The sequence below is a fragment of the Panthera leo genome, chromosome A1 (genome assembly GCF_018350215.1).
Source record: "Panthera leo isolate Ple1 chromosome A1, P.leo_Ple1_pat1.1, whole genome shotgun sequence".
Taxonomy (NCBI): domain Eukaryota; kingdom Metazoa; phylum Chordata; class Mammalia; order Carnivora; family Felidae; genus Panthera; species Panthera leo.
In genome coordinates this window covers 205416775-205705132 of record NC_056679.1, presented here as the reverse complement: position 1 = coordinate 205705132, position 288358 = coordinate 205416775, and the positions used below count along the sequence as shown (strand labels likewise).

Here is a 288358-nt window from a genome sequence, read left to right as displayed (position 1 = left end):
TTCACCACAGGAAACCAATATGCCTTCCTATTTATTCCACATTCTGCTTCCTGTAGCCTTTCTCCTCAGGAAGGGCCTCTTTCTACTACTTTTTCACTCTCTTGGAGGACTTTTGAGCATACACACCAAGCAGGAAGTTTGAGTTTCCTGGGATGATTTAAAAGATCATTTTAGGGTCACCTGGGTGGCTCAGTCGGTTATGCATCTGACTTTGGCTCAGGTCATGATATCATGGTTTGTGAGTTCAAGCCCTGCATTGGCCTCTGGGCTGAAAGCTTGGAGCCTGCTTCAACTTCTGTGTCTCCCTCTCTCTCTGCTCCTCCCCCACTTGTGCTCTGTCTCTCTCTCAAAAATAAATAAATGTTAAACAAAAAATTTGAAAGACCATTTTAAAGACTATGCATGTGTGTGGATAACTCATTTGCCAATTTTGGGATGAAATTTAATCTTTGTTTATATTTCCATTCTTAGAGATCACCAAAAAATTGGAAAACACTCTTTGATTTAGGACATTTGATGTTATTAGAAATTTTACTTCTGTGTATACTGTGACCCATTTGGTCATGACTAAACTTCATATGTCACTGCTGTTTGGAGTCACTCTGAAAACAGGTGTTACAAAATTGTGAAAAGATTTAATTAACTAGGTAATATGTTTGAACATCCAATAGAAGGTATAAATGTAAAATAACGTCAGAAAAGCATTTCAGACGTAAAACACCACCTGAAAAGCATTCCTTCAAACAGAAGTACATTCCTCCTAGGTACCTGATTCTTTACTCTTTGGTCACGAGGTGAAATAAGTTTTATTTTTCAAATCATTTTGGCCAAGGTGTTTTCATCTTGGCTACAACCTAAGGAAGGCAGAAATTGCAACATGAAATGCTGGAGTATGTAAGTTGATGTGGTTTTTGTTTTTGTAATTAGGATTGGATTGAAGCATGGAGTCATTAAATTAGTGGTGAAGCAGAAGGCTCTTTAATGGAGGTACCTCCCCAACATTGACCATGGGAGGTACTGACCGTTCTTACGGTGCCCCGTAGAACAAGTGACCATACGCTGGTGATTTACAGGCCAATAGTCCCACTGTTTCATTTGAGAAGGATGAATCAAAACTTTCAGTAAGTTGGCTACAGGATGTTTGTTGTTTTAAGATGATTTGACTTTTTAAAAGGTCTAAATACAAATTTTAAGTAATGTATCTGAACAATATTTACTCTTTGTTTTAAGGTCCTATGAATTCCTCAAAGTTCACATTCAAATCAAAGGTGAGCTTGGCTCAAGGTTTGCCTTTGGTGCTGTCTTATCTTATTTCTCATCACCAACCACCCCCCCCCCCTCCCATCTCCCAGCTTTTGCTGTGGCTTCTCTCCTCCCAGACCTCCTGGCTGTTTTTCTCTAAGCATTGTCTGGGGTCCCAGATCTTGTGCAATAGTTCCTCAGTGTATAGTGTCTTTATTTTTACTACCTAAAACAATCTGAACTTCCAAGAAATCTTTCTTAATCATCTCCTCTATCAAAATCTCTCTATCTCTCTTTATGGCTTTGGATTCAAGCTACCTAATTTTAGCCAAACTTGTTATCATGCTCATTAGGGATCAGTGGGTCAGTATTCCCACTTTCATGTTATATTCCTATGTTTAGCAAAGGTCACCTGGAGCCATAACACATAAACTCAAATACAGACAGGACTCCCCCCCCGCCCCGCCCCCAATACCATGGCACAAATACATGCCATGGTTTCCAACAAGGACCAGCAGAGAAAATGTAGCTGGTTCTGTGATTCAACCCCATCATTGGAAAACAGTGTGAAAAACCTATGTTTTCCAATGTATGCTTGTGAAGTTATGGGGTAAGGGGCTCAGCAAAAGCATTCATAACAACGACAGGCAGACTATTCATTTCCCTTTCATAACATAAACCAGAATCAAGTCACTGGAAGCCAATTTTGAATCTGAGGCAGATAATGTTTCCTGTATCCTGCTATTATTTTTCTCCCCAGCATGTGCTCAATGAAGATAAGTCCTGTGAATAATTATCTGACTGCATAAAACCATTAGGCCAGGTTCCAATGAGGTACCACAGCTGTGCTAGGGACCAGATAATAGAGAAAGAACAGCACTCAAGGCTTTTTACATCATCTGTCTCCACCATCACTAGTGCAGTGGAGAGAAGACAGGACCCAGAGTGGGGTAGTCCCAGTTTTCCAGGGTAGGTCACAAGACACCAAGGGTATAGGAGTCAACAAGCGAAGTCATCTAAGAAAAAGCCAAGAGGACTGTTCTAGGAGATGTATCTCCTAAAACCTGGAGATCGGGATAGTTCTGTCTTTTAGTCTCTACTCATGTGGAAGGAATACAGTCAGTATGTTACAGTTAACTTTAGCCTCTAAGATAAAGCCAAAGTATAGGAGAAACTTGATGATTCACAAGCATATACTCTGAAGTTCTTTCTCTGGAAGTAATTGTGGTAGGTTAAACAAAACCAACTCCTTAGAACAGGTGTAATTCTCTCCTAGAAAGGGTTTGGAAAGGGCTAATGCGCTGCTACCTATATTGTTCCTCTGACCAAAATGCAATGTTTTGTTTATTTAATTAATGGCTTTCTTCTCATTAGGCTTGCTGCCACAACCAAATGGAGATTTCTCAGCCTGCCAAAGTGACGAGTTTGGACTGTTTGCCTTGAGGCTAGCTTTTTGCTTTCTCTCTAATTTTTTAAAAGCTGTCTTAAAGACAGGAGTTTAAGCTACATTAGAACCAGAGGAAAATATCAGCAAACCCCACTCAAAAGAGTAAGTGAATTGCCTAAGGGGTTTGTGCCCCAAAGGTCAGATCTAATTCAATAACAGTCTGTCTGGGAGTCAGAATCAGAATATTTTTAAAAGGTCTAGGTGTTTTCTTCATAATTAGGTCAAAAGAGGTGAGGCTACTCAGCAGGGGCCCATTTTTAAAATAAACTAAAGGCTTCCTATTCAACTCCAAATACAGGTGGAGCAAAGCTAAGTCTATATAACATCAATACATAAAGAATAAAAGTGAAGTATCCATTCTTTCTCTCAGATGATTCGTTTACGTGACATGAATACTGCAGTGCCTGAACACTGTCCTGTTTTCAGATAGATTTGGACCCATACTTGCAGAAAAAGAAAACACAAGAAAGACCACAGTAAGATAGGGGTAGATGTTTAGACGGAAACGTGAGCGGAGATGAAGAAAACTTAGACAGGAAGATGTCATAGTCTTTGGAGGTAAAGGAAGAGAAGTAGCAGAAAGAGGCATATGCCGCTCCCGAGCATCAGTGTACTCAGGACTGCTGACGGGTGGCTCTTTCCTGCTGGTTTCTGCTCTGGTTCATAGCATGTCTACACACATCTTTCCTTAACTTGGAAAACTTTGAGAAAAACATCCGTGGGCAGAAGACGATGGCTCAGGGAATTTCCATAGCAAACCATTTTGACATCAATGAAAATCTCTGGGGCAAACATGGAAGTCTCATCCCTTTTGTCTGACTTGCATTAAGACAAATTGAATGTTTACTGATTATCCAAGCACATCTTTGTAGGCCGATTGAATGGCTTGAGGAGAAAATATCTTCATGAATGAGAGCAGGAGAGACTTTGGAAGCTTTTCTCTGATGTATAGCAAAATATCAGCACATCTTTTTGGAGGAGAATAGCTTTAATTGCATCCTTTCATTATCAAAAATGAGAATACAATTTTCTGAGAATGTTCCAGCAAAGCTCTTTCATTTAGCCATGGGCACTGCCTGGGAATCAGAAAGCTAGACTCTGGTTTAGTTTGGGTAAGACTCTCTGGAAATTTAGAAAAGGCTGCTGACCCCTTGGCTTCACCTTTCACATCTGTAAAATGTGGAGATTGACTTAGGATTATTTTAAGGTCCCTTCTGGTGCCAATATTCTGGAAATCTATGCTTCCTCCTGACAGCTCAGTGAAAGAAAACCATGTCTCTAGTACATGTTTTGTGGATTACTATTAATAAAAAAATAGAATAATACCATGGTTTGAATAATGAAGAAATTTTTGTATTTGTGAGTAACTGTGTTTTTTAATCTCACCCCAGTTAGGAGCTGTATGTATAACAAATGGAAATAGAACTTGTAACAGTATGTCTTAGTGTTTATATAGTCAGCCTTCCTCCATGGCCAAAGAAGTATGTGTTAACCTATTACTATATAATCTCCAGAAGTTGTGAAGTAGACAGATTAAAGTTCTTTTTATCAAAACAGCACAAGAGTTCTGGAGAAGATTTTTAAAAAATGCAATAAATCTGAGAGAGCTCTGGAATTTGGCACCTCAGTTGAGGGGAGAGGTGCAGGACTAAAATGCCCTTATAGGCAAGTAGGTCTATGAAGGGTGGAACATGTTGGCATGGCCTGCCTTGCCAATAACAAGCTTTGTGATGTAAAACAAGTCCCTTAGCCTCTCTGTTTCCCAGAATCCTTATCTATAGAAGAAGAAATTGAAGTAGATGCATTCCTAACCACTTTCAGTCTTAGAGTCTTATGACTCTGAAGGAAGAGATTAAAATGCAGTTAATTACAAATTAATAATATAAATAAATTGCACAGATACATATTTTAAATCCTTAGGAGAATAAATTCTTGTTTATAATTTTATTTTATGAGAGAGAGAGAATATGTGAGCGGGGGAGAGAGGTAGAGGGAGAGAGTGAGAGAACATTAAGAAGGCTCCACACTCAGTTCAGAGTCCAATGTGGGGCTTGATCCCACGACCCTGGGATCGGGACCTGAGCAGAAATCAAGGGTCCGATGCTCAACCAACTGAGCCACCCAGGTGCCACAAGAGAATAAATTCTTCAGACACTCATTTACATATAAATTATTTATAAGTTAATTAAAACTCATACTTTAGGTATAAAAGAGACCTCAGCAATCAGTATCAAGTGTTGCAAAACTGCCTCATAATTATTTGTGAATGTGCCCCTTACCTTGTGCATTCTTTGAGGGAATAAATAGTCTTGTATTTCTTTGTATCATCAGTAGTTAGACCAGTACAGATAGTGAATAGATACTAAGTAAAGACTAATTAAATAAATTTGCAGGTAAAGAAACAGAAATCTTGAAAAGTTCCACTAAGCTACCTGAAGTCACACAAGTAGCTAGATTGGAGCTTCTGCTTTTTCTGAGACCCAACCCAAGGAGGGCTGGTTCTTTTTAAAGGCCAAATTGATATTTTTTTTTTCTAAAAACATCATTAGCAATGACGTCTTTTCCATGAAATTAGGTCTTTTAAGGACTTTAAGGCAGGCCAAATAAAATTAAATGGAGAATAAGTCACATAATAAATATTCAATAACTATTCATTGATTGATTTAAACTTGAATGAAATTACTATATCTTCTTAAAAGTAATAAAGTTATCTTTTTGTGCCTAGCACAGCCATGGCTCGTGGTCCCAAGAAACATCTGAAGCATGTAGTGGGCTCAGCATTGTACGTTGGATGAACTGACCGGTGTGTTTGCTCCTCGTCCATCTACTGGTCCCCATAAACCAAGAGAGTGTCTCCCTCTCATCATTTTCTTGAAGAACAGACTTAAGTGTGCCCTAGCAGGAGATGAGGTAAAGAAGATCTGTATGCAGTGTTTTATTAAGATTGATGGCAAGGTCCAAACTGATATAACCTACCCTAATGGTTTTATGGATGTCACCAGCATACACAAGACTGGGGAATATTTCCATCTGATCTGCAACACCAAGGGTCACTTTGCTATTCATTGGATTACACCTGAGGAGACCAAGTATAAGCTGTGTAAAGTGAGAAAGATCTTTGTGGGGACAAAAGGACTTCTTCATCTGGTGGCCCATGATGCTGGCACTATCTGCTATCCTGATCCCTTCGTCAAAGTGACTGACACCATTCAGATTGATCTGCAGACTGGCAAGTTTACTGACTCCATCAAGTTTGACACTGGTAATCTGTGTATGGTGACTGGAGGTGTTAACCTGGGAAGAATTGGTGTGATCATCAACAGAGAGAGGCACCCTGGTTCTTTTGATGTAGTTCATGTGAAAGATGCCAATGGCAGCAGCTTTGCCATCCAACTCTCCAACATTTTTATATTGACAAAAGCAACAAACCTTGGATTTCTCTTTCCTGTGGAAACGATGTCTGCCTCGCCACTGCTGAAGAAAGAGACAAGAGACTGGCAACCAGACGGAGCAGTGGGTAAAATGCTCTCTAGATGATGTGATTAGAAGACTTTATATTTAAAGATAATACAGCATGAAAGAAAAGTTATATTTCTGGAGTAGCTGTCCGTCTTTATTCCTTCTTTGCCTATATCACATGCCATCAAAGGATGAAGTATATTTTGCCACACTCTTTTATTTTTAGTGTTTTTAATTTATTTTGAGAGGGAAAAAGAGCATGAGTGGGAGAGGGGCAGGGACAGGGACAGAGAATCCCAGGCGGGCTCTGCATTGACAGTGCAAAGCCTAACGTGGGCTTAATCTCACAAACCATGAGATCATGACCTGAGCTGAAATCAAGAGTCGGTCGCTTAACCGACTGAGCCACCTAAGCACTCTATTTCTCCACACTCTTGAATCTATCCCAGCCTATCACTGCTTTGACCAATAGAGCCCTGAGAGAGTGACACTCCATTTGTTCTGGCCCTGATCTTTAGGACAATAGTGGCTTTTGCCTTGGTGTCTTGGAGCCTGGAGCTGTTATACACAAAGTTCAGCTTCAGTGCTCAAGAGGTCCTCAGACTACACAGATGAGAGAGGAGCCCAGCTGAGCTCAGTCTTCTAGCATTCCCATCTAGTCATCAGACGTGGCAGAAAGCCATCTTGAACTGTCCAGAGCAGCTCAGCTTTTAGCTAAGTATCATAAAGTGATCACAGTGGATGACCCATGAAGCAGAAGAATCATACAATTGAGTCCTACTTGAATTTGTGGTTAACAAAATCTTGAAATATAATAAAAGACTGTTATTTTAGGCCACTTAATTTTGGGGTTGTTTATTTGTAATGATAGGTAGCTGAATTCTTTGTTAAAAAGTTATATAATTCTACATTTTCTATAAAAGAAATTCTTTTCTTATCTCCTACTCTTATCCCAGATTAACACAGGTTGGTAAGATTCAATAGCGCTGACCAGTTTGAAATTTTGCTATGGTAAGAATTTCCACAGGATGTCAACATTAAGAAAAACTATGGTTTATTTTAAAGCAAAGAAGTTCATTTTAATGGGATCCATAATATACAAGCTATAGTATCAATTTCTTTTCCCATAAATGTAGCCTTACCTTTTATAGAGAAATCGAAACAGTAAAAATTTGCCTAACACAGGTGTAAGTGTTTCACAAAAAGCATTCTGAGAGAATGACTGCCATTTGTAGCATAAGTACTATCATTTCCTTTCTTTCCCTGTTACTAATCCCTGATTTACTATTTCCATGTTCACTCCAAACACCTCATTCACTTATGTATGGATTCCTTCAAAAAGCCTTTACTGAATCCCTACTGCGTTTCTGACAGTATCCTAAGCATTGGTGAAGAAGCTATGATGACTAAGAGGTAGACCTGTACCTCAAGGGGCAAGAATTCTATCAGGGAAGACAAGTTTAGTACTAAACATGGCCCATGGATATAGTAAGTGCTAAAATGGAAGTAAGTAGGGGTTCCTGGGTGGCTCAGTGGGTTGAGCGTCTGACTCCGGCTCGGGTCATGATCTCACAGTTCGTGGGTTCGAGCCTCGCATCGGGCTTTGTGCTGACAGCCTAGAGCCTGCTTTGGATTCTGTGTCTCTCTCTCTCTCTCTCTATCTGCCCCTCCCCCACTTGCACTCTGTCTTTCAAAAATGAATAAACATTAAGAAAAACTTTAAATGGAAGTAAGCACGAAAGAAAATGGGGACTCAGAGATGAGCAGCAGTGCCTGCAAAAGTAGGCTGAAAGTTTCAGAGAGGGAGAAGTTGGGTGTTAAAAGATAAATTTCACAGTCAAAGAAATGGTAAAGGACCTTTTAGGCAGAAAGAATGGCATTTGCAAAGGGAGTAAGAGGTAAGGGGAAAATGGCAAAACTTCCACTGCGGATGTAGCAAAAAATTGACAGGGGAGGGCAGGGGACTGACAGGGATAAATAATGGATTATGGTAGAGATGGGGTGGGGGCACAGGGTGACGAACTCTTATGCCATGAACTCATAGTCAACTGGCCTTCATCCAGTGCTCCCTATGAGACCTGTGGAGTGGGTAGCATGCCCACCACTATCCACAACTGATTAGACCAGAGGCTTATACCTGGCGCAAAGTCAGTTCATCCTTTTGTTTGATTGCGATCAAGCAGAGTCTCTATCAGAAACTTGCCTGAAGAAATATGATTGGAGACTACACCTTGTCACATGGTCACGTACACTAGATCAAACAGTCATGTAGACATGGGGTCAGCTCTGACCTCATGGCAAGTCAAACCCACAAGCAAGTTAATGCTACAGGGCATCAGCCAATGCTACAGGCCTTACAGAGTCTGTGGGTAAGAAGACAGGTAATACTGAGAGAGGCAGGAATGAAGGAGTGGGCAGTCAGAATGGAAGTGAGAGTGAGAGAGGTGTAGGCAGAGACCCCTGAGAACAGCCATGGGGAGACCAACTCTGAGAGGAGGGAGTTGGTTTGGATAATTAGGTCAAATGTAGTAGAGCTCAGCACATGAGCACCTGGCTTTAGCCATTGGATTTGACAATTATTATTGACCTCAGAAAGAAGGCAGCCTCAGAGGATGTGTGGCCAGAGTGTAGACACGTTATTAGGAGTCTGAGGCTGCAGAGTATGTGGCATAAGGCAAATGAAATATGATGGAAACTGATGACTTATCCTATCAACAAGTGAGGCCGTGGGAGATGGCTGCCAGGATGAGGGGATCCAAAACACACCCAAACTGGCCACCCCTCTCATATTTCTCCTAATTTGAGGAGGAATCCAACTGCATTCTGCTGAGATCTGTCGCCTTTTGTTTCATTAATGATCACAAGTGACGCTGCTAATGTTCCATGGACTTCGCCAATGTATGGCTCAGCAGGTCCCTACTTTGTCTAATTACTATCCATATATTCAAAGATTGGATCCAGGACTTCTTTACCTTTTAAAGAAACTTGTATAGTCTGGGGCCACGAAGAGATGGAGCAAAGTGAGCTAGGTTTTGTGTTGTAATGTTTCTACCACTGGGATCTTTCGAGGTTGACTATGTGCCTCATAGACAGTAGAATAAATGCTGACAACATAACAATGCTCATTACCTTGTTGCTGGTACAGCAGTTGATGCCTTATGCACAACAGTTTGTGGTTTCTCTTTTATCTGGTGATAGTATCTCCCAGCGCAGAGCAGGGGGAGTGAGTGAGCCTAGCAGTCTGTAGGAGCATTGGTTACCTGTAAGAGGGTCCACAAGCCATTGGAGGGCCACTGCTTGTTGTAATATCACATTCCCATTACTTCCCCTCGAAGGAAATAGGGCCTAAAATCTTTCAGGGAAACAGCTCCTGCTGTTAGAACAACCCAAGACTTCCTTTCCACCTGTTTTGAGGGAGAAATGAGAAAAGAAAAAAAAGTAGGCAATGACTAATGACCAATGGAAGGGGAAAAAAACACCAACAAAAGAATGTCCTGCAAGAAAGCTCAGAGCTGAGTTTTATTTGTTTATTACTGGCTGAGATATAAATGGAGTTTAAACAGTAGAGCTGCCTTCTCTGATTAATATATTAGCCAAATACATCAAGTCTGACCGTCTTTGCTTACCACCAGGGTGCACCAACACTCACACTATTCCAGACTTCTAACAAGATCAGCGTTTTTAGCCCTTGATAATTGGGCTCAAGTCACTTTTGGAAAAGAATGCTGGGGAGTTAGATTGCTAAGGCTCTTTTTATTATAGCGCAATTCTCAAGTCTTCTGGATTTTTAAAAATCATATCTACAGTCTGCTACAACATGTGTTTTTAAATGCAAATCAACTCATGCAATTGGTAATTAGGGGAGTGATATCAGCATAACACAGAAAACAAATTGGACCAAACTTAGTTTTTCCCAGTGTGTTCATTGTCCGAAGCAATCAACTGTGTAAGCTTTTTCACAGTTAAATAAAACAAAACTTTTATGATACTTGAAGAGTTTGGAAAAAAACGCTTAAAAGGCTCTGAATATCTTCCTTTAATTCAAGAAAGTGGCTGGCTTAATGGCCTGAAATCCTTGCTATACTGTCCACTAGGTGAAACTACCTGAAGAAACTGTATTTGCAGACTAAGAACCTGGGAAGAGATTTTCCTGTGTTAAAATGAGACAATAACAACAACAAAAGAACAAACTTTTGAGTCCTGTTTTTATTTTGGATGTAACTATCCTTTATCAAAGTGGCTGTTGTTAAAGACCTGTATCTCCACAGGAGAAGTTTGAGTCCCAGGGTTTGAGACATCAAAGGGCGGACTGACAGATTGGGGGGGCAAAGGCTAGTGGAGATTTAACTCAATCTTTGTATCTTCAGGATTCTTATCATTTTTGTAAAAGTACCATGGCTTTTGAGGATCTGTTCCTAACCCTATTTTTTCCAGTGAGTACTGTTACGTTTAGTGTGTGATTTTGCAAAAAGTGAAGAAGGTGTAAGTGCAGTAATATGGCTGAAACACCTGTGCTGGTATAACTCTTGAATAACATTTGTGTAAGGCTTACAAAATACCAGACATTTTCTAAACATTTTACATATATTATCTCATTTAATTATGACAACTTAATGAGGTTCGTTCTATTACTATCCCGTCTTTACAAACGAGGAAACAGAACCAGAGAGAATAAATGGAGAGCAGAATAACGAGGGTTTAAGTGGCTATGCATCTGGATGGGGTAGGAGGGAGAGGTCCTGTTCTTTAAGTTATACCAGTGGGAGGGCTGTTTTAAAAGCCTTGTTAAAAGGCTGCTTGTTAAAAAAATGTGAATTCTTGCTCCCAAGATCTATTTACCGAATTAGAATATTTATATGTAGGGTTCTAGGCCTCTACATTTTAACAAGAACCTTATGGCTTTTCCGCACACTAATGTTCAGTATGCATAAAATTTAGTTTTAAATCACTGATTCAGAAAATTCAGAGCATTCACAATAAGTGTAATTGTTTCAGCCAAGCTAAACAGCCATTGATTGATTAATTTATTATTATAGATCCCAAGTTTTTTTCTGACACTTTGTGGACAGGCTTTGTTTCTTCATCCAAATTGAGTCAAGAGAATTAAATAATCCACTCAGTCAATTGAAAACTAAGGGCCAAGTCGATAAATCAAAATTCAATTGTGTAACCAATCTCGGAAGTCTTGTTTGACTGAAAAATGACATTTAAAACACCTATACACAGAGTTTTTCAAGACAGTCTAATTGATTTATGAATGCAGAAACTTCCTTAAAACAACCACTGCCATTAAGATCATAGATATGTTTACATTTATCCTAAAAATCTTCAGTTGCAAATACTGATACATACAGGTCACTCAGGCCCTAAGGAATCTAAGAGATTCCTTAGTACTTAATTTGCTTGACTTTTCAGCAGTCATTTGACATTGTTGACTACTCCTTCCTTTTTGAAGTAGTTTAGTCCCTTGGCTTCTGTGATTCCACACTGTGTGTGTGAGTGAAGGTAATGCCGCTGCTACAGTAAACACCCAAATCTTGGTGGCTTAACATAAAAGAAGTTTCCTTCTTACTCATGTAAAATCTAATAGTATTTTCTCCTAAGGGATGAGGAAGGTTTCTGACTTCCTCTTGGGGTTGACATTGAGCCATGAGATGGAGAAGTTTTGGGAGATTTTTATGTACCACCTTTGAAAGTGGCCTTCATCAGTTTTTGTTCCCCTTCCATTAGAGCTCAATATGGCAACACTGAACTCCTGGGAGGCTGGAAAAAACAGTCCAGGAAACAGAGGAGGCAGGTGGATGCTTAGGTAACGATCTCTGCCAAACAAACTCTCCCTTTTTCCTACTTCTTTGCATATTCTTTCTCAGATGCATTTGTGACTCTGTTCTTTACCCCATTCTAGAATATTGACACACGGTGCTATTCTAAGTATGCTACTCTTTTTGGTCTCCAAACTTTCCCTGGACAATATCATTCTTTCACATGGCTTTCGTGGATGTCTCTAGCCCAGGGAGCCCCCAAAGCACAGTCAAATTGCTACTGAAACTCTACCCATTGATGTCTCAAAGATACCTCAGGCTCCAATGTGCAAAAGTGAACTTGTCAGCTCCATCATTTCTCCTTCCAGCATTCATTGATGCAGTAAATGGCACCAGTCTCCACCAAATTGCCCAAGTGCTCTCTGACTCCCCTACAATTCCTCACATCATCCAATCAATCATTAACCCTCATGATTCTGGATACCAATTATCTCTTAAATCTAGTCATTTCTCTCCAGCTCCATCTCCAATATTTTCATGTCAAAGTCATTTTTATAAAATTGAATTACGGTTACATATTTTCTCTGCTTTAAATCTTTCAATAGCTTCCTTATGTCCCTTGGACAATAAAGTACAGCCCTTTAACATGGTTTAATGGTGTCCTTCATAATTTAGTTCCTCTCTTCCCCTTGACCTCCAGCTTCTTCCCCCTCACTGTTTCCCTTGAACATCCAATTTTCTTTTGGTTATTTTCTAAAGTATGCCATTCTTTTTCCTTGGGACCAAGATGCCCCCTTCATTTAAAACACTTCTCTCTGACCTCTTTCAAAGTCTAAACCCAGCTCATTTTTTCAGGTTTCAGCTAAAAATGTCACTTTCTTTTGGAGATCTGTAGTGATTTCTTAGTTTAGATTAGAAGGCCTGCTTATACTCCTGGGACACCTTGGACTTTGTTTTCTTGGTTAAAATGTTTATTTGTCCCATTGTTCTGCTGTCCTCATTAGAAGCTGTAGCTGTAGCTGTTATATTTACTACTGTATATCCAAAATTCTTAGTGGGCTCACTAAGAAATCTGTTGGGGAATGAATAAAGTTATTAAGTGAGAAACTCACCAGTCTCTATCATAGTTCTACAAGTCCTATGATACAAATGGTTGTGCATGTATCATAGTTAAATTCTCTATGAAACGATTTTCCAGAAGTCCAACTTCCAATGGCATTGACATGTTGACCTAGAGCCTCCAGTCACATTCTCTAATGAGAAGAACAAGGCTGTTCTTTTGTTTGCATGCCCGTATTTATTTCCATTATTATCAACATCCTCAACAAACTCGGGCAAAGTCAAGGAATGATTTCCCTAATACCTCCCAGAGGAAACACAATAAAGGAAATCAGAGAGACATCTGTGCATTGTTTATACCTCCATTATCCTTTCTCAAGTTGTAAATTACTTGGCAACAGCTGGGCAAGAGAGAAAGGAGAGATATTCTATTTGAAAAAGGAGGTCTGAACATAATAACCAAAACTGCTTGGAAGCTTTATCATTGCTTGAGTCCCTAGACCCAATTTCAACCTGTGGAAGGAGTATTTCCTATACCACCAACAAGCAATTTTTGGACACCAGCAGGGTGTGAACTCTGGTTGCTATCAAACTCAATTCTGACACTACCTATGGAGACATAACCTCAGGTTCCACAGGTTAAGAGTTCATTCCTACAAGACTACAGATTCCCTTCCCTGCCCCCCACTTCAAAAGCTAGTCATAAGTTCAGGTTGTTACCTGTAACTCTGACTGGGTATAAATCAAAAGTTCCCATCACCTCCTCTTTGGGTTAATTTGCTAGAGCAGCTCACAGAATTCAGAGAAGAATTTTACTTACTAGATTACTGGTTTATTATAAAAGGATATAATTCAGGGATAGCCAGATTGTAGAGGTGCACAGGGCAAGTCAGGGAGAAGGGGCACAGAGCTTCCATGCCCTCTCTAGAAGCACCACTCTCCCAGCACCAACATGGAAGTGTCACCAGCAAGACCCTTACTGACCCCCTTCCTCTTCATAGGAATGTTAATCTTATCTTTCAGAGAAAAACAACAGCAAGAGCTCCTGCTGGCCTAGACCAGTTTGAGCTTGATCACTGACTCACCTCTGCGCAGATGGACCCTGGAGTGTCCCATGGTTACCTCTATGTCACTGTAACGTTACAATCTCTTCTCAAGGAGAAGCACAAACCTCATTAACATAGCATACAATGTATGTATGAGCATGTTTCCTTAAGATACACATGTGATCTTATACCCACCTCTACATGTGGTGATGAAGTTTCCCTTCTGAATATTCACCCTAAACCCTAAATGAAAAGAATCTGCTCACCCCTGCTCAGGAGGTCGTGGTTTTGGAAGTTAGCCCTAATGATCTCCAGCCCCTCTGCCCTTGCCAAACTTCTGAAAATTGCAACCCTCTAATCATGGGATCTGTTCTCCTGGCAACTTACCCCATCCCTAGGTGGGATTCAAAAGTCACAGCATTAACATAGCAAAAGAGACAAACCACAAGAGGCTCTTAAATACCAGAACAGACTGAGGGTTGCTGACCAGGTGTGGTGGGGGGAAGGACTAAAGGAGTGATGGGCATTAAGGAGGACACTTGTTGGGATGAGCACTGGGTGTTATATGTAAGTGATGAATCAGTAAATTATATTTCTGAAATTACTATTAAACTATATGTTAATTAACTTGGATTTAAATTTAAAAAATAAATTAAAAAATAAAACAAAAAAATCTATATAAATGATGTATGTTAATAAACATAATTTTGGGGGAAGAAAAAAACAAAAGTAATAGCATTAACATAACAAAAGACTTTGTTGTTTGGTCTCATCTCTTAGGATATTCCAAGGGTTTTAGGAGCTCTGTGCCAGAAATAAGACAAGGACCAAATATGTATATTTCTTAGTATATACGTCACAATATCACAGTCATCTACAAAGCTATAGTATTTTTTATTACTCAGAATTGATAATTATAATACTAATCAGGGGACATCAGTGTAATGTATATATATGCATAAAATGAGTGAAGACAATTTTGACTTTGGAAAACTTAAATGGAAAAAATCGTGTAACCTGTGTGGATGTTGGTTCATGCCACTCTGATCCCCCTCCAGCACTGAAAGATTTATTCCTGGGGCTGTGGAGAGCTGTCTGCCCTCTTTCAGGATTGTCTCAAAGAGAGCTTTGTCCAATGTCTAAATCCTTTCCCAAGACTGTTGCTTCACTAACTGGTTGACTTGGGGAAGTGACAGCATGGGCCTATTGACCCAACTTGAAACAACTCTTAAGGAATCCCAGCTAAATCTGGAAATTTCTGGTGGAGTTGGCCGAGGGCTTCATGTGAATGCATCACTGCCCCAATTTTCTCTCTATCCAATACAGATTCTTTCTCTCCTCTCTATAGGTAGAAGCACTACCTAATAAATTTCAATCTCAAATTTGTGACACAAGTCCTTCACATTAGGCTGGAAATTTAGTCTCACATTACTTTATTTACTCTGTTATCCACTGAGTTTTGGATGGTATCCTTGGGAGCTTAAATATGGTTTGTTCAATGAGGGAATAAGATTGGGTTTGAGGATGAAGACGGGAACGGGAGCATGAGGCAAAGGACAGACTGACTCCTAGAAATTTGTTTCATTTAGATAGAATTACTTAACCTTCCTAGGTGGCCTGTGAGCTTTGCTCTAAGAAGAAACCTTTCCTACCTCTGAGCTGTAGAGAGTATATAGTTGTTCCTATAATTTTGCTTTAATGGTTTGCCTTATACTGTGAGTTTACTATTCTTCCATAAATAGCCTTTTATGGGTCAAGCCTTTTTAGGGTAGAATACAGATATTATATCTTGTTACTCCTGCAGAATTCCTAGCTCAGTGTCTTGTATGTCCTGATAGTTTAATGTTAATAAATTGTTATTGGAAGAAGCTCTTTAAAAATAGATACTACCTGGTCATTTATTCCTCAGCATTTTGCTTCCATATAGGTTTGTTTTTTGCCTTTTTGTTTTTGTTTTTTGTTTTTTGCCCAATCTGATTCTAAGATGTTATCAAAACCACTTTTCAAAGCTGGTTAAATATAATGACTTCTTTATCTACACCTTTTTGTTTACTAACATGTCTGAACTTAACAATTTGTATTATAATATAAAACTTATCCCAGTTAACATAACTTAGTATGTTCCAGGGGCTGGGTATGCTCCACATGTAGTCTTGCAATCTTTCTGGATTTTGAAAAAATATCTGCACAATGTATTTTTAAAAATTTATTATATTTTATTGTGTTTAAATTCTTTGGAAGTGGACAGTCCATTTACGGACTAGACTAATTTTTCTTAATTAGAAAACTGATAACAAAAACTCATGCCTCATGCATGCCATATAACAGGATGGCAAGTGCATTGTGGAGTACGATTTTAGGCTCTCAGCCCTCAGTGACCAGACCAGGTCTTCCGGGAGACAGCCATTCATGCCAGCCTGCCAGCCACTGAATCTTCTTTGACATTTTAATTAGCATGCCTTGTTTTCATTGCTGTCGGAACTACTCTTAGTTTATCAATGAAGGAATGAGTTAGTTCCTCACTCATTCAAAGGGAATGGAACAGTCAAGATCAAGAACCACATTAAACTAAGAAAGAATAACAATTAAACACAAGTGGCTTGGAGAGGAGAATGTAGAGGGAGATATAAATCTTCAAATAAGAGAATAAAGTGTGAGTATGAGCAGATCTCTCTTTCTGTAAAGAACAGGGAACTGGCAAGAGGGACTTAAATCAGAAATTCATTTCATTTTGGCACTGAGTCCCCATTACATGTATTCCTGTCACTGTGCTGTAGTCCCTGCTCTACAAGAGTCAACAGTGAGGGGTTCCTACAGAAACGAACATAATATCACTGTCCTAAGGCAAATGCTGATGGAGGAGTGGATAGAGGGGCCTGTATAATTCTAGAAACTTAAACCTATGTTCAGGAGAACTTAAGTCTTTTCTCTCTCTGGGCTGTTAAGAGGTTTTTTGGGAAACTACCCTTATTTTGCTCTATTGAATTATGCTTAAGAAAATCTTTGTATTTACATAAGAAATTGCCTGAAGGAAATTTAACTTTATTCTTTTGTTGACAGTAAGTTTAGCAAAATCATTTATTGTGCGCACAACTTTATCCACCCACAAAAGAGATTGCAGTCACAACTATGTTCTAATGAAAACAAGGCTTATATTTTCTGCATTTATTTTTATACTGTAGTGAAAATCACCCCACTCTTGTCCCCAGTGTACTTATACCTATAGCAAGTCCCTGCAGATCTGAGAAGTTTCCAGTTTGAAGGAAGCAAGAGAACAGGTTAGGGAGGGGCAGGAGGTGTGTCACCATCAGGTCACTGATTTCCAGAGGCCAGCACCTCAGACTGGTGGCAGAGGTGTAACTGTGAAATCTGTAGAGGTTTATTTTGTTATTTTATCTGTTCTTTTTAATTAAAAAACAAACAAACAAAACATCTTTGAAGAGGTGAGGAGATGGTGGCTGTTGGTACCAGCAGCCACCCCTTTTGTTTCCCCCTGAGATTGCACCATCTCATTATTTTCTACAAGTAGGAATCAGTACTATGGACAGAGGACAGAGACCTGAGTTTCAATTTTGGCTCTGCTCCTTACTAGCGGTTAGCATAAAAATTCATTACCCAACATTGATGAATTTAGCGCTTGTAAATAGCCATGTCTTGAGTTCCTGAGTTCTGTGTATACAAAAGAAGCAACAGTGTAAGAACTCTATTTATAATCTGAATTGTTTTTGTAAATATACATAGGTCTTGTTTGTCTTTGATTTGTTTGATGAGCAGAGAGAAAATATCCTTCAGCTAAGGGAGAATGAAGCAGTTTTTGGTTAAATATCAGTGATTTAAGCCACAGTTCCCTTTTCCTATATGATTCTTTTCTAAAACGTAATGTCACCTAATCAGCAGATCATGCTAAATCTTGTGATTATATATTTTTAAAAGCACTTTTCAGGAAGTTTATAAAGATATGCAACTGAACTAATTCAAATGGAGGTAAAGTACCAGAAGATGTGGGAATGGTTCAGGCTGGGGGCAGGGGGAGAGATAAAAATCATTATACCAGCAGCCTACGGCAAGAATCATTTTGCAACAACCACTAAATTTAACTCCGCTCTCCATAAAAAGCAAAGGCAGCGAGATATAAAGTAAACCTATCATGAAAGAAGTAGCCTTTCCTGGCAATAAACTCTACAAGAAACTTACAATTCATATCCTTATGCAGGAGACAGATGGTTAGATTTGCTGCATAAAACAGGAAACCCCCAAATAAAAATGCTTTAAACAAATGAGCAGCTATTTCTCTCTCAAATAAAAGAAGAAATCCCAAGCTTTTTTGGAGAATCTTCATGGTGTCACCAAGGACTTGGGCTCTTATTTTCTGGTTGATCATTCTCAAGATTTGTGCTTTCCATCCTTAAAGTACCTTTTGGTCCAACACAGCTATGGTGCTTTAGTGATCATATCTGACTTTCAGGCTGTGAGAAAGAAGGAGTAAGCCCCCAAAGTTATTTGTCCTTTTCCATTTAAGAGAATTTTCCAGAACTCTCTCTCATACAGCCACTTTTGCACCTATTTTATTGTCTCCAACTGAGCACATGCCACATCATGTAAGGATGCAGGGTTGCCTGGGAAGTGTATGTAGTCTTCTTCTGGTTAGGTATATACCACTAAAAACGTTTGATGAGCAACTGCTAGTCTTTGCCACAGACAGCAAATAACAAAATGGACAACGTTTCAATAACCATTTTACATAAAATTCACATGTAGCCTTTATAGAAATACGTTATCAGATACAAGGAACCAAGTCCAATGACCACAAAATACTGATGCAACTACACCATTTCAGCCCAGATCTGCAGGCTTTCTCCAAGAGAAGTAAATGCTGACACTCCAGGGAAATAATTACATGTTTCACAGATTGGCTTTAAGTAATCCCTTCTCTAGGGACCAACCTACTTTTAAAAAATGAAGTTCTTATAGGGAAGACAAATCTTGTTTTTAAGAGATTTAAACAATGCATAGTCTTATATTCCTGCAGCCTTCTAACAGGCGATGGATAGACAAATCTTTTGATTGCGGTTCCTGTAATAACTGTAGGGAAAATGTTTTGTTCAAAGCAAATACTTATGTATTGTGGGTGTTTGGAGTTCTCCCCAACTCTTTAGGTGTAAGGAGGATTGATTTGAGCCCCATTCCCTGGAATGTGGAAGACCACAGCCCTTTCCCAGATTGCCATGAGCTCCAGAGGGACTTGTGTTCTCATGGCCACCTCTGGCTTTGGACACCATCTTCCAACAGTTGGCTCTGATTTAATGAATTGACTTGCTCTTTTGCTCATGTTGTTCTTCTCATACTGTGTCAACCCTGAGACTGACACAAAGACCCTGGGATCTTTTCAAATTTTTACATATCCAAAAAAATTGCAACCCTCCCCTACCATTAACTAACAAAAATAAACATACACCTACCTATACAAGGTCATTTTGTGTGAGTAGCAGACTTTCCTTTTTTTTTTTATTAAAAATTTTTTTTAACGTTTTATTTATTTTTGAGACAGAAACAGAGCATGAACGGGGGAGGGGCAGAGAGAGAGGGAGACACAGAATCGGAAGCAGGCTCCAGGCTCTGAGCCATCAGCCCAGAGCCCGACGCCGGGCTCGAACTCACGGACCGTGAGATCGTGACCTGAGCTGAAGTCGGACGCTCAACCGACTGAGCCACCCAGGCGCCCCAGTAGCAGACTTTCCTGAAGTATATCAGAGTACAAATGTAACATCACATACATATGAACAAATTAAAACTAAATCATAGGCATCTTTGTGATGAAAAGTCCTTTAGCCACCATATGCCACCCAGAGCTTCATTCTTATCTCCACTCCTTCTGATCCCTCAGCACCATACAACTTTGCTTACTTCTCTGTTCTCAAATATAAAGTAATAAATAGAACTCTCTTTGGTCCTCACCGCCGAAGTTACCTTTATATATTCAAGTTCCATTAACTTGCACAGCCAGTTGGCTGTTGTGATTACATGCAGTAGGCTTTGAAGGTGTCCTATGTGCATGGGGCTACCCTTGGCCCATGGCCTGTTTTTAGGATTGTAGCAGTGGAAGTGAGAGCTGACCTGAGATGAAGCATGAGAAAAGTGAATCACAGTACCTGCAAGTAAGAACGTGGTAGGAATTTAATAAGGTTAGGTGTTATTATCAGAGTTAACAATCTTCAATTGACAATGCTTTTCTCATTGAGAAAAATGTCGAGCCCTTCTATTCCTGGTGGTGCAGGATAGTTTTAATCTGAAGATACAGGCCTCTGGAATCTGAATTTGGGCATCCTTCCAGAGATGTTTGGTGCATATAACATATGACGATATTTATTCTCTTCCATTGCTAATACGGAGGAAGGGTGCTTGAATCTTCTGTGTCAACAGTTTTGTTCATCAATTAAGCTATCTGAAAGTTATGTGCTCTCTTTGTAATGAAAGTCAAGGTTGCAATCATCAGAGTTGGTTAGAATGCCCACTCATTTTCCTGAGAGATACAAAAGAAAATAGAAAACGAATTTGCTGAAAATGGGGCAATACATACAGTTACTTTGATGAGGGTCACTGTTGGGAATCTGAATTTGTTTGTATTACGGCATGTATAAGGGCACTGCGACCTGTTTCATGTTCTCAAGGAGACATAGCTGAGCAAAAGGATGAAAGCTGAATGGCAATGTGACCTAAACAAAGGAGGAGTATCCTTTAGAGCTATGTTAGATTATAGTTGAGGTAAGGTGGTTTTTTTTTTTTTTTTAAAGAATTATTGTGTAATAGTCTTTTCAGAACTTCAGGAACTTAATTTCAAAGTCATGTTCAGAAAAAAAGAGATAGTCTTTGACCTATTAAGTTCTTATTAACTATAACTATGATATAGCTTGTTCCCACCATAAATTCCAACTCCTCAAACTCAGATGCTGTGTTTTGTTTACCTTGTATTTCTTACCTAGCCTAGTGCTTAGAACTTGGTTGATACCCTATAAAGATGTGTTGAATGAATGAGTAAATGAGTATATTTATAAGTAAATCAATCCTCCAAACAACCGACAGTTTAATTTCTGTGCTTTTCAACAATGAATATTTCCATTTTAGCTTTGATGAAAGTAGGGGAAAAAAGCATGACAGTCCAGTTTTTAATATCACTTTATAACAACATTCCATGAAATACAAGGTGCAATTCTTATGTCAGTTTTGCTAGATTAAGATGTTAATGAAGAAAAATTCATGAGCCTTGACATTCTTTTTTTAGCTGTTCTACCTTCACTTTCCAAAAGGGCAAAATGAACATCTGTGTGTCTGGAACAAAAGACAAATTAAAAGTAAGAGGTTAATTAGGCATTAAATTGACATTTTAAACACAATTTTAGTGCTATGGAAGTGGTGAAAGCAATCATTTCAAAACTGCTATATTGGGGGGAGGTAGATTTTATTGATTAGTTTACTCAAAAGCTGGTACAGTCTGAACAATTAGAATATCAAGCAAAGAACACATATGAAACAAGCTTTGGAAGAATTGTCCATTAAGTATTATGATTCCTGCAAAAAAAAAAAAAATAATAACAAGCTTTGCACAGCTTTGTTATCAGGAGACTTTACATTTGACATTTCGGAAGGGAGGAAAGTGAATGGCTTAAAAAGTTGAAAAGCCAATTCATCATGATGTCTGACATTTGGGAGCTGATATTATCATCTGTAATTTAAAATTCGGAATTTATAAAGTGCAGTCATATAATACTGCCCAGCAAACAAAGGTCTTGCTGAAATGTCTGTACTTATCTGGGAAATAGCATAGAGTCACAAAAAGCTGATGGTTTTGAATTTGAATGTTTATTCCTCCCACCTCACCCCCAAATTTTATAAAATAATGGGTTTCTACCTTCTCCAACAAACAAAACTGTATGCACAAGGAACTGATTTTATATAGGGAGATTTAAAAATCTACTATGACCTTTGTCATCATGATTATGAGACTTTTCTTGAGCATGTATTATGCAATGTTTGTTGATCATGCATTTTCTTTATTTCTAATCAAAGTATGATAGCACATGAAAATATATTCAGAGCTACTCTGGCATTCTGCTGAGAATACCAGTCACAGTTGTCCTGCTGCTGTGTGCTTATGCATAAGGTTTTCTAATCCAGAGATTCCCATCTGGCAACATCAGGAGGTATTTTCAGGAACAGCTGCATCAGAAAATATCCAGTTGGAAGAATTCTTCATGGACCCAGCCCCCTCAGACGTCCTGGGTCCCAGGACCTTGGACCGGAACCTGATCCTCCAATTTCCTTTTCATTAATGGAATCACCATTAACATGGAGAAAAGGACATTCTTTCCTTGTCTGGCATTGATAATCTTGCTGCTTTCCTAAGCAGATTGGTTTGCTGTGTGTACTGTGCTCAGCTTTGTTGTAGCTATTCTCAGATCAGCGAAGCAAAATATTCCCTTTCTTCCTTTCTTACAAATACTTCACGAAAAGGTACCCAGTGATTTGTACAATTGACAACTGTAACCATTGCTCCAGGGCAGATTGAGAAAAACTCATATTCTCTCTAACATAACCCAGAAGTGCCTGTTCATCTACCTTATGGCAGAGGCATGTGTTTTCATTGCTGCTCTGTGATCTAATTCAGAGGAGAGATAGCTGCTGCATTTTCAATTGATATATAAAAATAGCTGGTTGCACTAGACACCGTCTGACGTCAATGCAATCATTAAAAAGCAGTGGCCAGTCTGCAGAACATCTCTGCAGCTCAATGTGCAGATACTTAAACCATATCATTCTTTTCTTTTGACAGACAGCCATCTTTCTTATTGTAAGATAATTTTCATCAATCATTTAGCTAGTATGTGGTTAAAGCTCAAGTTCTTTCTACTACACCAAGGCACAAAATATCCTCTAAATGCAAACCCATGGATTAACTATTATTGTATTGGTTTCCAACCCACAGGATTTTGTGCTGAAACTTTTGAAGGTGACCGATGCAGGAAGCCACTGGACAGTAACAAATATGGTGCTGAGGACAGTTACCAATCCTTTCCAAAAGAGAGTTCATGCTGAGAACCAGATATGAATACCAAAACACCAGATGGAGTCTGGCTCAGGAGTTTCCAAAATCTGCTATCCTGTAATAAGTTCTGCTACCTTTTCCTCCAATATGGAGTCCCTTCCCCATTCCTCACTATTGAGCCAAAATCTACCCATCCTGCAAATCACCTTGCAGTCTTACCCAACCTCTCTGGCAGCATTTTATCTTTCCCCTTCCTGACCAAACTGTTCTGGCCCATAAACTAGTTTAAACTTTCACCAAAGTCTTTCTCTTTTTCACATTCACAAAAGAACGCTTTCCTGACCCTTATCTTCGCTCCATACTCCAGTGCAATTCTTCTAAAATACTCCATACTCCAGTGCAATTCTTCTAAAATACCAGTCTGATTATGTTAGCTCCTTGTTTAACAACCTATGTCTCCCTCTGCGAGAGCTCCCCAAACTTCATCCCTTTTAACTAAACCAACTCACTCACCCATGTCCTAGACAGAGGCCTATTAAGTGAATCTGCTGTTCCTTAGTTCTTGGGGCCCTTTTTTTTACTCTGTCTTTGCCTTTTTATTTTCAACCCATTCCTGCAACCATTTACCTTGTACTATTATTCATCTATAGTGCTCAGCCCTCACGCTTGACAGATTTGGCTTTCCTAATGTTAAACAGCTTCTTATCTTTTGAACTTGATTCGTAACATTGCCATGATTGCTCAGGTAACCATCCTACTCCACCAATATCCAGACTCGGTCCCATGTGGAACATGGCTCACCTCTCTCTTGGGAATCGATCAGATGATCCCTCATTACCTGCTGGATAAAACCCGTGGCACGGTACACAGAACCCTAATCCACCATCCCAGACTCTTTTCCACCAGTTCCCACTGGTTCCCACCATATACCTGTATATCAGTCAGTCCACCACAAGCTTTCATTCTTCTGTTTCTCTTGCCAAACTATGTCTTATGCTTATAAAGGCCTTCTGCCATTTTCAGTTTGGCACATTCACCTTTTTTTTTAAATCAAATTGAAATATCCTTACCCCAGCCAATTTACTCGATCCAATTTAAATGTTCCCATGGAATTTCCCATGGAAACACATATTTATTTTGAGTACGTTTGTTTTGTAACTTTTTGATAGTTCTCTGTTCTTCCCCTAAAACTTGACTTTCTTCAATGAAGAAACTAATATTTTATTCTTCTCTACGTCTTGAGATACAGATACAACACAGAGTCTGTCAAATGATGATTCCTCAACAAGTGTTTATTGACTGAACAAATAATCCATACCATATGTTTGAACATATTTTTAAAAATTTTTGTTTGTCTTGCCTAATAATTAAATGTCTTTCATCTATGAATTTAATTATAAGCATGATGTATAGCACGTATTTTTTGAATACCCTGTATACCACTTAGGTCAATGTTGAGAATTTATCCTTGATGAACTATATTCTCTTTCTTGATATTAGCCCCTGGTTTCTGTTTAATCTACACTGTAAAATTTTCATCTATGAAGATGTTTTTCATTCTTAAAATTTTAGCCTTTTCCACACCTTAAGGGGAAAAGTTCTAGGCAATGTTGCTTTCACATCTCCATTACCATTTGTTGATGGCTCAAATCCTATCCCAATAGAACTGAAACAAGGAAGTCACTTAGATGATGAAGGATAAAAGGTCAGTTAATTTGAGGGCCCACATGGGAGGAAAATACTTGTCACAAGGGGTATCTGTTATTGGTTTCTCCTTTGTGCATATCTGTGTCCTGCTGTCACTGTGCAATACAACCTAAATAATTGAGAAGGAGCCTTGTTTCAATCTAGGCTCTGTACCTAAATAGATTTGGAGACATTCTCAAATTTGTATCATCATCCAGTTTACCCAGCAAGCCTACTTAAGAGCTCCTCCTCATCAAACAAGTATCTAAAATTCATTATGTCCAAAGTTGGAACAATACTGCACCTTTCCAAATGTGTGTATCCTTGGATTTCTTCCATTTTTATGATTAGTACAATTTCATGATTTTCTCAAGTTAGAAACATGGACGTAATATCAGACCCTCTTTCTTCTCGACCCCCATATTGAATTAAACACTAATTCTTGTGTTTTGAAGCCCACCTACTCTTCTCCACCTCTATTACCCTTATTCTAGTTCAAACCATCCTCCTCTCTTTCCTGAATTCCTGAAAAATATTTTTGTTTGGTCCTTCCAATTTATTCATAGCATCCAGAGAAATCTCTCAAGAAACAAATATGTTTAGTTCTCTCTCTTGCTTAAAAATTTTTAACAGCATCAGATTGCCTTCAAAATCCAGGCCAGGGGCCCCTACGTGGCTCAGTTGGTTATGTGTTGTACTCTTGATTTCGGTTCAGGTCATGATCTCATGGTTCATGAGATAGAGCCCTGCATGTGTGTTGACAAGGCGGAGCCTGCTTGGGATTCTCTCTCTCCCTCTCTCTGTCTCTCCTTGCTTGCACACATGTGCATGCTCTCTCTCAAAATAAATAAATACATATTTTAAAAATTAAAATAAAAAAATAAATACAGTCCAGAGTGCTTCTCAAAGTCCACAAGACCTTGCATAACCTCTTTAGCTCCATCTCAAACTCCTCCCTCCTCAGTCCCCAAAAGCATTAATGGAATTCCTTCTGAAACCAGAGCATTTCATGCTTCCATTTAATGCTGCTGCCCATGCCTTCCCTGACCCTTCCTCTCTCTTCAGCTAGCCAGCACCTACTTGTCCTTTTGAACTCAAGTCTCACTTCTTCTAGGAATCTGCTATGATTTCCAAAATAAGTCAGGTGATTTTTTTGTATGCTTACTTACAACTCATTATTTTCACTTCATATATTGTATTACATTTGTGATTATGTAACTGTCTGATAATTGGCTTTAGCTCTCCTATATTGGCTATGGCTCTCCTAGCCCTCCTATAACGTATGTTTATTCCATGAGAAGAAGTATGTTTATATTTTGTTCACCCCTGTATCTAAAGGATATAGGAGAATACCTGAAAAATAGGAGTTTTTAATTAAAATGTTAATTCAATCAATACATGAATGTCTCTTCCTTATAAGAGTTCAATTATTTTTTTTTAATGTTTATTTTTTTTGAGATGGGGGGGAGAGAGAGAGAGAGAGAGAGCACAAACAAGGGAAGGGTGGAGAGAGGGAGATACAGAATCTGAGGTGGCTCCAGACCTGGAGATGTTAGCCCAGAACTCACGAACAGTGAGATCATGACCTGAGCTGAAGTTGGATATTCAACTGACTGAGCCACCCAGGCACCCCAAGAGTTCAATTATTTATTGAGATTCTAATTCTTAATTTAGGTTTGGGCATACAGTTAACATCTCTAAGGATGAACTGATAAAGACAGGCAAAACATCGGATTACACATTGTTCTTTTTGGCAAAATTGCCTTCTTTTTAGCTGCCTTGGAAAGAAACTATTCACATTTGAAAACAGCATGTACAGGAAGATAGCAGGCTCTATCATGGCCTTTTCAAAACAAGACACCTTGTGATTCTAGATTTGTGTTAGTTAATTGCCTAGGTTGGCATATTATAGAGGAATTGGACTTTTTTTTTTTCTTTAAGTGTTTATTACATATATGTTTATGTCTGTTGGCTCAAATACATTTATTGTAACCATGTTGCTATTGGCAAGTATTTTAGGATCCTTGGGAATAAAATAGCCTTTCCAAAGAAGATGAGGTGGGAAGTCAGGGAATATTGGGTGGAAATCTTACAAAGTTTACAATGTTTTGAACATTATTAGTCTTTGAGAGATCCTACTTCTACTTCATGGCTCTCAAGGTTGAAATAAATAATATGTATAAAATGCCTGGCAGATTACAAAAGCTGGATAAATGTTAGTTTCTCTTCCCATAAAACCTAGATTTTCTCTTTCTTTTTTTTTTCCTTCCTTACCCCAACTCCTTTGTCATAGTCTTCCTGCTCTGTGAGACTTCTTATGATTTTCTTTAATGTACAGGGTACTGGCTGGCTAAAATATTGGCTTGCAGATTCTCCAGAATTCTGTAGCTTAAGGAAATTTAAGTCTTCCTTAAACATATTAGTAACTCGTGAAAAATTTCATCTATTTTTACTGATGAAGTATATGTTTCCACTGACAGAAAGGTTTAGAATCTTTGATCAGTAAGGTACATGTCCATTGCTAATCAATTTCTAGTTGGATATTCTAAGCTTAGATTAGCTGAATCCATCTAGAATTTTATTGGGTTGGTATAGTGCTATAATTGTAGTAGACAGCAGAGAAAAGATGGGTAAATATAATCTTAGTGAAAGTTATGAGATCTGTGGTAAAAGGGTATTGGCAAAAATAATCCTTTGCTCATTAGATACATAAATTTGAATAGGTCATTTAAAACCTCAGTTTCTTTATTTACAAAATCAGATACTTCTCTGATACAGTTTTTGTGAATATGACAGACATAATGCATGTGTAAAGTTTATTTTAAGAAGAAAAGCATTCTAAATGCAATTTATTTTGTTTATAAGACAAGGAAAAATGTAGTTCCCAATCCAGACATGGAAAAGAAGGTCTATGTATCTGAAAAATATATATAATGAAGGATAGCCAAATGGAAGCAGACCAAAAAGAAGGAGACAATATTTGTTAAGTTCTTAAAATTTCCTGGGGCATAGAAATTCTAACTCATTCTTCCTTTCTTCTAAGGCATCTCTAGAAGTTCAATCTAGGGCATCTCTAGATGCCCTAGAAGAAAGAAAGGAAACTTTGGATTCATCTTGCCTCATCAAAATATCCAGAATCCCCTAGATGCCTACCAGAGAAAGTTGGTTCAGCTTTTTCTCAAGAAGTCATTCCAAGCAGGAAAAGAAGCTCAGCCTGACTCCTCACCCTCAGAACTAATTGGGTATCAATTGAACCATTGGGATGGGACATGAAGTTGGATTAGTTGTTGCTGAAAACAATTCAAGTGATAAAAACAGAGACCATGCTTGGCCCTATTCCAAGTGCCCCAGAGAAAATATAGAATTTGAGTGAGCAGAGTTGTTTACTTTACCAGGTTCTGCTCACTATGAAACCCCTCCATGAATTCTACTTTGGTTACCATTTGGCATTGGTGGTTAGGGTAGGGGATTTGGGAGTAGGTAGCTTAGAATGAAAGTAACTTAGAATTCTCAAACAGAAAGGGTTATAGATGACTATTTTGTGCTCTCTCCTCTCTCCTTACCTTCAGCACCTACTCACCCATGCTTACTCTCAGCTGATGAATTTGCTTTCAGTTTTACTGAATACATGGTGGCAATCACAGGAGGTCTACAAGTTTCCACATTACATCCATTCACTGACCAGCACCTGTGCCCTTATATTTTATCTTCCCTCTTGCTCCTGCAGATGAGGTGTCTGTGTTCCTAGTAAGGACAACCTTTTCAATTGTCCATTATATTCCATTCTCACATTCTCAGGGCTATTTCCCCAGTAATACTCCTTTCCTGCATCATTAATTTCCCCTCCTGGTGAATTATTCTCATTATCTGCTTATAAGCTCTTAGTTTAACAATCTCAACTAAACCTTTCCTTTCATTTTCTCTCTAGTAATCACTCAATTCCTGTAGTCTCCTCTATAGCAAACCCCCTCAAATGAGGTCTTTTCTCACTATCTCTATTTCTCCTCTGCCATTCTCTCTTGAACTCAGTCAAATCATGCTTCTGTCTCTATTATTCCAATAAAAATACTGTTGTCAAAAAGTCCCAGTTGCTAAATTAAATATCAAGTGCTTGGTATTTGATTGATCAAATATCAATGCTCATCTTAGTTGTACTTTCAGCAGTATTTGACACAATAAATCATTTATTTCTTTTCTCTCATTTTATCCTCTTTTCTTTTTGAAGTGTTTTCTTTTTTTTCTAAGTGGACACCATTCCTGGTTTTCATCATCCTCATTGACCACTCCTCAGTCTTCTTTGTGGATTCCTCTATGTCCCTTACTTACTGTTGGAGTATCCTGGGAGGGCTTGGTTTCTGCACCCTTCTTTTCTCTGGTTATACTCATTTCCATGGTAATCTTAGTCTCATGTCTTTAAACATTAACAATACTGATGATTACTGTTCTGAAACTTTAAACATAAACCCTTAAAATCTAGACATGTTATGCAACTGTTTTGTTGACATCTGCACTTGGAGATTAATGAGTATATTAAATTTAGCATGTACAAAACCAAATTCTTGAGCTTTCTTCCCACACCTACTCTTTCCTTGTTTTCTTCCTTACATTTTATATCAAATCAAGTTTCAACAGAGTCATCTTTACTTCCTCTTCCTTCTCACTCCCTAAAGTCTTGATATATTTACCTTCAAAATATAACCAGAATCCACCACACCTCTTCATCTCTGCCGCTACTGGCCCAAACCACCATCATCTCTTACCAGAATTTTTAGGGAAGATTTTTAACTGGTTTTCCATGTCTACCCTTGTTCCTCTCAGTCTCTTAACAGAGTGTTCATAGTGATCCGGTTAAACCATAAGTCAGATCATGTCAATAACTTCCTACTTCAGGCAGAACCAATGCCAAAGTTCTTCAGTGTCTATAAGACCTTACATGATTGGTCCTCAATGACATCTCTGACTTAGTTTCCTTTTATTCTTCCCTTTGCTCCATCTGGCCTTACCACAATGGCCTTCTTGCTGTTCTTTAGTGTGTCAATCATATTTCTACCTCAGGACTTTGCACTTCTTTTTCCTTTTATGTCTTAGATTAGGCTACCCAGAAACAGAGGCATAGAGCTTATGTGATATTTCTCTTTCTCACGGAAGAGAAGAAAGATGCAGAAAAGGATGGAGAACCAATGCAAGGACACACTGAGCTGCCATCTATTTAGTGCAATTAGTTGTTTGATTCAATAGACTGCACTCTTAAGCAGCAGTGTTCCTGGGAAACATTAAGGGGGAAGAATTTATCCACAGGCTCGTCTTTTGCATTGGTTAAAGTTTATCCACATGGGCATTCATTCCCCTGCACTTCCAACTTGTGCAATTGTGGGTTTAAGTGCCCAAGGGTCGGCAGCAACATCAACAAGAAGCCCTGGGGCAGAAGAAAAGAAATTATATCCATCAGACTCCACATAAAACTGGAACAAGACACAGATGAGGCCAAGAGGGTCTCAGGGATGCATAAGAGATGTCTGATAAACTCTGCTTGGAGTGTTCTTCTCCAGATGTTGACATGGCTCACTTTACCTTTGAGCAAAGATGGTCTTTGTTCAAATGCTACCTTCTCAGTAAGACTTTTCCTCAGCTTCCCACTTAAAATTGTAGTCACCTACACGTTCCCAATACCCCTTTCCTGCTTTATTTTTTTTCCCCATATAACCTTCTAATATACCATAAAACTACTTGTTTATTTTTATAGTCAGTCTTCCATGCTACACTCTGAGCCTTAGGACAGCTGTGATTTTTGTTTTGTTCATTGTTGTATCACCAGCCTAGCACATAATATGTATTCAACAAGTAGTGAATGAGTTACTTATAAAAGTTCCTCGCTGGCATTGTGAGCTTTCACAATACACTTGAATTAAATATATGTAACATTTTAATCAATGTGTGGATTATGTGTTTATTTTGTCAAATAATAAAATATTTTAAGCAGTCAAAGACAGGGTGGAGTATTTCCTAGGTAGGTTCTAAAGCAAGTTACTGAAGGAGAAGATTCATTAATGTCCACTGATCTACAGGATGTTTGTTTGCACAGCTTCTTTATTCTTTAAGTTGCCGCTTAATAGTTTGTCTTTATTGATCTACTCCATTAAATCTCCAAGGAAATAATTGTAAGAATTGGTGATAAACTTATTCTTTGCTTCACCTTCCCCTGGATATTAACAGGGAATTTCTGTGAGTCAGATGGTGATAACAGAAGAAGACCTATGAACACCAGGTTCTGAGTAAAATGGAATGGGGAAACAAGAAGGTGAAGTGGAAAAAATGACTACAGTTAGTTCCTGTAAGTATACATAATAAGCATCATAAGTTATGATGTATGTTATTAAAAAATAATCATCATTGATCTGCTATATCTGGTCTAACTCTGCAAGAAGCAATGATGCTCTCTGGCCTTAAAACTGAAGGGGAAAAAAGCCAAATAGTAGCAATGGTATAACTATTTTATAATTTTTTTCTTAACACTAGTATTATTTTCTTCAAGAGGCTATATGGGGGCCTGATGAGTCATTGATACATACATTGATGCTTGCATCTATATCTTGGTTCAACCATTTATTAGCTTATGAAGGCTTGGGAGAGTTATTAAACTTAAAGTCTTGTTTTATCTAAATAAAGAAAATGGAGATGATAATACTTAAATTCCAATGTCAATATTGACAAATAAGATGAGATAAGGGAAGTACTAGTCCATAAAAGATGCTTAAAACAGGCTAGATCCTTCTAGTGTTAACAGTTACAGTTAACAGAAACAACAATGTAGTCATAAAGAGTTTTAAAAAAAAAGCATGAGGTGAGAAATAAATAATTGAAAGTAGATATAATGCTAATTAGACTTTTGAATTAAAAATAATTTTATGTAATGATTTCAATTTTATTCATATTAAAGATAAAAAGCATTGTAATTGGCCCAGTATTGAAGATCACTATGTTGAAATGTCACAATAGGACACATCAGATATTTGACCTCCAATGTTATGCTGTTCTCTTAGCACTTGTGGAATTTAGAGAAACTTTCTCTTCCCTATAAAAGTTTACAGTCTATATGTCATTAAGCAATGAAAATATGCTAAAAGTTAGCAGTCTAGAATATGTCATTAAGCCATGGAAAGATAATTAAATTCAGTTTGCAAACTAAGGAAGTTGATGTCCAGATGTGCCAGTTATGAATTTATAGCTCCAAATCAACACCTAATTGCCTGTGTTGTGAAAATATAGCTGGGTCCTTTAAATAGATTTCCTTTTTCAGCTGGCACAATGTTAAGTTTTAGGGGTAGAGCACACTGGAGGGGAACTCTTTTTAGGTTCTTGGATCTAATTCCAACATATGTATTGGCAGGGCCTCCTATACAACATCAAACACTTCTTGGACACCAATAAGGTATCTAACAGTTAATCACAACTCAACTCAATTATGACACTATTTACCTAGAAATAGCATCAGGTTCCACAGGTTGAAGGTTCGATCTTACAAAGATTGTCCTCCATACTCCGAGGACGTTCATGTTATTACCTGTACTGTCCACTGGCTACAAACCAGAGGTTCTCAAGACCCCATTCTTGGGTTCAATTCATTTGCTACAGCCACCCACAGAACTCAGAAAAACATTTTTACTAGATTACTGTTTATTATAAAAGGACATAACTCAGGAACAGCTAGATGGAAGGGGTGCATAAGGTAAGCCATAGGGAAAAGGCACAGGAGCTTCCATACTCTTTCCAAGCTGGAGGCTTCATTACATAGGCACAATTGATTAAATTGTTGGCCATTGGTGACTGATTCAACCTCTGGTCCTTCTCTCCTCCCTGGAGTTTCTGGGAATGGGATTGAAAGTTCTAACCCTCTAATCATGTGATTGGCTTCATTGGCAAACAGCCCCCATTCCTAGGTGGGAATCCAAAAGTCACCACATTAACATAACAAAAGACACCTTTATCAACACTTAGGAAATTTCAAGGTTTTGGGAGCCGTGAGCCAAGAATTGTGGATGAAAACCAAATACTGTATATATTTTTTATCAGTCATAATATCACAGGACCTGAAGGAGGGACGTATAATATTGCCTTCCTGGTCTCAGTTTGTATCTCTTGCCAGCCTCCTGCCAAATGATTGTTCTAATGTTGGGTTCCTACAGCATATGGCTTCTCTGGCATTGTGTTCCTTCAGTGCACGATGCTCAGAAACACCCATTGGCCAGCAGCTTTCCCTAGGAATGGCTCTGCAGCAGAGATTCCGGTGGAGCAGACCCCTGTCTGTGGTTTCTTCTGCACCCACTTGAGCAACATGCAATGAGTTCTGAGGCATAACATCTCCCTCTGGATGGCTTTCTCCAGAGGACAGATTGCCATTAAGTTCCAGTGACACAGCAGTGCCCAATTAGATATGATTTCACTCTGAGAGGACCTCTTTTTTTGGATGTTCTATCTCACATCTAGAGTCTGAGGGCGCTTCTTGTTTCTGCTATTTCTATACTCTTTAGAGTTCTGGTTCTCCTTACTGAATGCTAGGCAATACTCTATCACTTCAATCTCCAGTTTTAGTTAATAATTATTCATGTTAATTTTTCCCTGTTCAAATGACTATGCAGTTTCTGTTTCCTTGTTTGCTCCTCATGGAAACACCAGAGTTTATTACTATCTAAATGGAACCACGAGACAACAAATCTGTTCTATCTAGATGCTGTTCTGTAAACTTGTTAACACAAATTTATTATACCTCTTGAAGTGCAACCAAAAATGGCAAATAAAAAAAAGGATAAAAGGATTATTAATCATGTAGTCATTCTCCTTGAGAAGACATCTACAGAGATATGTAACAGGGGAGAGGTTGTAGGAAAAAAACACATTATTTCAGCAGAGTATGTTAGAACATTATTTTTCAGAGTTATATAGTAACAATGTGAGAATGTTGTTTATGGTGTCCAGGCTTTTTTATATTGTCAGTCTATAAGAAAAGAAGTTCCAAGTGGGTTTTTACACACTAGAGATTTGAATTTAATTTGACACTGTTTTGGTTTAAATTTACTGAACAGCTTGCCCACCCATTGAACTATAGGGGAATTTATCAGAAGGCAGATGGATGCTACACTGATATTATTTCTTAACACACTGTGGTTATTCCAGCATTTCTTTAAGAAATGTACTAATTGGTGGTAGGTTGGAGAGTGTCTGCCAGAATCTTAGATGTGATCTACTTTGGAAATAGGGTCTTTGCAGATGTAATTAGTTCAAATGAAGTCATACTGGATTAAGGTGGTCCCTAAATGCGATGAGCGGTGTCCTTGTAAGAAGAGGAGAGGACATAGGCATAAGCATGGAAGACAAGGCAGTGTGACGATGGAGGCAAAGTGACTCATCCATAAGCCAAAGAATGTCAAGGTTTCCTACAACCACTAGAAGTTAGGAGAGAAGCATGGGATGGTTTTCCCTCCCTAGATCTCCTAGCAATAACCAACCAAATGTGTCAACACCTTATAGTCTCCAGAACAGTGAGAGAATAAATTTGTTGTTTTAAGCCACCCAGTTTGTTATAGCAGCTCTGGGAAATAAATACACAGTTATTGTGCTTGGTATTGGGGATTCACTGGTAAATAACACAAAAATCATTCATGTCCCCATGGCTGCTAGTCATCTTTTTATATTTCCACTGTTAGTTTAAAAACGTGTTTTTATCTAATAGTTCTTATTTGGGAAGCCTTTTTCTTTTTGCGGCATCATAAGCAATTGTAGCTGCTGAAATGGGAGCCCAAATTTGGAAATGTGGCCTTGTGAGGAATCTTATTAGATGGAGGCATCTAATAAGTTTACAATTCATTTATTAATAAGTAACTTTGAAGAAGAAATCCTGCAGAAAATCCTATCGAGCTCCAAACATTAACGCAGACACACATACACTCACAGAGACACACCCTACACTCTCCTTCATTCACTTCCTTATTTCAGAAATGCTTTATCTCAGATATCAGGTAGATTCTGTTCATCCCATGATTTCAAGAGTGACCCCAAGGACTGAGCTGATGACTTTTGGACCTCCTGCGATTAGTGTTGATTAGGGGAAAATGATTTGGTGCTACCAAGGCTATAATTTCTCCCATTATAAAACCATTAATTTCACTATATTACCTTCTTCTGGAAATGGTCTTGCTCAGAATTGCCTGTCACTTCTCCACAGCATGAAATCTAACTTGCATCTTATTTGGACTAAACAGCACACATAATATCCTCTCATATTTTATATATCTTAGGGATTTTCCTCTCTCCTCTTTTTATATGAGCCACCGACTTAATCTTTATATTCTCCGTGGTGCTTTAGTATATTGTGCATTTTGAATGAAGACCTACTTTATTATATGAATGGCTTCAGGGATATAGATTTTTAAAGTTTTCAGTACTGACATCCTAATTGCTTCTAGAATTTGAATAATGCTTTAAAACACACTATTTCCCAGATGAGAAGAGCCTAACATTAAAAAAAATTAAAAATGACTCCAAGGAAAGTATATGCGGAAGTTTTCTCTACTATTTTTGCAACTTTTCTGTAAGTTTGAAATCATTTAAAATAAAAAAGTGGAAAAAAACCCCCTCCAAAACATAAAAGTTAAAAATCTTCTTGATGTTAAAAAAAATCTTCTTGATGTTAGTTTTTACTTTCTTATCTCCTCTGGGGACTCTGAGCTGAAGTCAAAGCAATCAAGGCCAAGCCGATGAGTAAAGGCAGTGCTCCAACACAGGGCATGATTTTCAGAGGTGACGGGAAAACCTTGCTAGAGGACATCCATATTTGTGCCTGACAGGAGCACCTTCTCCCACCTAGCAGAGTTTTGATTTTCCTTGTACGCGACCATCTCCCATCTCACTCCATTCTCATTTGTGTGGTGCTTGATTGGGAAACTGACTTCAGTCCCAACTCAGACCAGTCAGACTCAATTCTGCTTTTTTGGTTGAAATTACTGGGAAAAAGAAGTGCTCTTTGGTCATCTTGACTCAATGTGGAAAACCCTCCTTAAATATATTCAATGCAGAGGAAAGTAAAACTGAGAGAAGGAGAAAATTCAAGCCCTCATGATACTGTGTGAGATCCCAGATCCAATGATCCCCAAATTGCTTCTGTTTCAGTTTTGATTAGGCTGAGAAATAGCCCCTTCTTTTGGGGGGCTTAAATTAGAGTTCTATTTCCATCACAAACTGAGAAGGTAAAAATTATCTTGGACTGAGAAAGTAAAATCTGCCTGGCCATTCATCAGACTAGAATAACAGGCAGAGATAAAGCCAGCTTGGCAAAGTGAACAGGAAATGCCAAGGACATACCATGGCTCTAAAGTGTCCTAAGAATACCCTTCTTGAGTGACTACGACTATTTGAAATTCTATCAGTAAGAATGAGACATCCTACTCTTGCATGCAGGAGCTAAGTCACTCTGATACAGGAAAGCTGGTGCCCCATCTCTGACTTGCTGAACCAGAAACTGTATTTTTTTTAAGATTCCAGTAATTGTATGCACGATAAAATTTGATAATTGCAACAGGGAGTCCTGGGTGTTTTCATAGGGCTTCTCAAGATAACTCACAGGTGGGGAAGGGGGACATGAATCCATTAGCCTTTCCCTTATGAAAGCCATCCTGTGATAAATCATTTTGCGAGTTTTACTTTTTACTTTTCTGTAAATGCTTCTTTGAAGTAAGTAACATTGAAAAACATCACTTTAAGTCCTTTTAATACTTCATTGTGAATGAGCTCATCAGATTGTGGGGAAATAAGTTTTATTTGTAGTGGATAAAGGAAGGAGGACTCCTACTAAAGAGAAGCTGGGAACCTGCACATTAGAGTCCTCTACCCGATTTTGTCATTTGCCCATTGTATGGAGATGGCTGCTGGCCAGAGCTGCTGGCTCTTTTAAGGTACATACATCTGGGAATAGGTCTAAATAACAGAATTGGAGGGGGGGGGGGTCCATCAGAGGCCTATTCGTTTAAGAACCAAGAAACCTCCTAGAATAATTTGAGAGAAAGCAAACTCATGAAAATAAATTTGACCAGGAAGAAAGCCTTGGTACCCAGAGGGGAGTAGTGACTTTGAGACTAGCATATGACTTTGAGAATAGCATGGTGGCTGTCTCTGGAATTAATTTCTGTCCCAAGCCCATACATAACAGAGAGAGGGAGTAGGGTGGGAAGGGAGGGAGGGAGACTGAAAGAAAGAGAAAGAGAGAGAGATTTGAATTTGGGTAATTATCAGGGTACTAGAGACCCTCTATTAGAATATAACATAAAGGCAGGAGAAGCATTTCACACCTACCTTCATTCAGCCATGATTGCTCACTCCTTCGGCGCCTGAGGGCTTTACCGGACAAGCAGTGCCTATCTGGCAGATTTTTGGGGCTCATGGAAAAGAGGCAAATATTGGAGGCTGAAGTGAACATCAAGACGAGGCAATAACAACAGCCAGCCGCTGAAAGTTGTGGAGTTTTTTTATTAAGTACACAGGAAACATCCTCTGGGGACTCAGGAAAGTGTGGGGAGGGGAACAGTCTTCCAAAAGGGTGTGTGAGCAGAGGTCTTGTATAGAAGCAGGAGTCTGTGGGATTCTAGATAATGTATCCATGCAAACTCACTTGTATCTACAAGCAGAAGAATGGAAAATTTCGCAAGAGATTTTGTTGATATTCAGAATGTAATCCCCTCCCTCACCCTTCCTCAGCTCTTTTTAAATAGATGCATCACAAGCCAGTTCCCTTGGGTAAATATTCTTTGCAAAGACTCAGTTGACTTTATAGCTAAGAGAAGAGGTTTTTCTGTCCTTGGAGAGAACGCTAGGCAGTATGTTTTCTCCTAAATTCCTCCAATGTTTCTAGTATTTCTCCAAGGAGAAAAAAGAGGTAGAGGATACTGCCTTGGACTTTTTTGAACCCTCATCACCACCAAACAGTGCTCAGCATGTGCCTGACCCTCATCAAGCACTTGTCTACCATTTGATTGGGTCACATCTAGTCACAATTTAATTTCACTGCTTCCAAACATGTTGTAATAACTGCCATGCCCTGGGAGTACAGACATTGCTAAGATGTGCCTCTTCCTGTCGAAGTTTAAGTCAAAGATTCACAATCCTATAGCCCAATGAGAAAAGGATTATTGGTTCTATATTAATATTTTTGCCTTTTCCTATTGCTAAAATAAAAACCATCCTGCAGACACATTTTTCTCCAAAAATGAAAGAGCACAGTTTAATAATAGCTGAGCACTTGTATTGAGGCAAAAGATTTCCTCTTCATCATTTCTCAGTAAAACCCCAGGAGGTCAAGTTTACACATTTCTATGAGGGAAAAAGTATGAGGGGAGAATACGCATTCTGCCAAGGAGTTCTTTGGGAACTGCCGGCATTGGCATTCTTCTTCTCTCCCTGTCACTTGGGGTACTAAATCCCACTTTCCAGAATTCAATGTAGTTTTGATGTGGTTCATCTTTACTTAGTAGCCAGCTCCAGATGGTTCCAGGAATACTTCTATCCACTGAAGGATGAATATGGTAGAAAGTGCCAGTTACATGTAGGTTTGCTTCTGGCCCTTGATTCAGATGTGCAGTCTGAATTATGTGCTTTATTTAAGTGCAGCCTTTATTATGGCTTATTACTAAGGACTATGTTGAGGCACATGTTGAGAGAGCCAATGCTGAAACCGTCCATTGCAGGACGGTCTTTCTACTTAAAAAGAAGTATTTCCTCCAATTCCAGATGATGCTTTCGCTCCTTTGATCTAGGGAGCATCACCGTTTTTATCCTGTGTGAAAGAGACAATTTATGGGGGCTGCTTAGCTTTATGCGGTCAGCCTCTTCTGGCGAGAAAAAAATTCATCTGAAGTCCTGGAGGCAAGCAAAGGAAGGAGAAGAGATAGAGCCTCTAGTTTTTGCTGTTTTTGAGCCACAGTTAGAATGTGGCAGCCAAGCTTGTACACACTGCCCTGCGCATGATGACAGGGAATGTGGCAGAGAGAGGAGGGGAAATCCACTCTTCGCTCATGTATGGCCCTGACCAACCAATTTCCAATTATGCTTACTGCAGAAATTGTCCTTTTCTTCTTAGGCTTTTAGGAACAACTGTGTTCGAACAGTTTTACTATCTGGGGATATTACCTTGAAAAGATCATTGAGAATAAATGTATGTTTGCTTTTTGTTTATTTGTTAGAGGACAAAATGATGCCACCTGTTAGCTCCATTGAGAAAGTACCAAAGATGTGCTTCATCCCTTCTCCTAAGGAACATTTTAGAAACGTTTTGTAGTGCTTAGCAAGGAGCCTAGCATAGGGCAGGTACTTGGCAAGTGTTTGCTGAATAACTGACTGAATAACGGCTCTGATCAACTATTGCAATGTTAAGGACAAAGATATGATTATGTGGAGTATTATTTGCAAATGCACAGTGTTTCACAAATGTAGAAATCATTACAGCTTTATAAATAGAAATCCTCTCATGTCATGAACCCACCAATGTATATAATAGGCAGAGTTTTGGGGGGCACTTATGTTCAAGTTCAATCCCCAAAATTATCTTGGAGCACATGTTGTTTTGTTTTGTTTTGCTGGGTTGTCTTTTAAATACTATGACAATGCTTAAATTTTGTTTTAAGGCTGATTTGAACTCCAATACATAGGGTTTGTATGGTGAAATACAAAGGCATTTCCCTTTTGAAATAGTGTTTCACGCATTGGGCATAGTGAAGGTTCAGCAAAAGTAGATTTCATTTAACCTAAGCTTTTAACCTCAAAATGGTATCTTATAATAATAATACTAAATTAATATAATTTTGTTGCAGTGATATTGGTCTTCTTTGTGGTAATATCAGAGGCTGAGAGTAATAGATTTGGAGATACCTAACTTTGATGCAATGGCAGTACTCATGGCATTGCCTTTATTGGTGGAGAACATATCCTTTCACAGAGGAAATCCTTACATGATGATTCATATTTTTTAAAAAAAATTATATTTTCTCATGCTCTGAGTCATGTTCTACTTAAGAGATCTACTTTTGGACTTATAATGCAACACTGATGACTATGAAATAAAAAAAAAAAAAAGATAACTGGTACCAGCACTTTATTAGGCATTTCACTGGATACAAAGAAACTTTTTTTACATTAAGAACAACAATCTTATCCAAAAGATTCACATTTGCTAAACAGAACAGTGGTAGGTATGTATTTTCTTTATACCACATTTATTAAAGTATCAGTGACCAGATCCTAAAAAGAGAAGGCACAGATCTGTCTCCCTCTGGTGAATTTCTGGTGTCTAGTGAAGGAAATGTCACCAGCTCTGCAAATTCTCATCCTTTAGAAATGAAGCAAATCAATGCAAATGTGTACAAGCAGGGACCATGAGATGGAAATGTTACATTAAGAAATTTGGATTTTCTTGTCATTCATAGGAATGTTAAGAGAGGAGGTAGGTACCAAAACTGTTCCCAAACACCAACCACGTTTAGATCGTGTCACGGATTCACTGTGGGATACAAGAGTATTTGAAAATTCTATTTTAGGAATTCTAACATAGTTCTATTCTCTGCAAACTGTTCTAGAAACTGGCCTTAGATTTCATTATTCTTACTCTGGGATGTCTTGAGTTCTCATTTCCTCCAAAAAAACTACTGGTTGTTATAATTTGCTTTGGCAAGTCTCCCTGTGGGGTACTGGTTCATTGTCAAGGTCCATATTCTATCACCTGCCCAATCCCAACCCAGTCTCCTGAGGAGACTGTGTCTATATCCCAGACTTTTTTTCTCGCTCTCTTTTTAGCAATCAAAAGAGTTCTTTCTATGTCAGATTTTCTATAATTTCATAGATGATTAGCTCTAAACTGATAAAAATAATTTGTGGTAGGGTGGTAATGAGGGGAGTAATGGATTAGTTCGTTACCTCTCTGAAGAAAAAGAAACTGAATTTTAAAAGAGGTCCTGGTATTGAGTTGGAAGGTGCTACCACTTTCCAGGGGGCATTTTTAAGAATTTAATTAATTAATTAATTAATTTTTACATGTGAGAGACACAGAGCTTGAGTGGGGGATGGGCAGAGGGAGAGGGAGACATAGGATCTAAAGCAGGCTCCAGGCTCTGAGCTGTCAGCACAGCTGAAACCACAAACCATGAGATCATGACCTGGGCTGAAGTGGGACACTTAACCAACTGAGCCATCCAGGTACCCCTCAAGGGGCATTTTTAAGGTGTGGCGTGTTTTTGGATGTCCTAGTTACTGGGGAATATTACTTAAGGGATTAGTGGGGGAGAGTTTAGATCTCGAAATAGGATGGTGAAGGGAAATTTTGAATGTGGTGGCATTAATCTTACAGAGCTACTTGATTATGCCACCTATATTTGAGTTGGTCCTTTGTAAAGCATTCATGGAACTTGGCATGGACCAATATTTTCCTTCAGGAAGGGTATTAGGACTATAGATTTCCATAAGATATCTTAACATAGGGGTTCGGAGGGAGGTTGGATCTCACCCTTTATAGGTAGCCCAATTGAAAAAGAGAGAGGCAGGATGGATAGGGTTGCCAGATTAGGAGAAAAAAAAGAAGAAAAAAGGACACATCCCATTAAATTTGAACTTCAGATAAACAATGAAAAGTTTTTGGTATGTCTCATGAAATGTTTTGGAAATTCTCATACTAAAAAATACTGTTTATCTGAAATGTGAATTTCACTGCGTGTCCTGTGTTTCATCTGGCAAGACTAAATATGGAAAAGAAATAACTGAGGATGGAGAAAGAGAGGCAATAAGACTGATTAATATTCCACACCCAGATACCAGGCTCAAGGAAGATTACAAAGTTTTTACTCTGAGCATGACAACTCACGCAGATCCTTGAATTAGTCCTGCATTTTCTATTGCTGGTCTACACGCAGGCAGATAACAAAGGTGTAAAAGGATGTCGTACACCTGTGTTTTGAGAAGGGAACCGTGTTGGAACCACCCAATGTTGATGGGTCTCTAGTGACTCTCACAGAGCCTCAGCAGTTCACCTTGACTGAGAATTCCAATGTTTAAAAAGCAAATGTCTGAAGAAATCATCTTTCACGGAAGACTTATCCTCATAAGCAGAATGGTTCCGTGTTTGGAAGAACAACTTCTGAAGTGCACTGGTTCTGTTGCTGATGGAAACAAATGTGAATCTAACTTTTTTGCATGATAATGAAGTGAATAAATACATTGACATTTGAAACTTTTGAGAGGTTTCCAGTACTCCATAAGCTGAACTATTTGCTTGGGGGAGCTCAGATAATTTCTAAAGCACATTCCTTACATGATTTTTTTACAAAGGCCATTTTAGACAAAAACATAATTTCTCTTCAAATTTTTATCCCAAATTACAACAAAAAATGGCAATGAGTTAAGGCTGGTCATAATGTGCCCTTTTTCTTTAGGATAAGTTTGATTTTTGATAAGATACAATATATTAACACACAAACCACGTACAAGCACATACTTTTGACTCATACAAATATACATTTAGAACTAATACCTATAAAATCGTACCACAAATGAAATAAAAACTGCACAATTTTTAACAGACTCAATCAATACATTTTACAAATTCTACAGAACATTTTATTGATGTCATTGGGAAAACAAACGATTTAGAGCATTATTTAAAACTGTATATAACACAGGAGCCACCAATAAGTTATGGCAAATATAGCCTCTACACCATTGTGTCACTGTAATCTAGTCGAAAAGACTAAAATGCTGTCAAATAAAATACTTGTAAAAACCTTGTTTAGCATATCCTGAGGGACACTGTGCATTATTTTCTGTTAGTGATTCAAAAGTCAAGCACTCTACCTATGAAGCTCTCATTTGGATGAGCAACCAAAGGTTAGGAGGTTGCATCATCGCATCTGTAGAACTATAGAACTGGAAACTCACGAGAACATGCATTTCCTGAGACCTCCAACTTTCCAGTCTGGAATGCTAACAGGGGAGAACCTGAACAGGTAACTCTGGCTAAAACACGTTAGGACCTCAAAGAACTGAAAACAGCTTTAAGTCAAGATGTTTGTTTGTAACTTTGATTCAAGTCCATCTTCAATTCTCCAGCTTGAAGCGTAATTGACGATGTATTTAGACTATCACTGCTCGTCATTTCTTATTTATGATGGTCTCATTTTTCACTGGTTTTCTAGTGATTTTTTTTCTCCTCTTGAATATGTAAATATCTGAGTTATGTTTATGCCCATTAACATAAGGAAATACTGATTTTAAGAGTTAAAATGGCAATAGAATCAGGTTGGGTGATTAGAGAGTGCAGTTGTAACTTGAATAATGCGTGTGAGATGTGCATCCCGTGTGTGTGTGTGTGTGTGTGTGTGTTTCTATGCGTGTACACACACAGGCACATACACGCCAAACACTTAATGCTCTAGTACATTCACTGCTGGGTGGTGCTCTATGAAAAGTGAGTTTTCCCAGTATGGCTGAAAGTGAATATTGAGGTCATCATACAAAATATCCTAAGGCTTTTCAAAGATGCCTCCTCATTCTCTGCACTCGTATGAATGTGTGGTAATAAGGGAGACATAAATGATAATGGCAAAGTATTCGCCGTTTCGGTCCTTCAAAATTACAGACAGGAAAGCAAACGAAAAAAAAGATATTCTTTGCATATCTTCCCTCATCCCACCCACTCCTTTGATTTCCTGCTGCAGATTGGGTAGTGGTTGGATTTTGTTTCTGTTTTTGCCTTGTAGGACTTGTGACATAAAGTTTTAAGAAAAAGCCAAACAAAAAGTGCACCAAGATATATCGCCTACATCCTGGGGCCTATTTGTAGCCCTTGTGCTCCTGGCTCTCTGGAAAGACAATGCCCTGCGAAGACAAAGGAGCAGAGGCTGAGGGTAAGCTCTGACTGCATAATACTAGTCCTCACCCCCACTCTATTTAAGGCCCACAGCCTGCTCCCTACATCCGCCTCAGGGCAGAGCCAGTAGGCAGAAGACAGCCAAAGCCACCTTGTCTCTGTTCCCCTTTCCAAGGACTCCCTCCTGGTGACTCTCCCTCTAGCTGGAGGACCCATGGTCCACTTCTACTTGCTCCCGCCTTTAGAAATGAAGGCAAGTCCGTTTATTCTTGGTGCCTGCTACGTGGGGACTGTATGTCCACATGGAAACCATAACATTGACTTGAAAGTACCTTTTGTCCAACAAGGTTTCTGCATGCATATCATTAATAGCAATAAAAAGCTTTCTCCAGTAAAAAAAAAAACCTGCACAATTAGTCTAATGCTTCAGCATGTTTGTTTTTTTCCAGCACCCAAATGACAAATATGGTAAAGCTAATTCTAAGCAAACATTATAAGAAAGCATCTAAGTTCAAGAAAATACAACATAGTTACCCCTATATTTTATTCATTCCTCATTAATATGTTGAAAGATTTGTTTTCTGTCATATTTATAAGTTAAATCCTTGTGTCATTGCAAGTGTGCTTGGCTAAAGATCCTCCCAAGGGATGAATAATGAATTGTCAGAGAGAAGATCTGCTCACAAAGCAAATTGACAGGATGTAAATTTCAATAATCCATAGTCCTTTAAAAAGGATTCATATTCAACTGCACATTAAGAGCAGGTGAAAGAGGTAAAAAAGACAATAAACTGCAAGAGGAGGGAAGGTGGAAAGAAAACTATATTTGTGAATAATTAAGTCCCAAGCCAGAATATTTTTACAAACATATTTGAAGATAATCAGCTACTCTACTTTCAAAGGTCTTAACCACTCTTTTCATACCTTGCTAAGGGTTTCAGTCTCAAAATTAAGTGATTAAATATTACCAATATTTTCCCTGGAAAAGGAGAACTGTGATTATACCCGTGTCTGCGTGTGTCTGTGTGCATTTGTATCTGTCTGCCGGCAGGAGTGGGTACGTGTCGGCATACGGGGGGGTGGCATGACAGACACACAACTGGAATGTGGAAGCGTTGCACGTCTGCATGCTGCTGCAGCTCTCCCAAGCACAACTGCACATTCTTCATAAACATTCTCTTCAGGGTGAAAATTTTCTCTTTCCTCCCTGCAGCTGCTAAAAAATACTATTTTCTGACAGTGAGTATTTATAACCTTATAACTAGCTCTTAATTACTCAAAATCTTGACACAATCTTGGGATCAACCCCCTTACCTAGGTGTAAGAGATAAAACCGTATGTCCTATGTTTAAATTAACTAAAAACTGCAGACATGCTTTTATTTTTCTATTTTCCTATGGCCCTACTTTGCGTGGAACGCATTTCCCCGGGAAACTCTTGAGGTGCAATTATTTCTAAACACGAAGTTAAAACAATTCATAATTATAAGAATTTCAGCAATTTATAGATTTTTAGAAATGCCTCACAGTATTCCTGTGAGGCACGCAGGTAAGGGTTATTGTGCTCTTTTGGAATATTTTAGAGTTGTCAAATATCACAAAGACACCAAGGAGGGAGCAAGGCTCAAAGCGGAGTTATCATTTTCCTTCTCTGTAGATGTGGACTATATCAAATGTTGAGACACAGAAAGGTTCTGTGAAACTTTTGCCTCTGCCCCAGGCTCGATTCTGGGGTAGGATAGAACCCAGAAGTGATGAGTCAGTGTTAATTTTCAGTGTGTCTGCCCACACCCCATGTATTTAAGCATCTCCTAAAAACATTTCATGGATCTTTAAGATTTTACACTATACATGGTTTCAAAAACTTTTAATTCTTTCTGCAACCCTTCCTCTTTTCTCGACTTTCCTCAACTTCGAGTAAAAATCTGAACTGAAGCTGCTCGAAATCCGTTCCTCAAAATTTGAGATTTAGAATTACATGTTCAGAGATGCCAATTTGGTAGGAAAGCTTGCACAATGTTTCATTTCTTTCTTCTTCATTTTCCTTCCTTTTTTTTTAATCAAGAGAATTAATAGGGGAGATTTTGTAAGAGTTCTTTTCAGAGCTTCCTGATTTTAACACGTCTGTCATAATTTTTTACTTACTGAGGATTTGCAGGGCAATATTACTTAAGAGATTCCTGAATTAAAATGGCATCCGTCTCTTCTCCCTCCTCCATTTTTCACTATAGGGTTGGCACTAATCATTCTTTCAAAAAAGTTTTTACTCTATATTTATAGCTGCCTTAAATAGAAACACTGTGAAACACTGTTATATTCATATAACACAAAAATTACTGATTATGGCCTCCAATATTACTGATGCAGGGAAACTGATTTGATGCATATTTTCTATGACCAAAAGTTAGCAATGATCGACCAATTGCAGACGACTATAGAATATTATATTATACCAAGTCTTCACAAAAACAAATTTCAGTACAACGATGTAATACACATTACGTTGGGCATTCAATTGTTTTGAGTCCCATATGGCAGCTGATTAAAAAGAGCGAGCGAAAGAGGGAGCGGAAAGGTTCAGTTAGTGGAAACAGTGTAGGAGCCCTAGGCTGAAATCGGAAACGCAATCAAGTAAACACTCATGAGTTATACGTTACAAAGACTAATTCTGAAAAACAAAATTCACTGGTCTTTTTTTATCCCTAACACTAGTAGCAGATTTTGCTCATCAAATGGGAAATGAAGTATTTATAGTAATGCAGAGTATGATAATCATCACTGAAGAAATGGATTCCCCCTTTTCCCACCCACTACCAGCCTAATCCCCTCAGAGACTCAGTGGAATAGGAAGATCAGAGTGTTTATAGATAATATGCCTAGTACAATGAGTCTTCTCTATCTTACTCGTGGATGCTCCAAATGGTACTATCAAGTGTTGGCTTCTCCCTCATCAAAGACATAGTTGAGCTTTATGACAGTGCTGATGAAATCCCCAAGTTCTACAAAATCAGCAGTGACAATATTGATGCCACTCTCTCCTGGCTTCTGTGTGCGGACCCACTGCATCATGGCAGGAAGAGCTCTGAGAAAGGAAAGAAAAAGAGAAGTCACAGGAGGCAAGATACTATTTTTCAAGCTTACAACACCCAGGCTTAACTTTAGTTTTCTAACTTATTAAAATAAATGCCCAATTATAGACACAGAATAGAGAAAAAAAAAAAAAAGCCAAATGGACAATGGTAGATTTTTAACCTCTGAAGGGACTCTGCAGGAGAAACATTCACTAGAGCGGTCCATATTAGACTCTTTCTCTTTGGAGATCTCAGTTGCTGTGAGAGTTTATAGGGCAGTTTTCCCACTGAGAATACAACATTTTTGCACGCGTATTCTAGTTTGGCATGGTGTGATTTCAAACCCTGCAAAGGTATGCGTGGTGAGGTCAGAGATGACTACGTACACCTAACAAACATTTATGATGAGCTTGTTATTTTCGGAAAATGTGCTAGACACTGTAAATAGATACAACAGAAAAAACCTCTGCATCCAAAGAATGCATGATTTGCTGGTGGGAAGGTAGATACGGAAAAACATTTTAACGTAATACAATCAGGGCTCGTCCTTTAAGCAGTTAATGATCACCTATTATATTCCAGATACCATTGGAGGCCCTTGAAAAACTTGAATGAACCAAGAAGATAAAAATATTCACCTGTGAGGAGCTTACATTCTAATAAAGAGGGACAAACAATAAATAACAATCCTAAATAAGTTATGTCATTTGATAGGAGGGAATAAGAGCTATAAAAATGGAGACAAAAAAGGATTAGGAATGTGCAGGTAGAGAGGGGTGGTATAGATTACAACTTAAAATAGGGTGGGTTATAGGCCTCATGGATAAGGGGATGTTTGTGCAAAGTTAAAGGAGACAAGGGAGTTAGTCATGTGAATATCTAGGGAAAGCATTTCAGTTACCACCATGGCCCTAAAGGGGTAGCGTGTCTACTTGGAAAAAGATCTGATATTCAGGACACAAAGTGCTGTTAAGAGCCATCATAGAAGAGTTAGAGCTACAAGAGTGGATAAGATTACCTGATTTTGCAGAAGGAGAAGAGAAGAGAGAATCTGAAGATCATGTGAGGGTTGAGCAGAAAACTTGATTCAAGAAAAGCAAAAGAGAAGTAGGTATAGAGGTAGAAGGAAAATCAGGAGCATGTAATTATGAAAATCAGGGCAGAAAGGAAGCCACGCCCCTTTCGGTTTGTGAAGCAGAAGTATGGAATGGAATAGACACCCCTTTCTCCAGATCTCAGAAAGCATATCTGGTCTAAGCAAACTCCACTATCCCAGGCAACACTGGGTCGACTGCCTTGGACTACCTTAATCTGGTGGATAAGACCTTAAAAATTCTGATCCATGTTTTTCAGCATATACATTTTCCCATTGGACACAGATAGGGGAGGATCCAATTGCTTCTCAACGAGCATGACATGGATCTAAATGCCTTCATAGAATAGACTGGCAGGTGGAGAAATTTGGTCTTCACAGCAACAGTTTCAGAAGATAATTGTACCTTACAATGAAAAATCTGGATCCCTAAGTACAGACACAAGTGTGTTCAAGTTGATTAGAAAGGCAGATGCCTTTGCTATGTGTGTGCAGCCACTCGGGTTTGAATTCCATTACTTTTTCTTCTGGACTTGCCAGAGCAGAAGATATCTCTCTGTTGTGAATGCAGAATCATCTTGGCATTTTAGAAAAGGTGGACACTGTGGAAAAAGCTATCAAAACTGGGGCATTTCCTGGGACAAATTGGGAGGTGGGAGGTGGCATGAATAGGATGACCCTGAGGCCAGTGCTCATTATGTATTGACCTTAACTGTGTGCTGGTTCACTAGATTCCTTGAAGTTCAAGGTCACAGCAACTAATTCCCATCTTAGAACCATGGCCACCACAGAAACAGCTCTTCAGATGCCTTCTACCACTCAAAGATTAAAATTCCTGGGCCTGAATTTAGCAACTCATTATCATCCCCATAGGGAGATGTTAGGAGAATGTAAGAGTGCTCTGCTCTGTTTCCTATAAAATAGATTGCTCTGAGGATCGATGAAACATCCTTTTGGAATAGCGTGTAGGCCTCAGGTGAAAAAAAAAAAGAGTTTTACATTTAAAATGCCATTTCTCTGAGTTGTGGGAATACTTCTATTTTTCTGTTCAGATACACTTTCCTAAAGACAATATGATACCAAAGACAAAACAAGTAATAATGCCAGGTTGGATCTCAAGTACTCAGACAGTTTTAAGTAGAATTATATTAAGCAAAAAGACTCAATATACTGTATTAAAACCAGCTAAAGCTACTGAAGTTATAATTATTTAGAATGGCATTTCTTAACCCATTTTCATTATGGCCGCCCTATGGAGCCTTTACAAATAGTTTTTCCTACTCACTCTCCTGCTCCATGATAGACTGTGTTGATATACTGATTATATATCTGTGTTTTATACACAAAAAGAGTTGATTTTGCTTTTGCCCTCCCGAGAACCAAGGTTTGCCCCTTTGGGCGCAATATTGATATTGACAATGCAAGATGTACAGCTAATTACCAAGTTTTGATTATATTTAGTGTTGGATAGAGTGACCTACTCTGGTGCTAATAAAATATTGTCCCAGTGTAACAATTTTCATGGTATAAGCTGGTTAAACTGTAGTTTTTTAAATCATTCATTCATTCAACAAAGATGTACTGCACACCTCTGGAGAAGAGGGTTCTAACTACAGCTCCCTAGAAGCACCCTGAAGTTCAAAACTTCATCTCTCTCAGAGAAATGTTGCCATAGACTTGTCCCCACAGTCCTTTCTGTGCTTTTTCTACGCTACAACCGGGACAATCTCTTTTCATTATTTCTCTACAAAAACAACCACAAACTCTTCTCTCACCTAAAAGATACACCCAGCTCTTCAGCAGTGTAGATGAATTTGTCTACACTTCTCTCACACCATCCACCACACACACCCCTCTTTGGCCTCGTCTGTTGTTACTTCCTACGTGCTAATTTGTTCTCCAGCAATACTGAGAGGCTTGTATCTTTCCCTAACCACACCCTGTGGTTTCATCATGCCCTCAGTATTTTTTCAGGCCTTACCTTTCTATGAAATACCATTCCTTCTTCAGTACCTCTTCTTGGTTTAACTAATTTCTATTTGCCCTTTACGATTTGGCTCAGCCATTATCTTGATCCCTCCCACTTAAGTCTGGGTGAAGAACCCTTTCCTTTATGCTTTATATCCTTTAAACATAGTTCTGTGACTATGCATTGCACACAGCATTGAGATAATTCATTTCCATGCCTCTTTCTTTCAGTGCCTGCACACTTTTCAAAAAACAAAAATCATATCATAGTCACCAGTATACTGCCTGTACCTACCACAATACCTGAAACCTGAAAGGAAAAAAAAAAACCACACTTGTGGAACTTAAATGTTGAACTAGAAATCTTGGTCTCAGATGTCACAAAGTCTAACAAGCAAAATGGATGCGAACTAACTGTAACAATATAATATGGTACAATGATCAGGGGCATAGGATTCCATGGGAGCATATTAGATGAAATAATTTATGTCACTTAGGAGAAATTAAAGAAGAATTTAAGGAATAGATCACAAAACAGGTGACATCTGAACTTGGTCATGACTCATTAGATAAAGAAGGAAGGCATTTCAAGAGAAGGGAAAGTACATGCATAAGCCTAGGGTCTGTCCAGAGATGGGCAAGGATTAGAGTCGTGCATATAAAGTGCTAAGATGAGTGTCTAGCTCTTTGTCAGTGGTACTGTCTCGAATATCCACTGAGGGACGGCCTGTGCAATGCCCTGCTCCAGTCTCCAGAATCTCCAGGAAGGAAGGCAGCAGGAAATTCTGACAGCCACCTAGCCATAATACAGTCGTAATGGAAAAATGAGCCCGTGGGATTTGTTTCCAACGTCCACAAACCCAATCAAAGACAGAAAGGAGGAGAGAGGTCCTGGTGCTATAAGGGCAAGACTGGTGATGAGGGTTTTAGGGAAATGTCTTGGGAAGGGCTTTGTTTCTAGGCACACATGGTTGTGGCAAACATCTGAGTATGCTTGTCCCGCTACAGATGCTAATTAAGTTGGCAAAAGAGCAAGCAGTTTCAGAACCAAAGGAAGCCTCAAAGCCCTTCTCTGGACTGTGGAGCTCTCCCGAGGAAAGGCATCTTCAAACAGATTGCAGGCTTCTTAGGGCAGAAACAGGCACATCTGCAGGAGTCCGGATAACCTCCCTCCAAGGAACAACAAGAGGGGAGAGAAATGGCGGCCAGAGGTCTTCTGAAGCGTCAGCTTTGAGAATCGGTTCTGAACAGATTTAAAGGAAAAGACAGGAGTTGAAAGTACTGAGTTCAGCAACCCTCAGTGTGCTGACCTTGACTTATTAATTCATGTCAATCTCCTACTTAGGATGCTTCAATCACTTCTTTGTGCTCTGAGCACAAAGGTAAAAATCCTTAACTGGCCTATGAAACAGCTACCACTAGCAGCTTCTCCACTTGCGTCTCCGGTCACTCTTCCCCTGGTTGGATTCTAGCCACGTCCTCAGTCTTGCTTCTGGACCAGCCTGAGTTTGCTCAGGGAACTTTGTAGACGCTGTTTTGTTGTTCGCCTGTTTTTTATTAGAATGTCTTCTCTTTTATGCCCCTTTACTTGGCCACCTCACTCGTCTTTCAGGTGATAGTTTAAATGTCACGGCTTCAAAATGCTAGTCCGAATTGTAATTATATTTATGTATTTGATCAATATCTGTCTCCCCGACTAGACTGCAATCGCTTTGAGGAGGAGGACTGTTTGTTTTCCCACTGATGTATCCCCAATGCTTATGGTAGTGCCTGGCATAGACTAAGTGCTCAATAAACATTTACTGAGTAAATGAACAGGTTTTATGTTTTTAAATTACTTTGGGAATAGAGATGTATGCAGTAACATAATTCGTGAAAAGTCTGCTCGGTTTTCCTCACTGTGGCTACTGCCACAGATTTGAGTTTGTGAATTCACGTTATTTTGTTGATGAAAGTGTGTGTGTGTTTTTTAAATTAACTTGACCAATTTGTACAATGATTTTCCCTGCCTTACACATACAGTGTTGGGAGAGTCTGTGTAATAATAATGATAGTAGTGACCATTATCTTTATAAGAATAAAGTATATCAGAATTAAACTTAATCAGCTTCATTTACTATCAATTTCATATTAGTGTTCATGATTAATTCTAATTGCTTATCATTTAATTAGATTTAAATATACTAGGAATCCATGTCAAATTTATATTCAAGTGTGTGCGTATACACATAATACTTTTACCACAAATGCATTTTATATATGTTACTTCTCTAACTTCTCGAAACTGGGGGTTTTTTGCAGTTATGAATGAATGATCGTAGATAATAAAATACTTGCATCTTTCAGTGAATTTTATTTGAATGTATTTAATTAAACAATGACATGTTTCTTTTATTGAATTAAATAGGATCTCCGAATTCATTTCATTAATTTTTACAGAACTCTCTGATGGCCTTGGGGATAAAGATTACAAATGAAAATGTCAGAGCCTCATTACTGCCTGTCCCAGACCCAGCCTCTCCTGAGATATGGATTTTTGTTGATCAGCAAAGTTTAAAATTACGATCACAGGTCTTTCTTTCCATGAGCAACTGAGTCACCCAGGACCAACTAATTAAAATCAAGTCCGACATATTTTAAAATGTGATTTCCTATCAGTCTGGCTGTTTCTGAAAGCTTAGAAATTTCACTTGAAAAGGTAAAGAAAAGAAAGACAAAATAAAGAGAAGCCCTTGCGTAAAAGGTTGGTGTTTTATTCACCAAAGGATACAGTGATAAAAGGCAGGGCTTTTGCATCTGTAGGTTTAAACCCTGAAAGAAGCTTAAAAATAACCTCAGGTAGACAGATGGGTTATCTCATAAATCATAACTTCCTAAAATACAAGGCTTATCATTCCTTGCTAAACCTGTTTCTGTTCAGGAAGCTGCATATCTGATTTATGCCTGATGAAAATAGCTCATTTTTGAAAAAATCCTTTTCCCCTAGAATTGCACACAGAGGAAGAAAGAAGTCGTGAATTATCTATAAGACAAATGCCCTCACAAACAACTCTAGAGATTTTAGAGGACTTGAGCTTTCCTAAGTAGGAGACTAACGCCTTCCCGTGCCTTCCTATGACCTACACTACATACTTGCAGAACTAAATTACTGCAGCCATTAGGTGTAAAACAGAAAATAATTAAAGGCATGACTACACACATAGCGGGTCTGAATTTTCCCCTCTCTGGCAGTGAAAGGACGAAAGCCCTCTCTCCTTGACTTTTCTAGATTCTCTGCTTAAAACTCCATTTGTAGCTTCATAAAGACATCTGTTCAACAAATATTTATGAAGCACCTCTTACGGTGTGCTGAGAACGCAGTGGGGGTCAGAAACAGACACAGTCCTTGCTCTCCCGGCACATACAGTCTAGTAGGGGAAAGAGATTTGTTACAAAGAAAAAAACAAAACAATAACAAATAACAGGAAAGCAAAACCTGGGTTGGTATTAAGAGAGAAACTTCAGTTCTGGTCCTGACTATAGTAATGTGTTTTATTTATAATCTTGCATAAATTTTGCAAACCCTCTGTATCCCAAATTTCCCTAATTGTAAAATTAGAAATAATAGCACTCGGAGGTAGACACACCCACACACAAAGTGATGATATCTATGAGGGTACGATTCAAGTGTAAGGTCTGGGGTTGCTCAATTTTTTTTTAATATTTATTTTTGAGAAAGATACAGAGTGCGAGCAGGGAAGGAACAGAGAGAGAGGGAGATACAGAATCCGAAGCAGACTCTGGGCTCTGGGCTGACAGCACAGAACCTGACGTGGGGCTAGAACTCATGAACCATGAGATCATGACCTGAACTGAAGTCAGATGCCTAATCAACTGAACCACCCGGGTGTCACTCGGGACAGGGTGGTTTAAACGTGACTCAGCACAACCGTGAAAGCAGACATGTTTTGGGGGCCATGGGATAAGGACATAAGAGCTGCTGTCATACCAGGAATATCAGGCAGGGGACAGACCTGCCTTCATCATCACCCTTACTAATGGCTTTAAGTTTTCAAAGGGATACATTCCAAGTCCTCACGAGTACATGAAAGCTATCTCACCTCCTTCCCATGCCGGACAGGTTGTTTAGTTTATTTTTGCATTTGTTTAGCAAAAAGCAATGCAGTCAAATCAAAGCAAAGGACGCCACTCCTTTCCTTTGATGCTGGCAACAGGAGCTTCTTATTGTGGCGTGGAACAAAACCGTTAAAAATTCATTTTCAATTAAAACAAGATCATAGAAACTACAAGAAGAATGGTGTTTAGAGCTCATAAAATGTCCTGTGTCTGCAGGCTCATCATTTGCTCCCAGCCAATGTTGCAGCATAAGCCGTAACCCTGCTCGGAGAACAGAGGGTGAGGGGTCAGCTTCCCAGTGAGCAGGGACTCTCTTGTCTGCTAATTTTTTAAGGGAGCAAGCGAGCAATAAAGCATTGCAAATTCTAAACACAGAGACCCTTCCGGATGTTGAGATTTAGATTGCCAGGAGGCACACAACGGGTTTTCATTCAAGGGTAGCAGCTCACCATTATGAACACCTCTGTGCGGGGTCAGGGGTTTTCACCTCAGTTTGTTCCTCCACACCAGATAGCCCCTCACTCGGGGCAATGTTCAGGTACTCAAAGTTCAGAAGCAATTGACTTCATTCAGTACAGTTTCTATCTGTGGGCATCTGTCCTGCCTTTCTGCTCTTCGGAAAGATTTCCATTGGCTACAAAAGAGCCACAGTTGAACGGACCCTGAAAGCAAATTTGACATTTCTGATTTCGCTGGGAACAAACATCTCAAGGACTCTCCAGGTTGATCCCTTGGCTCTCAATGATTCCCTGCTTGGGGGGATAATCAGAGGTTGCAATGTAAGCCACCACAGAAATCAGTCACCCATGAGCTGTCGTCGCACACGTCAACTGAAATGCCACTTTTCTTTACTGCTGGCAGGATCATGGTATTAATTCAGTTTTAGTGTTGAGTATCTATTGTTTATTGGCAGTTCTAGTGGAATTCTGTATGCATTTAATTTTAACAATGGGGAGATAAGTTATTAGTTATCAAATAAACATTTATTAAGAGAAGACAGGCTCTCTGAGGGGAAAATGTGGTAAAAGGTCCTTGAAGGTGAAATCCTGGTAACCACTGGTCTCCATCACATTCATGTATTCCCTTGTACTGTCAACAAATGTTTACAGAGTACTTACCATGTGGCAGTTGTTGGGACAGATACAGATATGGATCAGACATGGTCTTTGCCTTAATTATGGAACTAATTCTGGAATTGCCTGTACTGCCGCAAATAAGACATTGCTTAATTGCTCTAATAGCCTTGCATGGAAGCAAATGGAGATGTCCCCAAAGCTTCCTCTGGCCTCATGAACTAGCTGCTGGCCTCTTTCTTGACACACGCTTTAATTCAAATGGAAACATTCCATGGACTCTTATAAATTCGTGAGGCTAAATAAAAACTACTCTCTAAGGACTCATAAGTTAAGTGAGTATTTATCGAGTTTTAATGGACTGCCAACAATCGATATAGGGGCAGTGGAAAAAGCAAAATCTTTAGAATCAGACAGAGCCTTATTTGAGTTACTAATGAAATGTGACCTCAAGGAAGGTTATGGAACCTCCCCAACGTGAAGTGTCTCCATTGTAAGTTGGGCATATAATGGTGCATGCCTCATAGTGTTTTTGCAAGAATAAACTAAAACAATATAATATAGATAGGTGGTACAGCATAGAGGTGAAGAGTGAAGACTTTGGAGCAGACTCTGAATTCACACCCTGCACTCTCATCTATACTTGTGTTACTTGAGGCAAGTCACTTCAACTCTTCTAGCTTTATCTTCCTCACTCTTGAAACAGAATAAAAAGAGAGAAGGAACGTGAAGATTCAATGGAATGACATGTATATAAAATTTAGCATAATGCCTGAAAGATCAGAACTCCATAAATATTAGCTCCTCTTCCGTTTTTACCGTTCGCTAAGGCTTAAAGTGCCCAGGACACATTAGACAACGAATAAACGTTAGCTACCTTGAATTTTTCATTTTTCCTCGTTTTAGGTTACCTTAAGGCAAGTGATGGAAAAAGTTACTCTACGTATAAAATGCATAGTGACTGCCATGAAGAGCGCCCACATCCATCCTTCCAGACTGGGGTGGCTCATTCTCCCAGCGGCTGAGTGTTGTTGGCGGCCACCTCTGAGCTGAGTTTCTGTCCAAGAACTGCCCTCAGGCAAAGAAAGCCACCTCACTCAAGGTGACATACCCTCTCTGAGGACAGCCTGAGTCTAATGACTGACATTGGGGAGGAGTATATAGAGGCACCTGCCTCAAAGTGGGACAATTTTGAAGATTCATCCCAGTCCAGAGCTTCTGTGGGCTTGGCTGAGGCCTTTGTTGAGACTGCAGCCCAGCCCAGCTCCTCTCTCCGCCTAATCCTGTCTCCTCTACTCTGCCATAGGCATGGATCCCAAGGGAGTTCCAGAACAAAACTTCTGCATACAGATCTCAGCACCTCAGAGTGCGTTTCTTGGGAAACCCAACCTACAAGTCTCCAATTTAGATGGCCAGGAATTCTGTGATCAGTAGATTTTCTCTTTCAACCAAAGTAGGAATCAAGAGTGGCCTTTGGCAAACTCAGTGAGATGGAGAAATTGAAACCACATTTCCATTTCCAAAATGCAAACAGCGTCGGTCTTAGGCTAGTTTGAGGGTTGTTTGTTTGCTTGTTTGTTTTTGGAGGGCAGGTGGGAGGAGATTGCCAGAGGAAAACTGCATTTATGTTTAGTGCCATGCACGGTGCAGACTCACATGGGTACCTCTACTTCCTCTGGCAAAGCAGAAAGGCAACCAAAATTAGACTACTTAGAAACTCTCACCACATAATCTTCCTTTAATCATCTGTTAGAATTTTCCTCTATGCCATTATGCCATGAATAATATATCAGGCTCAGAAAATCCAAACCTACTTCTAAAGAAAATGTTTCTCATGGTCACTCTAATGGAAGACTTTTTCGATCCAAATTGCTCAGCAGAAGCTGGGGAGGGGGGGGAGGCATTTATTACATCAGCACAGACTTTTGTGTAAAGTACGCTGTGTAACTCCATGTCCCTGACACATTCTTTCAAAGATGAATGTGCTTTAGCATCCAAATCAGATGTTCAATTTTTTAAAAAGCCAAATTCAGAAATTTCACCTTCCTTAGAGAAAATGCTAACAGGTAGAACAAACGCACACAGAATGTAATTTGATCATAATATCCCAACTGCTAATGTGTTCATGTGTCTGTGGGCCCATGTAATCATGCATAATTATCAGGGGTGATTTCTTTGGCCTTTGCTCCTTAATCAGTGACAACTACAGGTGCAAGGAGGAGAGGAATGATTTGTCATCCGTTCTGCAAGAGAATAATATCCATTACGCTATTAATTCTATAACTTCCTCCTGACAGTGACCTTACAAAGTCAGAGTCTTTTCATAGTACCAAAAGAATGCAAAAGTTTAGGTCAATTAGTATGAGAACAGTGTTTTCCATTGTGTTATCTGCTTGTTGTATCTTTGGGATATCATGTTATCTGACACTTTTTAAATTATCCACTTCAGCATTCTTTGACAACATGGAAAATTCCTAGAAACTTAATAATATAAAGCAAATATTGCTGAACCATGGAGGTGCCATATATGTATATAATTTGTTAATACATTCTCCTTCTTTCTTATAGATTTTCTCCTTGCCCTATTTAGAAAACTGACAGGGGTATTAAGTCCTTAAGACATAAACAGTGACCACATTCTCTATTTAAATGTTTTTTAAACTGAGTTCCACGGAACAATGTTTCATGAGATATGGAAAGATATTCCTAAGACAAATAAATATTTCTTTGGTCAAAAACGTATAGCTAATGTTGAAGCCTCTTTGATGTACACAATACACATAATAGCATATTAAGCATATTATCATTTTAAAACCATTGAAATGTTATTTAAATAAGTTAAAATTTATTTTCCTGTTTTCAAACTTATTTGACCCAAAGACAGTCCCACAACTACCAACATGCATATATACACCCTTTTTATTTCTTCCTATAAATCACCAATGGACATGAGGTGGATCAAATGTTCTAAGGTGACACTGTTCTGGAATTATTGCAATACAGCCTCATTTTCAAGGGCTCAACTCTGCCCTATGTTTTGGGGACTTGAAATTCTCATAGCCTCCTGAGTCAGACATCTTTGGACTACTCCCACTATTAGAAGGTTCTTTCTGACTACCCACTAGTCTTTCTTAGGTTAATCCAGAACAAATCTCTTCCTCTTCCACATGATATTCATTTAAATATTTGAAAATAACTGGGACTCTCTTACCCCACCATCTGTATCCCCCCTTCTCCATCTTAGACGTTCTATTTCTTTCCCTTATATAATTTAGTTTAGAACATTCTTTTTTTTTTAAGTTTATTTATTTATTTTGAGAGAGGGAGAGAGAAAGCATAAGCAAAGGAGGGTCAGAGAGAGAAGGAAAGAGAGAGTACAAAGCAGGCTCCACACTGTCAGTGCAGGGCCCAACGCCTGGCTTGATCCCATGAGATCATGACCTGACCTGAAATCAAGAGTTGAGTGCTTAACCAACTGAGCTTCCCAGGCACCCCCAGTTTGGAACATTCTTATTGTATTTGTCAATCTCTTCTGGACACTCCACTTTGTTGATACTTCCTCCAAAAGAGGTACCTGGAAAATAATGCAATTTTCTAACCTGGGTGTAGAGTATAACAGAGTATTTCTACCCTCATTCTGGGTACTATTGTTCTCTTAGTATGGTCAAAGATTATTTTGACTGTTTCTCTAGTAATGCTTCCGAGATGTTTGCATCATCACCTTTTCTCTGGAATTAACAGCTTCTGAAGGAAGCGGGAAGGTATTATTCGGCAATGCTCGTGCAGGGGCAGGAGCTCTGCTTATAGAAAAGTCAACACAAGCTTGCTACCTTACACATTCTTCTCCCTCTTTAGCTCAGGCAATCTCCTTTCTGCTGCCACCAAGGAAGATATACAGCATGTAGGAGCTGAGATCCCCCCAGAACTGTAGAAAAGCCCTCAAGAATGGTGTGAGGCTGGATAGCTGCTGGAGACTAAGGAGTAGGAGCAGAGGAGAAATGGAAGTTTTGGGCTTCTCAGAGGTAGCTCCAGCTGGCAGTAGCAATGACCTTGTCAGGGGATGTTAGACATCCAGGTAAGTCTCCTCTGGGTTGTTTTAGAGTTAAGATATCAACATCAGAAAAACTTGTACATATACAGAGAAATTTGAAATGATATAATTTTTCAAAATTTGGAATCACATAGGCATGCAAATATTTGGCCATGTGAACTATCTGCCTGCCTAATTGAGTCTTCACTTAGCAAATTGAGAAGCAGGGCATGGCAAGATGACACAGTGACGATGCTGCCCTTCCTTAGGGCTGGTGCTCACTCTAGCTTTAATTAAGTCATTAATTAACTAGCTATTGATTCTAAGAGTCAATGAACATAGAATGTGCTGTATGAAAGATGAGCATTATTACCAACAGTGTCTGGTTAAATTTTAGGGGAGGGTTTGAAATGTGGTCCTAAAAGAATAATTGCTACACTTTTTCCTTCACTAAAATCCTCCTTTACGTTAATTTATAATGCTATAAAAATGTCAGCCCCCCCCCCCCCAAAAAAAAGGTGAAATAAAATGCTTCCTCGTGACAGAACAGTCCTGGGTTATCTGAGGGGAGTCTGCAGGGGTAAGACTTTAAACGTTATTATAGAACTGATTCAAGCTGGAATAGAAGGAAAGACACTGGCATAGAGAGGTGACAGGAGCCTGATGCTAATGATGTGAAGAGTTGTTGAAAATTCAGAAAAGAGTGTCTGGGTGTGTGTGTGTGTGTGTGTGTGTGTGTGTGTGTGTGTGTTGTGTGCATGTGTATGTGTGTATATTTTCTGGAATCTCAATTAACTTCCAAAATTCTATTGAGTCACCCCTACAACTGCATGTTTTTATACAGATGCTGTTCTCCTGGGTCCTTCCATCAGCAGCACTTGTGTGGAATAATGAAGAAACAGTTTCTTTTAGGGAATGAAGTGACCAGCGTGCACCACAATCTGCCTTATATCAGAGTATTTGCTTACAACTGAATTTTGAACTTGACCACACACAGTGTCCTTGAAAACACATGATACTATGAAATTAAATAACTAACATATTAAAATATCAAAACCTCCCTAGAGACAACAAAATGTATTTTATATATCACTGACATATCAATTAATTGATCTATCAATTAACCAAAAGTTGAATGCTAGGTGTCCTTAGTTTCTCTGTTCTAGACAAGAAGTACAATTATAAAAATCCCGTATATCCCTTCACCACTACAGATTGAAAACTTTTCTTTCAAACAATCCAAGTTCAAATTTGAAAAGGAACTCACAAGGAGAAGTTGGTGGCGAATCAGACAGCAGCACTAATGATGGGCATTGTCTTTGATGACTTGTGGGCCAGCTGTTCATCAGTTTTACCAGCCCTGCTCCTAGGAGACACACGGTCAGGGAAGAACTTTCTTTAAGGTGGAATCGTCTGAGAGGGAACTGTTGCACAGGGACAGTGCTATTTTCAAGTGAAAGAATTAATGAATACTTTTCAACTAAAAGATCAAATCAGCAGGAAAGAACCCAAAGAATAATTTTATTAGGAACTTCCGTCCCACTGGAAGTCATTAAGTAGAAATCATTTGAAAATATCTTCAGATGTGTGGCTTTCTTAGCTACAAATAACAGAAAATGTATTTTATAACACGTCTTATTCCTGGTATTCCATTCCATTTTAGGAGATAAAAAAGGGATTGGCACTTAAAAAACAAACAGAAACCTTTCTTAATATCCTACTGAAGTACAGTATTTACAATAAATATAAAAAACATTGCTGATAAAATACTTGCCATTTTTAAACACTCTTTGCTACTATTTCTGATGACAAATAAAGAAGGTCCATAATGCTGATTTACTTTTCTTAGTAAAGTTTAGTAAACTTTCTTATTTACTTCACACTATCATATCTAGTGGAATTGAGTAGAAAACAAAATCAGTAAAAATGACTTGAGAATTATGAGTCTTTGATTCTGAACCTGGCTCTACCACTAACAGACAACCTGAGGAAGGCCATGCCATCACTATCACATTTCTCCACTGCTATGTTAATGTCCAGAATGGCCAGCTTCCTTTCCATGAAAAAGTATTTCTCGAAACAAAGACTGACTACTTGAGCCATGTCTGCAAATGATTGACTCTGTGCAGTGTGCAGGGTGAAAATATATCACTCTATCTCAGAGTTATGGGGAAGGCTCAGATACAATCATGACTGTAAATACCCTTGAAAATTGCCAAGAGCCCTACAAATTTAAGTTTTTCCACTTAAGTGAATTACTTAGAATTATGTAAACTGAAAACCCTCCTTGCCCTCAGCCGAAGTTTTCACTTATAAATGGGTTGGCTTGCTGTTGGGTTTTCAATCTTTGTTCACCCAACCTGCTTTGACTAGGAATCATTCTTCTTACCTTATTGGAGGCTTTAAAGGAGGCAGGGAAATAGTCAAGGTCATGGTAGAGAAGAAAGTTTCTATCACTCTTTTTGGATTTCTTAGACCCTCCTCCATGTTTCTAATCTCAAATAACTTGAATCTAAAATGAAGAGGGAGTCTTCTAGTTACTATGTACCTATATAGGTACCTAGTGGTGATAAATTGAGATTCTAGCTTACTGTTTTACAACCAAACAACTCAACTGGGTTGCAAAGGTACCCATTTTTAGCCATGCTTTCTTACTTAAATACAAGTCCACACCCCTCTCTCAGTTGGGCTTTCCACCATCCACAAGAAAGCTTTGCTCTAATCATTATAATAAATGAGACTTCATTATAGGGGTTGAAGTCTGATGAATCCATGTCTTATCTATCTATTCAAAAATAAATCTTGGTAGCCAGTATCTTTCCCTTTTGGAAATGAGCACAGTGGCAGGCAGATGTGATTTTGAGTGCACTGTGCCCCACAGGGTAATCAACATATCTTCTAATTGATCAAGCCATGGAAACATAAACTCAGAGTATTGCACTCTTGGATTCTTCTGGCTAGTGATGCCATAGTTTTCATTCAATCCTTTTAGACCAAATGCTACTGCATCAGGCACTGTGCTAGGTAATGGAGGCATCATTCTAGGTGTTGAAGAGTGAACTCTAGAGTATATAAAGATGAGACCTTCAAGTTTCTAGTTTAAACCAGAAAACCTGAACATATACTCAGGAAATGGCCTTAATTTCAACATTCACGCAGTAGTTAGATGTTATTGATTTTGTCCACCAATCTCCTTAACAATGGTACAGAAAGGCTGAGCCCAAAGAGCTGGAGTCACAATGCAGTTTGATGATTAACACGAAGGCTCACAAAATATGTCTTACTGAACCTAAAAATAAGATGCCTAGAATGCTTTGTAAATTTTATGTCGATATTCAATTATCAGCTTCAACAGCTCATTCTCTATTTCTGTTTAATATATCAAGTCAACAGCAACGGTTGTAGAAAACTTTCAAAACAGAAGCAAAACTCACAAGGGCAGCATAAAAGTAAACACAAACTAATAGGAAAGGAGCTGATTCATTACCAAACTGAAATATGTAAGATTTGGTAATGTACTTAATTATTTCAATAAGTCGAAATTGTTGCTTCACATATAGAGAAACATAAACAGTGGTGCTTCTTTTGTTTTTTTGTTTTTTTGTTTTTTTTGCATTTACCTGAAGACAGTATCTGGATAAAAGTAAAAATAATGATGGATATCTGGATGGGTCCTAGAACTCTTCATGTTCTCAAAAGTGGAGAATTGGCAGCTTCAAAGATCTGTACTTACCTGAATGTGAGTAGTGTGAGTATAGATTTTTTTTTCATCAGAAGGATGTAAAAGCTTAATGATAATTAACTCATCAAAGTCAACACACCTGTGCTGTCAAAGCTGCTCCAACATCGAAGTAGCTGTAGGATCCAGAGTTAAACCCATGTAGCTCTGCCTTTCCTGCCCTGAATCCTCACTCATTGATCTGGCTTTCAGGTACATGGAGACCACTTAATACACCACAATGATGAGGGAAATTGGACTACAGATATTAAAAGCACATTTTTTCCTTCAAATGGAGTGACTATCTTTTATTACTTAATCCGCAGATTTTATGTTTACTTGAAATATACTTTGTTTTGCTTCAAAAATGTTTTCTATAAACAGAAAAACAATCCAAACTCAAAATAAAATATCTGTAAATATCCAATGAATATTTTGAAAGTGAATTACAGTAAGGCAAAAGGAAGATTAACTTTGTTTATATGCAAAGTAAGTACCTTTATTTTGGCGAAAATAAATGGTCAATTTAGTTCTGAAGTTAAAATGTCTAACTCCGGTAGGTGGTTCCATGTTGGACTGCCACAAAAATCACTAAACTCAGTGTGTATCTCCATCCTGAACACTGGATTGAAATAATTTAAAACCGTAACACATGTCTAGGCTGAGAATATTAAAATAAAAATCCAAAATAATTGAACGTGAGAAAATAAAGAATGGCATCAACTAATAGTGGATTCTGACATGTTTCTGATCTTAATGAAAATGTTTTTCAGTGTTAAGTCATATTAAAACATTTTCCCCTAAAGCCTCAGCATATATTTGCTACACACAGGGCAAATATTTCCATGAATTATGTTATTTACTTGATTAAACTGAATTGGATGATTCATTTGTTTGAAAAGAAAAAATCTTCCTTACACCTCAGGCATCTATGTCAATTTCAGATAAGTAACAACAAACTATATTGCATTTTCACCATCTTATATTAGCTCTTAAGTTTTAAATGGCATGTATGATTCTCCATTCACCAAAAAAACCATTATCTTGGACTGAAGAAATAATCTTTCTAAGTTGATGTTCTAAATTAATGGGCATGTTTAAAAGGAATGTTTTCAGACGGGCTTCTAAAACATGAATAATGAATTGGACATAAAGGAAAGCATTAAGCTGGCATTTAAAGTCATCTCCATGAATATAGGATAGAAGAAGGCAAAAGGTAGTCCATCCAATGTTTTATTGACGTATTTGACCAAAAGACTAAGCACTAAGTCAAACATCTAGAAATGCAACTTATTTTTAGAAGGAGTAGACTCAATAATTAAAGTTTCAGGTTTCTTCAGCTCTTATTCAAATAAAAGGTAGGACTTTTTACATTTCCAAATAATCAAATCATCAAGCAAAGAAATATTTGCATCTAAAGGAAAGATCTATTTCCATTATGTCACATAAAGAAATAGTTATTTTTGTTATAAGTTTTATGTTCAGCATAGTTCCGATTAATTTGCTCTCATAACTTTATTTTAATTCATTAATTTGCCTAGAAATTATTTTAGATAAGAAGTCCATAAATGCAGCTAATGCCTGTGGCTCATATTAATTAACAGAAGATCATTTATGTAAAAGAAATTACCACTGATTACTAAAAATTAAAATTCCTAAGTTTCTGTTGAAAAACTTTCAGCTCAACTCTGCAACCTATGTTTGGTATCATTTAGGAAAAGCTTCCTAATTTGTGCAGACTAAATCATGTTTTAAATATCGTAATTCTTTTACTTCATAAAATTAAAGTTATATTGCTGTTGCACTCAACTAATATATTGAATCATTCATTGATTCATTTATTGATTGATTCAGTATATATGCATTTCCCACTTACTCTGGGCTGTAAGCACTGGGAAGTGAATAAAATCAATTCATTCCTTGCTCTCACATAGCTCACAATTCAGTGTTGTGTGTGTGTGTGTGTGTGTGTGTGTGTGTGTGCGCGTGCGCATGCACAGGCATTAACAAGATGATCATACAAATAATACTGTAATTACAAACTGTGGTGAGAGATATGTAAGGAAGTTGAATAGTTCTATAAGAGCATGTAAGAGGGTGACTCTGACTCAGTCAGGGTAATCAGGATAGCAACTTGAATATTTTCTTTTTGAAAGTCCAAATAGTGATTGATGATGTAAGTCAACATTAGATTTGTTTCAAAATGAAATTATCTCTGCAGATTTGGGTTTTCTTTGAGATTCTCCAAATTTGTCTTGGCTATATTTTTTTTTATTTTTTTTTTTAACATTTATTCGTTTTTGAAAGGCAGAGAGAGACAGAGAACGAATGGGGGAGGGGCAGAGAGAGAGGGAGACACAGAGGCAGAAGCAGGCTCCAGGCTCTGAGCTGTCAGCACAGAGCCCGACGCGGGGCTCGAATTCACGGACCATGAGATCATGACCTGAGCTGAAGTCGGCCGCTTAACCGACTGAGCCAGCCAGGCGCCCCTGTCTTGGCTATATTTAACCAGACAAAACAAAAGAACTTGAGAGCAAGAATGGAGTTCAGAGTATGTAGCCCAACCCTCTTACTGGATAGATGTAGAAACTACATGAGGAAGGGTGAATAGCTTGTCCTTGTATTGTCTTCACTCGGTGGCAGAGCTGAAATTGGAATCCCATTATGCTAACATCCTGTCCAGAGTGCCTCCCTCTCATCCATGCCACTCTGGGTGTGGTTTATCTAATGTTATCTACTTTGATGCACTAAGGCAATAACTGAAATAGCAATGTGACAAGAGAGGCTAGAGAATGAGAATATTCATGAAGTAACAATTGTTTTCTGAACACAATCTGTCATTTAGCTCAAGCCACTGGTGAGAGAAAAAATATAGCTAATGCATACAACTAAATATCTTGGTAAGTTTCCAATTACTTATTATGTATCATCTTTTCCCCTAAATTGTGTGCATGAGTGTACATGCATGTATGTGTGTGTGCATATGTATATTTTCAGATTTAATGCCACTAACTTTTAGAGATTTGTATTCTTTTGCTCAAATCAAAACTGACATTAACTCATGGCCAACCATGTTTTGAGTTTTTGCCATGTACTTATTTGGCCTTATCCAAATGGACATTTTTAATAGACTCTATTTTTAAGGGAAGTTTTAAGTTTACAAAAAAATTACACAGAAAGTACAGAGAGCTCCTATATATACACTCTCTCCTACCTCCGTGAATATACAGATTCTTGTATTACTAACATCTTGCCTGAGTGTGGTACATTTGTTCCAACTGATGAGCCAGTATTGACACATGATTAACTAAAGTCCACTGTTTACAACAGGATTCATTCTTTGTGCTGTAGAGTTCGTGGGTCTTGAAGAATGCATAATGTCCCAAATCCACCATTACAGTGCCATAGTTTCACTGCCTTAAAAATGCTGTGCTCCACCTATTCAACCCACCCTCCCTTCCCCTAAACCCTTGGAAACCACTGGTCTTTTACTGTCCCTATAGTGTGTGTGTGTGTGTGTGTGTGTGTGTGTGTGTGTGTGTGTGTGTAAATATGCATACCATAAAATTTACATTTGTAACCATTTTTAAGTGTACAGTTCAGTGGTCATTAAATACATTCATATTGCTGTGCAACCATCACCAGCATCCAACTGTCTCCATAGCTTTTCCTTTACCAGAACGTTTTCAGCTGAGTTTTTTCATCTACCAATATGCATTTAAGTTTCCTCCATGCTTTCTCATTCCCCATTTCTTTATAACACTGAATAATGTTCCCTTGTATGGATGTATCATGGTTTGTTTATCCATACACCTATTGAAGAACATCTTAGTTCCTGCCAAGTTTTGGCAATTATGAATAAAGCTGCTATAAACATCCATGTGCAGGCTTTTGTGTGGACGTAAGATTTCAACTCATTTTAATAAAGACGTAGGAGTGAGGTTGCTGGATCATATGGTAAGACTAGGTTTAGCTTTGTAAGAAATTGCCAAACTGTCTTCCAAAATAGCTGTTTTATTTTGCATTCCCACCCAGAAAGAATGAGAATTCCTGTCACTCCACATTGGGTGGGGCATTTGGTGTTGTCAGTGTTTTGGACTTTAGCCTTTCTAACAGGTGCATAGTGATCTCCTTGTTTAATAAATGGACAGTTTAGGACCTCCAATAGAGACCTTACTACAGTAACAAACAAACAAGTGAACAAAAAACTAACAACAACAAAAAACACATGAAAAACCCCTCTTTACTTATTTAAATGATCTCTGGTCCATTATTGGCAAAACTCACTATCCAGTAGAACTGGTCTATTCTGGTACTTACTAGATCAGTTTCATAGGTCTTTAGCAACCTTTCACTCAAAGACAAAATGCCAGATTTCTTCTCCGAACTCTTACATCATGTTGTTCCTACTTATATTAGTGGTGTATCATACTACACTATGACAATTTATTGCTATGCCCACCTTTCTCATTGGACTTTGAGGTCCTAAAGGCAGGGAGCTCATTGTACCTGTGTCTGCATCTCAGGGCCATATGTGGCAATTATCATCTTAGAGGTGTTCCTGATTATGATGGATATTAGCAGGGGACATGTGAAACCACTCAAACTCCTGTTGGCCTTCAGCTTCTCTATCTTCTCTCTGACAAGTTTGCCCTGACTTGCAGATTCCCTAGGTGTTCCCTGTTCTAACACTACATCAGGTGGGGGCAACTGTTACTCAAAGCATCACCAAACAGGGGCAAGAAAGAAAAGACAGAGAGGAAAAAAAAACACCATTGTCCCCCAAAGGGCTAACCAATCCATAAGACAATGAAAGTTGCTGGCTTTACCACTCTTTCTCTTTGCTTCCCCCACTCTCCTGATGGTGACACCAGCATCTCTGTTACCACCACCACTCTTTCAGGGATGCTGGATATCCTGTCATTGTTCCTCCAAGGCATTGCTGCTCCAACCATTTCCTCCAAGGAAAGATGGAGAGATTTTTTAGAGATGCTCTCCAGTAGCTTTCGTGGGTATTTGGAGAAACAAACACTTTTTTACAAATGATTATTTAAGACTTAAGAGGATTCTCTAGGTAAAGTGTTTTTTGCTTTGTAAGGTATTAGCCTCATTTCCAAAATGAGTTAGGGGAGCAGCTGTCTGGATGCTATTTAAAAAAAAAGGCATGACTATTTGTGTGATATTATAGTCTAACAGAGGTTCCAAATGGACCCCAGCACACCATTATCTTAAAATATAGGTGGGAAGACAAAAAGAAGCAATCACGTATAGCTGAGAAATCCTGTCAGGAACTAATGTTTTGTATCTTTATATTTAATGTCAGAAAAATGAGAACAGAATTTTGAGTCGGTATGGGAAACTGGAAAAAAAAAATCCAGGCATTCTTGGTGTTCTTTTGCAATGCCAATATCTACTTGTCTAACTGAACTAGTTAAGTAACAAAATAAAGTGGCTTTTGCAAATAAAATGACAAAAGGTCTTCCGACTTTGAAACAGATTTTTTTCCAAAAATTCCATTACCATTACATCAAATGATGACTTAGAAATAGAGCAAATTATTAGGGGTTTTGTTTTTGTTTTGTTTTATATCCAAACAGCATTGGACCAGAGGTGATGGTGAACACATTAGATGCTCTGTAGTCCCTAAAATGCAGGATCAGTAAGGAAAAGGCATTGGGAGAGATCAAGACCTTCAGTTGATCCATGAGTGCTTGGTAAGGAAGAAGAGTGACTTTTTAAAAAAATGTTTATTTATTTTTGAGAGAGAGAGAGAAAAACAGTGTGAGAGGGAGAGAGGCAGGGAGAGGGAGACACAGGATCTGAAGCAGGCTCCAGGCTCTGAGCTGTCAGCACAGAGCCCAATGAGGGGCTTGAACCCACAAACCATGAGATCATGACCTAAGCCGAAGTCAGAAGGCTTAACCAACTGAGTCACCCAGGTGCCCCAAAAAGAGTGACTTTTAAACTGCCTTCTATACTTTTAAAGTACAGAAGTACTGAGCCCTGGGAAGTCTGCCAAGGATAGTAAAAAATGGTAGGAACTAACAAAGTCAAATAATCACACATCTAAATACTTGTTTCAATTATCTGGCAACAGGGTCTCAAACATAATTCAAAATTCCTAGATGATTGTGATGTCACCTACTAATCCTTACTATGATTTGTTGGCAATACCCGTTGACAAATAATGGCTGTTAGTGTAAAAGTATGAGAAAGATTCTACATATCTACACATTACCAGTTCTACAGATGCAAGGTGAAGACCCCTAGTTCTATCCAGTAGTTGTTTAAGTGTCCATAAAATTGTTTTTGTGTTTGTTCTTCTGTTTCCAAAGCAAGATTTATTTTTTTTTATTTTTTATTTTTAAAATTTTTTAAAATGTTTATTTATTTTTGAGACAGGGAGAGACAGAGCATGAACGGGGGAGGGTCAGAGAGAGAGGGAGACACAGAATCTGAAACAGGCTCCAGGCTCTGAGCTGTCAGCACAGAGCCCGACGCGGGGCTCGAACTCACGGACCGCAAGATCATGACCTGAGCTGAAGTCGGATGCTTAACCGACTGAGCCACCCAGGCGCCCCCAAGATTTATTTTTTTAAAAAAACGGCTGGTCAGTTAATCTTTGACAAAACAGGAAAGAATATCCAATGGGCAAAAGACAAGTCTCTTCAACAAATGGTTCTGGAAAAACTGCACAGCAATATGCAAAAGAATGAAACTGGACCACATTCTTCGACCAAACACAAAAATAAACTGGGTTAAAGATCTAAATGTGAGACTTGAAACCATAACAATACTAGAGGAGAACATAGGCAGTAACCTCTTTGACATCAGCTGTAGCAAGTTCCTTCCAGATAAGTCTCCAGAGGCAAGGGAAACAAAAGCAAAAATAAACTACTGGGCTTTATATAAAAAAAAAAAAAAAAAAAAGGCTTCTGCACTGCAAAGGAAACAAAACTAAAAGGCAGCCAACAGAATGGGAGAAGATATTTACAAATGACACATCCAATGAAGGATTAGTATCCAAAATATATAAGTTCTTATATAAAGAACTCATATAATGCAACACCCCCAAAAATAAATAATCCAATTAAAAAATGGGCAGAAGACATGAATAGACATTTTCCCAAAGAAGACATACTGATGCCCAGTAGACACGTGAAAAGATGCTCAACATCACTCATCATCAGGGAACTACTAACCAAAACTACAATGAGATATCACTTCACACCTCTCAGAATGGCTAAAATCAACAACACAGAAACAACAATTGTTGGTGAGGATGCAAAGGAAAAAGAACCCTCTTGCACTGTTGGTGGGAGTGCAAACTATTGCAGTCACTCTGGAAAACAATACGGAGATTCCTCCAAAAGTTAAAAATAGAACTACCCTATGATCCAGCAATTGCACTACCAGGTATTTACCCAAAGAATACAAACAGGATACATGCACCCCAATGTTCAAAGCAGCACTATCTACAATAGCCAAATTATGGAAATAGCCTGAATGTCCATTCACTGACGAATGGACAAAGAAGATGTCCTGTATGTGTGTGTGTGTGTGTGTAATGGAATTACATATACATAATGGAATATTACTCAGCCATCAAAACAAATGAAATCTTGCCATTTGCAATGACATGTATGGAGCTACAGAGTATAATGCTAAGTGAAATAAGTCAGAGGAAGACAAATACCATATGATTTCACTCATATATGGAATTTAATAAGCAAAACAAATGTGCAAAGGAAAAAAGAGAGAGAGAAGCAAATCAAGAAACAGACTGTTAACTATAGAGAACAAACTGATGGTTACCAGAGGGGAGGTAGATTAAATAGATGATGGGATTAAGGAGTGCCTTTGTGATGAGCACCGGATGTTGTATGGAGTTATTGAATCACTACATTGTACACCTGTAACTAATATTACATTGTTTTTTTAACTAACTGAAATTTAAGTAAAACCCTAAAAATGAGGATGGCTGGACTCATTAGAGGCAGTTAGGGTACTAAGTGTGACTTTAGGAACAAAAGAGTGATCACAAGTTCAAAGTGATATGGAGGGGTGAAAAATGTCATTTTGACAATCAGCTCTTAAGCGGGGCTTTCATTCTCAGGAAAATAACTTCTCCCAAATTCAGAGATGTCAAGTACTCTTTTTGGGAAAAGTGTGCGGAGTTCTTTAACTTTTTGTTACCCTAAATTCTGCCAGAATGCGATAAAAGGATATTATCCCCAAGAAATCAACATTCGTTGAAACTGCGACAACCAGAGGACATCCGGCTTCATGGGGAAGGGGAGAGTTGGAGGTGAGGGTTTGTCAAACACATCTCACACTTTCCCCACATGAAGGAGTCCAAGGGTTTAAAGGAGTGGTTCTTGTACTTTGGAGATTCAAATGACACTTTAAAATGCTATGGAATACCTTGCTGCACCCTTGACTAAAAAAAGCACTAAACGAGTAATGATTACAATACAACCACGTGCACCACAGTGAGTATAAATCACTCTGCATTAATGGAGCACTGCTCTCTTGGCTGTCCAAGCTCTGTGCTTATCCTACCTGCTTTCTCCCATAACTGTACCTGTAAACTCCCAGGGCAAAGTCTTAGAATGTCCCAGGAAACAGGGAGGTTGTTGTGTTTTCTCTTACTGCTCTGCTCCATTTTGTTTTAGAGAACTGCATCCAGTTCTGCACTGCGTTGCCCAGCCTGTTCAGTTCGTGTCTGTCTGCAGATGATTACATGATGGGTGAGGCTGATGAAGACTGCAGTCACACTTCCCACGCAAGAAGTGTCTTCCATCCCCGGCATCGCCAGATATCACAAGCCTCACACAGCCGCCTCTTGTTCAAGTTTTTAAGTAGTTCTGCATAGAACATTTTTAATTTCAAGGTCCCAAGAGCCTTCGAAAGTCAAATCATTCCCCTTTAGGCTGAGTATCTGCTATGTCTTTTCTTCTTCACGTAGTAAACGTGGGGGCAGTTTGCTGTCTGCTTTCCTTATAGTCACAACAAAGCCAAAGTAAATTTTACACATTGATCAAAAGTTGACAGCTCAGCGTGCAGTTTTGCAACATGCTGGTTGAGTGCCCTTGCTTTAAAACACTCAAGGTCATTTCTGCAGTGAGACTCCTAGAAATGACTAGGCTTGAAACACCCTATGCCTGGCCGAGGCTTTCCTCCACCTCCCTTTCTTGAAGGGCTCAGTTCTCTCATTCTCCTAGTTTCTCCCATGTATTCGTTGAAAATGAATGAGGTGTGTTGGTTTCAGCCAGTTCCACAGCAGACCCCATAAAGGAGGTACTGGGAGAGGTCTGTTTGCTGCAGTTCCCCTACCTGATCCCACATCTACTGCACTCCCCATCTCTCTTTGAGACTTTCTCTTCACTTGGCCTTTTCTTCCATCTGTTCCTTTTTCTCTGCCTGAAGCTATGAGAGTAGAGGCAATAATCTTAGGATCTTAGGTCCTATCTCCTTTATGCAGAAGATACTATGAACTTTCGCGGGAATCTATCTTTCTTTTTAGGGGTCAAATATATCCCATTAAAAAGACTGTCATTGCCATGGAGGGCTGAGTCATCAAATACAAATGTCATCTTTCTTAAATCATACTTAATGGAATACAATAATGGTGATTTGAGCATATAAGATAAATCAGAAAAATCAGGTCCAAGTCTGTCCAAAGACAAGATTAAGAAAATTGTCCTGGTACCCATTCTAGAAGACTTAGTATAAGAAGAGTCCCACAGAGGTCTATGGAGTAGAGTAATTATAAACAACAGTATTTTCCCCAGAAAATTGCCTCTTAAGTCTGAGCAATATATTGCATAAGCAAATCAAAATCTCATATTTGTTAAGTTCCTTTTTAGATCTTGGTGTTTTTATTATTATTTTGGAATTTGAGACTGGTAATTACTTTTCGCAACTTTATGCCTTTACCACCACCTTGAGGTTGTGGTAAACTCTGCAAAAAGTTGCTCCCTGTTGTTAGACTGGACAAAATTCACCAAACCATCCTTTATCATATTGTTTTTGGCAAAGATTGGAAAAACTTCAAATTAGGTGATGACGTGTTTCATAAACTATCAAAGAAATCCCAAGTGCTGTCGCACAACTCTCTTTGAGGCAAACTTGCTCTATCTTTCAGATTTCTTGGATTTTTAAGAAAATGTAAAAATCAAGGTAGATACCCTACTCACTCACTAGGTCCCTCTGCTATCTGCTTCTGTTGGAGCATACATCTTTCCCACTTACCATTCCCTATAGCTTGTCATTTCATATCAGTGTGATTTTATTTAGCCATCACCCTAAAATCTATTTTCACTGAAGGATGAGCTTCAGGCTAGTAGGGATCCTTTTTCCTTTTATCTGTCATTACATTTCCATAATGTGGTGGGAGGTCTGAGCATACCATGTATACAAGTAAAGTGAGGTTCTCGCTGTCCTTCCTACTTGGAGTCCTTGCAAAACAGAGGGAATTCAAACATTATCTCAGTGATGACAGGAGACATATTGTGGGAAGGAGCCACTGGCCTGAGAGCCCAAGGACCAGAATTTTAGGACCAACTCCACTAAATAGCTCTTGGACTTGTGGCCTTCAGTTTTCATATATTTAAGTGAAATTGCTATAAGGAGAGCTGGACATCCTTTCCAGTTTTCAAATTCCAGGTTTCTCACTGTTGTCAGTGTAGTAAATTATTTATTCATTCATTCAATGAATAAACAATGTTAATGATATTACTACTGCCCATTACACTTTAAGGACCAAAGATCTTGGTTTTAAGATGTTAAGTCAAGTGTATATTATTTTTCAATTAAGTAATATAACTCAAATTTCATGCCTCACTCTGCTGCTCTGAAACATATGAGAAATATATGCCATGTTTTTGAGGAAACATTTGTTTCATTGTTTTGAGGGAACATTTGAAAAAAGGAGCAAAATGATTGCAATATTCTGTCATGGTGAAGATTAAATTTCATGGTGAATATTACATTTAAGAACTAGGTCACTTTTATCTAATTTACCTACTGCAACATTAAGTTGTGTGGGCTTAATGAGGCCAGATATGGTCGATTTCCAAGAATGGCCAGATCCTGAGAACTTGAATCAGTGAATTTGGCTGATGATAAAACTGGTCACAGGATGAACTATAGCCACAGATATGCTCTCCCAATGCATCCATGTATTTTTTAAAAATATAAAACAAGGAACTATATTTCCCTTATCAATTGAAAGACTTTATACACAAAGGACCCACCCCATTGTCTGACCTCTATTAAACTTCTGGTTACTTCATCTGGTCCCCTCCCACATGAATTTCAGTTCAAACCCCATTAAACACCTTGTGCATTTTTAACACGAACATTCTTGCCTATTAAACACCTCCTACAACTTGCATGCAGTATTCCTTCTGCCTTAAGAGTTTTTTTTCCCCCAGATTCATCTGGCAAATTCCTACTGATTATAATTTTTAGATCAAAACCCACTTTTTCTGTGAATTTTTCCTGGAACTCTCTGGGTTTACGAAGGCAAGGACAATATCTTATTTAACTTTGAATGGACAACATCTAGCAAATGCTGGCAAAAGCAGGTGCTCAAGATATGAACGAATGATAATTAGCCTTGTCTTAAATCTCTGCCTGTTTTTCTTAATGCACTTGGTTAACAATAAGGGTAGCAATCCATTGCACAAATTACCTTTGCACAAACTATTCTGAACTCTGCCCCAGTAAGCCTGATGCTTTTAAGACTCAGATGTCTTTGTGTTACTCAAGCAAAAAACAAACGTACATCTGAACAATTCTTGACAGCTGAAAAATGCTTTGTTTAGAGAGCCTAAAATGAGACAAATCCTTTTTTAACAAGTCATTCTTTTGGAGCTGCGAATTTCTTTTAAGTTTCAGGTAATTTTCTAAGAGATTTCTAAATGAGAAACGTTAATTTGAAAAAGACCCTTCGCCACCTCATACTTCCCAGAGTTGGACCTGTTTGAAGGAGAATCCTCTTAGTGAAAAGCTTTAAAGAGCAAGAAAGTATGAAGACTTTTTCATATGACTTAAAGACAATGCACATCACAGCTAAGGAGGTTTACTAGAGGCAGTAAATAAGGCATTAAATAACAGTGTGGACTCTTGTTTAAAACACTGCATTCTGGAACTTAGACATCCTACAAACCTCTCGAAGACCACATCTCTGAAGCAAACTGGCATCTTCTCTCTCTCTACATCTTGCTCTACGTCCAGTGTTGCTGACTTTAGCGAATGGCATCGTGAGGGAGCCAAGCCAGAAACCTTTGTTTTTATTTTGGCTCCTACAACTCCTTCCCCTCACCTTTTCCTATAGCAAGTCAATTGTCACCTCTTATAGATTCTACCTCACTAACATCTTTGGAATTTCTGTGTATCTCTTTTAATCTCTGATGTCACCATATTAGTTCGTCCATCACCATATGGTATCTAAATTAAAACCACAACAAAAATTTATTGACTACCTATTATGTACCTAGATCGTGAGGTGCAAAACTAGACAAACTTCCTGCTCCAATAGGAATTTTGGTCTGGCAACTCCCCTCTGGTCTCCTTGTCTGCAGTACTGCCCCGCTTGAACCCATTCTCTCTACTGTGGATACAGTGACTTGCCTAAATCCAAATCTGATCATACCCTTCCCTGCATAAAACCATTCAGTTAGTTCTCACGGAAACCTCAAATTTCTTAGGATGAAATACAAGGAAGACCCTTTGTAATGTGCACCATTTTTCTTTCTCTACAGCTATTTCTTGCTCTAATCCCAAATGCTATGTTACAGAATACAGAACCCCTTGTCATTTCCCTAATGTACTGTATGCTTCCCTTACCCCTAGACACATAGAGTTCTATATGTCTAAAGGAAAGCCCCCTGACAGAATACACACTCACACCAAGCTTTTGAGACCCCAATGTGTCCGTGTTTATTCCAAGGCACCTCACTGCACTACCACCCCCTCCCTCCCTTAGCACAAGGCTGACACCGGGCATCAGTCTGCTAAGAGGGTAGAGGCAGGCAGCCTCTTCGACCTATGACACACAGAACGTACTTTTTGAGTTCTAGATATCACAGACCCCTAACCTAACATTTTACTATGTGATGTAAATGATTTTTCTGTCATTGGAGATCATACTTTGAAGTGCACAGAGCTACAAAGAGCCATATAATACCTGGAGCAACACCTTTCTAACTGGAACAGGGACAATGATCTCTAGAACAGTTTACAGCTTGATTAATAATGTTTCCAAGGCACTTGTCTGAAATGATAATATCACAAACCACTTCTACCCCAACCTCCATGCTCCTGTTTAAGACTGAAGCCCCACCTTTTTTTGAACTCCTAACAGAGTCATGCTATGGACAGTTAGTGTTCATTTACACTCCATCCAAATTTACTCCCTGCTGCTCCTGAAGAGGACCTACATATTCACTTGGGGAACTGGAAAACTGTGCCTAAGAGTTTTTCTTTAATTGGTTTGACATATATTATACACATTAAAAGGAAATGAGCATCTGTGCATTGTTTTCATTCACCAAATGTCCTCTTCCCATCCCTGCTGTCCTAATCACAAAAGTGTGTTGCGTGTAAGATCTGGCAAGTGGAGATGTGGTGGGTGTTGGTCAGGGTGAAGTTTAGATTGGAATAGATCGGGATAATACTAGGAGAAGAAGAAAATAACTTCTGCTCACCAGACCTTAGGTCTTATTTCTTATTCCACACGTATATGTTTTTCCTTTGAACATCAGATGATTTCCTTTGGCTTCAATTGTTAACTTACGTGAAACAATTGTTTGCAAAACCAGTCCATTTATCTTTACTACCCAATCACTTCTCTAAGAAAACTGAGCATCTTGATGTCCCTGAGAAATTTATTACAATGGTGGGCATTACTACCAAGAGTGACCCTGTGTTGTTGAGAGAAAACTGGGCATGATAACTGGAGATTTTGGCCTAAATAAAAATCAGCAAGTGACTTTGGGGAAATCAGTTCAGGTGTGTGGATCTAAGATTACAGGCATCAGCAATTATTGAGATGCTGTTATTATTAACTGATTTGGGGGTCACTGCTTTTGATTGTTCTTTCATTAACACAAATATTAGACTTCATATTATTAGGGGTATCAACAATTCCCAAACCATGTGGATCTTTGGTTTTAAAAATAAAAATGGCTCACCTTCATCCAGTTTGCAGAGTACCATGTCTGAACAAATCTTTCTGATATTAATATATTCTGAAACACATCAATATATTCTGAAACAACCCTTTCCAAAACCTCACAGGGAAGTGACTCCTAGAGATAGAAGGAGTCTTTCTCCCTTCCCATCTCTTTGCTGATGGGGCTGCAGTGGGAAATGCTCACTAAGCCATACCATCTGGAGGGTGCGTGATGTTTTTGCAAGCCACGTGGAAAAACACGGAGGGGGGCACAAGGATGTGGAGAACTCACACAACCTAAGGGCCCACCATTCACTGCCAGAATTAGTTGCACAATTACCCCAGTCACAACAAATTGTCACCAAGGGTGACAGAGATCCTAGAAGAGTTGTAATGAATTATTTTCAGTTTTACTATAACAACCGTATTTGTGCAGACACGCTTGACCTCACCCTGAGATGGATATATGCTTACTTGCAACAGAACCTGCTGCATTGCTTGATGTATTTAAACAATGGAAATGTGATTAATGACAACAATATGTCTTTCTCAGCGCAGCTCCTTGTCAACATTATCTAGCTAGCCCAACCTGTTAGTAGATCCCTGAAGGATAAGTATTTAAGCTATTTGTTAATTGTGGCTAGTCTTTTCTTTACTCCTTGGTATAAACCAATAAAGATGTCAGAAGAATACTACAGATTGAATTTTTGAAAATTACATTATCAATTAAAAAATTGTTACCATAATAAGTTTAGGTGACTTTGGCCAATTATGAATTTGTTAGATATTAATTCATTTCTAAAAACATGCAAGACTTGGTTTCTTTGGAATATGTTCCTCAATTTTTCTTTCATTTTCTTCTATGATATCTGACCTCCAAAACTACTCAGAAAAGACTTAATAGCTATTATAAGTCATTTTAGGAAGTATAAAACTGAAAAGGTGGTGGTCCTTCTCTTCAAGGAGCTCATGGGATAGTCAATCAGTGGTTCTCAAACCAGACCCAACACCAAAATGACATTGAGATCCAGGCCCACTGCAGAATCTCCAAAGAAGGGGCTTGAACACACGTAGATTGTAAAGTTCCACTGGTAACTCTGATGTACAGAATCACTGTAACAGATTTGAGCTTAGTTTTAAAAATGATTATAAGAAAAATAATGAGCAACATAATAGAAATCTGTAATATTAGTGTTAGAGAAAAACAAAACCCCAAGATACATGCTGCAAAATGGCCATGTAACATCTGACCCTTGGTGTGTAGAATTGTCATGTGTATCCACATCTATTGGAAAATCCAAATCATAATAATAAGCTCTATTACAGTAAAGTTCTATTTAAAGTAAATTTAATTAGCCTCAATAATAAAATCTCTTCATAGGAAATTGGGTTCTCGAAGAGAATTATTTACTTTTTTAATTTAGCAGAATGCCTTTGGGTGTCCTCATAAAACTGTTGTTAATAATAATAATGAAAGTCAACATTTATCTCTTACTGTGTACTAGGCTCTAAGCTAAACACCTTGCATGATTATCATGCTATGCTCTTCAGTAGCATTATGAGACAGGTGTATTTTCACTTCTTTTTTCCAGAAGAGGAACTGAGGCTCAGTGTTTAAAGAACTTGCCTAAGATCACACATGGCAAGTTGGCAGAGTCAGGACAAGCGCAGCTCAGTGTCCAGAGTGAATTCTCTGAGCTACTTAAACTATACAGAAAACACAAACAAGATACCCAATGGAATGAACTCATTCCCAGGATGGAGAAAAAATGAAGGAATAAAGAAATGAACAGATAGACTGCTGTGCCACTCTACAGGAAGCCACATCTGACAGCTCTTGCTAATCTCTAGCTTTATATTTCGCTACAGCTTTTTAAAATCTACAACATAAAAAAGTAATATAGTTAAAAGGGACATTTCACTTAATTGACTATTTTAATCTTGAACTATCACTATTTTAGTACACAAGCTCTTGAATCACCAAGGCTCCTTACAGGTGAAAGTTTAAAACTGGAGCTGGAGGTAGCTGTTTTTTGGGCAAGCCACCAAATAGAACACCACACTTATTTTTCTGTTAGCATGTCAATCAGTACACTAGCCATAGGAGATAATCTGAAAATTGGATTGCCTTTTCCTCTATCCCTAAAGCTTTGGGAATCTAAAATATTCTGGATAAGAATCAATGACATTCATTGGAAGCCATTTTCACATGTTGGGAAAAGCTACTCTTCTGATAGGACTTTTAAGTTGTTTGTTGTTTGAAATTCCTGAATTTGGAAGTAGATGGAAACATTTTCTTCTCTTTCATTTTATAGTTGTTAGTAAATATGATACTTTCTTATTACTGCTTTGGGTTATTTGTGAAAAAAAATCATACAATTTCAGAACTTAATCAGAAACAACTTAGAACGTGGAGTGATGTGTAGGGGCTTAAAAAAGAAACACAGACTCTGAAATCAGGCAGACATATGTTTGTATCCAGCTCTGCCATGGATGCTGTGTAAGGCTGGGTGATTTGGTTTGCTTTGCTAAGCCTCCTTTTTTCCACATATAAAGTAGAAATGAAAATATCTGCATCATTCAATTGCTAGGAGGTCTAAAATGAGAACAGATATGTCTACTGTAGTTATTCAAAAATATAACTTCTCATTCCAATTTCTTTATGTTACAGTTGAGAATGTCGAGGTCAGAAACTGACACCCCGTAAATCATCTAAACTTGAACCTAGGTTTATGGATGTCAGTCATATTTTTGTAGTAATGCATTGATTTGAATAACGAAAGATTATTGATTTAAGTTTTAAATATAGACGTTTTACTTCACTCTCCACTGCTTGCCATTTTCTTAGGATACAGCAACTTCTGGTCAACCAAGGCTACATACAGCTCATTATAACCCTGCAGAGTCCGGGAAAAAGAAAGTCAGTATAATTCATTTGATTTACAGTCATTCTTTAATAATGAACTACCAGTAACAGGTCAGGTCTCTCAAGAGTTGGTATTCATGAACATCTAATTGGGAATTTCTTCCTGTTTTGGTAATAATTCAAATGGAACTAAAGGTTAGTGTTCAGATACCATATGATTAAATTTCCCCTACAAAACATTGTAATTCATATGCCCTTGGAAATTGTCACTCTTACTACAGAATTAGAGTACTGATGCCCGAAGAGAGGACAAAGGCTAGTCAATGCCTTTACTTTACAAGATCAGGAAACCGAAGGCAGACGAAACTGACTTCCTCCAGCTTACATAATTCATTAGTAAATGGCAGTGCTGGGTTCAGAAACCAGTGAACATCTGCTTCTGGTTTATCTTAGCACTTACCACACTATGTTGAATTAAACTGTTCATGAATATGTCTCCCCACTAGAAAGTAACCACCTTGAGGACTAGGGACTGATCGTATCTATTAGTCATTCTGAAGAGCAGGCACTTAGCACAGCCACATAATACAGATAATAATAAACATACTCAAAGACAGACATTATTTTCAAGATCAAGAATATTTTCTCTTATACTACCCTATTCTATGAGGTATGATTCTAAGGTTGTGGGATGTTCTTTTTATAACACACTCCCCCAAAACTTACAAGCTGAAAGTGAGCTATCATTCAGAATTGTTACCTGTGGAGATGATTGTTCACTTATTCCATCAATGGTAGGATGACTCAAAACCTTTTTATAACTCCTCTATTGAAATTGCCTTCAGAGTATGTTCATGAGGCACATATGAAAAATCAATCTCATTATTGTACCATTTGGATTTTGCCTCCAAACAGCATTTATCGTCTCTGTTCACCCACTTTATTTATTAAACTTGGCTCCGAATGAGTTTAGGTTGTTTCAAAAACCATTTTACCCTGAAAAGATAAAGATTTACCCCCACTAAAACTGGTCTTAAAATTGCTTCAGTATCACTTGGATGGATAAGTAAATTCCCAAGGTGACTACTCTGAAGGCAGCAGACACTGAAAATGTATAAATTTTGGCATATTCACTTAGACAAAAAAAAACAAGCCATATAACTAAATATTTTATGTTTCCCTAATCCCTGAGCAGTTGGTATCATTTGTTTAACAAGTAAAGGAGTTGAGCTCCAGAAAAAGTAACTGTCATAGATCTGTGCAGTGGCTGCTCTCGGCCGGGGGTTTTCAACTAGAGGGAATTTTCACATGTACGCATGTACACACACACACACACACACACACACACACACACACACCAATGTCTGTAGACATTTTTGACTGTTCTGACTGGAGGTCAAGGTGCTGCTGGAGTCATGTGGTAGAGGCTAGGGATGCCGCTGAATGTCATACAATGCACAGGACAGTCCCTCACAACAAAGAATTATCCTATCTAAAATGTCAATTGTGTTGAGGCTAAGAAATCCTGCCCTAGGCTGAGAATTCTGACTCCCAGTCTCTTTAGCATCCTTCAGTGGCGTCAGTATTAATATCCCTGTGTCCTCATGTCTCCATAAGTACATACATGCATTTTTCTTTGGTGATGAAAGAATAAATGTATCCCCTGCCGTTTGCCACTTGAAAATCTTTCTTTGCCTTAAGCTCCTTTACCAAAGGGTACTAAATTGTCACAGAGGTTGCCTGGAGATACATTTGGCATCTTAAAAGTCTAATTGGCAGGAAAATTAAAGCAACTTAAAATGTGTGCACTCTTCTGAGAGATGTGCTATTCCCACCCTATGTTATTAGATCTCACAGGCAGCTGGGGCAAGAACAGCTGGGACTTCCTGCGCTACGTTTTGCCAAGTTGCTATAAAATTGTCCCTTTTCACTGCAAAACTGAGAAGGAAGAGAGGAAAAAATAGACCAACCATATTTGTCAAAAGTTGCTTCCCAGCTATCTTTCAGAAATCCCAAAGGTGGCTCCCTTGTCAAGTTAATTCAATAAGTGAAGGAATGTACTTCATTGATATGTACTTCTGATAAAAAAGGAAGTATCTTGGCATATACAGTGGGCAGGACAGAATGTCAAACCTAAAAGCATATTTTTCTACCTCAAAGTTAAAAAATAAGACATGAATCACATAGTTGCCAAATTTTCTCAGGGGACTTGCTGAATTTTGTGGTCAAAAGAAAATCCTTTCGCATAATGGTTTTGTTTTCCCTTCTCTCATAAACAGCCATCACTAACGCCAGTAAACACACAAAGTGTTGGGTCTTTGAAACCACCACAGAACTCAACTTGTTGGCCTAGTTTGAACCTTATTGCCTGGAAATGTTCCCAAAATCAAGCAGAATTTTCTACCTTAGAAAAGATGCGTTTACCACCGTCAATGGTCAATGATTAGAGAACCACAAAAGTAGACCACATCTGAGTAGAGAAAATAGACATACTTTTGATATTTGTGTGCAACACATTGCAATGGTTGGAGGAAGGTAAAGGGCAGAGATGGTCAGTGTATTATTATCCTGAAATATTAGATAAGTCACTTTTGTCATCTTTCCTTCTTTTGAGCTCCTATGGCATATGAAATCTACAGGTCAAAATGTTAGTACTAGTTGCAAATTCTGTCATGTGCCATTCTCTAATTCTGTCTCCTATATAAATCTCAAGTTCTAAAAAGATTACCCTGTAACCCAAGGATCAGGAGGCAATATTTTATAAGACAGTATACCATGCCTCTCCTATCCCCACTTCAAGCCCACAGCATGGTCTTAACACATTCTTTTTGGTTGAGTGACTGGCTGATTCAAAAGATGGATGGATTCTTGAGCTGGGACTCTAAGAAAAACTACTTTGGTCACTTTAAAAAGAGAAATTAAAATTCTCTACATCCATAGCATAAAAAACATTCACCAAGTGGTTTATGCTATTTTCTTCTCCTCTCTATCCCACCATATCTAAGTTCTATCTGAATTTTTAGCAAGAGTTATAGAAAGACAAAAGCCTCAAAATATCACAAAGATAAGCGATGCAATGCTGGGATAGGGAAATAAAATTTCACAACTCAATTGCCAAAGAAATACCTCAGGAATTACTGTACTTGTATGCTCCAGAACAATCTTGAAACTAGGTGAGAGCACCACATCTGGTCTTTGAACACTTTCTGTACCTCCAATCAGAAGATATACTCTCACAGATGCTGAGAGAAAAGTAGATTTCTGTTTGTTTTCATTACTTCTCTCTTACACCTTTCAACACACACACACACACACACACACACACACATCACATCACATTTTCCATCTCAAGCTGGCTACCTAATGCTACTTGGAGCAGAAAATTGTGGACCATTGAATACGCCTTTATTTGCACAGCCCATGTCATAGAGACATTAAAACATCTGCCTCAATGTCCATGGTATTATGGAGTCTCTCAGTTCTTATCAGATACAAGAGTATTGGCCATATCCTGTTTGGGGGCTGCTTAGAACACAAGTGTAAAGTGTAAGCCCATAGTGGTAATGAGTTGTGTGTGTGTGTGTGCAAAGGTGTGAAATTCTCCTTCTGTCTATAAAACCAGGTAGAAATGCATGTGGCAGCCTGCTCTGCTTGTGAATGGCAATAAGGGTCAAATTCATTACACAAACGTTCAACTGCTAACCAGTAAATGTAAAACTAAGACAGGAATAAAACTAAGTTTCCAGGCTATTTTTTTTTCCATCATATGTCCCCCAAATCAACACAGGGTATCTGTTGACAGATTTGACTTAGACTGAACTATCTAACCTAGCTTCCCTACAATCTCTTCACTAAAAGCTACTTCTTACAAGTATTTTATTTGGAGAAACAGGCCATCTAAATTAAACTCTTCAAAAATGAACCAAAACATCTGAAAAATGTACATTCATGAATAACTTGTTACCGTGTTATTTAGCCTCTTGACTGGTTCATTTTCAACCCATAGTTAAGTCATATTGGCAACAGCTTTTCTGCTTAGTATTCAGACAGGCAGCAGCTACGCGGTGAATTCGCTCAGTTTTATATTGGCCGAATCTCCCATACATTTCCAAAGGGCAGCCTGTGCTGTTAGCATTCACTAATGAAATCACACATTACAGTCTCACTGCCACATACCGCTCCTTCAAGAAAGGATGTCACAGCTCCAGAAACAACTTGTAAGCTTCTTTTCTTTTAACAGCTGAGGCCACAGAGAAATAAGTGATGAGGGGGTGGGAGGAAGGAATATTCTAAAGCAAAAATGCAAGCTATACTTGCGATTTCTGAAAAAAAATCAATTATGACAAGCAAGTTTCTATCTATCCTTGCCTAATTACTTTCAGTACTTTAAAATAAGTTAATGAGCGAGGCTACAATCCCAGACACACAGATCAAGAGCCGGAAGATCTGTGCTCTACACCATGAAGCCAAAGATTAGTGTCTGCTGCCGATGGGTGTAGTGTTTGCTTCTGAAATGCCCCAAGGCCAGAGAGTCTGAGAAAATATCATATTTACAGCTTTTTAAATTGTTGTTATAATGAGAATATTACGGAAGAAAATATTGTATCAACTGAATGTGATAAATTAAAAGCTGAAATGTCATTGCCTAGAGTGGTGTTAGTTAACTCATTTGAGATTTCTGTAACAATTTTGTTAGGTGGGGTGCAGGTAGAGCAACTCCTCACCCTTTTATCCTTTCACAGAGAGGATTTAGCTCATACACCTCACTGAAATAAGTATTTATACCTGTTGGAGTCACCCTTGGGAATGCGTAGATTAGCCACCCAAAGCTGTGTCTACCAAGTGCACCCAACACAAATAAGCCTGCTAGTGCACCCATTCAAGCAAGCCCAGGCAGATATGCCTCCCCCTGCCATAAAGGGCAAGGAAATGGGGCGCCTGGGTGGCTCAGTCGGTTGAGCGTCCGACTTCGGCTCCGGTCGCGATCTCGCGGTCCGGGAGTTCGAGCCCCACGTCAGGCTCTGGGCTGATGGCTCAGAGCCTGGAGCCTGCTAACGATTCTGTGTCTCCCTCTCTCTCTGCCCCTTCCCCATTCGTGCTCTGTCTCTCTCTGTCCCAAAGATAAATAAATGTTAAAAAAAATTAAAAAAAAAATAAATAAAGGGCAAGGAAACAATTCAGTTGTAAATGTGACAGTTGACTCTCCCCTTTGGCTTCTTTGTGCCCTCAACAAGTTGTGAAACTTTGGGAAGAAAGTTGGAATAGTCACCAATATCAAAGAATCAGCAATTCTCTTTATAAAATTCTGTGTTCTCACATTTTTTTCTCACCCTCAACTCCTTTGATATCTACCACCTGGGTTCCTTATATTTGCCATTCAGCCCCAACCCTTTCTCAATGAGATAGGCAGAAACTTAAGACTGCAGAGAAAGAATATCAAGACTGTCAGTATGGCTCAATGTGAAGAGTTTTCACTTTCAGTAGACGAACCTGGGCTGGGGTATCACCAATTCTTTGATTGGCTTCATTATCAAAATTGTCTGGGCTCCTACATAGATACAGCCTCACTTATTTCAGTGAGAAAAAGAACCACAAAGAAACAGCACATGGAAAGCCTAATTCACACCAGAGGCTTTAAACCAAATGGAAGTGATATTTCTTCCCTGCATTGCACTGAAAAGGGAGAAAAGAAATTTAAAAGCCACCCCTGACATTTAGAAGCTGGCCTGACACGCACAACTAGGCCTATTATGTTCTTTTTGGACCCGAACAATCTCCCAGAATACGAACCTCAGACTAGGTTCCTTGAGATCATGAGACAGTGGGATAAAAAAGGATACTTTAATTTTGTCTAAGCACAAAAACAAGATCACCCACAAAGTAACCAAACATCTACCTCTCTAGACTAAAATAAATGACTGCACCTCCTTTGCCAATTATAGTTTATCCTTCTTCTGGCCATACAGATAGGAGTTATTCATGGAGAGCATGGGTGGCTCAGTCAGTTAAGCGATTGGCTCAGGTAGTGAGATTGAGCCCTGCACTCTGCGCTGAGTGTGGATACTGCTTAGGATTCCCTCTCTCCCTCTCTCTCTGCCCCTCTTCTCTCTCTCTCTCAAAACAAACAAACATAAAAAAAAGAAGACTTGGGGTGCCTGGGTGGCTCAGTTGGTTGAGCATCAGATTCTTGATTTTGGCTCAAGTCATGATCTCACGGTTTGTGGGATCTAGCCCCATGACGGACTCTGCACTGACAGCTGGGAACCTGCTTGGGATTCTCTCTCTCCCTCTCTTTGCCCCTTCCCCTCTCGTGTGCTCACACGCTGTCTCAAAATAAATAAATTAACATTAAAAAATATTAAAAAATAAATAAATAAGTAAAGGCTTATGGAGATACCCACTTATAGAATTATCCGTGCCTTTTCACACAATCCAATCTAGAGAGAACCTCTAATTCCTTGAAACTTTCCCCAAGTCACTCAACCTAAGCCCCAATTCTAGAGGGCTTAAAATCCCTTCCGACCCTCTCACTGGGATGTATCATGGTTCCCAATGGTGGGAGTTCTCTTTTGCTGCAACAAGGAAGGTCAGTGTGTTCAACTATATATTTGTGTCTAGTGATGTGGCAATGCTTCCCCTTCCCCCAGTTTTCAATAAGGTCTCTCCATAGTGGAGCTGTTCCCTTTGAATGAGCGCTCAGTGGAATGGGCTTGTGCTTCCCTTCAGGAGCCCTGTGAGTACAGGGCAGAAAGGGAGCACCAGCCTGAAGGCTCTTCCTTGCGCCTCAGTATGTGGCCTGTGCTGTCCAGATCCGACCCATTTTACTTCTTGAAACAGACACCACTTACTGGCTCATCTACTGAAAATATGTGCTTTGGTTCATTTCAAATCCCAAACAAGCCTCCTTATTCCTCAGTTGCTGGCTGAAGTCTCCAAATTACTGTGCCACAATCTAATTGACTAAACATCCCTGCTGCCTGGGCCCTCCATCTTTATTCCCTCTGCCCACCATCAACCCACCTGCTCTCAGCTTTTTGTGAATGCCAGTTACATACTAGGCTACTTCCTTTTCAGATGTTAAATTCAATCTGCCAAGCAATTCCCCATAAGAAAATTTAGATCCAGAGATTAAAGTGGGTAAACCTCTATCCTACGCCATGCTTGTTAGACAAGTGTACGTATTTTCCCTCCCCCTCTCTCACACACACCCTCTCTCCCCTACACACATACTCCCAAGTTTCCCACTCCTCCACACACACTCTCTCTCTCTCTGATACACACATGCACACACACACACACACACACACACACACACACACCAGGCACTGAATGGGCAACTGACTTCCCAACAGCTTGGCATTCTCTCTAGTCTTTGACTCTCCTGACACAGATAATGAAAGATGCCTGCCTGTATTCACCTGTCATTTAATCATACAACATCAGCAGAATGAAGGAGAAGGTGAGCTTTGATGTGCACTCCTGTTTTAAAAATTCTTGGGTCAAAAGCTGTTAAAACAGAGAGGGGTACAGGCAGCCCTCCCTCCTGCCACACCCCAGCAGGACCCAGGCAGAAATCATTCTTGTGTCACACGGCCTTATGGTCAGAAGTTGTTATAGAAACTTCTTTTTACTGTTTGAAATCAGGACTGGGGAGGCCACTGAGTTGCAAATGCTGTTATGTTAATTGGTTTTGGTGGAAGACACAGAGTCTCAAAGTTACTAACGCTTCTTGCAAAGGAATGTGCTTTTGGGCCCAGGGGAAAAGAGTCTCTCCCCAAAGCCTTGCCCATGTTTCTGCAGCACAATAATCCTAGGATAGAGTTATGTGACATGGGAGAGAAGATGCATGAGAGACAATAGTAAAGGACCAATTTTTTCTGGAAATCAGTGACGGTAGCTCTACCTTAGTGACAGAACAAATCTAGCACAGTCTGTGGGTAGAGAAATCATGGCTTAAGGAAGAACTACCTGAATCTGGGATTGGAAGGGGACTGATAAATTTTGGGGCTGACTCTCTCTTTCCAGGTTTCTTTTTTTTCTTTTTTTGTGAATTGATTAACTTTTATTTATTTTCTTTTTTAAATATGAAAGTTATTGTCAAATTGGTTTCCATACAACACCCAGTGCTCATCCCAACAGGTGCCCTCCTCAAAACCCATCACCCATCCTCCCCTCCCTCCCACCTCCTATCAACCCTCAGATTGTTCTCAGTTTTTAAGAGTCTCTTATGTTTTGGCTCCCTCCCTCTCTAACTTTTTTTTTCTTCCCCTCCCCCATGGTTTTCTGTTAAGTTTCTCAGGATCCACATAAGAGTGAAAACATATGGTATCTGTCTTTCTCTGTATGACTTATTTCACTTAGCATAACACTCTCCAGTTCCATCTACATTGCTACAGAAAGCCAGATTTCATTCCTTCTCATTGCCACATAGTATTCCATTATGTATATAAACTACAATTTCTTTATCCATTCATCAGTTGATGGACATTTAGGCTCTTTCCATAATTTGGTTATTGTAGAAAGTGCTGCTGTAAACATTGGGGTACAAGTGCCCCTATGCATCAGCACTCCTGTATCCCTTGGGTAAATTCCTAGCAGTGCTATTGCTGGGTCATAGGGTAGGTCTATTTTTAATTTTCTGAGGAACCTCCACACTGTTTTCCAGAGCGGCTGCACCAGTTTGTATTCCCACCAACAGTGCAAGAGGGTTCCCGTTTCTCCACATCCTCTCCAGCATTTATAGTCTCCTGATTTGTTCATTTTAGCCACTCTGACTAGCGTGAGGTGGCATCTGAGTGTGGTTCTGATTTGTATTTCCCTGATGAGAAGTGACATTGAGCATCTTTTCATGTGCCTGTTGGCCATCCGGATGTCTTCTTTCCAGGTTTCTTGAAACCAAGTTCATCTGTGGCTGGGGTGGGGGTTGAGGTGCAGCTTGCCTACAGAGGGGAGCAGTGTTGCTCAAAGAAGGACTCACCTGGAGGCTGTTAGAAATTGAAAACTCTGAGCCACAGGCTTATGAATCAGAGCCTCTGGGAAAGCACACAGGAATTTGCATTTTCACGAACGCTTCTTAAGCACGGCCCCATTTGTCTGGAGCTTCCATCTTATTTACAAGCCAGACTCCTCTTTCTAATGGTTCAAAAGACCTAGATTCTGAATTGATCCTAGCACTGGTTCAAGCCCCACTTGAACAAATTATTTAGTTTTTCTGACCTTCGGTTTCTTAAATTGCATATCAAGAATAATACCTGTTGAACAAATGAGGCCTCCATAAGTATATGTTGAAGAAATTAAACCTTATGATGAAAGCATCTTATGAACAATGATTATTCTAATGCCGATCTTCCATGGTCTCCTTGACATTCTTTCTCTTTAGGCATGTGTCTCCTGAGGAGGCCACTTTCCCTTTTACTGAAGAGACTAATCCATTATCAGCTGTTCCACCAGTGCACTGACCTACTGGGGCATGGCAGGGGTGGCGGGGTGGGGGGTGGGATAGGGCAGAGGCAGAAAGCTGCTCTTCATAGAGATTGGTGCTTTCTCATGTCACCCTGAGCTGCCTTTGAACCATTCTGAGTCTCCACCCTTCGTGAGCTCCCTGAAGCTGCTAAGGTGACGGTGCTGCAGGTGAACAACTTCCCAGAGTCCAGCCCCACACCTGCTGGGTCCAGGCAACAACAGGGTAAATCGGGCAGCAGAAATATTGTTTGAGGTATGGTTGTGAACTGGGGTATGTCCCCATAAGATGGAAATATTAGAGTTTATTGTGTTCACGAGGCAGAAAGAGAGCCCATGAAAGGTCAGCCCTGCACAAAATCGATGGCCCACCCCCAGGTCTGACGTCTGATCCTCTCTGGTCAAGGTTCTAGGGCACCTTGTTATGTTGTGCACGATGCAGATAGAGAGCCGGTTGGCCCTTCCATGTTGGTCCCTGCAGTCTGATGGTCGCTGACTTTTCCTAGCCTTCTTGTCCACCCTCTGTCCTCATCCTTCCCTAAGGTGTAGAGGACAAAATTCTGCCTGCAAGCCAAAAGACCTGGATTTTAATCCCATATTTGCTGCCAGTTACTTCTGTTACTTCGGATAATCGTTTAGCATACCTCTGGCCTCAATTTCCTTACTCAACGGAAACAGTCAAATGGGCAATTGAGGCACAAGGCAAGGAGGTGGAAACAAGTCACCTTTAAATTTTCCCTTCCTTTCTGTTATTTAATAGTGGTGCTTCCATGAGGGTCCCCATGACAGCATTCTACCTCGGTTCACTTTCTTTTTTTTTTTTTTTTTAAGTTTATTTATTTTGAGAGCGAGAGAGAGCATGGAGGAGGGCCAGAGAGAGCAAGGGAGAGAATTTCAAGCAGGCCCTGCGCTGCCAGCGCAGAGTCCGACATGGGGCTCGAACTCACGAACCCTGAGATCATGACCTGAGCTGAAACCAAAACATTTCAAATCTACTCTTCTCATTAGCTTTGCCTACCCCAACTGTGGCATACGTTTCCCTGCCAAACCCCTAGACCTGACTCTGCCCTCCAAGATGACAGATAACATATTATATGTACCCACTGCTAAGAAACGTGAATTTTACCTAGTTTGCAGGAGTAGGCATGGAACTTGGAGTCAAGCAAATCCAAATAATAATCCTGGTTTTGCTAAACCAATATGAGAGTTTTGAGCAAGGTACTAGACATTTCTTATCCTCAGTTTTTCAACTCTAATGTATTTAATAATACTTACCTTGCAAGGCTGGAGGGAAGATTACATGGATAAATTCATGCAAAGCACTTAGTACAGTGCCTGGTACATAATGTGGGCTCAACCAATACAGGAGCCTTCATTTTCCCAGCTGGGTGACATTGGTGCTTATTCACAGTCAGCCAACAACCAATTACATGCTGAATATTTTACTTCATCCTCCAAACAATGACTGTGATGATGAGGGAAAATGGGCAGGGCAGTTAGCACAGTATTAAACAGATGTGGAACACTTAAAATAGATGATAATGATGATCATAGTCATTATCACCACCATCATCGTCATCATCTAAATTACTGGCCTGTATAAACCTTGTCTTAATTAATTCAGCATCAATTTACTTGCAAAGACGTATTGCTCCTTAAATATTCCAACAGGTGGTCTAACTGATTTTTTTAAACTAACAAAACCTATAATTTAATAAACTTCCATGAATTAGAGAAGGACTTGACTCAAGTCGCACACCTTCTTTTTAAGAACGTGTGAATTCCGTGGGGGTGAGGTGCAAAAGCTGGTGTTTGAAAAATAAATTAAAAATAGGTCTTTAAGAAATAAAAATCTGTGTCTTTTGGCATTACTAAAATGTGGAAAATGCATCTGCAATATTTGGAACCAGTGGCCAGATTGAAAGCTACACTACCTGAGTTGAGTTGTCCTAAAAGCCACCTACACCTTCAAACACTGTTTTCTAAATGCATGTGCTCACAGTTTTGTTAGTCCAAATATTAGACGCCATAAAACATTATAGAGAAACTAGTCACATGCAGGATCTTAGAACTGTAGGATTTTAGAACTGGAAAGTGTCTTGGAAATAATCTAGTTCAAACTCCAAACTTTGCAGGGTGAAAATACCTAAGGTCCAGGAAGATCTTAAAATTGCCTAGCGACTTCTTTGGTGGCAAAGGAGAGTCTCATTACATCTTTTGGTGTTAATGTAGGACTTTCTGAATGAGTACGTTTGTGCACAATAGCAAGAGGAAAAGGGCAAAAAGTCTTCATGGGCTTTATCACTTGATGAGAAAAAAGAAGCACTATGTCTTTGGGAAGTCAACTATTTCGATGACTTTCAGAGGTAAGTAAATTAACTTTGCAAGGAACTATCTAAGGACTGACAATGACCTTTTCCTATAAGCCTCACACAGAAGGCTGAAATATGTCAAATCAAATAAAAACAAAACCAGAGCTTTACACGAATACCATACGCAGGATACAGGCATTCCAATTTGTTTACAAGGAGGTCTTTCTAGTACTTCTGAGACAAACTCTGTTCATAATGGCCAGGTTCAGATATATTTGCAAATCATTTGCAAGTAATTTGCATAGTCCTAGAGAGGAAAAAAAAGTTGATTCTACCTACAGGGTCTGCATTTCTACTTTTTCAATTTTTCTTCCCCCTTTTCTTTTTTCTTTTTTAAGTTTTTTTTAATTTATTTTTTGAGAGAGAGAGAGAGAGAGAGCGAGCAAGTGGTGGGTGGGACAGAGAGAGAGAGAGTGGGAGAGAGAAAATCCCAACCAGGCACCTGTGCAGAGCCTGAGGTGGGATTTGATCTTCCGAACATGAGATCCTGACCTGAGCTGAAATCAAGACTGGGGTGCTTAACCAACTGAGCCACCCAGGCACCCCTTTCTTCCACCTTTTTCAGTGACACAGCTCTACTATTCCAGATATGTAAACCAGAGCCAAGTGAAAAGTTCTGAATTAGAGCAGATGACTGAGGACAGTTTTTCAAAATTAATTCTATGGGCTGTTAATAAGTGCTATCTGAGAAAATATTAAGTGTTTGCAAAACATTGTATTAGTTCAGTTTAAACAGAATTCTTTGTTAAAATGCTTGTTAGTGACTTTTACATGCTATAAAGATTGTGAATCTTTTGAGAGACTTAAGCAGATATCTAATTTTCAGCACTTTCCTAACTTACTTGATCTTTTTCCCACAAATCCTACTTTACTAATACTGTACTATAGCATAAGTAACCAAAGAACAGTTTGACTTATAACTTGCAAAGACCTAACTGCATGAAATCCTATAAGAGAAAAAAATGAAAATCTATACCTTGAGTGGATTTTTCTTCTTGACCTCCCAAAGGCTATTCCTTACACAGGTAAAAGCAGGGTATGGTTCTTGGCCAAATGCAAAGCAGGCATATTAGATGGGAAAGTCTTTTCCTAAATATAGAACGAGGCAACAGAAGGTAAAGAAAGGAAGGGAAGACTCCTTTCATGCCCAATATGTAAAATTTAGAGATGAAGCTTCCTTCATTAAAGATGTAGTGAGAATAAAGAATGTTGTCATTGGTTGATTCCCAGTCCCCTCCTGCCTTCCCTACCTCTAATGGGTCCTCAGGGACTTCTCAAAATCTGGGGCCTTTGTGGGGTGTAGTTGAGAACAACACATTCTTATGTGTATACACTAGAACTCTCTCATTTTTAAGGATGTAAGAGAAGTGGTAAGTTGTTATTTACCAAAACAATGAACTGTTGTATAAGGTGGTGCTATCAAATACTGTCTGATGGGACTAGCTGGGCCTTAGGGCCAGAAATGAGGAGAATAGTTTGGCATAATAATCTAGAGGAGAGTGTGGAATCTCCAAGACAATGTGTGCCTAGGGAAAGAAAAGAGATGAGAAAAAGAAAAGGAGAAGGAGGTGGAGGAGAGGGTTTAGTCATAAGACTTGAGCATGGGGTTAAAGTGAGATAGACGTCATCTGGGGAAGATATCCTGGGCCAGAATATTTGTACTTATAGACAAGTCTAAAGTTCAATTTAAAATTAATTGTATTATTATAATTATAAAACCAAACCTGTTGTCTCAAATCCTCAGTAAAATCTAAAAACCATTGTAGAAATTGAGCAAGAAGCAAGTTTCAGGTTCTACAGGGTCATGGAAAAGACACATGGGACAATCAACCCATAAAGTGATATAAACCAGAAGCAGCAAGCATTCATACCATAGGAATGTAAGAAATCTAGACATTGGCAGAAATCCTAGGGAAGGCGTTATACTTGCATAGGGTATACAATGAAGAGCTGGGGATCACATTAAAATTTTAAAGAACAGGAGATCTCAGCTAATATCTGAATAACAGAAGGAAGTTACAATTCTGTATGGAGGAACGCCTCAACTCAAATAGCTTGTGGCTTTCACTGCCAAAAAATGCCAATAATTTGCCACTTGAATTGGTTTATATTCCTAATGATCAATTGGCCACATCCACCGGATGCTTTACTCATACTTTAAACTTAGCATAACCTTGACTGTAGCTTCCCCACCTCCTCCCTAAGTCTTTGTTTCCTGATTCTGTAAATGTCTGCATCACTCATTCTACTTCTCAAGAAGAAACTTTATCTCTAACTCTTTTCTCTCGTTCACACCACATAGCTAAATAGTCAAATAATTCTAATTTTTGCTGTGGGATACCATCCCCTTCTGTGTTTTCTCATTTCCTCAGTTTAGCTTGCGTTACCTTGCTGAAATAGCTCCGAGCACCTCTTCACTGTCCACTCTCTCCAATCCTCTGCCTCCACGCTACACCAATTATCTATCTAGAATGCAGATCCAGTCAAGTCACTATGCCACTAAATACAATTTTCTAGCTCCCCATTGTTCATAAGATGAACTTCTTTCTTTAGCCTGGCTAAAGGCTTTCTTACAAGTGTGTTCCTGCCCCACTGCAAGCTTCACCTCCTGCCATTCCCTACTCTACATGCTATGCTATGAGGCCATCCATACGATTTCATCTCCTAATCTTTTCTCCTCATCTCCTTGTCTTTTCCTACAAAGACCTTGAGCAAAATATGTATGCTCTATCTCCTTACCATAATTCAAAATATCAAGTAAAGTTTAAGATAAGGTCTGGTAAGAATTGTAGTTTCTCTTCAGACAATATTTGCTTTGTTTGATACTTTAACTGAAAAGAATAAACAATATGTACAATTCTACATATTGTATCATACCGATGGGAAAGAGCTAGAGATCTTTGGTGGTTGCTTAAATTATACTTTACAAGTAAGCACCACTCTAACATGTATGGCTGGGCTTGCCAAATGGAAACCCATGCTCTGGAGAGTGACCCTTGCTTATGGTATAGCATAAAGGAATAGAATATGGTATGAGAAGCATGGAATTTGAGTCTTGGTTTCCTCCTTCATTGTCCAATTGGCCTTACGCAAAACATTTCACTTCTCTAAACCTCACTTTTTATCTACTTCCTAGGATTATTGTGCAGATCAAATGGAATTAGGTATATAAAACAAGTCCACAAGAAATAGAGAAAAAGCTTTGTAATCTGTAAAGTTCTATATAAATGTGAAAAGGAGTGCTATGAAAATACAACTGGACACGGAGTCAAAATGCATGGTGCTATGCATTGATCTGTGTCCTAGAAAAAAATACATTGAAGTCTTAATCCCCTGTACTCATAACTGAGGCTTATCTGGAAATAAGGTGTTTGCAGACATAATTAAGATGATATAATTAGGGTGGACCCTAATCCAATATGACTGGTGTCCTTATAAGAAGAGAAGAGAAAGATACATGGGGAGAACACCATGTGAAGATGGAGGCAGAGATTGGAATGGTGTATCTATAAGCCAAGACATTGGCTTGTCAACCATCACCAGAAGTTAGTGGGGAGGCATGGAAAAGATTCTCCCTCCAAGCTATCAGATGGAGTTGACCTTGCTGAAACCTTGATGTCAGATGTCTAGCCTCTGCAACTGAGAGATCGTGAGTTTCTTCTGTTTTAAGCCACCCAGTTTGTGGTATGTTGTGTGGCAGCCCTAGGATATTAATACACCTGAGTATAAATTTTAGCTCTGTCAGTTACTAGCTCTATGAATTTGGGTTAAATTCCTTAAGACTTTTTCTCGATACCTTAAGACACTTACCTTTCTGTGATCGTTTCTCTGAGGCCACTGGCCACTCCTTTGACCACAGTGCTAGCTTTGGGGGTCAGTACCACCTGAGATATAAAAAACGAGCCCTTCTTTCTTCTCTCCGTGATGGATGCCTGAAGAAACTGGATCAGTTTTTCCGGGTCTGTGGTGTTGGCCCAGGGTGCTGGCATCATCTGCCCAGGCCAGAGAAAGGGCACTTCCAGAGCCACTGGACTATGGTAGAAGACCAGCACTTGATAGTCTTTCTCCCACAGGTACTTTAGACTAACTTCCTGGGCAAAAATCGCTGGGCACATCTTGTTTCCATAGATATCTTTCAGCATTTGGACCAGTTTTTCATGGTGATATTTCTGCATCCCATAAAAATGGTTGAAGTCCAAGAATACTACCTCCTTATGGTGATCTGTGAGGAATGCATTAATCTCCTCAAGGCCTTCATTGACTTTGGCACTGAACAAACCATGAGCAAAGTAGAGTTCATTGTCGGGGTCCCTGGGCTTGGTGGAAATTCGAAGATCAAAATAACGGATCCCAGCTCCTAGCTGACCAGTAAAGTTCATTGTTTGAGTGGCTAACCATTTCCGCATCAGCTTTTTGGCTACGGTTCCAAACACAGAGACAAAATTCTGGACGGTTTCTGGCTGTTCAGGCCCTACTGGAGAGGCTTCATCAATGTAGAAGCTGAAGGAATCATGAGATCCTAGAAGAATAACAAGGCATAATGTGGTTATACTTCAGTCCTTTGCTCTCCCCAACTTCTTTCCCTCTTATAATGTCCATATCTCTCCCTCAAATGAACCAAAGGAAATAATAAGTAATATTTTCTCAGTTCAGTCTCATGTTTTAGGCAGGCCCTTTTTATAGCCTATACAGTACACACAGCACTTCAACAGACCAAACTGATTATAAAATGACTTAAAAATTCCTTCTGATCAGTATTTTAAATACAAATGATCACCTTCTACTTCTGTCAACAAAGAATTTAATGTATTCATTAGGATTGGCTTTCCATATAAGTGGCATAAGTGACCACTTATAAAGTGGAATTTATGGGGATTCACTGGTTTCCAAATACTTTGTCTATGATCTTGCCCTTTCCATTCATTCGGAGTTGATTTTAATGGTAGAGAGCTTGTGTCAACGAATAAAGAAGCCCTTTTCATGGACAGATGATCAACATGTGAATTGCTACCTCATACAGTCTGGAAGGCACAAGATGTCACAGGGTTAGAGTCAGGGAGAAAGAAGCAACAGGACAGAACAATGTTGATAACATTTAACATCATTCCTTACTCTTCATTTGAGCAAAGTGAACTTGGATGAGGCCAAGTACTTTTCTCGTATTGAATAAGCAGATTTTCTTATAAGTTAACAAAGCTGACAGCACTTAAAAAATTAACTAATAGACTATTTTCTTCACAAATATTTCCTCTCAACAGTGAAAGCTCTCTTTGGAGTTAGCTTCCAAATTTGGAAGAATTTCTTCCTAGGAAGAACAAGGGCAACCTTTAATTATCATTTAATTATTATGTATTTAACTATTATTAATTGTTTAATGTATTATTTTATTATTATTCATTTAATTATTATTTATTACTAATTTAGTTTAATTATTTATTATTATTTTTGTCTGTTACAAATATCAAAACTCCAGAAATGAAGCAATGAACATGTGCATGATTTGCCTGTAAGTACAGAGTGCCATTTAAAATATTGTTGGATCTAATCAAGAAAAATTATTTCGTTTTAATTTTTTTAATGTTTATTTATTTTTGAGAGGGAGAGAGATCACGCACATGTGCATGAGCGGGGGAGGGTGGAGAGAGGGAGACAGGATCCAAAGCTGCTCAGTGCCTACAGCATAGAGCCCAATGCAGGGCTCAAACTCACCAACCGTGAGGTCATGACCTGAGCCAAAGTTGGACTTTCAATGGACTGAGCCACACAGATGCCCCTTGATTTTATTTTTGAAAGCCTCCTGTAATTCTTGGGCATGACCTACTGAACAGGTAACATGAAATTAATATGTCCTGAATTTTTCACATGCATCACTCCCCATCTGTTACTCAGGCTTCCTTCGACCTTGTTGCCCCATTTCTGATCTAGTTCTTTTGAAAATAAAAAAGGCACACCTTGTTCTACTTCTTACACTCCTCCCACCCAACACACACACACACCCACACACACACATACACACACATACTCCCTTTATATTTATCATCCATCACCTCAAGGCCTTTGCCTGATAAGCTATTTGAAGCAATTGTTTTCGGTGATGCAATATTTATCTTTGTCTATATTCCATATCTATGTCAATCTATATCTATATGTCCATGTGTACATCTATCTATGTCGAGCATTAAACAGCCCAGAGGAATAACAAGAGTATGAACTTCAGATACCTTGGTAAATTGTTAGCGAAAATATTTTGAAGAATACTTTAATGCCTTACAAATGATAACCTTTAAGATTTGGAACAGCTAACTCCCCAGAATTATTAGCTTTTTTTAAACAATGAAAGGTAACTCCAAAATACAGAAATGCCATGTTTAATTTAATCTGGAACTGTCTGATCTATTTATCCTCAGTACATGGGATAGGAAGAAAATGTTAGCACTTTCTAAATAAGCAAAACTGGCAGTCTGGATCTGTATTGGCAAATTTTAACAGGGATTGAAATTGCCGCATATCAACTTATTAGTTGCTGTTCGGCCAATTGCTATATAAATGAAAAGGCTAAACAACCTGTGCTGTGGCTCAATATACAGACAGAACATGATTAAAGGAAGAAATAAAAAGGTGAGTTGAAGAAGAGCTATAATCAAATGATCTAGGATTAAAATAGGTATAAATGAAAAACTAAACTCTCAAAATAAGGGTTAATTTATAAAATTTGAAAAATTTTTAAAGTTAATTTCCAAGCATGTGAAAAGAAGGGAGATGAAAATAATTGGCTACTTCTGTAATATTGTGATAGATATATTTGGAAGCAAGCAGAAAGGGAATTTAAATATGACTAGATTTCTTTTTCCAGAAATGAGTGGTTCTTTGCTTTCAATATGACATTGGTTTCATTATTCTGTCATGTGGCTATCTGGCAAATTAGAAAAAAAAAAAAAAGCCTAGAAAAAGTCACCAATTTTGAAAATCGTATAAAAGGACATTAGTCTCTAGATTAAATTATTTGTTGACATTTCAGGACAATATGTTAGGAGATCAAAATAAGGGAATGTTAGGAATAAAAATTAAAAACAGCTAACAGAAGAAACCCCCACCATTTTTTGTCCTAAGCTAGGTGATTCTGAGGTCCATGTACAGCATTTGGTGCAGAGGCAAACATCACTTGGAGAGAATTAAATCATCAATCAATAAAAAACATTGTCTTTGCACTGGGGGAGAGAATACACAATCTAACGTTGGCCAAAAAAGGACTATCTTCATGGCTTTTGATTTCATTTGGAATAGTACTTCCTCCCCAATCTTAACATTTTCACTAACCCATTAAGTTTTTTATTTGTTTGAACTTAAAACAAAAATACAATGGTATTTTATGACCTTTCAGTAACAGAGGAAAAGTCTGGCTGAGCCCTCATTCTTTAAAAACCAGAGAGCCCTGCCCACAAGCAAGACAGTGCTTTTTATTTCTTTGTTCTTGGCTACATCCACAACTTTTCTGCCTTATCTGCTCTAATATTTTGCTGCTACACTGGCTCAGTATTTCTGGGCTCCTCACCTCTTATCTTTTTCTTGTCTACAGACCCAGACTCATACCTTGGACCTGATACTTAATGTTGCTCCCCTGATTCTGAACTTAGCCTCTGAATTTTGGGTCTGATTTGTATTCTCTAGTCAGAGAAGACCTGGCCACTCCCATTATGAACCCACACCAATCAAATTCATTTGCTCTGGCTCTGAAGAAATGAACTGATTAGAAGAGGTCTTTTTCCCCCCCCTTCATTTCTTTGAAACAATCACTTTTACTAGTTCCTCCTCAGTCTGCCACATCATCCCTTCATTTAGGCAGTAGGTATCCTTCTAAAATTGACCCCCCAAATCCCTGACCTCCTGGCATTCATCCTTGCCCCCTGACCCCCCAGTATGGGCCTAATCTAGTGACTTGCTTCTGATGAATTAAATAACACAAATATGATGGGATACCACTTCTGAGATTAGCTTACAAAGACTGTGACTTCCATCATGTTACTTTCTCTCATGCTGACTTTGATGAAGCAAACTGTCATGTTGGAAAGGTCCAGGTGATAAAGAACTGGGAATGGCCTCCGGCCAATAGCAAGCTAGGAAATAAGGCCTTGATTTGAACAGCCCTCAGTAAGCAAGCATAATATATGGAGTTGAATTAGTATGTTGTAACACCTGACACCAATGTAACATCGTGTGTCAACCATACTCAAAATAAATAGACAAATAAGTCAAAATTTTAATGAAGAAAAATTAATTAAAAATGTTCATGGGCAAGGTGCCTGGGTGGTTCAGTTGGTTAAGCATCTGACTTTGGCTCAGGTCATAATCTCATGGTTTACAAGTTTGAGCCTCGCACCCAGCTCTGTGCTGACAGCTCAGAGCCTGGAGCCTGCTTCAGATTCTGTGTCTCCCTCTCTCTGCCCCTTCCCCATTTGCACTCTGTCTGTCTGTCTCTCTCTCTCTCTCAAAAATAAATAAATATTAAAAAAAATTTTAATGTTCATGTGCAACTTTCTATGCATAAAAACTATAAGGTAAGAGGAAGAATGAAAGAAAGTTGCTTAAAAGGTCTTCTTGAATGCACAACTGGAGTAATGTCATTCTGCATACTGTGGTGGATGATCTTAGATGTCATCTGGTCTAACCAACTAGCATGCATCACCCATTTTATTAACTCAACAATGTAAAGAATATGTATGATAATCTCATTTTATGGTCTCTGATAGCACTGGACTTAGCTGCTCATTCTATTGGGTGCTGTAGTAGGAAAAATTCTAGAATGGCCCCCAAAACCTCCACCCTGTGAGTACAGACGCCCTGTGTAATCCTCTCCCCTTGAATGTGGTGAATATGACGGGATATCATTCTCGTGATTATGTTCCAGGATACGGAAAGGAAGTTTTTTCCCCCATTTGTAATTAAGGTCTCTAACTGGTTGGCTTTGAGCTAACCAAAGAGAGAGTATTCTGGGTGGGCATGACCTAAGCAGGTAAGCCATAAAACGAGACAACAAGCAGCAACAGGTTTTCTCCTGTCAATTTTAAGTAAAATGCAATGTTGCAGAGAGGGCAACATGGCAGTTGAAGGGATTAATACCAAAGTGCTATGAAACTTTCTTTAATTTGAAAACATCTGAACAAGAAGCAGCCACAAAAAGAAACATTTATCTAAACTTAAGCAGAGCTTCTGAAAATACAGCTGCCATTGACCTCTCCCCCAGGGACTTTCTTGACTGGGAAGACTGTGTAAATTCAGCTGGTCATTAGAAAAAAAAAAAAAAACCAATATAACCTTCCATACCCTCTCACTGAAGCCCTACCTGCCTCCCTTTGACTAACTTTAATATACAAGCCTTTCCTTTCTGGTTATTCAGTAAGTTACTCATCACTGAGTGATCCCACATGTACACTGTGGACACACAGATAAACCTTGTCTTCTCTCCTATTAACCTATCATCAATTACTTTACAGACTGCCAATCACAGGACCCAAACTGGGAGAGGAAAAGTTTTCCTCCCAACCCCTTACATAGTGGGCAGCCTCTAGGAGCTTGAGGACCACAGTCCAACAACTCAAGGAACTCGATTCTGCCAACAAGCAGCAAGCTTGCAAGAGGAGCCTCGGCCTCAGGTGATGAGACTACAGCCGTGGCCAACACTTTGATTTGCAGTCTGGTCTTCAGATTAAAGTAAATCAGGTAATGAAGGCAGCACTAAAGTGGGGGTTGGGTGACTAGTTTCAAATTCAAGCTCAATCGCTAACTCACAAGTTGACACTGGAGGATCATCAGACTGTTTACCATTCTGGCTTTGGGTTTACCAGTTTGCTCAACTAAAACATTCTCCACACTTACTTCACAGGGTTCTTACAAAGAACAAATGAAACCATGTTTGCAAAAGTCCCATAAAAGGACTATAAAACTTAAATTACTGTTTTGCAGTGGTATACCTAGTCACAAAACAGATACACTTGTGACTAAAGAAACACTACCTAGGTGAATACACGTCAGGATGGCAGTGCAAACTCACATGGGAGATGATTTAAATTGTAGGATTTAGGTTTGTAAATACTTTTCTGAAAACAAGATTCTTATCCGCCATTTGTCTAAGGTTTTAGCAAATATTGAACGATCAAATGTACCCCGTGTCTTGTGGCTTTGAACAGCAACTGAATAGTGACATCCTGCCATGTACTTACACTAAATAGTAACCTTCTTTCATTCAGTGTCTTTCCAGTATTATCTATACAAGTTCTTTGGGATGAACTTCTATTGGTCTCTTGATTTGGCCACAGTTCCATTTCAAATTCTACAAAATCACGGGGTTAATAAACATCAAAGAGAATGTATCAAGTCAATTTCATCTGTGAACCTTCAGAACAAAAGGCCCAGGAGGCTAAGGTTTGACGTGCCCATGAGTGTACAATTCCAATATCTATAGCCTGACCTTAGAATTCAGGCTCTGACTCCATCAAAATGACAACTGCTCCTCTCCTTGCTCTGCAGAGCACTGAGCTTGCAAATTTATGTATGGCATACCAGGCTTCCCTCTCCCTATTTTATTCCTGTTGTTTGGCACAGGGCTGAGGTTTTCAAGACTCCTGCTGTCTGGTAACAGGCTTCCTGCATATTTGATACCTTGATACCTTTTATGATAATAGGACCAACACCACAGGAATGGGGAAGCATATGTACCTTTTACCTGGGAACCAAAAGAAGACTGCTAGGTGAGGAACTGAAAAGGTAGATTTTGTTTCTGAGTCCTCATTCTAGGGTAGGGATGAGCAGGTGGCACAATCTCCACTTTCCATTGGAAGAGATGGTGTGAAGTTTACCCTCTTGTCTTCCTTTTATGAAATTCTTAATCCTAGTCTTCTTTTATGACCCACAAGTATTCCCTTCTGTACAGCGAAGAATTATTTCCATTCATGGTGGTCTTCCTGTCTCCTGAATGCACAGTCCCTCTGGTCTGCACCCACCCCTTCATCAACCAGTAATTGTTATTAGATGTTGTTACTAACACTCATCATGTTCATTAAATATTTTCTCTTTGTTTCTGACTCTCCACCCACAAACCTTCCTTCCTATATACACATGTATATGCACACACTATAAGCAGATTGCAAGCTTCCTAAAAAAAAAAAAAACAAAACCAAAAAACCCATGCCTTATAAGTCCTCGTCCACTACTGCACCTGGTTTTATTAATATAAACCTATTTTAGGCCAATTGGTCCAAATAAAATTTATACAGAATATGCTGCAAAGGTGAAATAATTACTTCTAATAATCATTTGTTACAGATTAGGCAATTTTTCTTTACCACTTCCTCTCGAATTTCTCAGGAAATTAGTCTACACAGCCCGGTTCTCTTTCCCTGACTTTGGTTCCATCTTTCATCCACTGTAGTCAGACCATCACTATTGCAACTCATATCCATCCTCTGTGAAATATCACTGATGACCACTAAAGAAAACCCATGAGCCACTTCTGTGATCTCATTCCTAAGCCCTCACACAGAACGTGGCAGGCATTTAGCTCATGTCGTTGATTAAGCAAATGAATGAATCCTTCTCAGCCTTTCCGGAACATTTGATACTGCTATGCTCCCTCTTTGAAATATTTTCCTCCTTTGGCTTTTGGGACATAGCTCTTTACTAGTCTTTCTACACCCTCTGTGATTGCTGTTTCTCAGTCTCCTTCACCACCTCTTCTTGTTCTTCCAGCTCCTAAATGAGGGTGTTATTCAGAGCTCTATTCGAGACTTCAAGTGGTTCCATTCTTTTTCCTTGCTTGATCTCCTCTACCTCGTTGGCCTCATGCCTTTAACAGATGCACCATGAATTAACACCATCTAATCTGACCTGCATTCCAGACCCCCTGTCTGCCTACCAGGCAACTAAATTTCATCAGTCTGTGGGAACCTTACACTTAAAATGTCCCAGGTGAACCTTAGCATCTTCCTCTTCCAAAATCCTCCTTTTCATGTGCTGCCTAACATACTTGATTACCTTATGATTCTTCTATCTCATTCTTGGCTTCATCTTCAATTCTTACCTGCCTCTCAAACCCCACATTCAATTGGTCTTAAAGTCCCATTGTATTGACCTTCAAATCCTCTCTCAGATATGCCCTCTTCTTTTTTGTTCCACTGCCAGGGGCCTGGTTTCCTGTTGGGACCACTGAAATCACTTTCAGGTACTATTTCCTTCATCCCAGTTGCCACCATTCTACCCTTCTCAAAGGTTTTACCCTGTCTTGGCCTCTAGAATGGATTTAACCTTAGAGAGAAGATATAATTGATTTCCAGCTAAATACCCTGGCATTCATCAACAAGTCCCTTTTGCTTTCTGCCCCATTTTTCATTGACAGGAATTTTGACTCGGTAACATATCTAGTACTCAACTCTTCTGGGGGAATTATTTGCTCTTACAAGCCCCTGCCACCCCTGGGAGACTGAAATCCCATCATTATATACTAGAATGGTAACTAGAACCTGGTTATCTGCTGAGTCTGTCCACCCGTCGGTATTCCTTTAATACCCTTCAATGCTGTCTCCAGAGTACTAATTAGACAGCTCCATCCACTGTAACCTTGTACTAAATCACTAAACACAACCTTTGTGTGGACTCTGGCTTTGAGAGGCTGCAAACCTGACTGATGGTATATGGAACTCTAACATCAGCACATGATCCTCTCTGCAGGTGGATCTGTACTGCCCCATCACTGGTAGTACTTAAATAAAATCCACTCTTGGCTTCTAACTGTAATGGAGGAGAGAAAATGCACAGATTATGGAAATAATATTAATTCTTAAGTCACTTTTACTTGGTTTGGAAGTCAATCAGTCCTCTCCATTGTAAATACATGATGCTCAATCTGACAGGAAAAAAAAAACTTTAAAATTAATTAGTTGGTTCTTACTTGACAACGTATCATTAATCTCACTAATTTTTGTTTGCCCCATTAATTAAACTGATGAGTTATTGGGATTTGTTTTAGAGACAAAGACCAAACCTTGAAGAATAGGGATCACTCCTTACTCCTGGCACACAATCTTGCCTCAGCCCTCCAGCACATGATCAGGTCTTTGTGCACAATACAAGAGATTTTGCATCATCAGAGATAATGTACAATATGTATCAGAAACCAGAACACTTTAGGATTGAACGGATAATTAAAAACTACACACCTGTAATGCATATATTTTACTTGACATAATAAATGTATAGAAAAAAACATTTTCAAGTAATAAACCTGACATATCTTGCAGAACACTGAGATGAATCTTTTTGTAAAGGAATAATCAAAATAGTCGTGCTGTGATTTCTCTTTGGCTAAATCTGTATCTTTCATACTGTGTAACGCCTTCTTCCCCAGCACACCTCAGAGATAGTAAGTGAAGTAAAAGAGGCTGGTTTCCTTACTTAAGTCTTTTGATCCAGGATCCCAGATGCCAAATTTGAGAAGCCCTATTACATTGATGCTTCCCAGGAGTACAGAAGCTCAATATTCATCACAATATCTTTAGAATTACTGGGCTGTTTCCTTAAACCAATAGATGAGCCGACAGTGAATAGTTTAAGAGCAGTCATGTTCCAGGCAAGGGGCAGAAAAAGCAGCTTGTTCTAATTGCCACCCTTGGTGAAACTGTTGAACCTTCTTTTATAGGAATTTCTTTTTAAGGACTATCAATAGGGATGCCAGAGAAAATAATTAAAAGAGACCCCAAGAAATAGAGAAGTTTGAAATTACTGTCTAAGCCAGCTCAACAATGCGTTCTCTCTTTCCACGGCATCTATCTCGGCCCTTCTTCTCAGCAGGGTCCAATGGAATCGTGAGTGGAGGTTTTGCCACGTATATTGTGCTGTTAAGCCAACACTGGCAGCATTATGACCTTCTAAGCCCAGCAACACAGCATCAGTGAGGGCAGTTTCCAAAAAGGGAAGGTCCTGAGACCAGGAAGAATCTATATTGTAAATATAAAGTCTTAAGAAAAAAATCAGTAGATCAGCAGTATTTGTCAGGTAATTCAAAAGAGCAATAGACCCATCTACTTTTTTAAGCACCCCTGGTACTTAGCCAGTGGTGATTTTGACCCAGGAGATATTTGACATCATGTGGAAATACTTTGCATTGTTACAGCTGAAGGGGACCGCTACTGGCATCTAATGGGTAGAAGACCAGGAATGCTGCTATCCATCCTACAACTACATCCACCAACTGCCCTCACCACAAAGAATCAACCAGCCCAAAATGCCCGTAATAACAAGACTGAGAAAGCCTACCCTAGTGGAAACCATACAGGCAGAGCGATTTCCAGAGGTAGAAACCAAACACTCTGAATTTCCCTGCTTCATCTGTAATATACACATTTCCCCACACCTATAACACATCTCTCATACACTTATTGTGCCATTCTATTTTGAAGCTGTCTAAATACGTACTGCAACTAAAAACTGTCACACATGAGGCATTGCTTTTGAGTTTATTTAAAACCCAACAGAATATGTGGCTTTGGCACTTATTTCTACTAATCTCTTGATTTTTTACTTCAACATTTCTTTCAACTGTTCTAACAAGTTCTCAAGGTAACCAGTAGCCCTTTTAGGATAAAATTAAACCCATGCGGACAGGTACATTTTATTCGTTGTCTTCATCACCACTCCAGAAGCCTCTGTGTGGCATGAATGTTATGAGGACAAGATTTGTCTAGTTCTTCTTTAATGTATTAAATAAATCAAACACCTATTCTGTGCAAGGCAGTATGAAAGTTCTATGCATGGCTGTGAAGAGGTGAGGTGGAGGGCTGGAGAGATTAAAATAATTAGCATTTACTAAGTCAGAAAAGGGAAGGTGGGTTCCCTCTGTTTCTTATGCTTTATCTTCTGCTCTATCAGGCCAAGCATTTGGTCGACATTTATTGAGTATCTATTATATGCCATGCATTGGGTCAAGGATATGGAAATAAAACAGATGCAAGACTCATCTAGGTTCTGTCCTTGTGGAGTTCAGATCATAGTGGGGAGAAATAAGCAAGAAAAGCCACCATTATCATAAAGTATGAAAGATGCTATGATAAGCTACATATGATACCTTTTGATAAAAGAGTAGTTCAGTCCTGAGCTCAACAGGATCTTTCAGAATAATTACTAGTCAATGTGAAAGGGTGAGAACAAAACCCCAAACACATGAAACTTTTTCAGTGTTAATATGCATAGGGATCACTCAAGTATCTTGTTAAAATCTGATTATGTTGGTCTGGGAAGGGGCATGAGCTTCTGCATTTCTTTTTTTTTTTTTTCTTATGTTTATTTATTTTTGAGGGAGAGAGAGAGAGAGAGAGAGAGGGAGAAAGAGAGAATCCTAAGCAGGCTCCGCACTATCTGCGCGGAGCCCAATGCAGGACTTGAACCCACAAACAGTGAGATCATGACCTGAGCCGAAATCAAGAGTCGGACACTTAGCCGACTGAGACACCCAGGCGGCCCCGAGATTCTGCATTTCTAACAAGCTCCCAGGTATTATCAATGTTGTTTCAAGGACCACACTTTGAATAGCAAGGTACTAAGATAATACTGGCCTCATCTTCTCTGCAACTACTGTTATACTGCCTTCTCTCCCCATTGTTCTGTGCATCCCTATTCCTCAGTTCCCTTATCTGCACATGCGCACACACACACACACACACACACACACACACACTGATGCATACACTTTTGCTTGTGTGCAGTTTGGGAAGATGTTATAATGCTTGTGTTTTGGATTATTGATTGAATACTTTGCTGTGTCACAAGGAAGAAAATCTTACCTGATCTTTTTATTTATCAATAAAATATTCATATTGGTAATTTTTATAATAAAATATGTTTTTGATAAATTTTCTGAAGTCATTTGCTCATTACTACTCATATGAACACTGCCAATCAATCTGCACATCTCAAGTAATAACCAAACACAAGTCCCAGCTATAAGAAAAGGCAGGAGCAAATCAGAGCACAGGTAAGCCTCGTTGCTCTTATCCTTGAGGCCACCAAGCTGCAATTTCTTCAGATGTCTGTATTTCCAGATTCATCATGGCCACTCTGCCAGATGCCATGATTCAGGGAAAAGGATGAATCAAGGATGACTAAATAAGAAAGATGGGAGATGGTGTCCATGAAAGAAATGTGGCAAAGATTCGGAAGAAAAATGGCATAGTTTGTTAATAATTTTGGCCTTGGTTATTTTAGCAGAGCCTGGAGGGAAACTCAGAAGGGACTTATCTGTTGGCAAATAATCTGGGAGAGAACCAGAAAAAAAAATCATGCTCCTTTTGGCGATCTGCTCTGCCTTGACTTCTAAAGGGCCTGGACAGCTCAAGAAGGACCAGACATTCTGAACCTGGGAGAGACATGCTTTATTTAAGAGGCAACAAGAAAACCTGTTTTGCAGAGCAGACTGTGTGGTTCTTTCCACATTCACTGGCCCCAAAGATGCACCATGAAGTCGAAGGAGATTAGACTCCCAGGAGCCTTTGGTAGAATGTAGCCCCGGGTCTCATGGCCACTCAAGATGGGTCCCTCTCCCTCTGCTGGCTGGACTCCAGCTACACCAGGATTCTTTCTGCTTATTGAATACACTAAGTTCATTCCAGCCTAGCCCTTGTTCTCTCTATTCTCACTGCTTGCAATACTCTGCCCCTAGTTGTTTTCAGGGCTGGCAACTTTTTGTTTAAGTCTCAGCTCAACTGCCATCTTTTTAAGTAAACCTCCTGCATGTAAAGTGAGTGTAACTCATCCAACCCTTCCCTACTGCCTGTCAGTCTCTGTCAGTCACATGATCACCTTTTATTTTCTTCACAGTATTTATCACTAGTTTCAAGTCGCACTTCATTTAATTGCTTGTTTGCTTCCTGTCTATCTCCCCTCACTAGAATTTAATTCCATGAGAATGAGATTCTAATCTGTCTTTTTCACTACTATATACCCATTAAAAGGCATGGCTATGGGCACATAAAAGATATTCAATAAATATTTGTTGTATGAAATAATGTCTTTCCATCTCTCTAAACCTCAATATCCTAATCTGCAAATGGGACTGATAATGCTATCTACCTATAAAGTTTAAGTAAATGATAAGCACTAAACATTGATTATAGAAAATACTCAATAGGTACTAGCTTTTATTATCAATATTAACTATTATTTCCCCATTAATTCTGAGCACAAACTACCTAGCACACAGTGTAGATTCTCACCAAGCATAGACCGAATAAATGAATGAATGAGAATTGCACCAAAAGGTTATAAACACTATAGCTGTCATAAATTTGTAGAACCACTCAGTGAAAATATTGCCACTACATCTAGGGGTGCAGTGGAGAGAAAATTATGTCTTAAAGTCCTCTCTCTTTTTGATTCCCTGGACCACGGGTGTCCTTTCCCGCACTGGATGCAGCAATGCCAAAGCCTGCCATCACAGGAAGGCTCTGCTCCTTACACACATGCCATTCCAGATTCTTACAAGTGTAAGTCTTCCTCCTGATATCCAGAGCCATGACCCTTAGCTTCCCTTCAACCCAGATCGCCTGTAGGGGCTCGAGAGTAGGAAAGCTTACTCCATGACCACCTCTTCCCCCCAGGAGTTTTATACTTGGGACAGGTACCCAAATCTGAGCAGCCACTGAAGCAGGAACTAAGGAAATTCAGTCAGACTCTGCTAACATGCATCGAAAGGGCAAAGAAGTTGGGAAGGGAGATGTGGTCACCAGACGCGCAGCCCAGCATTCCCCACTCCTCTTTAGGAGCTAGTTGTTTAAGATGCTGATGTGTTCCTAACGCCACCTGCTCCACTGGTTTCTCCACTAGAACTTCTCTATACTGACAGATCCCAAAGCTTGGGGCAGCCCTCTATGTCTGTAGGCACAGGAGCAGGTCTGGTTACGTGGGCAGACATAATGAATGACCTGGGGAAAGGGAGGGGACAGATTACATAAGACCGAAACCCTATCATTGAAACCAACTATTCTGAATGAAATGAATCTCTATTGTGTTTTACCTCTAAGAAGAAAACAAATATGAAACATGGCAAATAAACAGTCCAGTTATTATATTCTCTTAGATTTGAGAGCCAGAAGGCCTCTGAAGCTTATTTAGCTTTGTTCTTGCATGTCTGGCACTATTGGTTTCCCTTTTATGAATAATAAAAATCTGAAATAAAACAACTTTGCCCTTAATCATGTTTGTGCTACAGAGAGAACATCTCCTTGATATTTAAGCCTTTGATTCTATGATGCCCTCACAAAACACCACTTTTAGCCAACAGCTGGATCTTTTCTTATCAAAGAAGTGTTTGAGGCATGGGGATTATTTATTCCTTTGGTCCTTCTACCAATCTCCCCTTCCCTTCCTCCAGCCTTCGGATTTGAAATCTGGGTATGTAGAGAACTGCATACCTCCTCCTGCTTCCCAAACACACTACCAAGCTAAGATAATAAGCTGTGTCTGGTAGATCTGGTGCACGCATGCAGACCGGTTGCTAAAAACTAGAGTACGGGTAGCAACGTTAAACCCAAGAAGATTCTGAATAGCATCACCTTACTGCTACATGATATTTGATCTCCTAAGTCCAAGAACGCACACACATATGTATTACACAAAAAGGAAATATTCCCAAACCACTTCACCCCACTTCCTTTTCCATACTCCAGCACATATATGGTGTTTTCATTGGCTACAAAGCAAATATGACAACATTAAGGGTTAGTTTAAAAATGGAGAAGATATGTAGTTTTCTTACCTGAATAGAGCCACCCTAGAGAAAACCTTCCATTTACCCATATGTTTTTTTTAGTATGGATCCATACGCATTCATAGTTTACACAGTTTGATCAGTGCAGACCAAACACATTAGGTTATATCATCAAAGTTTTTCCATAGTCTTTTTTCATCATTATGACATAGTCTTCAAACACTGTTTAGATGATTTCATTATATTGCATATGCTAACATGTATAATCCCTCTATTAGCAGGGCGCCTGGATGGCTCAGTTGGTTGAGTGCCAGACTTTGGCTTAGGTCATGAACTCACTGTTCATGGGTTCGAGCCCTAGAGCCTTGTATCAGGCTCACTGCTGTAGCTCAGAGCCCACTTTGGATCGTATCTCCCCCCTCTCTCTGCCCTTCCCTTGCTCACATGCTCTCTCTGTCTCAAAAATAAAAACATTTAAAAGAATAATCCCTTTATTAGCATACATTTCTGAACTTCCTCTCATATAAATGATACTGAAGGGAATCTCCTCCTATTATTTTTGTTTTTACAATAAGTGGTCTCATTTTTTTGGTGACTTAACACACTCTTTCTTCCTCCCCTACTTTATTCTTCCTATCTCCTTTCAGAGTTGGGTCACTACCTTAATTTTTTTTTTAACGTTTTTATTTATTTTTAAGACAGAGAGAGACAGAGCATGAACGGGGGAGGGGCAGAGAGAGAGGGAGACACAGAATCCGAAGCAGGCTCCAGGCTCTGAGCCATCAGCCCAGAGCCCCACGCAGGGCTCGAACTCATGGACCGCGAGATCGTGACCTGAGTTGAAGTCGGACGCTCAACCGACTGAGCCACCCAGGCGCCCCGGATCACTACCTTAAGAGAAGTAAAGGACACCCAAAGCAGGCTGCGGCAGTCATGGGAGCTGTGACTGGGGAAAATCCCAGCTCCTCTGCCCCCCCCCCCACCCCCCCGTTCCTGCTACGACCCTCTTCCAATCTCACACCTTCCTCAGTCCGCTCCCGGCGGGGCACACATTTCTTGTTTCAGCCTCCATGCCTCACATCTCTATTTCCTCATTTATATTCTTTTTTTGCTAGTCTTTACTTCTGATGTCTAGCGACTCCAGGCCTTAGCTCAAAGATTCTGGACTTGGACATGCACTGTGTAGAACACACAGAACCAGGCACAGAGACCTCAATTGATTGTTTTACTTCTTAAGGAAATTCTTTTTTTTTTTTTTCCTTTTTTGGAAATCCTTGTTATTGTACCAGACTATTTGTGCTGTCTTCAAGTAGGGAGTGTTCAGATTGGGTTTAAATTGTGGTGAAATGTGCACTCTGTGTTCTTACTCACTTTTGGTCTCTTCGGGGAGAAAAAGACATAATGATAGATGGAATGATCTCCCACGCCAATCAGTCATTTCTAATGATCCCAGGCTGAGATGAAAACAAAACAAACGTAATCATAACAAACTCTGCCGTTTATTGTATTACACTTGTTAGATGTTTAACTTGGGAGTTAACACTCAGCCACACAGGATTGCAAATAATTAAAACACAACTCCCTAGTTAAAAGTTATTTATTTTTGTACAAGCCAAGCAAATACTTTGCGACTGAATGAGCCCAATATTAGACCAGGACAGTCACAAATTCTCTAGAACCTACAGAAGGGATTGCTGTGAACTGGCTCAATGTCAGTGTCAGGACAAGCAAAACAAGAGAAAACATGAGGGCCATTTTGTTTTCACATTGAACTTGAAAAAGTCAATTCAAATCAAATTAGCAAATACATTTTGAACACCTGCAATATGAAAAGAAGTGTACTAAGCACCATGAGAGATGTAAAAATAAGTAAGACAATTGCTGCCTCTAATAAACTCAACTAAATATTTTTAAAAAGATGGTCCCTGCCTTTAAGGAATGTTAAGTGAAAAGTTCTACAGCAGAATACTGCTAAAGAGACTATTATTTTACTTTCTACTATTCATTTCTAATAGTCAATGTATTTGAATTACAGCAGATTTGGATTAGCCAAATTAGCTTCATGGCTATAAAAGTTTTTCTATTTTCATAATTAGCTTAGGCAATAGTCATCTTGCCTATGAAATGGGAGAAGAGTTCCCAAACTTCGAGTATGAGTAGTCTTTGATTCTCAGTAGAATGTCTAGCTTCTGTACCCTGGTGCAGAATATGGAAAACCAAATTTTTTTTTTAAATAGTCTTCTACTATAAGAGAAATATGTGAAGATATATTTTTAAAATATCTTATTTTAAAAATGTACAAATGAACTAGTAAGAAAATAAGGAAAATTCTGATGCTCAAAACCAAACCAAAGAGCAGACAGAATCCAATAGGGTAAGCCAGCCCTGAAGCCTTGGATGTCATGGGGACATTTACGGATTTAAACCCCTAAGGCTTTGGGTTTTTACAGATACACAGCAGAAAGGCCTGGGCCTGAGCAAGCAGTGTTCACATAAAGCTAACATCCTTTGAGGCTAAAGTATATCTCTATATCTTCAGTGAAAGTGAGGCTTCCCTACACAAAGAGATTTGGCAAAGCGATGTGTCCATCTTGGCCTTGGCTGGGGTGGGCGGGTAGAAAGAGGGAGTAGGGGTGGGTAGGTGGAGAGAGGGAGTAGGAATTATTTTTGGTGGAGAAAAAAGTAGTATCCAAATGGGATATATATATAGTGCATGTACCATGGACTTTAATTGTATTGATAGTATTTCATTTTTTAATTTGTATGGTAGATATGGTGATTATTATATTATTCTTATATCAGTGTATATGTCTTTAATATAGATGAATCAAAGAAAAAAACCAAAGTAACCTATAACAAAATAAAAGAGAATTCTTTTCAGATCAAAAAACATTTAAGGCAGAGCTAAAGAAGGACAATTAAAATTAGAATTCCAGCCTCTCAGCTCCTAATCTGCTTTTTCTACACTTTTTTTTTAAAAAAGAACATTTCAATTTAATAAATCCTAGAAGTTTTCTATTTTATTGTGGGATGTATCTGAGTAAATCAAGAGTAAATCATTTCCAAAAGGCCTTGTCTAAGGTTAACCAATATTGTGTGGGATCTCTGGAGTGGTTCCAAAATAGGCTTTCTGCTTGGTACAGGCTTGAAGACACCATCCAATTTGGATCTAGATTAGGAAATCCATGAATAAAAGGTTATTCAGTGTTGGAGGAGAACTCACTGGCAGATCCATATGTTTCCTTTGACCATCAGTGACCTTGCCCATTTCCAAATTCTTAGAGTGCTTACTATGTATCCTAATCACTTGGATGCTCAGTTTTATTCTGCATTTCAGAGGTATATATATTATATCTTTAATGAGACCTGAGGTTCCTAAAAAGGAGATTTATTTTTCAGTCCCTACATTGCCAAGCAAATTTTGAGCTGGAAGGGATGCTATCTGCTTTAAATCTCCCACAACATTTGAGGTTAACTAGTTCTGTGAAGGGGCTTGCCCCAAATCACACAGTGCATCTGTCAGAGTCTCAACAGAAAACAGATGGCACAATCCAATTAGGGTAATTCAAGGAAAATTTATATATGATGGGACCATGTGAATAGGGTATAGAGAAACCACAGACTATAATGTAGTGTCTAATGCTAGTAACAGTCAAAGACTTTGCTACCACTGCTAAGCAGCAATGGGTAAGGATGAAGAGTGTTACCAAACACTGGTAGAAGAGAGCTCTAATAAAGGCTGTCTTGGAAGGAATCTTTAGTGAAGGGACTCACCCACCCAAAGCAAGCTCAGAGAGGTATCTAGAGCAATAAATCCCCCAGACCCCAACATCAGTTTCCTACATCCACTCAAGGTACCTCCACTCAAGGTCAAACCAATGAGAACTTGAGAACACAGAAGCCCACTGATGAAGTCCATAATAGTCAGGAGCCAAGAGCAAGTGAAGAGATATCTGGAGGAAAGAAACAATATGTAGGACATACAGCTTTGGTTGTAATAGAATTCTCCAAACTCTGACCCACTACTAACTAGAACGTAATTCTTCTCATGTTGCTCAAAATGCCTAATGACTTGAGTTGAGTTCAACTGAACTGAATAAAAACTCTCCCCAAAAGAAGGAAGCTCTGCACACATAAGGTTGAGTCACAGCCCAGTGAGGGTGGGTCTCAGACCATCTCCTACTTTCAGGATTAGAATCAGATCCAAGAGCTGTACCCAGAAGCAGATGGGAAGCCAGTGTAGTGCCCAGGGCCAAGTGAGTAGAATGTTCCAAACAACAAGATCCATTCAGCATCTCTTTTGCTAAACAGTGACACAACCCAGCATATGGCAGGCCGGACACAGTGTGAAGCATAGGACCATAGCCAAAGACAGATCTGGTTGGATTTAAAATAGACATACTAATTTTCAGAATTTGAGTTAACTCTGTGAAGTGTCCTTCTATGTGAGAAGGGATTTGGCAGGAGGAAAAAGTTCAAGAACCGTTGTTGTCCTTTTGCCCACACCTAAGACCTCTGCCCCAGTAAGAGGTGAAACCAAATTCTGGAAGACAGGAATAGACTCACACTTGTTTGTGGGCTTGAAGGCAACTCTCCTAAAACTCCACTGCAGCAGAGTGCCAGAGATAACAATTAATCCTATAGGAACAAAAAACATTTTCCAGGACTAATCATCAGACTGAGAATACTAGTATGCACAGGCAGGAGAAGAACAATGGTGGGGACATTTCAGGATGATCTAGTAGATGTCTACTAGACCTCTCTCTTTCATTCTCAAATATGTAGTTAACACTAATGGTGCCCATTATTCCTTTGTAGACATTGCTCACTGGGCTATTATGATAATTAAACAAAACAATGAAATAGCACTTTGTAAATTGTAGGGCTCTCTACATATGACAATTGTTATTATTACCCACTGTGGGCTGCCTAATGGCCCCAGGAAGGAATATCCATTTCTACACCTTAGGATGGCCACTATCCTGACAGATGGTTCCATTGTCGATTCCTGCATTACAAACAGTTTCCTCATTGCAGTTAGATGAAGAATGTTGACGGAACATGTCTTCTCAGGAACCCCAGCTGAATTCCTGGGTCAGCTTCCTTCTTCACACCCTAGGACTAATAGTTAGAAGCAGATGACGAACTTGGCTTGATGACAAGAAAGGGACTCAGGGTGCTGTCTGATCCAGACTGTGAAAAAGTACTCCCTTGCCTCTTGTTCCAGCTAGCAAGGCAAGAAGACAGAGCTGGTGACTGAAGAATCAACAGGAGGAAGGCAATCAGGCCTCTGAGAAAACCTTGGAGAAATCCCAAGAGAAGAAAAAAAACATCCTGTAAAGAATAACACATTAGTATTAACTACTCTCTGACCAGCAGCTAACTGCTGCAAATGAGTTTACCGACCTTTCCCCTGCTGCCATCACAAAGCTGTCAAGCTATGGCACAGATATGTGCTGCACAAACCTGCAATGACTAGACTTCCATGAGAAATCCATGGACACCAGGGCAGGGTGGCCAGAGAAGCCTGCCTACAGTGGAGCTGAATCTGGTGCACATGTCAGACTGGCTGAACAGATCAAGCAAGATTTTGGATAGTAGGATGTATGGGATAGAGGAGAGAAAATACACTCAGGTGTTGTGTCATCTCACTACTTACTAACAGTTCTAACAGTTTAGAATTACCTATGCACTGTTTTTCAGAACTCAACTGACATATTAAAGTGTCTGAACTTCAGCCCTATCAAATAATCAGACAACAAATTTAACTGCTTCTTCATTATTAGGGGAAAAATTTGTCCAGAAAGGCTTAGGTCTTTTCAAATTGCAATGTAGGTACATGGCAGTGTGGTGTTCTAGAAGCCAATGCATAAGCATGGCATATGTTTATAGAACACCAATTTTGGCTGATATTTTAAGGAGAATAAGATTATTTTTATCAAACACACACACACACACACACACACACACACACACACACACACACCAAAAAGAGGACAAAAATTGCTTTTGTTTTTAAGATGAAACATGAGGCTTCAAAGACTTCCTCTTTTGTGACAGGCTACTCTGGACAACACTCAAACCCCCCTCCCCACTCCTATTTGGGGGCTTCTGTTCACAAAGAGTCATTGGAAGTATTTGAGTACAGGGGTGCCTGGGTGGCTCAAGTTGGTTGAGCATCTGACTCTTCATTTCAGCTCAGGTCATGATCCCAGGGTTCAAGGGATCGAGCCCCATGTAGTGGAGCCTACTTGAGATTCTCTCTCTCTCCCTCTGCCTCTCCCCTGCTTATGCTCTCTTTCTCTCTATATATATTTTTTAAAAAAAAGAGAAGTATTTGGGTGGAAAATTCCAATAAATTCTGGTAATGTACAGCCCTATGTGGAAACGGAGGGACAAGCAGCAGAAAGAACCCTTATGGTCTTTTATAAACCTAGAAGCTTAGGACAAAAAATACATAAGGGTTATATTATATTTTTTTGGTAGACTTTACCTAATATTTAACATATGCCTGGCAATATCCTAGACACTGAGCCAACCACAAAGTTGAACACTATGATTACCTCACAAGTCCTCTAGCTTATAAGACTAGATCAAGAGTTCCTAAAGTGGAAGTAATATCTTCTTATTCCCTCTCTTCTTCCTGCCATACCTCTTCCCCACACCTTCCACCCCAGATTCCAACTGGAAACACATTCACTCATAAACTATCTGAGCCATTTGCTATTCCAACAGTGACACTTGAATCATTCATCTTTTTTGAAAGGATATGACTCCCAAATATTTCATCATTTCCTATGATTCACAGTGAAATGATGAACCATTACACCCCAAAAGGTTACACTGTGCCTTATAAAATAACTTGTGTGGGGAGAGCAGTAGAGTCAAAAAGGGGCCAAATCTGAATCTCAGGCAATAGAGGAAGTTCTGCCATCTTGGACTGACTATGACTGAGGGCATAGCCCTTAATTGCTGAACAGATCTTACTCTATGTCACTGTTAGTTCTCTTTTCTCCCTCTGTGTAGATTAGAAATATAAAAGTTGGAAGGTTTGCAGGAAAGGGGTTGGGGGTTAATCATTTTGAGGGAAAATGCCCTCTGATGGGGTTCCCTATAGGAAAATGCAGCCAGCAGCAAGAATTCTTCCCTTCCCGGTTCTGCTGAAGATTGTGCAGTCACAAGTCTCCTCCAAATCATATAACTCCATACCCTCAGATTTCATGATTAAAAAAAGGATATCACAAAAAATTAGGTCCTATATCCTACGCAATGCATGCATTATTTAGAATAATTTCCTGGAACTTTGGAATCAAAGAGCTAGGGAGGATTTATGAGGTTTCCTAGGACATGAGATTTTCTTTTCAATAGACAACATATATATGGCAAGTCAGACAAATCTCCATGATGCCAAGACATAGTTGGAGTTTGGGGAAAATGGTAAATAGCATTCTGCAATATGTTTACCATGAAGCAATTGAAAAAACTTGGAGACTGAACCCCTGGATATCCAGGGCAAAATCCTCTTATTTTCTTGAAGAGTATTGCCCTATTGTCCACTAACTCATTCCACGTCAACAGTCATACTGGAGAGAATGACATGGATTCTAGAAGTTAGATTACCCAGTTCCACTACTTCTTAGCTATCTGACAATTTAAATGACTTAATCTTATTGTGCCTCAGTTCCCTGAGCTGTGATATAGGGAAAATACCACAGACCAACCTCACTCGACAGGCCACAAGCAGAATTAAATGATGTAATGCACATAAAGCCCTCAGCACAGTGCTTGCCAAAGAATTAGGTATTATGATTTTGATTATGATTATTGTCAGAAAATTATGTCTTGAACCTTCCTTAGCAAGTTCCTTTGGTAGCGAAATAATTCCAGGCTAGAGATATATGGTAGTTTCTTTTATCTCTTTCCTTTAATTGCTAATCTCCTTTTATTTTTTTATTTTAATTATCTAGTGTCAAATGTGGTGTGCTACAATATGCTCAAATCTTTTCAAAAAGTATGTGGGAAGTAAATTATAAATGAAAATAAAGACCATGATTGTACCTATATCAAGTACCTCACCTATGAGCTCTTAAACGGACTTCGTTTCATATCTAATTCTTATCCATACAACAGAAAGGAACTTCTGGATATATGTCAGAGCATATAGCAAAAGAAAAAAGAAGAAAGCACATATATATCACTAAGTGTTTGAAATGAATCCATTCTGTGGGGCGCCTGGGTGGCTCAGTCGGTTAAGCATCTGACTTCGGCTCAGGTCATGATCTCACAGTTCGTGAGTTAGAGCCCCACGTCCGGCTCTGTGCTGACAGCTCAGAGCCTGGAGCCTGCTTCAGATTTGGTGTCTCCCTCTCTCTGCCCCTCCCCTGCTCATGCTCTGTCTCTCTCTGTCTCAAAAATAAATAAACATTAAAAAAAATAAAAAAAAAAAAGAAATGAATCCATTCTGTTTGTCTCTTTTCCTTGGCCCAGAAAACCACATTTTTCAGAGTCACATGGCTACACAACAACCCCCAACACCTATTGGCACCAATTCAGTGTTCCTCATCCTCCACAACAGCCAACTTAAGATGCCACATGAAACAAGATTATGATAATCACATTTTCTTTCAGGACTCTAAAGGGAAACAAGAAAAGATGCAAAGAAATTAAACTGTCTATGCCCACCTACCAAACTCCTTCCCTACTAGTCAGCAAATAGGTTACATCTCTCAGACTGGGCTTCTGCCAAATCCAACACGCTTAGCAGTGCAATTCCTCCCACTCCTCTGTGGCAAATGGCACCTTTAATGCTCAGGAGAGAATTTACCTTTTCACAGCAGGATAATTATAGGCAATCAGCCAGGCCATGGAACACAGATTAAAAAATGACATTATTTCTGCATTTGTAGTCTTTCCCCCACCCCTTAATTTTGTCACACCACCTCTGCGTGGTAGAAAGTTATTGGTTGTTTTCACTATCCTAACTCTTTCAGGCGACTTCTCTGCAGTCATGTGGCCAGTTAACTCCATCATGTGAGGCTACAGATAATCAAATCTTACTATCAATTAAGCTCACAGATTGGGACATTTCCCCCTGCATTCTCTGGTTCTTTCAGTTGAATCCTACCTACCAAGTAGACCCCTGATTGTCTTCTGTTCTCCCAAGGTGAACAAAAGACCTTTCCAGTAACAATATCTGATCTCTGAAGTCCTAGAGGGTTTTTTCAGTAACATAAAAATAGAAAAATATGTTTAATATCAGGGCTCCAAATACTAAAACCAGAATGTATTAAATTCTTCCCTACTAATACTTCTGTTTTCCTGTCTCTTTCATAAAATCCACTGCCGGATTCACAATGCTCAATCCTTAATTCCTTTTTAATTGTGTCTAGACCATATCTCTCTAATTAAAATATAAGGAATTTGAGAGGAGGTAGAGTCCATGAATTATATTTCTTTTAAGAGTCTACAGAGTATTATATTGTGGATGTTCAGCAGATCTTTAAAAAAAAAACTAGCTGGCAGAAACCAGATGAATGGAAAACTTAAATATATGCATATTCTCATTTCAGCTGATTTTAGCAAAAATTTACACTCAAGTCAACTCAGGTGTCCCAAGCAGTAAGATCTCATGTTCTAGCTACCCATTAATAAAACACGTTTGATGTAATGACATATACTTTCTTCACATATTTACTCAATTCTCAGTATCACTCACAAAAAGATAACCTAGATTCTTCCAAATATATATTTTATATATTTTTCTAGTGCATATAAAAAGTTGTCAACCTTGCTTTAAAAATTACTTGTGTATGTATTCTTTTTAACATGCTTCTTGTATTTTTATCCTTCCTCTGGATCTTTATAGATAATAGAAAGCATACATTATTGTGCAAAGACTTATAATTCTATAGTTCTGAATAATTATTCATAATGCAGATTTAATGTGGTCCACAGCCCAATTAGTTAGCTTGCTCCTTCTTATAACTTCCTTACCTTTGTTGTTTTACATGCACATTATCCATTTAATCAATCCTAGAAATAACTTTAAATTATGACTTAAATGTCGTTGAGGAGCATGATATGTGAGAATGTAGACTTGGCAGCAATATGAACTAGGATTTAATCCTAGCTTTGCCTTTTACTAAACTCTAGTCTTGGGAAATTTATCACCCACTGTCTTTACATATCTGGATATGACGGGTCTCACCATCACACTTCCCTTTCTTGGTGAAAATTGCCTTGGCTAATGTTGGAGTTTCATTCTTTCCTATTAATTTTAGAATATATTAGATCCAGTGAAGAAATTTGAGGGGCGCCTGGGTGGCTCAGTCAGTTGAGCATCCGACTCTTGATTTTGGCTCAAGTCATTATCCCAGGATCATGGGATGGAGCCCTGCATTGTGTCTCGTGCTGAGCGTGGATCTACGTAACATTCCTTCTCTCTCCTCTGCCCCTCTCCCCTGTTTGTACTCTCTAATTAAAAAAAAATAGAAAAAAGAAAAAATGTGTTGAGATTTTGATTGGGATTTCAGTAATTGATAGAACAATTTGGGGAGAATTGTCCCCATATTGAACTACATATTGAATTGAACTACATATTGAATAACATATTGAACTCTTTAAGTCTTTTTTATGTCCATAAGGCTTTATAATTTGTTTATGAAGTTTGTATGCTTCTTTGTTAGACTTATTTTCAGGTATGTTATAGTTTGGTTTGCTACAAAAAGTAGCAGTTTTCTTTCTTTCTTTCCAATAGGTGTGTTTTTATTTATTATTTTTAAATACTCTAGCTGGACCTCCGACACAATGCTGGAGAGCAGTAATGACAGTGGGCATCTTTGTCTTGTTTCTAAACTTAATGAGAGTCTTTTTATTGCTAAATAGAGTGCTAAAATTAGTTGTTTGGTAGATACATTATCAGGTTAAGGATTCTCCTTTCTATTTTTAGCTTGCTAAAAAGTATATATTTTTAAAAATTATAAGTGGGTGTTTAATTTTTTAAATACTTTCTCTGCATTTGTGAGTTGATCAATTTTTTCCCTTTTTAAATTTTTTTAATGTGGTAAAAAACATTTATAGATTTTCTCATTTTAAAATATCCTTGCATTCTTGACATCAGCCCTATCTGGCTTTGATTTATTATTATAACTTTTTTTCTTTTCTCCAGAAGTTTATATGAAATAGGGGTTATATGTTCTCTACTGGCTTAGAACATTATGCTTGGAACATAGTCTGATCCAAATGTTTTATCTGTCAGTTAAGATAGACTTTTTTTTAAGTTTTTTTTAATGCTTAATCATTATAGACCTTTCAGATTTTATATTTCAAATGAGTTATTTTTAGTTAAGTTATATTTTTCTAAAACAGTCAATTTTTCAAATGTGTTGGCATAAAGTAATTCATGAACTCTTAAAATTCTATGGCACTAATAGTTACACCTCCTCATTTCTAGCATTATTTATTTCTGTAATCTCTTTTTTCCTTGATTAGTTTTTCCAGAGGATAGTCTATTTTATTAGAAGAAATAGATTTTTATTTTGCTGTCTTTCTATATTTTCTGATGTGTATTTAATCAATTTCTGCCAGTATCATTTTCCCTTCCTTTGTTTGGATTTAATTTCTCTTTATTTGTCTAACTTCTTAAATTAGATGATTAGCTTCTTAATTCCCATGATTTTCTTTTCTTTAATGTTTATTTCTTTATTTTTGAGAGAGAGATAGAGCATGAGTGGGAGAGAGGGAGGGGCAGAGAGAGAGGGAGACACACAATCCAAAACAGGCTCCAGGCTCTGAGCCGTCAGCACAGAGCCTGGCACTGGGGCCTGAACTCACCAACCGTGAGACCAGGAATTGAGCTGAAGTCCACGCTTAATCGCCTAACCTACCGAGCCACCCAGGCACCCCCATGTTTCTCCTTTCTAATGTATGCGTAAAGGGCTCTGAATTCCACTCTATTGACCAGGTTAGCTTTCTTATGCAAGTTTTGATACCTACTTTAGTGTCCATTACTTTTTATTCAAAATAGGAAATATTTTTTTTAATATTTTAATGATGTTTTTAAAAACTACTTTTTCTGTATTTTTGTTATTTCTCTCTTTTTTTGCATTGAAAATAAGGAAAGTGATAGGTATAATCTTGATAATTAACCTTGGTATTTCTTGAGACCTGTTATGTGACCCAGTATGTGATTAATATTTAAATATATTCCATATGTGCTTGAAAAGAATGAGTATCCTTTAATTTGAGGGGAGCATGATTCTATATACCCATTATATCAAGCTTTTTTATTGTCTTGTCAAACCATACACACCCTTACTAATTTCTTAACTGCATGATCTAGCACATAATATGATAATTATACTAAAAATACTCTTCAACTAAAATTGTGGCTTTAGTGACTGACATGCACACAGCTTTTATTTGTATATTTTGAGGCTATTTTGATTTTGTTAGGTGAATGCCATCTTTAGGGCTGTTCAAGCTTTTTCTTGGTGAATTGTTCTGTGCAGTAACTATCTTTCTGTCATAGAAATGCTGTTTGCCTTACAGTTGTAATACAGTCTGATAACTACTATTACCAACTTTCTTTTGTTAATATTTACTTAGTATATTTTTTCCATCCTTTTACTTTCAACTTTCCTATGTCCTTATGTCTCAGGTGAGTCTCCCGTGAAGACTGCAAAAGCAGGACTCCTTGAAACTGCCTCCTAATTGTCTTTAAGTCTGTTTTAAAATAGACTTTATATTTTAAGAAGCTTTAGGTGAATTGAAGGCTACCCAGATTTCCCATATATTCCCTATCCTCACACACCCAGAGCCTCCCACATTATCAACCTTTTGTTACATTTGATGAACACTGACACATCATTATCACATAAAGTCCATAGTCTACATTAGGGTTCACTTTTGGTGTGTACACCTCTAGGTTTAGATAAATATATAATGACATGTATCCACCATTATAAAATCATACAGACTGGTTCCACTGACCTAAACAGACTCTGCGCATCAATCCCTTTCTCCCTCCCTAATGCCTGGCAACCTTTGACCCTTTCACTTCTCTAGAGCTTTGCCTTTTCCAGAATGTCACACAGTTGGAATCATATGGTATGTCGCTTTTTCAGATTGGCTTCTTTTAGTTAGTAATATGCATCTAAGATTTTGCTATGTCTTTTTATGGCTTGATAGCTCATTTCTTTATAGTGCTGAATAACATTCCGTTGTCTGGCTGTATCGCAGTTTATTTATCCATTCTCCTGAAGGACATCATTGTTGCTTCCAAGTTTGGACAATTAGGAATAAAGCTGCTATAAACATCCACGTGTAGGCTTCTGTGTAGACATAAATTTTCAATTCCTTTGGGTCAATACCAAAGAGCACTACTGCTGGTATGTTCAGTTTCTTGAGGAACTGCCAAACCATCTTCCAAAGTGACTATAACTCTTTTCCATTCTTCCCCCCAGTGAATGAGAGTTCCTGTTGCTCTGCCGCCTCACCAGCAGTTGGTATTGTCAGTGTTTCGAATTCTGGCCATTCTAATAGCTGCGCAGTGACATCTCGCTGTTGTTTTAATTCGCAACTTCCTAATGACATACGATGTGGAGCATCTTTTAATACGCTTATTTGCCATCTGTAGATCTTCTTTAGTGACGTATCTGTTAAGGTCTTTGACCCATTTTTAATTGGGGTGTTTCTTAATCGTCTCTTAATTTGTTTATATTCATTGTAGCAATGAGTTTGGATCTATTCTTACCATCTTATTTGTGTCTTCTATTTGCCGTACTTTTTCTGATTATTTTCTGCTTTCTTTTGTATTAATCAAGTTTATTTCTCTCTTGTACTTTTACTGCTTTGAAAATTATTCATTCTTTTTCTATTTTAGTCATTATCCTTCAAATTTTGACACACATACTTAATTCAACAGTCTAGTATTAATGTTTCTATCCTTCTCTGGAAAAACATGGTATTATAGAACTGACAAATCAGTTATATATAAGTTATATATCAGTTATATAGAAGATAGGTCTTAGTTCTATCTTGTTATAACGCTCTGCCCAAATGATCATTGTTGTTATTAAGTTTTACATCTAATGTTCATTTAGATTTACATATGTATCTATTAATTTCTTTGCTCCCCATTACTTCTTTCATCCCATTCTTTCTTAAAGGGCCATTTTTTAATGTAATCCACTTGATGAGGGTCTTTGAGTGATTAGTTCTCTCAGTTTTTGTTTTTCAGAAAATGGCTTTATTTTGTTCTCACTTAAATAATTTATCTGAATAAAGAATTCTAGAATGACTATTATTAGTATCAGCATTTTGAAGGTATTATTTCACTCTTTTCTGACCACTAATGATTTTATTGAGGACTCTCCTAATTGATTTTATTCTTTGTAACATATTGATCCTCCTTCTTGTTGCTATTAAGACTTTTTGCTTTGTTTTGCAATCACACTACAATATGTTTACATGTAAATTTGGGGGTTTTGTTTGTTTGTTTTCTTTCTACTCAGGACCCATGGGGTTTTTCATTATGAGCATTCATGTTGCTAATCAAATCTGGAAAATTCTCTGCCATGATTTCTTGGATCTAAGAATAGCATTCCCCATTCTATTTCTTTCAGAAATCCTATTACCTTTATTTTGGATTTTCTCATTCTTTCTTCCGTGACTCTTACCCTATCATCCATGTATCCATTTCTTTCCCTCAGTGTTGCAGTCTGGTTAATTTTCTCAGCTCTGTTTTCTAGTTCATTAAATGTATTCAGTTCTATATAAAATGGCTATTTACCCAGCGTATCATGTTTTAAATTCAGTGAAGAATACTCTCTACATAAGAGTTTTTTCATATTTTTCTTATTCTTATAAGTAACATCTTACTCTTTTTTGTCTTCTAAATCTTGTTTTAGCTTTTTAATAATTTTAGCTATACTTATGTGAATATTTCTTTCAGATGATTTGTCTATTTTTATCAAGTTTTCTGGTTGCTAATCCTCCAGCCAGCCTTACAAATTAATCATCTGCTGCCTCATGTTCATGGTAGATAATTTCCAAGTGTGTTTTGAAACTTTTATTGGGAGGCCATTTTAAGCAAGCATTGTTTTTCCTAAGGGAATCCTGACTCCCATTCCTAAGAGAATCTGGATTGCTGAAGTGTTGCTGTCAAACAGTTTGGGATTTTCTTCCTCCATTCACCCCATGGGTATCATTCACATGGAAACAACTTCTAAGTTAACTTTTCAGGTTAGGGCTTGAAGTACTACTTAGGCAGGATAAATTTGGGCTCCAATCTCATTAAAGGCACATGGGAATATTTATTTAATCTATTCAAAACCAGAAAACAAACAAACATCTTGCATTTTTCCCAAGCTAAGTGGTGAATCCAGTTAGTCCTCCTTTTTCTTAAAGTAGAAATGCTTCAAGGTTTCCATCTTTCATTGGGAGTCTCAGTACCCATTTCCAACTTTCCGTGGGATCTCTTTGGGTCAGATGCCATGTTTCTGTCCCTGTGAAGACACTCAAACCTAAGCTTTATCCCTCCCCCCAACACCTTGCACCCCATTCTGCCATGGCTTATATGGAAAACAATTCCCTTAGCCTTTAGCTCCTTCTTATCTCCGGCTCACAGGAATTTCTGTATCTTTCTTCTAAGCTTGGACATATATTTAAGAAATTATATTTCAACCAGCATTCCTAGATGTTTATTATAGGCTGAGCTGTGTCCCCATAAAATTCTTATGTTGAAGCCCTAACCCCTAAGCTCTAACTTCAGAATGTAGCTGTATTTGGAGATAGGGCCTTACAGGGGTGATTAAGTCAAAATGAGGGCATTAAGGTGAGTCCTAATCCAATCTGACCAGTGTCCTTATAAGAAGAGGAAATTTAGACATACAAAGAGAGACACCAGGGTGTGTACACACAGAGAAAAGATCATATGAGGACAGAGTGAGAAGATGGCCATCTGCAAGCCAAGGAGAGAGGCCACAGAAGAAACCAAATCTGCTGACACTTTAATCCTGGGCTTCTAGTCTCCAGAACTAAGAGAAAATAAATTTGTTTTTTATGCCACTCATCTGTGCTATTTTGTTTTGACAGCCCTAGCAGACTATTACCGTGTTTTACCACAAGTATCTCCATCCTAGTCTACTGATATTTCTTTCAGAAATTGCTTAATTTTTAAAAATCAATATCCTCATCCTCCCTACTTCTACCCCATAATATTTAGTGCATTTTTCTACACAAAGAAAATACTTTATAGAAGCTTCCGTTGCTATTAAAAAGCAAACAGTTGGTAACAAAAGGTAGTTGTTTTTTTTTTTAATTTTTTTTTAACGTTTTTATTTATTTTTGAGACAGAGAGAGACACAGCATGAACGGGGGAGGGGCAGAGAGAAAGGGAAACACAGAATCGGAAGCAGGCTCCAGGCTCTGAGCCATCACCCCAGAGCCTGACGCGGGGCTCGAACTCGCGGACCGCAAGATCGTGACCTGAGCTGAAGTCGGACACTTAACCGACTGAGCCACCCAGGCGCCCCAAAAGGTAGTTTTTAAAAAATTGGTATCACAGTAAGATACATAGGATGGGTAAAACAAGTACCAGTTTTATCCATACAATATTTCAAAGACTTTCTAAGTTCAGAAACTGGAATAGTCATGCTATGGACTGACTTTGGGGGAGCTGGAAACGAGCATTTCTACCTTGAAGAAGTACTGAATTATTCCAGCTTCCTATAAAGTCTTTGTATCTATAACACTCAGGCTATACCCAAACGGCCAAGACTTTGGGATGTTCCTCAGAAGGGCAGTCACTCTTTCATCTATTGCATTGGGCATACCGTCAACCACCAAAACAAAAATGCGATATTACCTATGAAAATTTTCACCATTGAGAAAAGCTACTGGACTCATGCATGATCTGTCTGCTTTCTGCTAAGGCTTGCTTAGGAAAGACCAAGTTCATGGATGAAACTGAAAACTGAATGGAATAGGACAAAGAAGACACTGCTACTGGTGAGGAGGGGAATAGATACATTTAATATCTGGAAATGACCTACTGGGCAGCGGTGGTGGGGGCGGGGGTGGTACAGAGAAAGAGTGGGAGGAAAAGAGAAAGGGATAGAGATGGCTAATGATGTTATTTCATGTTACCTTAGCAACTACCTGGTCAAATATAATTGTAAAGATTGATTACACATGACTGTATGCCAAATAATTTAAGGGGAATTTTGTGGATTTGTATCTTACTGAACTGGGATTTTTATGTCACCAAATTGGGGATCCATATCATCTTGAATATGAATGTGTTCACATGATTTCACATAAGAAAAAAAAAAACAGGTGTACTGGGAGTGGATGCTGTGAATATGCAGATGCTTTAGAAATAAATGCGCTCAAAAAAAGAGAAATGAGCAAGCCTGATAAGGAAGGATATGGGAAAGAGAAAAAAGGATAAGGAAGGGAAAAGTTCAGATCTGAGACTTCTCTGTAAAAGCTAACATCTCTTCACATCCAAACTGATCCAAAAATTTATAAAAGTCAGTTAAGAAGTCATATAAGCTAAAGTTTAACTTATGTTTAATGTTTTCATTCAGCACCAGTTAATTACCAGTATCATAATGTTAGAAAAATATTCAGCTTCTTATCAACCTTGATACCTCTGTAAACACTGTTTCATATATCAGAGGAAAGCAAATGTCAAAGATAGGACCTAATGCCAATTTGGCAAGGCATGTCGCAGTGATCTAACGCAAGAGAGCAAATTCTAGAGCAGGACTGTCTGAGTTTGAATCCTAGCTTTGCTACTTGCCAGCTGTGTAGCCTTGAGCAAATTACTTAATCTCTCTGTATCTTAGTTGCCTCACAGATATCATAGGAATAATAATAGCACTTACTGCATTAGGTTATTATGAATTAAGTGAATTAATATTTGTAAAGCACTTTTAACAGTACCCAGCACATAGCAAATGTTATGTAATGTTTGTCAATAAAGTAAATCCATACATTTAATTAATTGAAAGAAGAATGAACATGAAAGGTACAAATTGAAATGAATCAAACAGTTGCTTGGAATTCTGGTAAGATTAGATTGTGAAACTAAAATAATGAATTCATAAAGAACTGACCTGTCTGTAGTTTTCCAAGGTTAAGTATGAAAACAGCACTAATTCAATTTATTGGAGATAACTGCAGCTTCAGCAGCAAAAATTTCCACATCTTCCCATAATAATGGAGCTTAATGAGGCAGGAATATTTAGGAAAGACACGAAATGTTTCACAGGCGTGGTTAGGTTTTCACCTGCCTCTCCACTTGGGCCTTTGCCTGTCCAAAATGAACTCTGCAAGCATACAAGAGAATTCTCTGTCCCGATGTGTGCTGCATGCCAAGGGAAGGCACTTACTTATTAGCGGGTGACCTTCCCAGTTTCTCTCCAGGACACCTTCAAGGGGGTATAGTACTTGGGGCTCATATAATTAGAAGATATAAATTACCTAAGAGCTTCAGAAGGGGGAGTGAAATATTTAAATGATAAAATCCTTAAAAGCTTACGGTCAGGTGTGAAGGAAATAGGAAAGTTACCATGAAAGAGGAAATGCTGGCACCTCAGAACTTTGTCCTTCCAGCCCATTACAACGTTTTCATCTAAGCAGGCTCTAAGAGCAACTGTCGTTCCCCAGCTTTGACTGACTAATTGGTTGTCCTCTACTGGGTATTTGACCAAACTTTCTTCACTTGGAAATATGCAAGAAAGAAATTCTCTCCTGAGAGCTCACTATACCATGGGCAAGTCACCAAGCAGGGGTGCCTGGGTAGCTCAGTTGGTTGAACATCTGACTCTTGATTTCAGCTTGGGTCCGGATTCCAGGATCGTGGGGTCAAGCCCCACATCAGGTCCCGCATCAGGTCCCGTTTAAGATTCTCTCTCTCCATCTTCCCCTCTACCCCACTCTCCCTCTCTCTCTCAAAACAAACAAGCAAAAAAAAAAGAATCGCCAAGCAGATGCAGAGAATGTCAGAATTAGAGAATATTCATGCCAATTTCCCAGGCCAGACTGATCCATTTCCATGTAGAGCTTTCATCTCTCACTAATGATGTTTTGAATTCTAAGCACTAGATTTTGAGGTAGTTACTCAAAAGTTTAATTAATTATAGAATGGTCACAGATAGAACTACTGGTTTATTCTCTGGCTTGAATAGGAATCAGAAAAATATTTATTTATATATACTTCTCTGAGTATATGAGAGTATACTCAGAGTGCTAAGAGTGCAAAGATACAAAGCACATTGAGTATATAAAATTCTTGATATTTATGTTTTATTTTTTTATATTTATATTTTAAAACACTTTATTGATGTCTGATTTACATACAAAAAGCTGTACATATATAGCAAAAACAACTTGATGAGTTTGGAGATTAGTAAATATCCGTGAAACCATTATCACGACTTATGTCATAAACATATCCATAAAGTTCCCTACATTTAGAGTTATAAATTCTTACACAAGTGACTTTTGTATTAGGTTATAGGTTTATTCATATAACACAAACACGTTTCACAATAAGTTAATCCTAAATTTTCCTGTCAAGGTAGATAATTTTCTAGATATAGAGGTCCTAGAAATTCTACAACATGAATTGGGAGGAAAACATTCACTAGATATTACATTAAGTGGCTAGCTGTATGTTTGTATATTTTATCTTTCTGTTCTTCATTCAAAAAGAAAACTAGCAGAACAGAATCCAATCATCCTTTTGTTTGATTGTTTTCAGACTAAATGTGGAGTATTTTACATTAAAACCCACAAAGGAAGGTCTCATTGACCTGGCTGTCTTGCTGAGCCATTACTCACAAATCCCTAATAGAAACAAGATTTGTGAAGGTGAGAAGCAGATAATTTCAGAGGGATTCAGATTACACTTTGTTTTCAGAAATTCAAGAGGGGAACAATAATGTAATTACCTCCCATTTCAAGGCCATCTCTTTACAACTGGTCCATGATAGCTAGACCCGTAAAGTTTGTTGTTCAAAAAGTGACCAAGGCAACTCTATGGGACCTTGAGAAAGATGAACAGGAGGGAGAAGCTAGTGAGGGACAAGAAAGTTGAAGAGACAGATCTCACTGGGAAACAAGAGGGACTTTTTCTAACTAGACAGTGCCTAGCCATAAAGGACCCAACTTTCCCTAGTTTCCTGCTGTTGGATGAAAAGTCAATTGTTTAAATTGACTTAATAATCCAGAGCAGACTAAGACTTTTAGAAGGCCCATACCCTGGATAATTTTGCAAGCCTCCCTCACCTGACTCTATAACTTAAAAGAAAAGCAATTTTAATGTGAAATTGCAATTCTTATACTTGTGCTACAAGTAGAGTTTCTTTCTAAATGCTTCAATTGTGTAAATTGGGGAAGTTCATCATAGCTGAAAAACTCTCACTTCTTTGGCTGCCACTGCTTTTTTGGTGGACAGCAATGAGTATATTCAAAAGATAAAGGAAAGGAAGAACGGAAGAAAAGAGGAGCAGAGGAAGTGGAGGGAAGAGGAAGGAAGACATACCGAATTGATGTTTATTCCCTATTTCCTTCATAAAGTCTTAAAATTTTCAGTGAGAAACTGCACGGTGTTCTTTCAATGTCTACTTCTCCAGAAAGTGCTTTAAAACTGTACTTTCCCAAGCACCTTCTGCCAAAGAAAAGCAAGAGAACCAAGTTCCAAGAGGAAAGAGATCACATCTGTAATATCTGAGCACCCAGCAAAATCTGCCAGTCAGTGACTAATGGATATTTGTCGAGTAAATAAATGGTCGCCAGAAGATTCTATTTAATATAATAGCACAACCAAGAAGATTCTATTTAATATAACAGACCAACAGATGAAAAACAAAAAATGTAGCCAACCAGTTGTTATGCTTTAAACAAATAGCTGTGCGATCCAGTGACTTCCTTGATATTTTTTTTTCTTTTTTTAACATTTATTTATTTTTGAGACAGAGAGAGACAGAGCATGAGCAGGGGAGGGTCAGAGAGAGAGGGAGACACAGAATCTGAAACGGGCTCCAGGCTCTGAGCTGTCAGCACAGAGCCCGACGCGGGGCTCGAACTCACGGACCGCGAGATCATGACCTGAGCCGAAGCCGGCCACTTAACCGACTGAGCCACCCAGGTGCCCCTGATATTTTTGTTGAACTGACCTGCTCACAGGATGAATTGACTGATGCATTTTTTTCTTTTCCCGTGAAGGGGCAAAAGGGACTGTCTACTCTGTCCTCTGTACATCTCCCTCTGTCTTGCCTGTAGTTTTCTTTTAACTGAGAACCATTTTTCTTACAAGGAACAGTTTCCTCCACAAGGAACTTGACCTTATTTTCAAGGTCTTGGAGCAGTGAGCTGGTGCTGCTAGCAAGGTCATGTTGCACACCGAAGCTCTGTTCAACCACCCTGACAGCCAGGCTCTCACCATCACGTGAAGAGGAGCTCAGGGCTAACCTGCGCACACCAGCCTGCCTTCTATGCCTTCGAGGCTGTTCCCCTGCTAAAGTGAGACCAGGATGAAAATTTAGACACTGCTATTTACCAATCAGGTAACCTTGGGCCAATCTTTGCTTCTCTGAATCCACAGCCTAAGTGAAAATAATCACACCAACCTTATCCTTCTGTTTGAGGATTACATGACAATAAATCCTTAATACTTACATCCTGGAATATGCCCAGTGTTTGTTAAGTGATACTCATCTCTTTCCCTTTTGCCCCTTTTCTCACCTAGTATGTGCCTCAGTACTGCTAATGAGAAAGCCAGAAAAATGGTCTGATATTCAGTCCCCAAATCTCCCTATCGTAAGGCAGTCCACTCAGTAATTGCTAAAACACCCCTCTCCTCAGTCTCAAGCTGAAGGTAGCTAGATTAATTTCTCAGTAACCTTGAGAGCAATATTATAGATTTTTCCATATTTGCTCAGGCACAGAAGATACGAGACCTGAGCCTTGGTGCCAAAGTGTTTTTTTCTATTACTGACTCACAAGGATGACAGTAGAAATCAGGAAATAAAATGCTCCTTCCAAGAATGATTACAGTGGTGTGAACGCAGTGCTGCACATCTCAGTGGCTCTCATCAGCACCCTCACAGTAGGGAGAGAAAATTTCTGCAATAGCAAGTAAAGCATTAAAATCTCATGAATCAATTCTTTAATGCACAGAAACAGAAACATAAAATGACTCATCCCCCTTGAGGTGATCTGGTTTTTCCCCTCCTGTAATCTGCTTCCATCAAACGCCTAGAGGTGGGAAGAGAAAATGAATGGGTCACTTGTGTCGCTGTGATGTCTTATGATGTGGCTGGAGCCAATGGGAAGGAGTGTTTGAGCACGGGTGGCACATGCCTTGCATTCAGCAGCAGTGCCACAGCCATTCATTCCTCTCCCGCTGCACAGGAAACAGAATGAAAGAAAGACCCAGGGGGCACTCACCAAAAGCTGGAGACACTTGTGGTTCTTCTACATATCATTGCTTACCTCTCTTTGCCCTGGTGGCAACGACCCAAGATGCTGTATTACAAAGCACCCCGGGGGTGATTTCTGTCTGTCATTTTAGACAAGTCACTTGGCCTTTTATTAATTTATTGATTCACTCAATCAAATATTTATTGAGCACCTTCTGTGTGCCAGACACAGTACTAGGTACTGGGGAGCAAAAGCAGACCCAAACCCTCTCCTCGTTGGGTAATGAAGAGATGAGTATTAATAATGTTTAATTATAAGTGGGACAATGGTTAATAACAGAGGGATGTGACCTAGTAATGGAGGTCAGGGGGCTCAGCTTGATGATCAGATTGCAGTCTGGATTTCATTCTCCACTCACTCCCTTGTCACACACCTCTATACAAGGCATATTCAGCACAGAGCCCTGCATCCAATCCTGTGATATGGAATCTTATAAAAGCAACATAAAAATACAATGGATGGGGTGATTTCAAAGGCACCAAGCATCTGTTTATCCAAAGGTGAATCTTAGAATGGGTCTTGAGAGATGAATACATTTTTGGTAGATAGAGATAACATGGTGAAAGGTGAAGAGGCAGACATTGTGTATACAAGAAGGAAGCCAATTATCAAGGACCTGGGGAAAGGGAGCCTGATGAGAGAGAGGGCAGGAGGAATTATTTCTAGGTGGCTCCTGGGGTTATGCCTGGAGATAAGTATTAGCAGGTACTGTGGAACATTGTCAGAGACAATGGTGGGTTTAGAACTGGTAAAGAAGCTATGAAAAATGGCTGATGTTTTGTTTCTCTAAAAAAAATAACATCATAACTTTTTCCTCTTAATTTTAATGGTATTACACACTCATCATAAAATATTTCTAGCAGCATAAAATGTATATGAAGAAAATAAAAATTCATATAATATCACTATTCAAATAATTGTCTGTAAATATTTTGACATATAGATTTTAGATTTTTTTGGCATATAGACATGTGTCCACGAAGACATACATATAATATTAAATGATATCATACCGAGAACATTATTTGGTGAGCTGCCATTATTCCTGTTTGATATGCTCTAGGCATCTCTTCCACAAGTGTACAATGTTGTCACCATTCCTAAGAAGACAGTAGATGCCACTATATTGTTGCACCATAATTTATAGAACTAGTCCCATGTTGATGGATATTATTTTCCAAGTTTTGACAATTATTAGTAACCTTCTAATAAACATCTTTAGAGAAGCCAGAGTATGCAAAAAATGTCAACGTGCCATTGAAACCCAAGATTAGTGTCTCGTCTATCATCTGATAGTTGAAGTTCATTGGGTGCCACTCACATGGACACTGGTCAGCTGTAGTGTGCAAGCAGGGGGATATAGTGGAAAGTGCACTGGACTAGATGGTAAAGATTTTGAAAACTTAAGAGTCTCAGCTTTTGCCCGAGAAATCTTAGGAAAGTCACCAAGCTTCTCTGAAAATGAATTTCTTCATATGTAACTGAGGTGGAGCAGGGGGGAAAGACAGATAAGGGGGTAGGGTGGGGGGAGAAGGGTTGGTTGTGTACAGGAGGGGAAGTCACGTTCAGATTACATAGCACTTCCAAAACACTAATCCAGAGCAAAGGTAATAGGTGTTCTTTGGTAAACATAATGGTTCTGTTGCAAAATAAGTTTTAAAGCACTGAATAAAGTTTGTAAGATAATATTTATGGAGATGAGTTACTGGAACAGAGGTTCTTATCATACTTTAGCAGAGAAAGGAGACCCTCTTTCTACCATGAAGAAACAAGAACTATCATTTAGCATCATACTACGCAGAACCCTTTGTGGGGCCTTTGAGATGACTCCATACCACCTTCTGGATGGCAGCCGTGCACCTGACAGCATGGCCCGCCCTGCAGATACCACTTAATCCTGACACGTTGGTTGGGGATAAGAGGTTCTTGGTGTATTCTCTGAGGAAGGGCAAATATTGAAAGAGTCGTTGAAACAGGAATGATATTCAGTAAGCATGTATCGGGTAAGATATGCTAGCATCCATTTACATTAGTTAGGTATCCATTCTGACTGAATGCCTGATACATATTTTGAATACTACAACTGGTTAGATTTATAAATGTCAACCCTGAAAACTAACTTAGCAATTTTCTAAAGATATCTGAGCACCATCCCTGTAAATACCTACTAATACGAGGCACTTTAGCATTGTTTAAAAGAATGGGATCTATTACTAGACCAAGTTGGGTTTGAATCCTGGCTTCATCTCTTACCAGCTGTCTGATCATTTGTAAGTGACTTAACGTCTCTAACCCTTGGTTGATACATCTCCAACCAGAAACTCGGTTAAATAGTGACACACACACACTCTCATCAGAGTTTGCTACTTAATATGTTCAATAAATATTAATTCTTACTATTGCTGAATTATTTGAAAAGTTCTTATAAGGCATCTCTTTGTAACAGCATCAGCAGGTATTTTACTAAGAAATTCCAACAGTCAAAGGTTGTGACCCTCTACCTACTACTATGCAAGCAGCCATGACATCTTTCAATTCAATATTATTTAGCAGGTGCACAAAATGAAGGTATAGAGAGCTAAATTCAGGGCCTGTAGGAAGCAGAAAACTACACATTCCTGTGAGCTGTACTGGACAAAAGATGTAAACCAACTTCAGAACAGATTTTTCAAAACCAAAAATCAAAATAATTTCTCTATACACTTTGACTAAAGTTTGGTTATTTTATTGCATGGTTCTATACTTTAGGATATCTAGTATATATAGTCAAGGAAAAACTATGAATTTAACAGAAAGTGTTACTTTAATTCCACCTGAAAACTTGTTTACTTAAGCATCATAGGGACAAGCTTTGTCACCAGAATTTCATGAGGTTAGAAAGAGAAGTGGTATAAAATCTAATCTGATTGAAATGTTAGCCCCTTGGGCCATTTTGTCTTTAAAAACCTTCTATATTTTTCCCTTTTATCTTTAATAAACTCAGCCTACTGGAAATTTAAATATATAATTATTTAGAAAATATCACCTCTGTCTTTGTGGAGCTTATAATCTAAATATAGTGAACAATGCAACATACATGAAACCAATAGAAATATGAACTACTGAGACATCAGGCTCATTGGATAGGGCTATGATCCAGTCAGACAGAGGCTCTGGCCACAATAAACTTTCACACATAGCAAATAAACACGATAAATAAGAAAATGAATTTTTAAAAAGGTAATTTAATAACAGAGTCTTATTACAGTAACTGGTAGTGAGAAGTGGTTGGGGAAGTTTGCCTTGCTGAGGTGACATTTGAGGAGAAAGTGAAATCATGAGAAGGAAGCAGCAAGGGGATCATCTCAGAGTACTCTAGTCTGGACCCACAACACAGCAAATTCACAAGCTTGAAAGTTGGAAAGCATGGTGAGGTCAAGAAAATAGAAGCCAGAGGCACCTGGGTGGCTCAGTCAGCTGAGCATCCAACTTCAGCTCAGGTCATGATCTCATGGTTCAGTTCATGAGTTTGAGCCCCACATCGGGCTTGCTGCTATCAGCCTGTCCACACAGAGCCTGCTTGGGATCTTCTGTCCCCCTTTCTCTGCCCCTCCGCCACTTGTGCTCTCCCCAAAATAGACAAATATTTTTTTTAAAAATCCGATGTGGCAGAACCCAAACAATGCAAGAATGTAGGGGATGGGGTGAAGAAGAGTCATAAGCTACATGATGCCCTGTCTGGTAGATAGTGGCAAAAAGTTTGGACTTTATTAAAATGTTAAGGGCAGCCATCAGAGAAGTTGGATCAGAAAAAAAGTAATATCTAATTTACTTTTTCAAAAGGCCTTTTTAGTGTTGGGGGAGATTGGATTATGACGGGAGACTAACTACTGACCATTAGTGTGAGATAAATACTGCTAGCCATTCACTCAAATCTAGCTTTTTCTTTTTTTTTTTTTAAGGTTTATTTATTTTTGAGAGAGAGACTGAGTGAGAGCGGGGGGAAGGGAAGAGAGAGAAGGAGACACAGGATCTGAAGAGGGCTCCAGTTTCTGAGCTGTCAGCACAGAGCCCTCTGCAGGGCTCCAACTCATGAACCGTGAGATCATGACCTGAGCCGAAGCCGGACGCTTAATCAACTGAGCCACCCAGGCACCCCATTGGACACAAGGCTACAAGACATTTCCCAACTCCTCTTACACATGATAAGACATGTGTAGTACTTACCAATGGAATGCGGGGAAAGTAATGTTTGGAAAGAAATGCCTAGCCCTAGGCTTTGGTTTGTTCTGTCTTAAGTTGCCTGGAAAGGTGATCACTAGACAAATCATTACTGAATCCTTAAATGACTATGTGGACCAAAGCTGCTGACTTAGAACACTCACATCAGAATTTTATGTGAGAGGGAAATTAAATTCCTCTCTTTAAGTCAAAGTATTGTTGGGCTTCTTATTTCAGCAGCTTAATCATACCTTAATGAATAAACAAGACAATAAGAGCAGCATGCAAACACATATGGAAGTCTCTCCATTAGAAATAGCCAAGGTTGTTAACTTGGGGAGAGTTCTTTGGAAATTATTATTTAGTATTGAACTTCTGATTAGACACACAACTTTACAAGCTATTTATACAAACTAAATTCAGAGCATCAAAAAATCTAAATGCTCAGCCAAATGTTTTCCTCCTTGGAAAAGAGCCAAAGAAAGCAAAGCTTTACATGTATTCGTTCCTATAACTATAAAAATACATTTATCAAGGTAAATTTCAATGCAAGAAAACCCTCATCTTTAACAATCTAAGCAAACAAAAACAGTACCATCAGTGATTGGCAATGGTGCTCAGGGATATTTCCTGATACTTATTTCTATAGAAAGGAGACCAGGCTGATTTTCAGGTGTCCTGCAACTCCCAGGAGCTACCCAGAATATATTTTAATTTCTTGCACGGTCATGGTCATGAATGGAAAACCTTTTCATAAAAAAACAAAAGATACCTGAGAAGAAACTGATTTTCATTCTTTTTGTGACAGAACTTACTAGTTGACTATCTAATATCCATTATCCCCTTCCAATTTATTACTAGAACCTTGATTTTTAAGTGGGCACATTGATAGGCTAAATTAAATACTACCTTTCCCAGCCATGCAGCCATATAAAGAGGTCCGTCCAGTGAGATATAAATTAAAGTATTATTTGAGACCTTCAGGAAGTCTCCTTAAAAGTTCTCCCACTGAAAAGTGCCCTTCCTTTTCTCTGCTGTCTGAAATGCAGATGTAATATCTGACCAGAAGTGGCCTTGAGGATGGACACTAACTACTAAAGATGACAGAGCATAAAAATAGGATCTGGGTCCCTGAAGACATCTTAAAGATCCCGTTTTAGCCCTCCAAACTTCCTTCAGGCATGAAGAAAATAAATCTTGCTTAAGCTACTATTATTTGAATTTTTCTTCTGTTTTATGCCATGAAACTTACTCCTAAATTGACAACCTCCTACATATTGAAACCTAATTTCTAAAACTTCCAGTATCTCAAGTTTCCATTGAGTTGTATGTTGGTCCCTTTTCAAGTACCAGATTCTCCAGAGACACAGAAGAACCATATAACGTTGTCTGTTTTCAGATATTTGCTCAGGCTAGTTGGGCAGGAAGAATTTAGAGAATAAACAGTGAAAAACAATAGTACAATAGTAACTAGTGTTAAATTGAATAGAAGTGATGATGACTTTTAAGAAGTAGAAAGGAATAAGTCAACTGGGACAAGGGTAGGAAGGGAAATATTCATAGACATGGGGGCCATGGCTTGGCTTATATGATGGCCATTTATAAAGAGCTGTGGAATATATAGCGATTAAGTCCATGGAATCAGGAGCCAGACTGCTGGGTTCAGATCCTAACTGCACCATTTATTAGCTACGTGGCCTTGAGCAAATTATGTAATGTCTCATGTCTCAGTTTTCTAATCCGTTAAGTAAAGGAAGTAATGTCTACCTTATAGAGAGTTGTTGTGATGATTCTATTAGTGTGCGTGTGTGTGTGTGTGCATGTGTGTGTGTGTAAATTCTGAAGAAGAATTCTCCTTATTATGAGGATAAGGAGATCCAGGGAATCCTCACATATTAACATTTGTCCAGTAATTTAAATAGACAGATAGATATATGGATAGATAGATAGATAGATAGATAGATAAAATCAGTCCTTAAAGGACCTCAGACTTAGTAAGTATTCAATATATTATTATTATTTTAATTAGGAGAAGCACAGCATGAAGGCTGGAAAGACTGCTGACCTTCTGCAGGAACGCTGAGTAGGGCAGCAGTCTTAGGGAAGAAATAGGAATTGAGTCTTCCCTTTAAGGAAACTGGAGATGTGTTGATAAAACAAAATTATTAGCTTTTTAAAATAGTATTTCAGGGCAGCTGGGGTGAAGTACAGACATACCAGACTTAGGTGTAAGTATATAGGATGGCCTGTGACTGTACTAAAAAAGAACAAATTTGTCTGAGAATCCATATATACTCTTCTGCAACTTTTAGTTTTAGTTTTTGTTTTTTAACTCTGTTCTGTCTTGGTACTTTTCCTGAGCTATTTTGTTGGTAAAAAGTTGGAGTCTGCTTTTTTTTTCCTAATTAAATTATTATAGGCATTCTTTTACATGGGAAAAACAGCGAGTGTAAATCAGTCTGTATACATATTTCATCTCACGTTTCATTACTTATCTTCAGGCAAGTATTAGGTTTCACCCTAGAATTCAGTGGCCTTAATTCCAAGTGAACAGTGATGACAACCATATTTCCCACATAACAGTCATTTGGTTATTTGTCTGGTATTTTAGTCCCCTAGTATATCCAGGGGTATCTCCATCTGATTAGGCTTTCTTCATACATGTCCCCAAGACTCCTCAAGCTTTTTTAGGAGTACTATTACTATAACCATTCTGTCCAAGGACGGCAAAGTTAGATTCAAAGGAAAGAAATCCTAATGATAGCACTTCAGGTACCAGAAGAAACAGATGGAGTCACAGTTTCGGTTGAGGTTACAGGGACTCATCCAGTGCTTCTCAGATTGCATTAGCCAACATCTTCCACCTGGGGAGTAGTATCAACTTTGCCAAGAGCAGCCTGTTTGCCTATAATTGAGCTAAATCCTCCTTCTGAAATATATGGCCAGCTCTTCTTATTTTGTCCTCATTACTTAAACAAATGACTTGGGTCCTATAATACCAGTTAAACTACAATACATGCTGGAAGGTTAATGCTACATGAATGAATAAAAGAGGACACCTTTTAAGCATTGGTTTCACAACTGCAGATAATGACATTAATAAAAATGAATAATCAAGTGGTCAATTCAATTTTAAGTAGGCATCATAGGCTGAAGCCCATTAACTGTGCATCAGAACAAACAGACACAAATTTCTCATAGTATATCTGTGCCCAAGGTATTTTATTAGCACCTGCTAGGCTTTTTGATTATGGTAGCTTATAGTAAGGTCTATATAAGAGTTTGCTATTAGTATGGGTATTAATTTTTGAAGTAGAATTAGTAGAGTACTCTTTGTATTATTTGGGTATTATATTTTAAAGAATAAAATGGGAGAGAGAGAAGTAATAATTGGGTCATATTCTTTTTAAAAAAATTTTTTCAATGTTTATTTTTGAGAGAGAGAGAGACAGACAGAATGCAAGTGGGCGAGGGGCAGAGAGAGAGGGAGACACAGAATCTGAAGCAGGCTCCAGGATCTGAGCTGTCAGCACAGAGCCCGATGAGGGGCTCAAACTCATGAACCGTGAGATCACGACCTGAGCCAAAGTCAGACGCTCAATTGACTGAGCCACCCAGGAGCCCCTGGGTCGTATTCTTGAAGTGAAAGGAAGAGAATGAGCTTCCCCAATAAGCTTTTGTCACAGAGACAGCTAGGAACAACATGTGAATCTGTAACATGGTTTTCCTAGACACAGCTCCAGAAAACACTCTCCATTCATGGGAAAGGAATCTAAGTCCATGGCCCTGAAGAGAAACCCATTTCTTTATATTAATGTGCTGAGCACAGCTGACAAGGGTAGGGTCAATTTTGATTTGTGATGCTAGGATCCTGCCAACCGAATTCATAACAAGGCTGGTTTATTGCATTGTGGGGCATAATTCCTGGTGGCAGACTATTTTCAAGTACCAATTTATTTATATCCAGTGTTTCAGGGTCTCTTATTAAGGAAGGGCACATAAATCAGATCATCCTGGCTCCAAACACAGAAATCATGCTGATTGAGGTGTCCTTATTATGCCACATTTTATCCAGTGGGTCAAAGGAAAACTAATATCACACCTCAGGTGCATGACAGAATTTCAGCAAATGAGTCATCCAGCAGGTAAAGGATTAGTAAAATCTTTAAAACTCTGTCAGTGGGAATATGGCAATATTGCCACTGATTCTCACTAGGAAGCAAGGCTCGAGTTCCAAGGGGAGAGGCTTCGTTGAGTTCCTCTGTGAAACTGTGGCAGAGTCGTTTTTGAGAAAAAGATCAATGAGATAAAATCTCCAAACACTAAAATGCAAGGGAAACTGTATTTGTGGGGAGAAGGAGGAAGATGAAACTATTCTTCAGAACAATCAGAGACTAGCATACAAGGGGTGGTTGAGGGGGAGTGCTGTTGTTTGATTCCTTCCTACCAGTAATTCACTGGTCACCACATACAAACTATTTTAAAGTCTTCTTGGCTTTGGAGGATGGATTAGCCATTCACATTCATACCAAAGCAATTAACCAGTAATGGAAAGTATGGCTTCTATCCAGCTGGCTGTTCATTCTGAAATTGATTGGACTGTGATCTGACTCAACTAGTCAACTCCAAAAAAGAGTTTCATATGAGTGTTTCATACTGGCAAACAGAGCCTGTGTAAAAATCCCCATGAAATGAATAAGTGCTAGTCTCAACTGAACAAGCTTTTTAATTTGGAACCCAGTCTTCCAGATAAATGCTAAATTAACTATATAATTGCTTTATTCTGAACCTAGCTAGGGCTACATGTAGGGGTTCTCTGATAATTGTACAATAGTTGAAAAAGCTATTAATGTTCATAAATAACTTCCACCTACATGCCACCCTTGCCAAAGTCTCTTATGCAATGGCTGTATATCTGGGGGTGGAGGTCAGAAAACCTCAAGAAGGTTGGTTTGGAAAATGGGCTAGAGAATGGTTCTATTAACCTTTAGTGCTTGTAAAACTCTCACCCAGTTCCTGGTTCATGTCTGATTATAAATCAATTTGGTTGTGTTAATAGAGCCGTTGCCCTTTTCTTCTCATTGCTAAGCATTAATGAGTTACCAGAAAGGCAGACTGGGAAAGGCATAGTCCTTAGCCGGGGTTAAAGACTCAGTAGTAATTGAAGAAAAAAGAATTTGAGAGAAAAAGAACAAAGCCAAAATATGTACATATAAAACTAAGGCCAAGCATCTTGTCAATTTCCCATTCTTTGGGAGGCACTGGTTTTTATGTCATATTATTTCTGGGATTCTAAATGCTGATGAATTAAAAGACAGGGAAGGAGGCAGGAAAGGGAAAAGGGAGAGAGAGACAGAGCCAGTACACTTATAGGCCTTGCTCGATAACAGCATATTGGAATTAAGATGCAACTCCATGGAATATGCAACTTGAAAAGCCTCTTCATCTAAGCCACATAGGTGAGCCCCAAGGGCTGTAGCATTTAATTGTCAAGAATGAAGGGAGATAAAACTTGACACGGCTCAAAGAACAGAGCAGCAGCAGGAGGCCATAACATCTGTCTTTCCCTGCAAATGGACCTGATAATATGTCAGCATAAAGCTACAATTTCTTCTTGTATCCACTTAGGTAATGCTGACAAATAAAACTAGCATAAACCTCCAAACCTGGGAGGCAGTTATTTCATTAAGGCAAAGCCCATTAACTTGCCATCATCATCTGGTTGCACACAGTGCTGTGAATAAATTAAATGTGGATTCAGAAGCATTCTGGCTGTTGTCAGTTGATGTGCAATATAACACTACAAACACCACCAACCATTCACACACCAAAATTGCGAGAGAGACTGGAGGAGGCAAGAGAGAAACCTACCCTCCGACATTGGTGCAACTGTAACTGAAAGCCTCATAATAGCTCTTAACATGCCATAAAGTGTGGAAACATCAACTCTATAGATCATATTTCCCCAGATCTCCAGGACCAAAACAGACATCAAAGGTTTCATAAAATCAATGCACCTGACAAGGTGCTCTTGACTGGCACCCGGAGCCCATTTTTTTCATCACTCTTGGGACCTGCAGAGTAGATCCAAGCCAGAAACCCTGTGGACTTCAATGAGTTGAGAAGGATGAAAAGGCCACCTGCCCTTGAAGAGAAGAGGTCTGGGGCCAAGCTTAGGGTGAACTTACTTTGGCTGGAGCCTTCTTGATCCCACATCCTAATCTGGCTACTGGCCATTACTGTAATGCTTTGAAAAATCTCTTAAAATTTGGTGCCAATTAGGTTTTCAAAAAGTAACTGAGAGAAGGGATAGAATCAGAGAATGAGAGAAATTTGTGAAGATCTCTCATGTTGTAAAAACCACACAGGACTGGTATATTGGGTTCAGGGTGGCCTGACTTAAATGTTGCTGAAAAAGTTAGTGAATAACTAAATAAATACAGAATTTGTCTAAAATTAAACTCAATTCTCTCTTAAATTTCCTACCTTCTTAATCATCTGAGTCATCCTTTTCTCCTGTCTTCTTTTCAAGTAACAAAACCAAGTGTATGTCTTTAAATAGAGCAGTTTAGTATGTGTTTAGTGAACAAATGAGAAAGTGAATAAATGATAGCACTTTATTAAAAAAAAAAAGATGGGGTGCCTGGGTGGCTCAGTTGGTTAAGCGTCTGACTCTTGGTTTCAGCTCAGGTCATGATCTCACTGTTCATGGGATTGAGCCCCACATTGGACTCAGTGTTGACAGTGTGGAACCTGCTTGGGATTCATTCGCTCTCTCTCTCTCTCTCAAAATAAATAAAATAAACTTAAAAAAAAGAAATAGAAAAACTGTATTCACTTTCCAAACTCCTTAGACACATTCAGGTTCTTCTTAACTGGGACAATGTACCTAAATATTTTGTTTTTAAAGAGAAGAAGCATTTTATTTTTAAAGTATTTATTTATTTATTTATTTATTTATTTATTTATTTATTTATGCATTTATTTAGAGTGGGGAGGGGCAGAGAGAGAGAGAGAGAGAGAGAGAATCCCTAGCAGGCTCCACATTGTCAGTGCAGAGCCTGACATGGGGTTCGAACACACGAACCATGAGATCATGGCCTGAGCTGAAACCAAGAGTCAGACACTCAGCCAGCTGAGCCGCTCAGGCACCCCTGTACCTACATTTTTTTAATATAATTTATTGTCAAGTTGGCTAACATGTCATGTATACAGTGTGTTCTTGGTTTTGAGGCTAAATCCCCGTGATTCATTGCTTCCATACAACACCCAGTGCCCATCCCAACAGGTACCCTCCTCAATGCCCATCACCTATTTTCCTTTCTCCCCCTGCTCCATCAACCCTCAGTTTATTCTCTGTATTTAAGAGTGTCTTATGGTTTGCCTCCTTCCCTCTCTGTTTGTAACTATTTTTCCCCTTCCCTCCCCGCCATGGTACCTACATATTTTTAACTTTAGCACTTCCCTAAAAGAATCTTCCACTTCAGCCAGACCCAGAATGCCACACACACATGCTTTCTACACTCTGTACCTGTAAAACTTCCTTTAGCCCATGCATAGGTCTCTCTGAATTCCTACAGTATATATTATCTCGATTTTTGTGCTACATTTTAACATTTACTGCTTGACATTCTGCATATTATCTATTATCTTTTATCTTTTTATGTTTCCCCTAATCTCTTCAAATGTACAACCTAATATTCTTATGAATAGGAAAAGATATTACATTTATTGATATCCCCACAGCAATTTGCATTAATATCTTTTATATCAAAGCTCAAGAAAAAAATTTTAAATGAGTGACTGAACAAGATTGTGCTAAGATTATAAAGCAGAAATCTTAGAGCATAGGCCCCGGTCTATTTTCAAGATAACTTTCTAATTTTCTAAATTATACACAGATTTTTCTACCACTATCAATGACACCATACATTTTCGTTTTCGAAGAATAAAATGTATTATCTCTGCTTGTAGCTGAGTTTGGATTGCCCAAAAGCAGATGCTGAGCCTAAGATGAGTAGTTTATTTGGGAGGTGATTGCAGAAGCACCAGAAGGAGAGTGGGGGAGACAGGAAAGAAAAAGAAGCCAATGCAAGGTGTGGTAATGTGCAGGGTATCACTGTGAGACCAGGGCTTCCTCCTGCTGGGACCATCTAGGATATAAAATAGAACATGCCCCAGAGCTGTCTTACGGGGGGGAGGGGGGGTGGATGAAGAAAACTTTCTTTCCTCATTGGTTAGAGCTCTGCTGGCATCCCACCGCCCACCCCACCCCCATCATCGTGTCATTAAGAAGCCTTGCATTTAGAAGCCACTGGCAGGCACAGGAATGGGGAGTGCCAAGGGGATATACATACAGGACATCAACCGGGTTTGCTATACCGTGTATCTTAAAGCATAACTGTTACCAGAGAAATGGTATTGACACCAAATACTTTCATAATCCTCATTCTAAAGGAGATGTCAATGACATTCTTTGGAGGAGTATGCACAAGAGCAATTATATAGTAAGTACATCTATATACAGAAATGGTACCCTGAGAACAAACAGATAAAAAGTAACTCTGTTCCATGGGACTTCAACCTTTCTTTAATCTGCAAAGCTCCCCTTAGTTTTAGTTTGATTTCCCCCAGATCAAGATGTTGAGGAGCGAAGGGAAGATAGGGACAAAGGATAGGATTAAGAAGATGCCACATGAAAGACTGATGCAAGGAAAGCAGGAAAGCTGTGGATTTTCTTGCAGGTTGCAACTGATAGGAAATGAACATTTATAGCATCTCAGGTACAAAAGCTTCAAGCCAGGTAGTAGTTATATTATCTCTAGACAAGCTCCTCTACTCCATTCTTCAAAAGTCTTAAAGAGAAAAGAACATGAAATTTTAATTGACAAGTTTCAGTTGACAGAGAATTGAAAATTAACCTTCTATTCCTCAGCAGTTTAAAGAGGACATTCCATGGGCACTTTCTGGGAAAGGCGGCTGTCAGGAGAACTGCTGGCAATTTACACAGATTTTAAACTGATAGAACATGTTGAAATTTTCTTGCAAAACACACCTGACTTCAGGTCTCCCCACTAGCGAAGACAGACAAATTTACTGTTTTCCCATTTAACTCTCATCTTCCAAAAATGCTTTATTTGTTAAGGGGAGATAAAAGTTTCTATAGAACTTCCTTTATCAGTGGCACATTTTCTAAATGCAGGTCTCCCGGCTCCTTGGGCTGCCCCCGAGGCATGCATACTCATCCTTCTCTGTGAAGAAGGGTGGCATCAACTCATTCCCTCTTCTCTGTTCAAAGTTTCCCCAGATAAACAAAAGGGGGCAAAGAAGGAGATAGTTTGCAGCACAGACCCATCCACCTTGGGGAGGACAGAAGCAGAAAAATGGAGGATGAGGAGGACAGTTAGCAAAACTGGAGATGGAGCCTCCTGCTATCTCTATACCAAATTAGTATGACCCTGGAATGCAACTTGGTGTCCTTCTTTCTAGTCTGGAGTAGGCCTCGGAATCAGGAGCATGTTCTGATAAACTTCAGATGAAATAAGTGGAATCTGGGAAAATAATGTTCCTTTGGTACATACTGAACAAAGAGTTTTAGTCTAGACTCTTCATAAGATACAGATATGTCAAAGCATCCTAAGACATCTCAATGAAAAGAAGTGCACATCTAAATTTGTTTTATTATTTTTTGGCTCCTGAGATACACATATGGAATATTTTGTAAGCCAGTGAATTTCAGGCCGGAAGAAGCGCATAGAATATTTGCCATATGATGATCATTGGGAAATTCTGTAAAAGATCTCCACTTGAGGAGGAAAATGGTGGGATTATATTTACAATTCAGTTTGACAGACACTCGTATGCCTATTATTACAAAAGTGAGCATAAAACTGTCCCTGGTGCCAACAAGGTCAAAGTCTAGCAGAAAAGACGGGTGTAGACCACTGTGATAATAAAGGTGGTGTGCCCCGAATGTTTATGCAGAGACGAAAAAGCACTGCTTTGCCAAGAACATTTGAGAAATACCTCAGAAGAGGAACAGAGTGATTGTTTTGTCAGGTAGAGCTGGGCTCTTTTTATTTCCCACTGGGCATCAATTCCTAATCCTTGTTATCAGCAAAGAACCAGATGAACTCACTGAATGATGGTGGAGGGAGGCCGCACCCTAAGAACTGGCTCTCCCTGGGGGTTCTTTCTTTTTTCACTTTTATTACTTTATTCTAGAGTTTTCAGATAGCAATTTTCTTTAAACAATATAATCAACTGATTCACTGAACAGTAAGATAAAATATCATTTTCTTGTTGTTAGAGGCTTCCCAAGCCCTGCCTGGCATGCAGAGTGGAATATTTACCCAACTCTCAGATGAGGACGATTTTGTGGCAATGTTGAGAAAGAGAGATGTTTCGGTTACCACACTGTCAGCCTAGTTTTTCCTTCCTCTCTCAGGGATCACATTCCTTACTGAAATAAAAACAGTGCCCAAGGCACTGATGCCTGAAAGAGTTTGATGGGGAAAGCAGACAGAGCTGCCCTGATTTTGTCTCCCAAGTTTGCCCTTCCCATAGGCTTCTCTTCTCCCAAATTCTGCTGGCATTGTCTCCTGTTAAATTGCTCATCAGAGTTGGGACAAGACTCCCTTTGGTTCTCTTTCGTACTATGGCATAGAACTTTCACAAGTGTGGAAACTTCCTAAATATTAAGGAAGAACAAAGGGGAAATTACTCAAGAAAAATCTACATACATGAAATGAAGCTGGTAAGATTTTCAACACATTTATAAGGCATGTTTGAAAGGTCTAAACTTTATAAGTAGAGGCTATGAAGTTTTCATCCAGTGCAGCATCTAAAATGAGAAGTTCATGATCTCCCAGAGCAGGTGAAACTCAATCCAAGAGACCTGTGTAACTGTTGATAAAGAGACAACACTACAGATTACAGAGAAAAACTAACAACAACAAAGATAGTGTCCAATATGACCTCCAAGTGAAAAATCTCAAAAGCAGGCACACAAGGCAGTGATACACAATTCAGCTGTCCTCCCAGGGATCTCTGTGTGGTATACTTCAAGATCAATGTGGGCAGAGACGTATTTGTTAAAACAATAGTTAATGATTTTCTTGAGCAATGTTGGCCCTCCCAGCAAGTATCAGAAGTTTAAAAGCATTTACACTTAAAGCAACACATTTCTGAGGCTCCCACAGCTAACTCCAGTCTAAAAACCCTGTAACATTCCCGTTCTTGCCAGACAGTCTATCAATATTCTTTTGTTTTTTAAGTTTATTTATTTATTTTGAGAGAGAGAGAGAGAGCATGAGCAGGGGAGGGGCAGAGAGAGAGGGAGAGAGAGAATCCAAAGCAGACTCCACACTGTCAGTACAGAGCCCAATATGGGGCTCAAACTCATGAACTGTGAGATCATGACCTGAGCTGAAATCAAGAGTTGGGTGCTTACCTGACTGAGCCATCCAGGCAGTCCTATCAATATTCTTATGCCAAAGAACTGATACAAGCATCACAGACTGTTGGCTGAATGTTTTGCTGTTATGCCTATTATTTTCTATCATCTTTTTCCTACCACATGGGGACTGGTTTCCTAGAGATCTGTATTCTTTCATAGGTATGTTCCCTCATTTAGTCACTCACATGGAGTTTGTCTGTTTTGTTGTTTATGTTGTACAGCATAAGTGTAGACAAACGTGGGTACAAGCTCTAGTCCAATGACTCATTAAGACTATTTAACTTGGGCAAAATGTTTTTAACCTTCTTAACAATACCTTTGCCTCTTCTGTAAAATGGACCTAATAAGTATCTTACAGGGTTGTCTGGAGAAATAGATGACTTACTTATGTTTTATAAAGACACTAGTATAGCTCTGAGCACGTGGTAGTTACTAAATATATTTCCTCAATGGAACATAGATGCTTTCTCTGCACAGGGTTGTGTATCAACCAGACTCCAGTCCTTAGACATGAGAATAAGTTCACGTGCAGGAAATTTGTGTCTCAGTCGCTTTTCCCCAGAAGGGGATAGCTGCTGAATTCCCCAGAGTCATTCACTAAGTCCCTGGTATTCTTGAGACGATTGTATTTCCCTGACTTTGCCATAAGTTTCTTCGAGGAATTGCAAAAAGACTGGGTCTTCCCCATCTCAGTAGACCATTGTGTCTCAGCTCACTCTCCCAAAGAATGATATTCTATAGTTATAAGAAAGAAAACAGTATATAAGTCACAGAAATAAAATGCTGTTGGTGGATGGCTGCAAAGAAAAACTGCGTATATATGAGTGGATAGAACCAACAGAGGCAGCAAGTTTAATTTAGGGAAGAATCAACCATCATCATACACAGTATATTTGAAACACAACAACTTTCAAAGGGAGAGAGCAAATGTGTGTTGTCACCGGAACAATGTTTAACCACCATCCATCAATCGCTTTTCCTTCTCCCTCTCCCCATTCTAGATAATAGCCATGGTGGTAAAGGTTAGCTAGGTGAAATAAATATAAAGATCGAACCATTATGCTGCACGCTTGAAACTAATATATGTCAATTTTACTTCAATTCTTAAAAATTAATTAGATCAGAGATGAAAGGGTAGAGGGTAGTCAGGGTAAGATTTTAGAAAACAGATTTAGATATGACCCAACTTGATGAAGCTTTAGGGGTTCAATATGGAAAGAACTGAACATAGAAGGAATAAAGAACACAGTGAACAGCCTGAGAATCTCCAGTGGAAATGAAAGGTTAGACACCAAGACTGAAAAGTTGAAACTAAAATAAGAGGGAAGAAGAAATGTGATAGAGATGGATAAGAAATTATAGAGTCATTTACTTTGAAGAGCAAAAGTTTACCAGTTGGGGCAAATCTAAGGACCTTTAATCATTTTCATTTAGTAAATGTTAACTGAATGCCAATCCCATGCCACAAGCCATGCTAATTGCTGGGATCAAGTGGTGGACAAAACAGTGGATTTAAAGCAAGTGGCCAAGATAGAGGGTGGAGTCAGCTCACAGAAATGCTGAATTTCCCCCTGGAAACCCGACAATGTTTTTCTTTAGGCTGTGAGGCTGCCAGAGAAAGCTGAAGCAGGAAGAATGGGCTGAAGTGAAAAATAAAGGATCAGAGGGAAAACATTCAAAGGCATCTACATAAATTGCATTTATTTCAGGAGCTACATACACATTTAACAAGGAAAGTTTCTTATCAGACCCTGTAAAAAAAAATGTATACAGAAACACTGGGTGGTGTTATGCAAACATATGCAACTCATGCTACATTTTAGCTGTACCCTTTCAAGTAAGAAAAGATACATTTATATGCTTTTCAGAGTATCTATTCCTACAACTTATTTCCTTATGCAAAGCATCTTTTGTTTAGACATTTCCACGGCGTACTGCTTGAGTTTTTCTCTTTCTTACCTATTTTTTCAAAGAAAAATATTTCCCTTAAATGCCAAGTCCTCTTTCAAATGACTAAATAAAAGAAAAGTAAAGTCATTGATTAAACACTCTCTTCTAAGTCTCCTCACCTAGGTTCAAGGCTGTAGAGAAAAATATGGCTTAAGAAGACAAATAACATATTCACGGCCACTTTTATGTTTGAAGAAGCTAGAAGGATTTCATGTCTTGATTCTTCCAAATGTAAACGCCATTCAGACTAGATAAAAGGAAAAAAGAGTCATTAGAATTTCACAAAAAAATCACCCACATCAGTGTGGCAGAGTTGCTTACTTAAAAGCCCTTCAATTAGATTCCATTACTATAAATGGAGGTGAGAAATCAGTCAACACAACCTGAGATAAAAAAAAATAATAATAACATCATGATGAATTAATACTTCAAATCCAGCTTTATCTCACTAATTTTGAAAGAATGATAAATTCACATGAATGAATGGGACATGTCCAACTAGCAACACCACCTAAGTCCCTTTAGCACACCAATGTCAAGTTAATGTTCCTAAAATACCATGTTCCTAAAGTCAGTAATAACAAGACTTCATAGCCCCGGCTTCAAGACTGCCAGCTGGTTAGATGGCCATATCTCTTACTGTTTCATAACACATTCTACTCCTTTCTGTCAGATACCTCCCTATGACTTCTCAGTCTACCATTATGTTCTCTGCCAATATCAGCACTCTCAACTACCTGTCAGATTCTCACCTCTTCCTACCAGCTTCTTTTGTGCCCAACTTAAGGTTCACCTCCATCAAGCATACAATCAAACAAGTGACAAGTATTGACTGAGCATCTATTCTGTGTGGGGAGAAGGGAAGGAGAAATGATTGGATACATAAACACAAATCCTGCAAGGAACTAATGATGGAGGTCAGAGTAAAACGTCAAGAAACAATCCCAGGTCAAGGTCATATGCAACAAAGACTTAATTATACAGTGCAGAGAGAAAAGAACTCCAATTTAAAGGAGTTAACTAACCTATGTTTTCTAAGAAAGATATGTGTGTATAAAAATATAATGTAATTCCCAGTCTCCTGCAAAAGGTGCTTTTATGGATGCTTTATTTCCCCATCTGTATTATAAACCTCTCAGAGACTGGGGAATTTCATTTCAGCACACCAATGCCCATCACAGTGGTGACCGCAAGTCAATTATCAAAAATGTTGGTTGAATTTTAATACACTTCACCTTTGTTCTTGCTGAACTGTACTTAAATCATTCAAACTGTGGCTAAATAGAGGTGCACAGGTGATACATGACTTTCTCATCTTCTGTAAGAGTATGTGCTGCTTTAAACCAAATATGTACTCCCAAATTCATGTACTGAAACCACTAATCTCTAATGTGATGGCCTTTGGAGGTGGGGCTTTGGGAGGTGTTAGATCATGAGAGTAGAACACTCATGAATGGGATTAGTGCCCTTTTAAAAGATGCCCTAGAAAGCTTCCTTCCCCCTTCTGCCATATGAGGACATACATACATACATACATACATACATACATACATACATACATAAAATAACAATCTATGAACCAAGGAGCAGGCTCTCACCAGACACTAAATCTGCCAACACCTTAATCTTAGACTTCTCAGCCTCCAGAACTATGAGAAATAAATTTCTCTTGTTCATAAACCACCTTGTCCATAAAATTTTGGTAGAGTAGCCCTAATGGACTAAGACATGTGCATCATCAGATTCACCATTTTTTTTTTAAGTTGAAGAAACATCGGAATGTGGGCTATCGAATCCCAGCATGGAAACTCCGGGCTTTATTGCAGCTCATCAACACGGAGAGCAGAGCCTGGCACACTGAAATAAGTCAAGCGGTTTACATATGCTTCTACTTTACTGACATCGTACTGCAGGTAACCAAGAAATTAAATGTGTTTCCACACAAATAATTTTACCCAGTGAGTCCTCTTTACCCTGCAAGAATTGAAGGATTCATCGCTCTATTTATGATAGACTTTTTAATGTATTTATGAAATGAAATTTCATTTGAAATCTTTGATAATTAGATTTTATGTATTGTCATTAACAAGAAGCTTACAGTTTGCATTCCGTGTTATTTACAAGTCTTATTACGAACATGTAAACTTAAAGTTATTGAAACTACTCTTTGATTGTTTTGGAATTGTCAGGTTTTTATTCTTGCTGCAATTATTGTCGTTGCCTAAATATTCTGTCTTTGATCAAAGGGATTATAATAAGTCTGGCTTCTAAATTTGGTGTAAGATTAATTGTTCATATTTTATCAGCAAATGCATTCTCAGTGGTGTCTCATATTTGTCCTCTAACAATTGGTTTGCTATTTTCCAAAAGGACTAAAAGTTGTTTGGACTACATCTAAAAACTGAAATGGATAATCAAATTATATAATACATTTTGCTATTATATTGGTTTATTTGTAAATAAACTCAAGCAAAACATTTCTTCTAGATACTGGAACAGACTTTTCTATATAATCCATAAATTGACTCAACAGATAAAACCAAAATGGGTACTTTAGCTTATTGTGCATTAAGAATGAAGGCAACAGGATTCTAAGCTAGAGAAGCCTACAGGAACAGTGTAATGCATGACTGAAATAATTTCCTTTTTTTTTTCTTGTATCCTACAAAAGATCAGGAAATTGTCCCTCCTACCTCTAAAATCTGTAGAAGAGGAGAGGGGGAGGAATAATGTGATTTTCTTGAAATAATGACTCTCCTCTAAGTCACTGCAACTGGTTTCACACACACTTGAGAATTCAGTTTTCTCTCCCCTATAAAGTGTGCTGCAAAATTGTGGTGGTTTCTTTCTTCCTAAGACACTGGGTTATAGGAGCATTTTTCATCATCTTTCCCCACTCGTTAACCTACACTGATATTTCTACTTTCACCTTATTTTTACAGTGTCTCAGGAGTGCTTGATCATCTTTCAAATGATTATGTGATAAGACCATCCAGAGGAAGGGTCAGCCACGGTGGTTGCTTGGAAGATGGAGAATGAAACGACTTATTCTGCTCCAAATCAGTGGCAGCAGACCAATTCAGTGTCATGGTCAGAACCCAATTGTGTTCCACACCAACACATCAGCCTTCCACTCCTATCTCAGGGACGACTCTTTAAAAATCAAGCTGTGATAAGTCAGGTCCATACAACTGTTTTACATTAATCAACATTAATTAATTAATTCTAATTAGGTGTCAAATCCACTGAAGAAGTACATGTCTCATAATCAATAACTTTGTTCTACCCACAGCCCTGAGAAATTAATGATATTAAAACTGCACCTAGCAGCCTTAGAGAGCCTCAGGATCATATGTGATTTCAGTCTAGTCCTTCAGCAAGTCATTTATACCAGGCAATCAGTGTCATATTTCTGCAAGGAACATGTCCAATTACAAGAGTCACCATATTCAGGGAAGCCCAAAGCTATGATGTTCACATGAGGTATATGGCAATGCTCTTAGTCAAGATTCAGTTTAGAAAGCCAAGGTCATTTATCATAAGCAATTCTGCATAAAAATATGGTTAACATTTTGCTCTGATCAAGTCACCAGCAGAACAGAGCTAACAAGTTAACCAAGGGTCAGATCAGGAAATCCGGGTATGAGATTTCAGGGGAAATGGGGTTTGAGGAGTGCAGTTTTTAACATATTTGCAATGCCTGTGAGGCAGTCCCATGGAGACAGCATGTGGGGAGTTGAGCAGTCCTGGAACAAAGATGAGAGATCTTGACTGAACATATAAATCTAGGAGTTATTTGCAGATTGGTGGTGTTCAATGATCTCATCTAGACTGAGGGGTCAGAAGAGGGTCCAAGATAAAACCAAAATCTAATATTTAGAAATGTGATAGAAGAGGAGGCCTGAGGAGGAGTGGCTTAAGAGGTAGGAAAAAAATCCATGAGAGTGCCCGGAACAGCAGCCTATGGAATAAACTATCTTGTTGAAAGAAAGAGTAAGCTCAACTTTGTGAAATGATGCTGATTAAACAGTGTGCATTCGCTTTGCCAACCTAAAATTATCAGTGAATTATAATAAGCATTTTTAGTAGAATGGTAAGGACAGCAATTAGATTGATTTGAGTGAGAAAATGAATGGAAAGTAAGATCTTTCCATGTATAGAACTCACAGCAAATTTGTCTTTGAGAACAGTTTATGAACTGTGTGCCTTATAACCAATTGTATAAAACTACTGTGGTCTCACCTAAACACCAATCCTACCTCAAGAAAAATTTGTCATAGTGTACTTGCTTCTTTTTTTAATTTTTTTTTTATGTTTTATTTTATATTTGAGAGAGAGAGAGCAGGGGAGGGGTAGAGAGAGGGAGACAGAATCGAACCAGGCTCCGGGCTCTGAGCTGTCAGCACAGAGCCCGATGTGGGGCTCAAACTCACCAGCAGTGAGATCATGACCTGAGCCCAAGTCAGACGCTTTACTGACTGAGCCACCCAGGTGCCCCATAGTGTACTTGCTTCTAATGGTAGGAGATTCATATTTCTGGTCTTTGAGTGTTTGCTTTCCATCTGTAATCCCTATTTGCAACTTCTTAGGGATTTTCCCAGATCTTGCTATCTGGATGCAAAGGTTCTATGAGTTAAATTTTCCCCAGAGTTAAATTACCTTAGCATAGGCTTGTATTCCTGATCATGGCAGGTATCCCTAACCTGCTGACGTACTATTATTTCCATGCCTCTTGTATTGTTCATTGTCACTGACCACTATTAGGCTTGGTTTTCCTTGAGCTTCCTTCTTTTCTACTAATCACGGCATTCACTTTCAGGATTACCCTTCCTCTTTGAATACTTGCCCTCTCAAGGAAAATTAGGCTTCCTAAATCCTTGGGAACTCAACAAAATCAGTGACAACACTTTTTAATGTAATTGTTTTCTTAGTTATTATGCTACAAGTATTGCTCTAGACACTTTGGGTCAGTTTTTCGCTGACCATCTGGGCTTCCATAATTGAACCATCCAATTGCCACTCATACACCAGTCCAACATCATGCCCAGTACTGATTGCAAAATAATCATTATTCTATCTTTTTAGTCTGACAGGATCCCTCACTCTACACTGTGCTGATTTATCAGTCAGCTTTAATATGAAGAACTCTATGGTCTAGTTTCAGGACATACGAGGTTCAGGATACATCAAGTTCCCACAGTTTAGGTTGAGCTTAATTACCTATTAAAAAATCCTAAGATTATACTTTTGAGATATAAATATCAGTGAGTCCCAAAATTTACTGACTGTGCACCACAATCAGCAAAAAAATATTTATGTGTGTATACTACTGCTTTGTATATTGTGAACAGTATAACGCATATAATAGAAAGAGATGAGATACAATAAATATGAGTAAAAATTTTGTTTTTGGTGTCCACTCCCAAAAATTGCTCCTTTATTTTCCCCTGGTCATTGTTTATCTTGCTCAGTACTTAAAAGGCATTTCTAATCTGAATACTCTTACGTTCGTTCTAGGGAATTGTCAACCATTATCTCTTTATATTTTGTTTTGACACCATTCTTTGTATTTTCTTCTTTCTCAATTTGTAGCGCATGTGCGTTGGACTTTGGGAATCTTCTATGTCCCCTCACTATCTCATACTTTCCATTTCTACATCTTTGTGTTGCGTTCTCCTGGTTCATCATTCTCTCCTCATCTGTTTCCAGTCTTCTATGCAATGTATGTGTTTTCCCTCTGGTTTTTCTAGAACTATTTTACTACCGTCTAAGAATCCTAATGTTAATTTCAATACACCTGCTTTTTCATGGTCACTTATTTTATTATCACCTATACATTTTTATGTTCCTATTCCATTATTTATCTTTTAAAGGACATTATAAGTATTTGTTTAATTTTGCTCAGATTATTTAATAATCCCTGCTTTGGGAAATATAGATTCCTAAGCCTGCTAAATTTATTGCATGCTTTTCATTCTATTGACCTTATCAGGTACTCAGGGAGGTTATCTTCTGTGTAAACCCATTATAGTTTCATGAAGTCTTCAGCGTTGATGGTGTAGTGCACAACACTCAGACCCTGTTAGGAAAACTCAGCTTAAAAACAGCATTTTATGTTCCTAAACTTCAGCTTCTGCCTATCCACATAGGTGTTTGTCAATTTTTTTAAGCAGTTCTACTTAAAGTCTCCAGAGATTTCCCTTTCTCAGCATTTGAAATTTATGTCTTTTTTTCTTAATTTTTATAAGTATGCACCCAATATTTTTGTATGAGTTTAAAGCATATGAGAGATGATTCAGCATGTGCTCAATTCTCAATACACTCCCTTGATCCAGAAGCCTTGCTCTTGGTCCTTGCCTCAGCTTTGCTTTCAATCTAATAACCAACCAGGGCAGTAAAAGAAAAATTGAGCCTGGATAGGCAAGTGACTCAGTCTCTTCCAATATACCCAACCACTGCATATTCTAAAGTGATACTCTAAGCAGCCATGGGGACCAGGGTGCATGTGTCTGTGGTCTGAAAACTGGACAGGCCATTACAAACATCTATTCTTAGCTCTGCTCTTGACTTTTCAAATAGCCTAGGGTAAAAGCTGCTGTCTCAGCTCCCTCTTGATGCTTCTTACTAACCTCAAAAGACCTTTCCTCTCAATTCAATGTGAATATATACCTCTGCTATGAAATTGACTAAGACTTTAAATCCCAAATTTTCCTAACCCATGAAAACAAAATCTTGAGTAAGAAAAAAACTACCCAATTAAGTCTGTTCTTCCTTTTTTCCCCTTATCCTCCTGCAAACACAAAAGGGAACCCATTTCTTTCATCTTTCTCCCTGGATCTCATTAACCAACACTTAAAAAAAAGCATTGCTCTCTCTTTCATGCCCTCTTTTTCTAATCTCCTAAAGAGTTGTAGTCTCTAAATAGAATTAAAATTCTAATGAGAATTTAACATTAAAATACTATATAAATGTTTAATAAAAAACAAATTTTGAGGGTCAGAATTTTCTTTTAAGATTTCATTGAAAAGTACTTTCAGGGGTGCCTAGCTGGCTCAGTCAGTAGAGCATGAAACTCTTGATCTTGAAGTTGTGAGTTTGAGCCTCATGCTGGGGTTTAGAGATTACTTAAAAAAATAAATTTAAAAAAACTAAACAAAATAAAAGTACTTTCATGCATAAGAAAATCGAGCACTGGACAGAAAAAGCAGATCTAAAAATGGATATAAAGTTAATAATTGAATCTAGCAATGTGGGGAAAAGCAGCATACTATAAAAGGTATCATAGTTAAATTTTTATAAAATAGCAGTAATTATGTTTTTAAAAACTTACCATCACTGAAATAATGAGTGAAAAAACATCAGGGTACATTTCATCTTTATACTTATATATTATTTTGGTAGGAAAATTTTCTTTCTGTCAGAGCATATGCTGTTTTTATTATTACTTTGTGGTGTGAGTCACAAATTCATCTACCATACTCTTTCACCTTAATGAAAGATCTTAGGCACCAACAGCCTTATCCATAGTCTCTATCTTCTTAAATACTTTGCTTCGCTTCAGGGACATGGAAAATAAGAATGGGGAGATCAAGGTGATTATGGGCTGAAAGCAGATAGTTTAGAAAGAAGGCCTCTTTGGTGTGATCCAGACCAGCAGCTGTGTCCAGTGATTTTGCTAGCCAAGGCATCAGTTAAAGATATATGATGTGTTGGTAGAGCATGTGACTCATGATCTCAGGGTCATGAGTTCGAGGCCCATATTGGGCATAGAGCTTTAAAACAGACACACACACACACACGCACACACACACACACACACACATACACATATCTGATGTATGGTAAGCATAGCATAATGTACAGACTTGTTGAATCACTATGTTCTATACCTGAAACCAGTGTAACATTGTATGTCAACAATACTTCAATTTTTTTTAGTGGACGATGTGGAATAAACTTAGGAAATATGGCAAATTAAATATGTTGCCTCCTCCCCAAATTAAAAAAAAAGAGAGAGAGATTTAAAAATTACAGGAAAAAATGAGAATGTAAAAGCAAATAAAGAAATATCAACACATATCTAGAAGGTAAAAGGTGGATGAACAAATAACTTATGAATGACAGAAGAGCAGAGGGAGCTGCAACCCAAGGGCCTGAAGGATACAGATGTAAAGACAATTTCCATAGAAGCCTGAAAAAGCATAGGATTTAGAAGCACCAAGTATCATGGGAGATACAATGAGACAAGGTAGAAATGAGGAAAGCATTAGTCAAAAATCTAGAAATCAGTGAGACAAGGTAGAAATGAGGAAAGCATTAGTCAAAAATCTAGAAATCAGAGCACTTAGACCCATATAACTTGGTATCTTCCTTCATCCCATACAACTTGGCAAGGGTTTCTCCTCACACAAACTGGAAGGAGGACAAAGATTTGCTCAGGAGAAATTGACCCAATAGGGGCCTATGTATGGTGGAAATTGAAGGTGGGCAAATGCTACTCAGCAGTGGAAATCCCAGCTCCCTTCCTGGCCTACTTTCCCTAATGTTAGAAGCCTAAACAGGCAGAACACACACAAACACACGCATACACATGCATATGCACATGCACACACATAAAACCCTAGAATGTTCTTAAAATACTTCCCCAGAACAACTTGGGGAGGTATCTACCTCAGTGAGCAGACATGCTTACCATCTGATCACCTTAGAATGAATCCTGAGAATTGATAAGCTGCACCCCTTAGCTCCCTACAATACACATTCAAATCATCACCACCATCATTCTCAAACTTCCAATAAACTTTCATCTGGTCTCACTCTTAAGCATGACTGGGAATCCAAGGATCACCATATATTTGAATAAAACTCCAAACATGAAAGAGACCAGAAACAAATGAGAAAAGGGATCTCTAAGGACACAGACTAATAGGATTTTTATAAAGAAACAAAAAGAACAGGAAGGAAATTAGCACAGAAGCAATAAAGGGAAATTTCTGAGTGCTAAAAACAGAAATTTATAGACTGAAAGGGCTACCAATTACCCAGCAAAATGAATGAATGAAAGCGTATCATCAGAGTTTAAAATACTAGAGCTAAACAGGATTTCCTGAGTTTACAGAGGTTATTTATAAACAGATCAAAACACAGGGAGGCAAATGGCATTTTATTTCTCAAAAGTAACACTGATGCTAAAAGACAATGCCTTCAGAGGTGCCTAGGTGGCTCAGTCAGTTAAGAGTCCAACTCGTGATTTCAACTCAGGTCATGATCTCACCGTTCAGTTCATGAGTTCAAGCCCGGCATTGGGCTCTGTACAGAGCCTGCCTTGGCATTCTGTTTCCCTCTCTCTCTGCCCCTCCCCTGCTTGCTCTCTACCTCTCTCTCAAAATAAATTTTTAAAAAAGCGTTTTAAATAATAAAAAATAAAAGACGATACCTTCAAAATTCTGAGTTGAAATGATTTTCAACTTAGACTTCTATATCTAGCTAATGTGTCAATCATGAGCATACATTATATTTTCTGACATGCAAAGACTCAAAAGTTTCCCTCCTAAATGCCCTTTCATGTATACTGAAGACACATTTTGAGAACAAGAGGCAGTATATTAAATTGATTAAGGCATAGATCCTGGAATCAGAATCCTAGGTTTGAATCCTTTCACTTTCCAGCTGTGGGCCACTGAGAAAACTATTTAACCTCTGTGCACCTCAATTTTATCATCAGTAAAATGGAGGTGATAGTACCTAACTTCATGAGTATATTAGGATTCAGTGAGTTCATGAATGTTAACAGTTCCTGGCACATAACAAATGCTATTCAGTATCACTACTGGCTTTACTATATCACAGAAGATACAGATTTAGAATCCAGGAGAAAGGAAATTCGACACAGAGGCAGAAAAGTAAGTCCAGGACATAGCTGCATATTATCTAGAGAACAATCCACACTAGGATAGAAGCTTGGAGGGCTAAGGAGTGGGGTACCCAGGGAAAAATAAACCCATGCACCATGTGGAACTGTGAACATTTGGAAAAATTATTATAGGCAAGTGACAAGCCTTTGTGAGCATTGGAACATAACAGCCATAAGCATAAAGAAAACAATTTTTAATGCAATCTTTAGCTTTAGAAAAAAAACTGTATGAAATATAATCATAGTATATTACTTGGCTTAGTAGTGAACAATAGATATCTAGCCATAGGAATGTACACATTAATTCTAGGATTTAACCAAAAATAGCAATATAATCATAATGAGAAGATGATAGGAGTGGAGGTGGGAGGCAGTAGGAGTCAGTAGAGGGAGTTAAGTCCTCAAGTACTATACCAAGAAGCCAACAGATGGTGTCTAAAATGGAAATATCATCAAACATCAATATAAAATTATTATTTAGAGGTATGGAAGCAAATATCAGAAAATGCAGCAAAAAGGAAGTTAAGAGTAGTTTACAGGACAAAACTGGATGGGGATAGGTGACTTCTGCTTTTCACAATATAAGCCGTTTTGTACTATATAATTTATTGATTTGTTTGCAATTTGATTATCATAAAATAATAAAGTAAAAACTAAGGTAGTTTTTAGTCAGATAAAAGTGAATCATGTCATACAAAACTACACTTATTCATACAACACTATTGAACCCTTACCATATGCCAGATGTTAGGTCTGATGTTAAAATGCATAAAACAGATATAAGGTAAAGGAGCTCACAAACTAACAAGGGAATTCAACAGAAAATTCCTAGTAGGAGACAATTTGAGAAATGTGATAATAATAGTATGAACAAAGTATTCTGGACAAAAGAGGACAAATTCATTTGCTCTTCCCAAGCAGATAAATTTTTTAAGACAACATTTTCAGTAGATAAAACACACACATTGCAAAAGTCAAAAGGTGTAAAATAGTATATAAGGTGAAATTTAAATCCTCCTCTCATTCCTAGTGCTCAACACCTTTTCATTTGTCAAGAAGCAGTGATTGTTACCAATTATTAAGTATCCTTCCAAAGATGTTCTATGGATTTTGAACATGAATATAAATATGTATTTACATTCATATGCATATATTTATATTCATATGTTCCTATATTTATATGAATATAAACACATATTTATATGAATATATTCATATATGAATTCATATATATATTCATAAATAAGCATTAAAATATACTTGAATACAAATGGCTGCACATAATACAGATTTATGCATGATAATTTTCATTTAAAATACTGTGAAGATCATTCCACATTGGACATATAGAATTATCCTACTATTTTTTTTTAATGCTGGCAGAGTATTTCATTGTTCATAAGTTATTTAAAGATCTCTGCAGATAGGTGTTTTGGTTGTTTCCAATGTTTTGCTATTGCAAACAATGTTGAAACATCTTAATACACATATCACTTTATAAATGTACACACATATCAGTAGGATACATTCTTAGAATGTATCCTAGAATGGACTTTCTAGTAAAGGCAAGTTTCAAAGTGCATTCATACTGAAAGTTACAGTTAACCTAATTCAGATTTTAATTGGATAATTTAAATGAACACCTGTAACAAACCTATATGAATTTTAATAAAATGAGCATTTTGATCTTGAGTCTAGTTGAATTACTAAAGGCAGTACCATTCCTTAGGCCCATCTTTGAAGGTAAATGAAAAACCCCCTCCCCACTTCACTAACTAAGGTTCTGGGGTTGAGACTGAGCTTAATCACTCATAACCAAGCTTAAATACCAATATGATTGCTTATCAGAACTAAAGATGGTCTTTCCTACTGTTACATATAGAAATGTTTGTTGGCAAATTATAGTTTATTTGCTTATACCCTTCCCTCTTTATATTGCCTTATTTCCTGTTGCCCACTATGTAGCTGATTGCCCTCTAATGATTATCTCATCTCCTCTGTTCCGTGACTGCCAAGACTCTAAACCCCTGGTCCCATCTCAGAACAGTGGCACAGAATTAAAATCTGGATCTATTTCTTACTTAAAATTAAGTTGCCAAATGTAATGAGTTCACAATTTAAAGTTTCCAACAGGCCTATGGCATAAGGGATGCCCTATCTGGTTATAAAAGATATATTGTTGAGGCAGTTCCTCTTTCCATTTTTCTAACTGTAATGCTTCTGCCATTCCATACATTTCAGGAACAGGCAGTTAATTCTGTATCAGTAGCTGCATCCAATCTGCCCTGTCTGGTTTCTAAACCGCTTGGTAAATAGAGTATAGCCCCCAAACTGGGTAAATTATTCATTCTCCTTATTGTCAAACTAAATACCATTTTTCTCGTGACTTAAGACTCCTAGGCCTACAAAACTCAGTAAGATATTTAAGGCGATGAAGAAATTTATAAACTATACTAAACTGTACATGACAGAATTAGAAATAGCTGCAATTTTTAGTTTTCACTCAAGGGGATTTTTAAAAAGTCTGTCAGTAATTAAAGCAGACTCTTAAAAAGAAAACGATCTAGACCATAATTTCTATATTTAAAAAAAATACCATGAATTGTCATCCCAGAATAGGCAGGCCATATTGTTGTATTTCAGAGATGACACTGCCGTGGCTTAAGGCTCTGCTTTCTAAGAAGTGGTGATGGCTTGAACGTTATGGATTTGTCAGAAAACCATTGGGTTATTAGAGACTTGATGATCTTTAGCTCAGTATCAATTCCTCAATACTCAGGAGATTAAAAAAAGGAAGAACTGCTCATTATAGATACTAATATGCATCTTAAGTTACAGCTCCATTATAAAAAGATAAATCATTTTATTATGTGTAAAGAACATGTCTAGCTCCTTAATTTATATGATACGTTATGCAGAAGATTTTTAACTGTTTTGCTCTCTAAAGCATTTTTATTGTCTAAAAAAATATTTCCACGTAAAGGAAAATATTCTGGATGGCACGAGAAACTCTGCCCAGTGTTAAAAATTAGCATCTAAATTAGCCATAAAGTGGAAAATGCACTGGCGGGTAATTGAGGATTAACAGTATCTCAACAGAATAAAAGAGGAACTCTGACATCTTAGGCCTTTAATGAATCAATTTATGATCACTGGGGTTTCTGCAGCACAAAACAAAGTAATGACTTGCTCCTTCGTACAAACTGATAGCACATTTATCATCCTTTCTTGGTACCAATTGTGAGTAATACAATGACTGAACCAATAGAAGAACCATTCTGCATTCAGGCATCCTTAGTAGAGAGAAAGCCATACAAAACAGTCCACAGAGGTAACCTTGTCACTTACTATTGTACAATGATTTGGATATCCCCTCCAGTCCTTCAGTGCAAACTTACAACAAAATGTCTTCTTTGTTAATTTCAAACAACTCTTCAAATCTTCAGGAGTTCATGAGCAACAGCATCCTCCACTACCAGAAGGATAGTGAACAGAAGGATGACATTGTCTCTGCTGTGTGGACCTCTCTAAGTATCTGTTTGGCCTATAAGGCATAACACTGAATAGATTACTGGGGAAAGGCATATTCTTAATTGCTACAGTTTAAGAGGTAAAATTAACTACACTTTCCCATATGTTTATATGAGTGTATAATGATTCACACCACAAAAATATATCCATGAGAGAATGTGCCCTATCTGCAACCCTAGGACACCTTCTAATTAGGCCTTCTTGTCTCCTGGTTAATCTTCTGAGAGTGATATGTACAGTTTTTTTTTTGGGGGGGGGGGCGGGTTCATTCTCTGCCAAGCATTATTTAAGCACAATATGTTAACTCATACGTAATCCTCACCACTTTGGGAAAGTACGCAATAAAGAGTTAACTTAATAGGCCCCATTGCTATCCTTTGAAAGGCCTACTTACAACTTTCTCTCTTAGCTGGCATCTAGGAATTGGGTTTCAGGGAGTTTTCTACCATTTCCGGAAATGACAGGAATAGTTCACTATGCCTAAACTATCTGTGCGAATGATACCCTGAACATCTGCTTTCCTTCTGGGTATCTGGAATTTGACACATGCCAGACGGAGGGTGCCTATCTGATCAGCCCCCAGTAAAAACCCTGAATCTCTAATGCTCTTCCCTGGTTGACAACATCTCACATGTGTTGTCTTAACTCATTGCTGAAAGAATTATGCATGTCTTGTGGGACTTACTATGGTTGAAAGGATACAAACCAAAATCAGGAAAGGGAAAAGGTGCATGGAAAGAGAAAACCAATGGAAGCTTGCACCTGGTTTCCTAGCTTGGTCCCACGTGCCTTCTCCCTTTCCTGGTTTTGGTTTGTATCCTTTCAACTACAGTAAGTCACAGCTGTGAATATAACCAAATGATGAGTCCTCTGATTCCTCTTAGTGAATTGCTGAACCTGGGGATGGTTTCAGGGAACCTGACTTAGAGAGTGTATTCTTATTACCCACATTATACAGAGGAGAAAACTGAAGTACAGAAAGGTTAAGAAAATCCCAAAGTTCTCATCAAGGCTTTTAGTAAAGGTCAAAGATGATTCTGGGGGACATAACATGCTGAACATTCCAATCTTCCACTGCTTTTGAGACGGCTACAAAATGAGGTTTCCACAGATTTCTCTGTTTAACCAGTATTCGGTGACAGTGTTGTTCCCATTTCCTGCTACAATAAATAATGAAAACTTATACATATGGATACATACGTACTGCTGGACGCCAGACCAGGGGTCAGCAAACTACAGACCACAGGACAAATTTAGTCTGCTCCCTGTTTTTGTACAGTCTGCATGCCAAGAATACCTTTATATTTTTAAGTGGTTAAAAAAAGGCAAAAGAATAATAAAAGAGGACATTAAAATTAAGAAATTTGAATTTGAGTGTTCATATATTGTTTTATTGGAACACATCCATGCCCATTAGTTTACAAATTTCTATGACTGTTTTCATGTTACTGGCAGAGTAATTGCAAAAGAGACCATATGGCCCTCCAAGCCCTTTATAGAAAAAGGTTGAGCTCTGTCGTCTACACCCTTCATGCCAAGGCCTTGCTCTCCTAGCCAATATTATGTCACATGTACTGATATCATCTACCACATATCATTTTTCTATCCCTGTTATCCTGAGAAAAACTCCCTCAAATCTCCTAAAAGCCTATGTTTTATATTTCTGGTCCTGTGAACAAGAAGAAACGTTACTTCTTTTCTCTGGGCTTTACTTCCTCATCTGAAACATGGTAATAATACTATCATCCTTACAGTAAAATTATGAAAATCAAATGAAATAACACAGATAAAATTATCTAGTTCAAAATAAGAACTCAAGAAATGGCACTTTCTACTAGTAATAGATGTAGTTTCAAAAAGAACCAATAATCTTCCCATCTCTTAGTACAATGCACAGGTTATTGCAGATGATCAATTTTAAAAACATACTTTATTAGCATGGCAAAAATAACCAGAGTGTCACTGGGTAGTAGAAAGAATTTGGGTCAATTTCTTATCTTCTGAGTCTGCATCCTCATTGCTAAAAGGCTTATGACATTACCTGGTTCTCTCTGAAGGGTCCTTCAAAGGATTAGGTGCCTCTTTTCTCAGATACTTAGCCTTATATGGTACTCAGGATCAAGAGGTCTCTCCTGTCCATGATACCTAAGATCCATTCTCCTTATACCACAGTAACTTCTGAACTCGGGATTTCTCAGCATTGCAGCTTGCTCCAGAAAAACTCATCTAGGCATTAAAAGTCATTTTGAAGAGGCTGCCCTATATCTCAGTGCAATTTCCTAATTATCCACTAGACTATCTCCTGCTTTTATCAGATTATAACTGACCTAATTTGTAAAAACTCCAGTGAAAAGAGTCTCATTAAAAACCTTCATCTCTTCAGCAGCTGCTCTTTTCTCCCCCAAATGATCTAGGTCAGGATGGCCCAATACAACCAGCTAGAGAAATTACACAGTCATTTGAGAAGCTTCTGCAGGGAGCGTGGAGTAGTGTCTCTAAGGACTGATGACAGACAGGTACTGACTAGGGGTGCAGTTGAGTGTAGTTGCAAGGGTAAAAGTACTTTAAGAAATGTCTGAAAGGTATAGCACTCAATAACTGCTACTCCACTTTCTCTTACAGAAAAGTGTTTTTTAAGAATCCCTAATCAGTGCAGTTTAGATGGATTCTATGTATAATTAAGGGGAATTTTATATTGACCATTGTGCTTCATGCAAAAACAATAAGACAATTCTCAATAACAGAATCATTCAATCAATATTTATCAAGTCTACTATATGAAAACACTACAGCCATATAGGCTGAATCAGTTAGGTATTCCAATAATAATGCTATATAATAAACCAAAACCTCAGTGGCAGACAACAATAAACACTCACTTCTTGTTTAAAAGTTTGAAGTGGCCAAGAAGGCTTCACATGAGGAAGCAGTGGCTTGTGTGGTGGCTCTGCTCCACATCTCTCTCATCCTCTTCTGGGGACTGGCAGGCTACCCAGAGAAGCTACTCTCATAATCATGGCAGAAGTGCAGGAGAGAGGCATCTTTAAGGACTAGGTTCAGAACTAGCATACTGTACCTTCTGTTCTATTCTCAGCAAGTCACATGGCCAATTCCAAAACCAAGGAGTAGGAAAGTATCCTCTGCTCATAATGAGGCTATGTCATGTGGATGAGTGGGAAGATGAAGAACAGGGGCCAATATTTCAACATACTATGGAGTCATTAGATAAGATAGCCTCCTGGATCCTAGGATCATCTAGTCCAATCCTCAGATTTTAAAAACAAGAACTCTGAGTACCAGAAAAGTTAAATGACAACTAGCCAGAGGAAACCATTTTTTCACACACAATGAATCACACATACCATGATCTTCCCTCAACAGGAATAAGAGCTTAGAAAGACTGAGTAAAATTACCCATTACGAACAATACTTGGCTGTTAGGCTTTGTTGACAGGTTATAAAGCTGAGACAAACCCAAAAGGCAATTAGGGGAACTTTAAATAGGAGGCAAGAAAAGAAAGCCAAGATGAAGGCAGTATCCTGGTGTCCAACTTGATGGCAGGATTGATATGGGAACCATGATTCAAGGTATAACTTAAGTCCTCTGGAGGATCATGTGGAAAGACAAAACTCAAGTCCTATGGAAACCTGAGCAGATGTTATTTGAGGGGAGGAATTCCTTCCTTCTTTCTATGCCTACTTTTTTGTTCTTCCCTTTAAGGGCACAGGAATGACTCTATCACATATAGCATTTGCCTTTCTCTTGCCAGACATCCTGTCCTACCAGAGAATGTGTTGTTTCCCTCTCTGTCAGGTTATAACAATTAGAGTCCCAAAGAGTTAGCCAAGCTAACTCTAGGATTCCGTATTAGGAAGCCCATTTGAACCTTGTACCAAATGTCAGAGTGAGATCACCAATTTGATTGAGAAGCCAATCCAAAGCCTCTTTTATATTGAGAAATTAATGCACAGGGAAATGAAGTTAAATTAACGTTAAGCAACCAATCTGTTGGGAGAGATATCTCCAGTCCCCAAAGTCTTAGATGAATTGCCTGGAGCCTATACAGTGAGTGGAACTGAGTGGTCCCAGTTCCAAAGATCAAAGAATGCAGTGATATAGGATTCCCCAGACTTATAGCTGTTTTAATATGAAGTCTTATTTGGCATTTCATATTTAAATACAGAATTGTTCCCTAAGCATAGGTGCCAGAATGTTTCTTTTTCAGCTCCCGCTGAAAATGCCTCATTCTCCTCTAATTCTTATCGACTCCTTACCTACTCTACTTCATCTCCAAATGTCTCCTTGTGTCTGACAACTAACGATTCCATGAATGTGCCTTATTACTTGACACCTTGATGCTTTTTTCACATACTGACCCTTCTGCCTGGAATTGTCCTGGGTTTCCTTTTCTACCAAGAAAACGAATTCCTTGAGACACAACCTCAGCATTGCCTCTTACGGTAAATCTTCTCTGTCCACTCCTCCTACTGCTTATACATGGCAGATCTCTACTTTGGTTCTAATCATACTGTATTTTTATTTTTTGTATTTTTACATATTTTTCCCTAAAATCATTGGCCTCCGTGAGATACTATAGATCTTTATTCTTTTTATTTAAATTTTAGTTACTTAACATACAGTGCAGTATTGGTTTCAAGAGTAGAATTCAGTGATTCATCACTTCCATAGAACACCCACTGCTCATGACAAGTGCCCCTTAGTACCCATCGAGTCCATCTCCTACCCACCTTCCTCTGTCAACCCATAGTTTGTTCTCTATCATTAAGATATGTGGTTTGTCTCCTTCTCTTCTCTTCCCCAACTTCCCATATATTCATCTGTTTTATTTATTAAATTCCACATATGAGTGAAATCATATGGTATTTATCTTTCTCTGATTGACTTACTTCATTTAGCATAATACATTCTAGCTCCATCCACATCATTGTGAATGGCAAGTGTCAAGATTTCATTCTTTTTAGCCTAAATGTCCATCAACTGATGAATGGATAAAGAAATTGTGGTTTATACACATAATGGAGTACTATGTGGCAATGAGAAAGAATGAAATATGGCCCTTTGTAGCAACGTGGATGGAACTGGAGAGTGTTATGCTAAGTGAAATAAGCCATACAGAGAAAGACAGATACCATATGTTTTCACTCTTATGTGGATCCTGAGAAACTTAACAGAAACCCATGGGGAAGGGGAAGGGAAAAAAAAAAAAGAGGTTAGAGTGGGAGAGAGCCAAAGCATAAGAGACTCTTAAAAACTGAGAAAAAACTAAGGGTTGATGTGGGGTGGGAGGGAGGGGAGGGTGGGTGATGGGTAGTGAGGAGGGCACCTTTTGGGATGAGCACTGGGTGTTGTATGGAAACCAATTTGACAATAAATTTCATATATTATAAAAAAAAATAAAATGACATTGTAAGAAAAAAGATTTCATTCTTTTTGATGGCTGAGTAATATTCCATTGCATATATACCACATCTTTATCCATTCAACAGTTGATGGACACTTGGGTTCTCTCCATAATTTGGCTATTGTTGAGAATGCCACTATAAACATTGAGGTGCATGTACCCATTCAAATCTGTGTTCTTGTATCCTTTGGGTAAAATAGTGCAATTGCTGGATCCTGGGTAGTTGTATTTTCAGTTTCTTCAGGAACCTCCATACTGTTCTCCAGAGTGGCTACACCAGTTTGCATTCCCACCAACAATGCAAGAGTGTTCTCCTTTCTTCACATCCTTGCCAATACCTGTTATTTCTTGCTTTGTTATTTTTTGACATGTGTGTTTCCTACAGGAATCTATGAGCTACTCAAGGGCATAGAAACCAGCAGTGTCTAATAAGTTCTATAAGGTCATTGGGTAAATGAAAGACATGGAGGGAGAGAAAGAGAAGGAGGAGGAAGGGTATACTGATTTCCTACTACTAATCCTCAATAGAGTAGCTTCTCCATTTCAGGACAAAAAAGTCTTTTCCATTTTGGATTTGGTTTTGATGAAGTTTCTAATGTAGATAATTCTTCCTATTTTATTTTCCAGGGGTCTATTTTTTCCCTGTCTTCAAGTGTAAGAGACAAGTATAAATGGGAGACAAGCCTAATGGGTCGGAATTCAAATAGACTTTGAATGGAAACATGGACCCAGAGCACAAGTGGGAAGGATGACAAAAAACCAGGATCCAAGATAAAGGTCCTGATTGGGATTTGAGTGTTAGTTAGGTGGCTTAGTGCTAGGTGGGTAGCTTGGCTTGCCTGAAAAATGAAAGAAGTCAGGGAAGCCAATTTGCTGAAATGCTGCAGAAGTAAAGTAAATTTCTCACACCATCGAGAAATTATCTTAGGATGATTTGCAAATATCATAGCTAAAGATTTAATATTTCATAGTCATAACATATCCCCTTTCCATGTAGCCATATTGTTTATTGGCATTTATTTATTTTTAGTGAAATTATTGGCTATTCTTAAAGTCATTTGTAAGATCAGTAAATTATGTCTTGTTTTGTTTTGTTTTGGCAGGTGCACAAGGCTTATTTTTACATGTTATATTCAAGATCTAGACTACTTCTACACGCTAATCTGAAACTGTGCTTAGAGGCTGACACAGATACCTAATAAGCATCTGTAACAATAATTGATGAATTTTTGCCCCCAAAATTCTGCTATGGATAGCATCCAATGTTTGGTTCATTACTAGAATACACATAGTTAATATCTAGTTAAGGAATCTTAACTCAAATAACTATAATATCTTGCTTATCTAGAAGTCACAACTCCTATATCTTAATTATCTAAAACACCATCAACTACACTTTCAATTAAATACATTAAAAGTATATATAAAAGGACCTTTTAGTGTTAAAGTAGATGTGATAACATTTATATACTAAAGCTGATGAACTTAATTAAATGTCCCTCAGAGTCCTATTTACTTCTATTCTGAGTACAATCAACTTAGCTAAGTCCCTCTTCAACTAAGAGAAAATAAACAGCAAATAAAGAGGTATAATTAGGTAAGAAAATGTTTCTAAAGACAAGCACACTAAAAGTCCAAAGAAATGGCAGCAAAAGAAGAGATCAAAACTATAACAATCACATTACTCAAAAAGTTACACATAGAACTACCATATGATCTAACAATTCCACTTCTGGACATGTCCACAAATACAGCAAAAGAGGAACTTGAACAGGTGTTGGTGCAACCACATTTGCAGCAGCATGATTCACAATAGCCAAAAGGTGGACACACATTAAGTGTTTACGAGCAAAAGAACAGATAAACAAAATGTGGTATATACATTCAATGCAGTATTGTTCAGCCTTAAAATGGAAAGAAATTTTGAGTTGTGCTACAATATGGATGAACCTTAAACATTACGCTAAGTGAAATAAGCCATTCACAAGAGGCCAAATATTACATGAGTCCACGTATATGAACTGCCTAGAGTAGTCAAATTCATAGAGACTGTAAGATGAATGGTAGTGTCTAGGGAAGGGTAGGAGAGGGAGGAATGGATAGTTGTGTTAATGGGTTTTAGTTAAGGAAGAAGAGAAAGTTCTGGAAATGGATGGTGGTGATGGCTGCACAACAATGTGAATGTACTTAATGCTATAGAACTCTATATTTAAAAATGGTTAAAATGGTAAATTTTATGCTGTGTGCCTTGTACCACAATTTTTAAAATTTTTTAAAATTTTAAAAACTGTAATATTCAAACACAAAAAAAACCAGATGTCTAGTCCAGTGTGTGCGCAAACAGCTGTGCGCATACCAATAGCTTCTTCCAAATATCTCTGTATGGTAGGTAGTTCAAAAACCGATGCTAATAATTATCCTGTTATCATAAAATGACTAACTTATATTAGTCATTAATAGAAGACCAAAAAAAGGAAAGTATGGTCCTTTGTAAACTTTTGTTCAATCATACGACTTCACTCATATGAGGAATTTAAGATACAAAACAGATGAACATAAGGGAAGGGAAGCAAAAATAATATAAAAATAGGGAAAGGACAAAACATAAGAGACTCTTAAATATACACAACAAACTGAGGGTTGCTGGAGGGGTTATAGGTGGGGGGATGGGTTAAATGGGCAAGGGGCATTGGGGAAGACACTTGTTGGGATGAGCACTGGGTGTTATATGTAGGGGATGAATCACAAGATTCTTCTCCTGAAATCATTATTGCACTATATGCTAACTAACTTGGATGTAAATTAAAAAATTAAAAATAAATTGAAAATAAATAAATAAATAAATAAATAAATAAATAACACGAAACAAAGGAAAAAATAAAAATAAAATTTTGTTCAAAATAGTTGAAATTAATCATGGTATCTACCTTAAAGAAACAAATTCTATAATAAAAAAAATAATAACCCCATGAATTCATTACATGGAATTGTTAGCCAATATTTGGCTAAGTATCTAACACATGGCCTAGAATATAGAAAGTAACCATTAAATATTGTTTCCATAGGTTTCTTTTTTTTTTTTTTAATGGAAATGGGAAATATCTAGCAAAGTTTATTTCTTTCATTTAATTTTCTATTAAAATATTGTCTTAAAGTTTGGGAAAATACATTTGTTATGACTGTCAGCAAATATTACAGTGAAATCAAACAGTTTTAAGTAGATGGGGGCCAAAGCTTTGTCATATTCTACTCTGAATTCTGATAAAAAAGATGACTTTCAGCTGGAATAAAAATGATTTTTGCCCAAACATTAGCCAAGAAAAATCCCCTGAAAGCAATATTCTAGGAAAGGTTCTAAACTCGCCATAAAAAAAGCAATCAAAATCAAAATGCCATCTCTCAGGGTCAAGGACCAATGCATCACCCATTGAGGGGCTTTCCAAGCTGCACTACGCAGCAATGTCCTTTCGAATATAACACTGGATTTAAAGTTCCACTTAGGCACTTGTGAGGCTGATGTAGCTGCACTGAACATTTTTCTCATTTATAACATTTGCTATTTCTCATCTGATAGAAAATGGTATGATGACATTTGCAGCCAGGGATAGGGTGTAAAGAAAAAACACAATTTGGCCATAAAGCAAACTTTTAATCTTACTCGTGCTGAATTTAATTCCATTAGGTTTGGTGCTTTACTTGTTTAAGGATTTAAGAAAATGTCTAGGTCCTTTTTTTAAAGTTAGAGCCTAACAAGAAAGTAAGTTAAAACATTAAAATACATGAATAGTTATTGTCTTTAAATGTGTTCAAATATGCTCTTTACTTAAAACAGAGCAACACAGAAAAATATCATTTATCAAAGAAAAAAATTCTGGACAAATAATGGGGACTGCTACACAAGACCTAAAAGTTTTATTCAGGATACAAAACCTAATTTTAAAAAAGAAAAGAAAAGAACACTTGAACTTGGAAATTTGACAGCACTGTCTTCATCAGCTAATACTTCTGTGAACCCAAGTGTTTAATCTGTTTGCACCCCTGTAAAATGGGAATAATATTGACTGCACAGGGTTGTTATAAAGATTAGAGTTAGTATACATAAGAAACTGCCAAAAGGCAGGCCTTTGATAAATGGCAGCTATTAACACAATCTTGTTCTACGAACATACTGCTATAGGACTTTTACCTAAACCTCCCAGAACTGCATGAGAGCTTTCCAGCCTACTGAAGATGAGTCAGGTTACGCTTTTGGAATCAAACATAAGGAAAAAAACCAACAACTGCCTTTCCATCACCTTTGAAACAACTTCTTTCAGCAGGGTGACCCCAGAACTCAGTAAGCGTTCTCCAACCAGATGGACAGCTTCTAAAAGGGCCAAGCAAAAAGAGCAGATGCTTTCTTTTGATATTACTCCCGTCAGGGCCTGAAACTGAAGATGCAGAAAAATAAAGAGTGTAATACGATTGCAAGCGGTTGTCCCCAGGTCTGGAAGGAGACTAAAAAAACAGAGGCCGCGTAGGGAACAAGGTTAAAGGCTGGCGGAGAGCCTTCTGGGATGAGCACCTCAGCCATGGCCTCCCTCCCTTGTCCCACTTTCCAGCATGAAGATCAGAAAGTCCACAAGAACATCCCTGAGAAAGATGAAAAGTCCAGGCCTTCAGCTGGATATTTGAAACTAAGAGAGTGGAAATTTCAGTCTTTAATTGGTTATTCAGGGCCCAAGCCATGTGGATAATGACCTAAGAGTGCTTATGGCAGCATGTGATGGGGCCCCAACCACTGTGCCCATGCTGTACCTTTTAATATGAAAACAAATAAAATCTTCCAAGAGGACTTTTTTCACCTACAGCTCAGATATTTCAATAAAATTCAACATTATCCTCTGATTTAGGTAAATTCTAACAATGAAGAAAAGAAAATGGAGTAACTATTGCTAAGAGAGTTATTTTAAATGGAGCTGAGAGGACACTGAGGAGGTGGGACTCATGCACACCTTTTGTCTCAAATTCTTGGAATTGATTATCTTTTTTCTGAATTCAGCTAAAAGCGAAGGCACATACTTTTGATATAATGGGCATAAATGGACTTTCTGCCTAACACCAGCCCCAGCAACGAATCACACATAGACTAATGTAACTGTAGATAAGCCAGCACCAATCACCTTTTCTTCAAAACAACTTATGCAAATCCCCTCTTTCCTCTTTAAAAACTCTAGCCTTCCTTGTCTTTCTCCAGCACGTTTTTGATTTTGGTCGATTCTGTCTCCCAGATTACAATCGCTAAGACCTCAAATAAACATATACATTTTACTTTACAACTTACAGTTGCTTGCCAGTTCTTTCAAAGGGTCTCCTTCCCTCCTACAACTGAATGGAATTTCCTGACTTAGCTTGTTTACTTCCATTTCTAGCTCCAAGAACAGTCTGGGATATGTTGTTTAGTATGTAATTTCTAGAAGAATGAATCCTGATCTTGTCCAATTTGTAGTATGGTGCCACTCACTCCATCCAAGAAGAGAAATTTTCCTTGGTAGGTAACTCTGTGCAATGTGAATCCTAACCTGTTTTACAAACCCAGGAAGATGTTTCCAATAGAAAGAATTTGAAAGCTTGTCATCTATTATTTCATTAATCCTTACCAGCAGGATACTAAAGACAACAAAGTACATTAGTCTGATATCACAGAGACCTAAGAAGGTAATGTGACTTGGCCATCTCCAATCAGTGAAATCATGAATGAAATGAGGAAAAAACAAGATTATTAGTCTCATAGCCAGAAGCAAAGCTAAAGAAGATGCTGTTTCTTCATGTCAGAGACTCAAAGAATTATAACAGTCTGGGAAACCACAGAGTTAACCTCCAGCCGCTTATGTCCAAAACCATAAGACCTGATCTGACTGGGCAGGTTGTCTCCCACCAACTGTGGTAACAAATACATGCTCACGTAACATAAAACTTTCCACCTGTTCCACCTGAACTTTCCACAGTTCAATGGTGTTAATTGTATTCACACTGTTGTACAGCAGATCTCCAGAACTTTTTCATCTTGCAAAACTGGAACTCTACTCACGCCCAACAACTGCCCAGCTCCCTTCCCTGCCATCAGCCCCTGGCATCTACCCTTTCATTCTATGAGTTTCACTATTTTAGATAGCTCATGTATGTGGAATCATGCAGTATATGTCTTTTTGTGACTGGATTAGTTCACTTAGCATCATGTTCTCAAGATCCAGGTTCACTTTAACATCAGTTTCTACATATATCATTGAAAGCATAAAGAATCTCAATTAAAGTGAACATAATATGATCCCATCAGAAAAAGAAAAAAACCCACAAACCTCAAACAATAGGGAATAAAAAGAGAACCTGGAGGGCAATACAAAGTTTACAATGGGTTAGCACAATCAAGGAAAATGAGCCCAGTTACTTGAGTACAGGCGAAAACAACGATGCGTTCATTTTTATTATTAAGGGATTAAGAAGGAAAATTACTGCACAGGAAGCCAGATGTCCTGAGTTCCAGTCCTGACTTTCCAATTAATGGGAAGAGCGAGAGCCAGCAAAGCTACCAAGCACTCAGAGACACTTGAGTCTCCATCTTTCTTAAAAGATTGTTGATGCAAGTATGATAAAATAGATACTATGTCTTTACAATATCAAAAGTGCTTTATGGGTAAAGATAAGATTATTTTCAAAGTAATTTTTAAATCTTATTGTTTAGCAAGTTTCAGTTTTGTAAGATGAAAATATTCTGTGGGTGAATGGCCGTGATGGATGCAACAACAAAGTGAATGTATGTAATGTCACAGATCTACACACTTAAAAAGAGCTAAAATGGCAAATCTTGTGTTGTACGTCTCTTACCATAATTTTTCAAGTATAAATCTTTAAGTTTATATATGTATAAAACACTATTTACATCTTGAAAAATTATTGGTCACTCAGATTATATATTTGGTAAGTAAAAAGTCATATTTTCACTTGTAAATTCATAGTCATGTGTCAGTGTTTCAATTTTGAATTGCCATTTTTCTGCACTCCTGCATCAAAAATACTGTCAGCACCACAAACGCACACATAATTATTTAGTCTAATTTTACTGATCCTGGTATTATCACACATATTTTACAAAAGCCTTACATGCTTTAACATAGGATCATTCTCCTTTTGAGAAAGCAATAATTGAGACCACCATCTGAGTAGGTGGGCAAACAATCACAAAGATGTTGAGTGACTTACTCTACCCCAAGAGTCCGGACTGTCAGCAATCACCAAAAAAGGTAATGCCCGTTTTCTCAAGTACACTGGGAGGAATGAGAAATTGGTCTTACATTTTTGATTTCCAATATTTAATCAGACTGACTTGGTAATACTTGATACCAATAAAACATGTGATTTAAGATCCTAAAACACACAAATGCACACATATTCTAGTGTTCACATGCACATTCATTGAATTATTGAGACCAAAGTAGGGGAGCCACGTTTAAGTTACTGTCTCCATGAGTCACATACCTTTGTTTTTTAGCAACTTTTTGCAAGGTGTTTGTTCTTACATTTCTAGCTCTCAAGTCCAGCAGTTTTTTCTATTGCCAATCTTTCATTTTATCACCATTAAATAAGCAAATACCATTGCCAAATACTATAGTGTGTCCCCCAATAAACTGTTTAAATGGCTTTGAGATGAACTGTCCACTATCATAATGAAATAAAGAATCAGTTGGCTTCAGGGGGAAAACATTCTTCAAAAATCTTGAAGTCAGGGTTGTTGCTTTCTCCTTCAAGAACTTTGCTTGAAGTCAGGTCCTTAGGGTCATTCTGGCACCCTGACTTCAGGAAAGGCCCAGGGGATCCCAATCTGTGTATAGGTAATGGAATGATTGCAGCCTGGAGTCTGCACATCTTCTATCACAGGAGTTTAGTCTCAATAATCACACTGACACAAGAGAAAAGTAAGTTCTAACTACTGATATGCCAAACTATTGTTTAATCTAATAGCCTTGGAAATAATATTCAGGTCCTAAATTAAAACGGCCTTTGGTCCTACTGTATTCAATTTTCAGTTCATATCCTGCCTGCCGAAAGAGATTGCTAAATCCTTATAGGCAATTAAACAATAAGTAAAACTATAAAAAAAATGAAGGTAAAAGACCAAAAACATGCTATAGATGGAGAACAGGTAAGGTAGAAATAGTGATTAGGACATTTGATTTATTCTGTCTGTCAATAATTCATTAGCTAACTTAAATACTCATAACTCATACATTGAGAACTTACTAGGGGTCAGGCACTATGCTAAATATTTCAGACCAAATATTCCATTTAATTTGCATAACAACCACACGAAAATGGGTACTATTCATATCCATATTTTATATAAGAAACTGATGTTCAAAAAGACTAAGTAACATACCCCAAACTACACAGTATCTTTTTTTTTTAATTTTTTTTTTTTAATGTTTATTTATTTTTGAGACAGAGAGAGACAGAGCACGAACGGGGGAGGGTCAGAGAGAGAAGGAGACACAGAATCTGAAACAGGCTCCAGGCTCTGAGCTGTCAGCACAGAGCCCGACGCGGGGCTCCAACTCACAGACCGTGAGATCGTGACCTGAGCCGAAGTCGGACGCTTAACCGACCAAGCCACCCAGGCGCCCCTACACAGTATCTTAAAACCAGCAAAGCCCTTAGAGGTCATCTGGCTCAAACACTGTGTCAATGCAGGTGTTTGGAAGATGACCATCCAGCCTCTCTTTACACACTTCTACTGGAGAGGACGAGTTCACTACTTAAAAGTCACGTTGATAAGGCGTTCTCCCTTTCCCCTCAGCTTGCCAAAACCTTCATACCTCCATTCTATTTTATGGTTGCTTTAATTTAGAACTCCAGAGACTTCTCCTTCGTGTATTTGAAGAGAGGTAGCTATATTCCCATATGGTTTGGCTTCCAGAAATGTCAGAGTCAATGATTTGGTAAAGCCCTCCCACAATCCCCACTCCCTTGCTATCCCAAAACACTGCAGCTTTCCAAGATCTCTGTGAGAGTCTGAAGCCTAGAACGGAGCACCATACTGCAAATGGCTTAGCTGAGCACAGGGCCAGCCAGGCCGTCACATCCCTTGCTCTGCAAACTGTATCTAGCCATGCAGCCCAAGCACATATATACATTTTTGCTGCCATGTCACACTACTAATTTATACTCAGCTTCCAGGTGGCTATGTGTCCTAGGTCTTTTTCTCACAAACCATAGGTTCCTATTACATATTTCATATTTTAATTTGTTTTTTTTTATTAGTTTGATTCTTGTTAAAGCTCATCAGAATAGCTTCAATTAATCTTCAAGTTTATAAGTCATTTTAAAATTTAGGCTCCGTTACCTAATATATCAACTTGTGACAACTGGGAGTTTTCTCATAAATCACAGTGAGAGAGCACTCAGTCAGGCACAAGGCATTCTAAACTTGGTAGGAAGAGTCGTACAGAAATCTTTCTGTCCTATGATATGGGTATAGTCTGGGGCTGAAGAGCTTAATCTTAGAAAAATCTAGTCATCTGGGTGGTGTCCAAAGCTCAAACACAGAGAAGTAAACTTTATACGAAGAAGTCTAATCTGGCTGCAGTTTTCCTGTGTTTCTGTAAAATCTACTTGTAGATTTCCTATTATCTCTGTCCATATATTGGAACCTATTCTCTCTGCTGCACCAGAACTATTGCTGGTCACTGTCCTCTCTGGCTATGGACACCTTCCCAATCACTTGTCACTGTATCTACCTAGCCAACATCTTCTCCACCAGTGGGAGATCCAGTCTCCTCTCTGTGTTACTCTCATCTGCCCCTCCTATAAAGCCCATTTTCTGTACTCAGCTGCATCAGAGAACCTGAATGCTAGACACAGGAAGGTGAACATTGAAGTAGCCCTCTTCACATTCCCTTGTTTATAGTTGGACTGGTTCTGGAGCCCAAGGCTGTGCTGAGCCTGAGCAGGGAAGACAGAAAAGCCAAGAAGCTTTAATTGAGGGGAGACAAGGAAAGAGGCGCTTAGAGAGGCAGAGAACCAGGTAGGCCTTGCCAGAGACCCAGTCAGCAAAGTAAATGAGGGTAATTAGACATGATGGAATGATTAAAAAACCACATTTATTGACTACTTACTCCGTGACAGGTATGCTGTCACATACATATATATGTGTACATATGTACCACATGTATAACCTGAGCTGAAATCAAGAGTCAGATGCTCAACCAACTGAGCCACCCAGGCACTTTACACACATACACATGCTTATTCCTATTGAATCCTTATAACAAAGAATGTGAGGTTGGTACTGTCATTTTCTCCATTTTAGAGCTGAGGAAATTGTAACCCAGAGAATTTTTAGGAGCTCCCTTGAGTGAGCTGGTAAGTAGCAGAGCCATGGCTTGGACCAAATTGGCCCACAACATCAACTGTTAAGCAGTTTTACAAAGGTAACACCAGAGGCTGGGTGGAGTTAAGTGACTTGCCAAGACTTGTTTGCAAATCAACACCACAATGCGCATCTTATATCTCCCAGGCAGTTCACTTTTCTCACCAGAGGGTGATGCCTTACCTCTATCCAGGATATAGATTACCATCACTTCCTTTTTAATTACTCACAGACCATTCATTATTACCACGTAAAGTTGCTAGGATCTATTTTTCCTCTTTTGAAAACTGTGGCAGTTATATATCTGTATACTTCAGTTTCTACAATCTCTAGAAATGACTGTTGACTTCTGTAACATTTTGTCAGTTGTTTTTTCCCTTAGTACCTAGAGATACATATTGCCTTGGCACAAAAGCTTGAACACATTTGAAAACATTTCTTCTTACTAGCTTTTCACTTTGCTTCTGAAGATTATTCATTCTGGTTGAAAATCACAAATAAAATATGAATAGGTAGTATTTAATTCTCATTTAATCCTTGCAACAAGCCAAGAAATACTATTCCTATGAAGTACTCAACCTATAGTACTGTTATTATCTTCATTTTTCAGTTGAGGAAACTGGAGCACAGAGAGATTAAATAATTTTCCCAAATTCACAGAGCTAATAAATGGCAAACCCAAAACCCAGGTATTTGAAAACAGAGCCTGAATTTTTAAACTATGCCTCCCCTGCCTGACTTAGGGAGTGGTTATTTCTTGGTATCATTTGTTCATTTTACATTATCTGTCTCAAGCAATGTTCTAGACCTCCCTTGTACTACATCTAGCTCCAAGCATAGGGAGGAGACATCTTGATATTATCTTTGAGTGTCAACCTTTTTTGGACTTCAGTCACGTGGATACATTTCTGCAATTAAATGACAGCTCCTACATCTTTTGTACATATTTGTATCCTCTTTTTTTGCCTTGTGGGCTAGCCTGTATACTTTTGTTGTATTTTAATAGAATTTCTCATATTTCTTATGAAGCTAATAATAAAAGCACTCAAAGTAATTGTGGGGTCTAGTATTATTACTATATTTTGGTTAAATAAGTCACTATACAGATTATATTCGAGTGACCAACTTACAGACAATTAGAATACAAAGCTTAGAAACCAGAACAGTATTGGGGTGCCTGGGTGGCTCAGTCAGTTAGGCATGTGACTTTGGCCTAGGTCATGATACTGTACTTCATGGGTTTGAGCCCTGTATCGGGCTGTGTGCTGACAGCTTGGAGCCTGGAGCCTGCTTCAGATTCTGTGTCTCCCTCTCTCTCTGCCCCTCCACTGCTTGCATCTGTCTGTCTCCCAAAAATAAATTAATTTTAAAAAATTTTTAATAAATAAATAAGAAACCAGAATAGTATTAAAGACTGCATACTTTTTTTTACCCTTAAGTCACAGTCCAATCTGATATTTCATCAAGTTTTTATTATGATCACTCAATTTAATATATAAAAATAGAAGAAAACTGGTTGAACATGTGGTACCATAATGGCTAAAAATTGCTATATAAAGCAAATTCCGATTTCACTCTGTTCAACTGTCATGTATCTCATTCAAAAAAACATTGGGCCCAGTATAATCTTAACTAATGTTCATGGAGGTCAGGACTTTACAAAGAATTCAAATAATAAATCTGCCTTGAATACTTTTGTTTGGTTGCCTTGTTCTCAAATCAACTGACCAGAGGTCTTTGTGCAAGATCAGACTCCCTCTATACTGTTATTTCTTAGTCGGCAAGTATGGATTGCATACTGATTGTAGCCCAGACATATTCTGTGTACCTACAAAGACTGACAAGGTCCTGTTCCCAAGGAGCTTGTATTATACTCGGTTGACATATAATAAATATATAAAGAAAGTAGTTAATTGTTTTTACTTAAGCACTATAAAGAAGATAGGTCAAGCAATGGTTGGAAAAATTATAAGGATAGAGATAAACTGCTTTGGCTAGCATGGTCAGGGGATGTCTCCTGAGGAGAGGACTTCATTAGAAGAGGAAGAAGGCAGAGTGGTGACAATCTAGAAGATTCAAATCTCTAAAGCAAGAGGAAAACTGGGAGGGCCTGATGGCCAAAAAAAAAAAAAAAAAAAAAAAAAGGCTATGATGAGTAAGAAAAAAGTAGAAGGAGTTGAGGTCAGAGAGACAGACAGGGATCAGTAATTTTAGTAATTAAAGGTAGAGGAGTTTTAACAAATGGATAATATACCACATTTATACTTTTGAAAGCTACTCTGTGTAGAGGGACAAAAATGAAGGCAGGGATATGGGTTAGGGGCCTTTGGAGTAATTCATGTGGGAGGGGACAGTAACTAGATTAGCATTTTAATAGTGGAAATAGTGAGAAATGAAAAGATATGGGATACATTTGGGGAAAGATTCAACAAGATTTACTGTTTGGGTGGTTTTAGGGTTTGAAGGGGAAAAAACTGAAGAATCATTCCAAGACTTGAGAAACTGACGGACAGTGAGGTAAAAGACTTAGATGAGGAACTCTTGATTAGGAACAAACTTGGATGGTAACAATGGATGGTAAACTTAAGAGTTCTTTTTAGGTCCTGTTAAGTTTGAGGTTTCTATAGGACATTCAAATGAAAATGATAGGAAGGTAGTGGGGTATCTGAGGACAGAGTTCAGCACAGAGGTATCTGGCAAATAATCTAAACTTAAGGAGTCATCAGCACATAGATATTATCTCAAGTCATTGGTTTATATATTTTAACCTTGGGGAAGAGTGTCATTATAGAAAAAGAGAGAGAAAGAGAGATCAAGGCCTAAGCCCTAGATGTAAAGAAACGGAGGCATAGCTAGCAAAGATGACCTAAAGGAAATAGTAATAAGGTTGGAAAAATAAGATAGTAATGAGTAACAGTAGCAATATGGCAGAAAAGGAAGCCACAAACCCTTCTTCCCCCCATGGAGACACTAATTTTTCAACAATATATTAATCAATTCCTTTTGTGAGAAATCCAGAAACCAAGTCAGAAGCCCCTACGCCCCACACAAGTGCAATACCAACCATTGAAGCTGGTAGGAAAATTTGTGGCACACTCTTGCCTTAGTCCCTCCCCGACACAGTGCTACATGATTGAGAGTAAATTCCCAGCTTCTTTTTGAAAAGGGAAAGATTGGACCATATTTCCAATGTTCTGACTTTTTGGGGGTCAAGGGGCTACCCAAGACACTGGCTTCTGCCTCACCTGTTTAAGAGCTGTAATGGAAAGCCCAGTACATTCTAGATGCCTGGGACTCACTAAAAACAAGAAAGCTGTGTGGTTTGTTGTTGCTCCAGACCACTGGCAATATCACAGACAGAGGCCAGTACAGCTTGGCAACCTCTTCCTCAAGGAGTAGAGAAGAATAGAGCATGTGTCCAACGTGATTTTTCAAGGAGCTGCTCAAGGAACTGACCGCTGCTTTGCCTGCCTCTTGATGGGATCTGGCATATTCTAGATGCCCAAGAACTGTTGAGAACAAAAAAGAGCTAGGTGGCATCATAATAAACACGAGAGGGAGTGAGAAATTATGAGATGCTGGCAGGGTAGAGGAGGGACCAGCAAATCCCTCTAATGAAGAATCTATAAACACAAGCCCAGAGAAGACACATCCACAAAAGTGGTTCGAGAGGCCTCTAGAATCTCTAGCCAGGTTAACTGTCTGTTTCTATAATGGCCATTCTAATAGATATTAGGTGATATCTCATTGTGGTTTTGTTTTTTGCATTTCTCTGATGATTAGTGATTTTGCACATATTTTCATGTACCTGTTGGCCATTTGCATGTTTTCTTTGGAAAATGCCTTATTCATGTCCTCTGCTCATTTTTAAATCAGATTGGGTTTTCATTTGTTTGTTTGTTTGTTTGTTTTTTGGTTATTGAGCTGTAAGAGTTCCTTATATTCTGGAAATTAACCCCTTATCAGACATATAATTTGCAAACATTTTCTACCATCTTATATGTTGCTTCTTCATTTTGTTGATTTTCTTCTGCTGTGCAGAAGGTTTTTAGTTTGATATAGTCCTGCTTTTTTATTTATTTTTTTAATTTTTTAAGTTTATTTATTTTGAGCATAAATGCGGGACAGAGGGAAAGAGAGAGACAGAGACAGAGAGAAAATCACAAGCAGGCTCTGCACTATCAGCAGGGAACCCAATGTGGGGCTTGAACACAGAAACCTTGAGATCATGACCTGAGCCAAAATCAAGAGTCGGATGCTTATCTGACTGAGCCACCCAGGTGCTGTGATGTGCTTTTATTCATTTTTGCTTATTTCTTTTCTTTTTTTTGACAAAGAAGGTTTTTTTTTCTGTTAAAAATGTGGAGAATGCATTTTTTTATTTAAATCCAAGTTAGTTAACATATATCATAATAATGGTTTCAGGAGTAGAATTTACTGATTTATTACTTACATATAATACCCAGTGCTCATCCCAAGTGCCCTCCTTAATGCCTATCACCCATTTAGCCCATCTGCCTACCCATCATCCCTCCAGCAACCCTCAGTTTGTTCTCTGTCTTTAAGAGTCTCTCATGATTAGACTCATAAATATGGAGAACAAACTGAGGGTTACGGGAGGGGTTGGGGGGGAATGGGCTAAACGGGTAAGGGGCACTAAGGAATCTACTCCTGAAATCATTGTTGCACTATATGCTAACTAATTTGGATGTCAATTTTAAAAAATACAAAATAAAACAAGTTAAAAAAAAGAAAAACCAATGGCCCCTGACCATATAAAAAAGATGATCTTCATAAAAATAATAAAAGAAGCACACATTAAAACAAAACAAAAAAAGAGTCTCTTATGATTTGCCTCCCTCTATGTTTTTATCTTATTTTCCCTTCCTTCCCTTCCCTTGTGTTCATCTGTTTATTTCTTAAATTCCACATATGAGTGAAATCATATGATATTTGCCTTTCTCTGACTGACTTATTTCTCTTAGCATAATGCATTCTAGTTCCATCCACATCATTGCAAATGGCAACATTTCATTCTTTTTGATCATTGAGTAATATTTCCATTGTATATAAATACCACATCTTCTTATCTATTCATCAGTCAATGAACATTTGGGCTCATTCCATAATTTGGCTATTGTCAATAGCACTGCTGTAAACATTGAGGTGCATGTGCCCTTGGAAACAGCACACCTGTATCCCTTGTATAAATACCTAGTTGTGCAATTGCTGGGTTGTAGGTAGTTCTATTTTTAATTTTTTGAGGAACCTCCATACTGTTCTCCAGAGTGGATCCATCATTTGCATTCCCATGAGCAATGCAAAAGGATTCTCTTTTCTCCACATCCTCACCAACATCTGTTGTTTCCTGAGTTGTTAATTTTAGACATTCTGACAGGTGTGAAGTGTTATCTCATTGTGGTTTTGATTTGTATTTCCCTGATGATGAGTGATGTTGAGCATCTTTTCATGTGTCTATTGGCCATCTGGATGTCTTCTTTAGAAAAGTGTCTTGGGGCACCTGGGTGGCTCAGTCGGTTGAACTTCTGACTTCAGCTCAGGTCATGATCTTATGGTCTATGGGTTCGAGCCCCGCGTCGGGCTCTACTGACAGCTCAGAGCTTGGAGCCTGCTTCGGATTCTGTGTCTCCTTCTCTCTCTGCCCCTCCCCCTCTCACGCTCTGTCTCTCTCTGTCTCAAAAATAAATAAAAACTAAAAAAATTTTTTAAAGAAAAGTGTCTTTTGTTTGTGTCTTTTGCCCATTTCTTCACTGGATTATTTGTTTTTTGGGTGTTGAGTTTCGTAAGTTCTTTATAGATTTCGAATAGTAACCCTTTATCCGATATGTCCTTTGTAAATATCTTCTCCCATTCTGGGGGGTTGCCTGTTTTGTTGACTGTTTCCTTCAGTATGCAGAAGCTTTTTATCTTGATGAGGTCCCAATAATTCATTTTTGCTTTTGTTTCCCTTGCCTCTGGAGACATGTCAAGTAAGAAGTTGCTGCAGCCAAGGTCAAAGAGGTTGTTGCCTGTTTTCTCCTCTAGGATTTTGATGGTTTCTTGTCTCACATTTAGGTCTTTCATCCATTTTGAGTTTATTTTTGTGTATGGTGTAAGAAAGTGGTCCAGGTTCATTCTTCCACATGTCAATGTCCAGTTTTCCCCACACCATTTGCTGAAGAGACTGTCTTTTTTTCCATTGGGTATTCTTCCCTGCTTTGTCAAAGATTAGTTGGCCATACATTTGTAGGTCCATTTCTGGGTTCTATATTCTGTTCCATTGATCTATGTGTCTGTTTTTATGCCAGCACCATACTGTCTTGATAATTACAGCTTTATAATACAGCTTGAAGTCCAGAATTGTGATGCCTCCAGCTTTGGATTTCTTTTTCAACATTACTTTGGCTATTCTGGTTTTTTTCCAGTTCCATACAAATTTTACGATAGTTTTTTCTAGCTCTGAGAAGAATGCTGGTGCAATTTTGATTGGGACTGCATGGAATGTGTAAATTGCTTTGGGTAGTATTGACATTTTAGCAATATTTGTTCTTCCGACCCATGAGCATGGAATTTTTTTCTATTTCTTTGCATCTTCTTCAATTTCTTTCATAAGCTTTCTGTAGTTTTCAGTGTGCAGATATTTTACCTCTTTGGTTTAGGTTTTTGCTTTTATTTCTTATACATATGGTGTCGTATCCAAAGAAGTCATTGCCAAGACCAATGCTAAGAAACTTTTGCCATGCGTTTTCTTCTAAGAGTGTTACAGTTTCAGTTTTTAATCCATTTTGAGCTAGTTATTGTGTATAGTTAAGATAGAGGTCCAATTTCATTCTTTTCATGCAAATAGCAATTTTCCCAACATCATTTATTGAAAAGACTATCCTTTCTCCATTGATTATTCTTGGATGTCTTGCCAAATATTAGTTGATCATATATGAATGGATAAATTTCTGGACTATTGATTCTATTCCATTCGTCAATGTGCCTATTTTTATGTCAGTACCATACTGCTTTGATCACTATAGCTTTGTAGTATAGTTTTCATTCAGGAATTGTGAAGCCTCAGTTTTGTTCTTTCTCAAGATTACTTTGACTATTCAGGGTCTTTTGTGGATCCATATGAATTTTAGGATAGTTTTTTTCTATTTCTGTGAAAAATGCCATTGGAATTTTGATAGGGGTTTCACTGAATCTATATCTACATGGCTTTGGGTGGTATGGACATTTTAACAATATTATGATCCATGAAGATGGGAGATCTTTCCATTAATCTGTCTTTTTTAATTTCTTTCATTAATGTCTTATAGTTTTCAATGGACAAATCTTTCATCTCCTTGGTTAGATTTATTCCTTGGTATTTTATTGGGGTTTTTTTTCGTACTATTGTAAGTGTAATTGTTTCTTAATTTCTTTCAGAAATTTTGTTGTTAGGTATAGAAAGACAACCGATTTTTGTAAGCTGATTTTCTAAGCAGAAATTTTATTGACTTTGTTTATTAGTTCTAACAGGTTTTTGGCTGAGTTCTTAGGGTTTTCTACATATAAGATCATGTCATATGCAAACAGACAATTTTACTTCTTCCTTTCTAATTTGTATGCCTTTCATTTCTTTTTATTGCCTAATTGCTATGGGTAGCACTTCTATACTTGGTTGAATAGGAATAATTGGTGGGGGCACCCTTATCTTGTTTCTGATTTTAGAGAAAAAGCTTTTAGCTTTCATCATTGAGTATGAAGTTAGCTATGGCTTTGTCATATATGATCTTTATTTTATGAAGTATGTTCCTTGCATACCCCATTTGTTGGGAGAATTTATCAAGAAATGGCATTGAGTTTTGTTAAAGCTTATCTGCATCTACTGAGATAATCAGATGATTTTTATTCTTGATTTTATTAATGTGGGATATCACATTTATTGATTTGTATATGTTAAAACATCTTTGCATCCCACAGATAAAACCTAGTTGACAATGGGGTCAATTTACAAGGTAAATATACAAATTACCTAAATATACAAAGCAAATACTACAAAACTGAAAGGAGAAATACATAGGAAATTTCAATATTCCACTTTGGAGAATGGATTGAACATCTAGACAAAAGATCAACAAGGAAACAGAGAACTTGAACACTATAGACCAAATGTGCTGAGCAGACATACACAAAATATTCCATCCAACTATAGCAGAATACACATTCTTATCAAGCACACATGGAACATTCTCCAGGACAGATCATATGTTAGGTCACAAAACAGGTCTCAAGGATGTTAAGATTAGAATCATACCAAGTGTCTTTTTCTGTCCACAATGGAATAAAACTAGAAATCAATAGAATGAGAAATTCTCAAATGCATAAAAACAATATATTCTTTATATATATGTATTATATTTCAATTGAGGCCACAGAAATAAAACAGTTCAAAAAAAGACTAATATGAGCAATTATATGCCAAACTGTATAACCAAGAATAAATGCATAAATTCCTGGAAACACACAACTGACCAAGACTGAATCATGAAGAAACAGAAAATCTGAACAAATCTATAACTAATAAGAGATTAAATGAGTAATCAAAAATCCCTAAACAAAGAAAAGCTGGAAATCAGATTGCTTCACTGTTGAATTCTACCCAACATTTAAAGAATTAACACCAATCTTTCTTAAACTCCTCCAAAAAATTAAAAAGTAGCACTTCCAAACTCATTTGTGAAACCAGCATTACTCTGCTACCAAAGCCAGATAAAAACACTACAAGATAATAAAACTACAGGCCAATATCCCTGATGAGTTAAAGATGCTAAACTCTTCAACAAAATAGTAGCAAACCAAATTCATACACCATAACCTAGTGGGATTTAACACAAGAGTGCAAGGATAGTTCAATGTTAAAAAAAAATCAATATGATGCATCACATTAACATAATAAAAGATTAAAAGTACATGATCATCTTAACAGATGCAGAAAAAGCACTTGACAAAAATTCAACACACTTTCATATTAAAAAAAAAAAAAACTAAACAGACTAGGAGTAGAAAGAAATGACCCTAACATCAAAAAGGTCATATATGAAATGTCTGTGATAATATCACACTCAAAGCTAAAACCTCTTAGGAACAAAGCAAGTATGCCCACTCTTAACATTTCTATTCAACACAGTACTGGACCTAGCCAGAGCAATTCTACAAGAAAAATAAGATATTCAAATAGGAAAGAAAGAATTAAAATGATTTTGGCTGGCAGATAATATGATCAAATATGTAGAAAATCCTAAAGATTACACACACACACACACACACACACACACACACACACAGTTGGAATAAATGCATTTAGTAAAGTTGCAGGATACAAAAATCAATATACAAAAATCAGTCTCCTTTCTATATGCCAAAAAAAAAAAAAAATCCTGGGGTGCCTGGGTGGTTCAGTCGATCAAGTGTCTGACTCTTGATTTTGGTCCAGGTCATGATCTCACTATTTGTGAGATCAAACCCTGAGTCAGGCTCTGTGCTGAGTGAGGAGCTTGCTTGGGATTCTTTCCCTCTTTCTCTCTCTGCCCCTTTCTGCTCATTCTCTCTCTCACTCTCCCTCTCTCTCTCAAAATAAATAAACTTAAAAAATAAATATAAACAATCCAAAAAGGAAATTAATAATCCCATGTAACTGCATTAAAAACAATAAAATATTTAGTAATAAACTTAACCAAGGAGATAAAATATTTGTACCCAGAAAACTGTAAAACATTTGTGAAACAGATTGACATAAACAGATTCACATAAATGGAAAGACATCCCCTGTTCATTGATGGAAGACAATACTGTTATCATGCCCAGACTACCCAAATTTATCTACAGATTCAATGCAATCTCCATCAAAATCCCAATGACCTTTTTGTACAGAAATAGAAGAAACAGTCCTAAGATTCATAAGAAACCACAAAAAACCCAAATAGCCAAAATAATCTGGAAAAAAAAAGAAGCTGGAAGACTTATACTTTGTGTTTCAAAACATATTACAAAACTATAGTAAGCAAAACAGTATGGTACTAACATAAGGACAGACACATAGATCAATAGAACAAAATGGAGAGCCCAAAACTAAACCAACACATATACATACAGTCAACTGACCTTTGACAAGGTTGCCAAAAATATACAATGACATATCGGCTCTTCAATAAATGTGTTGGGAAAACTGGATATCTACATTCTAAAGAATAGAATTTATTGGACCCTTATCTTACACCATACACAAAAATTAACTCAAAGTGAATTAAAGACTTAAATATAAGACCTGAAACAGTAAAGCTCTTAGAAGAAAACATGAGGAAAACCCTTCTGGACATTTGTCTTGGCAATTATTTCTTGCATAGGACACCAAGAGAACAGACAACAGAAGAATAGGAAAGTGGGATTACAAACTAAAAAACTTCCACATGTGGGGGCCAACATGGTGGAGAAGTAGGGGGAAATCCATAATTCCAGCGTCTCTCAAACAAAAAAGTGTAGAAGCCAAAGGACTTTGAACACCAGAGCCTGGGAGGAAAAGAGACGGAATCTTCTAGGAATAAAATGGGAAAGCTGGAAAAAAAGATAGGTGGGTAACTGCGAACAGGCAGAGATAAAAAAAGGCCATGTGGGCATGGAGGGGAGAGACCCCCTTCTGAGGAGACACAAAAAGAAGAGAAAGAACAGCTAGGGAAGTGCAGGACCATATCTGGACAGGAGAAAGACCTCAGACTGAGACTGAGAGGGATCCAGCCGGCTCCCTGTTAGTGCACCTGGGGAGGAGGGGAGTCAGGCCTGGGTGCGGGGTAGGTCAGAGGCTGAGTCCACAGCTGGAGAAAGCAGTTCCCTCCCTGGAGGGCTGCGTGATAGCACAGAACCTGCCTGCGTCTGCCACCCCCAGGCACAGTGGCTGGGCTGAGGGTATACTCTGCAGGAGGATAAGGCCACTGTTTCCCTGGAATGCTGTAGGAAGGATAAAGCCTGCCTGTGTCCACCCCCCTGGGGGCTGGTAGAGGCGAGGGCAGCGGCTCAGTCTGCAGTAGGAGAAGTCAGACCTCCCTGAAGTGCAGTGGCACAAAGCCAGCTGGGACCACATATTGCAGCACTAAGAGGCGCCTCCCCAGGGCCAGAGCTCATGGAGTGGGTCTTTGAATCCTAGCCAAGTGCAGAGTCAAAGGAGTTGGCAGAGAGAGAAGGACCACCCAATCTCTGCCAGTGGCACAGTGAGGACGACTCAAACTGACTCCACCGGGTTCAGCTCCATGGAGAAGAGACTGGGGAATCACCATCCACCCCCCTCCTGCCCCACCACCACCAAGGCGAGGCCTCAGGGATTACTCCCAGGGCCCATAGTGGAGGTAGGTTCAGATTACGCCAAACCACGCCCCCTTGCACTGGGTAACTGCATATCCACCGGAGGGGCAGAGACCCTGAAGACAGCTACTACCTACAAGTGATGCAGCCTGGATTAACTCTAGGTCAATTCTGGATATCGAGATATATTCTCCCCCTGCCCCCATTTCTCCTCATCTCTTCCCTCCCCTTAGGCTGGTTACTCTGGTTATTGGTCTGTCTAAACAAACATATTTAATCCAGTGTCTTGATACATGTTCTACACTTCCTTCTTTACACTTTCTCTCTCTCTCTGGAATAATCAAGCCATATAGTTTCTCCATCTGGGTAACTTTATTTTCCCCGCCTCCATCTTTATTTTCCTTTCTATCTTTCTGGATTAAGCCTTTTAGTCTCTCTGCCTAATCAATGTTTATTTTTTCGTCCCCACCCCCGCCCCCGCCCCATTCCTGTTATTTCTCTCCTTGTTTGTGCTCTTCCCTTAGCTCCACCTCCACCCTCTCCTTTACTTGCAGTGGGTGTTTTGGGGTTTTTTGTTTTTATTCTTTAGGTTTTTGTTTTTGTTTGTTTGTTTGTGTTACTTATTTGTGCGTTTGTGTGGTTTTTTTCTCCTGTTTGTCTGTTTTCCTTTACAGGGCTACTCCAAGGAACAAATCAAAGCACACCTGGTGGAGGGTCCATAATATTGCTACGAGTAGGGTAATAAAATAACCAAAGTCACAACAACAGAGAGCAAGTAACAATCTCCAGAAAAAAACCTCCTGAAGCACCAGGCCCTGGACAGTGTATGACCCTCCTTTAATATAGCAGTGCTCACAGGTGCAGAGCACACAACAAGCTTTTAAAACACATAAGGGACAGAAAACTAGCCAAAATGATGAAACGGAAGAATTCTCCTCAAAAGAAATTCCAGGAAGTAGCAACAGCTAAAGAATTCATCAAAACTGATTTAAGCAATACAACGGAACAAGAATTTAGAATAATAGCCACCGCTGGGCTTGAAAAAATTAATCGCTGTGCTTGAAAAAAGCATAGAGGACAACAGAGAATCTATTGCTACAGAGATCAAGAGACTAAAAAATAGTCATGATGAATTTAAAAATGCTATAAATGAGGTGCAAAATAAAATGGAGGCGGCCACAGCATGGACTGAAGAGGCAGAGGAGAGAATAGGTGAATTAGCAGATAAAATTATGGAAAAAGAGGAAGCTGAGAAAAAGAGAGAAAAAAAATCCAGGAGTATGAGGGGAGAATTAGAGAACTAAGTGATGCAATCAAACAGAACAATATCCGTTTCATAAGAATTCCAGAAGAGAGAGAGAAAGGGGCTGAAGGTGTACTTGAACAAATCATAGCTGAGAACTTCCCTGATCTGGGGAAGGAAATAGGCATTGAAATCCAAGAGGCACAGAGAAGTCCCTTCAGACATAACTTGAATCGATCTTCTGCACTACATATCATAGTAAAACTGGCAAAATACAAGAATAAAGAGAGAATTCTGAAAGCAGCTAGGGATAAACGGGCCCTAACATACAAAGGTAGACACATAAGGGTAGTAGCAGACCTATCTACTGAAACTTGTCAGGCCAGAAAGGAACAGCAGGAAATCTTCAATGTGATGAACAGAAAAAAATAAGCAGCCAAGAATCCTTTATCCACCAAGTCTGTCATTCAGAATAGAAGGAGATAAAGGTTTTCCCAAACAAACAAAAACTGAAGGAATTCGTCACCACTAAACCAGCTCTATAAGAGATCCTAAGGGGGAGTCTGAGTGAAATGTTGCAAGGACCACAAAGTACCAGAGACACCACTACAAGCATTAAACCTACAGATATCACAATAACTCTAAACTCGTATCTTTCAATAATAACACTGAGTGTAAATGGACTCAATGCTCCAACCAAAAGACATAGGGTATCAGAGTGGATTAAAAAACAAGACCCACCTATTTGCTGCCCCCAAGAGACTCATTTTAGACCTGAGGACACCTTCAGATTGAAAGTGAGGGGATGGAGAACTATCTGTCATGCTCCTGGAAGTCAAAAGAAAGCTGGAGTATCCATACTTATATCAGACAAACTGGACTTTAAATTAAGGCTGTAACAAGAGATGAAGAAGGGCATTATATAATAATTACAAGGTCTATCCATCAGGAAGAGCTAACAATTATAAATGTCTCTGCACCGAATTCAGCAGCCCCCAAATATATAAAACAATTAATCACAAATATAAGCAACCTTATTGATAAGAATGTGGTAAATGCAGGAGACTTTAATACTCCACTTACAACAATGGATAGAACATCTAGACAGAGAATAAATAAAGAAACAAGGGCCCTGAATGATATCTTGGATCAGATGGACTTGACAGATATATTTAGAACTCTGCATCCCAAAGCAACAGAATATACTTTCTTCTCACATGCACATAGATCACATACTGGGTCACAAAACAGCCCTTAATAAGTATAAAAGAATTGAGATCATACCATGCATGCTTTCAGACCACAGTGCTATGAAACTTGAAATCAACCACAGGAAAAAGTCTCGAAAACCTTCAAAAGCATGGAGGTCAAAGAACATCGTACTAAAGAATGAATGAGTCAACCAGGCAATTAGAGAAGAAATTCAAAAATATATGGAAACAAATGAAAATGAAAATAGAAGAATCCAAACACTTTGGGATGCAGTGAAGGCAGTCCTGAGAGGAAAATACATTACAATCCAGGCCTATCTCAAGAAACAAGAAAAATCCCAAATACAAAATCTAACAGCACAGCTAAAGGAAATAGAAGCAGAACAGCAAAGACACTCCAAACCCAGCAGAAGAAGAGAAATAATAAAGATCAGAGCAGAAATAAACAATATAGAATCTAAAAAAACTGTAGAGCAGATCAATGAAACCAAGAGTTGTTTTTTTTAAAAAATAAACAAAATTGATAAACCTCTTGTAAGACTTCTCAAAAAAAAAAAAAAAAAAGAGGACCCAAATAGATAAAATCATGAATGAAAATGGAATTATTACAACCAATCCCTCAGAAATACAAGCAATGATCAGGGAATACTATGAAAAACTATACGCCAACAAATTGGACAACCTGAAAGAAATGACATATTCTTAAGCACCCACACACTTCCAAAACTCAAACAGGAAGAAATAGAAAATTTGAACAGACCCATAACCAGCGAAGACATTGAATCAGTTATCAAAAATCTCCCAACAAATAAGAGTCCAGGACCGGATGGCTTCCCTGGGGAATTCTACCAGACATTTAAAGCAAAGATAATACCTATACTTCTCAAGCTGTTCCAAAAAATAGAAAGGGAAGGAAAACTTCCAGATTCATTCTATGAAGCCAGCATTACTTTGATTCCCAAACCAGACAGAGACAGAGCAAAAAAAAGAGAACTACAGGCCAATATCCCTGATGAATATGGATGCAAAAATTCTCAACGAGATACTAGCAAATCGAATTCAACAGAATATAAAAAGAATTATTCACCATGATCAAGTGGGATTCATTCCTGAGCTGCAGGGCTGGTTCAATATTCACAAATCAATGTGATACATCACATTGATACATCACATTAATAAAAGAAAAGATAAGAACCATATGATCCTGTCAATCGATGCAGAAAAAGCATCTGACAAAATTCAGCATCCTTTCTTAATAAAAACCCTTGAGAAAGTCGGGATAGAAGGAACATACTTAAACATCATAAAAGCCATTTATGAAAAGCCCACAGCTAACATCATCTTCAATGGGGAAAAACTGAGAGCTTTCCCCCTGAGATCAGGAACACGACAGGGATGTCCACCCTCACCGCTGTTGTTTAACATAGTGTTGGAAGTTCTAGCATCAGCAATCAGACAACAAAAGGAAATCAAAGGCATCATAATTGGCAAAGATGAAGTCAAGTTTTCACTTTTTGCAGATGACATGATACTATACATGGAAAACCTGATAGACTCCACCAAAAGTCTGCTAGAACTGATACATGAATTCAGCAAAGTCGCAGGATACAAAATCAATGTACAGAAATCAGTTGCATTCTTATACACTAACAATGAAGCAACAGAAAGACAAATAAAGAAACTGATTCACAACTGCACCAAGAATCATAAAATACCTAGGAATAAAACTAACCAAAGATGTAAAAGTTTTCTGTATGCTGAAAACTATAGAAAGCTTATGAAGGAAATTGAAGAAGATACAAAGAAATGGAAAAACAGGGGCGCCTGGGTGGCTCAGTCGGTTGAGCATCCGACCTTAGCTCAGGTCATGATCTCACGGTCCGTGAGTTCGAGCCCCATGTTGGGCTCTGTGCTGACAGCTCGGAGCCTGGAGCCTGTTTCGGATTCTGTGTCTCCCCCTCTCTCTGACCCTCCCCTGTTCATGCTCTGTCTCTTTCTGTCTCAAAAATAAATAAACGTTCAAAAAATTAAAAAAAAAAAAAAAAGAAATGGAAAAACATTCCGTGCTCATGGATTGGAAGAATAAATACTGCTAAAATGTCAATACTACCCAAAGCAATCTACACATTCAATGCAATCCCAATCAAAATTGCACCAGCATTCTTCTCGAAACTAGAACAAGCAATCCTAAAATTCATATGGAACCACAAAAGGCCCCGAATAGCCAAAGTAATTTTGAAGAAGAAGACCAAAGCAGGAGGTATCACAATCCAAGATTTCAAGCTATATTACAAAGCTGTAATCATCAAGCCAGCATGGTACTGGCACAAAACAGACACATAGACCAATGGAATAGAATAGAGACTCCAGAATTGGACCCGCAAAAGTATGGCCAACTAATCTTTGAGAAAGCAGGAAAGAATGTCCAATGGAAAAAAGACAGTCTTTTTAACAAATGGTGCTGGGAGATCTGGATAGCAACATGCAGAAGAATGAAACTAGACCACTTTCTTACACTATTCAGAAAAATAAACTTAAAATGGATGAAGGACCTGAATGTGAGACAGGAAACCATCAAAACCCTAGAGGAGAAAGCAGGAAAAAACATCTCTGACCTCAGCCACAGCAATTTCTTACTCAACACATCTCCAGAGGCAAGGGAAACAAAAGCAAAAATGAACTACTGGGACCTCATCAAAATAAAAAGCTTCTGCACAGCAAAGGAAACCATCAGCAAAACTAAAAGGCAACCGACAGAATAGGAGAAGATAATTTGCAAATGACATATCAGATAAAGGGTTAGTACTCAAAATCTATAAAGAACTGATCAAACTCAACACCCAAAAAACAAATAATCCAGTGAAGAAATGGGCAAAAGACATGAATAGATAGTTCAAAGTAGACATCCAGATGGCCAACCAACACATGAAAAAAAGTGAAACATGAAAAAGTGACACATGAAAAAAGCTTAACATCATTCATCATCAGGGAAATACGAATCAAAACCACAGTGAGATACCACCTTACACCTATAAGAATGGCTAACATTAACAACTCAGGCAACAACAGATGTTGGTAAGGATGCAGAGAAAGAGGATCTCTTTTGCATTGTTGGTGGCAATGCAAGCTGGTGCAGCCACTCTGGAAAACAGTACGGAGGTTCCTCAAAAAACTAAATATAGAACTACCCTATGACCCAGCAATTGCACTACTAGGTATCTATCCAAGGGATACAGGTGTGCTGTTTTGAAGGGACACATGCACCCCAATGTTTATAGAAGCACTATCAACATAGCCAAAGTATGAAAAGAGCCCAAATGGCCATCAATGAATGAATGGATAAAGAAGATGTGGTATACATATACAATGGAGAATTACTCAGCAATCAAAAAGAATGAAATCTTGCCATTTGCAACTACATGGATGGAACTGGAGGGTATGATGCTAAGTGAAATTAGTCAGTCAGAGAAAGACAAAAATCATGACTTCACTCATATGAGGACTTTAAGACACAGAACAGATGAACACAAGGGAAGGGAAGCAAAAATAACAGGGAGGGGGACAAAACAGAAGAGACTCATAAATATGGAAAACAAACTGAGAGGTACTGGAGGGGTTGTGGAAGGGGGGATGGGCTAAATGGGTAAGAGGCACTAAGGAATCTACTCCTGAAATCATTGTTGCACTATATGCTAACTAATTTGGATGTAAATTTTTAAAAATAAAAAATTAAATTAAAAAAAAAAAAAACAGAAGACATCCAGATGGCCAACAGGCACATGAAAAGATGCTCAATGTCACTCCTCATCAGGGAAATACAAATCAAAACCACACTCAGATACCACCTCACACCAGTCAGGGTGGCTAAAATGAACAAATCGGGAGACTATAGATGCTGGAGAGGATGTGGAGAAACGGGAACCCTCTTGCCCTGTTGGTGGGAATGCAAACTGGTGCAGCCGCTCTGGAAAACAGTGTGGAGGTTCCTCAAAAAATTAAAAATAGATCTACCCTATGACCCAGCAATAGCACTGTTAGGAATTTACCCAAGGGATACAGGAGTGCTGATTCATAGGGGCACTTGTACCCCAATGCACTTTCAACAATAGCCAAATTATGGAAAGAGCCTAAATGTCCATCAACTGATGAATGGATAAAGAAGATGTGGTTTATATATACAATGGAATACTACTTGGCAATGAGAAAGAATGAAATCTGGCCATTTGTAGCAATGTGGATGGAACTGGAGAGTGTTATGCTAAGTGAAATAAGTCAGGCAGAGAAAGACAGATACCATATGTTTTCACTCTTATGTGGATCCTGAGAAACTCAACAGAAGACCAGCAGGGAGGAGACGGGGGAAAAAAAGTTACAGAGAGGGAAGGATGCAAACCATAAGAGACTGTTAAACACTGAAAATAAACTGAGGGTTGATGGGGGGTTGGGGGAGTGGGTGATGGGCATTGAGGAGGGCACCTGTTGGGATGAGCAACAGGTGTTGTATGGAAACCAATTTGACAATAAATTTCATATTAAAAAAATTTTTTAATAAAAAATAAAAATAAAAAAACTTCCACATGCAAGAAAGTAATTGAGCAATTAATAGAGTGAAAAGGCTACCTTTGAAATGGGAGAAAATATTTTCAAACAATATATCAATAAGGGATTAATTTCTAAAATATATAATTAACCCCTACAACCAAATAGCAAAATACCAAATAACTTTAAAAATGGCAAAAGACTTGAATAGACAGTTCTCCAAAAAAAGACATAAAAATAGCCAACAGGTATATGAAAAGATGTTCAACATCAGTAATCATCACGGAAATTAAAATCAAAACTGCAATGAGATATCACTTCATACCTGATAGGAAGGTCATTATCAAAGACAACAACAGAAAATAAATGTTGGTGAAAATGTGGAGAATTGGAACCCTTGTTTACTACTGATGGGACTGTAAAATGATACAGGTGCTATGGAAAACAATATGGCAGATCCTCAAAAAAAATAAAAACAGAACTACTATAAGACCCAGCAATTCCATATTTGGGTATTTATCAAAAAAAAAAAAAAACTGAAATAAGGATATTAAAGAGATACTAGAATTCCCATGTTCCTTGTACCATTATTCACAACAGCCAAGATGTAGAAACAACCCTACTGTCCATCAATGGATGAACAAATATAATGTAGAATATACATACAATGGAATATTACTCAGCCATAAAAAATGAAGGAAATACTGTCATATGCTGAATGAAACCTGAGGACATTATGGTAAGTGAAATAAACCAGATACAGAAGACAAATACTACATTCAAATGGCATCAAGTAGTCAAACCCATCAAAGCAAAAGTAGAATGGTGGTTGCCAGGGGTGGTGGAGGGAGGAAGTGGGGAGTTGTTACCTGATGGATATAAAACTTCAGTCATGCAAGATGAAAAAGTTCTAGAGATATACTACACACCACTATATTTATAGCTAATAATACTATACACTTAAAAACAGGGTTAATCTCATGTTGTGTGTTTTTTACCACAATTTTTTTAAGTGCCATAAGAAGCCAAAGGAAGAACATGTCTAAGAAAGGATGTGGGGTCAAACACATCAAATGATTTTGAAAGATCAAATAAGATGATATAGAATTAACCATTAGCTTTGGCAAAATACAGATCACTGACAAACGTGATAAAAACAATTTTAGTGCCAGTGGTAGGGAAATAATGAGATTAGCATGGAATAAAGAGAGAAAAGGAAGAAACTTCAAGACAGAGGAGTTGTTTTTACAAATATCAGAGAGAAATAGTACAGTGGAGAGAGAGGCTGGTATGGAGCCAGAGGGCTTTTTTTTTAAGAGGAGCAATAATAACATATGTTTGTATACTGACTGGAGTGATCCAGTAGAGGTAGAGAAAAATAATGACACAGGAGAGAGAGGGGATGAATTTGGGAGTAAACTCTGAGGAGATTTAAGTGGATGGGATCCAGACCACAAGTAGAGAAGGTGGACTTAGGGAGGAACATATCCAGGGCTTTCTCTTACATAAAGAAAAAGCAGAATGTGTAGAAACCAGTGCAGGTAGGTTGCTGGGCTAATGATGGGAAACTGAGGAAGTTCTTCTCTGTACGTATATTGTGTGTGTGTGTGCGTGTGTGCGTGTAAAACATAAGATGAGGTCCTAAGTTTAGAGTGAGGTGGGAAGGAGCAAGTTGATTTGAGGAGCAAGAAGAAATATGAAATTATCATCTTAGAGAACAGGGAAACTAATTTACTGGGGATGTACAATAAGATACACGGTCAGAAATTTCTAGTGAGTTGAGGCATCCAGGCTATGTAATTTTTCCACCAGTAATGTTTAGCCACTGAAGTTTTCTGGGATTTAAATAAGTTTAAAAAAAAATAGAGGTTAATGAAGTTGAAGCTTTTCCAGGTAAGCAGATAGAAAGAGTGAGATAAGAGAAATAAGGACATTTTCAAGACTGGGACTCTAATGCTGGACCCAAGGAATTTGAACAGATACAAGGAGAAATAAGGACCTGAGGGTGTGATCAAGACTAAACAAAACAGTTCTTTAGCCTTCCCTTCTAGCAACTTTCAAGTCAGTATCTTCACATCCCCCTGACCACCTACCCCAACCCCCAAACACCGCCTCTCCCCTACCCTTTCCTGGGAGAAAAGCTCAGGGCAAGACATGGCAGGAGTATGTTTAGAGCTAACTCTACAAAAAACAGCCCTGGACTTCCTCCTCCTCCTCTCCCTCCCCTTGCCCCTCCTCCTTCCACAGTGCAATGTGGCCTGAGACACGCATTGAGATAAGTTCCCATTTGCCCATTAGGACACCTTCAAGCACATCTTCCTCTTCGCCACCCAAGAAGCCAGAGGGGACCTCCAGGAAAGCCTAGCAGGCAACTAAGATTACCCATTCATCTTAGTCCACTTTTCTTCATGAAGTAAATTCTCCAAGTAGATCAAGGAACACAACTATCATTTATAATGTTGACTAAGGATAAACATGGCTGCTTCGTAAAAATTAATTCACAGGAAGAATTCTATGTGAAACATAGTATTGGCTGGCATTTAAGATAGAGTGGTAACGGAGTTGTCCATTCCCAGGGTCTGTGATGAAAGATAGGAACATAACAAGAGCACATCTAACAAATCAATGTGCCATCTGCTTCAGTACCTGGCCTCCGGAGGTGACTAATCCTGACTGCTTCTCAAGAATGTTTAACCATCTCCTCCTGCCCCTCTTCCTGACCCATCTTCCTCTCTTAATAGAGCATAATAAAAACATATGGCTCTGTAGAAAGCTTCTGGCAGCAGAATTCCATGTGAACCATGGTAAATTTCTCTCTCACTTTTTCCTGCCTTCTGGAATATGTGATTTAGGCATTTTTCTGGCCCCCAATCTTCTAAGATGGATCCTAACCCCACCCAGAGAAGGAGAAATAAGAGAATATATAAACTTCTTGAAACTATCAAGTCCCATGATTGTATCCAGTTCCTTGAGTGCTCATCCGGTTTCCCCAAACTAATGCTTTTAGGTAAGAGGCAGCTTCATTAGTCGTAATAGGTAAAAATTTCTATATTAACAGAGCTGACTCCTTTGATCAACAATAAAACGTGTGTATACATATCTATGTATGCATGAGATTTAAACTTTTCTTTAAGTCTCAGAGTACATCAATTACTCTACTCTTCTGCTTTCAAACAACGGCAGTGTCAGCAATTACTTTAGGTATGTCAGTTTATTTGGCTCTATTTACATTGTTCCAGGCTGCTCACCAAAAACAGTATAGACCCCAGCTGCATTCCTACTCTGGACCCGTCCGGAGGAAGGATTAATTAGGTAGCACCCACCAGAGGTCTACTTACAGGGCAGAGGGAAAAGACAAGCTTCTTGGAAAAATAGTTAAAGTCAATAACCACTATATGTGTGTACACACACACGTGCGCATGGAGAGTGGGCTAAAATTGAGAATAATTCACAGTAAGGAACAAAGTCTATCCTACATATTATCTTCTATTTTATAAACTCATACCTGAGTTCTAGGGTAAGGGGGCAACAACAAAAGAATCAATATAGATTCAGAAAGCTCTTTTGCTGACATCCCTGCTAGGCAAAAATATTAAAAGTTTCTGTCAATGTTGGCATTCGTAGCTCAAGCAGTGATGGCAGACCAGGTCAGAAGTTGGCCTCAGCAGCTTCCTCAATAGGGAAACCAGTTCTGGGAGCCTCTGACCACAGTGGAATCCAGGGCCTTTTTGACACACTAACATCCTCCACGTTGGGTCTCTGCAGACATAGCTCTGGCCGTGGCGGGATTGTCAGCAGCAGTGGTATTGTGGGTATAAAAATTGTGGAAGCACAGGTCCTGTAGATGTCCAATCAGCAAAAGTGACAACTCCTTAAAGTGTCCTCAAAACAGGAAAGAAGAAAAATGGCGGATACCACGTATGTGGTAGCCCCCAAAATCAGCTTAAAAAGCATACTTAAGAATTTTACCAGAGATTTCTAGAACTATGTGGAAGTCCATTAAAGAGGTGTCTGGGAAGTATCAAAACAGACAATTTCCCCATGATTCTGATTTTACTTTGGGAGTGGCAGGGTTTAGGAAACCCTACCTTCTGTGTCCCTGGGTCTTCTTTTGTTAGTCTCACCCGTGAATATTCCCTATGTTACTGCTGATATATGACACTCAGCAGTCATATTCCTCTTCTTTGTAATTCACTCTCTATTTGGATTGGGTAGGGTTGGCATCAAATATGAGAAAATAAACTCTAAGTAAAGATATGAGAAATTTGCATAAGGGTAAAGTGTGTAAGCCTTAACCTGTAAACATTGTGTTATTCATTGAAGCAATTTGAGGATTCTTAAAAATTTTAACTGTTTTAGAACACAGATTATGTTCAATAACCAAAATTCAAGTAAGTGAATTATAACCATATTTATATATCTATTCCATGTCAACCATGCTTCAAACAAATGAGGCATGGTTTGCAAAATAAACAAGATCAATCATTTCCTTTTTTTAAGTTTATTTATTTTGAGAGAGCACACGCTGGGAGGGGCAGAGAGAAGGAGAGAGAGAATCTCAAGCAGGCTTCACACCATCAGCACAGAGCCCAATGTGGAGCTCGAACTCAAAAACCGTGAGATCAAGAGTCAGACACTTAACCGACTGTGCCACCCAGGCACCCCTCAATCATTTCCTTTTTAATAAAACATTAATTTATTGTTCACCTATGGTTTTGATGGCTTTCTGATGCTGATAATTTAACACATTTTGCATTCATGATACCACTATTACTCAAGAGCAACACTGAAAAGTTCTAGCTTATAGATAAATTGAATGAATCTGTAACCTATAAATACAACAATAGTAGCTGAGCCTGTAACATAACGAAGAATGACACCAATGGACAACGAACCAACACAGGGTGGTTTCCTAAATTGTCATTAGTGACCACAAGCATCACCAGATAGGATGATTTTAAGTGCTGTTGATGGCTGATAGCAGTACTTTAAGGAAATAAGGGGAAAGGTTTTACATTTATCACAGCGACCTAATTTGAACACTTAGGTAGCAATTAAGTCACATTTATGTTCAAGGTGCATGAGGAACTATAATATCAGCTTATCAGTATGTTCCCAACCTGGGCCATTAGCCTGGAGTCAAATACCCATATTCTGGCTCTAAGCCTGATTGTAAATTGGAACGCTCATAAATAGACTGCATAGTCCAATAGAAAGAGCTTACTCAAAAATGTATATTTAAATTTGGCTCTGCCACTTACATAAAGGATCTCTTTAAAGCTACCCTAAAGCAGTGTTTTTCAAACTTTAAATGTATATATAACAAGACCTAGGGAGGGGAGCACCTGGGTGGCTCAGTTGGTTAAGTGTCCAACTTCGGCTCAAGTCATGATCTCACAGTTTGTGGGTTGGAGCTCCGCGACAGGGCTCTGTGCTGACAGCTTGGAGCCTGGAGCCTGCTTCAGATTCTGTGTCTCCCTCTCTCTCTCTGCTCCTCCCCCGCTGTGCGCTCTCTCACGCACTCTCTCTCAAAAATAAATAAAAAAAAAAAAAAAAAACAAGACGTGGGGATCACATAAAATGCTCATTGTAATTAAACTGGTCTGAGGGGTGGAGTCTGAGCTCCATTTCTACAAGCTCCCCTATTCCTTCCCTGCTTCCTGGACCAACTTTGAGTGGCAAAGCCTTGGAGGTTTACTGATAGAACATGTAGAAAACATGTGTGTACATGAGAAAGCATTTTGTAAAATGGCATCAGGATCACTTTATATTAAAAGTTGGTGATTCAGTTCAACTCATCAAGAAAAGTCCTAGAATAAATTATGTTCCAGATATTTAATTTTTCCTTTTTAGCAAAATCAAAAACAAAACTGGGAATTGGAAAGGCAACACAAGAAAGATATTCATCCTAAACAATTTTGTTGCTTTTGTTTGCTTTCCAGGATTAATCTCAGTGTCACCACCCTGACTAAAATTATAGGGAAAAAAACTTGCTTTTTAAAAGAAATTTGTACAATTAGACCCAATCCTAGATATGTCCTGTAGATGGTCTCATCCCAATCAAAACAGAAATAGTAAGTTACAAGGAAAAGGAAAAAGACAGCTGGCTCCAGAAATACTGGCAACAAGAAGAGATCGTTGTAGGGAAAGACATTAAAAACTAATAAAAGCAGACACAAGAACACAGAAATCAGGACCATATAAACATCTAATTTCTCTAAGTAAAACTGCTCTTTTTCATTGCCATTGGCATTTTCTGGAAGAAATGAACAAAATCAACAGCATGATTATTGATTTCCAAAGTATTTCTGTGTTCCTTATCAAAAGTTTAAGCGTTGGTTTAAACCCTGACCTGTGTACACAGAGGGCAGGAGAGACCAAAGAAAGAAGCAGGCCCCCCCCAGCCTGGTAGGTGGCAAGTTTAGTAAAGCAAGAGAACCTACATACAAGGCTTGTCTTCAGTGGCCTCAAGAAGAGTACATCTTTGCACCCACCCACCAGAATCTTAGAGGCCTTACCCAGATTCGGTCACGTGTACTGCCAGATGGTCTCAATAACAACTTACTCTCTTAAGGCAGCATCCTTGAAAAGGGCTCCAGGTGTGGAAAATACATTCCAAGGATAGGGGTGGGGTAAGGAGCCTCTGATTGTGGGGTCCATCTTGAGGTCTCCACTTCTCCATGAACTCCTCCAATGCCAAGGAAACATACATCCTCTCTGAATTCCAATACCACATATTTTAGCCCATCTTTCATTGTCACTTGGTCAGTTTGCTTCATTATGTGAAGAAGATTTTCACCACATATCAGAAAACGCACAGCCGATCCCTCCCATGGAATAATAAAACCCTGCCCGATGTTTCAAATTTTGGACAGAATGACTACCTATCATAGACCCAGATCACTAACACTTTACCCAGATCAAGCAACAGCTTGCTTGCTCCAATGATGGATCTCTTTACCATGGTTCTGGAGGCACCATGATTATAGAGTTAGAACTCTACTGTAATGATGCCAGAAATTCATCAGACTCGCTCTCACCTGAATTTTATAGTCTGTCTTTCTGTTTGCATCTCTGTCGATCCTCTCTCACCTGCCCATAGTGAGAGGAAGTATCATTCATAACCCAAAATGCCAGGATATTGTTTAAAGAAACATGTATGAATGAAAATTTAGTTTGGTGTCATCAGAGCCTGGAAGAAATGACGAATGAGACTAAAATCTGAGTAACTGTCAACGTATTCTGACAGTACCATTCTTTTGAAAAGTAGACTAGAAGTAAAAACTACTAATACTAACTTAATTCCTTAGGCCAGTCAATACCAAATCATGACGCCATTTAAATGCAAAACAGCCAGTAAGCGATTTGGTTCTGAAAGCATTAAAGACGCAGACAGGAGAGAAATGTTTAGAGATGCCAGAACTGCACTCATGGTGGGGAATATCACGCACCTGCATATTGTTCTTTGCACTAGCCCTGAATAATCTGGGTCAGCTGCCCCAAGAGGGTAGTCTCATTATCAAGCAGCTCTTCACTCTCTGGTTGCTTCACCTAAGAAAACCTGAACTTAGTGGATGACCGAGCAGGCGTTCCCTTCCACAGAAACACTTGTATGGTGCATCAGGAGTGGTTTTAAATGGTGGAGATAATTACTTAATTCAAGCTGCAGCAACTGGCCAAGTAAACATGTAGCAGCCAGGAAGCTATTAGCATGATTTTAAGGCAATTATTCCATTAGTGTTTAATAGTCTCCAATTAGTCTTCTGTATCAAAGTTTGAATGTCTTTTTTCCTCCAAAAATTCTCACAGTTGAGCAATGCAGAAAAGTACCAAACCCATTTTTACACCTAGATTTATATATATGGATCTACCAAACCTACTTTACAAAATCCTGGGGAAATTCAGGGGTGTGGATTTGGCAAAACATTTTTTTTTCTCAGAAGTATTGGGGGTGAGAATGGGATGCTTTGCAGGGGATTCGCTTTGAGTATAATATTAAGAAGGGCTGGGAAAGCAGTGAAAATTCCCACTGTGTCCAATGCCACAGCCCCTCTAGTACTATATTCAAAATGGGTCTCATGTGAAGCCTCCCAGTCTCACCCCCAATGCCTCTACTGGAAGACAAGCAGAATATCAAAGTCTCTGACCTCAGGTTTTCACTTTGACTCATGGGAAGAAAAGGAAAATTGCCCTGTATCCTGCTAAAGCCTCGTTCCTTGTCCCCTCACCCTGGTTAGTAGTTCTTGCCACTGAGTCATCCCGATACAAATCCCAATGCGTTTCCCTATTAAAAGTCTTAGGAGACTTTCCCCAAGGACCACTTTAGGGGCCAGATCATTTATCTGATGGTACATCATTTGCCTTCACTGAGCTGCATCTATGAAATGGAGTTAATAGAACCAGTGTGCTTCATGAGGTTTGGGGAAGGATTATGTGATCTGGTGTAAATACTATGGCTTTGAAAGGTGAAGAATTAGAGAAATGTAATATAGATTCTGACATAGTATCATACCATCCCTCAGAACTAGCAATGTGAACTTAGGCTTTTAAACCCCCTGCATATCTGGTGAGTCATCTATCAGAAGGCTGGCATCAGAGTCCTTGCCTTTATTACTTTCTATGTGTACAGAAATGCTCAGGTGAGATCATATGAAAGCAACCATCTACAAGCCAAATAAAAAGCAAGAAAAGATAGGAACGCCTGTGGAAGTGAGAGTGAAATTTTGCCAACAAAGTTGTGCACTTTCTATCGTCTCCTTCAAAAGAGCAATCTGGAGGCTCACCCGGGTCTCAGGGTAAGTGCAGGGTGGAGAAGCTGGGTTGTTCTTTTCCTCGGAGATACCTGGGCTCTTGGGAAGCAACCTCTTGAAGAAGGGCAAAAGGAGACAAACCCTTCCTTCAGGGGTTGGCCCTCAGAATGCAACCTGTGCCTGTCCTAGGAGCCAAACATCCACTTGACTAACGACCACTGATTTGAGTTACTGATCAATTCCAGCGCTGCTGGCTAGATACAGCCTGTTGGGATTTTTCAAAAGAACCCTTTTCTCTTGTTTTTTTCTCCTTTCCTCTTTATTATGTCTTCCTCCAGTGGCTGAGAGGGGGCGCTGGATGGGGCAGGTCAAGAGGAGATAGACCAGAAGGGTGAACTTGATAACCAGGCTGAGCTCTGGGCTAGGGATGAACTACCTTTGGGTAAATTGTCCTTTAGCCGGGTCCTGGAGGGATCAGACATCTGCACCCGCAGCCCAAGTGAAGAGTCAAATTGGTAACCAAGTATGGCCGTGGCCCCAGCTCTCACCGTAGTAGTCCGCCCTGAAATGTCCCTCTCTCTTGCACACCTGAGCTAGGGGCTACTGAGCGCTCCCGCCCCAGCAAGCTGCCTAGTTCTCTGGTCTAAACCGCGCGCGCCATGCTGAAGACTCTGGATCCCTCGCGTCTCTTCCTCGCTTTGCCGGACTTCCTTCTAGGCTGTCTGGACGCTCGCACTGTCCGCTTTTTCCCCTTTGGTTGACCAGTTCATCGCACCCTCGGCCGCCGCTCACGCAGGTTTCCCTGCTGGGCTTCTGTCCCAAGCAACAGACGCTCGGTCCGCAAGGGTTTGCTTTCCTGACCCGGGCGCTACACGACGCTAACAGCACTCGGAACGCAATCCAGACGGTGACCACGCGGCCAAGCCCGCCGGGTCCACGCAAACCGGGAAGCGGCCCCCCTCCGCCCCTCGCTCCCTTCAGCTCCCCGTCAAGGGCAGTGGTCACGCCGCCGCGGGTCCCCGAACTTTCATCGCTCTTCGGGAAGCGCTTTGTCTCTTTAAAGGAGACTGGGGACGAATATTAATGGTTCGGGTAGGTTCTAACCGAGAAATCTACCAAATCCGCTCGACTCCGTGACAGGGATGGAGTCGGAGGTCCACGAGCCGTAGCCGAGCCCTCGGACGCCAGCTCGCGCTCCCCGCGCACTGTCACCCCGCAGACCCAGAAATCGCCCCCGCCCCCCCCCCACCCCGAGTCTAGGAGGAAAACCGTGGGAGGGGGCACGAGGAGGACCCTAGGGCCGAGGCTTCCCCCTGCCCCAGTCCTCTCGCACAGCCTGCCTGCTTCCACAGCCCAGTGCAACAGCAGTCACCTTGACTCGCCGCGCCACGGTCCCCAGAGGTTTGCAAAACGCCAGGAGGCCCGAGGCTCTCAGCGCGCGCTCGCCTGGCCGGAGACCCACCCCTGGGGACGAGCTCCTCTCCCTCGGGCAGCGTGGCAAGTTACCACTCCGTGGCAGATCATGCAGGGCGGGGCGGGTGGAGCGCCCCGTCGGCAGCCTCTGCGCGCCTACCTGGGATGGCTAAATTGGTGAGGGGGATGCTGTGGATGCTGTCCGGCAGAGTTGCCATCCAGTCGGCGAATTTCAGCTCGCTCTTCCCCTGAGACGAGGCCATCGTGCCGGTCGGCGTGCCGCGCGCTGGTCCCCACACTCCCGGGCAGGCTGGCAGGCTGCTGCCGCTAATCCAGTGTTTGCTCCGGCCCCGCTAGAGTTTACACTCCGCTCTGCGCCACACCCACAGGATGGCGCAGACACATGCTAATTTTAATAATTATTCAAAACACCCCGTGCTCCCCTAGTGCCTCCGCCAGACTCCGCCGGAGCTTTTGTTCCTGACGTCCGTGCTCGGCTTTCTGCTCTCTCCCCTCCCTCCCCGCCTCCCTCCTCCCGTCTTATCCCTCCTATGCGTCTCTGCCTTTTCTCGCCATTCTGCAGCTTTCCTTGGCTTCTTTGTAACTTGGTTCACCCAGCTGCTTTGTCCAGGGTCTTGCTCGGCCCTTTGATGTGACTCCCTGGTCCAGTCTGGACGAAAGACAGTCCGGTGGTTGAAGCTAAAATCCTAGTGGACTTGGGATGCTATCGCCTCCTGGGGAGCAGACTCGCCTACTGGCTCTCAGGACTTTCCATTCCAAAGAGCTTTCCTTTTTTATAAGCTACAACAGGTTGTGCCTCTTCTCAGCCGGAGCCCACAGCCCTACGTATAACAAAATGGTGGTCTTTAATCACCATTTGCCTAATTTGGGGAATGGTTGGCAATTGTGCTGTAGGCAAAGAGCAGTAAATTCCAGGTGGTTCCTACTTAATTCCTGATACCCTGTTCCAGACGTTTCAAGGTAAAGAAGCATTTCAACCCCTTCGTTTCTGGGATCATGAGAAATCTGTTATCGCCATGGGAAAGCTATGTCCTCTGTCTCGTTTTCACGGCACTCAGGACAAGGCTAGAGCCCAATGATAGAAGAAAATCACATTTCCTGGTGACATACTGTGATTATTGCCAGTACCATTTGGTGGAATTTATTTGGCAACGTTCAAAATGATTTATGCGATTGTCTGATTTTTCATTCCTTGGCAGACTAGAGAGATGTGTCTCTCTCAGGAGAAATCACTCATTGAGCCTCCAAAGAACTGTCTTGGTCCACCTGCTCTCAGATGAGAAAGAGAAGGGAAAGTTTTACAAACATGATGAGTCTAAGGATGGCCTGAGGAATGTATAAGTGATGCACTGAAAATTGGCTAGGTCTTTGCAACCCAGAGAATGTAGATGCAACACGGTACCTCTGTTCTGTGATCCAGTGGTGTGTAAATCCTGTTCCTAAAGTAAATGCTATTCGGTTGGGGAAATGAAAACAAGGTGAGAGAGACAGCTGTCAAACCTGGGAATGATCATTTCATTTCAGTAAACTCTACAGCACTAAAAACCACAACTAAAGCTTGTTTATCATATGAAGATGCATAGCCCAAAGAATATTGACTCCAAATGGGGAGCACTGGGAGAAGGTTGGAGAGAAGAGATCAGTCCCCATCCTTGTGATCAAATTTTCCATTCCTGCCTAGAATCAGATCATAGCTGCAAGAAGACATGGCAGGGTTATCTTTAAGAATAAGGTAGAAACGTCCTGGGATTTTTTTTCCTAAGGCAAATCTTAATATTCTTGCTAGCCTAGTAGGAGCCCACATATCCTTTTGATTAGAGTGAATAATTTAGCTCACTGTAAGATTCTACAAATACCACCCTTCTGACTAATGTTGGTGCTCTGTGGGCATCATGGCAGGGCCATGATAGGAGCTCAGATCTGGAATCAGCTGCTCTCTCTCTGAGTATGTTGGGCAAGTCTTCTAGTCTCTGTCAGCCCTAGTTATCTCCATTATAAAATAGTGATAATAACTCAGAGATTTGTAGTAAATCTTCTAGGGGCATATATGAAAAGCTTTGTTATCAGCAAAGCAGCATATGAAATGTGAGATTTATGTTTATTCAGACAATAACATATGTCTATTTTATTGCCTTTTCTATAATTACAGAGTATTCATCTTCAAGAGAATGAAATAATTATTGAATCTTGGGAATATTTTTTAATAGGATACACTTTAAAAATATGCCCTGCTCAAGTATGTTGAACTTATGTGTCTCTAAAAATTTACAAACATTTTTTATTATTTTTTTAATGAAACCACTTTAAATGTTGAGGAAAGTTGTCTCTATAAGGAATTGTACACTGTATCTTTTGGTAAAGCAAACAATCCCTCTCCTATTTTATCTGCTTTAAATTCCAGAATTTTTAATATATTGATTTTGCATAAAACTTCACATTTCTCAGCATGCAATCCACCAGAAAGGACAGGGTTGAAAGTTGATAGTTCTGAATTTCTTTACCAGACTTATAAACGATCTTTTAGGCAACTTTATGACCCAGTTTCCTCATCTTTCTATTACCAGTACTGCTACCACTTACTAAATGACATTAAGAAAATCATGTGATTTCACTGGGTTTTACTTTGCCCACTGTATAAGTCATGGTTCTCTGCATACACACACACACACACACAGAGAGAGAGAGAGAGAGAGAGAGAGAGAGAGAGAGAGAGAGAAGTAGGGAGAGGAAAGGTGGGAGGGAAGGAAGGAGAGAGAAGGATTTATTTTAAGGAGCTGGCTCATGTGATCATAAGAGCTGGAAAACCCAAAAGGCAGGCCAGTAGGCTGGGAACTCAAGTAGGACTTCTATGCTGCAGACTTGAAGAGGAATTCTTTAGGAAACCTGTCTCAGTTCTTAAGACGTTTAACTGATTGGGTGAGGCCCAACAACATTATAGAAAATAATCTGCTTTACCCAAAGTCAAATAAGTATATGCTAATCATATCCACAAAGACCTTCACAGCAACATCTAGGTTAGTATTTGACTAAACTATTGGGCATCATAGCCTAACCAAGGTGACACATAAAATTAACCATCACTACCACTGGCAAACTGGACTAAACTAGAAGTTGTTACTGATTTCTAATGACCACTGTGACTCTAGTATTCTACAACTGATACTTTCTTATGCATATGGCTGCTGGAAATAGCAAGAGAAAGAATGAAAATATTTCCTTTGTCTTTTTTTTTTAACTCTATCCTTTTACCCTAAGAAAACTCAAGGTATAGAATAAAATTTTCTCGCCACAACAGAGATGAGAAAATAGTAATGATTTTTAATCGTGGTATCAATAATAGCTAACCTTAAAAAATTGTTCTAAGCATAAGTGGAAAGAACAAAATAACTTATTGCAGTGGCTTCATGCTACCATTAAAACTTATTCATGTACTCTAGTTGTCCATCAAAATCACACATGCCCAGTTTGTAAACATTGCTACTTATTTGGAACATTTTCTTCATATCCTCTTCCACTATTAAGAATACATGGTTCTTTCTTCCTAGGAATAAACCCATGCTTATATGGTCAGTCCATCTATAACAAAGGAGGCAAGAATATACACTGGGGAAAAGACAGTCTCTTCAACAAATAGTGCTGGGGAAACTGGGCAGCTACATGCAAAAGAATGAAACTGGATCACATTTTTACACCATACACAAAAATAAACTCAAAATGCATTAAAGGGGAGCCTGGGTGGCTCAGTCGGTTAAGCATCCGACTTCAGCTCAGGTCATGATCTCACGGTTCATAAGTTTGAGCCTTGTGTCTGACTCTGTGCTGACAGCTCAGAGCCTGGAGCCTGCTTGAAAGTCTGTGACTCCCTTCTCTCTGCCCCTCTCCCACTCACACTCTGTCTCTTCCTGTCTCTCAAAATATAAATAAATGTTAAAAAAAATTAATGGATTAAAAACCTAAATATAAGACCTTAAACCATAAAAATCCTAGAAGAAAACATAGACAATAATTTGACATTGGACTTAGCAATATTGTTCTAGATATGTCTCCTCAGGCAAGGGAAACAAAATCAAAAATAAACTGATTGGAACCACAACAAAATAAAAAACTTTTGCATAGTGAAGGAAACCATCAACAAAACAGAAAGGTAACCTACTAAATGGGAGAAGATATTTGCAAGTGATATGTATGGTAAGGGTTTAATATCCAAAATACATAGAGAATTTATACAATTCAACACACACACACACACACACACACACACACAAAACAAAAATCAAAACCTGGGCAGAAGACCTGAATAGACATTTTTCCAAAGAAGACAGAGATGGCCAATATGTACACATGAAAAGATGCTCAGCATCACTAATCATCAGGAAAATGCAAATCAAAACCACAATGAGATATCACCTTACACCTGTCAAAATGGCTAAAATAAAAAAGACAAGAAATAACAAGTGTCGGCAAGGAGGTGAAGAAAAAGGAACCTTCATGCAGCTGTTGGTGGAAACGTAAACCAGTACAACCACTGTGAAAACCAGTATGGAGATTCCTTAAAAAATTAAAAATAGAAATACCATATGATCCAGTAATTCCACTACAGGATATTTATCCAAAGAAAATGAAAACACTAATTCAACAAGATTCATGCACCTCTATGTTTACTGCAGCATTTTTTTTCAATAGCCAATATAAGGAAGCAGCCCGAAGGTCTACTGATAGATGAATGGATAGAGATAGGTATAATGGGATATTATACCACATATATATTATATGATATATAATGTAATGGAATATTACTCAGCCATGGTAAAGAATGGGATTTTGCAATAACATGAATGGAACTAGAGGGTATTATTCTAAGTGAAATAAGTCAGACAAAGCAAAAATACAAAGTGATATAACTTATATGTGGAATCTAAAAAACAAAACAAATGAACAAACAAACAAAAAGCAGACTCTTAAATACAGAGAACAAACTGATGGTTTCCAGAAGAGAGGTGGGTAAGAGGATGGGCAAAATAGCTGAAGGAAATTAAGAGATACAAACTTTCAGTTATAAATAAGTTATGGCGATTAAAAGTACAGCATAGGGAATATAATAAATAATATTTTAATATGTTGTTTGGTGACAGATGATGACTACACTTATCATGGTGAGTCCTCAGTAATATACAGAATTATTGAATCACAATGTTGTATACCTGAAACGAATATAGCATTATATGTTAATTATACTTTGATTTAAAAAGTAAAATATATTAGAGGAAAAAATATACATGCCTCTTTGCTATGCATTTTCTTTCAGTAGTTCACAATATTTCTCAGTTGTTGGAGAGAATATGTGTTTTATTTTTATAATTAAGTTGTTCCTGAATTATTTTCTGAAAAACAAAGATTCTTATAGGTCAGAAAACATTAGAACACATTTCAGCTGAACAATAAATATTTTAAAAGAGGATGTCTGCTTAATGATCTTAGCCAGATCATTAAAAAACACAGTGTTTGGAAATATACATTTATAGAGTCAAACTTAAAGAAAAGGGCATATAAAATGGGCAATAAAGAATCTTTGTAAAATTAACTATTAAAATCAATGTGGATTTTTTCTCACTATTCTTTACAATAGTCCATTCAAAAAGCTTTACTGTATTTCGAGTATAAAAATGCTTTCTGCACTTAAGTTCAAAGTAGAAAAAAAGTTACAATCCCCATTTCCCTCCACCATTTTGACCCTGCAGTTTTCGGTTCTCGCTCTCCCCTCTTCCCCTATGTCTGCACCTTATGTGCCAGCCCAGAAGAAGCTATTAGCACCCACTGAATATAATCTAGTGGTTGGAATCACGTGCTCTTGAATCGGAAGGCCTGGGTTCAAATCCATGTTTTCCCACTTATTGTGTGTTTCTTGGTTTCCTTAACTAATGTGTGAAGAGAAATTATTTCCTCCTGTGGGTGGGAAAATGGAAGGCACTCCGAGGCTTAAATGGAGAACTTAAAATTTACTGAGCAGAATAGGGACTCCGTAAACTTTATAGTTCTGCTTCTTGCGACCACCACGGAATGCACTTTCATGCTTTTACCTGTCAAAATTCTAACTCATCTTTGCAACTCCCCTTACTATCCATAGTAGAAGTAATCTCTTTCTGCACACCCACTGCAGTTTGTTTATAGCTATCTTGTATATTTCTAATTCTGCATTTAGCCTTAAAGCATTATATGGACAGGGATGGTGTTATTTGATACCCTATAATGGCTTTCACAGTGCCTCAGGCATAATAAGGGCTCATAATAATCTCTCACTTACTCATTTCGTAAATATTTCTTGAATGTCTCTTATGTGCTCTTAGAGAAGATAGAGCAGCAAGTCCCTTGAATTTGTTTCTAGCAGAAAGTGGCAAATGATAACTTAATGGCTGAATAAATAAATGACATCTCAATGTCAATAAGCCTCCTTTAGTCTGCCTGTCTTTTAGCACTTTACTAAGTACTAAAAGACATAACTTATTTTTGAGAGTATGTTTTGAAAGAAAAGTTGGTTCAAATTGTTTTGCATCTCTACTGTTTCCTCTAATTTGTCCCAGCCCTAGTGCTACCTTGGTAAAGTCAGTGATGACACTTAGAAAAAACATGATGTTGATTTTGAGGGGTTATTACTTGCAAAATGTTTGAGTTGCCAGAGAATGGCAGTTGCTAGAGGGGAAGGATGGCCTGGGAAGGAAGGAAGAGACTGCTTTTAGGTTCATGTGCAGAATTTTCAAAAATCCTGAAACTTTTTTTACTCATCTTTGCTAAGAATAAAATAATTACCCCGTAATTATACCAGTGCTCATGGCAGTATTAATCTCAATTGCCAAAAGGTGGAAACAACCCAAATGTCCGTTGACAGATGAGTGCATAAACAAAATGTGGTATAATTGTATAATGGAATATTATCCAGCCTTAAAAAGGAAGGAAATTCCAATACCTGCTACAACATGGATGAGCTTTGAAGACATTATGCTAAATGAAATAAGCCAGACACTAAAGGACAAATACTATCTGATTCCACTTATACCAGCTACCTAACATAGTAAAATACACAGAGACGGAAAGTACAACATTTAGGTATCAGAGGCTGGGGAAGTGGAAAATGAGAATTATGGTTTAATGGACACAGACATTCAATTTAGGATCATGAAGAAGTTCTGGAGATGGATAGTTAGTGTGATAGCTACACAACGATGTAAATGTACTGAATGCCATTGAACTGTACACTTAAAAATAGTTCAGATGGTACATTTTATGTTATATGTATTTTATCATAACAACAACAAAAAAACAACACCTAAGGACCAGCAACTGTTGGCCATCAGAAGGACCATAGCTGTTTGATCAACTATAAAGTTCCTACCATAATCATTGAGTAATAGTTTATCTTTTAGCTGTTGACTACCAGGAACACACCTGAAAATATACAAATTGGGTTTATTATTTTTTGCTATGAGGGAAAACACATATCATGAGAACTTTAGGACATCTCCCTAAGGGGGTGTTTGAACTGTAAAATTTACTCTTTATTTCGGGGGGATGATTTAAGGAAGTGTGTTTGTTTTGACTTGGATGCTGCCAGGAAGTGGTGTACGGGGTAATTCAATGAGGATCTTTAAAAGTCTTATCTAGAAGGAGGATAGACTAGACTAAGGCTAGAGCTATATAGTAAGTAAAGAATCAAGAGTCACTCATGAGAGCACAGTATATCAGATTATTTCTGTGGCACGGACAATACCAATGTTTTGGTATTGTCTGTTTTCACAGATGATTACAGAGGGATCATGTCTTTTTCATCAAGGTCACAGAGTGGCCTTGTCTAATGTTGATGTTCTGTGAATGTGTTTATGTCCGACAGGTGAACACCAAAGCCAAGGTGATAGGACCTGGAGAACAGCTAGATGCCAGGGACTAATTTTCTCTTTCTCACTCATGAAGTAGAAGGACATGGCCCAATGTAATTTATCTGGAGTTCTAAGAATCCTAGTCTAGTAGATCTTTGTCAACCATAGAGATCATTAGCAACTTTGATAGGCACTCCCCATCCATAACATTTTCATTTATACTTTATGGCATGAACAGATTGATGCAACAAAGCAAATTATATGTCTGCATGTGTAAGCTCCTATTTCATGAGTGTTCTTGCACAAGTATGCCCCATGAAACCTTTTGTATCCTCTTGCCACCATCGAATAGCTCCTTGGGTATATAGAAGCAAAGATAATCCCTGCTGCAGGGTAACTCACTCAACTTGCAAACCCCAAACTCAACCATCTATATCTTGGGCTGTGTGGTGGGCACAGTAATGCTGTGGGACACCACGAACACCTTGGGGAAGATTCTGAGAAGAAAAGCCAGATAAGGAGCTCTCAGTGTAGCCCTAGTCCTGGGACTGCAGATCAGCTGGGGAACAGTATGTCAGACATCAAATATGAGTGAAATCATATGGTATTTATCTTTCTCTGATTGACTTATTTCACTTAGCATTATACTCTCTAGCTCCATCCACATTGTTGCAAATGGCAAGATTTCATTCTTTTTTATGGATTTCATTCAAGACGTGATATATATATCATATCTTCTTGGACCATTTCCGTATTTGGCTATTGTAGACAATGTTGCTGTAAACATTGGGGGGCATGTATCCCTTTGAATTAGTATTTTCATATTCTTTGGATAAGTACCTAGTGGTGCAATTGCTGGATAGGAAGACACTTCTATTTCTAACTTTTTGAGGAACGTACATACTGTTTTCCAGAGTGGCTGCACCAGTTTGCATTCCTACCAACAGTGCAAGAGTGTTCTCCTTTCTGGGCATCCTTGCCAACACCTGTTGTTTCTTGTGTTGTTAATTTGAGCCATTCTGACTGATATGAGGTGACATCTCATTGTATTTCCCTGATAATGAATGATGTTGAGCATCTTTTAATGTGTCTATTGACCATCTGTATGTCTTCTTTGGGAAAACATCTATTCATGTTTTCTGCCCATTTTTAATTGGATTATTTGGCTTTAGGGTGTTGAATTTTTAATAATAATAAAAAAAAAAAAAACAAGACTTAGGCCTCATTTTGTTCACTACACACCAAGTCACCCACATGACTACTAAATTATTTTATTATGTATCATATGTATATAAGATGTAATATTTGTTTACTTTCTCATATAGGCATTAATATAATTTTACTTAATTACTGCATATAGCTTGAAAATAATACTTGGAAGCACATTTTTTAATGTTTATTTATTATTGAGAGACAGAGCATGAGCAGGGTAGGGGCAGAGAGAGGAGGAGACACAGAATCCAAAGCAGGCTCCAGGCTCTGAGCTGTCAGCACAGAGCCTGACACGGGGCTTGAACCCACAAACCATGAGATCATGACCTGAGCTGAAGTCAGACGCTTAACTGACTGAGCCACCCAGGCGCCCCTTATTTGAAAGCATATTAAGAATACATTTGAGGGGGCGCCTTACTGGCTCATTTGGTTAAGCGTCTGACTTTGGCTCAGATCATGATCTTGTGGTATGTGAGTTCGAGCCCCACGTCAGGTTCTATACTGACAGCTCAGAGCCTAGAGCCTGTTTCAGATTCTGTGTCTCCCTCTCTCTCTCGGCCCCTCCCCCACTCATGCTCTGTCTCTCTCGCTCTCAAAAGTAAATAAAACATAAAAAAGAAATTTTAAAAAAAGATGCTCTGAAGATACATATAGGGACACTTTCACGTTATAGAGAAATAACATTGCTAAAATATAGGAATGCATTCTATCTAATAATGATGTAAATATTTGTACAGAGTGCTAAATGGCTATATTTAGAATCAAAGTATCTTTAAAAGCTTGTATAAGGAGCTTGTAAACAAACTTGCCTTTACACACATTGCAGAAGATGGTTACGAAATTTATACCACATCAAATAAGGAACAAAGTATCATTAATATAAAGTCCCTCAGGAGAAGCCTTCCTGGCCCCAGCAAAGACAACTGTGGACCCTGAAGAGATGAATGCCAAGTCCATAATAAATCACATAGCAACTGACTAAAAAGGTCCAAAAGGAGACTGCAAATGCCTAGACTTCCCTGGCTGAGAGATTCTAATTTGTAAGGCACCTGGAAGAGAATAAGAGCTAAGAAAACACAATTCAAGAGGAGACCTCCCCACAATCTTCCCACATCACTGTGGGATAAGGAAGTTATGGAGCTACCTTCCGGAAACAGAAAAATCAGTAAGCATACAGCCTCTAAATTTTAATGAGATTGGCAGAAAACTCATGTGGTCAGGAAACTGAAAAGTGGCACACTTCTCAAAGTGAATCCTGCTGGTTTGACTCCAAAAAGTCACAAGACTAATCTTGATTTTGCATAGAAATCCCAAATGCAATACTTAAAGTTATGGTTAAGTAATGTGGCCACCTGCAGACTGTTAAGCCACAGAAGAATGTCCCAGTATGCACTGGCTAATAACAGGGAAATTATTTTTCATTTAAAATATTTTCTAGTAAGAAAATTATAACCCAGCATTATCACGTACTTTGTATAATTATAAAACCTGAATTTTTCAACATGACAGTTGTTGTTATAATTTTCCACGAAGATATTACTCATTAAACCTCATTGTTAACTTTGATTAGTGAGATTGAAAGAGAATAGATCTACTATGATTATTCATGCCACTCATATTTTCTTTCACAAGCACTGAAAAACTGAGTTATGGCTCTTGCCTTATACCTAAAAGACACAGGACTTGGAAAATCCAACATTTGAACTGACTGCAGTTCATGACAATGGCTCTAAACAGGATCGGGAGGCCTTCACCTTGTTAAAAATTACTTTTAAATAAACTATACAAAATAGCTGTTGGAAACAATAATAAAACTATGTGAATAAGCACATTTCCACATGCAATGTATTTAATGATGTGATTTGATGGTAGGATTTGTTGAACTAATAGTTATAGGAACAATTAAAATATATTACAAAAAAATTAGAGGTGTCTGGGTGGGTCAGTCAGTTGAGCATCTGACTCTTGATTTCCTCTCAAGTCCTGATCCCAGGATTGTGGGATCAATGGAGCCTGCTTTGGAATCTCTCTCTCTCTCTCTCTCTCTCTCTCTCCCTCTGCCCCTCTTCCTGACTTGCATATTCTCTCGAAAAAAAAAAAAATTAGAAATTATGTGACCAGATTTCATGTGAGGCAAATATTGGCAGGTCAGCTGATTAGTAATATGACATAATGGCTTCAGACTAACAAAAGATAATTTTAAGTATCTATCACTGAGAAGTCTTAACCATTTTAAGATTAAACTATACATGATCTGTATAACCTATACTGCAAGCAATCGACAGAGGAGAAGAAAAGCAGAAGCCATCATGGAATGAAAACAGAAGAAGCCAAGAAGAGAAACAAAACAAAAGTTGGGTGTAAGACATGGCAAAGGGTGAAATGGAATGACAATGAGATAACACATGAACTTATCTGACCATTCTTTACAACAGAAAGAAAAACTGAAATTTGGAAATTATTCAGTTAATACAATTACCGTAGAAAATTTGGCTAATTTGGATCAAGACACCAAGTTTGGCACCTCTGCACTCTTGTTTATTTGACAACACTAATTAGCTTGTTCCTCTTCATTTCACTTTCTATTGTGTACTTACGCCTAAAGCTACCCTCTAACAAAACACCCAGATGAAAATGGGGTGATTCATTCAATTATTCAGATGTTTTGCCTATATCAGTAAGGCTTGAATTTTGTTCTTGTTTCATTTAGATATTTTGGCAGTATACATCATTTCAACAGAAATTAGACCCAAGTGGTAAATTTTTGTGTAATTCCCTAGAGACATATGCCAGGCCACAAGAGGATAGAAAATAACATTTTTAAAATAATTTAAAATATTTGTTAAACAATGTCGGAAAATATACCCTCATCTAACATAATAATTAAAAGAAAAATTAATCAGCCATATTTCACTCAGCGATCCAGACTCCCTACCATATATTATCTGAAAATCACTACCAGGGAAGAAGGCAGGCACACATAAAATAGTAGGTATAGTTACTGAGTCGTTAGTACATACTGTAGGCACTAGGATAAACAACACAGTATGTATATGATTCTGTTATTAACTCACATGGGGATGAAGAGGCATTAACCCATTAGTGCCCAAAGTCCTCTCTCTAGACTTGAATTTTCATGGAGTCATCAGAAAAATGCAAAGGTGCTAAATATCCTCAAACCTTCTACCACTTTCTTATACCCTTCACTGTGTGTTTTGCTAATGATTCTGCTTTTCCCATGCTCACTATCCTGTGATATTCAGGAAAAGCGTGTATGGGAAGTTACGTATACACCAAGGGGGCCAATTAAGCCTTTGTCTATAGTTTTGAATCATGAATTTGGTTTATAAACTCGAAATTAATTTATAGGTGGGTTTTGCTCTTCCTTCACTTGATTTTCTTTTTGGTCTTCCCTTCAGTCAAGATTTCCTGAAGTTTGGTATTATTCCTCTAGAGTCTAAACTTCAAGGGCAGTCCTTGTCCTTACATCTATATTTTCAAATCAAAATTAATATTTTCCCATAGAACCTCTTCTCTCTTTTCTACCTAGCAGGCATTCTGGATCTCTTATATTGCACAATAATTAAGACTGCTAAGGTCATTTCTATGATAGGTCACATATTAGACAATGACATAACTAATCCCATTTAAGAGCTCATTAAGTTCTCAGTATACAAGACTATCTTAGGATTTGAGAAAGCTCTGTGATAACCCTGAGCTCTGTGCTTGGGGGAGGAGGGTGCAGGAGAAGGATGGACAATAACTCAAGGAAGCAACTAGTAATCAGTGGGGGAAAATCCATGCACCTGAACCTCCATTACATTCCCTGGGTTCCTTAGCACTAGCACTAGACCTCATATTGGAACATGAAAATATTATTCACATTCTACCCTAAACACATGTGTGCACACACACACACACGCCACTTCAGTTTTTCTTTTCAGAAATTACTTTTCCCTTTTAAACTCCATCGTTCATGTAACCCAACTTCAGATACCTGATAACCTTCAATGTGACTTGCTCTATGTCCCCAACCCCTCCTACCCAGCCCCTAAGGTGTCATCTTTTTACTATACATGTACTTGGTTGTTTTCACTTCTTGTATACTTCTAGTACATCACCTCCTCCCAGTGTCTTAATGACTTTAAAGAGCTATGTAGGCCACTGAACTTGAGCAGGAGATGAGGGAGAAGGGGACCCAGACATTTTAGAAATAATGATATTAAGTCCATTAAGAGAAGTACACTCCTAGACAAACATCATTCTTATCTGATGAATAACCTCTTCAAAGACTGGTATGGAGGTTTAGAAGGAGTTCTGAGTTGCTAATTAATGTCAGAGTTTAAAAAGCAGGTTTAAACATGATTAAGATCACATTTCCATGATTGAAACATTATTATTTTATGTTGAGTGCATTTATCTCTGGCAAGAGTGTAATCTAAAGGATGTTCAAACATGTAACGAGGTCATAAATTGTGAGGGTAGTTTCACTATAGCACACATGTAGAAATTCAAATGCATAGTTTCTTTTGGCAGCTAAAAGACTGTAAGAGTATGTAAGGTAAATCTCTCTTATAACACACACATGGGCACACATACACATGTGTGTGAAATGTTATTAAGATCTTCACTGAGAAGACTATTGAACTACTGGTATTAAAGATTATCTAAGTATTGAATTAAATCTGGCCACATTAAATCAGTTTCTTACATAGTTTAAACTGGATTGAGATATTCTAGTAATTCTGTCTTGTATTCTTTTAAAGGATTTTGCTATTTAACAAACCCCAAAAACAAAGTAATTGTCTTTGGGATTTTTGTTGCTTCACATTAAGAAAAAAATCTGATGTTATGATCCTGTGAAGTGATTTTGGTGGGAAGATAGGCTCTTATTTCTATACCATAATGTTTCTTGCAAAACAACTGCATCAGACAGGTCTGAGATCACTTCTCTTCCCTCGGAGGTCTTTCTACCCATTTCTTCTAAGACTATTACCACTCTTTAGTTCTGTAACCACTTGTTGGGGTATTTTAAAAACTGACCAAAAAAAAAAAAAAAAAAAAACCTGACCATAGTGCAAATTTATCAGGAAAACAAAAGTATACCAGGTACTTCAACCAAGAGATTTTAATGTAGGGAAATAGTTAAACAGATGCTGGAGAACTGAAACGCCTAAAAATGAACACTATGCTAATTATTGCAAGAAGCTGCTGTCATCTCTAGGACTGGAGAAAGAAAGAAAATAATTTGAGGTTTTCAGAAGCCAGATGCTTGGAACAGTGGCTCTGATGAGTGAAGACTCAAACTTCGGAAGATGTCCATTGCCCAGCTTGTGTGCATAGTCTGAGGGTAATGAGACTGATTCTGGAAGTGTGGCCATGCTGAGAATTTGAGGAAAAGCTGGGATCTACACCATCTGCACCTGCCAGGGAGGGTCTTTTCTGGGGAAGTGCCAATCAAGAGCATCGAGCTAAAAAAAAAAAAAAGAATTAATTCACTTCCTCGTCCTGCCTTGCAGTATCCTTTAATGCCCCCTATTGGCAAAACCTAAGAGAAAACAAGCTACTAAAGTAGATATATAGTTTGCAGAGAATATAGTTTTATCTCAAACCAGAGATGTAGAAACCTGGGATGGTCATCAAGGAAAAACATCCTAGCAACTGGCATGTGTGATAGACAGAATAATGACTCCCCCAAAGTTATCCACATCCTAATCCTTGAAACATGTGTATATATTACCTTGCATGGCAAAAGGAAATTTGCAGATGTACATATGTCAGGGATCTTGAGATGGGTAGATTATCCTGTTATTGGGGTGAGCTCAGTGGAATTTTAAGTGTCCTTGGAAGAGGGAGGCATGAGGGCCGAAGGGTCAGAGTCCAGGAAGGAGATGGGAAGACAGAAGCAGAGGAGAGGGAGATCTAAAAATGCTATACTGTAATAGATCTAATGTTATATTCTAAGTATACCATTCTGAGTAACGAATAATGTCTTATTCTTTTAAAAATATATTTACTCTAGTAACAATTTCTCTAATATGTTTGGAATCAATCAGAGCTTTGACTCTAGACAATTTAGAAAATAACACTGTACACTCCTCTCCAAGGGCAGGCAAGATGAAGCTTAGAGATAATTGTGTAAACACTGTCCATTACATGCTCAGTAAATATTGTCAACTAATGCCTCTTTTTAGATTTCCATTACTTCCTCTAAGAATTTTGAGTTTAATGGATTTTTGTTCAGGACTTTTCTGCCTACTCAACTCAGTGATGTTGCCCCCACTGTTGGGAGAGCATGGACATGCCCACAATTGCCTGAGGTCTACAGCCCTGTAGGCTGATCCTCCAGCAAACTCAAGAATTGAACCATTTTTTAAACAGAAAGGAGAAAACAGTCATGTGATGACTTTGGAGGAAAAAAAAAGTATCTTAAAGGGAATGGTAGAAATACAAGCAAAGTGAAAAAATTATATTGAATAAATACTAATTGTCTTTTAAACAAAACTTCATTTTCTGTTGGCCCTATGTTACTTTCAGCCAAGATGGTACAAAGCAAAAAGGACATAGTTTGTTTGCTTATTGTCTTTATTCCACTATAGTTAACATACAGTGTTACATTAGTTTCAGGTGACAATATCAGGGTTCAACAATTCTTTACATTGCTTAGTGCTCATAGTGATAAGTGGAATTCTTAATCCCCATCACCTATTTAATCCATCTCCCCACTCACCACCCTTCTGGTAACCATCAGTTTGTTCTCTATAGCTAAGAGTCTGTTTTCTGATTTGCATCTTTTTTTCTTTGATCATTTTTTTCTTAAATTCCACATATGAGTGAAATCATATGGTATTTGTCTTTCTCTGATTGACTTCTTTCACTTAGCATTGTAAGCTCTAGCTCCATCCATGTTGTTGCAAATGGCAAGATTTTATTCTTTCTTATGGCTAAATAATATTCCATTGTGTATATATACCACTTTTTCTTTAACCATTCATCTATCAATGGATACTTGGGTTGCTTCCATAGTGACTATTGTAAAAAAATGCTGCAATAAACATAGGATTGCTTTCATCTTTTCAATTTTTTTTAATATTTATTTATTTTTGAGAGAGACAGAGATAGAGTGTGAACTGGGGAGGGGCACAGAGAGGGAGACACAGAATCCGAAACAGGCTCCAGGCTCCAAGTTATCAGCCCAGAGCCCAACGCGGGGCTGGAACTCACAAGCCATGAGATCACGACCTGAGCCAAAATTGGATGCTCAACCGACTGAGCCACCCAGGTGCCCCTGCTTTCATCTTTTCAAATTAGTTTTTTTGTATTCTTTGGGTATAAATACCTAGTAGCGGATTTATTGGATCATATGGTAATTACATTTTTAATTTTTTAAGGAACCTCCATACTGTTTTCCATAGTGGCTGCACTAGTTTGCATTCCCATCAACAGTGCATGAGGGTTCCTTTTTCTCTACATCCTTGCCAACACCTGTTGTTTCTTGTGTTGATTTTATTCTGATGGGTGTGAAGTGATGTCTCATTGTAGTTTTGATTTGCATTTTGCTGATGGTAAGTGATTATGAACATCTTTTCATGTGTCTATCAACCATCTGTATGTCTTCCTTGGAGAATGTCTGTTGACGTCTTCTGCCCATTTTTAAATGGGATTATCTGTTTTTGGGGTGTTGAGTTGTAGAAGTTCTTTATATATTTTGGATACTAACCCCTTATCAGATATGTCATCTGCAAATATCTTCTCCCATTCAATAGGTTGTCTTTTAGTTTTGATTGTTTCCTTTGCTATACAGAAGCTTTTTATTTTGATGTAGTCCCAATAGATCATTTTTTCGTTTGTTTCCCCTGCTTCAGGAGACATATGTAGAAAAAGATTGCTATGGCTGATATCAGAGAAAATTACTACCTGTGCCCTCTTCTAGGATTTTTATGGTCTCAGGTCTCACGTTTAGGTTTACACAGGACACTCTTTAGATTCGTCCATCCAAAGAAAACAAAAGGAAGGAATCTTCTACATTTCCTTTCTTCCCTCTTCATCCTTGTTCCACTACAACTAAAGTTTCGAGTAAATACCTTGCTAAATATTGGGTCAGTTTTGGGGCACCTGGGCAGCTCAGTTGGTTAAGCATCCAACTTTGGCTCAGGTCACGATCTTGCAGTTTGTGGGTTCACACCCCGCATCAGGCTCTGTGCTGACAGCTCAGAGCTTGGAGCCTGCTTCAGATCCTGTGTCTCCCTCTCTCTCTACTCCTCCCCTGTTCATGCTCTCTCTCTCAAAAATAAATAAACATTAAAAAATTTAAAAAAATATATTGGGTCAGTTTTCACAATCTGATATGGACCATTTGGAAATTGAGAAAGAATGGGCTTTACTGTATTCACTTAGGTCTTTTTTTAGTATTTTAAATTAGTTTTGTAATTATCAATATAAATATTATATACACAAAGTAACAACAGGGGACTCTACCCTGTGGAGTTAATTAAATACCTATAAATTAGCATAGCTCCTCTTCCAAGGCTACATCACCCTATGACTTAAATGTGTGCTTTAATTGCAAATGGAATGCATTTGAATTCCTTTGAGTTTTATTTTTATTATAATTCTCCCAATCTTTTTTCTTCTGATACCCAGTGGAAAACCATAATCTTTCATTTCATCATTTTTATCATATCACTCTATTTTGGCGCTAATGGAAATATTTAAGTAATCTATGGTTCCAAGAAAGAAAAAATAACACATAATATTAAATTTCATTTCCAGAAAATTTTACTACATTTTTAATGGACAAGGGACTGTGCTATTTTAGTACTTTATAACACTTTATTAGGTATTGTGTAGTATGCTTTTCTTCGAATTTTCAGTGTGTCCCTGCAGTTTCAGGAACAAGAGCAGACCCCACAGCAGCAATCCTTTAAACAGAAATTTTTATTGACTAACATTCAATCAAGACAAATGTTCCCAGCATGTTAAAATATAATGATTCTTGCTCTACACACAGTTGGATGATGCTATAAGCAGCAAATTTTTACTTGTCTGATTACTCATCCATTCTTCCTCTATGGGGTTTCAGTCCAGGATAGCTTGCCCATTGATAAAATTAGGCATCACATACTTTAAGGTCAAGTTGTAGTTGTAATCATAGAATTGTGGAATTAACCATTTGGATAAGTACATCACAGTCTATAAATATATTCTCTATCAAATTTCTACTAGAAAATCAGAGCAGTATTCATACAGGGATAAGAGTCTTACATTAGGCTAAGTCAAAAATTATTGATGAAGGTGGGTTTGTTGTCAAAGAAAAAGAACAACCTATTTCTTTATAACCAGGGAGCTGGAGACCACCTCAGCAGGTACTGCTTTCCTAGCAGACGTTCTTGCTTAGGTCTGTCTGCATAAATTGGGTATTTCTTAGCTTTATACCTCCAGATCCCAAGAATAGTGTACCCTGGAATAGTGAAAAGAGCTGGTGGGTCTGACTGACATGTTTTTAAACCTAGCTTCTTGATTTGGGTAGTGGTATGACAACTGTATGCGTTAGCCAAAATTTGCAGAACTGAACAGCTAACAAGGAGGAATTTTGCTGGTATAAATTATATTTTCTTCATATATATCTTAATAAAACCAGAGAGAAAAATAATATACCCACAGCATAGGAAATTATGATAGTTCATGAGTTTTATCTACTATTAATCATTTCAGCTGCTGAATGACCTCACAGAGAACTTAATTTTTAAACTGTCTTCCTAGAGTTAAGTCCTATATTTTACACTTTAAAAAAATAATGTCATTTAGGTGTTTCAGAGGGCAACTATGCTTTTGTTTTCTTTCTCTATTGATTCAATAAAAGTTTGTCTGACACTCTCTAAACCTAAAGTAAAATGTGGAGCTTTGCTTATGACTTTTTACAAGGCTCCTACTTTTATCATGGGTGCCCATCATATTGGAGAAACATAAGATCTCTATGAGGTTCATGATCCTTGTATGACTTACCTCATAGAATGGTGTGATGAGCACCTCTTGTATAAATGTCAAGAATTGCAAGGTTTGGGGCCAATACGAGATAGAAGAGGGAAAGGCCACGTGCTAGTTCAAACTCTCTAATTCGAAAGCTGAAAAGCAAAGGATTTCACTTGTGAAAGTCCAGCCTCACCAACCATAGATATGGATGTAGTAAGTCATGTGAATACCTCCTTCACTTACTGGTGACTTTGAATGCACCTCCAATGGATATGATACCTATTTTATGGAAATTTATGGAAATCAAGAGGGAGAATGTATAGAGAAGCATGTTGAAATTGTGAAGTCTTGTATAAATGTAAGATAATATCAGTGAGTATGAATGTATGCTGTATAAAGAGCTTCCAATTACAATGCTCTGTAGCTCTTTGCAGTGCCTCACCCCAAAAAACCATTTGTTCACTTGCTTTTGAAAGCCACGTATGAGGTTTCAACTGGTCAATATGTGACCACAAATACTAATGTGCCTCCCTTTATAGCTTGAGATGGATAAGTCTGGGATGGCTATTATCAAACAGGGCTATTATTTTAGTCATTAAATAGACAAGAAGTTTACGATGTTCTTGGTCCAGCTTGGCATCTAAGCCAACATCCAACACTGAGAAAGCTTAGGACAACACAAAGCAATGATTTAGACAGAGCTCTTTGGCTGCTAAATCCATCCACAGCAAAGTTTGTTGATGTGATATGAAATCGAAAAACCAGACTTAGAATGCTTTAATTCTTGCATAAAATCTTCCATCAGAATGGAGTTAAACTAGTTTTCCAATATCCTAAAATGGATTACCAAGTGGTCGTCTTATTGACGATGTCTACAAACTCATCCTCAGAAAGGTTTGCACAGAATGGGACTTCTTTTTTTGTGGAAAATGAACCAAAGGCAAAGGTCCTAAGTCAGTCCATGCCAGAGGCATCCTCCAGGATCTGCTGGTGAGATAAGGAAAGGCTAACTGCTAAAAGCTCCCTTCTGGTTGCTAGAGGCTCCTAGACTGCAGAGTCCAGCTGGTGAAGCTGCTCAGTTCTCTTTTTGAGATATTCATGCCTATTTGGTATCAGCTGAGCTACCCACAGGAGCTGAAGGGCTGTTAGCTTTACAGTCTGCTGCTCAGGGGCTTAGGGGACGTCTACCAAGCCTAAATCCTGCACAGACCTCGATGTACACGGCCTGTTGTTTCGCCCCAAGGAACTGTGACCTGGTGCTCTGCCCATTCATTGGTGTGAGAATTTGGGATTTGTGTTCATCCACCTGTTGGCTTATCTTTTTTTATTTTATTCTGTTTTTTTTTAAGTTTTTATTTAAACTCCAGTTAACGTACAGTGTAATATTAATTTCAAGTGTGATTCAATAGTGATTCAATACTTCCATACCACACCCAGTTCTCATCGCAAGTGCCCTCCTTAATCCCCATCACCTATTTCACCCATCTCCCCACCCACCTCCCCTCTGGTAACCATCAGTGTTTTCTCTATAGTTAAGAATCTGTTTCTTGGTTTGCCTCTCTCTCCCTCTCTCTCTCTCTCTCTCTTCCCTTTGTTTTTATATTCCACATATGAGTGAAATCATATGGTATTTGTCTTTCTCTGACTGACTTATTTCACTTAGCATTATACTCTCTAGTTCCATCCATGTCATTGCAAATGGCAATATTTCATTCTCATTTATGACTCATATTTCAATATTTATGACTAATATTCCAAGGATACCACATCTTCTTTATCCAATCATCAGTCGATAGACCCTTGGGCTGTTTCCATAATTTGACTACTGTAGACAATACTGCTATAAACATTGGGGTGTATGCATCCCTTCGAATTAGTATTTTTGTATTCTAGTGTTGCAATTGCTGGATTGTAGAGTAGTTCTAATTTTTTGAGGAACCTCCATACTGCTTTCCAGAGTGGCTGCACCGGTTTGCATTCCCACCAACAGTGCAAAAGCGTTTATCTTTCTCCACATCCTCGCCAACATCTGTTGTTTCTTGTGTTGTTGAGTTTCGCCGTTCTGACAAGTGTGAGGTAATATCTCATTATAGTTTTGGTTTGTATTTCCCTGATGATGAGTGATGTTGAGCATCTTTTCATGTGTCTGTTGGTCATCTGCATGTCCTCTTTGGGAAAATGTCTTTTCATGTCTTCTGCCCATTTTTAAGTTAGATTGTTTGGGTTTTGGATATTGAATTTTATAAGTTCTCTACATATTTTAGATACTAACCCTTTATCAGATATGTCATTTGCAAATATCTTCTCCCATTCAATAGGTTGCCTTTTTAGTTTCATTGATTGTTTCCTTTGCTGTGCAAAAGTTTTTATTTTTATGAAATCACAATAGTTTACTTTTGTTTTTGTTTCCCTTGCCTCTGAAGACTTATCTAGAAAGAAGTGACTATGGTTGATGTCAAAAAGGTTACTGTTTATGTTCACCTCTAGGATTTATTATTTCATGTCTCACACTTAGGTCTTTAATCCATTTGAATTTATCTTTGTGTATGGCATAAAAAATTAGTCCAGTTTCATTCTTTTGCATATACCTGTCCAATTTTCCCAACACCATTTGTTGAAGACACTGTCTTTTTCCCATTAGATATTCTTTCTTGTGTATGTTCTTTTAACTAATGCTTTTTACTTTTACTAAAATCTAATTTTTAATTTTGCTTGCCTTTGAAGTATAATGCATATCTAGTAAAGTGCATAGAGTACACAAATCTTGACTATACAGCTGGATGTGTCTTCATATATGTATATTCCTGTGTAACCACCACTGAATCAAGGCAGAGATCAAAATCAACCTATATTGCCCATCCTCCCACCCTTTCCCCTCTGGCAACCATCAGTTTGTTCTCTGTATTTATAGGTCTGATTCTGCTGTTTGCTTGATGAATAATAATATAGATTAGATTCTGATATGTTTACTGGTTATTTGGATCTTATTTATGAAATGCCTGAAATTTAAAAAAAAAATGTATGGTTTGTTTATATCATATTAATTTACATGAACTCTTTGTATATTCAGGATACCAGGCCTTTGTCAGACATATAAATGACAAATATTTTCTTCCAGTATATGGCTTGTCTTTTCATTATCATAATGATTGATATCTTTTAATGAATTAATAGTCATAATTTTGTTGAAACCCAGTTTATCAGGGTTTTTTTTTATGGTTAATGCTTTATGTATCTTGTTTAAGAAAGTCATGCCTACCTAAGGTCATAAAGATATCTTCTGTATTCTTCCCAAAGCTCTGTTTTTTTCTATCTTGCAAATAGAGATCTATATTCCCTCTCAAATTAATTTTACTGTATGCTGTAATATAGGAGGCAAGGTTCATTTTTTTCATAAGAATAATGTTATAGCACCATTTAATGAAAAGCCAACTTTCTCCCACTGAACTGCAGTGGCACCTTTTTAATAAATCAAGAAATTCTGTATGTGTGAGTCTATTTCTAGACTCATAATTCTGTCCAGTTGGTCTGTTTGTCTCTCCTTGCATAATACCACACTGTCTTAATTACTGGAGCTTTACACTAAGTCTGGAAGTCTGGTGTTGTAAGCCCTCCAGCTTTGTTCTTATTCAATATTATCTAAGGTTTATTGGTACTTTCATTTCTATATAAATTTTAGAATCAGCTTGTCAATTTCTACACAAATCCTGCTAGGTTTTGATTGGGGTCAGATCAAATTTATAGATCAATTTGGAGAAAATGACATCTTACAAATATTGAATCTCTCAATCCACAAACTTTATTCATCTCCCCCATTTAAGTATTCTTTCTTTTAGCAACAAGGTTTTTGGGGTTTTTTTGTTTGTTTTGTTTTGAGACAGAAAGAGAGGGTGCAAGTGAGCAAGGGGCAGAGAGAGAGAGAGAGAGAGAGGGAGAGAGAGAGAGAATCCCAGGAGGGGCAGAGGGAGAGGGAGAGAGAAACAAGTGGGGCTCACCCAAAGCAGGGCTCATGGTTTTTGTGGGGGTTTTTTGTTTTTTGTTTGTTGTTGTTGTTGTTGTTGTTGTACCTGAAGAAGGGCTTGAGCTCACGAACCTGAGATCATGACCTGAGCTGAAGTCAGATGCTTATCGACTGAGACACCCAGGAGCACCAACACTAGTAGTTTAATTATAGACATCTTATAAATCTTAAGTTTAACTCAGAGGTACATAGTTTTTAGCTCCTATTTTAAATGGTACTGCTTTTCTAATTTTATGGTTTTATTTTTGGCTGAAATATAGAAATAAGTACTTTTTCCATATGGGTTTTCCATCCAGCAAATTTGGTAATACCTTAATTCTAATAGTTTATAACTTCTTTTGAATTTCTTATATAATTATGTCATTTGTAATAGAGGTAACTTTATTCTTCTCATTATATAATATTTTTGTAATTCTTATTCCTTTTTCTTCTGACTGGAACCTTCAAAAGTATGTTGAATAAACATGGTAACAGTGGACATTTCCAACTTTAAGGGAAAAAAGTTCAGTATTACACCATTAGAAATGATGTCAGCTGTAGATTTTTTAGATTCCTTTTTATCACATTAAAAGAGTTCTCATCTTAATTTTCTCACAGTTGTTTTGTTTTAGTCATGAGTGGGGTCATGCCTTTTTTGTATCTATTGAGATGATAATATGATTTTCTCTATTTTAAAGTTATTTTTAAAATGATATTAATTGGTTTTTATATATTAAACTATTACTGTATTCCTGAAATAAACTTTACCTGGCCGTGAACTATTATGTTATTTCTATCTTATTGCACTCTATTTGCTAATATTGTGTTTAGAAATTTTGCATCTATGTTCATGGTAGATAAAAAGATGTAATTGTTTCCCTATAATATCCTTATCATGTTTCAGTTTCAAGGTTATACTGACCTCACAAAGTGAATTGTAAGCATTCTCTTTCTTTATTTTCTGAAAGAATCTGTGTAAATACAGTATTATTTCCTGAACTTTTGGAGGAATGAACCAGTGAGGCTGTTTAGGCCTGGAGTTTTCCTCATGGGAAGGATTTTGATTATGGTTCCAATTTCTTTGGCAGATATAGGCCTTATTCAGATATTCCATTTTGTGTCAGTTTTGGTGAGTTGTGATTTTAGATAATTTTCCTATTTTCTGTAAGCTTCCAGAGTTCTTTACATAAAATTATTCATAATGTTCTTATTAATTTATTGAGTGTAGAGAAAATCTTTAGAGCTAGATATAGATGTGGACTTCCTCATCTTGGGAATAGACATCAAAGTCCCCAAAGACCAGAGCAGCCACACAGAGCAGGGATTACACCTTAGGAAGGAAGAATGCAGAAAGAGAGGAAGAGGACAGAAGAGAAGGGGAAAAATAGAGAGAACTAACAAAAAGCAAAGCTCAAAACCATAGCAACAAGTTTACAGAGAGCCAATTTCTTAGGCTAAGTTTAACTCAAACAGAAGTTGACTTGGTAGACACAACTTTTCCAGGGCCTAATATTCATTTATTTTCTTAAGCCTTAGTCTGTTGGATATGGGTCTGAATAAAGACCTTCAACCTCTCATCCCATGAAAATACTGAATGGTACAATTGATGGTCCTGGAGAGACCACACCCAGAACTGTATTCCAATCCCCAGTCACCTGACACTAACAGATAAGACACTGAGGTTAATGACTTGCCCCAAATCATATAGTTAACCAAAGTTGCTGTTTAAGAGGTTAATGCAAAAATATCTAAGTTTCTTTCCAAGAATTGGATTGCCTGATAGTAATGATATACTTCGTTGAGACCCTTGATTGTTTTAAATTATATGACATGAAAAACATGCCCTTGTTAACCACTTTTTACAATTAGGGAATGGGAAATAATATGCTCAGGACCTTGGCATCACAGGACTTTTCCCATATACGTGTTTGATAAATTTGCTTTCCTCATGTTCATTACAGCAGAAGTCTGAAACACCACATCTGGTCTCAGATTTGAAGCAGCCTGCAGTCCCTAAAATAGCTACTATATATTAAGCACTTACTATGTACCAGTAGCGGTGCTAAGTGCTTTATATGGAATCATTCATTCATTCAAAACTGTTAAATGCTTACCATATGCCAGGCACTGTTCTGGGCACTGGGGATTCAGTAATGAAAAAACAGATCAACATCCCTGTCCTCATGGTCTTAACTTCTAGTAGTGCCTATAGTCAAATACGCAATCTGTAAGTTTATTGCTTAGTGTATTAGAAGATAAGTGCCAATAAAGATCATAAAAGCCTAAGGGGGGTAGATAATGCTGGAGAGGGGGTATTCTATTTTGACCAGGGTCGTTAGGGTGGGTCTCACTGAAAGGTGACGTGAAATAAAGTTTTGGTTTGGTTTTTTTATATGAGAGAGAGAGAGCGAGCGAGAGAGAGACAGAGAGTGAGAGAGAGATTTAGAGCACACATGGGGGAAAGGGGTAGAGGGAGAGCGAATCTTAAGCAGGCTCATGGAGCCTGATGCAGGGCTTGATCCCACGACCCTGGAATCATGACCTGAGCCAAAAACCAAGGGTCAGATGCTCAACTGAGGAAGCCACCCAGGAACCTGAAATAAAATTTTAAAGCAGGTAAAGAATGAGCTAGGTTCATAATGGGGGTAAAGAATGTTCCACAGAGAAGGATAAGCCTCCAGAAAAGCTTCTAGGCAGGAATATCCCTAGACGCTGAAGGTCACAATTGCTAATGGGAAGAGACCAGAAAATAGTAGAAGTGAATAGCAGAGAGGTTAGAGGGGCCAGATCACATCTGACCTTGCAGACCACTATGCAGACTTTGGCTTTCCCTCTAAGCAAAATGGCAAGCCATTCTAGTACTGAGCAAAGATGCAACATGGTCTGACTTAAAAGTATGCCTGTAACTATTAGTGCTGTGTTAAAATAGTGTTAAGACAGCAAGGGTAGAAATAGAAAGACCATTTGGGATCATCTCATTTAATCCTCACCACCACCCTGTGCAGTAGACACTATTACAAAACCCACTTTAAGATAAAGAAACTGAGGCTCAGGAAGGTTACTTAACTTGCTCGATGTCACACAGCCAACAAATAGTATAGAAGGCCATAATTAGAAGTTGCATGTATGGCCCCTCCATGCACTGAATAAGTTTTAATTTTCCTAAAATTCTTCTGGATACCCTTTTCCATGTTGGTGGTTGGAAGTCATTAAAGCAGAGGCTGAAGCTGGTTTTAGATATTTAGTTTCTGTTAAGCACATCGGAAAAGAAAAAAAACAACAACCTCTTTTACAATAGCCCACTGAAAAGTCTCACATGTTGCTAAGTCTAGACTTCAAAAGGCTAGACCATACCAAATCTACGTCCACTCCATTGTCTACTGAATTTGTTCACAAAATATTTTCTAAAAGTAAGGACATGAGGTGTGAAAGAATAGCTCTTGCCTCAAAACCTCATTCATAAAGTTGTGGTACAGGCCACACCTGAACTATGTCCAAACAAGCAGTGCAACTGATATGTGCCTCAGAAGTTTCTGAAATTACCACTCATATCAGGGCATCAGAAGGATGGTACCCAATTAACAGACAATGCAATCTCATGCATGAACTGTGGGACTTGAAGTTAGGCATTTTGACTGTGAAATGGAAGTCTTACCCATTTTTTAATACTGGTTTCTGTATCACATTGGTCAGGCATCTTGGACCAAAACACAGAAGACACTCAGAATGCGTGGGCTCAATAGAAGAGTTGTTACTTTGTAATTCTGCCAAGTGCTCTGAGCACGCTGGGTTCTCAAAGCATTTTTTAACAAATTTCAAGTATAAGTCCTAACTTTATTTTTTTAATTGTCGCAAGATATACATAACTTAAACCTTAATATTTGAACCATTTTAAGTGCATGTTCTGTGGCATTAAATGCATTCACATTGTACAACAATCGTGATCAATCCATCTGTAGAACTTTTTTCATCTTCCTAAACTGTTTGTTCCTTCATTAACTCACCATTCTCTCTTTTCCCAGCCCCTGTCCACCACTTTACTTCATCTTTTTTAATTTGGCTCATATGGGTAACTCACATAAGTGGAATCCTATAGCGTTTGTCCTTTTGTGACTAGCTTATGTTCACTTTAGCATAAGGTCCCTACGTTTCATTCATGATGTACCATGTGTCAGAACTTCCTTCCTTTTTAAGGTAGAATAATATTACACTGTATATATGCACCACATTTTGTGAATCCATTCATCCATCAATGGGCATTTGGGTTGCTTCTTACCTCTTGTCTATTGTGAATAGTGTCACTATAACCTTGGGTATGCAAACATGTCCTCAGGACACTGTTTTCAATTCTTTGGGATATATACCCAGAATTGAGAATGCTGGATCATATGTTAATTCTATTTATAATTTTTGGAGGAACTGACATACTGTTTTCCATAGTTTCCATACCGTTTTCCACCCTTTTCCACCGTTTTCCATCCCTACCAATCATTTACAAGAGTCCAATTTCTCCACATCCTTGCCAACATTTTCGAATAGTTTCCCTCTATCCCTAGTTTAATGATTGTTTCTATCACGAAAGGTTGTTGAAGTTTTCAAAAACTTTTTCTGCATCAACTGAAATAATCATGTGTGTTTTATACTTCATTCTACTAATGTGGTGTATTGCCTATGCTGAACCGCAAACTTTGTTTTTTATTAGCTCGAGTTTGAGCAAGTTCCTAAACCTAAATTTGAATTTCCTTCACTGTAAAATGGAGCTGATACTAATACCCACCTTTATTATTAAAACTATTAAAAAATAAATTATGCAAATATAGCGCTTAGTACAAGGACTGAAACATTCGCGTTCAGAAATGATAGCCCTCATAATTGCCATCATCGTCTCATATTTTTCACTGAAGTTAACAGTAGACAATAAACTTATTCAAAGCAGACACACAGAGAAGAGCATAAGTATACTTTTTAAAAATGCATTTAAGATTTATTCCATTCTTACCACTCCCTGGGCAAAAGTCAAACTGGAAAAACGAATGATTTATACCCAACCCCCCCAACCACAGAGTCTGGCCAGCTCAGCCAATAACTAAAAGAACAGATACTATTTTGGTGTCCCTGTCCTTTAGCTCCAAACCTCATACTCTGACTTCTCCCAGAGGGAGCCTGAGTCATCTGCTGCCCAGTCATGAAGGCAGGATGGAAAGAAAGATACTAATAAGAAAGGAAAGCAAAGGAGGAAGGTTCAAATAAGGTTTAGCAGTGAGGAAGGAAGGAAGGATCCATGGAGAACAGGAGAGTAAATCCGATGTATCAGGCTATTGTCATCAGCCACCTGAGACAGAAAGCCTCAACACTTACCTTTCACACCAAGTCCCTACCAGCCCCAACACATCCAGTACCCAGCCTTCCCTTACTCTCTGATGTTTTCCTTAGCTCAACTCTTCCCTCTTCTGACTGGGGTAATGAAAAATAATGCAGAAAATAGGAGGCAGGTTATTTTGGCAGAGAGGTTAAGCTATTGGCTAAAATTTAAGAGTTTCTTAGGATTATTTGTATATTATAATTCTTCCTGCTTCTCATTACCACAGTGACAGAAACTATGCTCTTACAAGACTAGTCAGGTTTTCATAAAATTTCTTTTTCAAACTAGGCCTGATAGCCCCCAGACCAGCTAGTTGTGTCCATTTGATTATCGTACACCATGCGTCTAACATCTCTCCACCACCTCCTTCAAGTCTTTTTCTTTTTGTTTGTTTATTTATTTTGAGAGAGAGAAAGCACGAGTGGGGGGAGGGGCAGAAAGAGAGTTCCAAACAGGCCCTGCACTGACAGTGCAGAGCTCGATACAGGGCTGGAGCTCACAAACCGTGAGATCATGACCTGAGCCGAAGTTGGATGCCTGACTGAGCCACCCAGGCCCTCCTTCAAATCTTTCAATTTTCATTTAATGATTATTTACTGGCAACGGAGTGATGACCATCTCAAGTCTGTGCCATCATAAACTTCATGTTCCAGTAGAGGCGACAATAAATAATAACCCTACAAATATAAATTATAATGAGAAGGTTGTAATGTGTTCCACAAAGAAAGATAGAGGAGGAGGCATTTGAGTAGAGATATCCAAGCAAAGCGAGAAGCATGCAATCTTAGGGTGTGGATTTCCTGAAGAGGGCACAGCAATGATCTCACACTCTTTTTCCAAAATAATTCTGAAGAAGGGCACTTTTACTGCAATTTCAAAAAATCTGGTTATTTTCTTAACCACCGTACAAACCAAGGAAGATAGCACTTTTTCTTTCTTATCATCTTACAGAATGACAAAGGTCAAATTCTGACAAGGGTCTCATGGCAGGAGAGCCTCCTTAAGCATCTAGCCTGCAATCTCTCAAACCACACTCTCTTTACTCCCTGTAATGATGTAATAAATCTTCCTAATTAAAACATGCTTCATTCGTTGACAGCCAAGCTCTCTGCTCAGATTGCCAGCCAAAACTCAGGTTCAATGAAGTTCCTGGATCATCTGCAACCTGGTGGTTTCCTTTAGCCTAGCAGTTTTTTGCTGGTTTTTTTTTTTTAAGTTTATTTATTTTGAGAGAGAAAGAGAGAGAAAATACACGTGGGGGAGGAGCAGAGAGAGAGAGAGAGAGAGAGAGAGAGAATTCCAAGCAGTCTCTGCACCGTCAGTGTAGAACTCAAACTCATGAACCCCGAGATCATGCCCTGAGCCAAAGTCAGATGCTTAACTGACTAAGCAACCCAGGTGGCCGTAGCTGAGTATTTTTAAGTTCACAGTTATCTAACAACCAGCTACACCTAGTTAAGGGGAAAATTGAACCCCCAATTAGACATTTGCCATGATATGAAATCAGAGAGGTGAAGGTGTTGCTGGGAAATCAGAGTCCATGATGCCAGGCCTTAAAGAGGAGATAATCAGGGAAGCCTGGGTGGCTCAGTTGGTTGAGCATCAGACTTCAGCTCAGGTCACAATCAAACTGTTTGTGAGCTTGAACCCCACGTCGGGCTCTGCACTGACAGTTTGGAGCCTGGAACCTGCTTTGAATTCTGTGTCTTCCTCTCTTTCTCCCTCAAAAATAAATAAATGTTTTTAAAAAAAGGAAGATAATCAAAATAGGGAGGTACAGTTTCCAGGAGGGTCTAATTGTCATGATAGACTGTGGTCAATTCATGCATATGGTGAAAGCTCTTCAAGGGAACTTGCAAATAAACATTAATATGAAAACAATGATAAGGTTAACTCCAAGAATAACCCTTTTCCTCCTATACATGATATACTCTGAAATTTGTGAGACTGTCTTTCCATCTCCTCTAGAAAATTAGGGGGAATTTCCTAGTCCCCAAAGTTCTTCAAGTATCTCACTAATAGGCTCTAGAAAAATGGGTAGACTTGCCTAATTAATGAATTTCTGAAAAAGCACTTTGAAAATCTCCCCATCAAAGGAGAGATTTAAGTGAAAGGATCATGAGGTTACATATTTATATCAAATAAGATGAAAAGGACAAGGATGGGAAGTGATACAGTAGTTAATCAGGAAGACTGTACATGATTCTTTATCCCAATAATAGTCATTGTCAACAAGCACATTCAGATCATAGCCTGAAAGGAGATTCTGAGCGGCTCTACAGTAGCGAACTGAGTCTCTCTCTCAATGTTCTTTCACAAGAGATTAAAATAAATCTCACCTATAGATAGCAATTGCATTGGAAGACATAGCAATAACAGGTGCCACTTTCTAAGGATGAAGCTAAGTATTTTTCATGTGTATTTCATTTACAACCCACTTTAACTTACAACAACACTTTAAGCATGTACTAGTCGTCACTAACATAATATTATTATCATGTAACTCCACAGCTACTGAGTCTTGGAACCAGAATTCAAACCCAGCTCTAATTCCATAGTCTTGTTCCCCCAAACTTTGCATTATATTGCCCTAAGAATCCTCATTTAATTTTTCAGATTTTTAAAAATTTTTCTCTCTCCTTAATAATTTTCTATTTGTATTTACAGACCAGAAATAAGGTATAGTGCATCTTCTGGGTGATAGATGGACAACATATCTTTTTGGTGTTATTTGAAGCATTCTAGAGAATGCTTTGTTCATTTTGCATTGCTCTTCTAGCATGTTTAGCTTCAGAATTCAATAATGCGTATAATATTGTGTTACAAAGACAATACATTTCCTTTGAGGCATAGTGTTATTGAGACACTTTCAGTGCTGTGAAAAAAAATTAAAAGCTATTAAAACCAACACCGAGGAAAAATTAAAAACACGTAAATTTTTGACAAGATATCTTCAGAGCTATCAGGAATTCTCTGGGGTATATATCCTTCTGTGTCCAACCAATCCATCATGATTTTCTTCATCTAATACACAGGCACTTACCTAACCCTTCACACTATGTGGTCTGGGCACATGGGCAGTATTATCTGGGAGTCCAAATGGAAGACTTCCTTTACAGCACTGTAGTCTGTCGTCTCCAAATTTTATACAATTCCAAATTATTCTTCCACTATCCTTAGAAGGTAGAATTTCCACTTCTTGCTTTGAGTTCAGTTCATATCTTCATGAAATTTCTCTGCAGGTTCATCCAGAAGCATTAGGATCAATTAATCCTAGGCAGAAGTCGAATCGAGTGGAACCCAGCAGAGATCAGAGCAGTATGGACTAGGGAGCCAGAAATGGTGTGTCCTCCTTGGAGTTTACTCTACCATGTTGGGGAGACAGACGATAAATACAACAAACATGTAAAATATGTAGTATATCAGAAGGTGTGATACATACTGTATTAGTTTGCCGAAGCTTCCATAATAATGTACTACAGCTAGCTGGCTTAAGACAACAAAAGTTCATTCTCTCATAATCTGGAGGCTAGCAGTCTGAAATCAAGGTGTTAGTGAGACCGTGCTCCCTCTAGAACTCTGAGTAGACTCCTTTCCTGCCTCTTCCTAGTTTCTGGTGGTGAACATCAATACTTGGCTTTCCTTAGCTTGCAACTGCATTACTCCATTCCCTGCCTCTGTTGTCACTTCTCATTCTCCCTGTATGTCTCTGTCTTTCTATGATGTTTTCCTCCAGTCATAAAGGCATAAGTCATACTGGCTTACAGCCTACCCTCATGACCTCATCTTAACTTGATTAAATGGACAAAGACACTAGTTCCAAATAAGGTCATATTCACAGGCACAGGGGGTTAGGATTTTCAATAGATGTGTTTGGGGACACAATTCAACCCAAACTAGATGCTATCAGAAAAATGAAGGAGGAAAATTCATTATGACATGTGTGTAGGTGGGGAATAGGGGTCAGATGCATTTAAATAGAGTAGCCAAAATAAGTCTCAATGAAAGGAAGTATTTGCATAAAGATCTGAAGACAAGGGAGCCAGCCTGTGGATGGTCGCACAAGAGCATATGCAAAGACTCTGTGGAATATACCAGACGTGTTCAAAGAAAAGCAAGGAGGCCAGCATGGCTGGTGCAGATGAACAAGGGGTAAAGTGGTAGGAGATGAGTTCTGAGAAGTTATAAAGGAGCCAGATCATATGCAGACTTTGGGTTTTATTCCAAGTAATGTCGGATACCCTTGGAAGATTTTGATCAGAAGATAACATGATCTGGCTTCTATCTTAACAGGACCTTTCCGGCCACTGTTAAAAATATATAGTGGAAGAGAATGGAAGCAGGGATTCAGCTTATAAGGCTTTTGAAATAATCCTGGTGAGAGATGATGATGGATTGGCAGTGGAGATGGTAAGAAGTCGTTAGTTTCTGGATATTTTTTGAAGGTAGAGCTAACAAAATTTGCTGACAGATTGGTCATGGGGTGTGAAAGAGAGAGAGGAGTCAAGGATGACACAAGACTTTTTGCTACAGTAACTAAAAGAAGACAGTTGTCAATAATGTAGATATGTAGAATATGAAAATAGCTGGTGCTGGAGGGAAAATCAAGAGCTCAACAAACATGCTAAGTTCCAGTGCTTTTTTAGGTACATCTGAAATGTATGGAGATGTCCAATAGATAGTTGACTATATGAGTCTGTACATGTGAGAATAAACCTTGCCTGCTGCACATCTCACTTGGGCAGGTGCTGCTGTTGTAGCATGAGCAGAAGACTGAACAAAAGACTAAGTAGTTTGTTTGGAAAAATATCCAGAGGAAAAATGGAGGAATTTGTGTTTTCTCAAGATGCAACTTCAGAGTGCATACATTTTTTCGATATGTAGGCATTTATTATAAAGTTTGGCAGTTTTTAGAACTATACATTGCAAGCATTTCCAAAAGGTGGGAGACCTAACATAAAATATCTTGCTTTGTTATTAGTATAGGACCCCACAGATGAGAGAGATGATCCAGACAGGAGAGAGAAGCAGATTAGCGCTATTCATGGAGGAGGAAGGGAGCGTGGCTCTTTAATAGGTAGTGGCAGGAGGTTCCTCTTTATCCCTTCCAAAGAAGAGGACTATCATGGGCTCTGGGAGGGAAGGATCCACAAAGCACCAACAATAGGCCCTATGTGGGACATGTCCCAGTTTAGAAGAGTGTAGGGTAGTCTCTCCAGCTCTGCCTGGGGAGCATCTCTCTCAACAAGAGGAGATGCACTTCCCAACACAGGCTCTCCAACAAGAGCAACCATTCTCCAGGGCATCAATGGCACTGGTAATCACGTGCTTCATTCTGCCAAGAAATGGAGCTAGAAGTATATGTGTGTGGGTGTGTGAAGTAGAGCTGAAATTCAAGCACTTACCCCAGATTTCCCTCCATCCTTTCACTGTTTCTCCTCTAGGTTCATGATCTAAGATATCTGATAGAAAGGCATCATGGCCTTGAGCTCCAAAGTTGGGGTCTGGAGGTATTTTCAACCATGGGCTCTGTCCCCTTTCTCTCCATTCAACTACCAGTCCCACAGAAAAGTCATTCGGTGTGGATACACCCATCTTCTAGAACACATCTGGGCTGTTAAGAGATGCTACAAAGGTTTAAGTGACTTTAAGAAATATAAATGTTATACAGATCTAGTTAGCTTCTCTATGCCACAGATTAATAGAAGGTTTTTAATTTTCCTTTAACGCAGCCATATAAAAAGTTCACTAATCATTTTACAGAGGAGGAATAGGAAGGCAAATTGGTTAGTGACTTGTTCAAAGTCTTACATTTTGTTACCCTTGGAAATAAGGGTAGAATACAAGTCTCTCTTGACTTCTCAACCACTTTCTCATACCCTACTCCATACTTCACTGTAACCATATGGCTGCAAATATCTACACTATGTGCCACACTTAGAGCATCAACATATAGCTCTGGAAAGAGCTTCAGGTGTCCTCTTGCTCCAGGTAAATTACAATCAAGTCTTCTTGATATCTTAAAAACATTTCTAAATATTTAATATTTACAAATATTTCTAAATATCTTAGATCATCAACCTAGAAGAGAAACCGTGACAGGATGGAGGGAAATCTGGGGTAAGTGCCTGAATTTCAGCTCCCCCTCACATACCCACACACATATACTTTTAGCCCCATTTCCTGGCAGAATGAGGCATGTGATCACCAGTGCTATGGACGCCCTAGAGAATGGTTACTCCGAAAGGTAGCCTTATATAATTAAATGGCTGCATATCTTGAAGTCAGGGAGCTGCCTACGAATCAAGACTGTTACTCACTCTCTCTGTGACTTAGAGCTTTTAGGAGCTTCTGCCTCCTCATCTATAAAATGAAGATAATAACACTCATACCAAAGACTTGTTTAAATGATTAATTGTGATGTTGTATTTAAAGAATATAACAAGCACAAAAAAGGGATGACTGAATAATATTATTATTTTCAAAGGAAAGCTGCTAAATAAAGTGCGTTTGAGTAGAAAGAGGTAAGAAGCAGTTATGAACCGCACAGTAAAATGCAAAAGAAAAAAAAACCCTGCATACAAATAGATAATATGATTGTGACTGGGTAACCAGAGGCCACTGGGACTAAATCAGTTGGTAGGATCAGGGATACTACCCAGCTTGAAACTTTTTTCTCATTTTGATGTGTATCTTTAGCGCATAGTACCAAGAATTTTGGAAATCTATCATTAGCAAGAATAAGTTAGAAGATGAAGAGGAAGAGAAAGGAAGAGAATAGAAGTGGGTGCAATGTACACAGTATACAGAGATACATGTGTGCCTCAGAAATACTTGCCCATAAAGATACCTTTTGAAGTCAAAAGGAAATATAGACACATGGTCTTGGTTGGCAGTGCCCATAAAATCACCCACTACTGCTCTCATCCTTGAGGAAAAATGTCTCTTGCATGGAGGATCTTAGCAGAATATAGGAGGATCCTAGAGAATACTCAGGCCAGACAGCCCTCCTCATTACACTTGTGGGAAAGGTGAGGCAAAGAATGACTTCCCACCTCCATGATGCTAGGGGTAGCCAAAGAGCAAATCTGATCCTTTACCTCCAGTGCTCTGCATACATCATTTGACAGAAATAAACTTTGAAAAGCTCATCATCATTATTTCTGAATAAGCAGAGACAGGTATGGCAAAGGGGGCCATGGTTTTCTTCCAGCTTCTTGCGGAAGCTTCCTCTGCTTCCAGTTAATGTTCCCTCCAGCCAAAGGGAAATCTAGGATTTGCCCTGACAGGCTGTGATCTCCCTCAAGTATGTGATACTGTTTTCCTCCACTGCGGCACAGTTGGCCTTGTTAATGAGGCCCTAGGGGCAGAGTTCATGTTTGCCAATGCCTCTCTCACCCTGGTTGCTGATTACAACCCGGCATCCAAGCTTCAGAGAGTTTATTACCATATGTTCCATTTCCCTTTTTAGCACTGTTTGGGCTCTGTGTTCAGAGACAAGGTACTTCCTACAGTTGGGCTGCAGCAGTTTTTAGAAGATGACTAGAGCTCTAACAAGAACACCGAGCTTTGTCAAAGACACCGTCTGGAAGAGAACATTCTCGCTTTCATGAAGAGCTCTGTTTCAGCACAAGATTACATATACATGTTAAAAGGTTCTATCAGCTAGCCTGGGCAGGCAGAGTTTCTCTTGCTGTACTAAACTTACCTCTCGCAGTGCCAGCCTCACTAACATTAAGAAACCCAGTCAGGGTTTGAATGGAAGGAAATCTCAGACAGGTGTAATGTTTCCTTGTAGTTGGAGAAGCAAAATAGATTCTGCAAATTAACTGGATGATTTGCCAGTAGGGCTGACATAAGCAAAGAATTTCTCCTGCAAATCCCATGCTCTGATTGTGAAGGAAAGGCTTATAGAATTAAAATCCTGTAACTGTTGTCCCTTAAAGCACGAATGCTTTTATTTATAGTCTGGTTTAGGAAATGTTTTACAAGTGTGATTTGTGTTTATATTTAAATACCCTGGCCACCCCCACATATAATGTGATCAAACTTACTGAAAAAGATTCATGTAGCAATATTTATACCACAGGCAGAAAAAGGCTACAGAAGCTCATAAATATTAACTTGCCAGTGTAGAAATACAATTAAACCATGTATTACCTATCTTTCTTCTTCCAAAAGTCTTAATAGATTTCTTTCCAGTTTATGGCCATGATTCCCAAAGGAAAATTCCTAAGTTGCCCTGGTTTCCTTAGTAACAGAATCAGGTATAAATTTTGCTCCTATAGTTCCAAACATCTGTATCCAAGCAACATATTAAAGTGCACTGCCAACGGATGTATGTATAGTTTGTGGGTAAGCTTGACTTTACAGAAGAGGTTAAGAGGCAGGAAAAAGAAAGGCATAAAAAGCAAAAGAAGCAGATAAAACCACAAGGAAAAGTAGTACTGTTTCTCAGTGTTTAAAAAAATTTCTCAGTTAAGTGTGCCCCAAAAAAGGGGTTGGTCAAGCTATTTTTCAATAAATTACTAATTTCCGGGGGAGTTCACAGTTTGGGGTTAAGTGATATACTTTACTAGATTCTTCTGTAGCTGGCCATTCTAGCCTGAAAGGTAACTCAAGAAAGCTTCCTGGACTTCCTCAAAAGTCCTTATTCCTTGGCAGGATGGAGAGATTTCATAGAGGCCCAAGGTCTTGGCCATGAGTAAGAGAGACTATAGAGTAGCAAACTCTTCAGCCAGAGTAGAATGTTAACTGTTCTAAAGGGCCTTTGGTATTCCAGAATTCAGACTTGTATTCTTAGCATAATCCTTCTTACTTCAATGGATAACTGAAGGCACAGACTGGCAATTCTGCCTGGAATTCCATATGCACTTGAAACTAAACTCTTCAAGACACATAAATTCTAGACTCTACAACTAAGGACACAAATCAGTTCTGTGCCCTTGGGAAATACTTGTTATTTTCTTGAAGACTTAGCTGCCTCATCTTCAAAACAGGAATAACTGGGGAGAGGGGGATGGGGGAGTTACTGTTCAATGGGTACAAAGTTTTAGTTCAGGATGTTGAAAACGTCCTGGAGATGGATGCTGGTGATAGTTGCACAATAATGTCAATGTACTTAATATCACTTAAAATGTTTAAAATGGTAAATTTCATGTGGTATATATCTTACCAAAATTAAAATAGGAATAATAATAGTACCCCCCCTCCGGGATTGTTTTGAGAATTACATGAGATCATGAATAGCTTTGTATAGTGCCTGCCACAAAGTGCTCAATAAATGGTCATATTATTGTTGTGATTCATGTTAACATGAATAAAAATGGACTCTTGAACCCCTATAGGAGTCACAACCAGCATCAGTGCTTATCAGTCCCTATCTCATTGCCTGTCTCCTCTCCATTGCACTGACCCACTTTCACGTCTTGGCCCACAGTCCCTCTTTTCACTATTTTCCTATTTCAAGTCTGCCTTCTCCAATATCCTTACATTAGGCACAGTTACCACAGAGTCAAAAAAAACCAAAAACCAAAAAACAAAAAAAAAAACATTTGGGAAGGTCAAGCTCTTTTATTAGAGTTGCATATAAAAACAACCTTAAAGAAAACTATTTTAAATTCAGCTGCCAGTTGAAAAAATATCTTCAGAGTAACTCTAAAGTTTTGGCAGCTGTGAGACTAGCCATGGGTAAAACTGCAAAATAAATGTGATTTCTGTTTCCTCCTGTTTTGGCTTCGATGGGAGTGATACCAACCACCAGTATTTCACAGTTTAGAGTGATTTTCACAGGTGTCCGTTCACTCACTTCATCTACCCTACAGATGACAACCCCATGAACAGGTCACTCCCGACCCTGAAGTTTGATGGTGTCCAGTTGCCTTTATACACTCTTGATACCCTAATAGGATCCACATTCCAAGTCCCTCCTCTTCTTCCAGACACCCAAAACGATAAATTGCTAGAACTAAAAGCACTTTGGAAATCTTTCAGTTGATGCTCTTCATTTCATCAATAAAAACTGGAACCTAGCATGGTTAGACAATGAGACCTACCTTTCCTATCTCTGCTTTGGATCCCACCATATCCAATCTTCTCAGAGACTTTGTACTATTAGGTACTCCCTCCCTCTTCCGTAACTATAATTTTGTTTCACAGCTTTCCTTTCCAATTTCTATTTATATATGTTCAATGCTCCCACCTTTAAAAAAAACTTTCTTCCCACTCCTGGTTTCTGTTTTTCCGTTCACAGTCCAATTTCCCAAAGGAGTTAACACTCTTTTCATATCATCTCCCCTCACTCAACTTCCCAAGCCAATGTGGGTTAATGTCTCCCCTTATCACTCTTCCAAAATTGTTCTTTCAGACCAACAACTTATGTCTGCTAAGTCTTTATATTCACTTTTCAATCGCATCTTGCTTGATTTTTCAATAATATATGATAATATATGATACTGTTCAAATACTTCCCTCTTAAAATAATCTTCCATTGACTTCCTTGTTGCTACTCTCTCTTGGTTTTTCTCCAACTCAGTTTCAACATTTTTGGCTAGCCACCCCTCTCTGTCCATACATTAAAGGTTAGAGTGCCTCAGGGCTTTATCCTGGACCATTTTTGCTTTAGCTTTTATTCTGTAAACTCTTCCTGGGATATTTTTTTCTGCTTCAATTTTTAATTGGCTAATAATTCTGAAATCACTTGCTCCCAAGCTTTATATATAAATGCCAACCCGAGGCCTCCACTTTGATGATCTGTAAGAAATCTCAAATTCAACCTAGTCATATCATTTTCCTCCCAAAACATGCTCCTTCTCTTGTTTTTTATTTTAATTAATGGTCTTATTATGCACCCAATTGGTTAAGTAAAAAATCTGTAAAGCATACATCTCCCTCTTCTTGAATCCCATGTTATACATTCATCCTTTTATGCACTGAGACAATTAAGTGCCTACTAGGCAGTAGGCACCAGGCACTATTCCAAACAATCACTTCTAATTTATTCTGTTTAGTCCATTCTGTTACCTAAATAGTGGTCTAACTTGCTAAGTTATCTCTTCCACCACTCCTATCATGTATGCTCCAGGTCTTACCTGAACTACTACAATAACCTAACTGACTGTGCCACATTCACTCTTGCTTTCTTTATTCCTTTTTACTTTGTGTTGAATCCTCTCTATTACCAAGTCTTAATCATAGAAACCTTCAGAGAAATTTTACGATGAACAACGTACATTCCCCAGTTGTTAACATTGTACTGTATTTCTTTATTTCAGTCTTTTGATATAATACTTTTATGAATGTAAAACTATTCAAATTTTATCTGTACTATTCGAAAGTAAGTTATAAATAACATGAGAATTTACCCCTATGACTTCAGGGTACACACCTTAAGAATATGGAGAATGTCTTGTATAACCACAATACCATGTCTAATAAAATTAAAAATAATTCCATGATATCCTATAATAGCCAGTCCATATTTCCAATTCCCCAGTTGCCCAACGAATGTCTTTTGTGGTTGCTTCCTCTACCTGGATTAACTCATTGCATTACATTGTTATATCTCTTTTAATTCTTATTTTAGAATTGTCTCCACTTTTCTATGACACTGAATTTTTGTTAAGTTCAAGATAGTTACACTGCAGAATGTCCCACATTCTGAATGTGTTGGCTTATTCCCTCACTTTGAGATGCTAAATTTTAGCACTTGGTTAAGGTGTTGACTGACAGCTCTAGGCTCTCTTCATTGTAACTGTACATGTTTCCCTTTCCAATTTGAAAGTGATTTGTCAGGTGATCCCCAGCACCATGCTACTATCCTGTCCCCTCGACCTTCCATCCAATGGTTGAGCATCCATCCATGATCACTGGCTGCATCAGTTATGAAGCTGGGTGAATCTTTTCAAAATGTAAATCTGATCCTTATTTTTCTTCATTTTCCATTACTACAGAATGAAGCTCAAAACCCTTAGAATGCCTTCTGAGCCCCTTCAAAGTCTGCTTACCTCCCAAACTGTCTTCTCCTCTCTCCCCCCATCCCTCATTCCACACAGTCTACCCAAATTGGTTTTCTCTCAGTTCCTCTGCCTGGGAACGTCACACATCATGTTCCCTCACTTTGAACAGTAACTCCTACTCATCATTCAGGTTTCTTCTTACCTATTATTTCATAGGAGAAGCTCTTTCTTGCCTCCTGGACAAGAATAGCTTCCTCCACAATACGCCTCATTGTACCCCATATGTGATCCTCATCAGCTTCAGAACTCCCATTCGATAGTGGCTGCACTGGTTATCCCACAAGCTAACAGAGGATTCTTGGGGAAATAGGAAAATTAGACTGAAAGTCCATATATCCTCCCTTTAACAATGCATTTGACCTTCTAAATATCCGCTTTTCTATTCTTTATGTTTTGGTTTTTTTTGTTTTTTTTTTTTTTTTTTAGAGGGGAAGAAAAACACATGACTTGAAGCAAAGCTGGAAGTCTCTGTAAAACCAGATAATAATGTTTTCTTTTAAGCTAATCTCTTTTGCAAAGCTGTGGATTCTGAATGCTCTGAGTAGGCAATAGAAGTTCTGGTTCTTTGAAGGGATAAAATATCCAAAAACAGTTTCACCCTGATTTTTAGCTCTAGGGAAAAGAAGAGAAGTTGTCTGATACACTTTCTGTGTAACTACTGTTGATAAAAAGGTTTGACCTGAAATTTCTGTCCCTCTGCTCCCTCCAGAGGAGGATTAAAGGGGAGATAAATGATAATGTGCTTAATTTTTCTTCTGGCAATTTCAGCTTCCATTAAATTTCACTTTTCAAGTTCTTTTAGCTTTCTGAGATTCTTACTGTTAACAGAAACAATAATTGCCATTATGATGATGATGGTAACATAGCAGCTGCACTTTTATACTTCCACCTGGAGAACATCAAAACTTCATGCATTATTATCATTTTAGGTAAGAGAACACATCTGTAGACTAACTCCTCTGGTAACAGTCAGGGTGTGTACCTCTGAGGCCAGTACTTTCAACCACTCAATCCTGCATGCCAATGGGTAGCCCTCAACCACATTAATAATACAGTGGCAGGCAACTTAGAAGCTACTGGGGCACCTGGGTAGCTCAGTCAGTTAAGCATCAAACTTGGGCTCAGGTGACGATCTCGTGGTTTGTGAGTTCAAGCCCCACCTCGGGCTCTGTGCTGGACAGCTCAGAGCCTGAAGCCTGCTTTGGATTCTGTGTCTCCCTCTCTCTGCCCCTCCCCTGTTCGCACACACACTCTCTCTCTCTCTCTCTCTCTCTCAAAAATAAGTGACAGAAAGAAAGAAAGAGAAAAAGAAGCTACTAAAGAAGGAAATACAGCTTGAAGCAAATTTACAACTTTTTCAATAAGAGATTAAGTCATGTCCATACTGCATATATTCACCGCAAACCAACACTTTGGCCAGCAATAAGCAGGACGCTCTTCTACACATTTCTCACTTTTTTCCAGTTTCCCGTGCCCATCCTGAGGATGGTTTTCTAGACCCAGAGTCTACTTCTTTCCATTCCATCAGGTTCACAAAGAGAAGTTTCTCAATTCCTGTTATTCCTCTTCACTACACCCCTCCTGTGCCTCGTGGTCTTCTAGGGCAAAAATCTTGGCCAATTTTAGTAATGTACTTCACAGAGTCAGCCGCTGGATTTAAAAAAAGAAGGAGAAGAAAAGAAAAAAAAGTTTTGGAGGACCAAGCAAAATGAGCTCTTGGTCCAAAATGACTGGTCCAAGTCTAGATGAGGGCAGTCCTTGACAAGAAAAAGATGGGAGGTGAGGCCTAAGTGTAAAGGAACCAGAGGCTATTGACCTTTTCCAACAGCCATATTTCAAGTTCGTTCTCATAAGCTTTTACTGAATCCATGCTCCTCGAAGCCTCCTCATCTCTGAGCTCCTCTTGTCTCCTGAGAGGCCACTCACTTATGGCTAGCAGATACTTGGGTATCCCTTTTAAAATAATGAATGAAGGTCATTATTTGAAACATGGAATTAAACAGCCACACAAGGGATCCTTCCTCCATCATACTATTTGATCAAAGGTCACATGTCAAAGCCCACTGAAGACAAAATCTATAATCAATGAGTTTAGATAGTACTCTTGTAATGAATCAGGTAGGTCCAATAGTCTTCATCATAAATTATTGAAAGTGCATGGAAAAGTATAGAGAAACTGAGTATAAAAATAACTAACTATATTAAATATTTAGAGAATGCTTACTACATATGTGCTTGACTCTAAGGATAAAGGTCCCCATCCCTACGGGACCAGTGGTCTTCCAGGGGGACAGATACACCAACAGTTTACAAAGCATCCACACATAAATAACTGTGTAATAATTTATGTGGGGTCACAATGATAGATTATCCCTGGGAGAGACAGAAGAGAGTTCACAGCAGAAGTACAATATGGAAGGGGGCTTAAAGAATCAGTAGGAGTTGGTTAGGTTTAGCAAAACCAATGGCATTTGAGGACAGAAATGTAGCAACATATCATTTTTTGCTCGACAATACTTTTCTGGGCACGTTTTTCATCTTAGTTTCATTTCCCCATCCATAGCACATGGCACCTACCACACACCATCAGGTAATTTTGTTAATAGGTTTAAAATGAAGGTTCCATATTCAGTTAAATGACATGAGATGGGAAGAAAAATGTGCTGCACAGGAAAGTCAAATATAGATAGTTTTATTAGATTGCATATAATTGAATAAAATCATTTGATGTGGAAAGGTTTGCCGTCTTTCCCTGATACCTTTTGCCTGATGATTTATTTCTTCTTTCCCTTTTCCTCAAGGAGAAAAAAGATGAAATTTCTGCTATGTGTAGCTTCTTGGGAAGATCACACAGAAGGAAGCACTATAGTCCCTGAGACCTGACTGCACCCAAGTGTCAGGAATATGTCATGGGGCCATAGAGGCATAGATAAGATTTGGTCTTAGAACAAAGATCCAAGCAGGGCCTGGATAGCGTGGATGACAAAGTTCTTTGAGGTAGAACAATAAGAGACCTCCAGTTTGGGGGTAAAGGAGAACAGAAGCAAATAGGAGAATTTAAAATAGTTGCCATGAGGGGCACCTGGGTGGCTCAGTTGGTTAAGTGTCCGACTTCAGCTCAGGTCATGATCTCACAGTTCGTGAGTTCAAGCCCCACGTTGGGCTCTGTGCTGACAACATAGAGCCTGGAGCCCACTTCGAGTTCTGTGTCTCTCCCTCTCTCTGCCCCTCCCCTGACCCTGCTCTCTCCCTCTCTCTCTCAAAAATAAACATTTAAAAAAATAATAAAATAAAATACTTGCCATGGAATATATATTTGTATCCTTCTCATTGAGAGAAAAGGACAAGTAAACATTAGAATTTCTGTTGGGGTTTGGCTTGTGTCGATATGACCATGCTCTGACGTTGACCTACATGGGGAATAGCTCCAAAAGTATTTCATATATAAGATACATAATTCTTTAGAGTTCGTTATGCTTAGCAATATGGGAAGGAGACCAGGATGGGAATTTACATTTATTAAACACCTGTCATATTTACCATATTTTAAGCATTTTGTTAAACATCTTACATATGTCTACATGTTCTACTCATATTGGGTTCCTTCACCTTACTTTCAGAGCTTCCCACTAGTGGGAGCCTCTAGCTGCTAGTAGCTGTTCCTGCTGCACCAGGTTTGTATACTGAGACTCCCAGGGCCAGACTTCCCCTCCACTCAACAATTTTGGGCTACAAGACATATCCGATATTTTTTAAAATCTCTATAAAAATGTACCTACGTGTCAGTTCTCAGTTGGAGAACTGATGTACAATTTACATACTGTTTTCCCACAAACCACTCCCCACGCAGATGTAATATTTGTAAATGTGATTGTACGTTAGATTCACCCTACCCGTGCAGTGGTTATTTGCGCTTGTCCCTCCCTACTAACAAATGAGATGTCTTCGAAGACTGAGAAAGTCCACCTCTATGTAGCCAGATGCAGTGGCTTCAGGGGGACTTGCCACTGTCTCAGACAGCTTTACAGAGTGCTCCCCCTTTGTATTAGCTTCCAAGAGCTCCCGTAACAGATTACTACAAACTCGGTGGTTTAAAATAAAACCCAGAGTTTACTTCCTCCTTGTTCTAGAGGCCAGAAATCTGAAATCAGAAGTGTGAGGGGAGCCTGGGTGGCTTAGTTTGTTGAGTGTCTGACTCTTGATTTCAGCTCAGGTCATGATCTCATGGTTCATGAGATCAAGTCCCACAATGGGCTCTGTGCTGATAGCGTGGAACCTGCTTGGGATTCTCTCTAAATAAATAAATAAACATTTTTCCAAAATTAGAAAAAAAGGGGGGGGGGGCGCCTGGGTGACTCAGTCAGTTAAGTATCCAACCTCGGCTCAGGTCATGATCTCATGGTTCGTGGGTTCAAGCCCCACATCAGGCTCTGTGCTGACAGCTCGAACCTGGAGTCTGCTTTGGATTCTGTGTCTCCCTCTCTCTTTCTGACTCTCTCTCTCTCTCTCTCTCTCTCTCAGAAATAAGTAAACATTAAAATTTTTTTTTAATTAAAAAAAAAGAAGTGTGAGCAGGGCCACACTTGCTCTGAAGTCTCTAGGGAAAGATCCTTGCCTCTTCCAGCTTCTGATGGCTCCTGGCATTCCTTGGTATGTGGATCATAACTCTAATTTCTGTCCGTGTTTTCACATGTCTGGTAAAGGACACCAGCCATTGGATTTAGGACTCACCTTAAATTCAGGATCATTTCATCTTGAAATCCTTAACTAATTATGTCTGCCAAGACCATGTTTCTAAATGAGGTCATATTCTGAGGTTCTAGTTAGACGTCAATTTGTAGGGGACCCTATTCAACACTTTAACAGCATCAAACCAAGGGGAGAAAACAAACGTCCCCCTGAAACCTCTCAAGACATGGCTCCATGTTTTTCTATCTACCTATCTCATGAGATGCCTTTGCATCAAGGCAGTTGCATCTTGCCCATTTGTTACCCCCTGATGGTCTGCAAAGAAGCTGCCTCCTAATATGCAGCTCAAACATTTTGTCTCCTTATTGCCTTTCAGCATCTGTTTCCATGAGTCAATTTTGAAATGTCCATACAACCCAGTATACTCATGGATATTTAAAATTACTTTTCAACCTGTGCCTTCCGCAGGATGACTGATTTGTGAGTTTCTCACATATTGAGAATTTCTCTCTACAATGATTTTCCTCTAGTCCAATCTGCATTTTAATAAACTGGATTCTAGATGTGGCTCAGGTACTACCTGTTGTGTTCATTTTAAACACATTCTTGTATTCTTTGAGCCACTTTTCACTTTATGACAGTTTTCCCACTTCAGCCAATTTGAACTAAGCTTTCCAGGTGAGCATTGGAAAATTGGTAAAATCTATACCAAGAGTATCTATACTATACTCTTGCTGCCTGAGTATAAAGTCCATGTTTTCTGAACATGAAGCCAAGACATATGGTCTAACCTGGATGAATGCAGTCACTGGAACTACATATGTGAAATCCAAATTTCTCTGGACAGTCAACTTGTCACAGGAGCCATCAAGAAACACGAAGCCACATTTTGTGAAAAACAGCCAACTATAGTGCCCTTGCCTTCTGCAAAGACAAAAATACTTCCATGAAAAGAATATTCTCTCATCTCAGATCTCAAAATTGTCCACCAGATTTAGAATCAAAACTAAGACAGGAAATAGAAAAGGCACCGCAGTTCCAGAATAATTTGTTAGTAAAGCATGATTTACCTTAATATGTACATACTTAATATTTGTTTTAATGTGTGTAAACATAGCATTATCCCAAGATTTAATATAGGTGACTCTAAAATCAATTGTCTTACCAATGAAGGCTTATACAGATGCTTAAGCTTTAATCCATAAAGTGGCAAGGATATTCTAGACAATCAATTTAGTAATGCAATATATGCACATTAACGAACAAAGTAGACAGAAGGTTTCTGACTCATTGCAAAATGCAATATCTTTGCTTTTGTTTTTTAAAGGCATTTTTATAACTTTTCAACTCATAATTTATTTAAACATGTTCACTTTATTTTCTTAGTTAACAAGATATTATTAAATAAGGTAATTAGGCTATCTATTCAAAATATTTAATTTCCTTCTTGTAAAAAGAATTTTTTAAAAAATCTGTTTGCCTTCCCTTCATCATTTTACAGTTATCTGAAAATAGCTTCTCATCTCTTTAGCTGCTTTTGGCTGAAAAAAGAAAAACATATTTATCTTTATTCATACTCTATTTCAGGTCAGGGTCCTCCTTCCTGAGTCTGCTAACAGCTCAAATGAAGTCCAGCCATTATCCTTTGGGCACAGTATAAGTAAATAAACACAATTCAAATAAAACAGAATTACCTGCAGGAAATAACCTTTCTTTTTTTTTTTTTTAATGTTTATTCATTTTTGAAAGACACAGAGAGACAGATCACAAGCAGGGGTGGGGCAGAGAGAGGGGGAGGATACAGAATCTGAAGCAGGCTCCAGGCTCTGAGCTGTCAGCACAGAGCCCGATGCGGGGCTTGAACCCATGAACCGTAAGATCATAACCTGAGCCAAAGTCGGACACTTAACCGACTGAGCCACCCAGGCGCCGGAGGAAATAACCATTCTAATGCCAGCAATAAACAGCTCAATCTCAAGTTTGTCCAGTCCTCCAATGCTTATATTTGATGTTTCATTCTTAACAAATCTCTATAAATGGATATACGGTTAAGATCTGGCCTCTCTGGGAAAAATCCACATTACTCTTCCCCTATACTCCCTTGCTCTGAACTCAGGCACATATTCAGATGGACACACTCCTGCCTTGCTCTGTTCCTGCTCTCCCATGTTGATTCCTCATGACTCCACAGTCCCTCTCATCCATGCCATCCCAGCTCACTCCTGGACAATCCCAGCTGCAAGAGTTGCAAATACAAGTTGAGGGTCTCCTTAAGTCACACCATTGTTTCTGAGGCCTCCCTTAGGCCAAGCACCTACCTGGTAACAGGCCCCTCTCTAGTCACAGTGCTGGGCACAGTGCTCAGACCCAGGCAGCCATAGTGCTTTGCCCTATGATGACTGCTCTAGTTTGGGCACATGAAATGATCAGCTAAAAATGATCAGAGCATCAGGTAAAAATGAAAACTCTCTTTCCTTCTCTGTTTCCTACTAAAAGGATAGAAGTCCTGAATTCTGTGGCTTTGTTTCCTGACACATTTATAGCAAAAGGGAATGAGAGAAGCAGATGCTAGAGATCAGGAGATAATGCCATGGATCACTCCCATGATCCAGTTGCCCTAGAGGATGCTCTCATTCTCTAGTTGGATACAAAAAACAATACATTCTCTCTTTTAGATTAAATGAGACTTAGTTGGATGTGTGTCTCTTACAACTGAAATAACCCTGTTATAAAAAGGGTAGGAATCTGGAAACAAAGTTGAGAATAAGCCTTAAGCACACTGTCAACTGGGACCAACTGGAGATTTAACCTTTTAAGGGGAGGTGAAGGTGGTGGTAATAACTGGAGAGGGAAATAGAGCACAAGAATGAGAGAGGAGAAGTCCAAATGGATCCCCAAACTAAGCACATTGTTTTAAGTAGAGGTGGGTCAAGTAATCTCCAGAGTTCTATATCTCAGAGAAACCACAAGGTCTGAGATAAATAAGAGATATGTGGCAGCAGATATCACAGATTTGGTCTTTGGGAGACTGAGATTTTTATCATAAAAAATACCTGTTTAAAGGACTGAGATACCAGGCAATGACTTGGTACAGGAAAATGAGCCATGAGTAATTAGGAGTTGGTACACCAGAATCCTACTAGGCCAAAACAAAAGACCAGCTTATATAAATTCCTTTAGCCATTATATGCACTCCACCTAGGGGTTTGATTGACCCCATAATCTGGGATGGAATGAAATAAGTTGCAAGGACAGGTCTTTGAAGCCCCAGCTACTGCAGGGAGAATATGGCAGAACTGAGAAAATCCCTTCTCTACCTTGCATCTCTAACAGCCAGTGAAAAGGAAGCACTGGATGTTCTGGTTATCTACTGCTGCATAACAAACCACCCCTAAATCATTTTCCTATATCTCATAATCTTGGGGGTCAAGAATATGGGCAAGTCTCTGCTGAGCAATTCTTCTTCTCACTTGGAGTTTATTGGGATCACTTGTGCCTGGTAGCCTGTTTCTTAAGTCCTAGAAGACTCCAACAGCTTCACTCCCATGCCCAAAACCTTAACAAGAATAACTGCAAGCCTGGGCTCAGCTGGGTCCCTCTCTCTCTTCATGCAGTCTCAGAGCCTCTCCCTGTGGTCCCTTCACTAGAGTAGTTGAACTTCTTACGTGGCATCTTAGAATTCCATGAGAGTACCGTAAAAGATACCTGTCTTCTCAAATGCCAGGTTCCAACTGGCAGAGCATCATTTCTATCATATTCTATTGGTCAAATTGACAATGGCCAGCCCAGATTCAAAGGGAGGGGAAATAAACTTTTGCCTTTCCATGTGAAAAGAGTCAAAGAATTTTTAGCCATTTTTAATCTACCGCAGAGTTCCTCCAGGACTCTTAAAAAGGCCACACACTTGTCATGGCTACAACTTTGGGGTGTTGCCTTGTTTTTATGTTCAACCTCTCCCTTCAAATCTCATGTCTATAAATTTCTTCAGGTGAGTTCAATAAACCCTCATTTATTCACTACTCACTAGAAGAGAATAATGTTCCAGAAACAGGGCTAGGCTCTGGGAATATAATGATAAGCAAGGCAGATGGATCATGTCTGCCTTTATGCAGATTACATTCTAATAGAGAGTATAAGAAAGGAAAAGCAATCACTATAGTCTCTAATAAGTTCCATGATGGGGTGTTTGGAGCATGGACCATGCTCCAGAAGAGGTGAAATATAAAGGGTGACCTACAAATGAATAGCGGCTAGCCAGACAAAGAGGGCAAGAGCATCTGAGGCAGAGACAGCAGTGTGCAAAGGTCTGAAGTTTTTATAGACAGCTCATGTCAATATGCTTCTAGAATAAAGTGGAAAAGGCCTGAGGGGTACATAAAGGACAAAGGAGTTGAAAGAGGAGGCTGGAGAAGTAATCAGAAGCCAGATCAAAAAGAGCTTTATAATCATTTTAAGAAACCAGGACTTTATTCTTAATGTGGAAATCCAAGAATAATGGAGAACTGAAGGATTTAATCAGAGAAAAAGGCATGGTTAGATTTGTGTTTTTAGAAGCTCTGCCTGGCTGCACTAGCGGGAATGCTTTGGATGGTGGCAAAGGTAAAAGCAAGAAGAGTGGCTGGTTGTGCAATAATGTAGGTGAAAGATCATGGTAGCCTGAATAGGGTAGTGCAGTCAGTGTAGGAAAAAAAGTGGGTAGTAGTTTTGAAAGCTATTTAGAAGGACACATCAATTGGATTTGGTGACTGGATGCAGACACTGAGGGAGATGAAAAAGGAAAGGCTGCCACCAAGCTTGTGTTTTAAGTTTTTGGGAAGATGATGGTGCTATTCACTGAGGCAGGGAACACAGGAGAAGCCTCGGGTTTAGAGATGAGAGTCTGTATTTTGGATGCACTGAATTTGAGGTACCAATGAGATATCCATTGAGATGTCCTGTAAGTAGTGAGAAGAAACCCTTCAAAGGAGGTTTTTAAAAGGCATGGCCAAGGGAGTTAAAGAATAACAGAAAAAGTTAATGCCACAGAAACCAAAGGGAATTGTTGTTCAAGAGTGAATACAGTGATCAGCAGTTTCAAATGCACTCCCTATTCCGGAGGCACTGAGCTAGAAAATGGGGCCCCAAAATTACTAAGACATTCTTCCTGCTCTGGGAAAACGATTGTGCTATTTCCTGTGTCTGCTCCCTAACTTCACTCCTTTGGTGCAGAGATTTTTATCTTTCTCCCCAGAATTCTCCTGCAATCTGGAGTCCTGGCCCAGATTCCAGTCTTTATGGCATGGTACCCATCATGCGAACTCTTACTGCTTCTTACAAAACATCATTGCTGTGGTGCTTGACTTCTCACTGCTAAAAATTGTCTACATTCCTTCTACTTGATTGGGGTCTGTTGTTTCCAGACATCTGTTAGGATCTGGTAAGTTTTGTTTCTAATTGAGTGCAAAGACTAACTATTCCTTCCACTGCCCCTACCTGACGTGAGCCACTTGTTCTTATATACAGAATAATTCCAAATGAGATGTTCATAAAATGGAGAACCTGTATTCTTAAGGATAAAAGTTCAAGAGGAGTCTCAAGACTTGTTTTCAGCCAAGAGTTTTCTCCTTGCTCTAATTCTGGCAGCTCTTTTGGATGTCCCTTTAAGTAAGGTACTGTGAAATTTCTTACTTCTTCCAGAGGACATTTATCAGCAGGGTATTGACCCTGCAGTATCTTTGGTCAGGCAGGTTTCATTCAGTACAAGAGTTCTCAGCCATTCCTCCTGTTATATGTCATATATTAGACTCTTTGTGGGGTAAGAAAATCAGGGCAGACCATGGAATCATCTGTTCCTTGATACTGCAATATCACCTGGCAGATGGAACCTTATGGCTGGGCTTAGGAGGAAGGCATTCTTTCCTGCCATTGGCAGGAATGTAGGGCAGTTTCTTTCTGGCTCATAAAGTTGTCCTTTGTAAACACTATAATTTTGGCTGTCTAGTCCTTTCTCGATTTTCCATGCTAAAAGAAGCTGAGCCTTGGCATAGATAACACACAATATACTACTTGGATAATAATTGGGGAACATATTATACTGGATGATTTTTTTTTGGTAATAGATGTGATTTTTTCCATCTATGCTTTGCCTAGACTGGTATTAAATGGGCACACAGCCACTGACAGCAGTTTGTGGAAAGAGGGGAGGGTATTGAATAAAAGCCAGTGTACAATGTTTCAAATTTCTGTTAAAAAATTTACATACAGTTTATGAAGTGCTGATGGTGCTTTTAATCCAACAACACATAAGGGAATTTAATTAAGGTGCAATTCGGCACGTATCAACTATTTCAAAAGAGTGGAGTCACATCATACTGGAAGGTGACCTTCAAAAGGGTATCCCATAAACCCAAATTTGCATATAATCAGAGTTATTTTTAAATTTTATTAAATTTGTACAGTAAATTCTGTCTTTCTGATTAGGGTTTACTTTTATATAAGTAAATGGAATAGATATTGCCTGTTCAGAACAGGCACATTTTCTTTACAGTTAATATAGATCGCTACTCCTCTGGTATTCCAGATCCTCCTCCATACTCAAATTCTCATAGTTGCCTTGTATTTCCAAATATTGAACAAAAACAGAAGCCTTTTAAGTCTTGGAATAAAGTTAGCCAGGCAACAAACTTGTACAACTTCAGATACACATAAGTTAGCAATCAGTGGAAGAGCAAGAGGACCCAACTATGCCTCATTTCCAGGAGATTCACATGGTCCTTTCTTGTACCTTCTGGATCTCACCAAGCCCTATCTCAGAGCTCCTCACTGGATGGAGGAAAATCATACTTATGCTTATTTGCTTCCAGCTGGCTTGCTGGTCAAGGGATGGCCTGCATGAAGGAATTAGCACAGAAGTCCCAGTTCAATGTGGTGGTAGTACATAGCTGGAAACAACTGGCAGTTAAGTTTACCCCACTTGAACTGAAACATAGCCTATATAATATACAATTCTGTGAAATGATGGCATGGCAAACACAGGGGAACTAAATATGTTATGCATGGTAAAATAAGATACAACATGATTATAGAAGGAGCCAATCTGGATGTTATTCACAACATGAGTGAATTTTAGTTTATCTCTTTACACATCAAAAGGAGCTTGCATCAAATTGATTCCAGGAACAGCCTCAGAAAAATATCTCTAGCATATCTCTGTTGTGCTAGAACACTGAAAACAAAAATATGACACATTTCAAAGAAACTCCTCCTTACTCCAAATCCGCCACTCATCCCAGGGACTATACTTTTATAGGACTGTCTGTCCTTAGTTTATACAACAGTCTTCAAATCTCAGTCCAAAATGCTTCATCTTCAGCTATTTCATTTTCAAATTGAACCTCAGCAGTATTTTCAATCTTTTCACAGATGGAGCCAAATAACGTCCTAGAAGAATTTAATCCATGTTTTCGTTTTGTTGTTGTTGCTAGAGGCAGAAAAGCATAGTGGGGAATCGTGGACTTTAATGCAGACAAGTGCAGATGTGCAACCTTGTGCTTTCACTTACTATATATGTGACTGCACAATCCTCTCTGTGACTCTAAGCTCCAGTATTTCCATTTATAAAATGGGGCTAATAATATCTATTGCATAAGGTTGTTGTGAAGATTATACAATATATTTTAAGTTGCTGATATCAACCAAGCCACTGGTCCTCAAACTTAATTTGCATAAGAATCACTTTAGGACCTTGATGAAAATAGCAGTGCATTCAGAGGCTCTGATTCAAAAGGTCTGGGGAGGAGCCTGAGAATCCCCATCTATTAACAAACACCTCAGATAATTCTGTTTCCAGTGTTCCAAAGAGCTTTTCATGACAAACTCTTGATGTTAATTCCTTTCCTTTCCCTTCCAGTAAGCTATTCTTAGCCAACTACAGGAATTGGATTTTGGAGTCAGACATTGTCCCCAACCAGCCGTTATTTCAGAACTTCTCTAAGGATCTCAAAGCCCAACTCTATTCCACTGTCAATATCTGACCTCTTGCTGCTAATACTCAAAGAAAATAGAAGTCATCAGATGGGAACTGTGCCATTCCTAGAGACTGACCCTTTTTTCATTCATCCAGTTGATGAATATTCATTAAATGCCTGACATATACCAGGCACAATTCCAAGGCAACTGTCAGCAAACTATGGTCCATGAGCCAAATCCTGTCTGCTGCCTATATTTGTAAATAAAGTTTTATTGGCACAGAGCCTTGTTTATTTGTTTACACATTGTCAATAGCTGCTTTTGTGATACAAGGCAGAGTTCAAGAGTTTTGATCAAGACTGTATGGCCCCCAAAGTCTAAATTATTTACTGTCTGGCCTTTTCAGAAAATATTTGCAGACTTCTGTTCTAGAGATGGATTTGGGGACATAATTTCCCTTTTTAGTCTGTATTTCTTATTTGATATCCCTAAATGTTTAGCACTCCTTTTCACTTCAAAAAGTCCCATCACTGCAACCTTGCAACTTCCTTTTCTACTTCAGAGTCAACAAAAAGAATATCCTCAAACATAGTGCTTTGAGGGAAAATTACAAAGCTCAACATTTATTTCATTAGGTCACGACTTAAGTGAATATGGAGTCATATCAGTTTAGACCCTTTACACCAAAAACTAACTTTGGCTAATGTAAACACAACCTGGAATTTGTTGGAGGTGTATTTAGTAGCTAATATTCTGAATAAGCCAGAATTCCAGAACCAATTCAGGAATAAGGGCAAACCCAAAGCCTTAAGCCCAAAGCCTTAAGGAACTACTTAACCATGGAGTTTAGGTATCAAGGTAATGAATGACTGGATTGGTAAATCCAGTTCACATATCTTTCCCTCAAACTTCAAAGTCCTAGAGGAAAGTGTCTGATTAGCCTGTGTTAGATCCATGTCCATCCCCCAGAGGCGGACAGGGCACCTTGACTTCCTCCCCACCAAGAGTACCTACAATGGCAAGGAGGAAATTCCCCCCAGAAGAGAAAGAAGGGTGCTAGTAGGAAAGAGTCATAATTTTAGTAGATGAGAGAACATCCAATGCCCATTAGCAACCCTTTGAGAAAGAAGACATGGAAGTTTACTTTACATTCTATTTCCAAAATCTATTTCAGGCTTAGATTGAAAAAGTAATAAGATATCTGAAAGGAGGTGTTTTATAGAAAGCTTACCTTTACATCAAAATCCCCCCAGATTTTATTTAAAACTTGATTGTTTCATTTTTACCTTTCCAGAACTCCTTCTCACCTACTCCTCACACTCTGCAGTCTATGTAGTGACTCTTAGAGCAGTGCTCTTTACCATGAACCTGTCTCAATGTTCATAATGCTATCTCTCCCTCTCATCCTGATTGAGTCCTAGAAGACATGGTGATTGCTAATTATTAATGATGTATTTTGTCAAGTGAAATAAGTCAGAGAAAGACCAATATCAGATGATTTCACTCACACGTGGTATTTAGGAAATGAAACAGATGAACATAGGGGGGAAAAAGAGAGAGGCAAACCACAAAACAGACTCTTAACTATTGAGAACAAACTGAGGGTTGCTGGAGGGAAGGTGCGTGGAGGAACAGGTTAAATGGGTGATGGGTATTAAGGAGGGCACTTGTGATGAGCACTGGGTGTTATATATAGGTGATGAATCACTAAATTCTACTCCCGAAACTAACATTGCACTAGATGTTAACTAACTGGAATTTAAATAAAAACCTGAAATAAAAAAAGTTAGTAGAGAAGTGGCATAATAAATAAAACATCTACAAAACCAATAAGAAAGAAAGAGAGAAAGAAAGAAAGAAAGAAAGAAAGAAAGAAAGAAAGAAAGAATATATACTGCCTACATTTCTCCTAAGTCCCCTTTTGATCAAGATACAAGATCACTAACTAGGGATATTAATGGAGTCAATAGCTAAGTTTGCTTTTCATTTACTTAACAAACACTTAATTCTTTAATGTGTGTCAAATATTGTCCTAAGCCCTTTACAAATATTAATTCATTAACAACACTGAGAGGTAGGTACTATGGTTAGCCCATTTTGTACATGACCAAACTGAGTAAAAGAAATGTTAAGTAACAACATCTACCCTGGGGTCACATGGCTAGTAAGTGACAGAATCAGTGTTTCAATACAGGCAGTCTGGCTCCAAAATTTTTCTCCCCAAACCATGCCATCACCTGCACATTGCAAAGCTAACTGAACCACAAACAGATTGAAGACATGACATCGACCCCACTATCAAATAAAGATCATGAACAGTTTAATTCTCTGGAGGTCAGCTTTGTGGAGTTCCATATAGCAAAGTTGCAGTCCTTCTAATTATCAGTATCTACCTGTGCCTGACTCAGTTAAGTGATTCTACACCTTAGTGTTCTTTATTTTTTCATTTATTTACTTATACAACAAGTATGTACAGACAGTTCTGTATCCAGGCAGCCCTCAAGGTGTTGGGAATACAAAGAGGCATAAATTTGCGATACTGGAAGATGGGTATCTAATCCAGCCCTGAAGAGGTCAAGGGAATGTTCTTGGAGGAGAGACCCGTAAACTTCATGGAAGCTGACCATGTAGGGAAGACAGGATGATTAGGGGAGAACAGACTCCTGGAATGGGGAACTCGTGCCTAGACCCTTAGGCAGGGAACTACAGATTGAGTACAGCCATGATTCAGGAAATGTCTCACACTAGAGTCTAGACCTGAATTGTTTGATTTGGTACCCACTTGTCACAGGTGGCTGTTTAAATTAATTCATTTAAATTAATTACAATTAAAATTTAGTTTCTCAGTTGCACTAGCCATATTTCAAGTGCTCAATAGTTCCATGTGACTAATGGCTACCATATTGGACAGTACAGATAAGGGAAAATTCCATTTTCACAGGAAGTTATGTTTAGACATCCCTGGTCTAGACTGTCAGCATGTGATACTGTTTAGAAATGTTAATTTTCAGGGCACCTGCGTGGCTCAGTCGGTTAAGTGTCCGACATCGGCTCAGATCATGATCTTACAGTTAGTGAGTTTGAACCCCACATCGGGCTCTGTGCTGACAGCTCAAAGCCTGGAGCCTGCTTCAGGTTCTGTCTTCCTCTGTCTCTGCCCCTTCCCCACTCATGCTCTGTGTCTCTCTCTCAAAAATGAATAAACATTGAAAAAAATTAAAAATAAATGAACTTAAAAAAAAAAGAAATGTTAATTTTCAAGTCAAACCTTGTAACTAATAAAACAAAATACCTGGGGATGGGTCCTGAGAATCTGAATTTTTAACATGTCCCCAGGTAATTCTGACTGGGAGCCAGATGTATAAACTGTAGAAGAGATCCAACAATTGATGGAACTGGTCAGGGAGGCAGAGTCAGTCTGTTAAAAGCCTTTGAACACTAAACTAAGGGGCCAGGATTTAAACCTGAAAACTCAGGGATTGTGTGAGAGGAGAGAAGGCAGAGATACAATTAGATAGCACCCTCCAAACTTTTCTCAGCTCTGCAGCCAGAATGGTCTTCGCAAAACTCAGATCTCCTCTTATCAACAAACTTCATCTGGCCAGCCTTTCTATAGCTTTCAGCTAATAACTAAAAGCTCTAACATGACCTGCAGCCATTGGTCTCTTAAGGTTCTTTTAGATCCTGCCCCTTCCCTCCTCCCAACCACACCATGACCCCCGTGGTGCTGGCACCCTTCTCACACTTGGTCTTCAAAACCCTATTCATTGTTTGCAGCTGTCCATTAAGGACATTCCCCTTGAAGGCAGAGGCCATGTATGGTTAGCGGATCAATGTCTGACCAGCACCCAGTAGAGTGCCTAGCTCATGGGAGGTGTTTCACAAATATTTGTGTGATGAATGGATGAATATTTCAGAAAGCTCATTGGCAGCAGAGTGAAAGATGAATTGGGGTCAGGCTGAGAGTGGCAAGGCATGAAGCAGTAAAGCCAAGCTGGGAGAGTGTTGCAATAGTCCAGGTGAACAGTAACTGTGATCCAAACAGGGGCAGTGGCAATGAGTATGGAGAGATGGGGACAAATTTAAGAAAGAATAAAAAGTTAGAATCAGCAAGAACTGTAGAATCTGCCTCAAGGTGAATCTGCATCGACTATCATTTTCTCTCTTTAATCTTATACTCCCTTAACCCCACCCTTTCTAGACGTCCATGGTTCCTTTGCTTTGATCCACTACCTTTCAGTTATTCTTATTTCCAACAGGCTGTTTTGTCCTCTACTACTTTGGAATAAATGTGTTTCCTCAAATGCTCAGGGCCATTAACCATAGGGATGTGCAGTGAAGTTTTCTCACTGGCTCTCTCAATCTATAAGCCAGAGTTTGATTTTTCTGCCAAAAAGAAGGAGAACAAAACTCAACAGGAAGCTCGTTCGTCCAAAAGCAGAACATCTGACAAACTCTGGGCTTGCTTTTTCTGGAAATGTCAGATCTGTGAAGACAGAGAACTATTGAAAAGGTTGTCCAAATAGCTATCTGCTTTCACCCACTCCTCATTCTGCTACAGCCCAACAGCCTATAAGGAGGTAATGTGACTTATACTATGAACGGCTTTAAGTTCCAAATCCTGTTTTATCTCTATTTTGCCCTGCTTTATCACTCAGGATTTGCATAATCAGTCAACCACATCAGTCACACTCTTCTCTACAATCCTACAGCCAGCACAGAGGAACCACACAATGTTACATTTTGTTACACTACCCTCTGTCACTCTTGGACTACTCCATGTGTGTGTCTGTCTGACCTTCCCACTTAATCAGGGTCTGGAAGTGCCTGCCTCTGTCTGTCGTCTCCCCTCCCTCACTCCAAGTAAGTAAGTAAGCAACCTCTCAGTAAATCATTTCCTGAGGTTAACAAATTGAACTGCTTTTATTTTCTCCAGAACACTTCAAAATTTCCTAATCTCTCTGCAAAACAGAATAACCATTCTCTGAAATAGCGACCATGTTCACTCATTTTGATTTACTCTTTAATTTGAATACACAGCCTCTTCACCATCTCCAAAAATGTCTACATCTTTTCCCATTTTGATGTGCACAAATATATTTCATTCACTCATCCCTACTCACCTAGCTTGGACTCTTCCTTTAGGATGGAGCTTCTTGGAATTCTCATTGCATTTGGTGATGTAGGAGGACCCTAGGCTCACCTTTCCCCACAGACAAATGGAACCTGCAGCAAAATATGAAACAACTTCCTCTGAAAAGAACCTAAAAACTATGTGATCATACCTAATTGGACAAAGGACAGAAGGCCCACATCAAAGCTGGTAGGAGAGGCTGGGACACAGTCTCACCATAGGCCCTACCCCCAGGTGGCTACCACAGTCAGGGGGGATCTCAGAACCTGGAACTTCTCTCCCTGAGAAGAAAAGGGTTTGAACCCCACATTGGGAAGCCCCAACTTTTAAGACCTGTACCTGAGAGGCAAGCCCTCAAAACATCCAGCTTTAAAAGCCACTGGGGCCCATATCCACAAGGCCCACAAGACTATAGCTCTCTGACAAATAGCTCTTACAGGGGTCACCCACTGGGATTCACTCTCCCCACAGCTTGGCAAAGAAGCAGCAGATCTAGATGCCCAGACGTTATGTGAAAGAGGCTCATTTGTTAACCTCAAAGTGATGGCCTGAGGAGCAGGCATCTAATTTAGCACTCATCTAGAGGCCTGCCGGCTGGTGGGCAATATCTTCAAGCTCTCCCCTGGCCTCACTCTAGCTAGCAGGCACCCTCTTTATTATTCTATTCTATTCCATTCCATTTAAAATATTTCTTGTTTTTATCCCTGGGCTTCGCCCCCCCCCTCCTACTTTTCCCCCCAGGAAACATCTATATACTCTCCCTCTGCCTCATTTCAGCTGGTGGACTCCAACTTCATGCTTTCCTTCTGCCACACTCCAGAACACTAATATCCTCTGAGGGGAGCTTTTAGACACACCTGGTGCCCTGGTTTTTAACGGCTGCTTCCCAGGGGTCACTAAGTGATTGCCTGGCTCTGGGTCCTGTGGGACTATAATCATCCGAGAGTTCTCGGCGGACCCCCAGGGCACTGCGCAGACAATGGACTGAAACACACCCCCTGTCTTATTGTGAAAAAAGCTTCCTTGCTTGCTCTGGCGTCTAAGCCTGAGGGGCCAGATTCCAGTTTGGCACAACTAGAGGCCTACAGGAGCCCGTGCAGGGAACAGAAGGTCAGCCTTCTGTACCTCACTGTAAGTAGGTACAGCTTTTTTAGGTGGGGAGGATTTGATGGGATTTTGAGACGGATAAAACCTCCACTGGGTCTAGGGCAATCCTCTGGAGAGTTCTCCTAGGGCAACGCCCAAAGCAGCTGGGTGGAGAGGTTCACCACCATTGACGGAGTTCTGGGTGGAGCATCTATGACTTCCGGGTGGAGCATCTACGACTTCCGGGTGGAGCATCTACGACTTCCGCTGTGGCGTAAATTCTCAGTGGGGCAGTGTTCTCTCAAGGGGGTAAATTAGTTCTTGCAGGGTGTGGGAAGGGGAAACCTTCGGCATTACAATGGTTTGTGTCTCTCCAGCCACACTATATAGACAGATGTATAGTTAAGTATATCTATGGTATGAAAATTTTATGGGAAGAGAACAATTAGGAAAAAGTCCGAAAGGGGCACTTTCAAGGGGCAGACATACAATGAGAAATAAATATGTTGAGAAACACTGCAGTACAGGGTATAAATTATTTGTTCCCTAAACTCCTATCCACTGATTGCTACATAATTAGTTATACATGTGTTCATATTTATTTTTCTATTCCCTTCAGTGCATACAACAGGAGCATATAATAAATAGCACTTGTTCCCTATTAGTGGAATTTAAACAGCGATGCAGTCCCAGCAGCTGCCCCAGGTTGTGAGGAAATTCCCACCTGGGTCTTTTTAGCTCCTCCTTGATTAGAAGGTAAGGTTTTCCCCCACATGCCTTTATCTCCAACCAAAGTGTTTAAGTTCAAAACCTTCAGTTCAAGGGCTAAAAATATCCAGTGTTAGTATCCACCAACTTCATTCATTCTACTCTACTTCCTGGTCTTGAAAGAAGTCTTTCTTCCCCACTTCCTCTGCTTCTTTCTGAGTTTCATTAAGACTTCCTCTTTACCCCCTTTCTACCAGCTTCCAGTGTTGACTAATCTTTCAAATCTGAAAAAAAAAAAAATGGCTCTGCAAACTTGGACCTACATCTCTCAGCTCCAAACCCATCTTTCCACACTCTGCTTTGCGATGCTGCAGCCAGGACTCTGGACGTGTCTCACCTCTGCTTGATGGCTTCCAGTCTGGTTCTGGCATAATCAGATGTACTAACTAAGGGGATGCTAGTGACAGGCAGAAGGAGAAGGGACATACTCCTTCCTGAATGTTTGCTGTTGCTATCAGTGTCATTTCAGCGACATCTTGTCACCTAGGCAGTGGCAGGTGATCCTGGTTTCCAATATTTTCCACACTCATAACTAACCTCAGTGTACCCTTAAGATACCAGCAGGTGGCCCAACACCATCTCCACAGTGGTTTTGGTCTCAGCTCTGTGAGCCCCTTTTCCAAGCACAAGTTCCAACCATTCCCCTTTGATCTTCCCGCAGCTACTACCTCTGTGTCACCTCACTGCTGCTTTTTTGCCTTTCCCATCTTCCGATTCCTTATATTAAATTCTCTCTATTAAAACTACTGGTGTGATTTATGTTTTCCTGACTAGACTCTGGTGTCTGAATATTAATCCATTGCTTTTGGTCCATGAGTTCTATGAGTTCTTCTGATTCCTTGTTTTTGTTTTGTAAAAACTCAGAGAAGATGGGTTATTGGCCTGAGAAACCCAATGGGTTATGTACCTGAGAAAGAAAGCTGACGAGAAGGGAAATGCACAAAAAAGGAACAGAATCATGCTTTGAGACACTGACCACAGAATTATGCCTAAGTCCCAACCCCTAGCACCTGCGAATGTGATACCATTTAGAAATAGGGTCTTTTTCAGGTGTCATCAAGGTCATACTGGATTAGGACAGGCTATAATCTAATGACAGGTCCTTGTAACAAGAAGGAAATTGGGACACAGAGAGAGACATGTGCAGAAATGGCCATAACAGAGACTGGAATGATGTATTTGCAAGCCAAGGAATGTCAAAGATTGCTGATAACCACCATAAGCTGAGAGAGAGGCAAGGAGAATTCTTGCTTAAAGCCTTCAGAGACAGCATAGCCTTGCTGACCTCTTGATTTCAGACTTTCAGCCTCCAGAACTGAGACAGAATATATTTCTGTTATTTTCTTCTTCTTTCTTTCTTTCTTTCCTCTTTTTTTCTTTTTCTTTGTTTTTTGAGAGAGCACATGCATGAGAGCAAGTGGGGCAGGGGGCAGAAGGAGAGAGAAAATCTCAAGCAGGCTCCACACTCAGTGTGGAGCCTGATGTGGGACTCGATACCATGACCCTGAAATCAGGACCTGAGAAGAAACCAAGGGTCAGATGCTCAACCAACTGAGCCATCCAGGTGCCCCTATTTCTGTTGTTTTAAGTTACCAGGTCTGTAGTAATTTGTTATCAGCTCTAGAAAATTAATAATTTTTTTTTTTTTTACAAAAAAGCATTTGTTTCTTATGTGTGTGATTCAACATATCTATGCAAATAAGCTCTTTAATTTAGGAAACAATTTTCACTTTCACAAAAATGACAATGAAACTAATATTAATTCCTGCTTGTATCCTGGTTCTGAAAGAGTGATTCCTAATCATAACACTTAAAATAGACCTTTTTGGCCTAAACATTATACCTCCTGGCATCAGGCTCTTATGTAATTCCTTAAGCATCAATACTAAACATGCACTTAACTATTTCTTTATTCACAACCTACAAGGACAATGCAACGTTTTACTTATACAGGCAGGCAGACACAAATTAGCCATTTTTAGATTTTGCCAATTACTTCTTTTTAAATGAGTTATTAGAAAATTATAATTAATTAGCCAAAGACATCCTGTTAACTTTGTTATTCTCCCCTAACAGGCCCTTTTGGCAACAAAAAGGCAAGAAGAATTTTGACCTTGAAAGAGAGAAACGTGTTCCCAAAGTAGTTTTGCATTGTTAATGAATGGCAAAACTTTGGGAATTTTCTTCCATTTCGGTCAAACCAAACTTGAAATAACTAACAGCCAGTAACTGTAATCAGATCCTCAATTATACCAGGATGAAAATATATTTCACTCAGGATACTGAGGCCATTAGGATGTCAGACTCCCAAACCACTTCTTTCCGACTGTAAATCCACGGACTCTGGTTTCCAGCCCATTTTATGAGTTAAATTGCTGAAGCATCATTTCCTTTGTTCTTCGTCTAGCCCCACCGATAATTCTGCCAGAATGGTAGAAGACATGAAGACCATGGCAAGCTCTCTTTGTCCTGAGAAATAGCCTAGGAATCACTTTCTTTTAAATAGCTATATTTCTTCCCATATTCTCTTTACCACTTTCATTGAGGCCTGGCTTTAAGCCATCAAAAAATTCAAGTAGAAGTCAAAGCCGACTTGACTCTTTGTCACGCTAGTCCTCCTCTGTCTACACCTTGGGTGTTCTCCAAGCCCCCTAGAAAGGAAGGCAGTTCATCTTTCTTTATATTTCTTCATGTCACTCCTTTGTTTTATTCTTTCCCATGTGTGTGTGTGTGTGAGTGTGTGTGTGTGGTGGGGAAGCACCTTAGTGCAGTAGCCAAGCACATAAGCACATAGGCTTTAAGTAAAAGAAGAGACTTGGGTTCAAATTCTGACTCTGCCAATTATTAGTTGTATGTCTTCAAGCAAACCATTTAAACTTCCATGGAACCTATTGTCCTCACCTATAAAGCAGGACTATCTAAAAAGTAACAGTAGTCTTAGTACTAAAGTAACAGTACTATCTACTTAGGGTTGTTTTTGAGGATCAGTGAAAAATAGACCTAAAGTGCTAAGCCCTCTTAATATAATAAGTAACCAAAATAAATAAATAAATAAATAAATAAATAAATAAATAAATAAATAAATAAATTTGGCTCCTGTATTCCTTTGCTTGATATTTATCCAGATTCCCAATCAGATTAGACACAAGTAAACTCTTACACATCCTATATTCCAGTGGCACCTAACTACTAAATCTCTGGGCAAATGAAAACTCCAATTTTGTTCCATTGATCATAGCATATCCATACAAAAGCACTGTCGGTACATGGAAAATGAATGATCATCGACTGTGTGGAACAGTGAATAATTATAGAAGGTTGAATTCTAGCTTTTAAAATATACTGTATCTATACAAAAGACATGTGGGAGGGAAAATTAAAAATAAATATATTCAGTGAGATCCATAGCCATTTTTTGTTTATGTGAGTTGTCAGTGTGTTTTGCTTTTGGTGTGTTTTTCCTGTAGAACAGTGAAGCTGTTGAATTTTGCTCTGGAAATTGAACCGAGAGGCAGAATGTGTTCTTTTTCCTCTGAGAAATATTGCAGATTATTGTGTTCCATGAATAGTATAATTATTTCCACAATAACAGAAGACTGAACAGTCACAGGTGTTGGGTTTCGCAGGGCACACTGTGGGTGAGACCATCATCAGAAGCTTTGTTCTCAGTGTCACCAAAAACAGACATTGCTGTGCGCCTCACCGTTGGCAACACTTGAGTGTGTTCAGAGTCAGACTCTCCAAAACATTGTGAAACAACCCCTCCTGGAGGAGGCTACTCATTTAGAATATAACTTTCATCATGGCTTTGTCTCCCTCATCCGCACACCTGATGAAAGCAGCAGATGTCTAAAACTACAGGACTCTTCTTAGAATTCTACTCCTGAAGCCAATATGGCACTGTTTGGTTAAAAAAAAAAAAAAAAAAGTCACACCCAGCCCTGAGTTTTCACTGTCAAACGTCTCCTTGGAACACATACTCTCTGAGGCTTCCTGTGAATTTCCTAGGATGAGATTGGCTCCTTCTCCATCTGTGTATGCCTTCCATCTTCCTCCCCCACGTTAGACATCACGTCCCCTTCGCGATGACCAGAGAGAAGCATAAGTGCAATGGTTTTGATCTAGGCAAATGAAGGATGAAATTATCACTGACTTAGTGAGGAAGAAAGCCTAAGCAGCAGGTTTCAGGAGGAAGGGGAATGAGGGCAGTCAGAGTAGGAGTTTCATTTTTACCATGTTAATGCTTGAAACATCTCTTAGGCATCCACGTGGAAATGTTTCTGGGAGAGGTCAAAGCCATATGTACATATTAGTCATCAGTCAGCATGTAGGTGGTATTTGAAGCCATGGGACCAGAGGCAATGACCAAGGGAGTTAGGATAGATGGAAAAGAAAGAAGGGCAAAGAACAATAATAAGATGGAGAAGGGATAAGCAATTAGTACGTTTTTATTAAATGCATTTGCTTCTCTACGTTAAATTTTCCTGGGCTCTCTAATGCTTTATTGAGACATGCTTGCTCAATCCCAGTACCCTGTTTTAATTTCCTTATGAGAAGTAAATGGAATACAGCAAGCCCTGGAATGAACTGTACAGACGAAAGAGGGACCAGCAAGTCCCATAATTCAAACCCCAGATTTTTATTATTGCAAGCCATGTTTCATTGTTTTCTTTAAAAAGCAAGTCACTTAAATCCCCTCTTTTCATATCTGAATCTCCACATCATTATTGGCTGAATAGACTTGCTTGCCAGTAAAATGTTTGAAGCAGTCATAAGTGACAGATGAACTTTGTTTAAAATATCAGAAATTTTAGTTACTCTATGGAAGGCTTATTACTTGTTTCTTAATATTCATATTTCTGTTATTCAAGTACCACATGAACAATGTCATTTTTAAACGTAATTGAAATTTTGTTCCTATCTTTACTGAGGTATAATTGACAAATAAAAATTGTATATATTCAAGGTAACATTTTGATATACATACAAATTGTGAAATTACAAAGATTATAATCAGGATAATTAACATACCCATTATCTCACATAATTACCATTTGTATATGTATGTGATGAGAACACATAAGATCTACTCTTTTAGCAAATGACTACTATTAACTATAGCTCTCCGGAACTTATTCATCCTACAAAACTGAAACTTTGTGTGTTTTGAGCAAAACCTCCTCATTTGCCCCGCCCTCCACCCCTGACAACCATTTTCTACCCTTTGTTTTCCTGAGTTCAGTTTTTTTTTAGATTCCATATATAAGTGAGATCATATACCTTTATTCCTATGGAAAAAAACATATCCTCTTAAAAGAAAAATGTGATGACACTTAAGATCTACTCTCAGAAACTTTCAAGTAAACAATACTGCATTTTAACTGTAGTACTCTGTAGACATTAGATCCTCAGTGCTTATGCTTAAAACTGTAAGTTTGTACCCTTTGACCTACCTACATCTCTCCATGTCCCACTCCTCCACAATCCCTGGCAACCACCTTTCTATTCTCGTTTCTATGAAATTGCATTTTTTTTTAAGATTTCATATATAAGTGATAACCGTGCAGTGTTTGTCTTTCTCGGTTTAGCTTATTTAGCTTAGCATAATGCCCTCTCCGTTCATCCCTGTTGTTGCAAATCAAAGTTATATATACAAAAGAACTGAAATCACGAGATGTCTGCACTCCCATGTTATTGCAGTATTTTTTCATTCTTTTAAGCCATTTGAAATCTTGATTTATTTTTCTCATTAAATGGTCAGTACTAAACAGGATTACAAAAATCCTTTTATTTTTTTTCAAGTTTTTATTTAAATGCCAGTTAGTTAACATACAGTGTAATATTTGTTTCAGGTGCACAATGTAGCGATTCAACACTTTGTACAACACCCAGTGTTCATCCCAAGTGCCCTCCTTAATCCTCATTACCTATTTAACCCATCCCTCCATCCACCTCCCCTCTGGTAACCATCAGTGTGTTCTCTGTAATCTGTTTCTTGGTTTGGTTTGCCTCTCTCTCTCTCTCTCTCTTTTCCCCTTTGTTCATTTGTTTTGTTTCTTAAATTCCACATATAAGTGAAATCACATGGTATTTGTCTTTCTCTGACTGACTTATTTCACTTAGTATAATACTGTCTAGCTCCATCCATGTCATTGCAAATGGCAAGATTTCATTCTTTTTTATGGCTGAGTAATATCCCATTATTATATAGTACAATGGAATATTATGCAGCCATAAAAAGAATATTATATACATATCACTTCTTTATCCATTCATCAGTTGATGGACACTTGGGCTCTTGATAATTTGGCTATTGTAGATAATGCTGCCATAAACACTGAGGTGCATGTTTCCCATTGAATTAGTATTTTTGTATTCTTTGGGTAAATACATAGCTTTTTAAAAAAATCTCAAAGTCACATTTACTCTAAGACTGAGATCCAAATCTTTGGCAAGGAAGATTTTTTTTACCATTTTTAGGTAGGGATGCAATTTTCATGACAGATTCAATATTGTACTCAAATCACTCTTTCCCCTCTAATTCAGAGTACTGTTCTTTTTATGATCTTTTGAGTCTCTGGCAGTTTCCTTGAGATGTATGCTGTCCTAGGGGACCCCAGCATCATCTATGCAAGTGGACACCTGGCAAGCCCATTCCTACAGAACTCTGGATGAGGTCAGACATGCTTAAGACCCGAAGAGAACACTAATAAAGCTCCAGGTGGGGCCTCTGGTATGTAAGAAATTATCTTCTAATTTATTTGTTTAAACAACACAAGATATTTACTTTCCCAATGATATGCATCTAGGTGTGTACATATATTTCTGTTGAATTTCACCAACTAAAGTAGGTACACGGTGTGTGTGTGTGTATTAGAATAATTTCTATATTTATTAAATGTTAAAGGATTGGATTTTAAAATATTACTTAATTGGCTGGGTTTTGCATTTCATATAGCACATTACAGTTTATTTCTTTCCCTGAATCATATTTTTATTTATTTTTTATTTTTTTTAACATTTATTTATTTTTGAGACAGAAGAGAGACAGAGTATGAATGGGGGAGGGTCAGAGAGAGAGGGAGACACAGAATCCAAAGCAGGCTCCAGGCTCTGAGCTGTCAGCACAGAGCCCGACGCGGGGCTCGAACTCATGGACCATGAGATCATGACCTGAGCCGGAGTCAGACGCATAACCAACTGAGCCACCCAGGTGCCCTGAACCATATTTTTAAATGCAAGAAATAACCTTGAGCTTTCAGCTGAAAGTGTCTTGTTGCTCACAAAGGATAAGTCAGGATGGTTTAATCATGCTGAGACCTACTCAGAATTTTCTAGAATTCTGTGTGACTCCGTTGACAGTGACAAATGAAGGTGGTCTCCACATACCAGTGGATGGTGCACCATCCTACCTGGGGCACATTTAGTCCTAAGAAAGTAAGGAAGTAACGTGTTCCCATGTTTCTATGTTAGCAAGATTTTTGGGTGTTTTTTGTTTTTATTTTTTAAGCTACAAATGATAACAAAGTAGAAGAAAAAAGAGCACGTAACCAAGCGCAAGTTCTCCAGATTTGAGTGCCATTTGTTCTTTGCTATTTCTTTCCCCTAAAATTGAGTTTTATGCTAATATTAAAGAAAGTTAGACATTGTGGCTCAGAGGGAGTTTCAGGTTATTGGGGAAAATTGTTTCATGGAAGAAAACTGATACCCAAATGGTATTTATGCAGTATTCTGAAATTATTGTGACATTTGAGCAAAGCAGTTAAACATGACCTTCCCCAGGAATCATAAGATTATACTATTTTCAAAAGAAATAAAAGGACATTAATTATATCAAGCCCTCTTTTGGACTGCATTTTCAAATTTTATCTACTGACTAACATTTCAATTTATGAGACAGTTGGACTTTATACTATGAAATGTTGGTCATTTTTCTGTCCAGGTACAGAAATTGTTACAGTGATTTCTTCTACAGACACGAAAATGATAGAATATGACATCCCAAGGAAATGAAAAGCTATTTATGTGATGCATAGCAAGACCATAGGTGAACTAGTATGCACAATTCTACTTTTCTCCTAAGTGACTTGTGGAATCTATAATATGAGACTAACTAAAACTAAATGTGTCTCCTAATTAGGTCCTTCTGGTATTTCAGGAGCTAAACACTCAAGATAAAATCAGATGCAGGGAACACAATGAGGTAGGTAATATTATAATAGTTCTTAATATTCCTTGCAATGAAAACTTGATTTCTCCAAAATTACTTTAGGAAATAAAGTTATCCCTCACCTTGTGACATGGAGTACTTAGCACTTTATTTCAGAAACCATTCATAACCTGATGAAACTGTGCATCCAGTGGGAAAAGGCAGCAAGAGGAACAATTTAAGAAACATGGCAACACGGAAAAAATGCTTAGATTAATATGTCTAGTTTATGTCATATTTTAAAACCCAAGTTCAGGATATAATGTTCTAGTCCATTACTTCTGGTATTCTCAAACCCAAATTGCTCTTTTTGACTAAGGCCATTTGCCCCTTAACTATCTGGGTATGTTCCCAAGGACTAAAGAGGAGCTGAGCAATCTAAGCATGTCTAGGGGTCACCAGAGACCATAATCTTAGAGAGAATCAATGTTCTCCCCATCTTGATCTGATTCTGTTTTCTTTTCTCCCTGCCATGGGAGCCAGATTCTGAGAATGTAAATTTCTTGAGCCAGAATGGCAAAAAGGCCACCTGAAAGGATGAAATCACATGATCTGGAGTGAAGAGAGCATCTAGAAAATGGGAGAGCCTCAGCATCACTGTAGACAAGACTCCAACCTCTAGGTACCAAACTCTTCAGTTGCAAGTGACAGAAAACATATCAAATTACCTGAGCACATAAGGACCATAGACTCACATAATCAAAAATCAGGAATGGCTTATATGGAAGCAGCTCAAGTGTCCATCAATGGATGAATAGATAGAGAAGATGCAGTATATATACAATGGAATATTACTAAACCATAAAAAAGAATGAAATCTTTCCATTTGCAACAACATGGATAGATCTAGAGGGTGTAATGCTAAGCAAAATAAGTCAGTCAGGGAAAGACAAATACCATATGATTTCATTAATATGTGGATTTTAAGAAACAAAATAAACAAAGGAAAAAAGAGACAAACAAAAAAACAGACTCTTTTAAATATAGAGAACAAACTGGTGGTTGCCAGAGGGAAGGCAGGTAGGGGGATGGGTGAAGTAGGTGAAGGGGATTAAGAGGGCACTTACCATGATAAGCACTGAGTAAAGAATTCCTGAATCCCTGTTGTGTACACTGAAACAAAAACAACACTATATATGAATTATACAGGAATTAAAATAAAAATCAGCAATGGCTTAATCTTGCAAATATTGTCACCAGGACTGATCTCTGTTTCCATGTTGCCTCTGCTTTTCTCTGTGTTGCTCCCTTTTCAGAGAGGCTTTCTTCATGTTGACAAAATGGCTGTCAGCAACTCCCTGCTTCTATCTTTCCAGGTCTAAGCCAGCAACTCCCTGCTTCTATCTTTCCAGGTCTAAGCCCACAGTCAAGAGAATGAGTCAGTAAGTAAAGCAAAAGTTCTGGAATTTTCTCTGATTGGAAAAAAAATCACCTTGGCTCAGGTCTTGTACCATCCATAAACCAATCTCTACAGAAAGGGAGATGTGATTCTCAGATCAACCAGTCTTGGATAACCTGCTGTCTCTGGAGCCATGGTAGCATCCATTATGCCAAAAGCACATAGACCAAGAGTAGGTTAGGGGTGGTGTCCTGGGGTAAAGTCACATCACCATCACCAGAAGAAGAAACCATGGATATAAGCAAGCAAAAGTAATAACTGTCCACTGAGCATTATTCCAGTGATTTTCAATCTTGGCACATAAAGCCCACATGGGCTTTATCCCTCAAAAATTCTGAAACATTTGTTCCAGCGTAGGAAATGGATGTATGTGTTGTGAAAAAGCTCTGTAGAGGTTTCAGTAATCAGCCAGGTCTACATCACTAAGTGTTCCCAATTAATTCATTTTTTAGGTGAGTGTGGTAAAAGAATTTAGCAATTCTCAAACTTTCCAGCTGTGAGCCACTTTAACAGTGCTAACAACATTAGAGCTCACCTACTTACTCACCCACTCATACTTGACTAGCACCAAACACACCTCCCTCATTGATGTTGTTCCGATAGGATACCACTTAAGAAATCTTCTTTTTAAAAAATTCTAAACAGGACTCTAAGCTCTGCCCTACTTACAATAATGTGCTTGTCAAGGTTACCAGGTTTCCTTAGGAAAAAAAAAATTAAGCATGTGGTTAATGGAAAAATTCAGCTTAAACTAAATATTAGAATATAATATGTCCAATTTGACAAACACTTAGCCTCTCCCTTACTTGACCTTCTCACCTAGTCACTCTCTCCCATATTTACACCATAGACCGTGGTATTGCATGAAGTTACACTACCTTTAAAATAATAAAATCACACCCCCCACCCTTAACCATAATCTCCTTTCCTTCTTGTTAGTTTGACCGTTCTTTGTCTTCATGGAGCCTCAAGTCTCTATCCATTGGCCTCTACCTGTCTTTATATCCTTCCTTACCCAAATTAGATGCTAGGTTCCTCCAGGATCTTCCAATTGAGTGCATGAATGGCTACCAGCAGACACCCATGGTGCTTCTCCCATCCCCAAGGCCCCAGGCTTTGCCGAGATGCTCGAGGAGGGAGCGAAGCATGTTTCAAGCTGTGGATAGAGACATACCAGCTCACAGGGAGCTTACCCAAGTTAGATTCTACAGTCAGCAAGTTCAATAATGCTATGCTTAATACCTCTTGGTCTCTGTACTTGCCAGCCCAGCTGCAGGACTTCCTCCAAGTTTGCACTCAGGCAGCTGCATCTTGCTAGAGAAAAAGCCCAACATGGAACATGCAAGACCTATCACATGCTCCACTCAGAACCCTCCAGTGGCTTCTCATCTCACTCTGATTAAAAGCCAAATTCTTTTCCATATTCTAGAACACTCTGTGATTTGGCCCACACTTTCTATTCTGGCCTTATCTCCTCTTCACAGCACTCCAGTTACTCTGATCTCATTGCTGATATTCCTCCTGCCTCAGGGCATTTGCATTTATCTTTACCTTTATGAGGTCTTTGTCTAAAATTTCTGAGTCCAGATATCTACAAGTCTCACTCCTTTACTTCATTCAGGTCTCTGCTGAACTGTCTCCTTCCCTGACTACCACGTACAACAGATATCCTCCCATAACTATGATTTTTCTGGATAGCATCTGTCACCACCTACCATAACACATATGAGGCACTCCTTTATATAATCTTTGCCTATTTTCCTCTGTGGAAACATAGGGTCTCTAATGACATAGAACAGACTTGTTTTGTTTGCCACTATATCTTTAACATCTAGAATAGTGTTAACATTCAGTAAGTATTCATTTACTTTATTTTAACAATAAACATTCATTATTGAGTAAGTAAATGAAGGAAATATATTTGTACCATTATAAGTTCATGGTCACCTCAACGGTGGGTCTCAACACCACCTGGTAGTTCCCTGGTTCATCTAGTCAGCTCAGTCTCCTACTCTCCGTAATGATTATTTCAAAACTCTTCCACTCTCTTAAAACCTCTGGCCCTTTCTCCAGCGTACCTCATCAACACACACCTACACACACACCCACCATACACACACACACATTCACTCATGTATATACCTCCCACAGCCCAGAGCTACCCTCACAGCGGGCAATCTCCCTTGCTACTTTACAGAGAAATAGGTGCTCACAGATAAATTCCTGTGTGCCGTTACAAACCTACATACCTTGCCATATGTATACTCATACATTTCTAATTCCTTTTGTTATAAAAGAAAGGATGTACTCATTCCTGTCTGAATCGGTCCCTCCTCTTTTTGGTGGATCCTATTTTCCCCTGCCTTCTCAGGAACTACTCCTTTCTGAATTTTCAAATAGCCTCAAGTCTATCCCATCCTAAAACACAAAATCAAAATACTCCTGTGAAGAGTCGCATGACCCTCCACAACCACTGTAAGTCTCACCTCCCCTTCACTGATGAACTTTTTAAAGTAATTTTCTTCCCAAGTGCTTTCTCCTCACTTCCCACCCACTCCTCAGTCCACCCTAATCTGATTATACACCCACCCCTTCACCAGAATGGTTTTTACTAAGGTTACCATTGACTACTCTCACATTGCTAAAAGGCATGGGTATTTTTCAGGCCTCAGGTGAATTGTCAGCAAAATTTTGCCCAATCAACACCTCCTTCTTTAAAAACTCCACCATGCCTTCTTTAAACAATGTTGCTCTCAGACCCTCCCAACTTTCCCCTTACCTTTTAGCCAGTCCTCCTCGGCTTCCTTTGTGAGTTTAGCCTCCTCTGGCGGACTCGAAGCATTAGCATCCCTCAAGACTCAGCTCCAGCCTCTTCTTACTCCATGCTTTCTTCTCTGGAAATGTCACTACCACCCAAGGCTTTAATGACTACTCACAAACCAGCGACGTTCGGATTTGTACCTATAGCCCTAACCTCTCCTCTGAGCTCCTAGCTTGCCTCCTTAACTTCTGTTATGTATTTTTCCCACTTGAACACCTTAAAGACACCTTAGAATCAACCTATCCCAAACTGAATCCATCTGTTTTCCCTCCAACCTGGTCTTTCACCCCTGTGTCCAGTCTGAGGGAACACAGCATCCTGTATCCAGAAACAAAAGTCAGAAAATGGGGAATTGTCATGGACGCCACTCTCCTCAATTCTCTCCTACAATCCATCACCAAATTCGACCAGTTCTACTTCTTAAATAATTAATTTGTCCTCTTCTTCTCTGACCTTTCGTCTCAGTCTAAGTTACTACCATCTGTCAACTTTTATTCTACTTGGTCTCCCCATTCTCTCCTTGCCGACTCCAATCTATTCTCCACATGGCAAACAAGGTGATTTTTTTTCAAACACATCTCTGCCTAAAATTCTTTATGATTTCCCAGTACACTTAAGATAAAATCTTTGGGGCGCCTGGGTGGCGTAGGCGATTGAGCGTCCAGCTCTTGATTTTGGCTCATCTAACAGAGGTGGCCCCTGCCTCCCTCTACAGGTGTCTGTTACTGAAGAAAGCTCAGTGACGTACTCTGTAAGCAAAAGCACAAAATCTCAAGGGGCTGATGCACTAAAAACACAGGCAGAAATAGAATTGAAAGGTATCTTTACTGTGATGACAAAGCAATGAAAAGGCTGAAGTTCAAGTTTGCAATAGGTTCGAAATATCAACAGTTAACACTGATTAAACCACTGAGACTGAGGCCTGGAGAAAAACTTTGGAGAACCCATTTTTGAGCTGGGAATTACTAGTACTAATGCTTCTTTCACACCACCCCTTGAAAAACAAAGCCCTGTTTTTATGTGGTAAACTAGCACCTCAAAGGGGTCTATAAGTAGGCAAGAGAAAGTGAAGCTGTCTGCTGGGAAGATTTGCATTAGAGTCCTTCACCTTTCAAAACATACAATTAAGCCATAGTTGTCCTATCCAGACTCAACTCCAAACAAATGGAGTTCAGGGACTACTAGGCATTTTTGTCTTTGAGAAAGCACAGATTACTGGATTGTAGCAGTGTTTTATATATTTTTTAATTTAATTTCATTAAATATTTGTAATTTTTATACCTTATGAGAACCAATTGAACTGTGACTTGTTTCAGAATTTGCCTTACTCATTTTTTTTTTTTTTTTGGCATTTTTGACAGTCCTATTTACAAACTTTTTCCTCTGGAAGTTGGAGAATATGCCTCCTTCCATATTTCTCCTCTCCTTCACCCAGTCTCTCATGGGTAAACCATCTCTCCAGGGTTGGGGGAGAAAAGCTCTGACTTATAGTGTTTGCCAGTTTTCATGGTATAAATATTCCCACAGTGGCTGATTTCAAGCTTTAACTACTGGCTTGAAATTCCTGCATATTTAAAATCAGCTCTTGTGAACCAGTTCCATTCAACTCTCAAATTGCTGCTGGGACTGCATCTTCACTGTATTGTGCTCTCTATCCTATGGCACTTCATCAGGCAGTCTATGGGTTAAGGGAGGAAAAAAAAAATATATATATATATATATAAATATATATATATATATAAATATATATATATATATATATATATATATATATATATATATATATATATAAAGTTTGCAACATAAATGGATATACATAGCATCACTTTGCTGTTCAGTTAGATTCAATTTTACTGGGATGGTTGTGTTTGGTGTTGAATCAGGATAGAGGATCCAAATGAGAAGGCTTCTCATATCTGAAGGCATTTATGGCTGTCTGCTCCAACGAGAGAAAGAACAACAAGGAAATATTAGTGGAGCAGTGCTGGTTACACCTGATTGACAAGCCAGCTTTAATCTGTGAAAACCTAGATGGGTGCAAGCCTACTTAGGGTTCCTGAAGGTATACGACAGCCATCAAGATCTAAAGAAAGAATATTAGAAATAGAATACAGAAGCACTCTACAGAATTGTTGCATAACTCAAGAAAAGAGATTGATCTCATGGGGCAGAGAAACAGCCCAGAGCTAGCTGTGAGCCATTCAAAAACTGCTGATATCTGAGGATATGATGAGTAAAGACCAGTCCGTGGATGGTTAAAAAATCAATGCCATGGCAGTTTCTGAAATAAAGTGTCCTGGATGCAGAAGACCCCACCCCAATTAGGGTCCCAGTAATGTTGCAATAATGTTGTTTATCCCTAACGTTTATATTCACCAAGTGGATCTGATTCACCAACCAGATCTGAGACTTAAACTGGTCATCCATTGGGACAAGAGGATAGAAAACAGGTAAAGGGTCCAAGGGCCATGTGCAACATCTCCTTAGAACCATCTGGCTTTATTTTTGCCACATCTACTGAGAGCTCTTCAGGCCACAAAATACAGGGCGAAATAATTATTCCCTAACTTCCGCAGCTGCTAAGATAGTTCCATCTGGCACCTCTATACCTGCAGCTATCACCCAGAGACTTCTGAATTTCCTTGCATGTTAACAGATGGTGTTAGCTAAGGGATGAAAGGTCTAAAGGCATTTTAGACAGTTCTATACCTCAGCACTTGTTCCTTTGAGCTCCTGTCAGTGTTTTGTTCCTCTTCTGTCTCTAATTATTTATGTCATAGATTTAAAGGATTAGGCTGGACTATTCCCAGAGTCATTAAAAGCTGGTAGAAGGTTTGCTACCTTTTATCTGCTTTCCTGTCCTCTGCACAAGACATGAAGAATGAGGCATAGATCGTTTGTCAAATGCTAGTGGGTCAATACATAGCAATAATCATTGTCTTACTTTGCAAAAGTTATAGGGGGAGTGGAGATGATAAAAACCCTGTTAGCAGAAACGTTAGAATCAGAAATCCTATGAAACTTAATAACAATTATACAATATGGAAACCCTAAAGCAAGAATGAAATTCAGTTAAGATAGATTTGGTGATTTTTTTCCTCAACTTGAAGGCAGGCCCACTTAGTCTTCTCCTCTTTTCCAGTTTAGCCTAGCTCACTTCCTATCCTCCCCACCTCCTGCAACTTCTTGACTCCCTCCCTTCTTTTTAATTTCCTTTTCCATTCTCTCCCAAATGCAATCTTCTAGCTTCAGCTCAGAATTTCCTTTGGAGCAAGTCACTTCAAAGCCACTTGGTAACTATGGTTACCACTCCTCAGGATTCCCATGAATAGGAGGCAACGTGAAGACTAGATGCCCACAATCTACTCAGGATGTACACCCTGAAGATGTTCCATCCAAAGAGCCCAGTTCTCCCAGGTATCAAGTAAAAATAGCCCCTATTGAAACCAAGTCCTGAGGACAAAATCACAGCCAAAGAAATCTTTTGAAAAAGTTGACCCAGAGGAAAGCATGGGTAGAAATTACCCCCATAAGCTACTGGTCTATAGTTCCTTAGAGCACAAAATGAGCAAGTATTTTTCTAACCCTAAGACTGGCTCTGGATAAAATTTTAAAACAAACCCTGCTCACATTTTTATTAGTTTCTATTTTTATCAAAGTAGCATGCACAGAATTCACAAATCAAATAACAGAAGCAGTATAGCTTTGTGGGTAAAAGCACAGACTTTGAACTAGGCTGCCTTGTTCAAATTATGGTTGAGCCATTTCTAGCTTTGATCATGGGAAAGTTACTTGACTGCTTCATGCCTCCATAGGTAAAATAGAAATAATAATTGCACATATTTCACGGGGTTTTGTAAGACTTCATATAGGCACTAGATTATGTCCCCCTAAAATTCACATGTTCAAGTCCTAACTCTCAGTACCTCAGTACAGAATGTGACTGTATTTGGAGACAGCATTTTTAAAAAGGGTAATTAAGGTAAAATTAGGTCAAATGGGTGAGCCTGAATCCAATATGACTGGTGTTTTTATAAGAAGAGATTAGGACACACACATAGAGGGAGGGCCATGTGAAGACCAGAAGGCCTGAAGGAGATGGCTATCTACAAGCCAAGGAGAAAGACCCTCCGAAGAATCCAACCTTGCCAAGCCCTTGATCTTGGCACTTCTGGTCTCCATAACTGTGAAAAAATACATTTATGTTGTTTAAACCACCCATTCTGTGGCATTTGTTATAGAAATTAATATAGAGCCACAGCTAGTGTGCAGTAAGTACTCAGTAAGGAGTATTAATATTATAGATATTCTATTATTATTTATTAATATTATATTGATTAAATTAGCAATATTATTAACAGAGCACCAGGTTCAACAGGTTAAGGCTTCAGTCCTTAACTGTCCCCCATGCCCCCCACCTGCTTCAGAAACCAGTCAGAAGCCCAGGTGACAATCTGGGCTATAGATTGGGAGTTCCAACAACCTCTGCCTTGGACTTTAGATGCCAGTTGATTGCCATTATGTCCACCTGCCCATAAATGAGAATACCCATCACCCCTTCCTTGGGTCCAATTAATTTTCTAGGGTGGCTCACAGGACTCAGAGACACATTTACTTATGAGATCACTGATTTATTGTACAATATATATTATATATGATATTGATAAGTTATTATATATAACTCATGGACAGCCAGAGAAGGATGGGGCAAGACATGGAGAAAAGGCGCAGAGTTTCATGCCCTCCCTAGATGCTCTTAGCATTCTCCTAACACTTCCACCTGTTCACCAACCTGAAATCTCCCTGGAATCTCTCTGAACCCAATCCTTCTGGGTTTTTATGAAGGCTTCATTACATAGGCACAACTGATTAAATTAATGGCTGCTGGCAATTGGTTCAACCTGCAGAGGGGTTGAACCTCCCCAGAGGGGGATAGGGAGGATAAGACGTAAAGTTCCAACTCTCTAATCACAGGATTGGTTCTCCTGGCCATCAGCTCATTCTTAGGTGGGGTCCAAAAGTCACCAAATTAACATAAGAAGACACCTTTATTCATCCTATCAATTAGGAAATTCCAAGGTTTTAGGAACTCTGTGCCAGAAAGGGGATGAAGAGCAAATACATATTTCTTATTATACATCATAATACCATAGCCTTACCCCCATTAAGATGGCTACTAACAAAACAAAAACTAAAACAAAACAAAACAACAACAACAACAACAGAAAATAGCAAGAAATGCCAAGGATCTAGAGAAAAGGGAGCACTTGTGCACTGTTGACAGGAATATAAATTGGTGCAGCCACTATGGGAAAACAGGATGGAGGTTCCTCAAAAAAAATAAAAATAGGACTACCGTATGATCCAGTAGTTTCACTTCTGGGTAAATATCCAAAAAAAAATGAAAGCAGGATCTCAAAGAGATATTTGCACACCCATGCTCACAGAAAACACTATTTACGGTAGCCAAAAGGTAGAAGCAACCCAAATGTCCATTGATGGATGAGTAAATAAACAAAATGTGGTATACACATACAATGGAACAGTATTCAGCCATAAAAAGGAAGGAAATTCTGTAACATGGTACAACATGGGTGAAGTTTGAGGACATTATTCCAAGTAAAATAAGCCAGTTAAAAAAGATAAATACAAATGAGCCCACTTACATGAGATACCTAAAGTCCTCAAATTCACAGAAGCAGAAAGTACAATGGTAGTTACCAGGGGCTTGGAGAAAAGGGGAATTGTTTAATGGATATACAGTTTCAGATTTGCAAGATGAAAATGCTCTGGAGATATGTTTCACAACTCCGTGGACCCTAGTGAACGCTACACTTAAAAATGGTTAAGATGATAAATTTTGTTATGTGGGGTTTTTAAACAAACAAATAAATAAATAAGACACATACTCACTTAAAAGAACAACAACAAAAACAAGTGGAAGGCTCCCTGGAAACAACATGAGCACCAGTGAGCCACACAGAAGCACCCTATGCCTGAAAAGTTTAGGAAGGGTGACAAAGGAGGCCTGGAAGGGCCCCTAAATGATTTGTTGTTTGTGGGTGCTGAAGAAACTTTACTCATTTCATGGTTTTGTCTCAAACCAACCCTAAGCCTGGTTTTGCTGCTTTGGTCAGAAGTCAGTACTCTGAGTGGGCACATTCATACATTCTCAGTTCATTCATCCACTCAGCAAACAGTTCCTGAGGCTTGACTACATGTCAGGCACTGTGTGGGCCCAAAGAATGCAAAAGGAAGACAAGGTCCAGATTTGAAGAAGCCCTCAGATCAAAGGCTGAACAACATTCCCAGCTAAGAAATGAGGTTGGTCTCCTACGCAATTGATGGACAAAATAAAAATGGTGCTATAATCCAAAAGTGATAAAAATCCAGAAATCTGTTAATTCAGTCCTTCTCTGCTGCCTTCCCTACTTCTCCAACCCTAGAACAAAATGAACAAGAGTTGCTACATCTATAAACTTTTAAAGAAGCATAAAAGTTCAGAAGCAGCCATTTACAATTGGAATAGAGATACACAGAAAATGGCCCCGGAATTGTGCACAGTTGCTGCACTAAACAGATTCTTGGAAAGTCTCTACAACTGAGGAAACGGGACTTTCTGAAAGCTGTTGCCATGGAGGTTGGTCTTTGCCTACATCCTGGTATTTTCTTTGCAGCTGGTCTGTGCAGGGATGCCCACACCCACCCACACAAGCCACTTTTCCATCAGCATTTCCATACTATAAATGTGACCAAAAGCTATAACTGGGAGATGGAGAAGACCAGCTCTATGAGGCAAATGTATCAGACACCACTGTTTGAAAAGCAGTGTGGAGTCAATTTTGCTACGACTAGGTAATCTACAAATCACTGAAAATTTCTGGGTCACACTTATTTGCCTCTTTTGAAAAAATAATTAAAACTTTTATTCATTGATCTCTGTTGTTCTTAGATTCTATGGTCCTAGAGAAATGATCCATGAGGTTCACTTGGTTAAAACAGTGATGTCAAAGCTCTGTCTCCTTCTAAAGCAGCAGTTCTCAAAATGTGGTCCATAGGTTGGCAGCAGCTGCATGACCTAGGAGCTTGCTAGAAATACGCTTCCCCCTGCCCCGAGACTTAGGAATCAGAGTTGCTGGAGATGGAGGCCAAGGAATTCATGATTCAACAAGCCCTGCAGGTGATTCTCTGCACACTGGAGTCTGAACAGCCTAGCTCTAAAGCTTATAAAGTAAAGTAGCATATTTTAAAAACCTGTTTGGGTTTTACACTTCATGGATTGCTGCTTGCAAAACATCTTCTCTTGAAAGCCGACCCCAGATAGAATTAATCACTTTCTCCGTTTTACTTACTACACTACTCCCTGTACATGCAACTGTCAGAGAATCTGCTTCATTTTGGAGAATCTGTTAATTAATACACCTGTCTCCAGTAGACTGTAAGGCCTTCGAGGGCAAGAAAATAAGTCATTTTCAGCTTTGGAGCTCTAGAAACTAGGAGAGTGTCTGGAATATAATAAATGCTATGTTGAGAATGGATGGATGGATGGATGGATGGATGAATGGAGGGATGGATGGAGGGATGGGTGGATGGATGGATAGATGGATGGATGAATGGATGGATGGAGGGGGTACATGCATGTATAAATACATGCATATAAATTATGTAAAGTC

The 288358-nt window shown here is 38.8% G+C and overlaps 2 protein-coding genes and 2 long non-coding RNA genes across 34 annotated transcripts; 3 read left to right on the top strand and 1 right to left on the bottom strand.

Moving 5' to 3' along the window:
- The first annotated feature begins 5421 nt into the window (after positions 1–5421).
- Positions 5422–6231, top strand: LOC122201895 (40S ribosomal protein S4-like). The gene is given in 3 exon segments (XM_042907890.1): positions 5422–5462; positions 5464–6101; positions 6104–6231. Coding segments are annotated over 3 exon segments (786 nt in total). The 3' UTR covers positions 6211–6231.
- Positions 6232–46059: 39828 nt separating this feature from the next.
- Positions 46060–267758, bottom strand: PLCXD3 (phosphatidylinositol specific phospholipase C X domain containing 3). Of its 31 annotated transcripts, XR_006205842.1 has the most exons (8): positions 239659–240308; positions 236612–236707; positions 111700–111782; positions 95391–96099; positions 92557–92669; positions 90484–90673; positions 79702–79780; positions 46634–46714 (listed from the first exon to the last, which is right to left on the bottom strand). XR_006205842.1 is itself a non-coding variant. In XM_042951039.1 (7 exons), the coding sequence occupies exons 5-7, from the start codon at positions 111764–111766 to the stop codon at positions 46561–46563; spliced, it is 930 nt and encodes a 309-aa protein (XP_042806973.1). In that variant the 5' UTR covers positions 111767–111782; positions 236612–236707; positions 239659–239980; positions 254113–254245; positions 266392–266478; the 3' UTR covers positions 46060–46560. The 31 variants fall into 31 exon arrangements, 21 of the variants coding, with proteins under 21 accessions (XP_042806973.1, XP_042806982.1, XP_042806965.1 ...); XM_042951039.1 differs by lacking the exons at positions 79702–79780; positions 90484–90673; positions 92557–92669 and adding exons at positions 254113–254245; positions 266392–266478 and having other exon boundaries at positions 46060–46714; positions 239659–239980; XR_006205840.1 differs by lacking the exons at positions 46634–46714; positions 79702–79780 and adding an exon at positions 89693–89772.
- LOC122227065 lies at positions 240447–244759 on the top strand. Its single transcript, XR_006205881.1, has 3 exons — positions 240447–241025; positions 242688–242735; positions 244087–244759. It is a non-coding gene; the product is annotated as an uncharacterized LOC122227065 (long non-coding RNA).
- LOC122227069 lies at positions 258573–261400 on the top strand. The gene is made up of 3 exons (XR_006205888.1): positions 258573–258737; positions 258824–258969; positions 261210–261400. It is a non-coding gene; the product is annotated as an uncharacterized LOC122227069 (long non-coding RNA).
- Positions 267759–288358: the final 20600 nt, after the last annotated feature.

Bases quoted from the DNA above. Each gene is read 5' to 3' on its own strand.
- PLCXD3 (XM_042951039.1), bottom strand. From the start codon at position 111,766: ATGACTGATTGGCGTGGGAGATCATTCCATCTATCATTATGTCTTTTT. The intron at 96,100-111,699 runs GTGAGTAAGAAC...TTATTCTTCTAG, and splicing joins TCTCCCCGAAGAGACCAAAA to GATCTCATGATTCCTTCAGC. The intron at 46,715-95,390 runs GTAAGTGTCTTA...TTCCTTTCTCAG, and splicing joins AGAGAAACGATCACAGAAAG to AGCTCTTCCTGCCATGATGC.